This window comes from Microtus pennsylvanicus, chromosome 13, assembly GCF_037038515.1.
Source record: "Microtus pennsylvanicus isolate mMicPen1 chromosome 13, mMicPen1.hap1, whole genome shotgun sequence".
NCBI classification, from domain to species: domain Eukaryota; kingdom Metazoa; phylum Chordata; class Mammalia; order Rodentia; family Cricetidae; genus Microtus; species Microtus pennsylvanicus.
Window position 1 is genome coordinate 76,325,362 of NC_134591.1, and position 243,793 is coordinate 76,569,154.

Consider the following 243,793-nt stretch of genomic DNA (forward strand, 5'->3'; position numbering starts at 1 on the left):
CTGGTCCCAGCACCCCTACTGTGGCTTTGCCCCCAATGTGCCCTTCCTTGAGTGACACAGAAGGACCTAAGAGTACAGTTTCCTGTCACCCTTGCAGATATTGTAAAGGCTCAGGAGGTAGGCACTGCTCTTGCCCCCAGTTTACAGATCAGGAAACTGAGGCGCAGGCAGGTTAACATAGGAGATCTGAAAATCGTGCAGCTTCTGACCCTGAGTTTCATTTAAATCTTTCTGCTTCCTGAATGTTCTCCCCAAAGGGTCAGAGGCCTCAGTTGAACCCTGCATCCCTAGAGCTGATTCACAGTGCCAAGGGAAGCCTTTCCCTTTTGCGGGAGAGACTGAATTGGAGGGTTTAGGGGCCCGGGAGAAGGGGAATCCAGGGCTGCAAGCAAGGGAAGGGTGATGGAAGTCTCCAGGCTCTCCTCTGAGGTGAGGTCCAAGAAAAGCAGAGAAGAACAGGGGCAAGGGAGGAATTCCCAGCACCAGAGAACATCTGGGAAGACTTTGGAGCTAGTGCCGGAGGGAAGCAAGTTACCAGATGTTCCAAGCCACGCTGAGCCAGATGGTGTGGAGCTGCGGCCCGGCCTTCACACACACACACACACACACACACACACACACACACACACACACACACACTCGCGCGCGCACACACACACACACACATAGAGTTTGTGGTGGGTTGGACTCAGACCGGGGAGGAGGAGGGGACTCTGGCTCTAGAGGGGAGCTGGAGTGTCGGAACATGGGAAGGTGGGCTGGCCCCGGGTTCCCTGGGAGCCAGGATGTGCCTCAGGCTCACAAGTGTCCCATCTGCCACCTGCGATGACAGTCGAGGAGCCACGCGGTCCATCCACATCCCTACACACCGAGCACACGAACAGACTGTGCAGGAGCCAGGAGCTGGGGACGGCTTTCCTGTCTCCTTTCACCTCATTTAAAGTAAACAAGCCATAAACAAGTAAATGGGAAACAGATGTAAGATACAAAGAGGTGACCCAGGAGATCTTCCTGGAGGAAGCAGCACCTCCAGCAGAGGAATTGCCAAGCAGGAGTGAACGCAGTGGACTCTAGAGATAGAAGGAAGGTTGCAGGACCGGTGACCAAGTGCGTAAGGACAGGGCCAGGCTGAGGAAGACCCTGCTGGGCACAGCTTGTCTCTGAGGCAGACAGGCCAGGCTTGGAGGATGACATATAAGGAAGAGGGGATGGAAGTTGGCAGGAATGGAGCAGAGGGACCATCTCAGGGACCGAAGCATATAGGCACGGGCCCTACCTGAAGACCTTCAAGCCCTAAGGTAGTTCTGTGTCACCGAACCAGCGCTCTGGTCCTCTGTTCTAGATTCTGGCTCTAGCCCTGTTACTATGGCTGTGTGACCCAGAGTAAGTTCCTATCTTTCTCTGAACCGGAACTGAGGAAGGCGATTGTTGGGCTTCTTCCTGTGAAATGTGAGAGTGAAGAAACTGGAAACCAACAACCCAGGGTTCCTTCAGAGAAAAGACCCCGTCCTGGGGGAGCCAACAAAGGAGCAACATTGTGGCGGAAGCTCTGGGTTCTCTAGATCTGGGCTCCTAGCTCTTCCTTCTCCTCTCGTTCTTGGAGGCTGCACCTGCCCTCCCCCGCACAGTGTCCCTTCGTCTTTTTTTTTCTTCTCATCTTCTTTTTAGAATAAAAACGCTGGCCGCTCGCGGCTCTCTGATGTTTATGCCTCAGTAATACATTATGTATTATTTTGTTTTAAGCGCAGCTTTTGCCTCCTGACAGTAACAATAAAATGTGACTACGGCATCGCTAACACAGACAGACTAATGTTTCCATCGCCCGCCTCTTTTTTTTGCGTCCTAAGCACTTTTGAAAAGCTCCTTTTATATTCCTAATAAAATTATAGCAAAATACATCGATTTACTGGAAAAGAGTTTAGGGTCGGGTAGGGTATTTCTCCCCCTCCCCTGGAGCGGGCCGCTGCTTCCCCCATCAAAGGCGGAAACATATTTTGAATCAACCTTCTAAAGTGCCACTTGACCCTTAGCCCCAGGTGGCATCTACTGACCTGCTTGCTGCTGGTGGTGCTGGTGGGGCTAAGGAGTCAGGCTTGGTGGTGGGAAGTGGGGTGTCTCTGTGCTGGGCGTGCTTATGCCTCTGTATGCCAGGTATGCCTGTGTGTTGGGGTGTCCACATTTGCTGGAGTGTTGAGGAGGTGTGTAAGGATGGCCACGGATCTGAGTGTGTGCGGCGGGTAGTGCACTGGTGTGTAACCTGGCCACACCTGTCTGGGAGGGCCTGGGAGCTGTGGGTTGAAGGGGGTGCCTGGATGCTACTGTGTTGATGGGGCCCTAGGGCTAGGCAGTGGGTGTTTGTGGGTTTGTGGTTCTGGGACCCATGAGGGGTGGCCTAGGTGAGACAGGGTTCCTGGGCTTGGTTCTCTCCAATGGGGATACCAGCAGTGTCCCAAGGCTAAGATATCAGCGTTTTTCCCATGAGAAAATGGGGTTTCACCCCCTACGGCTCCCCGATTCCATCTCATGTTGGCTGTGTGTTAGTGAGTCCGGCTTACACCCGACAGAATGGAGCACGGGGAGCTGCTTCCTGGGGTAGAGGCCACAGTCAGCCTAGATGGCCCCGCGGGGCTTTCAGGCTGCTTAAGCCAGCAGAGATGAGATCTCTCGGGTGGCCTCCTGGCAGGGTGGCATTGAGCGGCAGGCTGGGAAAGTGCCCTGGTGTTCTGGTCATATGCAGGAGAAGCTGTCAATGGAGGAACTGGACCTGTCTCCAAGGAACTCCGCGAAAACGGCAAGGAAGGTGCTCTCCAGGGGGCCAGTGTGTGGGCAGGAGGAGGTCCTGGGGGGCTAAGCGGCAAGAGACACCTAAACTGCCCAACGACAGTGAGCTCACCCTGGATTCCGAGACAAGGATTCTTTCTAGTTCCTTCTCTCATGTCCCCCACGTCTCGAGCATTCACTCTGACCCCCAGAATCCAAGGTCTCAGGATGTAAAGACACCCCCAAATTTTTCCCACCTGCTAGTATTTTCCTCTGGGGAGTCTAAACCCTCTAGGGGAGGGCTGGACACGGAGCTGGTGCTGGGTGGTGGGGGAATCTGACAGAGAACCCTACATCCGCTGCCCTTCTCCCAGCCTCCTAGGAGCAGAGAGCCCAGCCCACAGTCAGGCTTGCTCGCTAGAGCTGGCTTCCTCCCCACCAGCCGCCCTGAGTGTGTGTGTGTGTGTGGACTGTGATTCAGAAACAGCAAGAGAGGGGGAAAAAAAAAGAAAGAAAGGAAAAGGTTTTGTATAGTAAGCACTTTTGAGGGCGATCTGGGGCCCCTAATCCCGGGGTTTCTAACCACTGCAGCTAATGCTCCCTGACACCGTGTTTTGATGTCATTACTACATTATACTCACAATTTTTGAGTGAAAAAATACAGTACTTAGAAAGTCGAAATTCATAAATAAATTCATGTCAAACCGCACTTAATATTGATTTTGTTAGTGTTCAGATTCAATAATAAGGTACTGCGTGCATGAATATTTAAATATCATCATCATTTCTGCATCTCCTAATGGCCTCTGCTCCTCTACACTCAATTTAAACACAATTTAAAAACTATAATGTATTGAAAAATACTAGGATTTAGCAATAAATCATCATGGGGAGATTCCAGGCCTCTTATAGGGTGGCTCGATATGGCTTTCTCCCGGGACTGTACAATTAGATTCATGTTTTTAAACTTCTCAATTATCCATATACCATAATTTTATGTGAAAGTTTGTTTCGCTTCCCCCCGTGCCCCCCCGCCCCCCACCCCTCTCACCAGCCCCCCCTCCCGCCTCTCTCCGAAGGAAGCAGCAGAATATGGCTTAAGTGTCCTCTTAGCTAGAGTGGAGTGGGGTCAAAGGTGGCCGTCCTCAAACTGAATTAGAGGCCGGGCCTGCCAGAGGCAGCCGGCGCTGAGTCACTAATCACATTATTTGGGAAAAATATAGGGGGGAAAGAGATAAAATGACTTAAAATGAACTTGCCAAGGAGGAAGTGGAGTTTTTAGATTTATTTAAAAAGCAATCCTTGGCCTGATGAAATAGGCTCGGGCCTGTGGCAGGATGCGGTGGGATCCCGATCCCCAAGGAGGGTGGGAGGGGCTGGGCAGCATATTCAGTGCGGGTGGAGGGGCTTCCAGCCTGGTCTCTGAGCCCCACAGCTACCTGAGGAGTCCCTGGGGCAGGTGGGGATGTCCTGGGTGGGGGAAAAAGTTTCTCTGGGGTAGGGGAGCTGTGAGGCCCCCTCATCTGGGACTTCGAAGGCTGACTTCGTTGTCTGTGAGGAGCAGAGGGTCCCTGGGGTACCTGTGTGAAGGACAGGGCATGGTAGGGCCCCCTGGGGCATCTAAGGGTTTAAATGATGCCCCGATGGCAGGTGGCGGCATCTGGAAGTGATGGAGGGCAGAAGTAGATGAGGACCCGAGATCAAAGGGATAGCACCCCTCAGCTTGGAGTTCCATACTGACACAAAGCATAGTTGAGCCCATTTTATAGATGAGGAAGTCAAAGCTCAGAGAGGGGAAGCTGTAAGCCCATGGTCACACAGCTCATGAGAGAAACTTGGGACTTGAACCCAGCTCCAGATCCCGTGCTCTTTGTTCCTGGCTCTAGACTTCACCTGGAAGGTGAAGGTGTGGAAGGTGTGGCTGAGGGCCAAGGGGCTGAACCTTGACCTCTGAATTCTGCAGAACGTGGCTCAGCTGTTTGCATCCAGGAGGCGAGCAGGTGTCCATCTATCTGCTCATCTGGAGTGCACGGGGATTCAGCCTGTTTGCAGGCTGAAAGGTCAGTGGAGCGGACCTGGGTCTGGACTCTGGCCTTGTTGCCAGGGGAACCCCATATGTTGAACTGGCACCGAGGACTGCTCCTGGAGCCACCTGGGAACAAATCAGGTGGGCAGCTGTTAGGAGTGGACATCTGACTTTCTGGGGGAGGAGCTCTGGCTGGGAAGAGGGGGCCACACTAGGGGTGGCCCTGCAGCTGTTGGATGAGCCCAGAAAGACTATCCATCTCACTACAGGAAGAGCCAAGGCTCACCCCAGGCTGTCCGTACACCAGTCGCTCCGGGCCAGCCCACTTTTCATCCCTGAGTCCTACATCCCCACCTGAGAGCAGATGACAAAGCCAGCACTTGTCACTTCCGTGTCCCTTTGCATGTCCCCTGACACCCGGGAGAGCTGCCATTAGAAGATGGCATGCCTGGGGCGAGGCTCCCGTCCATGGCCCGGGCAGCGGTGTTTTTTCCTCCTACATTGCTTTGTCCCTGTCCCTTCTGTGGGTACTGTGAAGACTGAACTTGGACTGGGCAAGAGCCAGGCTGTGGCCTCCGTCTGGCTCGGCAGCGGGCATACCCATAGGGCAGAGCCAGCAAATGCCCAAGCATAGGACACAGGCAGGTAGGGAGTTCATGAATGGAAGGAAACACCAGGCCTCGGTCTCCCCTGGAGCCCCGGATTCCTCTCTCCTCCATTCATTCATCCGTCCGCTCATTCTGAAAACACCCAGCTGCCCTGTGCTGTGTGCACAGCCTGCTGACAACCGGAGGGCAGAACCTTTGCCTCCTGCTGTGTCCTCAGCCTCAGTTTCCTCATCTGTGAGGAGGGGTTAGCGTTACCCACTTACTCACTTCTGCCTCCACTGTATGATGTCACAGAGATGGAAAGGCAGGGTCGGGGGGTGAAAAAGAAGAAGAAAAAAGCTGCCCCCCACGAGCTTCTGTTCTCCCCCCACCAGTAGGCTAACAAGTCACACACAAATGGAAGGATTCTGGTCAGCTGGTTGGACTTCTGGCTAATCTAAGTGGGGGAGCAGGGATAAGACAGAGTGAGAATAACAAGGGAGATGGGAGCCGCTTGGAGCTCTTAAACTGAACGGCAGTCACCGAGGAGGTCTCTCCTGCTTTTTCCTAAAAGATCTGGGAAGTGAAGCAGAGAGAGAGAGAGAGGCGGGGACATACTGGGGACACTACCAACTAATTCCTGTGCCCAGTCCCCTGTTCTCCTGGTGGGGTTATGGGTGTGAGGAGGGTTCTTCCACCCCACACTCCATTCAAAGGTAATGTCTCGGCTGTGCAATGAGGAGGAGGCTGCCAGGGAACTCAGGCAGGGTGTGAATAGCCACACATTCCTGATACCAGGATTGCAAGGAGGCTGCAGCCAACAGGGGCTTCCTCTAGCTCCCTAGGAGTCTCACAGACCGTCTTCTTTCTAAGCACTTTCAGCCCACAGAATGGCTTCTCTCCTCCCTCAGACCTGAGTTGGCTTACCTGGAAAGCAGACAGTGTAACAGAGTCCCTTGCTCAGGGCCAGTGGATCTCAGACTCCCGAAGGCTGCCACCCTTTCATACGGTTCTTCACGTTTAGGGTGACCCCCCCATCAAAGTATCTACTTTGTTGCTACTTCATAATTGCAATTTTGCTACTGTTAGGAATTGTTATGTAAATATCTGATAAGCGACCCCTGTGAGAAGGTCGTTCTACCCCAAAGGGTCTCAACCCAGAGGTAGAGAACTGTTGGGAGGACCCCCAGGGGGCAGGGACTGTGGAGGGCTTCATAAGAAGGAAACTGTAGCAGGGCCACGTCCCTCACTCAGACCTTATGGCCCTGAGAGCCCCCAAGGAGTCAAGTTCTAGATTGCAGAGGACACCAGTCATGCCCTGGTCCCCAGGCTGTATCTTGTCACTCTGTATCCAAAGGCCATTTTTTTTTTTCTTCTAGAAAACAAGGGGCATTTATCACAAGTGACAGCTGGACCTAATGCAATCCCAGTTAGAGCCATGAATTGCAAATGCGTACAGCCGGGAGGTTGCTCCATTGGAGCCCTCTGGGAGGGCCCAGCCTGGGTTGTGGGTCCACTGTCCATGGAGAGGAGGCAAGGACTTAGCAGGGTGCAGGACTTCCTCAAGTCATCCTTGGTCGGGCTCCAACAGCCTCCTCCTTTCAGGCCCTTGGAGTGGGAGAGTGGGCAGAGGGATGGCTGGTTGCTGGTGGCTCAATCTACTTTTGTTTCTTTGGGATTCATAAGGAAAAAATAAGACACCCGGGGAAGAGGCTGAAGGGAGTTGGACAAGTCGGGTGGGGCAGGAAGGCCCCTGGCCCTGACTTTGACAGCTCACCTGCTTGACTGTTGGGAGGGCCTTGCCCAGGGACCGGGAACACGAAGATGCCAGGACATAAGACCCCACACTCACCCTGGGCCCACCTACACAGCTCACACTCTTCCAACTGCTGGCCCCGCTCCATCCCAGAGCTGGTGCCACCTCTGCACACGCCTGTGCCTCCCAGTGGGGTCCCTGAATGTCGCTACTGCTCTCCACTCCCACATGTGTGCCCAGGCTTCACGTGTATGTGCCCAACTTGCTGCCAGCCCAGCACTGAGTCAGGGCGTGTCTGTCTGCCTCTGGCACCCAGTGTAGACGGGTGGGTTTGTTTTCCTTGTGTGTTTTGGGTTCAGGGGGAGAAAAAAAATGTCTCCAAATGAGCTTTTCCTGGGGCGCTTTTCCCTTCATTTTTTTTCTGCCCAGGTGTCTCTGAAGGGAACCTCATTGTCTGTTTCAAATTCATTTGCACTTAACTCATCAAAAAGTTTTGCAAGAGCTGTTTGATGTCCAAGGAGCTTCTGAGCACCCCTCCCCCTCCACTCTTGTAATGAGCACCCCTCCCCCCCCTTGTAATGAGCCCTTTAACTCCTGGAGACCTAGTGCAGTCTTTGGACTAGAGTCAAAGGCCCGCTCTCCCCACCCCCCCCCACCCCCAGTGTGAGAGGAAAGGCTGGGGGGAGGGGGTGTAGCCAGACCTAGAGTTGCGGAGGCCCTGTCCAGCTTCCTGCCCTGGGACACTCCATCTCACAGGGCATCTCTGCTGCTTGCTCCCTATCCCATGGCTCCAGCCCTGCTGGGTGCCAGGCCCAGCTGTTGGTGCCCTAAACCTCCCCCACTAATTAATGGGTGCCTGCGAGGGCTGACCCAATTCGCCCCCAAATTAATCTCAATTACAACGATTTGGTAAGAGCCAAGCTAGCCAGCCTGCTGGAGCCGGGATTTCATCACCTGAGAACAAGGAGCCAGGACAGCTCAGTCCTGATGTTATCAGCGGGGGTGGAGCGGTGGTGGTGTGCTGGGTGGGGCTCGTGGCCCCAGGCACCTTGGCATTTATCTGCCTCATCAAATTAGTTCACACTAACTAATACTCACATTGGCAACCCGGCCCACCTTCTCCATGCCCCTTCCCAGTGACTAGGTTTGGGGGTTGTCTGTTCTGCGATGCCAGGTCCCACCAGCTCATGGTAAAGAGGGGAGTGGGGGAGTTGCCTGTGGACAGTGCCCTGTGGACAGACAAGAGACAATTAGCTCAGACGCTCCTAGTATCGCCGAGCACCAGACCTAGAAAACCTCGTCCGGCCTGGTTGCTGCTCCTGCCCAGTGAGGTGAGGTGATTCGGGAGCAGATTGGCTGTTGACGCCTGTGCCCTGGCAGTGAGGTTTTCAAAGGCCTCTCCCATCCAGTAGCACCGGTTGCTCCCTGCACTATCCCCCTGGGGCAGGGCAGGGATCAGCAACTCCATTTTACAGAAGGGGAAGTAGAGACTCAGGGAAGAGACATAGCCAGGTGGGTAAGCCACTGGGCAAGCCAGGGCTCTGCCAGGAGACAGGACTCTTGGCCTAGTGCTCTTCCCATGGGAGCACAGTTGGCCGACCCCACCTCTCCTCTCCAGCCACCGGCTCACTCTGCCTCCTCTCTGTGGCCTTTGCTTCCTCATTTGCAAAGGAAGGTGAAAATATAATAATGAAACCGGCTGCAGGCCCACCCTTGCAGGCCTTACACACCAGAGCCGTGTGCAAACGTGAACATGTCCGCCGCCATCTTTATTGGGGATATGGTAGCCAAGAGTTCCCAACTACTTCTCAGCCATGGGAGTTTTCCCAGGCAACAAGGGAGCGTGTGGTCCCCTCTCCGGGGGAACAGGACTGGCTTTCTGGTGGCAGGATCCAGGCAGGTCAACAGAGGGAGGAGTCTAAGGGGCTTTTCCTTGTCACCTTGCCCACCACCCTGCTGACTCCCAGGCCACACTACTCCAACTTGGAAAGGGCTGAGCCAGCACTAATCAACTCCCTGGTCTGGCAGGGCACGGGGACCGTGCTTGAGTACGTGAGCGGACAACTCAGGTCAGGAGACACTTCACACAGCTCAGGCCGGTCACAAGCGCCTTCCTCCTTGCCTGGCTCTGCCTCTCCCCAAGGCAGCGCTGGGTCTTCAGCCTTGCCTCCCTGTACCTTGCAGTCTCCTCACCTCATCTCTACCTTTCATTTCCGGGCCAGGCTTGGCCAGCTGAGGAGGAGCCTAGGGTTTCGTTGGAGGCCCGTCGGGCCCTCTGACTGGTGCCCAGTTGTGTCTACCCGTACCAGCCACATGCGCCTGCCACCCTGCAAGGGAGTACGAGCCCCATGAGTCTCCTGTTCGCCCCCCACTTCCCGCAAACCCAGTGGCAGGATGATTGATTTTGCGGGAAGCCAAGTTCTGAGGGTGGGGGTGGGGAGCCGGGGCGCCAGGGGAGCTTCACTCCATTTGCTTGTGGCTGTGAGTCAAAGCTGGGTCCCACTGGGCACCCTGTGAGGTGTTCCCCGCCACTCAGTTTTGCTGGGGAGGGGGCTCACAGGGGTCCTCATGGGATCTCCGACAGGGAGTTCAGAGCTACAGGATGCCTGACAACGTGCAGGGGCCTCAGCGGCTTTGGGCTCCTGTTAGATGCCTTAGATGATGTGATTGACAGCTCCCCTAGCGAATAAGGATGCGTGGTGATTGCCCCAGCCCTCTCTAGCTTGGCCTAAAAATTGCAGGGACCTTGTGGTTAGGTTGGAGTCATGGGAAGGCGAGCAGCCACCATTCTGGCTGGGTCTCCTGCTCTTGGTCCAAATTCAGAGCTCGTTGGTGACCAATGTGAGGACAGGGGAATCTCAGAACTATGTAACAGTCGTTGGTATGTATATTTACACGCACTCACATGCACATACACACTTGAGTGGGAATCTGTCTACATTCAGGTCTTCATCCACAAGAGCAAGCTCTTGATAAAGTTGTGCGGTGTCAGGTGGTGACATGAATGGCTGACAGAAGCCCTGGAGAACACCTTTACACGTGACAGCCCTCTGTGGGCTCCCACACACCAGTAGCTTCAACAGGGACAGGAAGCGGGATTGTCTCCCGGTCCTGCTGGAGATGGGACAGACCGAAACCCGGGGCAGGGCATGACTCACGGCCCTGTGAGTCAGTAGGCTGCCCAGCCTGGCCTGGGAGGCTACCTGGATGCAGGCCTCCAGGAAAACAGGGAGGGAGTCTTCCTCTTGTCGCACCTGTCCCTGAGCTTTTGGGCTTGGCACAAGCCTAGGTGAGGAATTGCCATTCTCTCTAGCAATGCCCAAGAAGGCGGTGCCTTCAGCTGGGAAGAGCGGCAGGCGAACTTCGTGGACAAGGGACCTGCAGGATGTTTTCAGGATGGAGGAGAGGAAAGACGAGGAGGAGGAGGAGAAGGAGGAGGAGGAGGAGGAGGAGGAGGAGGAGGAGGAGGAGGAGGAGGAGGAGGAGGAGGAGGAAGGTGAATGTGTGGGGGAATGAGTCTGAAGACAGGAGAGGGAGAAGAGAAATTTAGGATGGGACATTGAAAGAATTTGAGGAAGGGAGGGAGGTGGTTTCTGGGAGCAGAGGGCAGCTGGGGCCAGGGGGTCAAGGGGTCAAGGGGTCAAGGGGTCAGGGAGTCAGAGGCTGGTCTTCTAAGACTTCACAGGCTTTGTGTGAGATCTGAGGAAGGCCCTATAGCTAGCCTTATGTAGGGGCAGCTGTTAAGACAAATCTCTTCCCACAGAAGGTCCAGCTACAACCCTGAAGCCATGGCCAGGTGGGGGCAGCACCCCACAACCCTACCTGATGTTTAGTCTCCCCTGGAGTTCAAGGGAGGAAGGGGGCATCTCAGATGAGCAGAGGGGACCCCAAAGACAGGTCAGGTCCAGGCTCTCAGGCCTGTTTGCAGAAGCCTGAAGTGACCATGGCAACCCTTCCTGGGTGACAGCAGTACCCATGTATCCCCAGTACTACACAACAGTAACACCTTTCCGTGAGTGAACCCCAAGGCGCTTGCTCTTTCTCTGCATGTGAAAATCACAGCCTGCTTGGGAATATTGTGGGTGCCACACAGTAAGGGCTTACAGCTGAGCATTCTCTCTGCATATATGTAATTAGTTTATTATGACTGAGATATGGGTACATATGCTGAAAGACTTAAGACTTCAGTGGCACGGTCAGTTTCCCATGGTTCCATTTCAACGGTGGTTTAAACAATTTTTATTACATTTTTTAATATTTTATTATTTATTATGTATACAATATTCTGTTTGTGTGTATGCCTGCAAGCCAGAAGTCTCCATTACAGATGGTTGTGAGCCACCATGTGGTTGCTGGGAATTGAACTCAGGCCTTTGGAAGAGCAGGCAACGCTCTTAACCTCTGAGCCATCTCTCCAGCCCTTTTTATTACATTTAAAAATTATTTTTTAGCCAGGTGGTGGTGGTGCACGCCTTTAATTGCAGCACTCAGGAAGCAGAGGCAGGAGGATCTCTGTGAGTTCGAGGCCAGTCTGGTCTACAGAGTGAGTTCCAGGACAGTCTCCAAAGCTACAGAGAAACCCTGTCTCGAAAAACAAAACAAAACAAACAAACAAAAAACCCCAAAACAACAACAAATTGTAGCCAGGTAGTGGTGCATATTCTTAATCCCAGCACTTGGGAGGCAGAGGTAGGCAGATCTCTCTGAGTCTACAAAAGCTAGTTCTAGGACACAGAGAAACCCTGACTCAAAAAACCTAATAATTATAATAATAATATAATAATAATAATTGTGTATGTTTACCTATCAAACTCACCTAGTCTCTCGAAATCATTTCTTCATCACCAATGACACGATGTGGAAGGAACGTTAGGAAAACATCGACATGTCCTTAAAAGGCAACAATAAACACTACCCCTTCCTGGGCTATAGAGAAGGCTTAATGGGTAAAGCACTTGTGCAAACGTGAGGACCTGAGTTCAAATCCTCAGAACCCACATAAAGCCGGACTCAGTAGCACCCACATCTGTAATTCCAGAGCTTCTCTTGGAGTCTCAGACATGCCACTCTCTGGAAGCCTGTGGGCCAGCTAGACTGCTGTATGCAAGCAAGAGACACTGTTGAGCGCCAGCCCTGGCTTCGTGCTCTGACCTCTGCATCCACGCACACGCATTTTATGTTTGTTTTTTCATAACAAGATTTTTCTGTGTAGCCCTGGCTGCCCTGGAACTCGCTCTGTAGACCAGGCTGGCCTTGATCTCAGAGATTCACTCAGTCTTTGCCTCCAAAATGCTTAGATAAAAGGCATGCACCACCACTGCCTTGCCCATGTACGTACATTTTTTTTTAAAAACTGTTTTATTAAAAAAGTATGTGCGCTTGTGTGTGTGTGTGTGTGTGTGTGTGTACATATGTGCACACAAGTGCGGGTGGCTATGGAGACCAGAAGTTGAAGCTAACAGGCAGTTGTGAGCTCCCTGCTGAGGATGCTGGCAACTAAACTCTGGTCCTCTGTAAGGACAGCAAACACTCTTAACTGCTGAGCCATCTCTTCAGCCCCATCACCCATCTTTTTATTCACATAACACAGGAACACACACACACACACACACACGCACACGCACACGCACACACACGCACACTAAAAAGCAGCTCCCTTTCCCGACTCTAAACCTTGCTGTTTTACATCCCTTGTATGAAATACAGAAAAGTGATATATTAAGCTTTTAGCATCTTAGCCTAGAAAAAACTCCTATTAATATTTTAGCCCACTTCTAGCTTTTCTTCTTGTTCTGGGTTTGAATTCAGGGCCTCTCCCTCAAGCTGGGCAAGTGCTTTACCCAGAAGCCACACCCCCAACCCTCCATCTGTAGGTTCTAGACAAGGACCCCCCACTGTGGCATGCCCCACAACCTTCATCTTTTTATCCTTGGCCCCCTGGAAGCAAAGGGAATGCAGAAATCATATAAATCTGAGTTGGGATTATACAGTTTTGTATTCTGTTTCTCCATGCAGGCCAAGAAATTAATAGCTACAAAAGAATCTATGTGTTACTTAAGAGTAATAATCAAACAGGTATCCGTCACTTGATCCCTGAATTATATTCATTTCATTCCATTTAGCATTATGCTCTGGTCATTTTCTCATGCCGTGAAATATTCTTTGAGAGCTTGAATTTTAATGACTGACTGGTAGTCCTTCAAAGAGTGGACCATATTTGATTTAACAAACCCCATCTTAGAAATTTAGATTGCTCCCAAATTTTTACTATTAAAAGATCACAGTGAAGAACACTATTATGTGTAAATTTCACTCATAATCAGGACAATCAGAATTTCTTTACTAAAAGTAGATAGAGGGGCTGGAGAGACGGTTAGGAGCACTCCCTGTTCTAGCAGAGGACCTGGGTTTGGATGCCAGCGCCCGCATGACAGCTCACACTTGTCGGTAACTGCGGCTCCAGTTCCAGGGGATCTGGCACACTTTCTGTGGCTTCCTCTGGCACCAGATACTCATAGAGTCAATAGAAACATGCCTGGAAACATTCATACACATGAAATAAAAAGAAGCCTTATTTTAAAGAAAGAAAGTGAATAGGATTAAAGTAGGGTTCCAACTTTTTGGGCCAAGAAGATGGCTCAGTGGGTGAAGGGCTTGCTGTGCAGGTATGAGGACTTGAGTTCAGATCTCTAATGCCCATGGAAGGCTAGGTGTGGCAGTTTGTGTCTGTAACCCTGGCTCTGGGGTGGGGGGGAAGGTAGATGCCCCTGGGGTCTTGGCTGGCCAGTCAGTGTAGCTGAAACAGTGAACCCCTGGCCCATGAGAGATCCTGCCTCAAAAAACCAGCAAATTCACTAAGAGAATTGGGGCTAGGCAAGTGTTTAAATGGCTTCTTTAGATTTGTGATGTCTTTGTTTGCTGTTTACTTAAAGTGATTGCATTCTCTAAAGGGAGGGGTTCTTGCGAAGAGGAATAAACGAAAATAATTGAAGTAGACCTGTTTTATGTGTGCACACACACATATGCCAAACACACACACACACACCCCAAAAGTCAATTATTTTATTTGCATTTATTTATTTTCCCCAGGTGGGGGTGGGAAGGGTGTCATGCAGGTGCCAAGCACATGGGTGGCAGTTAGAGAACAGCTTTTGGGAACTGGTTCTTATCCATATCATGTGGATGCCAAGGATCAAACCCAGGTCGACAGGTTTGGTGGCCATTACTTTTAGCCACCAAGCCGTCTTGCTGGCCCATGTCAAAGCTTTATGGTAACTATAATCAACCACGAGTTCTCTTGCCGAGCATAACCAGACAGCTTTATAGACACAGCTAGTAGCTACTATTCTCATCCCCACTGTTCAGACGAGCAAGCTGAGGGTCCTAATCACTTCTGAAAGTGCAGAGCTGGACACTGGGCCCCAGCAGTCTGGCCCTAGAGCCTGGGCGCGCAGCCATTAGCGTGCTCGGGTTGGTCCCCCTGTAGCCTGGGCACTACTGCAGATGGTAGGTGTGTAGCGTGGAACTGAGCTGTGTGTGGAGGCGACAGACGGCATAATGAGGCGTTCTTCAGGCTGTTAAAAGGTGGTCAGCCCTCCAGCAAAAAGAGCTGTTTCAGGAAACAGAGCTGTTGAAAGCAGGGTGGGGAGTGGGAGGGAGGCCAGCTGAAACCCAGACAGGGTGGCAAGCCAGGAGGGAGGTGAGGGAGGGAGCTCTCCTGAGCTCCGAGAGGAGAGCGCGTCTAAGCAGTGGGATCTTAGCCTAGAAGGTGTGCAAAGGCCCTGCAGGCAGGAGTGGGCTGTCTCAGAGCATCAAAGAGGCGAAGAGGACTGGAGCAGAAGGAGATAGATGGGCAGGGGGAGCAGACAGCCAATGAAGGGGGTGCATATCTCCCGGTTCTGGGCTACCGAACAGTCTGGGGCTGAGCAGCCATGCGTCTTGTCTTTTCTTTTCTTTTCTTTCTTTCTTTCTTTCTTTTTCTTTTCTTTTTTTCTTTTTTGGTTTTTGGTTTTTAGAGACAGAGTTTCTCTGTGGCTTTGGTGCCTGTCCTAGAACTAGCTCTTATAGACTAGGCTGGCCTCGAACTCACAGAGATCCGCCTGCCTCTGTCTCTCAGGTGCTGGGATTAAAGGTGTGTGCCACCACCGCCTGGCTGCCGTGCGGAATAGACGAGTGGGTGTGATTTACCATCTGACCTCTGTGTCTACATATGACCTCAGTATGCGCAGTGGAGACTGCCCACTGGGGACAAAGGTGTGAGAGAGGAGGCTACATCCATGACAGAGGGAGAGATGGTGGTGGCCTGGGCCAGGCTGATGTGTGGCTGTGTGGAGGGGAAAGATGTTTCTTCTTGGACTGGGGAACAGAATCTACTTTGCTGTCAATCCCCTATTGGATAATAGGAGCAGAGAGGGGAGGTGGAGATGTGGCTCAGCTGCAGAGAGCTGGCCTTGCATGCTCAAGGCGCTGGGTTCGATCCCACACACCACATGCATAAGCCAGGCATGATGGTACACGCCTGTATTCTTAGTACTTGGGAGGTAGAGGCAGGAAAATCAAGAAGTTCAAGACCATCTTTGGGTACATAGAGAGTTTGAAGCCAGCCTGGACTACCTGGGACACTGTTGCAAATAAAACAAATAACACACATTAAAAAAAACAGACAAACAAACAAAAAAAACAAAAAAACCAAGTTGAATGGTGTTGGTGCACACCTTTAATCCCAGCACTTGAGTGGCAGAAGCAGGTGGACTTCTGTGAGTTTGAGACCAGCCTGGTCTACAGAGCTAGTTCCAGGACAGCCAGGGCTACACAGAGAAACCCTGTCTCGAAAAAAAAACAAAAACAAAAATAGGAGCATGATCAGGACTCAGCGGCATAGTCCTCACCTAGTGTGCAGGACATACTAGGTTCCATAGCTAGCTCTTGGGAAGGGAGAAAAAGCATTAAAGCAGAGAGGGCTCAAGGAGGCCTCAAGGTTTGGCGTCAGATCTCTGGGGGAGGGAGACTGGGTTGTTATGAACTATGCTCTGTTCCCTGCTGGGTACTTGCAAGGGCCATGCATCTCAGGGCCTTGAAGTCTCCATTAAGTGTAGCCAGGAGGCTGATCCTAGCCTGAGCTACGGGTGGAAGTGGTGGAGTCCCTCTAGCCCATAGACTCCATGTTAAGGATATTTGGGGAGCCTGTGCTAAGGTGTGAACCTCCACCAACTGGGTTCCCGTAACTCTGGAAGGAGAGCCTTCCACCTACTCTGTGCTGGACATGCATCATCAGCATGAAAGAAGGCAAGTCTTGTTTTCCGAGACACCGAGTTCCAAGTCTGTGATTTGTTATCACAGCACGCTTTATCCTAGTTGGCCCGTCAGCAGGACTTCCACGGCAGGCCGTGCGTTTCATTCAGGCCACAGACTGGTGGGATATCCTGCACATGAGAGGAGCACCACACACGCGGTCACAGCCATGCTCAGGCCCCCCCTCCCCGGCTGCCCATTTGGCTTGCTGGCTGCTCCTGAGAGCCTGAACCCTCCTGCCTCCAGCCCCAGACTTGCCACAGCTGTCTCTTGGCAGGGGCGACGGGCAGGTCTTCCCTGTGGCTATGGCGCTAGGGTCCGGATATAGAGACAAGAATGGGGATATGTGGACTTGGTCTGGCTGCCAGCTCCAGGAAACAGCCTCTTGGGTTGGATCAGGTCACACTAAGGGTGAGCACTGGGGCCCAGCCACCCTCCAGCAGCTTCAGCGTGCTCTGCAGGATGCATGGACCCTAGGTATAGACTCAGAAAGAAATATGATTTGTAGAACCGCAGGAATTTGAGGTGCTGATTAGCCCCACCCTTTACATAAGGGCTGCTCTGGGGTCTCCCATCCCAGCCTGAAGTTCATTTCTTCCTGGTCAGCCTGCCCACGGCTTAAACAACAACAACAACAACAAAAAAGCAAAACAATGTGTAGCACTAAAGGTTTGTGTGTTTTGTGTGTTCATATTCACTTTGTGTGTGTGTGTGTGACATTTACACATGGGTTCACCTGTGTGTGTAGGCCAGCAACTGACATCCAACCTTTTTCTTTTGTTGTTTGTTTTTGTTTTTGGAGCCAAGGTTTCTCTTTGTAACAGCCCTGGCTGTTCTGGAACTAGCTTTGGTAGACCAGGCTGGCCTCGAACTCACAGAGATTAGCCTGCCACCCAAGTGCCATCCTAGCACTCAGGTGGCTGAGGCAGGAAGATTGCTACAAGTTTGAGGCCCGCAGGGACTTCAGAAAGTCATTCTTTTCTCAACAAAGCAAAAAGAAACCGACAGCTCTGGTGGTGGTGGTGGAGGGGGTTGTTTCCAGACCTGGCCCGGCTCAATGGAGCGAACCTGTAAGAGGACTCGGCACTTGCGAAAGCCTAGAGGTAGGGGCTGTACAGCTCTGGCCAGTTGGGTGGGTCACCCACAGCGCAGCGGCCGCCTTGCAGGAGCCAGCTCGCCCCGCCCCTGGGGGTCGCCCGTCGTAGGCCGGGGGCGTCTAATGCGCCCGTGGCCGTTCCGGGGAGTGGTCCCGCCGCGCTAATGTGCGGTCGCCCCGCCCCGCCAGCAGTGGTGCCCCGGTGTCGACCCCGAGCGCAGATCGATACGCATCAGGCGGGCAGCCCCGGTCCCCTCCCCGCCCACAACCCGTCTTCCAAGCTCCAGTCCTCCTTCTCTGCTCCTTAGGACCTGCTTCCGCCCTCTGGCTTCCGTGGAGCCTGGGAATCCCCGGGTGAGTGGGTGGGGGGGCCTAAGACCAAGGCCATGGTCAGTCAGCAACCCAAGGCAGGGTCCTGGGGAGGAAATGAATGAACTACTCCAATGCAAAACTTCAGGGTCCTTAAACAAGAAAAATCGAGACAAACAGTACTGTTAAAAAGCAAAATTAAGGCCCGTGGATGTGGCTCTGGTGGCAAACAGCTTGCTTAGCATACAGGAAGTCCGGGGTTCCTCAGCAGCCCATAAATTGGATGTGGTGGAGCACCTGTAATCCCAGAACTCACTCTGGAGCGGAGGCAGGAGGAGCAGAAATTCAAGGACAATTTTCAGAGGCTAGAAAGTGAGTTTGAGGCTAACCTGGGATGAGGGAGGTCATGAAAAGGCCTGGGGGAAGACTGCCTGAAGGCTCAAGCGCTTGCTTTGCCACAGAAAGTCCAGAGTTCCTTTCCCCAGAGTCCACATAAAAGCTGCCAGGTGTAGTGGTACTCTGGTACTCCCAAGTGGGCACAGGTGATCCCCTGAGAAAGCTGACTAGCTAAACCCGTTGAACTGGTGCGTGCGTGTGTGCGCGCGCAAGGAGACCCTGTCTCAGCAAATAAATTGGAAAGTGGAGTCAGAGTGGGGAGGCACAGTGGGTGAAATCACTTATGGAATAAGTCTGGAGACCTGAGCTAGACCCCTGGAGTCGTGGAAGTTTTCACACATGAGCCAGGGCACGAGCCCACACTCATTCCCCACACCATGATAATAAACAAAAAATTTTAAAAATTAACAACAAAAGTTAACAAAGAAGTGGGCGTGATAGAAGAAGGCAGCAAGCACCCCGTCCCTTACAGGTGGCACACACGATGTCAGGTGCACCTGCACAAATGCCGACAGCCACGCACCCAGGCACACACACCACACACATGCAGTAACTAACTAAATACAAAAATTAAGGGAAAATTAATGCAAAAAAAATCCTCAGTGATCAAAAATAAATCAAAATTTTAAATGAAGCTAAGATCAGTAAAGGCTGAACCATATTGGAGCCTGAGGCAAAGGGAAAAAAAATCAAGGATCTGGATCCTGTTTCATTTAAATGTTGAATACTTTGTTCGTCGCAGATTGTGCACAGGGGGGACTCGGATTGTGGCTGAAACTCACTTCTGGGACTAGTCACGACGGGTGTGACAATCGAACAAATGCCCTCACCTTCATTACCTTAAACTATTTTGGGGGAAGGGTTGAACTCAGGGCCTCCTGTGTACCAGGTAACTGCCATATCTCCAGCACCCTTCCCCTTTTTAAAATTGTGCTTCTTGCAACAAGGGTCTCCTGTAGCCCAGGCTGGCCTTGAACTTGCTATGTAACAGAGTATGGCTTTGAACTCTTCTTAATTTCGAGTTCTGGGTTTACAAGCATGTGCCACCACTCTCAATGCCTCGATTTATTCATTAATTTCTAAAATTTTGTTTGAGACAGTATGGCACTGTGTAGTTTAGTCTGACCTGGAATTCTCCTGCCTCCGCACCCTGAGTCTTAGGATTATGGATTGTAGCATGATGCCTTCTCTTAGTTTTTTTGCTGTTGTTGCGAAAAGCCCTCATGACTTTACGAGGCATTTTCTCACCATACAATTCGCTTCTTGAAGGTTTTCTATCCCCTGATTTTCATTATCTCTAGAGCTCTGCAGCCCTTACCATTTGGGCATCGCCACCACCCTGCCCAGAAGCCCTGTAATCACAAGCAAACGTTCATTCTTTTTGGTGATTACACTCATCAGACCCTAGCAAGCATAATATTTTCATCTCTACAGCATTGCCTGTTCTGGGAACATAGATGGGATCATATGCTGTGTGGTCTCCTGCATCTCAAGGTTTGTAGCTACTCTAGCATCTATCGGTAGTCCACGTTTTCAGTGTGCGCATGCAAACGTGGTGTGTGTTGGTGCATGTGGCTGTTCTCACGGTGCCTGCTGTTCTGCCCCATCTGCCCCATGACTCCCTTGAAACAGGGTCTCTAAATGAACATGTGTGGCTAGAAGTATTTTCTGTCCCTTCCGGTCCCCAGTTTCTCTCCCACCTGCCAGTTCCAATAACCACATAGAAGCTTACTATCAGCTGCAATTGTCTGGCCAATGGCTTAGGCTATTAATTTCTGGCTAGCTCTACCTACAAATTAACCCGTTTCTAATAGTTTATATTTTACCATGAGACTCATGGCTTGCCAGTAATGTAATGTTCTTTCCTCTTTCTCCTTTGGGGGCTACATGGTGTCTCCTTGACTCTGCCTACTCTTTCTCTATCTCTGTTTGGATTTCCCACCTGGCTTTACTCTGCTAACCCATTGGCTGAAACAGGTACAGTCACCATGGACGTTTTTCTATCCTAGACTCCCTAATACCACAATGCGGTGTTCCTCCTGTATTTCCCCATAGCGTGTACTTCCCATGTGCTTAGAGAACACTTGTACATTTATTTGGAGACATGTCTGTTCAAATACTTTGCAGGGTTTTCAAATATCTGAATTGTCTTGTTCTTACTAGCCTCTCTGCTGCATGGGACACCATGCTTCGGATGCTTGTCCATGGGCTTTACAGAGCTCCCTCACTATCTCCTTCTTCCTCTTCCTCCTCCTCCTCCTTTTCCTTCCTCCTCCTCCTCCTCCTGTTCCAGGGAATCCAACACCCTCACACAGACATACATGCAGGCAAAATATCAATGTTCATAAAATACAAATAAATAAATTATTAAAAAACATATGTACAGCATCATGTCTAGTTTTATGAGGTGCTAGGGTTGAAACCCAGGACTTTTGGCATGCTAGACAAGCACGCTTCCCACTGGGCTGAATCTCCAGCCCTTCTGTCAGGTCTTTATGATGGTCTGACACCAGCCAGGCACTGTGTCTGCAGACACTGTGGGCTGTGAACTGGCTAGTGTTTGCCCAGCTTGGAAGGCTACTCTTTAGAAGCTGGGAACGGGTGTGTGTGTGTCTGTGTGTGTATGTGCGTGCGTGCATGTGCTGACAGTCATAGACCGCCATGCCAGATTGTTGATGTGTATAGAGTCCCAGTGTAGACAGTTTCCCAGATGACCCAATCCCGGTTGCCGAGGCCAAGGCTGTCTGTTCAACTACACAGTTCCAACCCCTCTGGTGATTTTGGCACAACTCAGACCCAGTGACCAGTTAAAGAACTTGTTTCTTTTCCTTCGTACAGACTAAAATGTAGAGTCGACCGACTCTTTCAGAGAGCTAAGGATAAGGGAGTTGTAAAGGAAAGCGGTTTGACCACGCACGGAAGAGAACAACAGCAACAAACCTGAGCTTTGATTCTCAGGCTCCCAGGAGACTCAGGAACCGGCCTATGATGGGGTGGGGTCTGTTTTGGGGGACTCTCTAGAGTGTAAGTGGGTCATATTCAGGACAAGAATGGAGGTGGAGGCCAGGGAGGAAGGGTCTCACTGGGCAGGTGCCAAGGGCAGGGGTTTGGGCCAGTGGGGCCGAAGAGGAGGTGGGAAGGACCTGGACCTCAGCGGTGATCTGAGGAGAAGCAGTGAAGTGAGTGGGTGTGGGGTGTGGTGAGGACCGGCAGAGGCTGGGCTGGGAAGGGAGGGTCTGAGAGGCAGAGCTGATTTCCACAAGCGGTGGGGGTAGGGACTCAGGTATCAGCCAGTGGGAGGTGTGTTTGGAGATGGTCAGAGTTACCATATGTGCCTCAGTGCCCATCTTAGAAGCCTCAAGCCACGCGTGGCCTCTGAGTGCTGGAAGTGCAGCTAATGGGACTGAGCCACGCTGTCAAGCATAAAATATGCCTTGGGTTTCAAAGGCGTAGGATGGCAGAGGGGGAATGTCAGCCCATTAACGATTTTTATGCCAATCACAAGTTGAGACGATAAGATTTCAGGTACATCCATTTTAAGAGTGTTTAAACTATTTCATGTTTAAGATGTGCCTATCAAAAACATCTTAGTCGGGGCTGGGGAGCGGGCTCAGTGGACAAAGCACTTGCTATCCAAGCTTGAGGGCTGCCGTGTTGAGGACTGGAGTACAGATCTTCAGCAAGCCCGCACATCTGGACACCACAGCACACACCTGAAATCCCAGCACATGGGAAAGACGGAAAGAAGACAGCAGCATCCCGAAGCCTGTGGGCCAGATAGTCAGGTGTATACATCAGGGGACAAGAGAACCCGTCCCAAACAACGTGGGAGGCAAGGAGTAACACCCGAGGTTGTCCTCTGCTCTCTGCACATGCCGTGGCATGTGTCCATCTGAGTTCACGCATGTCTACTTACATACGCATGAACATGCACACAAAGACATATGCATACATACCACACACATCATATAGTCACAGAAAAAATGAAATAATAAATTCAACTGCCTGAGTTATATTCTTTTTGGACAGTAGTGGTTGGCTTAAGTTGTGAGCCAACAAAGTCGCCCTGGGAATGGGTTGAGTAGAGGCCCCAGGGCCAGCCTGGGAATGGGGGGAGGAATGGGAGGATGAGGAGGGGGAAACAGAACAGAAGTAAGAGTCTAGTAGCCCAGGAAACCCAGGTAGAGAGAGCTTTGGGGAGGGCCACCCCATGAAATGCTGGTGGGGGTGGGAATGAGGGTTGGGAATTGGCCATTGAAATTAGCAACTCTGTCATTGTACACACCTAAGATCCCAGCACCTGGGTGGTGGAGGCAGGAGGATCAATAGTTTAAGGCCAACCTTGGCTACATAGCATATTAGAAGTCAGCCTAGGCTATGTAAGACCACATCTCATAACAAACTGACCAATCAACAAGCAACCAGAAAACAAAACCAAAATAGGACAAAAGCAGAAATGAAGCTGAGGAGGGTACTGTATGCAGGGGGCATTCTGGAGTCCCTGCTGTGCCAACGTTGGACATATAGCACTAGCATAGAGAGGTGGCCCCTGCCCTCCGAGGACTCATGATGCCATTCAGAGCTGAGTCCACTCACCAGGGGCGGGGCGGGGCTAGAGGAACAGCAGAAAGCAGGGGGGTCCAGAGGTGCCAGGATTGGAACCCGGCTGAGGGCTCAGCAGTAATCCTGCTCACATTGCTAGGCCCCACCTCTACCCCAGGCAGTGGCAGGGGAGAAACAGAAGGAACACAGGACAGAGATGACCAAGATGACCCATAGCGGCTGTGAGCAAGTGCTCGGCACAGCCATGGCCTGGCGTGAGCAAGGCTCTGAGTTCAAGCCCCAGCACAGGGAGGGGAAGGGAGGAGGGAGGAAGGAGAAAAGGAAGGGGAAAGGAGGGGGAGAAAAGAGGAAGGGAGGGAGTGGGAATGGATTTTCTGGAGCCAGTTCTTTTATTATTTGCTTTATTAATTTGTGTGTGTTGTATATGTGTGTGTGTGCTGTGTTTGCTCTTGTTAGTGTAGGGATGTGTGTGTGTGTGTGTGTGTGGTGTAGGCCAGAGAGAAAAATATTGGGTATCTTTTCTCCATCTCTGTCTACTTTTCTTTTAAATTATTATTTATCTTATTTTGTTTTTATTTTATGTGTGCTGTTTTGCCGCATGCACTTTTATGTGTGCCATGTGCATAGTTCGTACCTCTGGAGGTCAGAAGAGGGCAGCAGATCTCCTGGAATTGGAATTACAGACGGTTGTGAGCTGCCCTGTGGGTGCTGGAAATTGAACCTGGGTCCTCTGCAAGAGCAGCCAACGCTCTTAACTGCTGAGCAATTTCTCCAGCACCTACATGTTTATTTTTTGAGACAAGGTCTCTCATAGACCCTAAAGCTCATCAATTCAGCTAGACTGACTGGTTAATGAGATTGAGGGATCTGCTTGTCCCACCCTGTGTCTGTCCATGTGCCCCCAACCCCCGGGTGTTCCCCCACCTCTTTGGGTGTGTCCCCCATGGCTTCCCTTGCTGAGGACTGGGGTTGATTCCCAGCACCCATTTGGCGGCTTACAAACATCTGTAACTGTAGCCCTGGGGGGAATCCGTGCCCTCTTCTGGCCTCCACAGGCATTGCATGCACATGTTACAAAGCTATGCAAAACACCTGTATGATAAATTGAAATAATACTTTTTAAAAATGAGGGCTCAGGTCCCTGTGCTAGTGCAGCCGCTCCTCATTGTGGTGGATGGAAGCTCTTGGGTCTCAGAGGCCGTGTTCCACGTAGTCCAGCAGCACCCGGAAGCTCAGCTGCCTCAGGTGAATTCTTCAGCCTCGATTTGCTCCTGTAAACTGGAACCCATGAATTCGGGGCAACACCACATCAGCAACCAAGGCATATAAACTACCAGGCACAGAGTTAGGCTGGGACGCGCAACGAGACCTGTATCTGCGCAGGAGCTTTAGATACTGGCTGCATACGGAGCGCGCACAAGGAAATTGGACATGGCTCCCCGGAGGAAAGGGAGGATCCTGGGGAAGGTACAGTCTCAGGACCCCTTGCCCGGCATCCTCCAGAGCCCTGAGCCCTGCTCTCTGTGTCTCTGAAGCGTGGGCAGACTTCCTGGCCCCTGCCATCCCCTTCTGTCTCCGACTGTCCCTTCCGCCCTGGATAAACAGCACCTCCACCCACCCGCCTCCTCATCCCCTCACGCTTCACCAGAATTAAATTCATCATTCATTTTTTATGGTTTATACATAGTGTAATTTATGTTTTCAAATATATCGAGGTCACAATTTAACAGAAAAAAAGTATTTCACATTGAAATTGAAGGCATGTGTGTTCCATTAAATGGGGATGTTTGGGATGGTTTTAAAAGGCTAAAAGTAGTAGAAAGTAACATTAAAATAAAATTTCAGAGATGTAATTACCCCTAATCGCACCATAAAATAATCAATACCACATTCCATTATTTCTGACTTCCCTAGTTATAGCTTTTTTTGTTAAGCTCTTGAATATTGATGAGGTGAAAGGGTCGTGTCTTCTGGCAGAGGCCTGACGGAGGTGGAATTAAGGCAGTGTCATCTCCCATTAGGCAGGGAATGGTGTCCGTGGATCCGGCTCAGCGTCAGGCGCGCTGGTCTCTCAGCCGGGGGTGACACAGCTCTTCTGACAGGAACATGTGTGCGGGGGTGTGGGGGTGTCTGGGTGACATTTCTGGAGCACAGTAAGCATTTTAGGGACCAAACCATCTGAGCAGCCTACCTGTACCACCTCCTCAGCTTCTGGTGAAGGGGTGGCCTGAGACTGAGGATCCCCACAGGAGAGCACAGGGGTTCCACACCCTGCTGGGAATGCTGATTTTAGTATTGGCCCTGAGGATAGCTGCTGTCACGGGCTGCTGTGGGGCAGGTCTGGCTAAGAAACAGAGAGACTGCAAACCCTCTGGCTCAGAGGCTGCTGGTCAAAAGCGTTTGCTGCTCTTCCAGAGGACCCAAGCTTGGTTCCCAGCAACCCGACCCCTGTAATTCCAACTCCAGGGACTCCAACACCCTCTTCTGGCCTCTAAGTGCGTTCACACACATGCAGACACACATATGCAGACACAGAATTAAACAGACAGCTTGGTCTGTAACGATCACGGAGCTAGGTAGCCCCATTGAGATTAGTGCCCAGTGCGAAGCAGCCGGTGAACACTAAGTATGGTTATGACTCCCACTTAGAGAAAAGATAGTTCAGATTCTTAAATTATACAGGTAAATAAATAATAAAATAAATCTTTAGAAAACCCAACAAACCTCTGGTTCCCTGTGGGGGCAGCTAAGAATCCCTGCCCCACTCCCCTCACTAAACACAGGGGGTCCTCTTCTGAGCCTTCATGTTCCCGTTGGTAACATGGGAATGGCCAGATTGCCCCATTGAGCTGCCCAGCAGCAGGAGTTGATGGTGGCACCCTGCCGGGCACATGGGGGAGAAAGTCAGAGATAGCCAAGAGGGTGCTGATGGTGGTGACATAGCCGTCCCTCCTCTTCTCTGACCCCTTTGCCCTTTCTCTAAAACACTCCTGGGTAGGACGCTTGAACCAGACAGCAGCAGGCCACGTGAGCCTCTGGTGGTTTGTACAGTAGAGGCTCCACTCATGTCCCACTGTGAGTTTCAGGTCCATCCGGCCGGGACCCTCACCTCGGAACAGGGCTCTATGTGAGTGCACTCTGCAGTCCTATGCCCTCCCACCTCAAGGAGTCTGCAGCTTTAGCCTTCAGACTGGGTCCCCGAGAAGGGCCTGCAGGAGCCCCACCTGCCTAAGGAGAGCACCCAACCCAAGGGTCCCCCAGGCCTCTGAGCTCAGGAAATAGGGGCATCTTCATTTCTTGTTGATTTCCAGTTATTCACCAGACTCTAGATGGCTCCCTCCCTGTGCCCAGAACGTCATCCCCTCTCATAGCTGAGCTGTGCACGGGAGTCCGAGGGTAGGAACAACACAAATGTCCACCCGCAGACGGTAGAGAAACAGCAGTGGACTACTCTTCAGCCCTGAAAAGAGTGTGGATTCATACCACTACTACCCGAGCTTCAGAGACCAAGAAAGGCTCGGACCAAGACCAAGACGCAGAGGCCGGAGCGGAGGAAACACTTCAAGTGATCCATCTGCAAAGATGGAAGGCTTCCAGGTGCTGGGGGCCGGGGAAGCGGGGAGTGATTGCCTAATGGTTTCCTCTGAGGTGAGGAGAAACTTCTGGAACCAGATGGCTGCACACCCTGTCATGCGCTTAGTGTCTTTCAGCCGCTTACTTGGCCACGCAAGTGCAATTTGCCACGATGGGAGCAGTGTTTTAAGAGTGAGAACACCGTGGGGCCCAGGGGCTTGTTGAGAGCTCAGCTCCCGCTCTGTGGGGGTGCTATGCTCACCACAGGATCTCAGAAGCCTGGGACCCTGGGACTGGAGGCATTTCACTTTGTGTCATTACCATGAATAATAGACAACAGTGGAGTATGTTCTTAAAACTTTCCTAATAGAGATTCCCAAGCAGTAACACAAGTGCTTAGATTACCCACCCGTCCCCCGCAGATTCTGACACAGAAGCAGGCTGGGCCACCTGTGTGTGTGTGTGTGCGCGCGCGCCAAGGGCTGGATGCTCCCTGGCACCAAGACAGTGCCTTCTGTCTCCAGCTCCAGTCCTCCTCACTTTGCTCAGGGGCCCCAGGGACAAGGGGCAAGGGGCAGGGACCAATGCTCTGGCCCCTTGGCTCGGTTTCCCACACCCCAACCCTCTTACTCAGGGACACAAGAAGGAGGTACTAGTCTGACTGCTTCCTTGTGTCTCCGACAAAAGCCAGCAGAGGTCTGGCCACAGTGACACGTCTCAGAGGGGTTGTGGCTGCACTAGAGACAGACTCAGGATTCCCAGTAGAGCCATCAGGGCCTTGAACCCTTCAAGGCCACCTGCCTTGTGTTCTTACACTTTGTGTGCAAGGCTGGCGGTCACCAACTCAAACCTTGGAGAATGCCAAGCGTCAGAGACACTAGCCCCGAGAGGAGGCCTCAGTTTCCCCCGTAAAGGGATCAGTGAGTGCTATGCTGAGGCGGCGGAGGACTGTGGGGGATGTGGCTGACATCTCAGGACAGTGAAGCATGTGGTGGCAGCATTACAGGACAAGGACCCAGGCTGTGTGGCCTCGCTGGGTCCACCAGGCCAAGACTTGGATGGAGCCTCTGCACCACCAAGTTAGAAGAAGGCTGGACTCTGCCCACAGAGGCCTCTCCTGGCGCCATGCTCGGTCCGATAGTCCCCTCAGTAGCCATCTTATAGAAAAAAGACCCTGATGTAGCTCTGCTTCCTGATTTCTTTTAAACATGAAAGGGCTGAACTGAGGGGTCAGGGTGCTCGGGACTTAGAGCAGGGTCTTTGCAATTCTGCCTTTGTCTGGGACGAGGTGATGGACACATGAGCCCCCACCAGGCTCAGCTGCTGACCTGCTTCCCAGCCATTTCCTCCCCGGGTATCTCAGCTTCTCCATTTCCCCTTCTAGGTTATTCAATTAAACATTATTTTCATGTATTTGTTTGTTTGTTTAGTGTGTGTGTGTCTGTCTGTGTGTGCACACCCGCCATGGCATGCATAGGAAGGTCAGAGGACATTTTTTGGGATGTCTTCTCCTTCCACCATGTTGGTCCTAGGTATCAAATCAGGTCCTCAAGCTTGGTGGCAACCGCCTTTACCCACTGAGCCATCCTTCTGGCCCAGCTTCCCCCGTTTTCAAATGAGGAGCAGAGACTGAACGTCTTTGAGCCTCTCTGAACACTGGCATTCATCCACTCCCCAGCCCCTCTCCTCCCCTCGCCCCCTCCTCGTCTTCCTCCCCTTGCAAGTCCCCCCCTTCCCCCCCCAGTGCTGACCTCTACACATAGCTTTGCCAACAGCCGCAGACACATCTGGCAGCCACTTCAAGGGCAAGAGGACAACCCACCCCTGACGAAGGGCAGACAGCTGGTTCAGGATCTTGGGGCTGAGCCTGTTGTACCACCCCTCCCGATATCCCCCTTGTCCCCCGACTGTTTCTTCCAGAGGCCTCTGACCCCATCCACACCCCGCGCCAGCCTCTGTCTGCCCACGACTCGCTGAGACATAACTGACAGCAGAGCAAGCCGGCTCTTCTAGGAAACTTGGGAAATGGAAGGGAGGCCATTAGGAAATTTACATTTGCGAATATGATGTTTAATTAGCAATACCAATAAATTAATAGGAGAATCTTGCTGCGGTTCGGGGTTCATAAAACACCAGTCTCGGTTAGCAGAAGGATAAAGCGGGCGGCAGCCTGGGCTGTCTGAGAGGGAGAAAATGGGCTGTCCCGGGTCACCACCATCACGGGTGTCCTGTGTCCCCTGTGCTCACCACCCACCTCCTGCCCCCGGCACATATTCAGGTGGAGAGCAAAGCGGAAAGGGGCCACCATCCGCTGTGGAGCCCACAGGGCTTGAACTCCTGTCCTGCTTCGGCCAATTCCCCTGTGAAGAAACCACGTAGCTTTGGTACCCCACGTCCTTCTCTGTCAAGTAGGGACAATGATAATAACATCCTTCTTGTAGGGCCGCAGCGGCGATGCGAGGGATTAATGAGGCCAGAAGCACACAGAACAGAAAGAAGCTGCACAGAATACGTGTTCATTATTGGGATGCTGCTTCTGCTATGGTTATTATTAACGGGATAACGAATGGGGCACACCTGGCGGGGGAGGAGGGACTTGATAAACATTAAGCACTGTTGGCTTTTAAGTCTTCCCCGGTCTACCCTGCTGCTAGGCTCTCCGACTAGTCTCCCCGAGGCGGTCACCTGGCATGGTCAGTGATGACCCAGTTTGGTCCCAGGGACTTTCTGCTTCTCTTCTGGGGTTCTCAGCTTGGCACGGGCAGAAGCTCTGGATGGTTTATTGCCGCGTCTCTCAAGCACACATAGGATGCACAGTGTAACAGCTGTGTCCCCGCTTTGCTGACATCCATGGTTCCTAGTTACTCTCACTCAAGGCTCATGGAGATGGCTAAACCAGTAAAGGCACCTTCTGCCGGACTAGATGACCTGAGTTCAGTCCCTGGGACCCACATGGTAGAAGGGGGGACCTGACTCCCACACACTGTCCACTGACCTCCACATGGGTGGCTCTTGTGCAAGTGTGTGCACACACAGACTCGACAAATGAAACCACACTAACGGTGACAGAGGATCCCTCCCGGTCGGTGCCGCCTCAGCTCTGCTCCCACAGCCACCTGGATCCACTGTCTCATTTCCCACCATTGGGGTCCGAGGCACCATCTCCCGCCAGGATGCCAGGTTTCCCGGGCTCCCCGGCGTGCCAGCCCCGCTCTGCCTCCAGGCCCAGGACATGTGTAGCTCATCTTGGAGTGTCTGTTTTTGGTTGATAAACTTCTGCTCCTTCCCTATGGCCCAGCCTTACTGAGTTCCCTATGTCTCCAAGAAAGAATTAGAGTCAGCTGTGGGTGGTATGGGGACCATGCCATCTTTGGTCACTGGCCCCCTCTCTCTGCATCCTTCTCATCCCAGCACCGCCGTGCCCAGGGACTTGGTGGACTCTTCAAAGAAACTGGCCCTGTCCTCTGGTGACTCAGACCTCTCAGTTTCTGTGGGTCCTGGAAGACCCTGCCTGGCTGACTCCCCAGCCTCTGTGCGTTCCTCTCTTTGTTCTTGGGTGTCTCTGTCTCTAGGTCTCGGCTTCCTAGGACTGGACCTTTAATTTCCTGTGCATTCAGGAGCAAATTCTGCTCTGCTTGAATGGGTGACTAAAGGAACAAATCGGGGAGCGGGTTTAAATGTCACCTCCTACGAGAAGCCCTCCCCGACTGACCCAGCTTTGTTTGTAACCATTACAGGTACTGGTTGTCTGTCCCCTCCCCTCCCTGAGACCTGTTGTTTTGTTTACTGCTGCTTCCTGGCACCTGTCCTGGAGACTGTCACATTGGTATGCTAATAAGTATTCCCTGGGTAAGAGAATGAATGAATGATATTGGGATGAATGAGGAGGGCAAATGAATGAACCAATGACTGACTGACTGAACAAATGAATGAATGAACAAGGAAGGAAAAAATGAATGGATGTGATTACGAAGGCCAAGTCCAAAGGGCTAGAGACCCAGGGCGGTGTCGTCTGAGTCCTGGTCCCCACCACGAACTTGTTTCCCCAACTGTTTATTCTGTTGTATAAAGTGCACAGGAAACATGATAATAATTAAAGCAGACACAACAACAGGTAATTAATCGCATTTCCCAAATTTGATCCATGCATATGAATGAATAGGAGGTCACAGATTCGGTCGGTTGCGCAGGAGCCCCCCTGCTTTTACTCGGAGGATCAGAGGTGGCAGGTCTCAGAGTGCAGCTCCTGCGGGCTGGTCCCCAGAGAGCCCAGCTCCTCTTCCCACTGTGTGGGGCTCACCTGGGTCCCAGGCGGGAGGGAGGATTAAGGGAGACCTCCGCAGGGAAGCTCGGTGGCAGAGGTGCCCTCTGGCACTTACAGCCGCAGGAAGTCTCTGATGGTGAACCCTGTGGCCACTAGTTTAGCACGGGGTTTGTTAAAAAAATGCAGTAGCCGGAGATGGGAAGATGGGGGAGAACGGGGGTACAGGGTGTAGCTCAGTCAGTAGAAGACCAGGTTTGGTCTTCAACACTGCATCAAAAGAGGTGGTGGTGTACTACTTCTGTAATCTCAGCTTGGGAGGTGGAGGCAGGAGGATCAGAAGTTCAAGCTATAGTAGCTGGGTTACAGGAGACCTTGTCTGAAAGAGAGAGAGAGAGAGAAAGCTGAAGTGAGATAAAGATGCAGGGGTTGGAATCATTCAAAGTTTGCATGTATATTCAGATCCTGGGGTTTGAGTGGAACCCTTGCCCACAGTGTAAACAAGCCAACTCTGAAAGTCATGGCCAGGCGCTCAGACCCCAGAACTGGACCTTCCCTTTGCCTGCCTTTCTTTTGCCTGCTCCAAGAGTGCCCGTGGTGCTAGGGACAGTAGGCACACAGTGAAGTCTGGAGGCATTCTGGGTGACTAGAGGATGTAGACAGACCCCTGCCTTCCCTCTGGCCCCAGCAGTCTATTAGTTATGCCAGCCAGAAGAAGCTTCAGGGACCATGGGGGAGGGGGCGGTACACGGTAAGCTTCCATGAGTCTTTAGATCCCCTCTCTGAGAGGAACGTGTCACCTCCTCCAGGAAGGCTTTTCAATCCACAGTCTCCTTTTGGATGGGCTGTATCTCGGCTTCCCCTACCCACCTGTTGACCTTTTGACCTGTGACCCATATAAAAGGGCTGGCTCCAACCCTTTAGCCCACACCAAGCTGTGGAGGGAGCCCTGTCTATGGCCTCAGAGGGGGCTGTGGCGATTACCAGGCAGCTGGCAGGAGTCCAGGACCCGAAGTAGGCACAGAGCTCCGTTGTGCCCTTTCTGCCTGCCCTAGAGGGCACCTGCAGATGTTACCAACATGGCTCTAACTCCCCATGAACATACCTGTGGTCATGGGCTCACCCCTGTGACCTTTAACCAATGACCAATTTTAACGAATTTGCACTGGTGGGCAAATATCCAGTTCTGTCAGGGACAACCTGAGTGTATGCGCTACAGTTCCCTGTAGGGCCTTTGAGATGCCAAGACTGCTCACTGACACACCATGCCTCCTGCCACCGAACACTCTCACTCTTCCTCTGCGTTGTTCTCAAGTAAACACCCCCAAACCCTTGGACTGCTTTTGGGAAAATCCAAACTTATTTTTTCTTTGTGGCACATGCCTTTAATACCAGGATAAGCAGAGGCAGGCGGATCTCCAAGCGCGAGGTCAGCCTGGTCTACAGAGTGAGTTCCAGGACAGCCAGGGCTACACAGAGAAACCCTGTTTCAGAAAAGAGAAACAACAGCGATAGCAACTTCCCATATCCTGGAAAAGGAGAGGTCATAAACCAGAGCTTAGGACATGATATCTAAGAGGACCCTAGAGTCATTGCACAAAACCCCGTCACACCCGAGTTCCCGGGAAGCCTGACAATGCCAACAATACAGGTATTATTCTGCTCGTTGGGGAGGCCAACATCTCTGCTGAGGCAACAGGGCAAAGCAAAAGCGAACAGTCTGTGATCCAGGTCACACTTGAAAGAAGGAAATCCTAAGTCCAAGGCTGCTAAATGGTCGTCACATGTCACCTTGGCCGTGGTTTCCTTTTGAGGTAAAACTGTTTGGGAGGTAATTAGTGACTGTGTTTCACTTCCTATGAGTCCCCCTTGCACATTACTGTCAGCCTGGCCTCCAGGGCAACTGTGTTTACAACCCAAGATCTCCCAGGTGCACAGGGCTTGCCGCCAGCCCCCAGGCTGGGACTGACCTCTTGGGGAGGGTTTTAAGACACAAGACTGTCTGGGTAGATGGGTGGAGTTCCAGTTCTGCTCCTAGTCTCTCAGGTTGTGGAGAGAGTAAGGCTCCGTTCACATCTAAGCAGTGGGGTGACTGTCTTCTTGTACCTTGCTCTTTTCTCTGCTTATAGTTCCGATTTGCAGAGTTGCTGGTACTGCAAATCCCAAGTCAACGCAGCATCCAGAAAGCCCACGTAGGTCCCCACACCCATGTCACCCCTTCCTTCTGGCTTATCAGGTGACAGCAGTGACTGGAGTCGGTGAACTGTCATTAGAAAGCCTGTGGCGACGTGTGTTGAGGTGATGGTAAATGACACGTGGGAACTTGGCCTCCTTAACTACCTGCCTGTTAGGAGGTGGTGGCCAGTCTGGAGAGCAAGTGACCATACCAGGGACCCCAGGGAAACAGGCATTGGGGGATATGCTAGGGGCAGGGGGGGTCTTCTCTTCATCATCGCCCTCCACAGGGTCCTTTGCCCCAGTGCCAACACCGGGCAAACTCACCACGGAGATTCATTTGTTTCCAAAAGACAGCAGGAAAGACACGTTCAGGGCCCTTCTCAAATGTCAAATGCAGACACATTAACACATGTGTGACATGTCATATATGTGATTATTAATACGTGCATGTACTGCATCCTTGTTTGCCTTTTAAGGATTTCTTTAGTTTTATTATGTGCGCACAAGTGTTTTGCCCGCAGGACGGTTGTACATCACATGGGTGCCTGGTGCCTGAGGAGGCCAGAAGAGGACACCGGATCTTTCGAAAGTGGTTTCCAGATGGTCACACGATATCATGTGTGTGCTGTGAGTCTAACCCAGGTCCTCTGCAAGAGCAGCAAGTGTTCTTAACCGATCTCCAGCTTACCTTTCCCCTTTGTGCCAGGGAAGGCAAGGCAGTTTTACTGTGTAGACCAGGCAGGCCTCCTACCTCTGCCTCTGAGTGCACCCCAGCTGCATCTTTTTAACTTAAGAAAAACTTATCTTCTTTTTAGTGTTCAAAAGACTGGATTTCATTATGACCGTTTTATGCATATATGTCATTGTACTTTGCTCCGCCCTCCCCATATCTCAGTCTTATTCCACAGCAACTTGGAAGCACTTGTGAAATTGTTTGCACTCCTTTGTATGACGATCCTGCGTTGTCCAGGCTTGCCCTTTCTAGAGGCTGTACTCGAGGCTTAGCCCAAGCCCTGGTTCAGAGGCCCTAGAGGTGCCAGGCTTTCCCGTCCCACCCCACCCCACACAGGACCTCACGCTCGGCGTGCTCCCGGACTCTGGCAGCCTCGCTTCCTGCTCAGCCTTGGGGTGATGGAAGGCTCGTGCCCGGTTCTGGAGGGAGGAGGGCGGCGTGTGGACCTGGGGTGCGAAGCTCTCCGGGCAGCAGGACCGGTTGCGTGGGGGCCGTCTGGGCCGGGTCGCGCGCTGCCCGAGACCGCCGGTAGGGGGCGCCTTGGTCATGCATTATTCATCGGCAGCCCGCGTCGCTTCCTTCCCCCGCGCGGGCTGCGGGCTGCGCGGAGGAGCGGGAGCGCGGAGCCTTCACAATATTGTGGCAGCTTCGCGAATGACGGCTGCAGGGAGGCGGGGGGCGCAGCCTCGGGCGGCGGCGGGGGCGCGGGCGCGGGCGGGGAGCGGTCCCGGGTGGGGGCGAGGAGGGGCTGGTTCAGGGTGAGGGCAGAGCCTACAGCATCCGTCTGTACGTCCAGGCATTCTCTTTCCATCCATCAAGTCAGCCAGCACTAGGGAACATCTGGCTGGGGCGGGCGAGGTATAGGGGACACGATGGTGAGCAAGGTAGGCCTGGTCCCCATCCTATCAAAACTTCATCTCCAAGTGGTCAGGAAGACAAGTCTAAAAGCAAGCAGACTATCCCGATAGTCCCAGGTAAGCGTGCACTCTATAAAAGAACACCACGGGCACGGTGGAATAGAGAGGGCTTCTGAGAGGTGACGCGTGCAAAGAAAGACTCGGGTGGCAAGGATGAACCTGACTTTGAACACTCCAACCTCTGGCGTCTCTCCCTGTCTCACCCAATTGCCTCCAAGGATCGCATAGAAATCAGCTCCCCCACGACCCTCACGCACTTGAGAAGTCTGGGGACTTTGGGAGACCCGGATGGGGAACAAATTCAGACTCTGGGGTTCCTGCCTTGCCACTCTCTGGAGGTGAACTTGGAATCGTGGCGTCTGGGCCGTCTCGGCTCTCAAGGCGCCCACCTCCCATTCGGCTCTGGGGGAGGGGGTGGGGGGGAGACACGGAGGGTGTGGGCTCAGGGTCACCAGCAGCGTCAGGTTTCCTTTTACTTGTGCAAAGACTCGTTGACGCCTGAGCCCATCAATACTCTAATGACAGAGAGGCGCTGGGACTCCAGACCGGCGCCCCCACCCCGCCTCCCCTCCCCTCCCCCTCCCCTCTGGGCCCATCTTCCTCATCTTCCGTGCCTTCTCAGTCTCCTATCTGTCCCCCTCTGTCTCCTGTCTGGTCCCCCTCTCCTTTCTCCTTCCTCCTCTATCTGGGTCCTCGAGTCTTTCTTTCCTTCTCTGTCTCTCCTCTCCTTTGGTTCCTTTTTTTTTCCTCCTTCCCCAGTTCCCACAGCTACGGTACCACCTTGTACCCTGCAGCTTCAGACCCCAGCTAGGCTCTGGTTCTTCCATCTCTCCAGACTCCTTGAGACACCAACCTCCCCAAGGCAGGGCCTTTGTGATGGTGGTACCTGAGCAGAGGCGGCTCAGTTTTCATCTCATCCCTCTGCCCTAAAGGCTGGCGTGGGGCTGTTCTTCCACTGCCCCAGGACATGCTGGCTGATGTAAATATCAAGTTTGGGTGTGGGACGCTGCTGAAGACCAGAGAGTTTTGGGGAGGTTTTTCTGTTTTGTATTTTTTATGACCATATATAATTTCGCATTTCTCCCCTCAGCCTCTGCCTCCTTGGCTCCCAGATGTGTCCCACATTGAAGAATTATCTCTCCTCCCTAGAGTGGAATAAATGCAATCAATATGAGTATTGCTCTCAGGGCCTTGAAATATTACATTAATGTTCCATGTGGTGACATTTTAGCTGGAATTTTCAAATACATTATGATGGTTCAAATTAATATTTATCAGATCAGCTTTTATATTTTGCAAAAGAGAGAGAGGGAGAGAGGGAGAGAGGGAGAAGAGGAAAGACAGAGAGAGCATTATTAAAATACAAAATGCAGATGAAGCCTAAAATCGATGGTCCATTTTCCCAGCACTTTCCAGGGGCTGTCTTTAGCTTTCTGGGTTTGTTTTAAAATTTATTGGTGTTCCAGGCCAATCTATTGGGCTCCCACAGCCCCCTGGCCAGCCTCCCCTCTCTGTTCCCTCTCACAGGCTTGGGTCCTTTCCCTTTCTGCCTTTCTCTCTTTATTATCCTGAAATGTAAATTACGACATTAGCCCGGTCCTTATTTTTTTTTAAACTCTCCGATGATTAAATCTGCTACACGACATCTTTGTCCTTTCTATAAATTAAATCATCTTGGCTCTGCACCTTCAACCAGGGGCGGATGCCACAGGGGTGTCGAGGCAGCAGGCCTCTGAGGAGGAAGTCTCGGGTTCTTGTCCCCTTCAGGGCAGACACTGGGGGCATTCTGTGGCATGGGGACGATCTCTCCCAGCTCCTGGTTTCTCTGTAAATAAGGAGTATGGCGGAGGGAGGAAGTGTGACAACATTCCACTTTATTTCACTCACTTCCAAACCGATTACTCTGCGAAGTGGAAAATCTAGGCAGATTAATGGTTCAATTCTCTCTCTTTTCTTTTGCTCCCCCACCCTGACTCCTGTTATTTTTTCTTCCCCTAGTCTTCTCCTATACTTTCCTTCTTTTCAAATTGTATTAAAAAATAATTAATGGGTCCCATCAGGTGGCTTAGCCAGCAAAGTGCTTGAAACGCAAGCCTGACAACATGAGTTCGATCCCCAGAACCCACGTACAGGTTGAAGGGGAGAACTGACTCCATGAAGTTGTCCTATGACCCCAGAAATGTAGGTGTCACACCCACGCCCATACACGTCGTGCATCAGAATTTTTTAAATTAAAAAGTAGAGCCGGGTGGCGGCAGCACACATCCCAGCACTTGGGAGGCAGAGGTGGGCGGATCTCTGTGAGTTCGAGGCCAGCCTGGTCTACAGATTATATATAACCCAGCCTCTTTGGGGATGATGTGTTCCTCGGGAGACACTCGCCACTCTCGCCCACAGCGACTCTGCCATGCTAACAGTGCCCACATCACTCCTAACTTCTTGTCCTGACAGTTGTTTTTGAGTCTTTCCTCCCTCGAACTGTGGGTGAGAGAACGGGTCGGAATGAGTGCATTTGGCCAGGTGCACAGAACTGCACGCAGGCTACTGTGGCTCACGAGCGCCAGCACACAAATGCAGCCACGGGGACGCTGTAAGACTGACTACAGAGAGCGAGCCACCCTCCCGATTTCTCTCTGCTGCTGATCTGGCCAAAAGAACTACAGGAAACTCAAAAAAGAAAAGGAGAAGGGATCGATTATTCGACCTGTACTTGAACCCGACTGAAAGAGATAAAGCGGAATTTTCAATAGGTCCCCTGCCCTTTTCACCAGGAGGGAAAGAGGAGAAGAAAAACAAGAGATATTTATATGACAGCAGCTGCTGGAAATAGCATTTCAGAGCCATTAAAAAAAAAAGGCAAAACGAAACTCAATGGGAAAAAAAAAGCAAGGGACTCCTCGCCTGCTCCCCAAAAGGCGAGGCAGGCAGCAAGCGAGCATCCCCGGCTGAAATGCATGCATGCCTCCTATAGATCTGTTTGAAATTATACTTGTCATTGAGGGGGAATTTATGCTTCTATTGATCTGCAAAAGGAAAATATTAAATGGTTTGGTTTTGATCTTTCGGTGACCCCAAGGTCAAGGGTAGTAGCAGATTAGTATTCATAGAATTCATCACGGAATTGCAGCCTGCATCCACTTTATGCAAACACGCTCCAAACACGCCTGGCGAAGCAGGCAGCAAATGGCCAATGACAAGGAAAAAGGCAACAGCTCTCCCTCCCACCCTGTGGGGCTCTCCTTCTCCCAGGTCCTCGGGGAGAAAAAGACAAAACCCGCCAAGGGCCAGTGGGTGTACAGGTGACAGACATGCGGAGGCTCTTGTAGATTCGCACAAAAGGGGGGCTCCCAGATCGGGGAGGGCCAGTGGGTCCGGAGTGTGGCAAATGAACACTATAACAAGCGGTTTGAAGAGCCAGGAGCCTGAGCCCAAGGGACCACGCAAACAGCAAAGAGTGTACCTGGAGCAGGACATGACCGGAAGGGCAATGACAGACAGGCGCCTGCATACACACACACTCATATGTGTGCTCACACCCAGCCAATGGAAGCCTTTGCTTCCCGAAGGGGGAATGTGGAGACCTCTCCAAGGGTGACATTGCTGTTGCTTCTGTGACCACGCAAGCATCTTGAAAGCAAGATCGTGCTGGTCTGGGAAGCGGAGGGAGCCTGGGCAGGCACTACTCCCACAGGCCTTCCCCGTTCCCTCTCTCAGGCCCCCGGATGCTGTGTCTCAGTGTGTGTGCCTCAAGAACGCTGTAGCTGGGTCTGCTGGTGCATGCCAATTGTCCCAGCGTTTGGGAGGTAAAGGCAGGAGGTTCAGGAGTTCAAGGTCAGCCTTGACACACATAAGGGATTTGAGGCCAGCCTAGGCTACATGGGACCCTATTTCAGAAAAACCCAACAACGATAACAAAAAAGAACCAAAAAGCCAAACAACAGTGGACACCCCCAGAGCAGTGTGAAGCCAGTGCCCCTCCCGCTTCACTTTTAGCTCTCAAGTGCCCTCTTAGCAGAGTCTGTCCCCAATGTGGGAACATTTGGTCAGTAACAGAGTTACTTGCCAATGCTCTAAAAATAACCCACCAAGTGTATCCCTGCAGTGGCAGGAATTCTGGCTGGCCCTTGTTCTACCGGCTGATTGGGGGGCTGGGAAAGGGGTGAGCACCGGCCTCTGAGGGTGGCAAACACAATACCGTACCTGCACCCTTATCTCTATGAACACTCATGACAACCCTGTCCAGGCAGGACTTGCTTTCTGCCCATAGGATAGGTGAGCAAACTGAGGCTCCTGGTGTGCGTGCATGCGTGTGTGTGTATGTGTGTGTGTGCGTGCATGCGTGTGTGTGTGTGTGTGTGTGTGTGTGTGTGTGTGTGTGTGTGAACAAGCTCCGCGACTCAATTCTGTCCCGAGGCCGGAGGCATCTTGCTCAACAGCGCTGCTCTAACGACTGCTACTGACTTCACACTTTGGACAAATTACAGGATTGGTCTAGGGCGGGGAGGAAGAGAGGGTTAGCATAAAGAGAGGGCTTGGAGGCCGTGGGGAATCTGAGGGCTACAGAGGAGAGCTAAGGTGGTCCCAGCCCTGCCCCCTCATGTCTGCTGAGGAGGTCAGCGTCCTGCCTGTTAATCATGTTTCATTTATGTTAGCTTGACTCGATCTACTGTATATTTGAAGTGGATTTAATTTTAGATCACACGCCATGGAAGGGGGCCAGTTTGTTGTAAGGCACATTATGAATACTTTCCATAAGCTGGATATACATTTCCTGGGGACAGATATACGAGCAGCAGCCCCTGGGCTCCTGACGGGGGACGGGGGGGGGGGGGAGGGGGGGAGGGGATGCTCTCTCTTTCATTTCCCTGCTTCTCTGCAGTCCCAGGTCACTTGGTCTTGAAGGAACCCCTGCTGTGACAGGAACTGTGGTCCTGTGAGGGTCCCAGATGTCCCCTACCCAGTTGTCATTGACCTTGAGAGACGGAAGACACCTAGGCTGTAAAGGTCCCAGGGGCCTGGCCCACGAGTTCTGCCTCTGTGTTGATGGTGGCCCAGGGCACACACTGAGATATAAGAGAGTGTTGGGATATGGATGCTGAAAGGCTTTGGGCCTCCACCTTCCACCTTATACCCCAATAGAGAAGGCAGAACCCCAAGTGGTCGGCTTCCCACTCAGTTGAGTACACATAGGTCCAGCCTGCCCTTCCCGAGTTCCCCCAAACCTGGGCTGAGGTGGCTCTTTCCTGGAGACAGGTAATGGGCCTGAGTATTGGTGCACTAGTTCTGCCCAATGACGTCAGAGCTAGAAGGCTCTCCTTGAGCCAGTCTGGGATTCCAGACCCAAGAGGGGAAACGGAGCCTGGGGAAAACTGAGAGTCTTGGTTAGGGTCACTGAGCAGGTTGGTAAGGCACCCACACCCTTGCCTGCTCCGCTCCACATTTCTGGTTTGTTCTCATGTGTTAGCCCTGGCTTCAGGAGAATGTCTGCTTATATGTCAGGGGACAGGCCCACGACCAGGCTGGCAGCAACCCTGTGCCCTAGCCTGGAAGCATCCTTCATGGCATGGCATGGTATTCTAAGTATAGACAGAGGAAGTCGAAGCTCGGGCCCGAAGCTCTTTATTTCCCTTCGCCCCCAGATTGATCTGCCCATCTCCACCTCCATCTCGTCAGTGGCCCCAGCGTCCCCCGAGTCGTGTGCTTTCTTCCTCCACTGCCTTTGTCTACTCTCATCTTCCTCGTGACGACCCATCCCTGGCAATCATCTCTCCCCTGGCTACTTCCCTGGTCCTGTTTCACCATCCACACAACTGCCATATCCCCAAGCTCACAGCTCAGGTTTCCGGGAGGCCTGGAAAGTCCTCACCAAGCTGCCTGCAGGACAGAGAGGCTAGGTTTAACCAAGCCCACGGCCTGGGGTACAGCTCGGGGCTAGAGTGATTGCCTAGTGATGCCTGAGGATGAATCCCACGCCCTTCAGATCCCAAATCCAAGTGTTGGACAAAGAAGCCAGGGAGTGGCCTTGCCCACTGTCCTCTCCACTTCTCCTCTGACTTCCCCCACCCACCAGCCTCCGGCCACTAACGCATTTCCACCCCAGGACCTTTACACAGTCTGGCCCCTCTGCTTGGACCTCTGTTTATCGCCTTCTTCCCGGACCAGCTGTTGCTTAGCCTTTAGGCTCTGCTTTGACATCCCCAGAGAGAGCTACGCTCATACACACCCTTTCCACTCAAGTCTAGATCAAGTTCCACGCGCGCTTTTTGGCCAGCCTACAGCCATGATGGTAATGTCCTTAGGATCGCACTGCCCACACCCAGCTGGCAGGATTCTGCGTATGTGGCCGTGCCTTTGCTGGGACAGGTAGCTGCTGACACCTCCAGCTCGAGACTTCGCCCCGTCCTCATCCGTCAGTTTCTCCTTCAACAGCACGGAGCACAATACGCCCGTCATCGCCCCAGCCCCGCTGGCAGCCTTTCAGAAGTGGCATGCGACGCTGCTCTTATTCATTCTTAATTTAAGGTTTTGCAAGTTGTAATAACCCCTTCCCTCCAAATCACTGGGGACGGGGGGCCTCGAAGACAGCCTGGGGCAGGGGAGTTGATGGGTAATTGCAGCACACACACACTGATGGGGTCTGGAGCAGACAATGGAAGCCGGGGCCCTGAGACCCGGCCTCGTTCATTTCCCAGCATGCCTGGAGGGTGAGAACCAGCCTGGCACTGGGGCCTGGAATCACAGCCAGCTGTATCATTTGTGGTTCTCCAGGAGAAAGGAAGATGAGAGGGCCAATGGTCCCAGCCCGGGGAACTTAGGGGGATAGATGCCCTAGGATGGGGGACAAACCTTCCTTCTGTTCATCCTGTCCAACCCAAGCCACAGGCTGTTTCCTTCTCTTCTGCAACCAGAAATGGCTCCTATGGGAGAGAGAGAATCGGGGAGTGTGGCTATGTGGGCAGGTGGCAGATGAATGCTGGTCCTACAGGCTGTGTGACATTAAAACAATCCATTAACCTCTCTGGGCCTCAGTGTCTTCATCTTTCGCAGTCTGGTTATATTAGCACTTGCTCCAGGGTGGTTCTGTTATCGGAAGAAACCAGACATAGAAACGTGGAACTGCTTCTGAAGAGACTGTTTCCAATCAGCGAAGCGATTGCTGATGTTTTCATAACTGTTTATTCAAGAAAGAAACGCTCTGTTTGTGATCGGAGATAGTGGGGTCCTGCTCCTGCAGGACGGAGGGAGCAGGGAGCATCTTGAGACACGTTTGTTCCTTCACTGAGGGGCTTTCCCTCTTTGCCCACCCCCAGAAGGCCCCAGTACCTCTAGGCAGCATACTAGCAACTAAACTCATCCCAGCTCATAGGAAAACGGAGGCTGGAGAGACGGCTCAGTGGTTGAGAGCACTGGTTACTCTTCCAGAGGATGAGGGTTCAATTCCCAGCACCCACGTGGCAGCTCACAACTGTCTGTAACTCCTATTCCAAGGGATCCAATTCCTGCATACAGACATATGTGCAGGCAAAACACCAATGCATTTAAAATAAATACGTAATTTAAAAAATAATAAGAAGAAAGAAAACGTTGGTTTTCTCGTTGATTGCTCCCTTCCCTTCAGACTGCGGGATTCGTGTACCTGGGGCTGGCACATAGTAGGTGTACGACAAACAGTAGCCCAGTGGATGGGTGAATGGGTGAACGAGTGTGTGAGGGTCATGCAGGAGGCAAAGGGCACGACAGGAGCGGCTCAGGTTGGAGACACTCAGACCCACCCGGTCTCTGTCCTGGGTGTGAGGACCAATATACCTGTCATTTACCTGCTTGCCTGGTCTTGCTCAGTGTCTTGGCCTAGTTCAGTCCTAGAGACGGACCTTGCCCGGCTCTCTGTAGACTCAAGGGCTGCTGATGGGGAGAGGGGTGGATTTTTTTCTGAGGATGGGGTGGTTTCCAGCAGGGTCTCTTCCAGACTCCTGGGGTTTTCTCATGTCTCAGTAGCCTCCACCCCATCCCTGTGGCCAAAGCATCTTAAGCAGAACTTGAGGGTGCCGTAACCTGTGCCTAGGAGCCAAGGACAATGGTGACATTTGTCCCTCCTGCAGCTCCGGGCCACTCATTTCCAGGTCACCAGATCTCTTACCAGGGCCCAATAATCTCTGGTGCCCCAGAAAGGTCGGGAGTTTGCTGTGGTCCATGCCAGGAGGCCTCTGAGTCAGGCCCTTCTGTCCCAGGGCCATGAAGGTAGTGCGGGATTTCTAGGGGCCCAAGGGTTACTAGGATATCAACGCTGCCTGATCTTCTCACACAGCCCACAGCTGGGGGACACACTGAAGCAAGACTCTCCTTAGGGACTCGGAGAGTGAGGCGGAGGGAAAAAATAGCTCTGACGGTGGCACTGATGCTGTCCAGTGTGCAGAGGCCATGTGCTGGCCCCCGGTGTTCTATGACAGAGGCAGAGTCTGGGAGGAGGGAGCTCGAGGGAGGGGGAGGGCCAAGGGCAGAGGTAGACAAATAATGGAGGGAGAGAACTGTGGGGAGACAGTGATTGATCCAGGAAAAGGGAGGAGGAGGAGGAAGAGGAGGAGGAGCATGCTAAGAGAAGCTCTAAGAGACAGGACACCCAGGGATGTCTTGTGAAGAAGTGGGGTGCCAAGACACCTCATCTACACACATGCAGGAGATGAGAGAGAGGGAGGGCATGTGGGGCCCCGGGCGGGGGTCTGTAAATCATGTCAAATGTAGTTTGGCCAATGCTTGTTAATATAGGTGGAGACTCGGGAGGTGGGGCGTCTAGAACAGGAGCCCTCCTCATGTGACTGCTCCCTTGTGTCTGTGGTCACATGTGCATCGCGTCAGTATGAGGAGGAGGACAGGGCTCAGTTTCCCCCTCAGCTGTCCCCACGTCCTCCTTGATGGCTTGCAGCCTTCTTCCTGCAGGGCAGCAAGTTGGAGTCAGGTCTCGTGGTGGGCAGCACAGGCCCTCAATACGGGGAGGCTCCCAGAGCCGTGAGCAGCCAAGGCCAAGGCCAGGCAGGCAGGGAAAGTGAGCCGTAAAAGGGCCGCTTCGCTGCTGTTCACTTGACACTCTCTACCCAGAAGCCACCTGTTCAGCCATCAGTCACCCAAGGAAGACACAGCTTTCCTGAAACTAGGAATTGGACAGAGTGTCCTGGGAGGAGGTGTTGGGGGGGGGGAAACGCCTGCCTTGTGCCACTTCCAGCCACCCCCCCCCCCAAGGCCCTCGCTGAGCAGGCTGGAGTCAACTCTGGCCCCAGAGAGCTAAAATTAAAATATACCCCTCAATCTAGCATTAACTTGGCACATTTGGGGGCTGTGAGGGGACAAAGAAGTGGCCACTTTGGTGGTAAGAATGGAACAGCTTGTGCCATGGGGTAAGGACAGGCATCGGGTAGGGGTGGCACTGGGGCTTGCTGGGTTTCGGGGGGCAGGCAGGGCGGCTGGGGCAGGGAGGGACCTGGCTTGGAGGCAGACCTGGGGCTCTGCCCAGTGGTGGCACCCTGACCAGCGCAGTTCCAGCCATGCCCCGCCGTGCCCAGCCATGCCCCGCCTCGGATGGCTTGTTAATTTCATCGTTTAGCCCGTTTATGGTGTTCCCAGTTGCTGTTGCGTTTATAAACAAGCATTTTGGTGACCTTCCCCTCCGGACATCAGCTCCACAAGAATCCCGAGCCCTGAACATTTATAAATAAGCCTTCTCTCAAGTTCCACAACAGGTGTGCCCTCCCCCCCCGCCCCCCTCCCCTGTCCTGTCCGAAAACTGAACAGTTTCACCAAGCAAAGGGAAGCTGCAGCGGCTTGTCTTAAAGGGGTAACGGGTGGAGTGGAGGCCACATGCAGCCTGTCTTAAAGCGGTAACAGTCGAGTAGGGGCCATGGTTATAAGGCCAAGAGGGATGCTGGCCCAGTTCCTCCTCTGCCTTCCCCAGATTGGGGGTCCCAGAGGAGAAGGCCAGGCTAAAGGGTAAGTGACCCCTGAGTGCACTTCCCCCAAATGCTCTGGCATTCCTTGGCTGATGGAGTGTCTGGGAGTCAGACTTCACTCAAGGGAGTTCCCACTGAGACCCCATCCTGTCCCCTCCCTTATCTGCTTCCCCCTTTTTGCTTTCCATCTCCCCCCCCCACAAAAAAAGCTGGCCACTTCACACACGTATTCAGCATGTGTTCCCTTGTTCTTTAGACACACGTCTGGAGTGTGGAAACTCCTTTGCTGAGACACACCCTGAGCTAGGAACAAAAGTCTAAGGACTCGGCCTGCCCCCAAGAAGCACAGGGTCTGGTGTGTGTGTGTGTGTATGTGTGTGTGTGTGAGAGAGAGAGAGAGAGAGAGGGAGAGAGAGAGAGAGAGAATAGAATATAAACTGGAAGATGCCTACACCCTGGTTGCCAGGGCTCGTAGCCTAGTGGGCAGGGCTGGTCCCAGGAACAGAGAAAGGCCTTTGCTCCCAGACTAGGCAGCTTCCTGGGGAGGCTGACTCTCAGGCTGAATCATCTCACAAAGATGATACATTCCAGGCAAAGGAACAATCTAGGTAAGAGAGCAGAGGCAAACACAGCCCCTGGGGACATGGAGACGTTTGGTAAGGCTGGCCCTCAGGGCTTCAGAGTGGTTGGAAAACAGGGACTCTACGTACGCCATGATGAAATCCTGCCCCAACAGCAGCACCGACAGCAGTGCTGGCTTAGGTTGAGGATCCGACCTGAGGGAAGAGAGGTTTTACAAAGATCCTTCCGTGGTGGTAACACAGACTGCATTGTTGAAGGATGACGTTGGTGATGGTGGTGACGATAGTGATGACAATGGCTGAGAAAGGGAACGAGGAGAACAGAAGCCATGGTGACGATAGAGTTGAAGATGGCCATGGCATGGGTGATGCGGATGACAATAAGAATCGTGACGGTGGTGGCGGTGGCTGTGATGGTGATGCTGGGTTTGTGATGACACTTGTGAAATAAGCCTATTGATGGTGGTGGGGTTTGTGATTGTCATAATGTTTAAGGTCATGGTGGTGGTGATTATGATGGAGAACATGATGTCGGTGGTGGTGGTCATGGCAGTGGTGATAGTGGGCAGTGGTGGGCAATGAGGGCTGTGACGATGGAGGCGGAGATCATGGTGGCAGTTATGGTGGTGGCAATGGTCAGTAGTGGTGTCTGTGATGATGAAGGGGGAGGATCATGGCGGCCGTTGTGATGGTGGGAATGGGGGCGCTGATGACAAGGACAGTAATGGTCACAGTTGTTGCTTTGTTATCTGTGAGTGAAGCCAGCAGAGAAGCTGATCGTCTACTCATGGTGATCAAGAGTGTGGCGATGACCTTGATGGTGGCTGCCATCATGGTGATCAAATCAATCTTAGTGGCTCTAGACAGCAGCCGGATCATGACCACAATGGACAATCAAGGTCACAATTGGGTTCTTAATGCCCTGTGGGAGGATGAAGATGAGAGAAACGAAAGGCCTTGAGCCGGAGGACTGAGTAGGAAAGACTGGGACCAGCCTGGGCTCTGGTTCTGGGGAACTTGGGGGAGCTGTCATCTATCTAGCACCTAGCCTGGGTGCTGGGGTGACCTGTAGAAAGGGGCCTGTAGTCTCCGAGTGGACATGTTTGGGAAATAGCTGGGATCTGACAGTAGCAGAGGCACTTGGGAACTGAGGACTCCCCCATTCAGCATTGTGGACTTCCCATTCAGCACTGAGGACCCCCCCCCCCATCCAGCATTGCAAGGACCTAAAAGTTTCTAACCATTTAAGGAGATCTGTCCCCTCCCTTCTCCTTTTTTAAAAAATATTTTTATTTTTACAATTTTATTATTTGTACGTGTATGCATGTTTTTGCCAGCTGCACATATGTGTATGCATCGTGTATGTGCCTGGTGTCGCAGAGGCCAGAAGGAGGCATCAGATCCTCTGGAACTGGAACCACACTGTTGTGATCCATTATGTGGGTGCTGGGAATTGAACCTGGGTCCTCTAAGAGAGCAGTCAGTGCTCTTAATCTCTGAGCCATCTTTCCAGCCCCTAAAAACGTTTTGAGATAATAGTAGGATTACACCATTCCCCTCCCCCTTCTTTCCTTCAGACCTTCCCCCTGCTCTCACTTCTCTTCCAGATGCTCTGACTCGCTCAGGCTGGCTTCAAACCCATGATCCTTCTGCCTCCCGAGTGTTACGATGACAGTTGGCTCTGGTGCAGGCCCTCAAGCAGCCCCAGATGATCACCCCCTTCTCTGGGTGCCTTGGCAACCTCAGCGTTCCAGCACTTGCTATTACCTGTCTTTCCACAGAGACAGATCCTGAGCTTGCCATGGCCGGGAACCTCCTTTGACCTCTAGCTCCATGTGCTTAGAGGAGCCCGTGTCATAGGTTTCCCAGAAAATGCCTGATGTGTTGATTTATTGGGGTTAGTGGCTGACTGAGGGCCCTTTTGCTGCCCCTTGAGGCTCTCCAGAACTGGCACTCTCTGGTGGTCACAGCTGCCAGTTGAGGGTGGCCATAGAGAGGATCTGACATGGGAAAGAAAGCAGCCTTGTGGCTACTGTGGATAAAGTCCTCCTCCTTTTAAACACCAACGCAGTTTTATTTTGTGTGTGCTAATGTTTTGCCTTCATGCAAGTCTGTGCACCATGTATGTACAGTGTGTTCAGTCTGCACGGTGTGTACAGTGTGTGCAATGTGTACAGTGTGTACAGCGTGTACAGTGTGTGCAGTGTATACAGTGTGTAGTGTGTACAGCGTGTACAGTGTGTACAGTGTGTGCAATGTGTACAGTGTGTACAGTGTGTGCAGTGTATACAGTGTGTAGTGTGTGCAATGTGTACAGCGTGTACAGTGTGTGCAGTGTATACAGTGTGTAGTGTGTACAATGTGTTCAGTGTGTACAGTGTATCGGTGTGTGCAGTGCATGCAGTGTGTGCAGCATATACAGTGTGTACACTGCCTGCATACGGCAGAAAAGGGCATCGGATCCTTCGGAACTGGAGTTACAGAGGGTTTGAACTGCCAAGTCGGTGCTGAGAACTGAACCTGTGTCCTCTGGAAGAACAACCTGTGCTCTTAACCGCTGAGCGGTCTCTCCAAATCCAATTAAGGCCCCTTTAAAGCTTCAACTGTCTGTCCCAAGATATTGCCAGCAGTTGGACCTTGAATTCAATAGCATCAGACCACACTGGCTACACCCACACTTGGCTTGTCTCTTTCTTGTGGGCTGGGGCCTCGCTTGGATTTGACACGGCTAGATTGGAGATATGGGCTACATTTTGGCCAGTAGGTCAGGGAGCCTCCGTGGGCCCTTCAGGGGCTGTAGACACTCATGAATGAAAATCTGCGCCTTTATAGCTGGATGTTTCCCTTAGAGTCTTCCATGCTTTTCCACCCCTGGGGAGATGTTGATGGCCGTTCTCTTTCCACCCTTAAGAAGAAATTGATAAAAATACAAATCAGGTTAAGATCATAGTTCAGAGGTAGAATGCGGTGTGGGTGTGTGTCCCTGGGTTCAGTACAAATCTGCAGCATTTTTATTGGTGATACCATTAAAACAGCCCACAGGGACAGGGAGTAGCTCCTTCAGTGACGTGCTCGCTGGGCAAGTGTGGGAACCTGAGTTCAATTCCCGGAGCCCATGTGGAAAGGCTGGTGTGGGTGCCCTCCTGTAGACTCAGTGCTGAGGGGGCAAAGCCAGGAGAATTCCTGGGTGTGTAGACCACCATTTCTAGTGTAATACGGACCCCTAGACCAGTGGGAGAACTTGTCTCAAAACTAACCAAGACTGGGGGCCAGCAAGATGGCTCAGTCAGTAGAAGTGCTTGCCACCAAGCCAGATGATTTGAGTTCCGTATGTGGATAGAAAGAAGATGGACAAACACGGTGGAAGGGGAGGACTGGAGCTGGAAAACTGTTATCTGCTCCCTAACACACGTGCCACGGTATGCTTGAGTGCACACACACACACGCACACGCACACGCACACACACACACACACACACACACTCACCTTTGCTGGAGACTCACAAGGAGCAGAGCACTTGGATACCTGTGAGTGTCTGAAGCTCAGAACAATCTCGAGGGCAACAGGCCAAAAATAACAGTAATGGCCCTGTTACATTCTGGCTGTGTGCTCCGCTGAGCTCAGAGCCCTGAAGAAGGTGTCCTTGCTACCTTCTGGCCTTGGCCTGGTGGAGCTGGCCACTGTGCCCAGTCCTGTCTACCAAACAGCCCACAATAAGGACCAAAGGATACCCTCTGCTGATCAACGTGGAAATTTAGGCCCAAAGACAGGAGGCAGGGTGAGGGGGCCTAAACCACTCAGCTCTACCAATCATCTCTCAGGGACTTACATGGTCAGACAAGTACCATGTAATGCAATATATATTATATATATTGTCACATAGCACATATATGTGTGTATGTTATATATATGCATTTATGCATCTATCTGTCTATCTATCTATCATCATATCTTGCTAGTCACTCTCTTTGTGTCCAGTGGCATTACAGGGCTTAGGACACAAAATTCCTGTTCTCAAGGATCTTTCTCTGGTAGGTTGGCAGATTCAAGAGAAGTCAAGAAACCTGTCACTAGCTGTAACATGAGGTAGTTCATTCTTGTACCTTCTTTTGTTTTGTGTGGATGTGTGCATTTGTGAGTATGTGTGTATGTATCCCTGTATGTATATAGATATGTATGTGTGTATTACATGTGTGTAGTTTATGTGTGTGTGTGTGTGTATGTCTATTTGTCTGCCTTGTCTCTTTTGAGGCAAGATCTGTCACTGACTTGGAGCTCACCAGGCAGGCGAGGCTGGCCAGCAAGTCCCAGGGGTCTACCCATCTCCAAGTCTCCAGTGCTGAGATTACAGGTGCCCACAACCATACCTGGCTTTTGTTTGCTTTTGTTTTGTTTTGAGACTGGGTTTCTCTGTAGCTCTGGAGCCTGTAGACCAGGCTGCCTCCTGAATGCTGGGATGAAAGGCATGTACCACCACCTCCTGGCTGCCAGTCTCCTTTCTTGCTTCCCCTGCTTTCCTCCTGGTACTTACTATTGTCTGAATTACAGTTTGCCTAGCCTATGTATGTGGGTTATCTCTGTCACTAACTGGGAGGTTGGTAGCCTACAGCTCATCTCATTTGGCCATCTCTGCTGGTACCAGGAAACTGGACAGAAACCTATGCAGCAATGCTCATCAGAAAATGGACTACAGGCCACACAAGATGACAATCAATGAGAGAAAGAAAATAAAAAAGAGTGGTAGGACTATACTAGCTCACTGCTTGAAGAGGCTCAACACTTTTTAGGAGGATGCAGGAGCAAGACTGTCCCCCCCCTCCCAAATTTTGTGGGGCTGGAGAGAAGACCCAGTGGCTAAGAGCATGTAGTGCTCTTGCAGAGGATCTGAGTTTGGATCCCAACACCCACACCAGACAGCACACAACTGTGCGTAACTTCAATCCAGGGGATCTGATGCCCCTTCTGGCCTCCGTGGGTACTGCACACACATGGACACACACACATAATTTTTTAAAAATCTTAAAAAATATTTTGTGATCTGTAAAAATGATATGAAATCCGAATTCCAACATCTGTGAATAATGCTTTATTAGAGCACAGCCAAGCTTGCTCAGTTACCTGCTGTTGGAGACTGCTTTTGTTTCTCATAACTGATTGAACAGCAGTAAGAGAGACTGTATGGTGTCTTTGCTGCTTTGCTCTGCTCTGTTGGTTGCTCAGACTATCACAAATCACAATTATAACTCATGGTGGCCTCCGTGTTTATACCCTGCTGTTCGCCAATGCCTGTGGACCACGCTACCTTAGCGTGTGACTGACCTCTCTATTAGAAAGGAGGTTTCAGGGGCAGGGACTCTGTGTCTGTTTATTATTTATTTGTTTATTTTCTGAGCATGGTAGTTAGTATTGTCAACTTGACAAGATTGAGGATCCCCTTGGAGACAAAGCTGGGGGGAGGACAGGCGCGTGTCTGTGAGGGAGTTTCTAGATTGAGTTAAATGAGATAGAAAGACACATGTAATACACAACTGTGGGAGGCACCCTTGTGTGATCTGGGATCCTGGACTGGGAAAAACCAAAGGTGAGCTGTGTCCCAGCATGCACCTCTTTCTACTTCCTCACTGTAGATACAATGTGACCAGCTTCCTCAAGCTCCTCTTGCTGCCCCCTCCCTGCTGTCATGGACTGTGTCCCCACAAACTGTGAGCTCAGATAAACCCTTCCTTCTTTAAATAGCTCCCACCTGGCATTTCTGTCACAGCCACGATGAGAAATTAACTGGTACACCGGGCATATAGGTTCTTCGCTTCTGCCTCTGGGTGTGTGATAGTAACAAGACTGCATTTACCCCCCCCCCCCCAAGTACCAGAAGTGAAAAGCTCCAGAGCCATGCTTTGCTGACGCTAGACCACAGGCTACGCAGAACGATAATCCCTAAGAGAAGGAAGAGGACGATGAAAAGTCCAGTGACTATAGTAACTCGCTGCTTAAGAACTCACTGGGCCAGAGCATGGGCAAGGAAGAAGGCTGAATGGGGGTGGGTGGCGGTTGGTGGGGGTGAGTGGGGTAGGGTGGCTGACCTCCCCGAGTTGAGATAGATCGTGGAGTTCATGGAGGAAGAGCAACAAAAATTTGTAGAGGAAATCACTGAGGAGGATGGAGCATGCAGAGACCTGAGGAGGCTTTTCTCTCATATAACTAGACAGGAAAGGATCCCTACTTCATAGGGGTGCTGGGCAAAGCCCTCAAGGGGTACTGCCTGGATTATTCCCAGTCTGAGGCAGCTTGAGCTAATGCCAGCAGAGTTTCAATGCAAGTCCTGGCAAATAGCATAGCCACATCTGGAACAAAGAAATATTTAGAAGACTACAACCAGATCGATCCAGAGTCCAACAGTGCACAGGTTTATATTTTGACTGAGGGGCTGGGCACGTAGCTGGATAGAATTGCTTTGCACACACGAGACCCTTGCACACCACATAAGTCAAACCATGCCTGGAATCCTAACACCTGGAAGGTGGAAGCAGAGGATCAGGAGTTCAAAGACATTCTTAACTATGCAATGATTTTGAAGCCAGCACGGACTACATGAGACCCTCTTTCAAAAATAAAATAAATGTTGGTTGAAGAAGCAAGTGAGTAAATAGTTCCCAGTGAGGCTGGGTTTCTTGTGGCTGGAGGCTACAGATGCAGAGGGAGGGACAGAATTCAGGGTGGATGGACGAGTCTAAGCTCAGGTTTAGCTGGATAAGCACAGAAAGCATCCCAGATAGGCTGCACCTGTAGGTTGCGGCGTCTGTTGAGGAGGTTGTGGAGCAGACACTCTGGTTGCCACAAGCAACCACATTTTAGTTTCAAATTTCATTGTCTGAAAAATGGAGAGAAGACAAGTTCTAGGTCCTGAGCCGAGAACACACAAGACCAGCTGGCTCACCTATCAGGACAGGGTTAACTAAAGGGATCTAGGAACCAGCCTGCCGGAGCCCTCCCTGACCCAAGCTGGAACAATTTGGAAGGAAAAGTGGTGTCTTGTTTTAAAATCATTCCAAAATAAGGTTATTTATCAAAATATCCTAAATCTAACAAAAGTTATCCATGACTCCTTAACATTTTCAAGGTCATGAAAAAGAAGAAACCCAGAAACAATTTCAGACCAGAAGATACAGAGGAACCAAAGAGCAACTTGGGGAGGAGGGTTTACTTGGTTTAGACTTCCAAGGCGTAATCTGTCATGGAGGGAAGTCAGGGCAGAAACTCTAGGCAGAAACCTGAAGGCACACCGTTTGCTGGCTTGCTCTCAGACGCATGCTTTTCATTTTTTCTTTTTCTTTGATATGGGGGGGGGGTTCTCTGTGTATCCCTGGCAGGCCTGGAACTTACTATATAGACCAAGCTGGTCTTGAATTCCTAGAGATCTATCTGCTTCAGCCTCCCTGGTGCCAGGATTAAAGGTGTGAGCCTAACACCCAACCTAGCTAGCTTTCTTATACAACCCAAGGCCACCCACCTAGGGATGGTGCCGCCCACAGTGGACTGGGCCCTTCTGTGTCAATTAACAATCAAGCCAGCCCCACACAAACATGACCACAGGCCAATGCAATTTTGGCAATTCTTCGATTGAGATTTTCTCTTCCCGGGGATGCTAGTTTGTGTTGACAATTAAAACCAACACTGTCAGAAGCAATAGGAAGTTGAGACATTGTCACAGGCTAGGGGATACTGGGGAGCCATGGCAGCCGAATGCAATACGATGTTCTGCATTAGATCTGGGGGTAGGAAGAGGAAATTAACGGAACAATTGGATAAACTGCCAGGTTTGGAGCTGGTTTACAGTGACCTGTCAATGTCAGTTTCTGGAGTTTTGATGAATGTTTCACGGTGACATCTAACAGGAGCAATGGGGAATACTGGATTGCGTGTGTGGGAATTATCTGTACTATTTTTGAAACTTTTCTGTAAATTTAAAATTATTCCAAAGTGAAAAGTTTATTTTTAAAAGAAAATGTCCTAAATTCAATAAAAGTTACCGGGCAAGCAAAGAAGTAAAACATGACCCATATGTAGGAGAAAAATCAATCAATAGAGAAAGTCCCAGAAATGTCACAAATGGTAGAGTTAGCAGACAAGGACACCAGCATCATGCCCTTCATATTCAGGAAGGCGGAGGAAGTTAATAGCATGGTGAAAGAGACAGAAGTGTTAAGACACCCAGCATCAACTTTCGGCCATACATATTACATGCATATAAGTCTACATATGCATACAAACCTGCATATATACATGGCTTCTACCCCACCACATAGCTGTGTCTGTGTGTGTGTGTTTTAAACACCAAGACTGGGGCTGAAGAGACAGCTCGGTGAATAAAGTGTTTTTTGCCCAAACGTCAGAACCTGAGTTTGGCCCCTGGGCACCGTATAAAGGACAGTTATGGTGTGTGCCCCGGTAACCCTGGTGCGAGAAGGTGGGGACAGTAGAATTCCTGGAGCTGCTTAGCTATCAGACTGAAGCTGAGACATAAAAAAAACATGTCTCAGAAAAATAAGGTGGAGAGTGATTGAGAAAAACTCCTGACGTTGACCTCTGGTTTCCACGTGTGTGCGCACAAACACGTACACACATACAACACACATATTCGATTCATTAATTTAAAACAATAACAACAGGGGCTGGATATGTTGTTCTGAGGTGGAGAATGTGTCTAGCATGCGTACAATCTGGCTTCAATCTCCAGCTCTGAAATAAAAAAGACTCAATTAAAATTTCAGGGGATAGATGGCGTCAACATTTGGAATGACATACACACTGGATGGATTAGCAACTGAGCAGCACAGAAGGAAATGTCAGAGACCTTAAAACCACGGTGACAGGAAGAAACTAAAACACGTTGAAAGACTAGAGCCAAACAAAGGGCTGGAGCAGTGGCTCAAAGGCTGGGAGCTTCCCTCTTGGAAGCAAAAAGACCCGAGTTTGCATCCCCAGAACCTTGGGATTGGAGAGGGGTCAGCTGTCAAGAGCATTTACTGCAGTTTGGTTTCCAACAGTCTTGTTGGGTGGCTCACAATTCTTCTGTACTTCTATACACACACACACACACAGACACACAGATACAGACACACATGCACACACATACAGACACACACACATACACACACAGAGACACACAGATACACACACAGAGACACACAGATACACACACAGAGACATAGACACACACAGACACACATGCACACACACAGACACACAGATACACACACAGTGACACACACAGACACATAGACACACACACAGACACACACGCACACACATACACACAGATACACACACAGACATACACAGACAACAAACACACAGACACACACATACACACAAACACACACAGACATACACAGACAACAAACTCACAGAGAGATACACATACACAAAAATACTATGATAAAAAGAAATCTTTCTAAGAAACCAGGCATGGCTACGCACATCTGTAATCCGATGTCAGAGGAGGAAACAGGATCCTAGGAGTTCTCTGGCCAGCCAGCCACGTCAAAAAACAAAATAAAACAAACCCCAATGAGCTCTGTTTTGGTGAGAGGCTGTCTCAAGGTCTTAAGGCAGAGAGCAAAGAAGATATCCTGAGTCCTTCCCTGACCTCCACAGGGCATACACAGAAACAGGTACCACAGAGGCTCAAGTACCTGCTTCCCCAAAACAACAAAAACAACCCATAAAATGCACCAGGGCCCCAGCAAGCCACAGAACAGATTCAGGGGTCTCCCACACACATCATTGGAGTTCTAGATGGAAATATGGGGTAGAAACCTATTTGAGAAAATAATAGTAAATTTGGAGGCCAGTCGGACTAACAGAACATTCTGATTGAAAAACACCAGGAGGAGGGCGAGGAGGAGAGAAGAGGGGGAAGGAGAAGATGAAGGAGCAGCAGCAGCAACTGGGGGAAGATACTTTAGTCAGGAAAGTGCTTACTGAGCAAGTGTGGGGATCTAAATTCAATCCCCACGACCTAGGTTAAAAAATAGTGTAGCCAGGTCTAGCGGAACACCTTTAGTCCTGGCACTGGGGAGGCAGAGGCAGGCGCATCTATGGGCGTTTGAGGTCAGCCTGGTCTACAGAGTTGAGTTCCAGGACAGTCAGCACTACATAGTGAGACCCTGTCTCAAAAACAACCACAATAGCAACGATAACAAAAACCCCAAACCGAAACCAATAAAACAAAAGCAGCTGGTCATCCAGGGCTGGGGAGGCAGAGATGGTGGATCCCTGGAGCTCATTGGCCAGCAAGTCCAGTCTAATGGGTGGGAGACAGTGGATCCCTGGAGCTCATTGGCCAGCAAGTCCAGTCTAATTGGTGAGGCCCAGGTTCCAGAGAGAGACCTGCCTCAAAATATGCGAAATGAGACAGCGACTGAGGAATGACACCCAAGACTGACCTGACCTCAGGCTTCCTTTGGAAACACTATCACCAAATGTCTGAAAGCCACATGTAGGGGGTCTTCTGGAGCCTGCTTAGGGGGCGGTGGTTGAGACCTACATTCTGGACCCAGTGAAATCTGTTTTCGCCACCACACACTTGATGGCCTCAGGGTTGGTTTTGACTTTGAACCAAATGACCCCCTCGTTGTTCTCAGCTTCCCAGTTTATTGAATCAGAGGCTCTCAATCTGTGGGTCACGACCCCTTTGGTGGTCGAAGGACCCTTTCACAGGGGTCGCCTAAGACCAACAGAAAGATCAGATATTTACATCACAACTCATGACAGTAGCAAAATTAGTTATGAAGTCGCAACGAAAATAACCTTGTGGTTGGGGGTCACCACAGCCTGAGGAGCTGTGTTAAAGGGTCGCAGCCTTAGGAAGGTTGAGAAACACTGTATTAAAGCTTCTGAAAACGCAGTTCCTTACTCTATTAAGTGGGACAATGCATAGCATCTATCTCGTCACTTTTTAAAAATAATATAACTATATTTTGCCTATTTTGAGTGTGGGTCTATGTGTGTTCTTATGTGTGGAGGTCAGAGGACAGTTTACAAACCCTTCTTTTCTCCTTGTGAGGTCTGGGCATTGAACTCGGGTACCGGAGCCATCTCTCCAGCTCCTCTTCAGGTTTGCATGAGCTTTGGGGCCAGAAGATACAGAGTTGCATCCGGTGCCTAGAACGCAGGACAGTAGCGGGTACAGCTCCCTTAGCGACCCACTCACTCTTCAGCCTTTGCCTAAGGAGGAGAGACTGGGGTGGCCCCAGGAATGGGGAACCAGGGGAGGGGGCGGGGCAGGGTGCTCAGGTTTGGTCTCCGCCTTGGGAGTCCTTAACTGTCATTCTGGGGAACCCCACGTGGGCCCGGATGAAAACTCTCCCATTTTTGGGCAGAGTGAGCAGTCATTGAAATCTAAGAAGTGTCCCTGCTGTGAGCGCTGCTGGGTGGGTTAGCTGGCATCTCTCCTCCTCCATTGAGTGCAGTCGCAAGCTAATAAATATTTCAGAATTGGCTGTATTCAATCCAGCCCTTGTCCCGTTTGACGTCTGTTCCCTCGGCTTTCAGAAGGAGACAGGTGCAAAGCATGAGAAAGGATTTAATTACTGAACATCCCCCCAACTGCTGACACGCAAGCGTACCCTCGGCTGTCCACATACCTACTGCACACGGTCACACACGCCGCACGTGCACAGTCCTGGGCACACACAGACCCGTGGCCTGCTGGTGCTAACACGCCAAGGACTCTCCCGCGGCAGGGCTGGGCTTAGTTTTGCATGCGGTACACAGTTCAAACGCCAGCCACGCAGAATCACAGGGCATTCGGTATGTGTGGACACCCTTGTGCCCCAGGACGATCACGGTAACCTTGGATGTTAGTACAGGCAGGTTTGTACTCAGTGAGCCTGCGTATATGTGTACGTATTCATTTATAACATGTGCCACGCAGACCCCCCCCCCCAAACACCTAATTCATCTGTGTTTGTGTTTTTCTTAGAAAAGCAAAATTTGAAAACCTTGTCGTTGCCCGGCAGTGGTTACTTTTCACTCTGGGAGGAAATGAGGTCATTAACGGTCAGGCAAATGCAAAGTGGGGATTTAGGATTTTCACCTTAAAAATGGTTTTCCTTCACTCTCGTGGATGTGCTCACAACACACCCATGCACACCTGGGCACAGCCCTGTAGGTCCACGCTGTTCTGTGCTAAGAGTGTCTCTTTCCTTTTGTCCCAGAGACTCATACATTTCACAAGATGAATGTACCTCGGACTGTCATGCACAGGCTTACCCACACTGACACACAAGCAAACACACACACCTCTCTGCCGGGAACCTCAGGTTCTTTTTTCCTCTGTGGGATCTTGCTGTCCTCCCTTTAGGTGACTGGGGACTCAAAGACCCGACAAAGGGTCTATATATCCCAAGATGTACAGCCAGCATCTAGCCCCAATGTGAGGAGGGGAGATCCAGCCTCTGGACCTTGTCAGTGGTGACAGCCTGGTGACAGCAGAGATAGTTGGGAGAGAGCAGGCAACAGTGGACAGACTTGAGCCCTTCAATTTCCTTAGCCACACTCAGGGTTGGCCGCTGGCCTAGGGGTCCAGGCTATTTTACGGAAGTGCTGGGTCCCAATAGCCTGGACATTTGAGAAGCCTGGCCAGCTGGCACCTGATCTGTCCTCTCCTCATGCCATGTTCATAATTGGCAGAAGTCAACCAGCACCTTCTTGAGGTCAGGTGAGACCAGAACTGTTATTTGGTCTGTACCAGGGGGCCACACTGAAAGGTCCCACTTCACAGTGGTTTAGACTCAGCCCTTGGGGGCTAGCCTCAGCCTTCAGGAACTTTTTATTTTTTTTCCCAGGCAAAGCCATTGCAAACAGACAGGGTTTGGGAGGCTTTGAAATAACTAATCTTGGGAGGCTTTCAAATAACCAATCAGTAGGCCCTATGGAAATGTATGCAAATGAAAGATGCAAATCAGCACTGAGTCTTTTTGCATCTGCAACCAGCAGGGACCACCTGCCCTGGTGATCTCTTCTTCCCTTTGACAGGAAGGAGGGGAGCTTTGAGTCCTGCACCGCCAGGACATCTCCCATCCCTGAGCCCTCTATGGAACAACCAGTCCCCGTAGGCTTTCGTGCTTGGGAGGGAGGGAGTCCTCCTTCACCTGACCCAGCCTCAGCTAGCTTTGTTTACATGCACAGTGAGCGACTCCCTCTCACACTCATGTTCAGCCCGACACACATTGACGCATACAGGAACGATCACACACCTATCCATTACCTGCACAGTCACTTACACAACTGTCCGCATTCCTGGTCAATACATGTGCTTGGAGACACATTGTACACACTGGGCACTGTGCACACTCGTTCTTGCACACACATATGCATCCATACCCTCACGTTGGCACATTCATTTGCACCCTTACACGTATCACTTTGCACACCCCCATGCACAACGAGCCTGTGCACACTGATCCCTGCCTGTGGAAGAGCCTGTGCACTTGGGTCTCATCCACGTCCCTAGGAGAGGCAAGAAAGAGCACAGGATAACTGTCCTGAGAAAGCCTCTTCCTGAAGGCTGCCCCAGGGGGCTGGCGGTCAGATCCCGGGCCTAGCTCGCTGTGGGCTTTCCTGATGCAGGGGGGCCCACCGCAAGCAGCCGTGCCAGCCTCTGGGCTAGGCAGGAGGTGCTCTAGGATAATGCCTCCCTCAGGAAGCAGTAATTGAGGGGTAGTGAATTAGATAATCAACATCGCCCGGAAGCGAGGATGCGCCCGACTTGCCTTTGTTCCTAGAATGAACACACCACACTGCCACACTGTGCTGGGGAAGTAAGGGAGGGGACCCAGTCAGGCTGGGAGCAGGAATTCCCTTACCCCTCCCTTATCTGCTGTCTGGTCACACCCACAGCAGGGTAAGCTGGCCACCATTAGACTGCCACCCTGCCAATGGGGAGGTTCTTGAAGCCTGTAGGGCACTGGAGAGGAGCCTGAAAGCTGTGTGGTTATGCTATGGCTGTCTTCTCCTCCAGGGTATAGCAGGGGCTTCGAAGAGCTCAGGAATGAGGTGGGCCTGAGTTCAAATCTTGCCACCTCTACATTATCTGTATGTGAACTCTTTGAACCCCAGCTATCTCCCGTGACCCTTCCTGTAGGTGAGATACCCCATGTGAGGTTCCGCACACACTAATAACTGTGTTTGCTCACGCAATGACCTTGGACCCTACGCCCAGGCCGGGTGGAGAACCCTCTGTATAGTCTTGCCAAGTCCTCCTACTGACTTCATGAAGTCAAGCCTCTGACCATTATTCTGCCTATTTATAGACGACTGAACTCAGGCGTGGGGCAGGCTTCCAAATGCCTGGGATTGTGCTCTAGGAAGAGGCAGAGTCCGAGTTTGAACCCAGATCTCATGGGGGGTGGACCCATGTGTTCCGGGCTGTATGATATCTCATCACCCAAAAAAATGAAGTTATAGCGGTGGCATGTAAGTGACCAGCCTTCCTTTCTGTATCTCTGACTCCACAGTCCTCTCCTCCAGGCTGCTATAGGCTTCCATGCCTACTCTGGGCTCCCTCACACCTGAGTACTGCTCTCCATCAGGGCTCTGGTTGGCGGTGGGGTGGGGCCAGACGTTAGTTCTCACACAGACTTCCCATATGATCTCTGTGACTGCCCTCTTAGGCCATGGTGGGGGACACTCACACAATGTCACCCCACCCCTGTCCCTAATAGGGCAGTGATTGGTGCTCTATACACTTTTCCGCCCCATCCCCATTGCACAGATACAAATACTTGGGCCAGGGATGGCATAGGCTTCTCCAGGCCTCAGTTTCCCCCTCTGTAACACAAGAGGCTGGGATTCTTTCCCCACCCTTTCCCAGTTCTCCCATTTCTGCCCTCACAGATCCCTTGCCTTGACGCCAAGTTCAGAGTTACCAGGATGAAGCTCGGCTGAGCCCACACTGGTGGGGGGGGGTCACGTTCCATCCCCAGTGTCTCCACCCTTCTTTCCGTGGAGTATTGGATGAGGGATAAACTATAGTCATGGTGAAGGAACTAGACATCCAACAGCCCCTAAGAAGGCACAAGTAATGGGGTCACTACATTGTGTTTGGCTCCCTGGATATACCAGCAGGAGCGATACACAGGCATGGCTTCCTGGGCCGCTGCAATCTCAAGTGTGAGGTGGTATTCCTAGAGGCGACTGGAAGCCCACATGTATGACCTACGGGCAGTGTGCACACCCTACACTGAGTGTCGCCTGCCTTCACTCCTAACAGCAACCAGCAAGGCAGGGCTCCACACCACCCACCTGTTGTCCCCTCTGCCTGGCCACTGACTATTTTCTCAGACCCTTTCACCTACCTGCCCCACTACCACAGCGGAACATGGGGGCACTGAGAGAAACAGATCTGTGAGTAGCTAGAATGGAGGGTGGCTAGAACCCAGCCCTCTTATGCTTCCCCAGCCTACAAGGCCACAGGCACCTCCCCCAACCAAGCCCAGTCCCAGCTAGGTCCTGTGTCCCCTCTGGTCTGCTCTAGGGGGTGGTAGGCAGTCAGTCTGCCCACCTGCTCAGGGACCCAAGGCAGGAAGGGGAGGGGCCACGGGCCTGGAAGGAGCCTGACTGCTCCCCCTGCCCCTCCAGAAACCCCCGCTCCCCACCCTAGGATAGAAACCTGACACCGGAGGCCCATCTGCTCACTACCCGTCAGTCCACAGCCCCTGGAGGCCTCTATGCCAGCGGCAGCCTAGCTGTGATTGTTCCCCGCTGAATGGGCAGGCCTGGTGCCCACACCAGGTGCACCATTGTGATGGCCTTGACACCTGCCTGGCGTGTCACAGGCCTGCAAGTGTGTGGACCCTAGCCTGACTGTGAGGAACTGCCTGCCAGCCTCCTAGGGTGGGGGTTCTAAGTACCAAACCACACTCTGAATCTCTGCCTGCTTGCTTGGGACTGTTTGCTGGAATGAGGGGGTTACTTTGTCCCCTCTTTCATTCACTGTGTCAGCCCTGATAGAGGCAAGGGTGCTGTCACTGACTGTCACTCAGCCTCAATTTCTTGACTGTAAAATGGGGTAACAGAAGAAGCCACCCAAAAGTGCATTGGGAAGATCAAAAGCCACACTGAGTGATGGAGAAAAGCAGATATTACATTCAGACTTGCAGTGTGCAGGCAGGGGCCCCGGGGAGCTGGGCTCAGCCCCACAAGCCCGCCCAGAGCCCTGGCTGCCCCCCTGCCTGCCTCCCCTTGCCCGGCCTCCCGCCCTGCTCTATGAAAATTTAATGCCGGGTAATGACAGTCTGGGCTAATGAAAGAGGCTTCTCTTCTGGCAAAAAGAGAAAAACAAACAAAAATCAACAACCTGCAAGGGGGCATTAACTTTTCATGAGCTCTCTCCCCAGTGACACCCCGCCCTGGCTCACCCCGGGCAGCGCCAAGCCCCCTCCTTCCCTATTTCTCTCAGGAGCTGGGCTGGGTTGACAGCACGGGACGCAGCTGGAAGGGGTCCCGATTCTTTGAGAGTCATCTTCTTGGGGTTCCTCTGTGGAACACCTGCTAGTCTTGAGGAAGAGGGAGCCCCAAGGGTTTGGGGGAGCTTCATTGGAGGGCTCTGGGATGGGGTACCAACATTCAGGGTGGGTGGAGGCAGTCCTGAGCTAGTGAGAGAGAAAGGATGATCTCAAGCATCCAGTCCCTTTCCCACCCGCCACCAGCCTCATCAGTCGGCAGCGAGCCCCCAGTCCTAGCTCCCCGGGCCCCGACTGCAAGTGGCTGGAGAAAGGGGCACAGAGCGATGCTCCTTTTCCCTCTCTCTGTGGTGTCCTGGAGAGCCATTGGCTGCTGCCTGTGATATCCTGAGAGATGCGACAATTAATTTTCTTTTAATCAAGGTCGGATGAAGTAAATCGGAGCGGCTGCGCAGCCCTTCATTTCTGTTTTTGCACTGGTGCAAAACAAATATGATCAAATTATGATCCTTCTCACCTTATTGAATTAAGAAGCATGACTGATCAGAGGGACTGGGGGATGCTCTATACTGTGCAGAGCCCCCCTCTTTCCCCGTCTCAGATGCCATCTCTCTGGGATCACTGGGACGTAGGGACGCCTGAACGCTATCAGAGGGCAGTACTCAGCAAAGTGGGTGCTCAGGAAAGGAGTGGGAATGGGTGAATGGGGCAGCGATAACCTGGGGGTCTTCTTCATTTTTAAAAATTCAGTAACGTGAGTGTGTGCGTGTATGTGTGTACATGCGCGTGTGTGTAATACGTGTGAGTTGAGGTGTATGTATGCAATGACATCGTTCCAGGTCAGAGAACAACTTTTGAGAGTTGTCTTCTACCACGGGAGTTCTGGGGCTTGAACTAAGGTGATGTGCTGAGCCTCAGCCAGCCTTCCACCTTTGCTGTTGACGCAGGGTCTCTCTGCAGTTGACACAGGGTCTCTCTGCGGTTGACGCAGGGTCTCTCTTTGCTGCTGTTATAGTTAGTTCTCTGTGACTGTGATAAAGACCCTGCCTGGAAAGGCTTTGTTTCCATGTTTGCTTCCAGGTCACCGTCCATCACTGAGAGAAGTCAGTGAACTTGAGTGGGAACCGGAGGAGAATTCTCAAAGTGCTGCTCCCCGGCTGGTTCTCTGGCTCATTCTCCGTTGGCTTGCTTACACAACCCAGACCCACCTGCTTGAGGATGGTGCCACCACAGTGGGCTGGGCCCTCTCCCATCTGTCATAAGTCAAGACATTCTCTCACAGAAGTGGCCACAGGCCAATCTGATCTGGGAAATTCCTCAATTGAGGTTTCCTCTTCCCAGGTAACTCTAAGTTGACAATGAAAAGTAACGAGGGCAGCTGTGTAGTCCAGGCTAACCTGCCTAACCCGCCTGCTAGCTTCCAGAGGATTCTTCCATCCCTGCCTTCCATCTCACCACAAGATTGCTGGAGTTACAGACAAGCACTCTAGCGTCCAGCTTTTGCCAAGGTCCCAGGATTTGAACATGGGTTCTCAGGTTTGTGCGGCAGACTGAGTCTCATATTAGCCTAGGCTGGCTTCAAACTGTGCAATTGAGGATGACCTTGAACTCTTGATCCTCCTGCTTCTGTCTACCCAGTGCTGGGATTGCAGGGTTGGTCTTCCATGATCAGCTCATGTGGTCTGTTCACGGGTGTTGGCCCAGGGACCTCAGGGAGAGAGCTGCTAAGAAGGGAAACCACATACTCAAAGGTTAGAGGTCAGTAACCCTCACCAGCTGGACAGACCGTGCCTGGAAGGAGAGGCTGCTTCCATCGGCACCTGGATCCAAGGCTCAGGTATCCAAAGACTTTTTATTTTTTGTCACCCTCTTTAAACTGAGAATGAACACGTCACCCAAGTCAGAGCTAGATGAGGTGACGACCCATGCAGATGACCTCGCAGAGTAGGCGTGCAGTGACTGTCACTTACCGTCACCACCTTTTATTAACGTGTTTATTTCTTATACAGAAAACAGTGGGTTCGATTGGGAAAGGCTCTGAATACCATGCCCAGAAGGTGCTGACATATGGATTCCCACGCTGTGGTGAGCCTGGCCCGTGGTGCTCAGAACAGGGCAGGCAATGTAGGTGTCTACATACAAAATCGTCTCGAGGATCCCAGGAGACAGGGAAGGATCTATGAGCATGCTGTTCTAGAACAACGTCTTCCTAGAACATGGGTTATTGCTCTCCTACATGGGTCTCTGCCTACAGCAAGGCTGCTTGGGTGCCTGCCCTCTCATGCGAGATTCCAAGGGTGTGAAAAATCTTCTGTCTTTCGATGTGGTCAAATTTCTGTCCCCTGTATTGAGGGCAGCGGTCATTTATCATACACATGGCCATTGCTCTTTGGAAACTTTCAGCCTTGCTCATCATCACACATGGGGATAAATCCCAGGAAGAAACATACAAGGTGATACCTACACGTTAGCACACACACACTCCACAAGAGCAAAAGGCAAAAGGAGATTGGGAGGGGGAGAAGCAGCCTTTAAAAGCAAGGCTGTTAACCCACGGTTTTGGGTGAAGACCAACGAGCATAGTGAGCCTGCATGGGCTACTTGGAAGAGGCCAAGAGCTTCCGATTTGGCGGGGATTCATCGACTGTGGAGTCAAAGAGGAAGCGGATTTGTCTGGCAGGCTCAGGGCTGAGGCGAGTCCTAGGGCATATGGACAAATGGGTACATTTGTCATTGCAGAGACTGAGTCCTGCAAGAATACATCCTCAACTCTGGCCCTCGGGAACCTCTGGAAGCTCCCCTGAGCACACCAGGGCCCACCTGGGTCCAGAAAACTACCTGCCTTGCCAGGCGGTGGTGGCACACACCTGATCCCAGCACTCAGGAGGCAGGTGGATCTCTGTGAGTTTGAGGCTCATGCCATGTTCCAGGAGTAGACTGAGCACTGGTTGTAATAGGTTGAGCTCTGGGTTCCCCAGCTCTATTATATTGGGTTCTTGAGACCTTCAGTCTCACTCAGATCTTGCTGTGTGATCCCAGCAAATTTCTCTATCCTTCCAGGCCTTCTCTGCCTCAGGGGAATCAGCTGGCTGGCTCTGGGTTCTCCTCCAGGACTGGGGTGTAAAGAGGGCCGGTGCCCAAGCCCTGGGGCAGAAGGGTGACCTTGGGCATGGCGCCCTGGCCTCCCTGGCATGTGCTTGCTGTGCCCGTGGGTCTGTGTCATACCCAGCCTGTGGGACCAGTCTCTGGGTGGGGGCTTTTCTCTACAGCTGAGTCATCACTCCTGGGGTACAGTAGTGACCCAGATGGGGCAAGATCATGACATATATTTATCTCTGCCATCTTCCCAGTACCTCCTCTTTCCCTTCCTCTTCCTGTCTTCATCCCCTCCTCCAGTCATTGGGTGTGACACTCTGACCTTCCTACTCAGCCCCAAATCTCTCCTGGGCTAAATAAGGTCCTCTGCCTACGCCTTCTGCCTCCTTTTCTCTAAGCTCAATGACAATAGTCATAGCTGCCACTAATGGAAGGTTGACCGGTTACCAGCCACTTGGCATATAATACATTTAATCCCTCTGTTTGCCAGACTGATAGCTGCTATTATTACCCCCATTTTACAGATGCCAAAAAGAAGACTAAGGGTTGAGTGGCTTGTCCAAGGCTAGGACTAGGAGTAGGCACACTGGGTAGCCCAGATGCCAATGATCATTATCCTCCCATGATGCCTTGTTCCCTCCCATCCTAACTCCCTAAGGGTCCTTACTGCTTTCAGAGCCCCTTGCCCCAGGAACCTCCACCTACTTCCCACGAACACTTGCTTGTCCCAGGTCCCAGCTCATCCCATCCATTCAATCAACTTGTTCAGGTTCCCAGGATCGTGTGAAATTGGATGGAGGTCTACTCCAGAGACCAGGCCGGAGGAGGAGAGACGTCTCCAGGAAGCCCCTCAGTCTGCTCCGGGATAGAACAGGGAACAGGGCTGGAGCTGTGCCCATTACCAGCTGCTGCCCTCCCTAGACAGGGCTGGGGACTCCTGCATGGAAGTAAAGCACGGGGTGTGGGGAGCGGGGGTGCGGGGCACCCAGATGGTGAGCAGTGATCCTTCCTTATCCAGCATCAGCGAGTGCATGCATTAGTGCATCCTCCGGCTTCCCCAGGCTGGAGTTTCATGGCTGGCTCATTTTCCCTTTGGCCTTTGATCACTTCAGGGGGGGGGTACAGTTGGGTCAGGGAGTCCTGCATTGGGAGGGGTTGGGAAGAATGGATTCCAAGGTGACACCCCTCCTCCGTCTCATGCTCACATTTACCGTCAGACGAGATGCTGTGAGGGTGAGGGCCCAGCATTGCCTTCGTCCTCCTACTCTTGGGACTACCCCATTACTGTTTTCCAAAGGAAAATAGCTTTGCTGGATTGTTTCCCCATCTATATCTGTTGCAGGAGATCCAGGCAGCACAGGAGAGAAAAATCTCCCAGCCGTTCCCCCCCGCCCCCCCTGCGGCTAACACAGGAGAGGCAGTAACGGTCTGCGTGTATCGACGCAAAGATCTTCTAGTAGTGTAGACAGGTGCTCTCTGTCCCTGCTGCCTGGCTGAGCTTTCTTCCCAGTGTATTTTGAATGTTTCTCTCTGTAACCACCTTCAAAGCTTTAGGGATCGTGGAGGGCTTCTGGCTCTTTGGCTACTTCCCTCACTCTGAAGCGGTTCCCAGCTTTGTGGTCAGTAGCTATCCCACTTAGACTTTTTTGCAAGGGACGTCTCAGGACTATCTTCCCCATTTTCAGCCCACCAGGCTGGGAGCCACGCTGGGTAACCAGAGAGGTTGCTGATGTAGAAGAAACCTAGGTGGGAATTCAAGGAGTCTGGGCTCATACATCAGCCTGCACGTGCCAACCATGTGGACAGGCTAGCCTTTTTACCCTGTGACCCTCGATTTTCCAATGATAGTAGGAGAAGTTCACACTTGATTGGCAGGGCTGCTATGAGGAAGCCAGGGGCTCAGGGGGATGGACCTCTTTGGTACCCATCCTGAGCCTTGGGATGTGATAGAAGGCTGAGACCAAGATGAATAGGCAGGAGGCAGAGGGTGTATCTGGGTAAGATGAGGCAGGCAGCCCTGAGTCCTGGTGGGAGGGGCTCAGCAGGATTCCTTCATCCTTACACCTAGGCATCTCCCCCACTATCTCTTCATGCTGGGGGTAGAACACAGGGCCCCGGGTATAGTAGGCAGTTGCTCTACCACTGGGTCGCACCTCCAGCTTCAATCCCATGTTCCTTCCCCACTTCAAAAACCACACACTGGCTCAGACGGCCCAGTAGGAAGACCAGCTGCTGGGGAAGCCTGGGAAGTTGAATTTGGATCCCTAGACTCTTCGTTAAAAAGTCAAGCATGGTCACACACCTGTAACCCCAGCATCGTGGGGAGGCAGGAGAGACAGTGGACTGCTGGCTTTGGGGGCTGTCAGCTTGCCTCTGGGTTCAGCCAGGCACCTGCTCTTCAGAGAATAAAGAAGAGAATGAGAGAGAGAAGAGGGCGCCCTATCTACTCCTCTCAGATACATGTGGGCACACACACTCATACACAGCGCGCACATACCGTACACACAACTGTGGCAGAATGAAAGAACACACCCAGGAACTAACATGCAAGATGCACACACATAGTTCCCCAGTGATCTGAGTCTGTGAGCTAACTACTGTGAACCTTATCCCTGGGCTCGAATGGAAGGTTCTGGGTCTGCTCTTTAGCAAAGAGGACTCAAGCTGGATTGGGAAGGGACTGTCCCACCTAGGAGGCTCAGCATCCCTTCATCCGGGGATGGATGAAATCTGAGGAGAGATGCTGGGGTGGTCTCCTGCTGGTGTCCTCTGAGGTAGTATCTTGGGGATACGGCCCTGAGGGTGGAAGAGGATAAATTAGAAGTAGGGGTCCAGCTGCCCTTAGAATGGCTCTTCAGGAGGAAGGGGGGCAAGACGGGGAGAGGAAGAGGGCCGGAAGAGTCTGTGCAGCAGTGTGTGAGGTGGGGGTGAGGAATGGTGGAGGAGGGACCGCTGGTGGGTCTTGAAAATGTACGAGTCAGCAGAGGCAGCCTGGCCAGCACTGGGAGCTGGCAGGCAGGCAGGCAGGCACTTTGAGGCCGAGTGGAGGGAGAGGGCCAAAGAGCCGAGTTGAGTTATAAATCTTTGGCAGGACCAACTCCCACCCCAAGAACCAAGTCTCCTCCCACCACTCTCGGGGGACCCTGCATCTAGGGGTTCCTCCATTATTCTTCCCCACCTTCTCACCATTGCTATCTCCCCAGGAATGTCCTTCATCAGGCCCTCGGGGTTCATGTCACCCCACGAAGCGCGGGCTCTGTGCCACTGTACACTTCGGAGAATCATTAGCAAAAGTCATTAGCTAGAATACAGCCTCCTTCATAAATCTCTTCTGCACCTGGATCGTTTGTCCGCGCCTAATTTCCATCTCCCGAACTTTATGATTTGTCCCTCGTTTGATGAGCGTTTCTCCCATCAATTGTGCCGTAAGTGCTTGCAGAGAGAGACCCCTCACACTGACCCCATCTCTGACAGACGGGCTTGAGCTTCTTCTCCTGTGTGCGGTGGCGATGGGGCCGCCACAGCCCCCTCCCCGGCTTGTCCCTCAAAGGGCAGCTTAAAGACACTGTGTTCCCAGACTCCCTTGGGGATGGGAGGCCGAGCTGGGTCCAGCGGCTTAGATGATAGGGGAAGAAGGAGGATAGAGGAAGGGCCCGTGGCTGGGTGGGTGACTTGGGTTTCTCTGTCCCAACATGTGCCCTCAAGTCAAGCCTGTTGCTTTCTGTTTCTGAGCCTCAGTTTCCTTATCTGACACCCCGCCGGGTTGTGTGGCCCATCATGCATGCTGAGTTGAGGTCATATTCAGGCATTTGCCCCATTGTGTGTGCTTGGAAAAGCATCCACGGCTGTCCCTAAGACTGTTCTGCCGGGGAAAGAGTGAACAGAGGCCCACACACCTGTGCTGCTGGCATCCTTGGTGGGTCACAGCCAGGGCTAATGTGGCCGGAAAGATGTGGATTGGACTGAATCTTGAGTTTACGGTTGAGTAGTATGAGCTTGGGCAAAGCCCTCGGCTTCTTGGACGGCTGGGTGCCTCTGAACAAATCGGGTGGGGGTGTGGAATGACTAACCCCCTCAGGGGATGTTTTTGTCATTGTGAGACTCAGAGCCAGTCGCATTCCTCCAGCGTGTTACCAAGTAGACAGCGAACATTTAGGAAAGTACAGGAGAGCCTTGGGAATGTCAGATGTGCCCCATCTGAGAGAAGGCAAGAATAGGGATTCCCTCCCCTACAAAGGAAGAATGTGGGCCTCCAAGGAGTGCCTGACTTGAGTCCTAGAAATCGGGAGAGCCTCCTAGCCCTACTCTCTGGAGTTAAATCTGCCAAGCCAGGGCTCTCCCTGGCTGTGATGCATATTACCTCTGGACGTGGGGACGTGGAGGGTGCTGGGAGAAACCAGGGCCTCTCCAGGCCTTCTTGAGGTGGTTGGAGCTGGGGGTGTGGCTGGCAAAGATGCCAAGTGCCCCATCAGGACTTGTGGCATGGGGTGGGTGGGGGAGGGTCACCAGCAGAGGAAGTGTGGAACACCTATTTTAATGTTCAGGGACTGGTCCTTTATCTGGAGGGCAGGGGCGGGGCAGGACCAGCCCAATGATCACCTTGCCTGGCATTTGGAGAGGTGTCCTTAATTTGCATCGTGGGAGGCCGGGGAGCCTGCCAGTTGGGTATATAAGTCATGTGGCTTCGGGCAAGTTACTTAAACATTCTGAGCCTCAGTTTCTTCTCTTAAAAAAATGGATAATAAATCTCACAGGCTTCATACGGCAGTTGGCGGAACTAATTATACCCCTCTTACTACAGAGCCCGACACACACGGAAGCACTCTGTAAATGACCACTGTCATTGGCCCAAGATCTGTGCCTGTCATGACACACTTCAATTTAATGCCATCTACCTACCCAGGGCAGGATATTTATGCTCACTTTTTTCACTAACTAGACAAGTTTCTGTAATAAATTTATACCCATTTTAAAGGTAGGGAAATTGAGGTCCCGAGGCTGCTCAGTACTAAACACAGTTCCCAGGTATAGCTGGGAAGACAGTCCAGGCCTGCCTCCCATTCTCACCACACTGCCTGAAGCAGACCCTGAATTCCCAGGAGCTAAAAACAAAAGACCCAGGATTTGGATTCATCAACACACTCCCACGGGGTGACTCACCAGAGCCTGGGACCTGCCCCAGCACATCTCCACGCCCCCCCAAGCCTGGCAGCAGCTGCCCTGCTGACCCAAGGGCCTGGGACAGGAGTGCAGGAAAGAAGGGGGACGCTAAACGGGGGGACACTTCACTAGCCCTGTCCACCTGGGCAGACCACGGTGGCCCCAGGCAGGCCGTCCCTTCTTGTCCTTGAACTCCCTATCTCTGAGGATGTGGGCCTCTGGGGGCTCCCAGACAGTAGTGCCCTCTTCTGGGACAGCAGTGTGGGACTGGGGGTGGGAGTGGGGTGTGGGGCCCGGCGCCACAGGCTGGAAGCAGCTTGCAGATTTTACAGGTCATATTATCTTTTATGGGCATCCTAAAAAGAATGTCAGGCTCTGGAGGGCTCTCTCTCTCTCTCTCTCTCTCTCTCTCTCTCTCTCTCTCTCTCTCCCCGCCCTCCCCTTCTTCACTGTAGACACCATTGTGAGATCAATGGCCTGTACCACCGTACTCAGAGTTGCCGTGGTCTCTGATGTTGTGGGGTTCTGGAGGTTGCTGGGTGCTTCTGCGTTGGGTGGCATGGTACATTGGAGCGATAGGCGCTCTCTTTAGATGGGGAAGATCTTGTGTCTTCCTCATCAAGGCAGTTCATTGACATCAAGCGCCATCCTGAAACAGACTCTCTCTCCTCATCCCTCCCTCAGTGAAGTCAAACCGCTGGAGGCCAACTTAGTGTCAACACTCCTCTGTTTACCCAAACTTGAGGTGATGCTGGGTTGCCATGGTGATCCTGACCCTTGCCACCCTCTTCACCCTTCCCCCAAGAGCCCCAAATTTCACCTCCTAAAAGGAGGACCAGCCCTGGGACTCCAATATACCAGCTTGGGAACCCAGAAGCCCTTAGTGTCTGCAACCTCATCCTGCTGAGATCCTCCAGAAGCCACGCACCTCCAGTGCCCTGTGTCTGGGGCTTCGGTTCCTTATCTGGAGGGAAAGCATCATTCGGGATCTAGAAGAAAAGTGTATCCTTGGGTCAAGGTTAGCCAAGGGAAGACACAACCACAGTCTATATCCAGGAGTGGTGGCTGAAGCATTTACTCCACATTCCAGTTCTAACGCTTACCAACCTGAGCCTCAGTTTCCCCAGGCAGACAATGGGGATAATAACAGCCCTAATCTTGTAAGGCTGTCGGGGGAAACTGTTGGGGTTTCCCAGCGTGGCACCCTGTTAAGCGCTCAGCGAATGTCCGTGATCATAGTTAATGTTGGCTGAGTGAGCGTGCCCAAGACCCTGCTGTCTACCCCCAGGGGACTCCAGGAAGAGGGGTTCAGGCTGCCACTGCAGCAAGAGGCAGTGAGGTGGTGCAGCAGGAAGAACGGAATACTGGGGGTAAGGGGACAGGGGTGTGACATCTCTTTGATAGTTAAGAAAGAGGAGTGACTGGCCAAGAAAGCCAGGGACGCCCCGGAAAATTAGGCAGCGGGCCTAATGAAAGCCAGGCAGCCGGCCAAGTGGGCAATGTGACCTTCCTCTTGCTTCCCCTTTTTCTTACTCTGAAGCCTAGGGCGGAATGGGGCAGGGTCTTCCTTCACCTGGGACCTGGTAGGGGAGAGGATGGAGAGGGAGCACAGTGGGCAGAGGCAAATGACCTCGGGAGGGAGCTGAGGACTGCCCCAAACTGGACAGCTAGCTCTGGCCTAAGTTAGACATCCCTTGTTTGGCCCAGGAGCCAAGGAAGGGTCAGAGAGGTGTTGAGGCCCACCTGAGGGTATCTGTTGGTGTGGTCAGAGCCTTCAAGGGCTCCAGGCTCCACGTTGGTTGATGTCCTTTGCTCTGGGATTAGCTAAAGAAATTTAGTGACCACTCCCACTTATAAAGGCTTGGCTTTTTCAGGCTGGGTCACCTCAGTTGCTGGGACGCAAGGTCTCAAACTTTGTCCTCATGTTGTTAAGGACTTCCATCAGCGTAGCTTGCTAGTGAAGACCCTAGGGTCTCACCTTGGTCTTAGGTCTCCCTCATGTGTGGAGACAAAAAGGCCACTTTTATGTGGGCCCACAGGATGTCAGTGGGTAAGAGATCTGCTTTGCAAACTCAGGGACTTGAGTCTGACTCTGGGACTCACCCTCACATGAAGGTGAAAAGAAAGAACCAACTCCCCAAAGTTGTCCTCTGACCCCCACATGTGTGCATGACCCTATAGGCATCACACACACGCAATCATAATAAGTAAAATTTAGGAAAAAACACCTTATTTAATATGTTATCCCAGGGCTGGGATCAGTGATGGTGTATATGTTTAACTAGAGGGTCTGGGTTCAATCAATAGCACCCAAAAATAAAAATAAATAAATAAATAAAAGGAGTCATACACGTCTATGATTCCCCAGCAGGAGGGTGAGGAGTTCAAGGCCAGCTTAGGCTACATGGTTTGAGGCCAGCTTGGGCTATACAGCAAGAATCTGTCTCAAAAAAATAAAACCAAGAAATATTTTCTTTTAATTCCTTGGGCTAGGGAGCAGCTCAGTAGATAAAGTGCTCGCTGTGTAAGTTTGAGGGCGTGAGTTTGGATACCCAGAATCCACGGAAAACCAAGCGTGGGGGCTGGAGCGAGGGCTCCGCGGCTAAGAGCACAAACTGCTCTTGTAGAGGACCCGAGTTCAGTTCTCAGCTCCTGTGTGGACGGCTCACAGCCTCCCGCAATCGCAGCTCCAGGGAGAGCTGTTGCCTCTGGCTTCCACAGGAATTGTGCTCATGTGCACATGGCCACATACAGATGCGCGTGCATACACACACATACACACACACACACTTAGAATAGACAAGCAGGAATTAAGTGTGGTAGGGCACAACTGTGGTCCCAGTCATTAGCTGGCTAACCTGGCATTTGCAGCATAAAAGCGAAGAGACCCTATCTCCTGGTGGCCGCCCAGGATGCTCTCTGACCTCCACACAAGGATAAAAATAAAATTCCTGACATGCAATCCCATAATAGATTATGTTGCTCAAATAAAAGGCAAATACCTTGGGATGACGTGTCAGCTTTATCCTGTGGTTTCATCTTCCTTCAGGATGTGGCAATATCTTCCCAGGGTGGGAAGGAATCCCTCGGCTAGGGCAGCTCAGAGCCCTGTGGTGCCTCGTGGGTTTCAGGCTCTCAGAGTCACTGTTGTGTAACCAGGCCTTAGGACGTAGGTGTTGAGGGAGGGAAGGAGGAAGGAAGGAGGGAAAGAAGAAGGTTTTTTAAGAAAATGGTATCCAGTTGAAGCTGGGAGGAGAGACGTTAGATAAAGAGAAGAGACAAGCCGGGCAGTGGTGGGGGTGCACACCTTTAATCCCAGCACTCGGGAGGCAGAGGCAGAGGCAGAGGCAGAGGCAGAGGCAGGGGCAGGCGGATCTCTGAGAGTTTGAGGCCAGCCTGGGCTACAAGAGCTAGTTCCAGGGCAGGCTTCAAAGCTACAGAAAAATCCTGTCTTGAAAAACAAACAAACAAAAAACAGAGAGAGAGAGGAGAGAGAGAGAGAGAGAGAGAGAGAGAGAGAGAGAGAGAGAGAGAGAGAGAAGACAAGTCCTTGAGTCAGAGAGGGCAGCCCACACAGAGGTCCTGAGGCAGGAGGAGCCCAGAGTGTTGAAGAGCTGACGAAAGTCTTTCTAACAGCTGGAAGGCAGAGGTGGCTACAGAGAGAGACTCCATCTTGGGGAAGAGGAGGAGGGTTGAACTGAGTCTCCTATCCCAGTTCCTCTCCTTCCTAACTATGTTAACTAGAACAAGGTACTGATTCTTTTTGAGTCCTGTTCCCTTGACCTGTCAGGAATAAGAGAGAGACCCACCTCACTGACACCGAGGAGACCTGGGGCCAGCGCATAGCACCTGGGCCTTGGATCTTCAGTCTCCCAACATGATAACGACATTTGCTGTTGTAATTACTTTCCTTCCCAATGACTTCCCGGGAACTCTGCGCTTGAATTCACAACATAAACATACGCTCTGTCCCCCAATCCAGGCCAAGCAAGCTACAGCCCAGGGTGTCCCCTTCCTGTCACACCCCTCTTGAAGGTCGGACCTCCTCAAGGTTATCTCTGGTTTTCACTGGATTCTGTGAAGTTGCACAGGTCACAGTCTGGGGCTGAAAGTGTTTCTTTTTATAGCCTTCTGATGGCAGGGGTGCCTGGGAGGCCTGTCGCAGAGTGGAATTGCTACAGGGCCAGAGACACCTCTGGGGGCTGAGGGCCCCTGAGTCACACTGGCCTGACACCCCAGCAATCTAAGGCCCTCTCAGCCAGGCCCCTAGCTCTGCTGGAATGTCAAAGAGGCTGATCATCGAGGGAGCAGCCAGGACTCCCGGGCTCCCACTCTGGGAGGAGCAAACTATTTGCCCACTTCAGACTTTAGCTTTTACATCTGTGATACGGACTCACCTGCTTCGCATAGTTTAGGGGGGCACTATTTCAGAGAAGAGGGCAGAAGTCAGCAAATCTGATGGCTAGCAGCCCCCATCAGCCATCCATGGCAAAAGGGACAAAGAAAATGCTAGACCAAAAAAAGTGTCCTGCGGTTGGGGAGATGGCTCCTCTGGGCAAGTCTAAGGACCTGAGTTCAGTCTCAAGGATGCATGCTAAAAAATTCCCAGCACTGGGAGGCAGAGACAGAATTCCCAGGGCTGGCCAGCTGGTTTGTCAACTAATCAGTGAGCCTGTGAGAGACCCTGTCTCCAAAGAAACTAACAACAAATCCCAAGGTAAATACCTTCTTAGGAATGACACTCAGGATTGACCTCTGGCCGCCTCATGCCAACACACACACACACACACACACACACACACACACACACACACGCACCTTAATATACACATGAACACACACACATCCACAGTCAACCCCGCCCTTTGTATTTATTTGTGGGGATGAGCATGGAGGTCAGAGGTCATCTTGCAGGAGACGGGTCTCTCCTTCCATCATGTGAGTTCCAGAGATCGCATTCGGGCTTGGTGGCAGAGACCTTCCCTAGTAACTCCTGCTTCCTGTTTGGAAAGCCACACTGAGGGGAGGCGGATACCCTTGTGCAGCCTGGATCTCTGCTTTTAGAGGTGGGGAAACTGAGACCGGAAGACCCAAGGTCACTGGGCCTGTCTGCCGCGTGGCCTAGCTGGGATTCCATCCAGGTCTGTCCCTTGCGCGCGCGCGCGCACACGGCTAGGACTAGCTGGCGTCTCCAGTAATGGCAGGCAGCAGAGGCCAGAATGGGTGGACTATACCTGGGGAAGGAGCCTCTGCTTAGGAGACCTTGGGCTTCCCTCCACCACCAAGTTCTGCCTGTCTCCAGGGCCTCCCCCAAGTAGGAGGTCAGCTCTGGGGTCCCCACCAGGCCCCGAGAACAGCTAAGGGCTTGCTCAGCACACTGGGCTGCCCTTTGATTCTCTCCCTGCCCTCCCCACCCTTGCCTGCACCTCCCCCTTTCTCCCTTTTAATCTGGTTCTTATCAAGGATGATAACATTCAGCAATAATAAACCTAGGTCCACTTTCTCACAGCTGATTGCCCCCACGCCCTGTTTCAGCAATCGCTGTCCCCTGTCCTGTGCTGGCCCCAGGGAAGGCTCCCTGAAGCCAGATCACCCCAGCTTCTATTCTGTGGGCTTCAGCCCACATGCCCATCCCTGTCACACCTGGTAAACTCCCCAGGGTGCACTGGGGATCGTGATGCTGCCATCCAGTGTGCCAACTGTCTTCGGTGGTTTCCTTGCCTCTGGGACTTGCAGGAAGAGCCCAGAGGTGACCTACACACCCCCCTACCCTAATGACAGCAAAGCAAGGTGGCTATTTATTGAGCATCTCCTTTGCCCCAGATCTGAGGTGGTTTTGAACATATTCTCGGTGAGTCATGAATGATAGGCACTATTCTTAACCCTGCTTTTTTTTTTTTGTCAGAGATGGGGATGAAAAGTCCAGGAGGTCACATTGCCTGTCCAAGGCCACATAACTCACTCAGATCAAAGATTCATCCTCCATGCTACTGGCCCGATGCACCCTGGGTACTACCTGTACGCTGTAGGTAAAGGGCAGCCACCAAGTAGCGGCCAGCCGTCGTTATGTGACCTGCGCTGCTTTCCACCAAAGAGGCTGGACCCATGCCTCAGATCTACCCTGTGTGCTCCAAGGCCTCAGCTACCAGAGTTGAGAGTTGGGGTTCCTGCTGCAGCCAGGGCCTGGGACAACTGCCAGGCTTGAGCCTGGGGTGCCTGCACCCCATGGGACCTTTGTCCCTTTAATAAGTCCTCCTGGGTACAGGACGTCCCAGGGTGGAGGGCGCAGCTGGTGTGCCAGGCCTGGGCAAGCCCTGCCCAGGGCACTCCCCAGGCTCCATGACTGCAGCCATTGCTTTCCCTGTGGAAAAGACCTATGGCCCCAACCACCCTAGGCCGAGTAAAGAAGGGTCCTGGGTATGGCATAGCCAGGTGGGCGCCTTGGCTCTTTCCTAAATGTAATTTACAGGTGCTTCACTGGCCCTGGCGTATACAAACACCCCCATTTATTTTCACTCCCTCTCTCCTGCTCCTCCCACCTCTATCCCAACCCCCACCACCCCAGAGAGCATCTGCCCAGTTCCCGGTTCCCTCCCAACTCCTTTGAGCCTCTGCATGCTCCCAGGCCCTGCCCATGGCACCTCCCTCAGGAAGCCCCGCAACAGGCAACAGTCTTCCCCATCTGGCGCTTGGGAGGTTCCCAGGCACACTCGCACCCTGCTGGAGTCTACTGGGCCAAGTTGCCCTGTGCCCTACGTGGCAGGGTAGGGGAGGAGACAATAACATTGACACATGGTTCTGGCCTTAAAGATGCTATGGGACCATGAGGGAGCAGGGATCACACATTTTCAGAGTCCTTTTCAAGGTAGTGTCCCAGCAGCCTTTAGGGTTCGGGGGTGGGAGTGGGGTCTAGTGCAGGGGGCTACAAGTCGGGTAGGCTCATCTCAGAAGCACTCATAGTAGGTCCTTCGTTAGCACTTGGTGCAGAAGAATAGGTTGAACTTGATCAGCGTGAGCTTGCAGAGAGCAGGTGTGTCTGACACAAAACCAGACCCCCTGAAATCTCAGCAGAAGGACAGGTAGTCGAGGGGACACTTGCTTCTGTGAGGCCAACAACAGGGGCCTGTGGGGGAATGATCAGGCAGAGATAGCATCCTGGGATGGGACATAAGGCTCATGGACACCTGAGCAGGTGACTTCTGTTTCGGCTACAGGCACATAGGACCTTAAGACATCCTGCAAAAGCAGGGCATTTGGAGTGGCTGGAGAGGGCCTGAGGATAAATGGAGCAGGGTGGGCAGTTGCAGGAAGATTGGACTCAGATGTCACATAAGGTCCCTAGGCTCCTGAGTGCCTAGGTCCAGGAGAACCCACACTAGCCTTATAGCTGTCACAGATGCTGCCCGTTATTGCTCTGGTTTCAGGCAATGGTGGCAATAGCTATACCGTCAAGTGTTCTTTAGGTGTCTGGCACCTTACATTAGATATGCCACTGCACCCTCCTGGTAATTGGGTGAGGTATTGTTATTGACCCATGTTACAAACAAAGAAACAAAGACACAGGCCACTGAGGTGGTTGATGTCACTGCTGTGAAGGGGAAGAGTTGGGGTTTTATGGGCAGCATAGTCAGGCCGGGTTGAGTCAAACAGGCCTGTTGTTGAATTCAAGCTCTGCCGTGGAGAGCCTATTCATGCCTCAGTTTCCCCTATTTGTGCTAGAACAGGGGTATGAGGATGAGTAGGCTTAGAGGGCTGCTATGATTCTCTGGAAGCCGCTGCTTCTGAAATGCCTGGAGGACTGGGGCAAGCTCCTTACCAGAGCGCTTGTGTAGTGCCCATTTATGTAGGAGGCTATGGGTTCCGTTCCCAGTATAGCAAAAATGAACAAATGAATGAAAATGTCTAGCACCCGCGCAGCCCAAGGAGCCCTGGTCCTGCTTCCTCTGTGGTCTGTGCTGGTGAGAGCTCACATGCTCAGCAGGCTTGGTCTCTGTCCCAGCCCATTTGCATGCCAGACTGCCTGGCCCTGCTGGTAAACTGGGCACACGGCTGGTCGGTCCCTCCTGTGTATGAAGAGAAGGCCGTGGGTCTGTGAGGTCCCCTCAGGGCTCGTATCTTCTCCCTGCTGGGACAGAGAGATGGGATGCTGGGCACACAGGCTTGAGAGTCTGTGGCGTGGGGGAGTGAATGCCGACTCTGAACTTGCTCCTCAGTCCACTTCCTCGGCAAACCATAAAAAGAGAAAGCCCATTTCTGGGGTAACTTTGGTTCCCCTGAAATGTCAGTAGTGGTTCTCTCCTCTCACTTCCTTGACTAGATCTTGGGTTAGTTGTTGTTATTGGTGTGTATGTGTGTGTGCGCGCACACGCGTGTGTGTGCGCGTGGGCAAGAGAGAGGCATGCATGCATGTAAAAGTATGCGTCCGTGCGTTGGTGTGCAGGCACCTGTGAGCATCAGAGGTTGACATCTGTGGCATCCTCAATTGTTCTTCATCTCGTTTTTGTTTGTTTGTTTGTTTGTTTTTCAGACAAGACCTCATCATTGAACTTGTGAACTCCAGGAGAACCTCCTGTCTCTGTCTCCCCCAGTGTGGGGGTTACAGATGCACGTAGCCACATCTGACTTGTACACAGTTGCTTGGGATCTGAACTCACGTCTTCATGCCTGTGTGGCTGATTCCTTACCCTTTGAGCCATCTCACTGGCTCTCAGGTGAGTGTCCTCACCTTCTTCTTCCCCATCTGTACCTTGGGGATGAGACTTCAATAAGAAACAGGTAAGTGCCATTTTGGTTCGGCTAAATGTTCTCCTGCCTTGCTCGTTCTTGGTCTGAAGCCCCTGGGGGAAACTGAGGCTGTGCCCAAATTCCTGGAGAGAGTAGAGGTTAGGAATTAGAACCCATTGTCCCAGTTCTGGCCTGGCCGGTCTTCCAGGCATTGCTGTGGGAATAACCTCCCTTCCCCTCCTGAGGACCCAGAGGTATTTGGACAACAGAGAAAAAAAAATAAGTTCCAGTCTAATGTTTTCCATTTTTTGTCCTGAACAAAGCCGTTTCCAGGCTGATTGTTGAGCAAATATCGAGGGAGGCGGAGCCCAGGGCTGCCACGGGCCAGGAGACATTATCAAAGTCATAGCTTCAGGAAAGGGTTGGGGCTCAGCTATCTAGAGGTCTTGCCCAGGACTTTGAGCTCCCCTTGTTCGACCCTTCCCAAATTTGGCCACCTCTGGGGAGGGGCTTGAAGGTACCAGAAGAAGAAGAAGTCATGACTGGGAAGAAAAAGGTGTAGTGAAAAAAGGCCGTTCTGCTCACTTCCCCTCCATCGTGCCTCTTCATCCTTCTCAGAACAGGGATTCTGACTCACCCAATTTGTGTCGGGTTTGGAGGGGTTTTCATGACAACAGAATTCTCATTGTTAGCTTAAGACAGTCTCAAGTAAACCAGAAGGACTGGATTTACCCAACTGTGCTCCAGAGTTACGAGGGTCAAACCAGGTGCGGTGGGAACAGGCGCTGACAGCCTCAGCTCCAGAGAGGTGGAGGAAAAGGCGTATTCAAGACCAGCCTGGGCTCTGTACCTGAGGGCTGTGTACGTACAGTCTGCGTAACTTACGTGAAGCGGGCTCTCTCACCTATGTGTACGAATGAATGACGAGAGTCAAGTGGGAAGACAGCTCGAAGAAGACGAGGATGGAAGCAGCTCCTACTAACTCCCTATTCTGTGATTACGGTGGGGAAGGCACTGCACACAGGAATTTATGGGTATCGTGTGTGTCATGGCATCCCCACTACAAGCCTATGGAGAGCTGCTAGCCCATTCTGTCACTGGGGAGACTGAGGCCCAGAAGCTGACTCACACAGGTCATGCTGCTAGAAGAGACTCGAATCTGACTCCAAACCTTTGGATCCTGTTTGCATCTGCCCCACCAGGGAAATTGACCTTGGCTAACCACAGATGGTAAAGCTAAAGTCATGATGAGCTCTAACTGGTGCTCCCTCAGTACAGCTGTCTTTAGGGGGCCCCTCCTTTGTTACTGGGAAGCCTGCCTGCCTGCCTCTTGGCCCAGCCTCGAAAAACACAAACCAGCTGGCTGGGGAAAGCAAGAGGCTTCTTTCTGTAGTGACCTCCCAATTGGGCCTGCCATGGGGTCTTGCTTTCTTTTGAGAGTTTCAGGAAAAGTCATACAGACTGAGACGTCCTCATTCAGAGAGAGTCTCACTTTCTAGGCCCTGGCATGCGGGGCAGGTCCCAGAACCCTAGCCCCCACATCCCAGTTTCTGAGGGACTTGGAAGGCAGGGATCCTGGTTAGTCCAGACCACTTTTCACCAGAGGCTGCATCAGGATCGCTCAGCCAGCCCCCTCCTCTCTGCCCTCATGCTCGGCTGGCCCTGGGACTGCGTGGCAGAAGGACACTGGCACTCTGGGGGTCTGCCTGAGGTTTCCTCCAGTGGCTGATGGCAGCGGGTACCGCACACTAATTAATTGCCGCTTAAGTACTTAGCATCCTCCTGCATCGTGTCAAACGAGGATTTGAGTCTTAATTCCCTGTATAGGTAATGGGGGGATGTGCCGGGAGGGCCGTCAGGACTGAGGATAAACCCGTCCCTCTGCTTGGCTGCAGGCTGAGGACACAAGCTGCTGCTGAGGCAGAGGGAGAGACCCTAGGATAGCTGAGTCCCCAGTCCTGATCTACCAGAAGCCCCGTCATGGCAGGAGCTGGAATGCCACTTCCAGATGCCTGGGTCGAGCCCTTTCCTGTTGCTGGGCTTCCGAATGAGTCACTTTACCTGGGGCCTGATTTGCATAAATGCAGGTGAGGATGACAGTCCCTGCCTACAGGACAGTTGTAAAGGCCATACAAGCCACCATGGAGAAATCCTGTCGTTTGCGCTGGCTCGTGGTAAGGGCCAGCTCATAGGTGTGGTCATCTTTCAAGTAGCCACTCCAGGGTGTGTTTTTATTTATTCAACAAACACATCTCAAATGTGTACTGTGTACCTGCTGGGCGTGGACTTGGGAGCCAGAGACGCTGTGCTGGGTCAGTCTCTGGACCTCTGGAAGCCCCAGGCTAAGCCTCAGGGAGATACAGATAGTGGCAGACTCCATCACAAAGGGTTAGAGCAGCACTTCTCAATCTATGGGCAGTGACCCCTTTGGCGGGGGGTCTCATGTCAGACACCCTGCATATCAAATATTTACATTAAAATTCACAGCAGTAGCAAAATTACAGTTGTGAAGTAGAAACCAAGTAATTTTGTGGTTGGGTGTCACCACAACATGAGAAATTGTATCAAAGATCACAGCGTTAGGAAGGTCAAGAACCACTGGGTTAGAGCAAGGTTTAAAAAAAGCTGGCAACAGCCTCACTGGGGTCTCTACAGCTGATCCACTGAGGAGAAGGAGAACAGTGGTCCCAGCAGGCCTGAGACCGTGGCACAGCAGGCCAGGCAGAGCAGTTCCACCTCTACCCAGGGTTATGCACGGGACCGCTCTGGGAAAGTGACTGTGCACCCTGCCAGCTTCAGGGAAGTGCCATTGAGACCTCTTAGAAGGGCTCCCTACTCAGCATAAATATTCACAGACCCAGGGTTGAAGTTGATGTGAATCCTAAGCAAGGGTCAAGAGGTTGAGAAGCCATGGGGCAGGTAAGGCCAAGTCTGACCCTTTTTTCCAAACGCTCTTGGTAGTTTCCACTGCCGCTGTCAAGGATGTGGCTTTTCTTGAGTCTATGGTGTGGCACCCTGTGGTGTTGGACCACTGAAGAGGGCAGAGTCTATGGTGTGGCACCCTGTGATGCTGGACCACTGAAGAGGGCAGAGTCTATGGTGTGACACCCTGTGATGCTGGACCACTGAAGAGGGCAGAGTCTATGGTGTCACGCCCTGTGATGCTGGACCACTGAAGAGGGCAGAGTCTATGGTATGGCACCCTGTGGTGCTGGACCACTGAAGAGGGCAGAGTCTATGGTATGGCACCCTGTGGTGCTGGACCACTGAAGAGGGCAGAGTCTATGGTGTCACGCCCTGTGGCACCCTGTGATGCTGGACCACTGAAAAGGGCAGAGTCTGTGGTGTGGCACCCTGTGGTGCTGGACCACTGAAGAGGGCAGAGTCTATGGTATGGCACCCTGTGGTGCTGGACCACTGAAGAGGGCAGAGTCTATGGTGTGGCACCCTGTGATGCTGGACCACTGAAGAGGGCAGAGTCTGTGGTGTGGCACCCTGTGATGCTGGACCACTGAAGAGGGCAGAGTCTATGGTGTGTTGTCCCGTGATGCTGGACCACTGAAGAAAGCTATCTAACTTCTTTTTTTTTTAATTTATTTTTTATTGTAGTTTGCCTGCATGTATGTCCGTGAGAAGGTATTAGATCCTGGAATTACAGACAGTTGTGAGCCATCATGTGGGTGCTGGGAATTGAACCCAGATCCTTTGGAAGAGCAGACAGTGCTCTTAACTGCTGAGCCATCTCTCCAGCCTGTTAACCTAACTTCTTTGAACTTTGATTTTTCTTAGGTGAAATGTGAACCACAAACCCCAGGAGGCAGCGTCTCCAGGTGAATGCCCTGTGAATTAGTAACATGTAGAACTTCAGTAATTGTGTTTTTTAGAGCTCTCAACTGGCCAATGTACCTACAGAAACCTGAACCTGTTGTATTACAAATTCTCGATAGTCATCAACCCTTTAACCATTTGGTTCTTATACTGAGTTTTCCACTTAACATAGCGGTGCACCACGAATGCAAGGCCTACAGTCCACTCACTGTGCTGAGTTCTGGGCATGGACCCCCTCATCCCCTCCCACAGGTGAAGGATAGTTCACAGTTTGGTTAAGGCGCTTGCCAAAGTTATCTTGGGGGGATCCACGATCCAAACCTGACCCACCCAGCTATCCCTGTTACTTGGTGAGTGTTCACCGAGTAACTAGATGAATGCACAGTGCAGGATATCATGGACTGATAGATGACGGACATTCGTGCTGTTTGGTGAGTCTGTGGGGGGGGGCATCAGCAGGAGGAGAGATTCCCCTGGTTTGGGGCAATCTGAAGCTAGTGTATGTAATTGCGCTGAGTTCCAGAAGTTTAAGGGACATGGGGTGGGGAGGGGAGGAGAGGGAGAGAGCTTTGCCCAGGAAGTATGCAGTTCCATGGGTAATCCAAGCATCTCCTGGTGGCAGTGCTGCTCCCAGGATGCGGCAGGTCCATGTGGCGGCAGCTGAGGATTTGCCCTGCCTAGGCCAGACCCACCCTGCTCTCCTGGTGATGTGGGAGCTGTTGTGATGATGAGGGGGCTGAGCCTGAAGCATGAGGACACCGAGAAGGTGGCAAACATATCTTGGGCAGCAGATGGGGATCTGGTCCTCTTAATTCTCTCCTACGAAGAGGTGAGGAGTTCGAAGGCATCATCCCACCCCATCACCTGGCTGGCACACTCAGACCCAGAACCTGAGAGAAAGGAGATGGGGATGAAATGAATGCTGGAGGGTGATGGGCATGCGGCCCAGTGGTTGTCCTGGCTAATTTGTGCCCACTGGGTTCAAGCTTGAGCCATCTGGGAAGAGGGACTCTCAGCTGAGAAAAATGCCTCCATAGGATTGGCTTATAGATAAGCCTGTAGAACATTTTCTTAATTAGTGATTGATGGCGGAGGGCCCAGTCCACCATGGGTGGGGCCATCCCTAAGCTGGTGGTCCTGGGCACTATGGGAAAGCAGGCTGAACAGACCATGAAGGAGAAAGCCAGTAAGCCACTCCTTCATGGCCTCTGCATCAGCTGCTGTCTCCTGCTTTGAGTTCATGCCATGACTTTCCTTAGTGACGGAGGGTGACCTGAGGGTTATAAACTGAAATAAACTTGGTAATGGCGTTTTATCACAGCAACAGAAACTGTAGCTAAGATAGTGGTAGATCTCTTTCCTAAAACACAAAAGATCCTGGGTTCGAAACCCAGCACTCTCCCCTTCCATACCCCTACCCCCAAAGAAGAAACGAAACAAAATGTGGGATCGAAACTCCTTTTTGTTTTGTGTTTCGAGACAGGGCTTCTCTGTATCCTTGGAGCCCATCCTGGAACTTGCTCTGTAGACCAGGCTGACCTCAAACTCAACAGAGATCCACCTGCCTCTGCCTCCCAAGTTCTAGGATAAAAGGCGTGCCCCACCACCGCCCTGGGAAGAGTGAAACTCTTAAACAACCATTTATCCATTCCTTGATAGTTCTGAGGGTTCGCAGTGGGCCAGAAGGGTGTTAATACCTTCCTACTCTGTGTCTACAAGGAGACATAGCTGGGTCTTTCTGCTCAAGGCCAAGCTGCTTACAGACAGCAGAGCTGGGACTTGGACTCCAGAGTCTTGAGGGTGAAGACCACATAGCTAGCTCCTCTCTGCTGCCCTGGCAGGTACCCCTATCAGTTCAGAGCAGTGGTGAGGGATGGGTAGGAGGAGGACAAGGAATGGTTTCAGGCTGCTTCAACCTGTGTAGCCCCAGAGTCTAGGCAGCTGGAAGGAGGATGTGCTGTTGAAACCGAAGGATGTGTGAAGTCTACCTGAGCATCTTGGAAAGCCTCTCTGCAGGTTCCTGGCAATGTTCTTGTAGGAGCCAGCTCATGTATTTTAAGAAAAAAAATCATTAAAGAAGTCCAACCTATAGAGAGGCCGTAAATGTAAAATACTGGTAGTTTGACAGTTTATCCCTAGCCGCTGTGATCGGAGTTCACCACAGAGCCAGAACCCCATGCCAGAAATGAATCACGATGATTCTTCCAGATGGTTCCTGGGATGTCTGCCCTAAAGTTTGCACCTGCCCACCTAACTTGGGACCACAAAAGCTTGTGGATGCCATCAGCCAGGAGAGGAGAATGTACGAAGACACTGCAGAGTGTCGGAGGGGGCCAGGCCTCACTTTTGAAATGGTGCCAAAAGATCTAATTCTGTAAACACCCCAAGTTTTCCCTTACTTTGGCTATTACTGATCACGTTGATAGCCAGCCCCTCGCTTCGCGGCATTCTAGAGGACGGAAACCATGTTATCTAGCTCCTGTTAGTGGGTGCTTGTGGATGATAGGAACAAGTGCACAGTTCGAGGCACGGATGTCTCTAGGCCTGAGAAGTTCCTTATTCTCGTTCCTGTGCCCAGCAGAGGTGTGGCTACCCAGCCCTTGCTGTATTCTCTTCTTTCATTGAGCAAGCCACGGAGAAGAGGTTTAAAATGTTAGGAATCCCACCCATTTTAAAGTCCTGGGGACCCCTTCCTAAGTTCGTCACCTTTGGATGCTGGCAGCGCAGGTCTGGACCCGACCCAGGCAGAGGCACTAAGACTGGAAAGAGGATTCCCACGGCCTCACCCTCTCCCCTAGCCTGCCCCCCCCCACACACACACCAGAGTGATTTTCAGAAAAGTACCTGGCCCCTCCTTCCCTTCTCTTCCCAGCCAGGAGACAGGGAGGGTGACATTGAGCGCCAGCTCTGGGGCGTCCTAAGGGTTAACTAATTAATGGTCGGAAAGTGCTTTGAAAAAATAAAGCGCCGGATAATGGGAAGGGCAATTATGTTGGGAGAAACTCCTAATTTGGCTGGAATTGATGTTAATGATAAAGTATCTGAAACATGTAGCAAGCAGGCGTGATTGTATTTTATATGACGGAAAAAGACACCCGGGCAGGGGACACGGCGAGTGGTTAATTTGGTTAAATAAAGCGAAAGATGAAAGGATCACGGACACCTTGGGACTGTGTCTCTGGACTTGGTGTAGGACTTTGGAACAGGAGCGGCCCCTGCAACTCTTACTCTGGATTTGTTTCTGATGGAAACAGAAGGGACATGCCTGGTGTATGGCTCGGAAACGGAGACGAGGAAGCTTGGTGTTTCCAAGTAGACAAGGCTGTGTCCTCGGGAAAGAGTCAGTGCTTTTGTGAGGATTGGTGTGTGTGTGTTGGGGGGAGCCTCTCTGCTTCAGGTCACCAGAGTTGGAGGATCTTAGAGAACAGTGATGTGCTTTTCTCTTTTAGGGGGAGAAACTGAGGCCAGCGATGGAGAGGGAATGGAAGAGGAGTCAAAGCAGGACCCAACATCTGCCGAGTACTTTTTTTTCAGGCTGTGTGATGGGTAGCTGTTAGGATCCCTCTCCATCCTTGAAGCAAGTCTGTATGTGGGTGCCACCTTTCCCCTTATCTCACAGAGGGAGAAACAGACGCTCAGAAAGAAACGCAGTGTGTTCAAGGTCACACGGCCAGAAAGCAGTGGGCCAGAAAGTTGGGCTCAGGCTGTCTGAGCTGGGAACGAAACTCCACAAAAGTGATTCGGAGACTAATTAAGAGCTCTCGAGATTCACGACTCTGCATTCCTTCACTCCATTCTGCCTGCTGAAGCAGAGGAGTAGAACAAGAGTATAGGGGAGTCCTGTTGCTGTCCGGGGGGTCTATGAAGGGGCTACACAGGTGGTGAGGCTTCCTGGCCAGGGACCAGGGCGATGCCAGGACCCTTGGGAGGATTGGACCATAGTTTGGTTCTCAAGGGGACAGCATAAGGTTGCCCCAAGGAAAGAGAGCTGGCTTGTTTTCTGGAAGGTCTTGAGGTCCCTGCAGGTCCAGATTAGTATTCAGTATTTATAATATTTCCATAATGGTAAAACAAAAGAAAACAAGCAGAGAGAATGCATTTTTAATCACCAATCATTTCTCTTTGTTTGTTGTGAATGAACAGTGAGGTGAAATAGTATTTCATAATCACCCCATTCGAATTTTCCTCCCCACAAAGCGCCGAGAAATCTCTAAATAAAATAAATAAACAAGCCAAGACCTTAAAATAAATTCCAGAGGGCAGAGTGCTACGTGTAGGTTATCACAGCTGTGGGTGGCAGCGCCTGGGGGAGGGGAACAGAGGGCCCAGCTCTTGTCAGTTATCTGCCATAGAGATCCTAGGGCTGAAGCCCCACACGGCAAGGGAGACAGACAGCCCAGAAGCAGTTTGCAGATCTGCAGAGCAGGGTGCTGCCAGTTCCCCGTCCTGCGTTTTATTTTTTACTTCAGTATTTTTTCCCCCTCTAGAACCTTTCGGTTCTCATCGGCTCACTAAAACACGAAGGCATCCCTGGCCCCCGGAGCTTCACAATCTTCCAATCAAATCTTCCTCACCCAAGAGACATCTCTGCATAGGGTTGTCTCTCTAGGGGTGGTCTACCTCTCAATGACAGAGGGAGAACCCACAGCAGAGAGAAAGGGGAATAGTCAAGGGCACCCAGCAAACAAGTACAGATCCTGGGAACCCAGACAGCTTGACAGCCTGTCAGATCAAACTTTGTCCACCTGCACTTAGCTTGGGAGTCTTCGAGAGGCTTCCTAGGCTCCTGGAATTCCTTATAATGTGTTTGTGCATATCAACATCCTAGCAGGGCGCCCAACAGACGAGGCACTCAGTGGATGTTCACTGGACAGACAGATGGACAGGTGTCAGATGCGCAGCTCCTTGGATGAAGGGATAAGAAAATGGGTGTGTGAATGAATGAATGGGTGGGTAAAATGATTATTGAATAGATGGGTGGGCAGATAAAAGGTTGCATTGATCAATGCATGGCAGCTTGGGCGCATGGATGGATGCTTGGAAGGATGGATGGGCGGATGGATGGATGAGATGTAGAGATGGGTGGACAAGAAGCTAATTCTGATATTTGCCCCCTTCACAGATCTGTAGGAAAAGCTACTTTCAGATGGCCACTGGCTAGCTAGCCAGTTCCATTTGGAGATAGCCTAGTCAACATGGGGGTGTGGGATTCTGGCGCTCCCTGTTAAGTCTTCAACAATCAGATGATCTTCTAGCAAAGAAATCCCTCCAAGAAGAAATCTTGGGGTCTCTAGTGACCAAGCAGACTTCTTTAAGCAAGTCACGTGGAAGGAGAAAACACTGGCTGGGTCAGAGGGACAGGCTCTGCTCACACTCTGCCACCGACTCCCTGCACGGCCATCGTCAGCAGCCTCAACCTCTGGACCTCTGCCTTACACTCTGAACTGTTCTCTGGGTCTTGACTCTGGGTCAGGCCTTCTCTGTGGACAACATGACCTCTGAGCCTCTGCTTTGTGATCTAGGTGGCCTTGTTCTCCCGCTTCCAACTCTTCCATGTCAAGAAGCCGTGCTCAGGGCTGGGAGCACTGTCAGGCCAATGGGAATGGGGGCAACACAAAGCAGCAGAAAGCTGGGCTAGATATTCTCTGCAGCCAGGGCCCACACTCCCTCTGAATCCTATTGAAAAAATAATAAAAAGGTAATTACTTTGTCATTACTGAACACTGGTTTGTCTTTTTTTTTCCTATCCTTAAGCCCTGGCCATAAATAACCAAGCCATTACCTCTCATAGTGGACACACATGTATACAGGACCTGACTGCTTGAACATTCTGCTCTCTACCCCACAGTCCCACCCCACCTGCCCACTATATGATGTCTGCCACACACACACAAACACACACATACACACACAGACACACACACTCACACACTCGAGCCCATCCACCCGTCACGATGCTACTTGCTCACTTGACATTTTCTAAGCATTCTGCTGGGTGCTGGAACGATAAAGCAGCTACTGAGTGTGAATCCAGGCTGAGTCTCTGTACAGATTATCTTACCAAAGTCTTCCTACGAGGCTGGGAGGCAGATTTAACGCCATATTACAGAGGGGGACACTGAGGCGGAGAGAGACTCAAGGAAGGTGTGGAGCTGGGGTTTCTGAACCCCTGTGACCAAATTCTGAAATCTGTGTTCCAATACACTGATCATTTTAACACACACAAACATGTGTGCACACGAACATAAAGTTTAATTCAGGTAGGATTCATAGAGAAGGCCATGATAACATGGACTGAGACGGAATGAGTAAGCAGGGTCTGTGGGAGCACAAGCTGAGGTATCTAGCCCAGCCCTGGGCAGGACCACATCATGGAAGGCTCCTCAGAGGAGATCACTCCTCCTGGGACAACCCTGTTGGTTGTTGCTGTTTTCCCAGACAGGATCTCTCATCACCCAGGCTGGCCTTGAACTTCCTCTGTAACTGAGGATGACATTGAACTTGTGATCCTCTCGTCTCTACCTCTTGAGTGACAGGATTACAGGCCTGTGCGACCGTGCGTGGCTTTGGATTTGGTGGTGCTGGGGACGGAAACCAAGGGCTTTGTGTGAGCTCAGCAAGCAGTGTACCAGCAGAGCTGGTATCTTCAGCTACTTGATTCGGTCATAATGGATGGGAGTGAGGAAGAAAGGCCTCAGGGCAGAGGGGAGGGCGGCAGTGAGAGCCAGGTAAGGCTGACTCTGCCTGGCTGGAGCAGAAGGTGCCAAGGGGGTGGGATAAGGTGAGGCTAGAGAGGCAGGCAGAGCTGCTGCATGCACCTCGGCCAGCCTGGCAGAGCTGGGAGGTTTCCCCACCCACTTTCAACTACCTGGCACTCCTACCCATGTGACACGGGGCACTTCATCAGCAAAACAGCTCTTTCCTGCCTCCCTGGCCAGCCCCGCCCTCTGTGGGACTTGGTGCCGTAGGTGGCTGCCACCTCCACAGGTCCTGTTGGGAAGAAGCATGGCCACTTCTGGAGTGGCAAGGCGAGTTGCCTATGGCCTGGCTATGCTAACCTCAGCCTGGATCTGCCTCCTACGACTGAAGAGGCAGGGCCTGTGCTTGCAAGAGTTGGGGCTGATTTCAGATGAGCAGAGAAATGGGGAAGGCAGAGAGGACGGGTACATAGCTGCAGCAGGAGTCAAGCAGCCATGGGAAGTGTGGCTTTACTAAGCGGATAAGGAGAAAGAGGGGAGGCAGGTCCTTCTGACTTTTCAATCTTGAGGTTTATCTTGTTCAACAGGCTCTGGTGACAGGCCTACCCCGCCCTGGCAGGCATGGGAGTGGCTAAGGTGTTGGCCCATGGGTCTTTGGGTAAGAGGTGATGTCAGCAGGCAGCCCTGCCCCTTACCTGGCTGTCCCTTTGTGTATTTGGGTATCTGCTGCCAACTCAAGTACAGCCTGCCAGGGTACAGGGCACAGTCGTACCTCCAAACCTTCTCTAAAGGGACACAGGGGCCTGGCCTGGTAGTGCAGACCTGTATGCAATCTAAGCTATTCGGGAAGCTGAGGCAGGAGGATCAAAAAAATGCAAGGCCTGCCTGACCTACAGAGGAAGTCCAAGGATAACTTGGGTAGCTTAGTGAGATCCCATACCAAGATGAAAATAATAAATGTGAAAAACTACAATAAAAAAAGGTCTGAGGGTGTAACTTGGTGGTAGAACACTTGCTTACCATGGACAAGGCCCTAAATTTAATCCCTAGTTTGGAAAATAAGGGATTCCACGGTCTCACCAGAAAGATACTCACCCCATTCAGCTCTCACCCCTTTGCCTAAAAAGCACTGTACACATACATCCTGAATTTCCCAGGCAAAGCTACAGAGGGGGTTCAGGGGTACCTGGTGCATTTCCTTTACATTTTCAAACCCACACCCCAACACCTGCCTCTCATGTGTGACTGTGTGTGCACGGTTTGCATTTTATTTGTGTTTATGTGCGCTTATACCCACCCCCGGCATCCCTGAACTTGAACACTGTTTTCTTCTCCTGGTAGATGGCATGGGCGATGCTGAAACCGCAATGAAATGTGGCAGGGAGTAGAGACAACGGGACCAGGGGATGGTTCCTCTAAGAAAGTATTAGCCACCTGAGACTCTTCTCATGACCAGGCAGGGGTAAACACAAATACCAAAAATGCCACTTAATGAGGACAAAGCCAGAAGCAGAAGGTCGCAGCAGCAGCAGCTAGAAAAACACCCAGCTCCTAGCTTGGAGCCGAGACTCAGGCAGGAAAACTGAAAGCAAGTACCAAGTGGCTCTGGAGCTCGCAAAAACAGGTAGTATTTATGGCATACAAACCCCTAAGGAGTTTCTGCCAGGAGGTTTCTGGAAGGTGCAGGTGGATCTGTGGGAGGACGAAGGAGCTCAATCCAGTTGATGGTGGAAGGTTGACCAAGCCCACCCCTTCCCTATCGCCTACACGGGCTGAGCACACAGGCCCAAAACCTAGGAGCTGCTGGCTGCAGCGCTGAAGATGAGAACGAGGACCTCACTTTCAATTCTGGCTCCGGGAGGTTTTCTCCCATCTTAGCCGAGGCTGTGGATCTCAGCAAGGCCACTCGAACCTTGAAACAGCCCCTGCATGTGGCCAGCTTGCTTCTAATAAGGATTCATGACTGGAATCACAGGCTCCTTCACCCATTAAATTAGCAGGGGTTAAAAAGAGAGAGAGAACATTGAAGGTTGGAGAGAGCGAGATGGCGGTGGGCTGGTAGCGCTGCTGCCCAAGGGAGGGCCGACCCACAACACCCTCCCGGAGGGGGCAGTCTGAATATGGGCCTCAAAGGGTTTGAAATGTATGCGTGCTCTTTAACTCAGCAAATCCACTTGAAAGAATTCATGGGATTATTTATGGACAAGGAAATTCATTAGGGTTATTTACAATAATGAAAAGAATTGGGAACAAGTTCTGTGTTCAAATTTTCCAGTAGTGAAGGGTTGGCTAACTGGGCTCCTCAGCCAATAAAAGTCACATTGTAGCAAAGTATCTACGTATGTTAAAAAAAAAATGCTTGCTACATACCTATGGAAGGCTAAGAAAAAATGTCTAATGTATTCTTTGTGATTTTATGAAAAAAAGGCATAGGAAAAAGATTTGTAAAAATGATACTAGAGCCCAGTGGTGGTGGTGGCGCACGCCTTTAATCCCAACTCTTGGGAGGCAGAGGCAGGCAGATCTCTGCGAGTTCGAGACTAGCCTGGTCTATAGAACTAGTTCCAGGACAGCTAGGGCTGTTATACAGAGAAACCCTGTTTCAACAAATAAACAAACAAACAAACAAACAAAATGAGACTAGAAATAGTCAAGGTGGACAGTGGGATTTAAATGTCTTCCAAAGAGACTAGGGATATGGATCACTAGGTAGAGCTCAGTCCCCTGAACCACATAAGCCGGGCATGGCACACACCTGTAAACCCTGCATTTGGGAGGTGGAGGCAGAGGATCAGAAGTTCAAGGTCATTTTCAGCTACATAAGGAATTCTAGGCCAGCCTGCTATGCAAGAAAAGAAAATTACATTTTCTCCCTGTTTATTTGTGTTTTCTGAATTTTCTATAACAAATACATGCTGTGTACATAGGAAGAGGCAAATAATTGTGTACTTTGCGAAAGGAACGAGGGTGCGCTGGGGTGGAAGTACTCACAGAGCCTAACAGGCTAGATGGAATCTGAAGTCAGAGTTTAGGAAAAAGCCCCTATCCCGGCTTCCCTCCCCAGGACCCTCCCAAGAGAGACATTTGTAAATAAAATGAATGAACTCAGCTCTTTTTATTTTTAATTACAACTTGCCCAGTAATCACCATAATCGCTTGTCTCTGGCTCGTGTTTATTCAGTCACTAGGCATCTATTGAGTACCTACCCGGACAGCAGCTCCATGAGAGACACAATGGACCCCCAAAACTGACCTGTACCCAAAGAGAACCTCAAGACAAAGACTAAAGCCCAGGCAAGGTAGGGGACAAGTATATGGTCGCCATTTTCTTAGGGAGCGCTTGCTATGCACGAAATACTTCGTAATGATTTAGGGGTTTTCATTTGTTTGTTATTTAGATCTCAACCAAATGTGAAGGAGTGGGATCTGGGGGTTTGCACCCTAATCCTAGAACTGGGGAGGCTGAGTCAAAAAGATCCTTAGAGTTAAAAGCCAGCCTAGTGTACCTCAGAAATGCCAGGCCAACCGGGATGACACCATAGCAAGACACAAACAAATGAAACATAAGTAGAGAAGCAGGCATGTTCTGGCTTCTTCTCCCAGCACTCCCAGTGCATCTCAGACCCAGTGCATCTCAGACCCAGCACCCCTGGTGCATCTCAGACCCAGCGCCCCCGATGAATCTCAGACCCAATCTCTCTGGCTTCTGAGTGCAGACAGAAGGTAGAGGAGATTCTTGCACTCTTGGTTAAGTCAAGGAGTGACTTTTGTTAACTTGTTGCCCACGCAGCAGGTGCTAAGGGACTCAGAAGTCTTGGGAAATTTGTTCTTTGTGCTTTGGTGTCCTCTTCTGTAGAGTGGGTGTTACATTCATCATTTATAACTCCCTCTTGCTGTTGCTGTATGGGACTGGTGCAACAATTCAAGTGTTCCCTGACACATAGTAACCACTTGATAAACATTGGCTGATGTAGGGGCAGGTTTTGCTTTCAATCCTTACGGAGGATTAGATACCAGAAAACAGTGAGGGACACCTTCCCTCACTGTGACACCTTCCAAGGCTTTGCTAATCATACCAGCAGAGGCTGGCTTAAATTTGTTTGTTTCATAATCAATTATTCAGACCCAGTGTTTGGCTCCTGAGCCCCAGAGATAAAGACATAGTCTTGGTTCAGTCGGGGCAGTGTGTGTATGGGAGATGTCTCCCTAGAGACTTAGACATGGGATAGGCTCTTGATTACAAACATTCCACCCAGAGGGCAGCAGGGCCTGTCCAGTTTCCTCTGCTATGACACAGGCCTCCAGAGCCACCCCTAGTCCCAGCCCACTGTGGACTCCAGCGAAATAGCAGAGAGCAGAAACCCAGGTCGGGTCACGTCATCCACCGACACCTCCTTGGTTGTACTTGATCAACTGTCTTTGCTCCTGCAAACCTTGTTTTTGGTTCTTCCTAGTCATTCTTCCCCCGAGCAGATTCTTCAAGGCACGGACTGACTCACCAGGAAGGGCCTATCATATCCCAAGCACTGTCATGGTATCAAGGAGACCAAGAGTCACCAAGTCCCTGTCTGCAGGATGCTTCCATTCCAGCAAGGGGAGCCAGGAAGGAATCAGACATCAGTGTAAAATCATTGTATAGCCACAAACAGGGGAAAGCAACAGAGAAAAGCCAAGAGCTACCGCAGGAGGAAGTGGCAGAAGGTGGCTAACATAGTCCGTGGGAGTCCATGAGGATCCTGCTCCCCACAAAATGAGCTGTCCAGGCAAGGGGAGCCAGGGTCCTGAGGTGGAGACAACCTGGTGTTTCCTAGAATGGAGGATGTCAGTGTGACCGAGAGGGAAGGCACAGGAAGGTGAAGCCAGAGCAAGCAAGGGTCGGATCCTGAAAGACTTTGCTATAGGAAAAGAGTTGGGGTTTCATTGTAAGGAATGTTCCAGGAAATGGCTTTTTTGGGGGGGGGCAGCAAGAAAATCAGTGAAAAGAGCAACTGAGCTCAGCACCTCTTGGGAATTAGGGTGTGTGACAGATCCAGCAAGGCAGGAGCAAGCCAGGGAGGCCTCTGGCTGAGTTGGGAACCTACTTCTAGAACACAACACTGTCTCCTGGTTCCTTTTATTTGTTCCTGTTGCAAGTTGGACTTGGGGAGGTGTTGAGACCCAACTGGAACTTTCCCTGTTAACTTCCTCTGATAACCTCCTGCCCTCTGCCCGAGATGCTGGTCCCACACACAGGGAAGGCTCCCACTGAGGAAGTTGAAAGACTCTTGGGAGAGGGTGGCAGAGCTCCTGAGGGGAAAATGGACTGGAGAATAAGTGGGTAAATGAAAGTTTAGTGGGTGAGGTAGGTTGGTGAGGTTGAGGGGAAGGTGGGAAGGAGTGTGTATGTGGTAGGGACGCTTCTAGTGACAAAGGGGTTAAGCCCAGTGATGGGCAGGTGGGTCTGATGGTGACATAGAAAGACCAGCCAGGCCTAGATCGTTGTCCAGTTCAGTTCTGTCTCCCACTGTGGGCTGTTTGGACTCAGTACACACATACTAAGAGAACGGATAAGCAAAGGACCACTCCTGGAGGAAAAAAAAACCAAACCGACAGAGGACAAGAAGGAATGGAGAGAAAACAGGAAGGAAGAAGTACTGGATGTCCCCAGGAGCAATGACAATTACTGGCACTTACCGATCAATATCTTGGCCCAAGCCAAGGCCCTTTTCCTACATTAACTTACTTCAGTCCCTCAACACTCCCAGGCAGAACATACTATTGTTATCCCCATTTCACTGCTGAGCCAACTGAGGCACTGAGAGGTCAAATGTCTCCTTCAAGGTCACCCAGTTGGTGAGTGGCCGGTGTCTGGCCGTTAATGGCTTCTTGGTGCTCTTGTGTTGCCGCAGGAGTGAATGAACAGAGGCCCTCATCTAAAGTTAGAAGGCCTACCTGCCACCTCTCCCGTGACAATGGTTCTCGTTTTCCCCTCTGTGGGCTGGCAGGATTGAGCTGGAGATCTCTGGGTGGCATGGTGTTCACCTGTGTTCACCAGACACAGGTATCTCAGAGATGCTGGGTGAGTAAAATCCCTGGGGACTGAGGAGACCCTGGATAGGACTGCAAAGGAGAGAGTTAGGCCTAGGATTTGTTGTGACTGCAAATGATTCCTGCCAAATCTTGGGATGAGGAGGGGAGACAACAAAATGAACCAAAGAGGTGTCCAAAGCCCCAAATCTGGCTTTTGTGGGCTAACAGATCTGGACATATTCTTTGTAGTGGGAGCTGGCATTTTTTGCAGCTAGTTCATTTCCCAGAAAGCGTGACTCCAGCTGTCACTTAGCATAGCATCTAAAGAGTGTGAGACACCTCATGGCCTTGGTCTAAAGGCTTTGTTTGGGGACTCCATCACCTCAGGGCCAGAGAGGCATAGAGCCCTCAGACTCTGGCCATTTGCCTCTGGACCAATGAACTTTCAGCTTGCAGCATGGCATGGAACACATCACAGCAGATGCCCGTCCCAGCGATTGCCATGCAAGATGTGAGGTCAGGAGACTTGAGCAAAAGCTTTACAGGGTAGCCTTCGATCCCCAGCAGATAGCATGTTTTAGCAGCTTGTGGTACCTTTTAGTGCAACCTGCTGTGTAAATCACATCTCAGAGCCTACCTAGGTCATACTTTGCATTTCTATCCGTTTATCCAATGCATCATTCACCTACTTAGTACCACTGTGGTCAGTTTTTCACTAGCCTTGCCTTCTGGGGTCCTCCTTCTTTTCTTTCATGTCTCATTTTTCTTTCCACCCTGAATTTCTGCGGTAGGAAAAATGGGTACCATCCTTGGTTCCATGCTGGGGTGTGGTGGCCTGTCTGGGAAAGGCAGGAGCTAGGCTATAGGGCCCCATGACCCATGTCCAGGTTGACAGCTAACTCAAGCGCCCCCCCTCCCAGTATGCTAGCATGCAAGGTGTCCTTCAAGGGAAGCTGTCACCTTCCTCTGGGCCAAGGGATCGTTTCTCCCAGCACACTCTGCTTTCGTCGTGGATCTTTTCACTCTGTAATATTACTGTTTTAATGTACACGATTTGCCCTCCTCCCACGCACACAGTAAGGTCGTTCTGCACGGCCTATCTTGCTCACTTAAGGATTTATTTCTTGCATTAGGGACTAAATGAAAACCCCCCCTTGCAGAGAGTAAGTGCAAAGAAAATATCAAACCGGGAAGGTTCCATTCAACACTTCTAACAATCTGACTTGCAAAAAAAGAGCCAGTTTTTATTGAAAAAGTGGGAATCAAACTCGGGGTATCAAAGGGCTCAGAATACTGGAAAGTAACGCACCCTGTCCCTTTCTCTCTTCTGTCCCAGTCTCAACTCCATTCAGAGGGTGTAGAAATCTTCCGGAATTGCAAAAGGGAGTAGCGCGCTCTGATGCTGCTTCGCAGGCCGATCTCGCCGCGCGCGTAAGCGGAGTCCTGCCTGAGCAGTGGGTGGGAAGAATGTAAGAGGGGAAGGTCTGGGGGTGTGAGGGTGGAGCGGAGCCCGGCCCCGCGATCCGTCCCGGGTTTTGCATGCCACCCACTCGCCCGTTCGGCCGCGGAGAATTCCATAATCACAGCGGGCGAGAGCGGAGACTGGGAGCGAAAAATCCGGGATCCGGCAACTTTGGTCGCGCATGCGCGCCCGCGGCGCTCCATCCCAAACACACACACATTTTTCCCCGGACTTGGAAAGTCACCCAAAGCCGCCCCAAGTGCAGGTAAGAGACTCAGCGCTCCTTCCGCCGCGGCCCCCCCCAAGCCCTCCACCTCTACGGGCCTATAGGGGCGCTTCCCGGCTTCACCCCTGTCCCGTTGCAGCCCACTACCCCCGGGGTTGCGGCTTGCAAGCAGGGAGCGGGCGATCGAGCGAACGACCGAGCCAGCCAGCCTGCGAGCGGCGGCTGCCACCCAACTCCGACCGTGAGGGAGGTAGGGGGCACAGAGGGCTGGCACCCCGGCGCGGAGCGGCGCGTTGCCGGCAATGGCCCGGGGAATGCCCGGCGAGCCGCTCCGGGGATGGGAGGGCTGCAGCTCCTGGAGGGTCACTTACTCCAGCTGAAGGGTCGGCGGGGTAGGGGAGAAGAGGGGGAGGTGCCAAGCACGAGTACAGGACTTTGCAACTAGGGTGGGGGCGCCTTCCGCGCTGTGGGCTGGGGGGCGCAGGTGCTTGCCAATACTGGGTGATCATTCCTTCTCCCACGCCGCCCCCTCCAGCTGCAGGAGGGTCGTGAGCTGTCTTGAGAGGAGAAGGGAGGCAGGGGTGAGGGGTTCCTGGGGTGACTTTGCAAGACTTTGCCCAGGGGAAGGGATGGGTGGGGATCTCCTCCAGCCGGCTCTTGTGCCCCGACACCGGGGTGTGTATGTTGCGGGCAGAGGTTGGCAGTGTTCGCGTAGGCGCAGGGTGCCAAGGAGAGTCCGAGTGGGAAAACGAAGGCAAGAGGGATCTTGGATGGGGGGAGCGGCGCCCCCTTTTCTATCTGTGCCTGGGAAGTTTATCTCAAGTGCGCGGCTCCAAGCGCGGCAAGTGGCGCTCCTCACTCTCAACCCCATCCCCAAGTCTCCCCGGGCTCAGGCTCGCCAGGCTGGGTACTGAGAGTCGGAGCACCGGCTCAGACCGCTCTGCGATCGGCTGGAGCTCGCCTGGGTCTGGGGAAAAGTTCCGGGAGTTGTAGCGGCTACTGTGTGTGCGGAGAGAGAAGTTGCGCCCGGGGACTTGGGACGCTGGGCAGGCAGGCCCGGTTGCGGGTGGAGCGGTGAGCTCCTGCGTTGGGGGTGAGGGGGGCCTCTCTAGGGGTAGGAGAGGATCGGGTGGGGTCGATGACCCTAGGTGGGCTGAGGAAGACCTGGGGGCTTAGCGTTTGGAGAGGAGGATCCCTAAATCCAAGGGCACAGGAGCTGAAATCCGCTCTTGTTAGAGGGCAGAGAGGAGAGTAGCTTATAGGAGCATAGGGGACAGTTAAGGGGAGATGGCTGGGCCACCGGGACACTTGGGTAGAGAAAGAAGCGTCAAGCGGTGACTGACAGAGTGTCGGGGAACGGAGCTTCGAGGGGTGCAAGGGATATCGGGGGACCCGGGCAGACAGAACCATAGTCCTGGAGCTCCCGGGATAGGGGGCTGAGTCGTGCGCCCGGGGTGAGCCGGCCGGGCGGAGCGGCGGCCGGTTTATTTTTACTCGGTGGCATTTGCAGAATGTGCAGCTGATGACCGTCGGCCGCCAGGAAGTTTTGCTTTCTGTTCTTTCTCTCTCTTTCCGAAGTCAGAGCGGCCGGGAGCGGGAGAGACGGGGAGCCGGGCCTGGGCGGGGGGGGGGGGCGCCTCCTGGGGTGGAGAGATGCGGGTAGGGGCGCGTTGGGGCTGCGGGCAGGGGGTGCCCCGGCGCGGGCGGGCTCTGGGCCGCAGAGGAGCGGTTGAGCGAATGTCTGTCCCCAGCGTTCGGACGCTCCTCTGCGAGGGGAACAGGTGTATGCGCTGTCAATCACAGCGGGAGGGACACTTTGGGGGCGTAGATTAAGATCATAATAATAGATTTTTCTCCAGGGGGTGGGCACAGATTCTTCTTCCAAGTCTTCCCCAACCGGGGTCCGGAGTTGGGGGAGGAGAGGAGTACGGCCAGGGACCGCTTCTCCCTGCTTATAAGTTTCTCCAGTTTCAGCCTTCTGCTTGCGAAGCGGGCCTGGGTGCGGCGAGAACCTCCATCCAGGCTCACTGGGAAGGGTGAAGGTGCGGGTGCCTGGATGGAAGATGTGACCAGCAGGGATAGCAGGGATAATACTCCTCCGATCCTAGCGTTCACCTAAACCTGACCGAATCTTGGGAGACTGGAGGTGTCCGTCGCCTCTCCAGTAGAGTCTAGGGGTTGCGGCCCTCAGAGTGCGTAGCTGTCCAGCCAACGCTTAGTACACTCACTGAGGTGGTGGGGTGGGGTGGGGGTAAGAGACCGGAGTAGACTCTGGACAAAGTTGGTAAATTTAGGCCGTCTTCAAGCTGGTACAGGCGCGCGGTGAGAGCGCACAAGGGAACTGGAAAACAGATCGTCTGGTAACGTTGGTGACCCCCCCCCCCTCCGTGCCCAGCCAGCGGCGCGCGTACACACACACACACACACATACACATTCGCCGTCCTAAAGGGAGCTGTCCCGGCTGAGCAGGAGCAGCTGCGCCAGGCGTGGGGCGGGGGTAGTTGGTCCCCGGGGGCTGCGCCCTGACTGCGCTCCACGTGCCCGGAGGGGGCGCTGGGCAGATCTGCGCCGGAGCGCAAAGCGCTTGGCTTGTGCCCTGCTGGCGGCCAGGCGGAGCGTCCCGGATGGTTCTCGCGCCCCGTACTGTCTCAGGCAATTGGAGCCACTTTCCCACTTCCCAAACTTTGGCTTTTTATTCTTTGCCCTTCACTGGAGCTCTCAGACCCTTCCTGGACTGAGAAGGGGAAACTTCTTCCCGTCTAGGCAGCGTCCAGCGTATGTCTCCCCGGAACCTGACGCATCCAAAAGACACCCCCACCCCCTCTTGTTAACCACCTTAGAGGCAGTTAACGAGGGTTTATGGAGAATATTGTTGAACTTCAGTAATCAGGTTTCCAGCGATCTTATGCCTCCTGTTTAATTTATTAGACTAGTTATTTATTCTGTTGATGATAATCTGTTGCTGGTTTCTATGGAGATGTTAAACTGATCTCTTTCAGAAATCAAACTCCATATGCACTAAAACGTTTAAAGAGCCAGTACCTCCCTCTTTTCCCCCTTGCCCTTTTTGTTTTGTTTTGTTTTTTAGACTTTGCACCTTCGTGTCTTGCTCTGAGTATCAGAGCGTTTTATTTCCTTCTGACGAAGGAGAGGAGCCCGGGAGACTCCCGCTTCGTGGCAAGTACAGCTTATTATGGCTAACAGAGAGGGAAGGCTTTGATCCCCGAGTTGCGTCACCATTTAAAGCAGATCATTTCTCCGCCGATCCCCCCCCCCCATCATAGAAGAGCAAAATTCTTTCAAGATCAAAGGGGCCAATCTGAAAAAAAAAAACCAATTGTTTTTTTTTTAAAATAGGAAAGTCAGTTAAGTAGTCAGTCGCCTTACCCTTTATATCTGCTCCCCTTGTGTTTGGATGATTTTTGAAATAAGAAAAACAAAGCTCAACTCATTTTTCATTTTTATTAATAGTTTATCTTGCTCCCCCTAATTTAGAGAGAAGTTCAAAGTTAGATTTCTCTGGCTGTGGGGGCTGAGGAATATTTCCTTTCTTTGAGACCCTGACCATCTGTTTGGGGAATTTTGCCTCTGGGAAGACGCGAAAGTGTTTCCACTCAGAGTTAATAGAGTGCTTTAATTTTTTCCCCCTTCTTTTTGGGAAGTAGTCACCCAAAATTTTTAAGTCCTATTTTTTTCTTGCTTTTTAAGAGACTATCGGTGACCTCTGAGTGGTGTCTAAAAGTATCTCAACTTTTCCTCCATTTCTCCTCAGTTCAGTTTTTTTTTCCTGTAGATTTGTGACTTTGGTGGTCATGGTGTGTGTGGGGGGGTGTCAGTGAATTAACAAAGTGAAGCAGGAAAAAAATCATCTTGATTGGTGACATTCTGAAAAATTGCAAGCCTACTCTGGCTCCGATATTTATCACGCTGACAGATATGATACAAAGCGATTGCATTTCGTGATGATCCTCGGGGACTAAGTTGTAGGTAAAACCATTTAATGCATTTTTAATATTAAAGTAAGACCTAGGTTCCATTTTCTTGGAGGTGGGGGGAATGGATGTCCCTCTCCAGAGCTGGTGCTCTCTGAGTAGGCTGTTCAGTTGGACCCCCCCTTACATTTCCATTTACTTTGTATGTGTTGTGGGGGGGGTGTGAGCCACACACAGGGCACTTGGCTTTCATAAATAAATTTATATCTGGCCAGAAGGCCCAGTACTAAATAAGAGCTCACTTAAAAAATAATAATAACCACCAAGACACCACCCCTGCTATAAGAAATAAAACAAGCAATACTTGCCCCCCCTTTCTCTTTTCAGTGGGCTTCTTTCGGAGAGGGGGGCAGTGGCTGTTGCTTTTCAGTCCACAGGAGGGAGGGGAGCCAGACCTGTTATTTCCCTCTTTGCTATATTTTAAATTTTTGTTTGATTTGGATTGCAAACAGAGCAGAGGCTTAGGAGTAAAAAGAGCACTGTGGCTTTAAACTCAGGAGTTTGCATATTCTCCTTGTATCTTTCCCCTTTGCTAATTATTGTGTTGTTTTCAGAGCAAATATGTCATATCCATGGCGACCGGGCAGGTTTATTGTCTTTCTGAAGCAATAGCTCACATAAGTAATTAATGACTTTCTTTTTTTTCCTCTGGCTTAGGTTAAACAGATCATTCAAGGAAAGTCATCTCTCTCTCTCTCTCTCTCTCTCTCTCTCTCTCTCCCCTTGTTTTTTCTTTTCTTTTTCTTTTTTTTAAGCTCAGTAACATAAGAACATGAGTTAGAACAAGAAAATACTCGAGTTAAGAAGTCAACAGCTTATTTCGCCCAGATTCTTTCAAAGGCTGAAATGTCAGCTGCAGACCTAGGCTCTGCCATCTCCCACCCCTGAGCAGTGCAGCCCATGCGTGGGCTGGCAGCCTCCTGGAAGGCTGTGCACAGGGAGCCCTGGAAGTGTGGGCACTGGGGTCGGGGTGGGGGGCGCTGAAGGATCTGCTTTTCAGGCTGGGGGGGCACAGCAGTCCAAAATGAGTATTTCTCCTGTATTTAGCAGAATTTAATTAAACTGTTTACAGAAAAGAATTAATGAGTTGGCAGTAATGTGCCCCCCTCTTCTTCCTCGGTCTGGTTAATTGGAAGGACCAAGTTTTTCTTTCCTGTCCACCTTCAAAACCCTCTGGCCTTTGTCTTAAGTGATTTTTCCTGGAAAACTAGGTTTTGGAATCCCCTCAGGTTAATATTTCAACAAGATAGAGTTTGGGTTTTTCTTTTCTATTTTCCTGTTAGACTTCCAACTCAAAGCTAATTCCGTCTACCCTCACCTTCGGCTGATCAGAACTTAGATATTGTAACATTTTTTTCTTTCCTTTCTTTTTCTTTCTTTTTTTTTGTGGGAGAGCATGTCAACTTGCATGGAGGACAAGGCTCCTCCAGCACAGGGTGACAGCGTTAGGAGGGCAGACACCATCCTTTCTCTTTCTTCAACCGGCCCCTTGCATCCTCTGCCTGCTTCACATGGACCTTGCTAGTGAGAATCCTTATGACGTCTGCTTTTAACTTCAGAAATACGCTAGGTTTTCTCCAGGCCAGCTGCTCTTTCGCCTTCCCCAGTAACATTACTCACCCTTACTCTGTCTTCTTTTAAACATTTCACAGAGGGCCAAGGGTTTGCGTGTGCCTTTCCAAAGGGGGGACAGACGGAGAGGTAGTTGTGTTGTCCCCAGAGAATACCTGTGTCCTTCTGAACTAATGCAGAAAGGCTTCGAGTCGGTGGGAAGACTCTTTAGGCTTTTGGCATTGACAATAAAAATATAAAGAAGAGAGATTTATTTGGCATCTGGTTTCTGAAGAGGAGAAGAGAAGGCCAGGCAAGCCTGATGCTGAGACTCCAGTAGAGCTATAATTGAGCCCGTAACCTCTTGATGTCTATATCAGAGAAACAGGCATGAGCAGAGGGAACGGGTTGAGGCAAACAAGCCTGCTGGAGGAGCTGGGGGCAGAGGCACAGGGAGAGGGAGATAGATTTAATTTATAGACATTTTAAAAACTGTAATTTCATTAGGATCTGCTCTTCCCTTTCTCTGAAGGGCAGCCCGGCAGACCGATAAGGCCCGTCCTTCTGCCCGGGATGCGTGTGTGGTTTGCTGGGCGCAAGTCTCGGTGTCCTTGCCAGCTCTGAGTTCTTCTGGTTTCTTCTCTTCCCACTGGCTGCTGCCTTCTTCCATATCACACTAAACCCCCCCCAGGAGCTAAAAGTCAGGTGTGGCTCTGGCTGCCCTGGGATCTCCCCTCTGGTGCCATGCTCTTGAGAGAGCCGGTCTGTCTACTGCCTAGGTAGTGGCATCTCTGTGTCTTCCATCTGTCACCCGGCTGCCCGTGGTTCCAGGGGCAATAGTCCCCTGGAGGAGGAGGACAGTCCCCACCTCATTCCCCATCAAGTTCACCAAGTTAAGTAGCTTTGGTTCTGAGGCCACGGCTGGCGGGGGTGGGGGAAGCTAAAGTCTCTCATAAATTCTGCAAAAATTATCCAGCCATTTAAGAGCTGCATGTTAAAGAGGTTTCTGCAGGCAAGCTGCCCCCACACCTGTCCAAAGTCTGGCGGAGTGAGGGGCAGCCTGCCCTGTGAGAGGAGAAGGGGGCTCGTCTCCTAAAATCACAGTTGAAGGTAACTATAGAGAGGACGGAGAGAGCTGGACTGTGGGATATGAATCCTCAAGTGCCCTTGGTCCATGCTATTGGGGAACCCCTGGGGCCCCCCTTTTGATCTGGTGTGTCTTCTGTGAAGAAGACATGTAGGGAAAGAGACGGGGGGGGGCTGGTAGAGGGAGGAAGGGGGAGAGAGAGAGAGAGAGAGAGAGAGAGAGAGAGAGAGAGAGAGAGAGGCACATAGCTCCTTCGGAACTCATTATCATTCTTAATAAGTCTTAAGGAATACAGAGGAGCATTGAGTGTAAATGCTGGGTAATCCTAACACTTCTCAAGGTGAGAGGAGTCTTGAGGACACAGGAAAGAGACAGCAGCAAGGGAGGGGATTGGAGTGGGGGCTTAGAGGCCCAGGCTACAGGAGGTTCCTTGCAAGACCTGGAAGTTGGGGTTGGGGGCATCCCAAGATGTCTGGGATGGGAGGGGTAATCTGAGTAAACACAAAGGGGGTCTTTAAGACAGGCTATTTTCTGGAGAAGGAAGCAGGGGTGATGGCAACAGCCATCTTGCTTGGAAGGTGTGGGCAGGGGCCACAGGGCCTTTGCTTCCTCCCGGGCTAGTACTTACGTAGGTCTCAGGCTCCCGGAGGAGGTCCAGGCTGGGGGGCCGGGGCTGGTAGAAGGGGCTTGAAGGGGCTTGTCTCGTTCCATACCCCTGCTTCCAATCCCTTAGGATTCCCCAGCCATAGCTGTTCTAGGAAGCTGGATGGACAGAGCGGCGGCCAGAGCTCAACTCTGGACACTAGGTGGCTTAGAGGATCTATGAGGCTCACGGAGCAGCCAGCAGAGAACTGGCTTTCTCTCTGCTCTCAGCTGGTGGGCTCCACTGTGCGTTAGCTCTCCCTGCTCACTGCCAGGCAGCCCTGATGGCATGCAGGAGGCAGTGGGCACCGGACCAGGGGCATGGCCCAGCTCAAGGGCTGGCCTTGCTCTGATCAGTCTCCGAGCACAGCAAGGATAAACTGGGGGCAGATTCCAAAGGAAGCCGCCAGCTAGGGACGCACACCAGCAGGGAAAATGGGAGTCTAGGCAGTGTTCTCTCCTTATTCCTGCCTTAGCTACAAGGCACCCTGAGCTTCGGATAGGTCTCTGGGATGTACATAGCCCTCAGTGAGAAGTCTCTTAATATAAAAAAAATCTCATAATCATAAATATCGCTTATACTTTGAGGGGTCTCAGATCTTATAAACCCGGCCTAAGAACCCTCCAGGGCCCTTGGCTCTGGCAGGCTGCTTTCTAGTTGTCAGGGATGGGGCAGCAGTAGGGAGGAGGCAGAGTGGTCCTCACCTCCATTTCTGCCTACCTCAGCCCTGGGAGAGGAGGATGCTTCAAACTGTCACAAGGGGGACCCCGTCGGTGGAGCCAGGCTCTGTGGAACCAAACTGTGATTGGTCGGACGGATGCGCCAGGTCAGGTCACATGCGGCTTTCCCTGGCCCTGCTTATGTTCTCTGGGCTTCCTAGGCCTAGATCTCCAGAAGGTCTTAGCCAAGGTCGTGTACCCCGCCCGTGGTGTACTCTGGGGAGAGAGGTGGGCACGATCGTGAGCGCAGTTCAGGTTTTACCTCCCATAGTGTGCTGGAAAAAAAATAATAAAAAACCCCAAACTAAACTGTCTCTTTCCTTTGGAAGGCAACTCCTGGGGAGCTTACAGAGTGTGCGTGGGAGTTTGAGGTGAAGGCTGGTGACTGAGCTGGCGTGAAGTCCACAGGGAGCAGCTTGGGTTAATGGCGGGTAGATTCTGCCTTTCTGTTGTTAAAGAGCAGTAATGGCCAAATTGCATGCCCTGTGAGTGCTTCGCCAACGAGATTTACAGAAAGAAGGCTGTATTGTGTCTCTGATGCTGGGTGGGTGAGTTAGTGTGTGCGTGTGTGTGTGGTGTGATGTGTTTGTGTAGTGTGGCGTATGTATGCATATGTGTGTGTGGTGTGTGTATGTGGTGTTTATGTGTGGTGTGTGTGTGTGGTGCGGTATGTGTTTTTGTAGTGTGGTATATGTATGCATGTGTGTGTGGTGTGTGTGTATGTGTGTTTATGGTGTGTGTATGTGTTTATGTGTGATGTGGAATGTATGTTTGTGTAGTGTGGTATGTATGTGTGTGTGTGGTGTGTATGTGTGTGTGATTACACGAGAAGAAGGGGTGGGAGACAGCGTTCTGCCAGGCCTGGCACCCTTCCCCAGCACTAATTGCTGGCAGAGTACCCACAGGGGCTGTGCCAGCATCTCAGCCGCCCCCCTCGCCCCAGGGAGCTCAGCTGTACAGCTTGCTATGCGAGGGCCATTTCCGGGCCCACTAGTCCTGGGGTTCCTTGGGAATTTCGGGGGAATCTGATTCTTCGGGAGATGGTGAATCACAAGCCTGCCTCTCTGGCTGAGGAGAGAGAAGAGCAAGACACATGAGCCTGACTGCCTACTTCCCTGTCATTCTGAGCTCTGGTCTCTGTGTCTACTTAGGGGCTCCTGAGGCACGGCTGGTGTGTTTAGGCTTTAAGCTACTCCGTTCAAATTCTGGCACTATACAGTACCACTGTGACCTTCGGTAAATCACATGGTCTCTTTGGGCCTCAGTTTCCTGTCTTGTCAAATGCCTTTGACCTTCTTGCCTTTGCTGGGTTGTCTTGACAGTCGGCTGGGTTCCTAGCTGTGAATGTCCTTTGAAAGTAATTAAATGTAATGAAGAATTTATCATGGTCATGTTGTCGAGTGCAGGATGTCCCCAGTGTCAGACGAGCCAGTTATATGTGATCTGGTATGTGTCTCTAAGGGACCCCTGTTGAGTTCCATTCCAGAAAGTGCCTGGACACAGACTTTGGTCCTGGGGGCTGTGTGTTTGTGTCAGATGGGCACAGATCCTGGCTGGTGGGGTGTTTGCTGATTGGGACAGGACATGGGAGATGGAAGGACAGGGGCAGACCCAGGAACTGGCCCTGGGCACTCTTTGTGGAGAGAGCCTGTGGATTGAAAAGATGGGATGCGGAGCCCAGCTGAGCTGAATGCAAATCCTGCTTTTCTCACTTGGGCAGATTAATTCTCTGATCTGTTGATTCCGTGTTCTGTAAAATGGGACTGGGATTCCCTCGCGGAGTCACGGTGATGGTTAGGAGACGCGACAGTGTGCATAGCTGACACAAGCTGAGGGGCCGCTGGAGTTTTATGCCACAGCGGGCACCCTTGCGTGGGCCTGTCTTGGGGCATTCCAGTCCTAGGAGCGGACTAGAAAGGCCGGGAAGAAAGGCAGCAGGCATGGAGTCAGTGACCTGAGGAGGTAAGGGTGGGGGGTGCTGGAGGGGCGGGGGGCACTTATGGAAGATGGGGTGTATGAAACCCCATCGGCCTCTCCCATTTCACTGTGCTATGCCAAAACACCCCGGTTCTTGTTTCACTATCTGAGATCTGGAGCAGGTTAATTTCCATGACGAACGCCAGGCCGCGGGCTTGGAGGGTTTATCTAATTAAACTGATGCTTTTTGCTAAGAAAGAAGAAGAGGGAAGGGGGAAGGGAAGGAGGAGAAAGCACACAGTAGGAAGGGAAGGAAGAAAGGAAGGGGGAAGGAAGGGGAAGGAAGGAAGGAAGGAAGGAAGGAAGGAAGGAAGGAAGGAAGGAAGGAAGGAAGGAAGGACAGTATGCTGATGGAGTTAGGAGCCTCCTGGCAGGCCATGTTTTCTTTTCCTTCCTGTTTTCTTTTTCCCTTATTTCTAAAATAGTCTTGGACTGGAAGGGAGTAGTGGGAAGGTTTGGGGTTTGAGGTCCGAACTGGCTGATCCCTGCTCTGAGGACATTTCAGGTAGATTGAAAATCTAGTTACTCCCTAGACACATTGGCTAGTGCTGCTGGATTGGAGAAAACACACACACACATAGACACACACATAAACACACAGACACACATGCACAAACATACAGACATATACACAAACATATACACACACATATACACATAAACACACATACAGACACACATACACCCAAATACACACATAGATGCATAGGTACACACATACACACAAACTTACACACATACAGACACACATACACAGACACACATTCAGATACACACAGAGATACACTCACAAACATACACACAAATACAAACACATACACAAACACACACACATACTCACACATAACATTTACACCACAGAAAGTTCCATCTATGCTAGGACTAAATGCAGGAGCCCCCCAGGGGACAGTGATGGAGACAGAGTGAGGGGATGTTCAGAAGGGACATGTCCAGCTATCTGAGAGGACTTTGGACTTGGAGTCATGGTCTCTGTAGTGGAGGTTCACCTTCTCGTATGATCCTTCCTGGCATGCTCCTGCTTTCTCTCTCGCTAGTCTGGAGCTAGGTGGAGTAAACCTTAGATTCTTCTCCTGCCTGTGACCTCTGTGGCCTTGGAAGGGCATTATCTGTAGAAGTGGACTCACAGTATACAGAGCCCACCATGTTGGGGTCTGTGGCCATTAACTGAAGTCACATAGGAGGCAACTTGTGGAGCCAAGCACGCAGTTAGCATTAAAAAACAAACGGGGGTCGTTGACTGGCAAGATGGCTGAGCTGTAAAGACACTTTCTGCCAAAGTCCGATGAACAGAGTTCAGCTCCCAGGATCCACATGATGGAAAGAGGACACCAACTTCTGTAAATTGTCTCTCAGCTCAATATGAATGTTATGGTGTGCATATGCCCTTCCACAAAGCAATGTTAAAAAAACAAAGAGAGTCGCCATGATAATTATAAAATAGGAGTCACCATAATCATTATCATTTTCTTCATAATAGGTATTGACTGCCACGTTCATAGAGACACTCCCTTATCAAATGCTGATTTATCCACAAACCCCATTTTCTAAAATAAATTTAAATAAGAACCTCCACCAAATCCCTGCTTCCTGGGTACCTAATTTAGGTTCTGTCTTTCCATCCATCCCTTCGTTCTTTTTGTAGGACAATTTAGAGTTTCCTAGCGCGAACCCAATTCCATTACTTGAGAGGTGAATTCTCTTCACTTCAAACTTACTAAGCATGCGTGTGTGCACACGCGTGAACGTGCGAGCTCACATGAACTTGAGTGTACATACATACAACTTCCCGATGTCCAAGCCACATTAAAAGCAAAGCAGGAAAACAAAACCCTCCCCAAATAATTAAAATAGAAGTGTAGGTGTGAGGCTGGTGCTGTTGGATGGGTTATTTCAGGTGGGGGTGGGGGCCAGCGGCCTCGGGAGGGATGTGTGTGTTTATTCCCGGACGTTGCCCAGTGTCCTGTGTGCTAACGTGGGGCTGAAAAGTTCCCTGCATTGTGTAGGCTCCTTCCCCCGTGAAAAGGCAATTGACTCAGTGAGTTCCGAATGGATTGAAGCTGACAGTAAACGAGGATTTGGCATGGGTAGAAAACAAGCTGCCCCTAGCCTCCACCCCTACCCCGACCTCGCCCAGGCTCACTCATCCCTCCCTAAATTCCCAATGCTTGTTTAGTTTTTAGAGGGATTTTGCAAAGAATTATGATTTCTTTTTGTATGTGTCCATATTTGCCACCGGGGTTATGCCCAGGCCTGCCTTTCTGCCAGGCATGGCCTCCCTCCTTCTCCCAAGTTGCCATCTCCCAGCCCCTTGCTGCCGCCGTGGTGGCTCCGCCAGCGATCCCGAATGAGTTAAGGGCTGAATCCACCCTAGCCCCGGCTGTACAGCTGTACGTTTGACTCTGGGTTTCTGAATGGAACGATGTGCTGTGCTCAGCATGATTGGAGACTGTCTGCCCCGGTGACCCAGCAGCCCCCACCCTGCTGGGCTGTGCCACCTTTCCTGAGATCTGCTGCTAGGTCCCAGGACCTCCTCCCAGGCAACTTGGCAAGCTGATAGCCCATCCTGCGGGGGCTTTGTCTGGTTTCCTCCCTATATCCAGCCTCTCGTTAGAAGCCTATTTGAATTGTAAGAGAAAGGGCACACCAGTTTGAGCTGGCATCAGCCTTGGTTTGAGGAGAAAGCTTCTCGCTTTGAGGGTTAGTGTATGTATTCCAAAGGTCTGGCCCCTGCCACCACCCTTCTCTTCTCCAGGGTATCCATACCCATGAAACAGCCAACAGGTATTTCTGCGTCTCAGCTCTCAACAGTGGTCTCCCCACTTAAACATGTCCGAGAGCCTCTGAAGGAAACTGTTACCACCACCCTGCAGATCCCCCCACCCAGGCCACATGCTGCATGAGTACAGTAGCAGCAATTATAGCTTTGCCCTCTAACCTTCCCAGAAAGGTGGAGAAGCTTCTATCCTTGAGATGAGATGACAAGACAGAATCACTCGGACAGAATTACAAACTATTCCTTGGGGTACATCTGCCCTCCTGTGGCTAGGGCTGCCTCTCTGGGCTCCTTTTTAGAAAGGCCAAGTGGGATCTCCTTGCTAGACCAGAGAGTAATGATTAAGTCTGTGGGTTCGAATCCCTGGCCTTTTGTTTATTGGGATTGTGACTTTGCAGTGGGCTCAGATCCGCCCCTGTGCTTTGGCGCCAGGCTGGCAGCCCATTTGACCATCTAAAGTTGTCTTTTTTTTTTTTTTGGTTTTTCGAGACAGGGTTTCTCTGTGGTTTTTTGGAGCCTGTCCTGGAACTAGCTCTTGTAGACCAGGCTGGTCTCGAACTCACAGAGATCCGCCTGCCTCTGCCTCCCAAGTGCTGGGATTAAAGGCTTGCGCCACCACCGCCTGGCTTAAAGTTGTCTTAAATGCACTTGCCAACCAAGAAAGGCAAACATACTCATCCAGCCCGAGTCCTGGGGCGAGGAACAAGGCTTTCGAGGGCCAGGGCTGTGCTCTTGGGTGCCCAGGCAGTAGTCTCTGGACTGGGTCTGGACTGTCTGGCAAAGAAGGAGTCTACTCCCAGATGCTGCCGCCATCTTGGTTTTCCTTCGCCTCTCCTCATAGATGGGAGCCTGGCCCTTGCCCTCCCCCAGCAGCAGGTGGCCTTTGCAGCCTGGCACCTGTTCCCGGAGGGCGGCTGCCAGGAAGGCGCCAACCCGAGTATCACCCGCCTGGTGTGTCCTCGGGAGTCGTTACATGAGGGAGGTGTGTGTGCCGCCTGGAGGGGTGCTCCTGGGCCCGTCCTGGCGGAGAGCCCCCTCCTCACCCTCCAGGTGAGTCACGGGAGAGCTGAGATCTGTGTGCTGGGGAGGGGCGGGGAGATGATGAGAGGGAGGATATGGAGGAAGTCGTTGAGAAGGGGCAGGGGAGGGGTCTTGTTTTGTCCCCCGGGTGCAGCATTAAAGCCGAGCTGCTCTTCCATTTTACTGAAAGAGGAAGGAAAGAGACATTCACTGAGGGTCGACTGTGTGTCAGATCCTGTGCTGTGACTTCTTGCGGGATTGAAGGGCACTGTGCAGGGGGTGGATCGATGGCCGCCGTACCTCAGGAAATAAGCCGTGGAGAGATCACGGAACTCAATTAAAGAGGGCTGGTTGATTGTTGTCGTTTGTTTGGTTTTGCTTTTATTTAGATAGGGTCTCCATTTGTAGCTCAGGCTGGACTTGAACTCTGCATCGATCCTCCTGCCTTAGCCTCCTGAGTGCGAGGATCATAGGTGTGTACCCCCTACCGAGCCTAGTCACGGTTTTGAACCCAGGTGGATCTGACTGTGAAACACATTCCCTCAAGCCCTGGGAAATATGGAGCCACATCTTACACAAAGTTTTAAAAGAGGTAAAAGGAAATAAAAATTTACCCCGAACTTAATCATTACAACAGACTCTTTTTAAACACCTACTGTATTTTCATCCAGTATTTTCCCCTTGGTCACTGTGTATATTTATATAATACATATTTTACATTGTTTTGATCTTTAGACGTTACAGTCTGAGTTGAGACCCTAGATGAGGGTCTTCTGAGCTGAGGCCAGAAGGGCTTGATTTTCTGCAAAATGGGAACCCATGCTTGATGCCCAGTCATCTTGTCAGTCGTAGACTCTAGAGAAAGATGCCAGGCCAATGGGCAGGCAAGCAGGACCCCTTGTGTTCTCTGGGTTCTTTTGCCGGCTCACTTAACTGGTAGAGTGTTCCTTTTAACTCTCTTCCCCTCTGCTTTTGACAAATGGGCATATTTGTACCATTTTCCCGAATGACCTTCTCTCCTTGGGGTAATGAGAAAATGAAAGTCTTAGCTAAGTGCTTTGAGATATTCAGATATAAAAACGGAGAGCGTTGTCATGGGCCTTTTGCTGCCAGGGTGCTTTATAGAGAGGAAGTGTATCTTGTGGGGGTGAAGGTCGGCTGGAGGATGAGGGCCATTGCAGGAACCTGTGTCTCAGTTTGGGGCCTGGCTCAGGTCGGGCGAGGTTTGGGTGGGGCTCCTGCCCATCTTCCAGGTCCACGCTCCAAGGCCAGGCACCCATGGCCGAGGTGATCTGGGTCACCCAGGCAAAGCCCCCAGCCTGGGTTTAGCTCTTGTGGATAAATGATCCGATTTAAGGATATTCTCCTGTGTCATCCTATCTGTCTGCCCATAACACAGTGAGTAAGCCCTGCCTCCCTATACAAATAGCTATCAGGAGAATGATTTTGAAACATGAGAAAATATTTATTATATTGGAGAAAATAGCCCTGAATGCCCAGTGTTAAGATGGCCACCAGAGAGACTCTGTGAAAGCCTGAAAGATGTCCCCTGGATGAAAATTACGGCATTAGGGAGGTGGGACTCCGGCTGATTTGTTTTTTATTTCATAACATTTTATTTAAATTCCCCCTATGATTAACAGCCAACAAAGCAGAAGTGCCAGCCCAGCGGGGAGCCCTGGCAAGGGTGGGGGGAGGGGCCGCACCCCAAGAGGGCGCCTGCACCCACGGCCCCCGCAGGGCTCTGAGCTCACTGGCTCTGCCAGCCCAACAGACCTATGAGCTCTCTGGAAGCCGAGGCGGATCGGTGACTCAGAACTCCGCGTTGTACTCCTCAACAATAGCTTTTGTCCTTTGCCCAAAACCCTGGGCCAGTGTGTGAAAAAAAAATGAGAAAATTATGAGATAGTTTGTACTTTACCAGCTGGTGCCAGCTTTGGGTGCTTTATTTATTCAAGGTGGGGAGGTAGGGAAAGGCAGGGTGGAGGTGAGGGAGAAGGGAGGAAAAAAAACAAGGCAGAAACTCGGACAAGGCCCAAGAAAGGTCTATACCTTGACAACAAACTTTCTTTGTTTCACGGGTGGGGAGGGGAAAAAAAGAAGGAAAAAAAATAGAACGCCAGTTGGAATGAGTACAGCTCCCCGTGCAGCATCCACGCACGGGCCTGCTTCTGTAGCTTCCTACTGTGGGCCAGGGAAGCTGATTGGGGGTGCTTGACTCAGGAGTGGCTTGAGGGGCCCAGCTAGAAGGACTGAGGCAGCGTCTGGGTGAGAAAAGATGACCCCATGGTGGCTGATGTTCTGACCCATCGTGCCTAGCAGTCAGTAGCCTGGGTCCTCACTTCTGGCTGGGCTTTCTCTTCCTGAGAGCCAGGGAGATGGCTCAGTAGGAAGAGCACTTGCCTTGAAAGTGTGAGAGCCTGAATTCAGATCTCCAGAACTGGTAAAAGCTGGGCCAGGCAGTGTGTACCTGTAACCCCAGCACTGGGAAAGTAGACCCTAGGGTTCTGGAGCCAGCCAAATTGGCCATCTCCGCGTTCAAGGAGAGACCTTGTCCCACAAATATGGCAGATATAGATAGATACAGGAAGATGTGGAACATTGAGTTCTGGCCTCTAGAAATCCTAGAGTATGTGTTCCTTTATGTACATGTACTACCTACCTACCTACACACACACACACACACACACACACGACTCTTCCTGGAGTCTCTAATAGTATAGCAGTTGGTATCTCAAATACCATGTAGATCAGAGTCAGGCCCCGTGTGGCCTTATTTTTTTTTTTATTTTTTGAAATTTTATTTATTTTTATTTTATGTGTATGAGTGTTTCCTGAATTATGGATGTGAATTGTATGTATCCTGGTGCCTAGAGAGATCAGAAGGGGGCATTGGATCCCCTGAAACTGGAGTTGTGAGCTGCCGTGTGGTTGCTGGGACTCAAATCTAGGTGTTCTGGACGAGCAGTCAGTGCTCTTAACCACCGAGCCATCTCTCCACCCGTCCGTTTAATCTGGAACCTTCTGCCCAGTGTCCTCCATGAGAATGAGAGAGTTGGGAACTGAGGCGGGGGGGGGGGGGTTAGTATATGGGAGATTAGGCCGTCAGTTTAGGGAGTGTGTAAAAAGATTGCTCTCGTGTGGATGGTGGTGTATATGTGACGGCTTGCCTGTGGGTCGTGTGGATCATGGTATGAGCTTATGTATACAAATGATTGACTTTGGTGGCTGTGTGCGAATGGAGCTGGTGGTATATGTGAACAATGGCACACGTGATCGGAACTGTGTGTGTAGGTGAGGTGTGCGACTGTGTGTGGTGTTTTATAATTGTGTCATGTGGGTAAATGAATCCCTGCCGGTATAGATGACTGTGCAGTTGCGTGTGTCCCTTTAATTTTAACTTCTTCCCTCCCCCACCCCCCACCCCCGCTGTAAAAGCCGGGTGGGTTACAATGGAGGCAAGAGGGTTACAACTCTTTTGTTTTCAAGTATCACTTTGCCTTCCCGAGCCCTGCTCTCTAAATGATCCTAGGAGGCGGCCTGGGTCCTGGGCTGAGTGACTGGCCTGGTTTCCATTTTAGGCTGGAGGTGGTGCAGAAACATTCTGGGGCCTTTTCCAGAAACTGAACCAGGAAAGAAAGGTGGTTCAAGGTGAAGTCAAAGGCCAACAGTATCCTTGCCCGGGAGTCAGTCCCCTGTGTCTGTGACCCTGGTTAGGCCCACAACACCACACACTTAGTCTGGGCTCCGGAAGGATTGCTAGTGGGACTGTGAGGCTCACGTGGCCCTTACTGTGCCCACTTGGTCTTTTGGTCGTCATGATCTCCAGAGAGGGAGCTCAGGGATGGTAGCCTTTGTACAGATGAAGGAACGGAGACTCGGGGAGGGGCGGCTGTGTGCCTTCGGCCCTTAGCTCGTCCATGACAGTTTTGTAATCGAGCCTTCCGGGAATCCCCCCTCAGTGGCTGGGAGCAAAGCTGACCAGCTCCGCGTGGGAATGGGACTTCACGGAGGTAATCGGGAGAAGGGGAGACTGGTCCTCAGCTTTAGGGAATATATCTTTTGAAGGAAGAGCCCTAGATGGGGAGACACCTGAGGTGGTTTCTAGTTCCCACAGCCACTGGCTAGCAGCCATATCCTAAGACCCGGACTTCATCCACAGGGAGTCGATTGAAGGGCTAGACTGGTGGTCCCTTCATTTCTTCCCACTTCAGTCGACTGGCGCTTCCTGCCACCCTCCAGAGTCCCCAGCTGTGCCATGTAGCAAGTCCTCTCCCACAACCTGTCAAACCAGAGATGGCAGTTTCCCCGGAGCTACCAGGAGCTCCCGCCTCTGTTTTGTACCAGGCGGAACCTCTAGCAGACTCGGCGGGCAATGCCCCTGGCCTGTGCCCTGTGCACCTGCTCAGTGATAACCACGTGTCTGCCTGTGCCTCAGGTCAGAGCCCTTTGGTTTGAACTTGCCTTGTACCGAGAGGCTGAGATGTGAGAAAATTATGAGCAGGGGAGAGGAGTGGGACCTTGTGACAAGTGGCAGCTGTGGAGAAAGGGGCAGGCTCCATGCCCAGGGTGAGCACCATCTGGGAGGGAGGCCTGGCTTCCAGCTGTGGGGGTTCGGGAAGGGCAGAGCCTGGGAGGAATGATTTTGAAGCCACTACTATGGAGATTAAGGGGATGAGAATGTAAATCTCAAGTAAAAAGGTAATTGAATGTAATAGCAAACACTGCTCGCTCTATGTTAATTTTAGCTCTTCCCCTGGATACAAGACGCTGTATTAGTGTTTTATTACCATTTTGTTTGCACTAATAAAATAGTAAAATTTATTTCAAGGAAGTTGAAGGATGGTTTTACAATGCAAATTTGAAGAAATTGGACTTTTCATTTATGCCTCAGCTATTTTAAATCCTGACGGGTGTAAATTAGCTACAGGGACCGAGCAGACCCCACTGATAGGGACTTTGGAGGCGGGAGCCCTGGCCGAGGTTCCAGACTAACTGAAGACAGAAAGTAGAAAGCCCTCTTTGGAGAGGCTGGGGCCACTCAGGTGCCTGACTGGGTGGGACAGGGTGGTGGGTGAGGGTGTGCCAGGCATGAATGCCTGTGGGCGTAGGCAGGTACATCACACACTGAGTAGGTAGGGAGATACATGTGACCACAGATCTCAGATCTTTGTCTTTCCTCTTGGTCCTTTGGCTTCCTTCCTGTCCTGACATTGGCCTGGATTAGCCTGGTGAACCCCAGGGTAGGAAGTAACTTCTGTTTTGCCTGGACATGACAGGTAGACCAGTTGTCCAGATCACACTGACCTTCTAGAAAGGGACTGTAGGCTTTAGGGAAAGGAACCATTGGAATCTGGAGTCTAAAAACAACCAGAGAAAGATACAGGCTACAAGCCAACCAGACAGAGGCTGATAGACATATCTGTCCTTCGGTGTTCTTTCTTCTAGTCCAGGCCAATGCGAGAAAGTAGACAAGACTTTCTCAGTGAGCCAGGATCCTTTCAAGTGGGTTCAAATGACTAGCCATACCTAGGTGTAGTGGTGTCTATAAGCCAAAAAGGTTTGATTTTTTTTTTAAGTCAAGTGGCCTGGATTTCAGGGAACCAGAGGTAGGTAGAGGAAAAGGAAAAGGGTGGAAGGTTAGGTTCATCTTGGATTTTGGATGAAGAATTCAGGTTGGATCTTGTTTTATCCAAACCGGTTTGTTTATCTCTGAAAAATTATCAGCAGCAATGGCCCAAAGGGATGCTCTGGGGACCCACTTCCCAAATGTAGGGAACCGAACAAGTGTTCTAGTGTCTGGTGGAGTCAGTAAGGTGTATTGCCCAGGGTTTTCTGGACATCTGCCTGGTGCAGGAGAAAAGTAAGTTGGTCTTGTTTGTTTCCAGCCCCAACTCTAGATCATTCTGTGTGGGAGTGGGTGTGTGTGTGTTCTAGTATATTTCTTTCTCCTTTGGCTAGGTGGTGTGTGTGTGTGTGTGTGTGTGTGTGTGTGTGTGTGTGTGTATACTCTCAATGGTAGATGCACTTAAGGAGAAGATTCAGTGTTGACATTGGCTAGGCCAGAATGGAAGAGACTGGAGGGATCTGTCAAAGACATTGTACTTGCTGCAGAAAACCCTTAAGGATGGTCTTGACTGCAGAGTTAGCGTTGGAGCCAAGAAGGGCAGGACAGGAAAGGCCCCTGGCTTCTCCTGGCAGCTAATCTGCAGGACCACATCTGGAGCAGAGAGGGCTCACACTGACTTAAGTGGTGGGATACATCCAATGGTCAATTAACCTCCAGTAGCAATGCTGGCATTCCCATGGGGGACAGTAATGCGGAAACCCTCTCCATCGTGGCCTCTTTGGGGTTCTTTCAGGTGAAGAGACTGTGGATGGATTCCTGGGGATAGCAGGATTTAGAATGTGCAGGATACAAGGCATATAGTAGCCCAGGAACCTCCTCCTCTCCACACCAGCACACACAGGAGACCCTGGGCCAACAACTGAGTCTTCCCAGCTTGAAGGATCCAAGGCCAGGGCCAGGAAGCGTATGGCCGAAAGGAGAAAGCAAGTGAGGAGATTTGAAAGCGGGGGTGTGTTGTTTGGCTTGGAAATGTTCTATAGTTCTCTGAGACAGGGAAGATGCCCTGCTGTGTACCCAAGGATTTAGACAGGGCATCAGGCAGGGGGTTACACTCCGAGGAGATTTCAACCCAAAACTGTAATTACTCAGGGAACAGACGGAAGAGGAAAGAGGATTAGTGGGGTACCCTGCTGAGCCTGGTGTTGCAGGTGGCACCAGGAGTGCCTGGCCTGGGCATAGGCATCTGCCAAATCTCTTAACTTGGCCTCTAGGCTGGGGTCAGAGCTATGGTGATCTTCCCTAAGAATGCCCAGGACCCTCAGGCACCTACCTCTTTTCTTCCTGTCTCTCTTAACTGACCCCAAGTCATCTCTGGAAGTTTGAGGTCCCTCTCATCTGCTTCAGTGCCATTCCCCCAAGTCCTCCTTCCTTGGCACCCTCCAAAAATAGAAGGGCCCTCTATTCTGATTGATTAGACCTTGGAGTCTGGGGTATATATGTACGTCTGAGCTGGGGACAGGCGTGTTAAAGGGCGCCAGCCAACTGTTGTTCTACCCGATCTGTGTGATTTAGGTGAGCCTGTGGTCTAGCGCCCAGGGCTACTCCAGTTTCTACTTTAATATGAAAACGAGGTTAGACTCCAAGATTGTTCACCCACAAGACTCTTCTCTTCCTCTTCTTCCACTCAGGACAGGAAGCACTTTCGCCTCCCCCCCCCAAGGTATAGCAGCGGTATGCCCCAGTGTTCTAGCCCCCTGACAAACCTCCCCCTTTCCCCCATCCCCTTTCCTGCACCTGTCAGCTGTCTCACGGACTGTCTGGCTTGGCTGCCTCCCATCCCATCCTCACAGGCCAGCCCCACCCAACCTCCACCCCTCAGCCCCTTCTCCCCCCTTCCTGTCTCTGCCTAAGGCTGTCTCTACCTGCCCATCGTCGCCGCCGACACACCTGAGGAGCACCAGCTGCCGAGTGGAGTGTAGGCAAGGCACAGGGTGTTTACCAGACAGCCGGGATAAGGTGTTAAATCCTGTTGCTGTCTTCCCAGGGCCAGCTTCCTCAGATGGGCTTCCAAATCCCTAATCTTGGGGTACAGCCATGCCCAGCCTGCGTTTGATGGGAGCTTTCCTTTATGATTGAAGCTCAATCCAGCAGGTCTGTCATTGGGTTGGGTCTGTGTTCCTAACCCGTGAGCAATGACACGGGGTCCAGCCCCTTCCTCTCTTTGGTTCTTCCTTCCTTCCCTCCTTTCTTTTTTTGGGACTCTTGATGAGTAGGGATCTGGATGGGCCCCAACCCCCACACTACTGTGATCACAACAAGGCCATCTACTGTCCCTGGGAATGTAGATGTATCAGGTAAGGGGGCCCAGTTTAAAGAGAGATGGATGAGAGAAAAGATGGACAACATCCCTGTTGAGCCCTGCGTTGCAGTTCCTCAGCTAGAAGCACAGTGGCCATGGTGAAGTTCGGTTGGAACATCAAATGCCCAGGCCAGGTCTAGGTCCCTAGAGCACAGCCGAGTCTCATTGGTATTTCTGCGTTGGTTTGGGAGCTGACAATGTCAGGGAGGCCTCATGCTTTAGTCCTTTGTCTGGCCAAGTCCCTGGGGTAATAGGAAGGCTCGTGCTGCTCTTCACGAGCAGGGACACCGAGGCACCCTGTGGACCCCTCTTAGAGTGCAGCAGAGGGCGGGAGGTTCTGCTGTGGCTTTAGCCTGCTCTAGTCCTTGAACAGGGAGGCCCACAAGAGGCTGCCAAGCTGGGAGGTCAGAAAGGGGAAAGCCTGGAGACCCCTGGAGGTGCCCGAGCAGTGGAAGACAGCTGTATCACTTCTCTGAACTGACCTAGACAGAATCTTCTCTTTCAGAATTTCTTCATGGCCATAGATGGCTTCCCCGCTCCGCCATGTTCCTCCTCCTCCAGGCAGCCAGCAGGTTTCACAACAGCGCAGCCTCTCTCTCTAGGTCTCCTCTCCTCACTGCTGGGATTCAGGTGCTGCTCGCTCGGCTCCTTCCCCCTGCCCCCTTGCCTCAGTCATCACAGTTCCCAGTTTTCCTCTCTGTCCCCCTTGGAGGTCTGTGCCCTGAGAGGAATACAGGGGTCCCCTGAGAGTCAGTTATGAAGAGATGTAACATCCACTTTCGTGCTGGGTCCACAGTCAACTTCTTCAAGGTCAAGACTATTAACTTATTGGCCAGGACTCCCTTGGGCTTCCCTGGTACTAGACTTCCCAATTTTATTTGGAGGTTGTTTGTCTGATGTGTGGTTGAGCAAAGATCAAGATGTGGAATAGAAGACAAAAGCCGGGACAGGGCAAATCTGGAGAGCGATAGTTGCGTTGGTGAGGAGGAGGAGGAGGAGGTGAAATTAATTCATTAGAAAAACTTGTTTACTGGCTTTGCCTAGGCGCCTCCATTTTAAAAGTCTACGTTTACAATAAGTCGCTAATTAAAATACGAAATTAAGCAACAGCTCTGTTTTTTTTCCCTCCCCTTACACTTTAATTGCATGATTTTTGTGATGTAATTTCTGGAAACACCCAGCGTGCCTCTCAGGGTTGATTGTTTGATAAGCTAGAAGCACCTGAAACCGGCCCAAAAAAATAAATATATGAATTCGAGGGGAACTTAGGGTAGATTGGAAATGACAGAGAACCCCAGACAGCAGGAACCAGAAATACATAACAATAACAACTTCTAAATAAGGTCATTTATCCTCACCCCTCCCGTCTACACACGTACCAATCTATGCATCTCAAGGAGGGGAAGCCAAAATCAAATCCAGACCAATGGGGCTGTCACTTTGTATCCCCTGTCCCAAACCAATACAACTGGGAATTTCCTTGAGGCTGTTTTGACTTTTGGCTCAGTCTTTTGATTTTGAGAGGGGTTTTCTTTGCCCCCTCATTCTGAACCAAGCCCAAGGGTAGGTGAATAGGGATGGTGGCTGTCCCTCCTGGGAAAAATAAGTCTGTCCGTATCCTTGTCTCAAACACAGTGGTCCCAGCCTGGGCCCGCCCTGTGTTCGTGAGGAGGTGGGAAGCCAGAATCCAATGTGAGATGTGAATGCAGGCTTTTCTAGTCAGCCACTGCCTCCTCTGCAAAGGGGACCTGGCTAGGATCCCCAGAGTGCTAAGGCCCTGCTCTGAACCGACCATCGGGGTGAAAAGGAAGCTGGGTTTCTCCAGCCATCTAGTGCCTGGGAGATCTCAGGCCAGCGTCACGGAAGGTGTTGGCCCCTCTTGACACAGGACACAGAGCAGTGAGGGCCTGGGGGACACAGGGGAGTCTCAAGCTCAGTTTCTTTCTCTACCTACCAGCTGAGTTACGAACCAAGCACTTCAGTAATGTCTTTACATCTTCTGCTACAAGGGAAAGGGCATTGCTTCCTTGTAGGTTGTTTTAAAATACATTTTTGGCCAAGAGGTGGTGGCACATACCTTTAATACCAACACTTGGGAGGCAGCCACAGGTGAATCTCTGTGAGTTCTAGACCAGCCTGGTCTACAAAGCAGTTCTAGGACAGCTAGGACAATTACACAGAGAAACCCTGTTTTGAAAAACACCAAAGTAAATAAAAAATTAAATTAAATTCTAAAAAATTGGGGGGGGGTGCTGGAGAGATATGCTCAAAGGTTAATAGCACTGGCTGCCCTTACAGAGGTCAGGGGCTTGGTTTCCAGCACCCATATGGCAGCTTACAGTGGTCTGTAACTCCAATTCTAGGGGATCTGTCAACCTCTTCTTAGGCACCAGGCATGCATGTGGTTAGCACACACACATATAAACAGGCGAAACACTCATACACATAAAATAAGAGTAAATCCTTAAAAATACATTCTCTCCATTAGTAAATTTATGTTTATGAGTAAATATTTTTTAATATAAAAAACTAACTCAAAACTAGGCAGGGTATAGTGTGACACCGGGATATGACTTGGCGTGTCTCAGCCTCACTGACCACGGCAGTGTGACACCGGGATATGACTTGGCGTGTCTCAGCCTCACTGACCACGGCAGTGTGACACCGGGATATGACTTGGTGTGTCTCAGCCTAGCCTTAGTTTCTTCATCTGTAAACTGGCGGTAATGGTAACAGTAAATTTGGTTAGGATTCCACATGCCAACCCATCTGAAATGCTTAACACTGAGCCCGGCATGCCGCAGCACATTTAAATATTAACTGCTATTATAGTTAATAATGGTTATTCCTGTTGCATTGGGATAAAAGGGTTTTTAATTTTTTATTAAGAAAAGCTATTTTTACATCAATGAAATTATTCCTCTAAACCTGTCTTGTTCAATACAGTTACTCTCTGGTCACATGTGGCTATTTAAATGTAAATTAATTAAAGTTAAATAAAATTAAAAATTTAGTTTCTTAGCCCTGTTCACCCTATTCCAAGTGCTTGGAAGCCACACATGTCCAGAGACTGCCATATTGGACAGTTCCAGAAGTTCTGCTAGGCAGTCTTCAAAACAGTTCTATTAAAGTTTTCCCAGGTCTGGTTTAAAAGCTTGTCCTTCCGACTGTGTAGTACTCCATCACGTGGCCGAAACCCACTCTTTATTTTTTTGGTTTTTCAAGACGGGATTTTTCAAGCCAAAGCTGTCCTGAAACTTGCTCTGTAGACCAGGCTAGCCTCGAACTCACTCTGCCTCCTGAGAGCTGGGATTAAAGCCAAGCACCACCATGCCCGGCTAAGCCCGCTCTTCCTATTGGCTTGAGCTCTCTCTTCCTCTGGACTCTAGGTAGATCTGCTGGGGTCACCTGTTCCTAACACTGTGTTATCTCCCCTTGTCATTCTCTGATTGGTGCTAGGCAGTGAGGGATTCTGGGAAGAACATAGTGTCTGCTGATTGGCATCCAGGTAGGAGGTGCCACGACCAGAGTCAAGTGCTCTGTGGAGACCGCTCTTCTCAGTGTCCCTGCTTCCCTCTGCCTGGCTGGTCCACAGGAGACAAGAGAGACAGGAAGGACATGCGGAGACAGTAACAGTGAGCAATAATGTCCACTTCGCTGACCAGAAGGTCCAAGACATAAGGCCAGGAAAAGAGAGGCAGCCTGCCTTCTTTTTCCCCTCTCTCCCCTCCCTTACCTCCTTCCACTTTCTATGTAGTGTGTGTTCATATATATGTGCACATGTATGTTCATGTGTGTTCATATGTGTGTGTGCATGTGCATATTAATGTGTGTGAACATGTGCCTGTGTTCATGTGTGTGGAGACTTAGAGGCTGACGTTCTCTTTTGCTTCCACCTTAATTTTTGAGGCAGGGTGTTTCGCAGAATCTAGGGCTCACAGATTGGCTAGGCTGGCTAACCAGCAAGCCCCACGTTTCTGCCTGTCCCTACTCCCACCCCCACCCTGACCCCAGTGCCGGGCTGCACATCATCTGTTGCACATCTGCACCAGCATACCTGGCTTGAGTGCTGGGCTGAACTCAGATCACCACGCTTACACAGCAAGTACTTGCCAACTGAGTCATCTCCCTAGGCCTGAAGCCGTCTCTCTTGGTGGGAAATGCCACCTGTGAAAATTTTGGGACTTCCAGAAGGACACTGACTAAAGGTGTTGTGAGTTCCCAGGATAGGGGTGCGGAGGCTCCAAGTTGGGGGCCCCTCCAGGAAGGCCTGTGACTGTCCTATGGCTTTCCGGCTGAATGACCATTATTAGGGTGATGATCAGTAGGGTCGTGGCCCTGCTTGTGTGAGCTCTGGGCAGAGGGCTGTGGGCAAGGCTCGCAGGGCAAGCAATCCCCGGGCAGCAGGCAAGATAGATAGGGAAAGCCAAAAACGGACCTGCTGATGTGGCCCTTTCTGCTCGCAGCGGATCATAAAATATGGCTCAGATTTTCATTACGGGCTCTATCGATTATCTTCTGGGATGGATGAATTATAGAGAACATTAAATTTTTTTTAAAAAGCAAGTGAGGGGAAATATCTGAATGAGTTTGGGTGGTCGATGGTAGAAAGGCTGAGCCACCAAGCCTGGTCTTCAGCGAGGGTGGGTACAAAGCCGGGCAGACAGCTTGTGCCTCCAACTTGCCCTACAGGACCCCCTGGGGCTGGGTTTCGATGGGGGAGACCTCTGCCCCTCTAGGCTCCCCTCGCCTGTGCCCTGTACCTCCCAGGGATCTGCCTGGGTTCCAGGAAGGTCGAAGCTCAGGTTCTCCATGCGATCTGACTCGGAAGCGGGACCTCTTCCAGGCCATTTGGATCGGTTGCGGGGAGGGAGGTTGCCCTGTTCTTGTCATTTTCCCTCCAGAGCTCTGCTGATTCCGGAGATGCCAACTGGACCCAGAGAGGGTTCAGAAGGTGGCGCTGGCCTCTCGGGGTCAGCCTTGGATAGGAACTCCTGAGGAATGTGGGTACCCAATCCTGTAACTGGTCCATCTCTTCTGCCAGCAGTCAGTGGCACAGAGGAGGTCTTCATTTTGTTGCCTGGGAAAGCAACCCTGGGCCACTATGAATCTACCCTCCCTTGCTTGCTCTCCACCCCTCACCTCAGCCTACCCCTGTCCAATAGCTCTGAGTTCGATTGCTTCTGCTTGTGTGTGACCTGGGGTGTGTCCCAGCCTTCTCTGACTTCTCAACTCTCCGGTTGAGATTAATATCTACCTCATTGAGTTCTTGGGATGATTGTGTATAATGGTGTTTTAAAATCCCAAGTACACAGCGCATAATCATGTGAACAACAATTATTTTCTCCCTTCCTTGGAGCAGAGTCTTGGAGCCCTCTCGCCCACCCCTTCTCTTTGTGATTTAACAGCTGTTTCGTGGGCTGGGCACTTTTCTTAGAATGGTATCTTATGATGGAGAAACTGAGACAAAGAGAGGTCAGAGTCATTTTTTCCAGGGCCACAGAGCTCAGGAGTATCCATGCTTGCATTTATACCTAGGCAATCTGGTTCCAAAGCTTGTGCCCTTAGCTCCTATTGCCTGTTGCCCAGTGACCTGGCACAGTGGCATAGTAGTGTGAGCCTATGTGTGTGCGTACAAACAGCCCTGCCATTGACATGCTATCTGGTTGATTCATTTCCCGACTCTCCCCACTGTATCTGGCTACCTCAGTTTGTCAGCAACTCCAGTCTTCTCTAAGGCTGTGCTCTGGGAGGAGCAGACTTCTCCACCTGGTCCACCTTACCCAAGCTTCACCTAGGCCTCTGTGAAAGGTGGTGGTTTCCATGGATATCCATCTCCCTCTGGCGACACGCCCTTTTTTGTATGACTCTGTTCCCTAGAGTTGATTGTTTTTGGCACAGCGCTCTGTAAATTCATCCAACAATTAAAAGGGGGAGGGGTGAGACCAGAAGGAGACATACTGTAACAGTGCAGTGAGCACTATGTAGAAAGGACTCTGAGACGCGTGGGCCCCTTCCCGTCCCCTGTTCTCAGCAGGGTAGCCCCTTAAGTATAGAAAGGGCCACGGAATGGGCCGCTGGGAGTTAGGCTTTGGGAGTTCTGGTTCCTCCTATCTGAACCGTGTTCTCCTTTATCTCCCCTCCTAACATCTAAAGGGGTCCTTCTCAGAGCCAGCACAGCCATCTCCAGAGGTCACGAGAAGCCGCAAGATGCCAGTTTGGAGTGATTTGAATATTTACTGCCCTTGTTTTGGTTAATTGTGTGTGTTTGCTCTGAGTGTGTACCATCAAATACCGACCGTGCTGGGCGGACCCGTCGTAGGCTGTGTGAGATCACAGAGGAAAAATGCAGTGGAAAACACTTTCATGCCGCAACACATCACGTAGGATTTTTGTATTTAAGATGTGGATTTTTTTATTGTGTTTTTTTTTCTTCTTTTCCATACAACCCTGAAGTTGGGCAATGTGCACGTCTGTGTTTTGTTTTCATTCTGGATGGCTTATGAAATCTGTTCATTAGCGCTCTGTCCTCTCGCTACCCTGGCGGGTCCTCCACCATCTCTCCTGGCATATGTAGATCTCTCCCCGCCATCTCCTCTCCCTGCCTTCTCTCCTTTGAAGAGACGATAGGTGCCTCCCTCCCCGTAGTGTACACACTCGCCTAAGATAAAAACAAGGGTACGTTAACCCTGCTCCCCAAGCCCACGCCTCTCAGGCAGGTGCTCATTTTGGCGGGAGGTCCTAATGCCGGGGGTTTCTGCCTCTCTGTGGAAGAAAAAGATCCTCAGTGGTCCCTGCCAGAGGCGGAGCAGAAGTTGTCCCATTCTCACAGGACCTACGGAAATGGCATGGCCCTGTCTGTCCCGTCATCCAGAGCAGCGGGCAGGTCTCTAGCAGAGAAGCGCATTCGCCAGCTACATCCAGGTGTCCCTTCTGCCCGTCTGGTGTGTTTTCAGAGGTCTACCCCTCCTCCCACTGTTAAACCTAGCCAGAAAACCTGAGCACAGATGTTGCCTTTGGCTGCGGGGTCCAAGTGTTTTCTGGCAGCCCTGGTGTACTGCAGGAGATAACTCCACACCAGAAGAGGTGTGACTCCAGAGGGGCACTCACACTGGGCAGGGTGAGTGCTGAGATCACGAAGAGGGAGAACTTTTGGTGGGTCACCAGCCCTGGCCTGGCTTCCATACCTGTGAGCCATGTGACCTTTGACTGGTCACTTCATATCTCTGTACCGTTGTCCCTAATCTATCCGTGGGGTCCATGCTGTTCCTGCTTTTGTGTTCTGAAGAATCATCGTGATCCTGTGTGTAGAACACTTGGCACCGTGCTTGTCCAATTAATCTAGTTAGCTACTACCACCTGTCCTCGTGAGCTGGTTGGCAGAGGGAGAAAGCTACTCACCCACTGTGCCCTCTCCTCCCTAGCACATAGTAGGTGCTCGTCCTTTTTTGGATTAGTTGGAAGAGGCTTAAGTAACCAGAAGTCCCTTTGAAGCTGCATGTTGTAAATTCAGTGAGACCACAGTGGAGGAGAGAAGCCAACAGGCAGGTTGGGGCTCAGGGGAGCCAAGCAGGTGGTGAGAGAGGGAAGCATTCTGCTGGAGGAGAGGGAGAAGCTGCACCAGGCTCCTCTGATTGTGACATGAAACCAGGGACTAGTTCAGCTCCACCAAACTTACGCCGCCCACCGAGGGCCAGCTGTTGTGCTAAGTGCCAGAGCCCCAAAGATAATTAAGACCTGGGCTTTGCCCTTGAGGAGTTAAGACTTCAGTGGTGGAGACAGGCTTGTGAACAAATTACTCCAGTTCTGTATGGAGTTTAATGTCGTGAGGAAGGATACATGGAGCACAGGGCAGAGGGCTGTACAAGTCCTTTTGGGACAGGTTCTAGAAGGCTCTTGAGGAGGCTTAAAGAAGAGGCAAGCTATGGTCTGGTGCATTTCTGGATCCCTGTGTGTCTCTCTTACTAGCCCAAGCCTATTGGGTGGGAGAAAAGATGGCCCCTGCTGCTTTCTTTTTTGTCCTTCCAGTTGACTTGTGAGGAATCCAAGTCTTTAGGAGACCAGCGGCCTCCAGGAGGACCCTCGGAGAGTCAAGTGGCAGAACTCGGCCTCAGACCCCCGTTTCTGGATCTTCAGCCCAGGGTTATGTCTGTCACTGTTTGGCTTCTCTTCACCTGGGTCAGCGGGTTAGCGATGTATTAGGCTCTGCCCGTAATGACGGACATCTGTGCCTCAGCCCCGGGGCTGTGACGTGGGAGGGCCTCAGTGCTCAGAAGGCTGTGGGGCCCATGCCTTGGTTTGCTAAATGGGTCAGGCCACTTGGTTGGGGAGTCTTGGAACAAGGTCATGCCGCCCTAGCAAGGCTGGGCAGGGATGGCAGGAATGGGAAAAATTGAGGAGGAGGTAGCCTGGCCATACCCCTTCTTTAGTTCCTTGACTCCTGGGCTTCAGGGGTCTGGAAGAGAATAAAAGCTCTATGGGGTCTGGAACATTCCTCCTCCACAACTGGAAACCCTTTTAACCAGGGCATAGACTCTGGAACACCTCTGGCATGTGGCTGGACACTTGTCTTTAGGCTTCTTCTAGGAGTCTAGGAGGTGGCTATGTCCCTGACCTCTAGGGAGCATGGAGGTCCCAGTGTGAAGGGGTGTGTGTCAGCTCTGAAGTTAGCTTCTGAATTTTAGCGGGGCTCTCTGTGATGGGGTACTGGGGTAGAGACCCCCACAGGAGAGTGATATGGGGTGCAAGCTGTGATCCAAGGTACCCTTTCCTCTGGCCCACAACCATCTTTCTGACGGGGCCAAAAGTTGCCTGGGCTCTGGGAGATTCTGGACTAACAGGCAAGGGAGTTTCAGAACCCAAAGGAGTGAGTCTCCCAGTGGCCCTGAAGTTCCCATTAAAGTGTTTTTTCCTCTTTTTTAAAGAAAAAAATATTCCCAAACTGGAAAACAAAGGAAATCCACTTCCCCCAAATCACACGAAACTCACATTAGGGGCCTGGCAAGAATCCATGGAAACCAGGAAGCACGCTGTTAACCCTGGTGATGCTGAAGGGTGGATGAGAGCCAGGCGAATCCACCCTAGCTCTCAGTCACCTTCATCCCAGTTTTCCCTAGGGAGCTGGTCCTGACGCCTTGCTCCAGCAGAGACAAGGGTCTGGTGCTGAAGCTGGCATTCGGAGAGCCAAATCCCTTCTACTCAGCCCAGCCCTGGGAGTCAGGAGAGGAGGGGGCTCACACACCCTGGGGAGACTCCCCTGGGGACTTGGATGGCCAGGTCGTTAGAAGACTAACCAGGTTGCTGCATGCTCCATTCCAGACTGTGCGGTCCAGATTGGGCCACTTGGAGGACACGTAGTCACATGTATGGGGTGTTGCTAGCCCCCAGAAAGGAGGGAGGGTAGCCCAAACTTCAGTGGCAGGTTCTATTTGCAGGGTGCAGGGTGGGGATGAGAGTGGATAATGACCTCAGAGTTCCATGGCCCACATCTTACGTCCGCAAGGCTGGGGTGCCGCGCCTGAGAAGTTGTGTACTTGCTTGTGTTTGCACGCGCATGGGCTCTTTCTTTTTTCCCTAAAAAGGCTGAAAATATTTACAGGTTTGAAGTTGAAATGCAAACAGGAAAAGCCCTTTAAAAAGTGAGCGAAGTGGATATTCAAAACAGGAGTCTCCATGGAAACGCCACAATATTTGCTTAAATTGACACAAAGGTTGCCGGTAGTAGGGCTCCAACTTTCTTTAGGCCACTGTTTTTGGCCCGGCACCTATCACAGAGGAGTCTCTCCCGGTGGCCTCCTTGGAGGGTGTGTCCACACCCTCTTTCCTGTCTATGAGATGAAATAGCACTGTAGCAGAGTGGAGGGGGAAATGGAGACGAAATCTAATCTACCATCGTGGGTAGATGCAGAGAGAGATACCTGTTGACTCTCTCTGAAGACTTCCACAGGCTGTGCATCGGGTCCTGGGAACAGCCTGGAGCTCGCCAAGGGGAAACCTGGAGCAAGCAGGCGGCTAGGAATCCAGGATTGGTTGGTTCTGTTGGATGGGTCTCATCTGTTGACTTGATCCATTCTCGGGCTGACCTTTCACCCCAGGTACCAAGTCTTGGGTGTGATCCCTCTGTTGTTACCCAGGGTGGCACCTGATTGGGCCAGTATTGTTTTTCCTGCTCGATTCTTTTATTAGGTATGACAGCTCATAGCAGTTGGCTAATAATTGTGCAAAGGGCACACTGGCTGCAGAGTCAGGCATGGCATGCACCGTGTCAATGCCATCTTCTGATCGGCAAGGCAGGTCCCAGAATCTCCTGCTTCGCTGACTGGTTGCCACACAGGGTGCTGGAACTCTCCCATTGTCCTCTGTATGTCATTGCTTGGTGGGTTCCAGCTGTAATCCAATCATCTTTTTAAATGATATTTACTGTTTTGTATGTATATGTCTGTGTGTGTGCGCGCGCGCGCGCGCATACACGCGCACACACTTGTGCACTGTAACTTGTGGAATCGTAAATGCAGGTCCTCAGATTTGGTGGCAAATGCCTTTATCAGCTAAACCTTGCCTGCCTAGAAACCTAACCTGCTTCCCTTTCTCCTCTCTGACAGGCACACAGACCTTGCTGCCCTCCAACTGCCTGGCGACAGACTCCTCCTTCGCAGGGGGGACCTTGCAGCTCCCCAGTGCGGTGCGTTGGAATGGACTTCGGACCTTGGCCTCTTGGGATACAAAGGTAGACTCTCCTGGTTCCCATGATCCTCTGGGAAGTGAAGGCTGGCCAGTTTGGGGTTGCCACTTTGGGTCCTTAGACTTACTTCTCTCACAGGGTTGTGCCCCAGTAGCTCATATACCTGTAGCTTAGATGAAAAGGGGCCGCAGAGAAACACTCATGCATTTTAGCCTTGACTTTACCATCAGACTTATTTCTTACACCCCTCTGGGTCTTGGTTTCTTCAAAGACGTTGATACAATTGACCTTGAAGAGTCCTTCCAGTGATTCCCAACGATGTGACCATACGGGTACAACAATGGTAGATACCTCAGGTGATAGATACCCTTACCCCCTCCAATATCAAAATGTTGGGTCACTCTAAACTTCACCATGGGGACAACAGGCCTTTGTGTACACACTGGCTGTCACGAGCACAGGCAGTCTCATAGGCTGCTCTGCCCTGAGTTTGTTTGTGAGATGAGCTTAGCCTGGGAATAACCCGTCAAGGCTGTCTCCAGCCCAGGCTAGACCTTCCTTAGGGTATCTTTGATCAGGGCGTGAAAAGAGCCCCTTGCCTATGGCAAATCACAAAGAGTGTCTGTGGTCACACTCACAGGCATTTGCCTGCGGGTAGTGAACACAGAAGTTTCCCCGGGGGCATGTTGGTCGTTAGCAGCATTCTCAAGAGAACCAGTTCTGCAATATCCGGCTGTTCATACAATTGATGGGCATAGTCTGGGGTAGAGGGGATCAAGACTGACTGGGGAGGGCAAGACTGGGGGCCACTCATCCTGTGTGTACCACACTAGGGTCAGCATTCCTGGCTTCCTCGCCTGTGTTCTCCTTCCCCATGGGCACTCTGAGTAGGATACAGGGTCCTGCCTCTCCCTCTGTGGTCTGGACTTTAAACCGGAGGTTAGGAAGCACATTGGAGAGCTGGGTACCTTGGTGTCCGCTGGGGCTTGCAAGGTCCCCAGAGCTACAAGCCTGCTTCATGTCAGGCTGTCATTCCTTGGGGACTAGTAGAAACCCTGAATGTAACCCAGGAACTTGCAAATGAGATGCAAATGTAGCGTTTGGTTGCTAAAGTGGTGGGAACTCTTCTTCCTGGTGTTTAGTGCAATCATGCTCCAGGATTCAGTCATCGGTACTCAAGGTGTGTTGCCGCTGTTCTCCTGCCCCTGAGTAGTGTAGAGATGTTTAGACTATTGCCTGAGAAAGGCAGTGTGGCATGTTCACTGCTCCAAAGTCTCCTTTGGGTCTGGGGCTAGCATCTTGACTTTCTTTATTAAAAAAAAAAAAAAGATTAATTTTTAAATTTTATTTTATGTGTATGGGTGTGTGCCTGCCTGTATGTCTATGCACCATGTGGGTGCCTGGTGCCCTCTGAAGTCAGAGAGGGTCAGATGCCCTGTGACTGGAGTTACAGGTGACAGTGAACTGCCATGTGGGTGGTGGGAATCAAGCCTGTGTTGTCCTCTGCAAGAGCAACAAGTGCTCTTAGCTGCTGAGCCATTTCTCCAGCCCTGCCTGTGAACTCCATGGCTTTCTGCGGCTCTCCGGGCTTGCCTCTGCTTCCTGGGAGGATTGAAGCCCTGCCACTGGGTGGCTGCTATGGTACCTGCAGAGCCCCCGTTAGGGCTAATGTGAGCCGGTTCTCTTCTTTTTGTTTTCTTCTTTCTCCGGGCAAAACATGCCCATTAATTTTTCCCTTTCCGAAGTTTCCACTCACAGTTGACTCCCAGGGGCCATGCCAGCTGGGATTTGCAACCCAGCACAGTGTATGGGCCCAACAGGCCCAGTGGGACTTCTGCATCCTGGCATCGGCTGTCTCCGGCTGTGATAATGAAGCTTGGGAACTCAGAAGGCTCAGAGAGGGGATGTCATGCATGGGTCCCTGCTCACTGACTCAATCCTTTCCGGTGACGACCTTGACCACGGACTGGGGTCCGTCGTGGCAGAGATGCCTCGCCAGGGTGTATGCCGGGTAGAAGTCTGTGCTTTCTGTGGTCCACAGACCCCCATCAGGTTCGGGCTTAGATTTTCCCCCGTTCTGAAGGTTCTGCAGAAGATCGAGTTGAATGTGCAGGAAATCCCTGCTGTCAGAAGTGACCATGAACAGATGCAGAAAGACAAACATGGCGGACCTTGGGCTAAGTGAAAATAGGGTGAGGTTATGAGAAGAGAGCGAGGACATGGTAGGGTGGGGTGTTCAGGGCCAGACTCTGAGGGAGCGACAGCAGAGATTAAAGACGTGATGTGGACAGCTACCTGAAGAGCAGGCAGGGAGATATTTCAGAAAGAGACCCACAGGTGACTTCAAGGTCCTCGGCTGGGAGTAACTAACTCCATTTGGCGACTAGACCATGTGGCTGGGTAGATGGGGAGGGCCAGGAATGTGTGGCGTTCTGTGTGCCAGGGGACAGGTGGGGTGTCCCTGGGGAGATACGGCCATCTGACTTACTTTAAAAGACAGCTGAGGGTGTCCCGGGGACTGTACATCACGGGGGCGACGAGAAAAGATGCCATGAGTCAGGGGAACAGCGGCCGCAGCCACTGGAGCGGGAAGATGACGGCTCGGATGAGGAGTAGAATCTGTGTGTACTCAGAGGCTTAGCTATGTGTGGAACAGGAGGAGTAAGGAAAGTCCCCTGGATGCCTGGGACATTCTGAGCTCCCCCTCCCCACCCCCTGTGCACCTGCACCTCCCCCTCCAGTGTCCCACAGATCTCAGTGGAAGCACCATCTTGGAATCGCGCTGACTGTCGGGAATGCTGCCGTCATTGTCCTGCTCTGAGGCTGCACCGCATAGTCAGTTTGGACCTTTCCACCCTGGGTTCCGTGCAGAGTTTGAGTGTCCTTTGGGTTTTCCTCCCTGTGGCTTTAAATGTGCCCTGTGTCCCCCAGAGTTGACCTTCTGCCCTTTCCTGGTTGTACAGATCCTCAGATGAGCACTTCTAAGGGCTAAAAAAATGGGTTAGCTAAGACTGTCATATGTACCGGGCCAGCTTAGCCTCCACCCGGCTCCCTGGCAGAGATCCTAACATCCTTTCCCCATACAAAGGTGTGAATTGCTGGAGGCATCCTGGGAGACTTGAACCCAGACCCTGTCCCTGTTTCTGGGACTTCTGACGCAAGACTTTCCTCCCCTGTATCCTGGCATTACCTGCGTGGGCCAGGTTGGCGACAGCTCTCCTGGCTGGGATGCTGTAATGATGAGGCCACCCCGACGTCCTGTCAGGTTCTGTCTGTGCCTCTCTGGATGCTGCCGTGTAGCCCTGTAACAAGCCAAAGGTCTGGCTGGCGTGAGTGGAAAGCTGTCACTGCTGGCTGCCGGGCCCCGTGAGCACTTAACTGGTGCTGGCAACGTATCCCCAGCCATATGGGCCAGCTCAGCCCTCAGGAAGGCTCCGGAGGCTTCACCTCCAGGGGAAGTGGCAGGAAGGGCAGGCTGGTGACATCTTGTGGGGGGCATAAGGGGTGTCCCAAGTGGGAAGCAATATGTGGCACAGCAGCTCAGCCCTCCAGGAAGCTCTGGAGGCCTGACCTCCAGGGAGAGTGAGGGAATGAGCAGAAGGGCAGGCTGGTGCCCGCAGGGGCTGATGGGGATATCCCAGGCCCACAGCTGGCGCTTCTGTCTGACTCTGAGAGGGGCATGAGCTAATCATCCTGGGTGCATCTGCTTGTCTTAGAGGAGGGTGTATCTGGGTGGGCAGGCCTGTGTCTCTGCATGAGTGGGAGGTTTCTCTGCCTCCTGCCTCCATGGTCTGCACTAGATCCATGACCTTCACTTCTAACTGGACTGGACAGTTCTAATGGCATCCTCCGGGGCTTTGATCTGATGGGAGGCTGGCAGCTCTAGAGTATGCGGCCGCTGCTGCAGTGCAGGATGCAGAAGGGTGGGGTTGGAGAGGGAAGTGCCGGGAAAGGGAAGTAGGGTAGCCTGTGTCTCTGCAGCCCCCTGGGTTTTGTGGTGGTCTGGGGGATCCCCTTGGTGTGAGTGGGTGTGTGATGGGGAGATGATTCAGGGAAGAGTCACTGGTCTTACTGTGTCCATTCTGGATAAGAATGCTCTCTGGTGATGCCGCTACTCACAGACAGCCCTCTGCCTCAGTTTCCCTGTGTCTTCTGCCTTCCAGTGGAGACTCTCTGGATCCCGTTTAGCACAGGTCCAAGGGAAAATGATGGCAGACTGGTGCCTGCCCTGCTTAGGAGTACCCTGGAGGATCATTCCCTTATGTAACATGGTGTTTCCAAGGGTGGAATGACCGTCAGGAAATTGGCACTCTGCCTCACTATGGTCCTGAGGCTTCTGAGCGTTCACAGTGACATGTCAGTACTGGCATGAAGCAATGCCCTGGGTGTTACATATGAGAGGAGTCTGAGGCCAGCCCTGTGAATTCCTCCCTTTTCCTTTAGACCTTTAAGGCTCTCCTGTCCTACCAGCTTCCTCTTGCTTTGCATTTGTTTATGAGTGTGTGTGTGTGTGTGTGTGTGTGCGCGCGCGCGCACATACAAACATATATGCCTGCCGAAAAGAGGATGGTTTGCAGGAGTCAGACTTCTCCTTCCCCTGTGTGGGTCCCAGGGATCGAACTCAGGTCATCGGGCTTGGCTTTAAGCACCTTTACCTGCTGTGTTATCTTTCTAGCCCCTTTTTCGTCTTTTTTGAGATAGGGTCTCATTATACAGCCCAGGCTGGCCTCCAGCTTGACATCTTCCTACCTCTCAACTTCCAGTGTCTCAGATCACAGACATGACATCATGCTGGCCCCTTGTCCTATTTTATTTTGGAATCTACGCAGGAATAGCCCTGGTGCAGACGAAAGTCCTTAAGTATAGGGGTGTGGGTACCAACTGGAGGCTCCATCCGGGCACTTACAACCCATCTTCCAAGTCTTTGGTCAACTGCCCACAGTTCACAGCCTGTTTGCTCCCATAAGGCTTAGTAGAGGTCTCCATTCACTGTTCTTTTCATTTTGGTTCCTTGGACTCCTTCAGGAATGGGAGTTATCTTCTGACCTTAGCCTTGCAGCCTAGGGTTGAGAACAGATGGTAATCCAAGGTGGGTGATTGGGGAAGAACACACATTACCTTCCCCAGAAATGCTAATCGGGAAAAGCAATTAAAAGCAACTTTTTTCCCTTAGTAATCTGTATTGAGAGCTGGTAATGAAGTCTCGGGCCATTGTGACTTAGGATTTCAGCTTCACCGACTCAAGTCGGAACAATCCGAGCCCAGGAGTTTGCTAGCAGCTGAGCTGGGCCCGGGCAGCAGCAGCAGCCTCTCGTCACCAGTGGCCCACCCTGCCCTACTCCCTGGGCAGAGAGGAGCAGTCCCAGCCAGGAAGGACTCAGTCCTCCGTGGTATAGGTCAGGAGACCAAGATCTGGAGTGCACGTGAGTGAAATGGGCCTAGGAACAGGGCTGTAGTGGAAGCCATTAAAGGTGGGATCACAGAAAGTTACCAGGAGGAAGTGGGTGCCAAAGAGACAGGCCTGACCTCTGACCTCTGCTCACGCTCCTCTTTTCATTCATCCATTTATTCTTGTTAAGCCATAGTTCAGACTCCCCGGTTAAGGAAGTGAACGAAGGGGTCAAGAATTCCTGTCCTCTTGAAACTTTCATTTGGTGGAGGGAAACAAAGGATCGGGAGGTAGAGGAAGCAAATGGTCGGCCGTGGCAACAAAAGCTAAAGGGAAAACCAAAACCGCCTTGGAGGCTGGAAGAAAGGGGGTGGGGGAGGTGGCTGATGTGTCCCTTTAGGTGTGGCTTCTGGAGAAAGGGTCACTGAGATAGAGACAGAGAGGAGGTGAGGAAGTCATCCATGCTAATTAATATCTGGGGGAAGAGCCATTCTGTCAGAAGGAACAGTAACTCTGAGGTCCCTGAGGGGAGAGCCTGTCCCCACTCTGCCTGTTGGAGGACGGTCGGAGGCCTGTGCACCTAGCGTTCATGAAGAGTCTACGCATTTTGTAGGCGGTAGTGAGAGTTCTGTTTCCTTCTTGGTTTCCCGAGTGAAACTGGACTTGTTCTGAAGGACAGGCTCTGATCAGACGCCGCCAGCTCTTTATTAAGACGCAAGCTCCGACTCCTCCTTCTCTCGTGGTCCCCTGGGAAAGGAACCTCTCACCCAGCACGCTCTTTCATCTGGGAGCGGACGCAGGTGTGTGTGGGAAGGGGTTTGTCTGGGCCCCCTCCTAGCTCCAGCCTCCCAGGAAGCGGTTTGCAAACAGGGTCTTGTCACTTTAAGCAGCCCCCCAGCCGGCTCTCCCGGCCTGCTCTATCTGAAGCCCGAGTGCATGTTGTTCTAGGACCGATCCGCTTTAGCTAATTAATAATCTGACAGGAGACACCCAGGGGATTAGCTGCTGAGCTGAGCTCCACCAAGCCCTGGCAAACGAGCCCTGTACTCCTTGGGGACATGAGGTGACTTTGAGGGGTACAGGCAGAGGGGACCCACCACAGGTGAGCAGTGGCCCAGGCAGGGCAGTGTAGTAATGACCATTGAAAGGGGTTGGGACAATCAGTTAAAGAGTCTCTTGAAGGGAGTCGGCTCTCCCGAGATGGGCAGAGATGGGTGGAGGCCTCCACTGTCCTTGCCATCCTGCCATCTACCAGAACCCATCGCCCCTGTCAGGTGTCCCTGCTGAATGGCCTGGATTGAGTTGCCAGTGTTAGCCCATTGAGATATAGGACCACAGTGAAATTTGAAGTTCAGATAAACAGCAAATCATTTTTAGCATAAGTATGTTCCGTGTGATATTTGGAATCTACTTATACTAAAAGATTGTTCACTGTGTGGTAGACATTCGTGTTTCCATGGCCTCCTCTTTCCTCTGACATCCTGCCTGGAGAGGACCAGAAGCTCTGGGGCTTCTCGCTAAGGGAAGCCTAGGGTGCCACCAAAAAGAAGTGGCACTCTCTGGGAAGCTGTCTGTGGACTTTGCAAGCAGGTGGGGCTGGAGTCACTGTGACTCCCACTGCCTTTGTCCAGGGAGAGAAGGTTAGAGGCAAAAGGTCACCACCCGCCCAAGTCCCTCATCCTGTGTTTGGGTCCCGGTGCTCCTTGGAGAGTAAGTTTTATTGGGGGCATCTGTGACCCCTGGGCTGGGGACAGTGTCCAGTGGCCACTTCTCGGAGAGACTGTTATTCAGGGGCAGGCTTCAGACTTCTGAGGGGTAGGCCTGAGGTTCCTGTATTGTATTGATGCATGGGCTCTGTTTTGAGCCCAAAGAGAGGTGGGCAAACATGGCTAAGTATGAAAGAGAGGCTGTTAGGGACAAAAGCCAGCTGTGTAAGGCCACCTTCATGTTCCAAGCCCTGTGAGCACTGATAACCATCTTCGGGCCTCTGGATACCCATTCCCAAGGCTCTAGAGCAGCCTTATGCCAGCTTTGGGAAGGGCAGGCCATCCAGAGAGCTGGGCTGCCTAGAATGTCATTCTGGGTGCCAGAATTGAAAATCTTTATTGGAAGACTCGATGGGATCCTAACTGCTCCCTCTTGTGACCTCTGTCACCCTGGCTCTGTTCCCCGTGGTCAGGGAGCCCAGTGTAGTAAGAAGGGCCAGCCGCCAGCTGGTGGAAGTCCAGCTTCCAGCAGCCAAGGGGCCCGATGCCAGAAGGGCAGTGCCCGAGGTGGGAGATCTCTGGGCTGGGCTCTGTGCTGTAGGAGTTAACACCATCCTCACCCTCGAAGGGTTTCCTCTCCCCAGCCCCCTGGGCAGCCTCCTCCCAGCCTTTCCCGGCAGGCACCACCAGCTTCAGAGTCTTGCGGTGGGAGCAAAAGGGGCTGGGGGGTGCCGAGCTGGTGGGAACCTCTTCCGCTTCCCGAGCTCTCAGCCTCTTCCCCAGCGTGCCCAGCGGTTTGGCCCTGGTTCTTGAGCCGTCTGCTGCCCGTGCTGCCTCTGACCGACATCGTTAGCGTGGGTATTTATATTTCATTAACGACATTAAGCCCAAATGGCATTAAAAGCAAAGCTGGTGATAAATAGCTTATTAATAAACAGGGAGTGCTCCGTGCTGCCTGGCCTCTGCCAACCCCAGTGTTAACCCTTGCTGCCCTAGATAAATAGGCTTCACCCCAAAGATCATTCTCCAAAAGATGGGGCCAGGGAGGTCCAGTCACATGGCCACCTTCCATCTGGTTATGCTCAGGTCCATGTGTCTTGGAGCCCTTGCAGGCCAGCTCTGGGTCACTGGGGTTCACATAGACTGTCCAGACACAGTTTCCAATCAAATCTCCCCTGCCCTTCTCACTCATCTCGATTGGAGGGATAAAGAGTTTAGGAAATGTGGCTTTCTAGGTTACTAACCAGTCGCCCCCCATTTCCCGAAAACCCAATGCGAGGGAAAGTCTTCTGTAGAATGTTTAGAATCCTGGTGCCTGTGAGAGGAGCAGCTGCCCCAGCGGTGTCGGCCCAACTAGCACAGTCTGCACACTGTGAGCAGGCCTCTTACTGAGCATGTGTGGCAACTCCCATCATGCCAGGGGGCATCCCATTCAGCTCCAGTTTCCAGTGAGAAAAACAGCATGCTTTGCCAATCGGAGCTGGCCCCGTGGCGGAAGTGATTGCCTAGCATGCATGAAGTTCTGGGTTCGGTTCCCAGCAACTTGGAACCAAGTGTGGTGCGTGGCTGTGCCATCCCAGCCCTTGAGAGGTAGAAGCAGGTGGATTCTAAGTTCAAGGTCATCCTCTGCTACATAGCAAGTTCAAGGCCAGCCCAGGATACCGGAGACCGTCTCAAAATAATAAAAATGACAAACGAAAATGGAATAGTGCCCAGGGTAGCACAGTGACATCACCAGCTGAGGCTCTTATCACCCAACTGCGGGGGTCCTTGTTTGATCCACCCTCTCCAGAGACAAGACTTGTCATGGAAGGACCATTCCTGGCTCCTGAACCTTACGGATGCCAGGACTTCTCTCTTTTAACTAAGGCCCCTGTCTTTGTGTAACTTTGCCTTTCCTGAGCTCCCTGCCTTTGGGACCTGCTGCTCTGTCAGTGTGGCACTCCTGTGTAGGGACACATACCTGCAGAAAGGCTAGGGGTGCTTCGAGGGCAGGTCAGCACTCTCCTGCAAGTTGGTGCCATCTCATGTCCACAAGAGCCTTCCTGAAGGGAGGACCAGCTAGGCCTCCTTTGTTTGGGGTTTAAGTTAGCAAACCATAAGTGTAGGATCCTTCTTAACATCTCTGAGTAGTAGGGGCAGACCCCCCCCACACACACACACAGATTCCAGCCTCCTGGCAAAATCAACTAAAGTAAGAAAAGAACTTAGAGCCCCCCTGAGAACCTCTCAGCCCTACCCCAGAAACAAGGTTCTTGTCATGGGCCTGCCCATTTGTGATTGTTTTGTTCACACCTGGTCGGAGTGGAAACAGGGTTTTCTTAAGTCTTCCAGTGTGGGGAGGAAAAAAGGAAAGAGTAGAAGCAGCTTCCATGTGCTCCCACCCAGCGGATAGGGTAGAGGTCACATCCCCGCCTGCATCTGGTTCCATCCAGTGAACACTCAGGGAAGACAGGCAGTATGCTAATAAGCCAGACATCTGCTCTCTGCCAGGGGCCTGACTCCCATCTCCTTCTTGAGCAGGGAAAGAAGGAAGCAACAGCCATGAGGCTTCCAGCCAAAGAGGTTCTCACTTCCCACCTCTATCCCCAGGGAATGACAGGTGGGTGTAGGCAGGGACCCCGCCACCGCGGCTGCTTGGGAGACGTGGTTCACCCGTTTCTCCTGTTAAGTCATGGCTATGAGGGTCGTGGCTGCCGCAGCATGGCTCAGTGGCTTGGTGAACGGCACAGCAAAGTTCTCTCACTATGTTCGGTGTCAGCTGAGCCAGGCACCTACATTCTAGGCACCATCAGAGAACCAGGACAGGAGCCGAGTGGTCACGGATAAAGGGGACGATCGTTTGAGGACCGGCCACCCTGCGTTGTAATGCAGGCCGATGGGTGGCTGTCCCTTCCCCACACTTGGCTCTGTTGCCCTTCTCTGTGAAGTGGGCACACGTGTAGCATAGCCGCAGAATGTGTTCTCTGAGACGCCTGTGGCACAGGGCTTCACACTCACAAGACACTGAACGAGGAGTGGTTGCTGCCCTGACCTCCATGGGGCCTCCTCCTTATCTGCCTCTGTCTCTGGGCCCACCTCACCATCATTCAACTCCACAACACCCAGGCCTAGGCTATGGCAGATCCTAGACTAGCCCATGGAGTCCCCAGCTGTGGAGTTGGCTCACCCCCTGAGTTGCATCAACTTATATGAGAGACGAGAACACTCATTCCCCTCCTCCCTCTACAGCATTGCCTTCCCAAGGGCAGCTTCCACTCTCTCCTCAGTTCCATCGTTAATATAGGCCCCCCATGTTTTCCAAGGACGGGGACTGGGCAGGGATTTAGGGGTGCGGTGTCTGGTGTGAAGTTGTCGTGTTTCGGGGAAATGGCATAACCTACAGGTGGGCTCCCTGCCACGCCATTTCTTTAAGGATTGTTGAACATTTATATCTGCTGGGGGTGGGTGGGGATCATACAGGAAAAGGCAGGGGGATACCTATTTCCATCTGTGTCTCCCCAGAGCCACTCAGCCATAAGTGACTCAACAGAAAAAACTGTCCTTATAGCGAGGAAGAGAGACCCAGGATTGAGAGATAATACTGTGGATGAATGGCTCTGTGGCCCAAGAGCTGGGTCTGTGGCTTTGATACATGGGCCTTCAAGTAAGTCAAGGCCACGCCATACCTTTTTCTTACTCCGTCACGTTCAAGGGTAATAGAAATACCTCACTTTCCCCTGAGGCTTAGGGTGTCTAACAAAAGGTCAGCTTTGGTGGACTGAGGTGTAGATAGGCAGAAGAGGTCCTAAGACAGAACTGGCACTCTCTTGGGGTCAAGACAATTTTGACTCCATATCTGCCTCCAGAAACAGGCACTGCCAACCTGCCTGTTGAATGTGATTCAGCCGCAGGTGAAGCAGCCACCGTGAAGGCCTTTGAGATGGGGAAGGCAGGAGGGGTCCGTCCTGTGTCTTCCCTTCTGGAAGCTTCTCTTAACTTTCAGTTTCTTTTTGCAACTGTTTTCTTTTTTCCTTGGGGTCTAATTAAAGACTTGGAGCCATTTACAGCCTGTGGTTGGCTTTTTATGTGAAGCTTTGGCAATTACCTTCTGCCCTAAAATAAGTTTCGATGGAACAGGGATAGGATTTTTCTTATTGGCTAAGTTCTCACTTTAATTTCATTGCATGTCTTCGTGTGTGTGTGCATGTGTTAGTGTGTGTATTAGTGTGTGTGCATGGTTAGTGTGTGTGTGTGCATGCGTGTGTGCACGTATTAGTGTATGTGTGTATTAGCATATGTGTACATGGTATGTATATTAGTGTATATGTGTGCATGTGTTTAGTGTGTGTGTGCATGGTTAGTGTGAGTTTGTTTGTGTGTATGTGTGTGCGTATGAATGACAGAGGCTCCTGACACCTTCCCCACTGTCCCTTTCCAGTTCCTGCCTTCCTGCCTTCTTGTCACCTATCCCCATCTCATGTCCCTTGGCCAAGGCCGAGGCCTGGACAGTGGGAACAGTGTGTCCCAAGCCTTGCTCTGCCTCAGGGAACTCTCTGTTGACTCTGCCCCAGTTTCTTCACTTGTGAGCGGGGCAGGGGTGGGCATGCCCGAGGCTTCTCTTCCCTTTGTAAGCGTATGTCTTGCCACAGCTCAGCGGGGTGGGAGGAAGCCACCAGCACCAGCCCTGTACCATCCAGCCTCACTCTGCCTCTTGAGTGACACGTGGTCGAGTTTCCAAAGCTCACCCTTTTCCTCCTCGATTTGCCATTGTATGAACAGGTGCAGTCACCCCACGTCATAGCCAGGCCTCATAAGCCAGAGATAATTAGTGACTTTTCTGTTGTCACTTGCTTAGAGGGGGCAGAGCCTTGGGATCCAAACCCAGGCCCTGAGGCTTTAGGTCAGCCAGAGACGAGGAAGTCAGAAATGGGCAAACTCTGTTTTCTTAGGGTGAAGGGGACAGCTTTGGGGAGTCAGTTTCCTAGTCCCATCAAGCAGCTATGTGAGGTTTCTTTCTGTTAAGCCAAAGCAAGTGGTGACCTGCCAAAAATATCCAGGTCATAGTAGGCTCTGATTGCTGTATTGCAGGTTGAAGGTTAGGCAGCTCATTCTTTGAATAGATCTAGAAACTTCTTAGATGACTTTTAGAGAGTTGGAGTATCAGGATCTTATAGAGTGGTGGGTGGGTGGGTGGATGGATAGATGGACGGATGGGTGGGTAGATGGATGGGTGGATGGATGGATGGATGGATTGGTAGATGGATGGATGGATGGGTGGATGATGGATGGATGGATGGGTGGGTGGGTGGTGGATGGATGGATAGATAGATGGGTGGATGGTTGGGTGGGTGCGTAGGATGGATGGGTAGGTGGGTGGAGGATGGGGCATGTGCCCGAGTCTGGTAAGTTATGTCCTGGAGTTCAGGGGAGGTAGGCAGTGGATAGGTGTACACATCTACCCAAGAGGATATGGCTTGCCTGTGTGCCAAGCAGCTGTTTAAATAAGAGCTATCAGGATGGATGGCTCTTGTTGGCTTCCCTGGACAGAATGAAGCATGTTCCCTTGTCATACCCACCCATAGTCTAAGAAATCTGGATACCAGAGACCTGACCCAGGACTCTCCCTTGACTCTCTCTGATATGTCTGCCTCCCATTCAAAATAAAAATCCCTCTAAATTCTGGGCCTTGGACATGAGTAGGGATGGAATATGCTCTAAAAGCCAGAGTAGCTGTTTTTATGAGGTGGGAACAACTTCGTCTTATTTTGGGGACAAGGTGGGAGTGGGAGTCCCCCAGATCTAAGGTCTGAGGCAGTTAGAATCCTAGAGGACAAGAGTGCCCGAGTTTCCAAGGACTGATTAGATGGTATGCCAAGTGTATTAAATTTTGCAGACATTTTAACAGCAATATGCTAGATAGTTGGGTGTCCCCTGAGGCGCCTGGATTTTTTATATCCTTCACAGAAGGTCAGAACCCTCTTCTGCCTGCCTCTCCCCCTCCACCCTAAGCTCTCAGCTCTTCTCTCGCTCTCCTCCCTCCCTTTGCTCAACAATTTCCCTTGCTTTTTGCTCTCTGCTTGTGGGGAACCTAAAGGGCAGCTCTGGTCCCTGACAGAGAAAACACTGGGTCCCTCCTGCCGTGCTGCTGGGGATGTTGGAGGTCTCCAGGGCTCAGGGGGGACAGAGAGGGGACTACCCCTTCTGTCCCCATTCCAGGGACTGTTGTGAGACCTGCTCCCTCCCTCCTCATTTTTATAGAAAAAAAAGGCAGGAAAAGAATCCATCTGGCATATGAATAATTGAAATGCTCAACTCTCTTCCTGTGGTTGCTGTTTGTTCTCAGCTCCCCTGGCCCCAGCCCATCCCCCTGAGCCCGGGACTCGGGACTCGGGACTCCGAGTGGAGAATGGTGGGCATTCTTCGGAGGGGCTCCAGTGAGGCTCGAGGCTCTCCTTAACCTAGAGACTTTCTCTGAATCAATGGACCTGAGTGGGCCACTCGGATACACAGTTTCTTACTGCCAGGGGACAGCCAGCCCCTGGCCAAAGTCTCCCTAAATATCAGTCAAAGTCAAATGGCTCACTTGGCCCTTGAGCTTCAAAGAATAGTTTCCCTTGACCCAGACTGCTCCCAGCGTCCCCTGGGATTCTCTGGTGTATACCAGGTTCTTACTGTCCCACTGCCCTGGGGGCTCAGTGCACTCCAGAAGCTTTAGTGGCTCCTGTTTGGGGACCTTGGCCAATGTCGCACTTACTGTGTGTTCTCTCAGCCCCTCATTGAGACTGTCAACTGGACATCTTGCTTAGAAGCCCCTGAGACCACGGTTTTATGGCTCAGCCATTCCCTCTGTAGCCTAGCCAGGATTCACCGGTTTCTCCGCAGCTTTTCTCAGCCTTTGCAATGGTAAACCTGGAGATGGGAGTTTCTACAAGTTAGGAGAATGTACCTCAAGAAGTGGTGGGAGACTGGATCAGGGTTGGGGGACATCATGGGCTCAGGCATGCTTGGAGCAGGCTGCCTGTCCGCTCTATGGAGTTGGGGACCAGGTGTCAGGATCTAGAAGTAACTGTTTCTTTCAGACCATTTAGAGAGAAACAAAAGAACTTTGGTGTATTGATTCTAGGTGAAGACAGGCCCAGGATGAAGCTTGGGCCACGTAGTTCGTAGTTCGCTGCAAGCCCACTTCTCCTGTGGCCTTCCCCTCCTGCCTTCCCGCCCCTCTCTCTCAGCTGTGGCTCCCTAGCCTCATCCTTGCTTTTTGCTTTGTGAAAAGCTGACACCGGCGTTGTGGGAAGTGTAATCGCGGGCTCTCTGTTTGAAGAGTTAATACTTTTGTTTGTCTGTTTGGGACGTAGCATTTGTGTCCAAGATGAAGTATTGACTTGGAGCTGTGGGCCCTGTAGTTGTTAAGGGTTGGTAGGGAGGGGCTGGTGCAGATGCCACCACAGGGCAGTGAGGGGGACCCTTATTCCTGTACCTTCTGGGTTTTAGTACACTTTTTCTCAGAAGATAACCCTCAACCCCAAGGAAGAGAGTGCCTACAAACAGTAACAGAACATTTTAGTGCTTTTCTGGGTTTTGGAAAAAACAACCAACTAACCAAACAAACAAAACAAACAAAATTGCACAGTGAGCAAAATATAATTCAGATGAAATTTAAATCAGGTTTGTTAATACATAGCTATAAAAGATTATATGTATATAATATATATATATAAGTCGTTTGTAAAGACTCCTACACCTGTTATAAAAACTGCAAAATGTCTGGTATTCCAGGTCCTGGTACGAATAATTAGATATTTATATCCAATAAAACTGGTTTGATGGGGAAATCATTTCCCTCTGTGTGGATTCTCAGCTAAGGGTGAGTTTCGGTGGTTGGGTTTGTGTCTTTTTTTTTTTTCTTCTGACAATAAAACCAGAGGTTTGGCACCAACAAATGTTTTTCCTGTAAATATCTAAATCTCTTTTTTTTCCCAGCTTGAGCTCTTCTCGACGGGTCCCATCATGCCAGCCTCCTCTCCTCTCCTCTCCTCTTCTCTCCCCTCCTCTCTCCTCCCCTCCCCTTCCCTCCCCTCCTCTCCTCTCCCACTTCTCCATTTGTACTAGAGAAAGCTGTCTACAGTCTGTCTTCCTCTGTGACTCAGGCCCGAACTCTGGCCCAGAACCTGTGTGTGGGGTCCCAGGTGTTTGGTGTCGAACCCAGTCATGTACAATGCTAGTGGATTCGATGCTTTGGTTTTGATCTTTCCCGCCCCCTCATTCTTCAAATAGTTTCCTGGAATGGGGCTTCTATTCTTATTAGGTCTAAAAAGCCCAATCTAAGCATTTTTATGATTTTTATTAAGAACCTTCACTGGTTTTCAGTTTCTCTTCCTCAGCCTCCTGTTTGTAGACCTTTTCCCCCTCCTCCCTTCCTCCCTTCTCTCCCTCCTCCTTTTGCCCCCTTTTCCTTTTCCCCCTCCCTCCCATTCTCCCTCCTCCCTTCTCCTCCTCCCTTCTCTCCCTCTTCCTTTTGCCCCCTCCTCCCTTTCCCCCTCCCTCTCCCCCTCCTCCCCTCTTTCCTTCTCTTCTTCCTTCTTTCTCCCCTCGATTCTTCTCTTCTTCCTCCCTTCTCCCCCTCCTCCCTTCTCCCCTCCTTCCTTCTCCCCTTCCTTCCTTCTCCCCCTCTTCCCTCCTCCCCCCTCCTCCCTTATCTCCTTCCTTCCTTCCTGAACACTTTTGGGCTTCCTGGCTCACAGCCTTCAGTTCTCCACAGTGAGCAGTGAGGCCCCAGGGAGGCAGTTTGCATCACTGCCCTGGCCTAGGGAGAACTGCCCCCACACTATCTTCTCTCCCGTCTGTTCTGCGGTGGTAAACAGATGGGGCCAGAAGATACTATGGATGACTGGGATTTCTCTCTCCCATTCTGTAGGTGAGCTGAGGCTCTGGGTGGGGCAGATAGCTGGAGTGGGGCCAGCTTAAGGCCTTTTTTTTTTTGACAGGTTTTGTTTGTTTGTTGTGTAGCCCTGGCTGTGCTGAAACTACCTGTGTAGACCAGGCTGGCCTTGCACTCACAGAGATCAGCCTGCCTCTGCCTCGCTAGTGCTGGAATCAAAGGTGTAGGTTCTTAGCTGAGATGGGCAGAGCAAGGCTGACTCTCAGACATCCAGTCTGTTCTGGCAATGGAGAAGACATGGGGCTCACTGTCACTTGATCCACGGTGAGGCGTAGGGCAAGTGGCTCACCTCTCTGAGTCTCACTTTCCTGGTTGGTGACACAGGGTCACTTTAGGGTCACTGAGGGGAGGATTCTTTGAATTCCCACATGACAGACATCACAGCTGGTGCTGGGCAGATTGGAGAAGACAGTTTTCACCACATCCTCAAAGTGAAGACGAACTCAGGGAGTTGTGATATGATACCTTCCTTATCCACGGCTTCCCTACGTAGTGGGACCTGCTTCTTTCTGCGCCCCCACTCCCTCTCAGGAGATCAGAACACTCTGTGGTTCTCAGAGGTCTGCAATGGCGTAGCTTCACCCAGGAAGAAAAGGCTAGGAACCATGGAGGAGTCAGCCAAATACGTATGCCAGGGTGGGTCGGTGCTCCAGAAGGAGTTTGACCTCAAAAGGATGCCCAGAGAAACAGAGATGGATTACTATGCCTTCCATAGTAACTTAGCTCCATTCTGTCCAGGATTTTGGGGCTAAGCTGCAGCCTGGACACTGCAAGGGCTGGTAGGCGACTGTTCCGATGAGGATCATTTAGATCAAAGCTAAGGAGTCACGGAAGGCTGTGTAGCCAGGGTGGCCTTGTGAGGAGGCTCTGGGACCGATCTGCTGGCCCTAGTGGGAGACACTGCACTTCATTACAGAACTGTAGATAACGAAAATAGCCCTAAGGCGCAGCTGGAGCTGCTGTGCCATGCTCCCAGCACGTGCCACACACTCCAGGCTCTTCCCCGCCTCTGGTGTCCTCCTCGCCCTCTCCAAAGGGTCCCATATGTTCATGGCCAGCAGCCCGAAGCCCATGGAAGATGTCCCTAGCAGTGAGACACAGAGTGTGACTCACAAGCTTCACCCGTGCCCCTGCACAGAGAACAGGAGTGACCCGGGCACCTCGATGCTGCTGCTCTCTCTTGCCTGTAAGTTTCATGAGTCCAAGACATTGGCCCCTGGCCTGGAAGACCTTCCAAGACACACCTGAGTGACTTGTTGTCTTCCTGCCCCGATTTCCTTCTCTGCCCCCAAATGCTAGATAAAACTAAAAAAGAAAGAAGGAGACGGAGGGAGGGAGGGAGGAAAGAAAGAAAGAAAGAAAGAAAGAAAGAAAGAAAGAGGAAGAAAGAGAAAGAGCAAGCACCCAAGCTTCCTGTTACTGGCTCCCTGAGAAGCCAGTCAAATCTCCCCTTGTTGAGAACATTTTGACAGCATAAAATTGCTGCCGGAATGTGACTTTAACGAAAAGTAAAAAAAAAAAAAAAAGTAAAAAAAAAAAGTAAAAAAAAAAAAACCTTCCTTCATGCATATGGAGTTTTTTGGAAAAAAAAATGGTATTTTAATGCTTTCTATTAAATTGGGACTAAAAGTGGTGTCTTAATTTGCATGCATTAGCATATTTGCATATAGATCACTGAAATGGTGGAAGAGAGAAGAGCCTTTAAATGAAAATTCTTTTAAAGGCACAGGCCTGCCTCCCTCTCCCTCTGGGATTTAGACTTGATCCTTTCCTTGCACCCACAACCCTTGTGTCTTGATCTTGCTGGGTCAAGGCTCTGCTTGTCAGGAGATGCTTCACTGTGGAGTAAAGGGACTGGAAAGCCCTGGCTCTTGTTACCACAGCCTTGTATCCTCTTAGTGTAGGCAGGAGCCCAAGTTGGCCTGTCCCAGCAGTGTCTCCGGGGGTGGGGGTGGGGGGCTCGTGTCTACCACCAACATGCCGACTGGCTGGGTCCCTCAGCCTCTGCAAGCCTGGCTCTTCCCCCATCTTGGGTTTTTTTCCTCTCAGCCACCCCAGGCGGTGTTTTTTGCTACAAGCCCACTTGTGCTGCCAGCTACTGACCTGGACCTATAGCCTTTTGGCACTGAGGCTAGGTGGAGTGCCTTCCCTTCTCTCTGGTGTTCTCTGCTGTGCCGACTTCTTCTCTTCTCGTTCCTGACCTAGAAGGCCCAGGCTGTCATGTTTCTTCTATCGTCTAGGCCTCTAGTTGTTCAAATGTCACCCCCTCAGACTGTCTAAAGTCTCCCCACATACTCCTCGGTCACTTGTCCTCCAGGAACTTATTCGTCAGTTTGACATTTGGTCCTCTCCTCCAGTGCTGCCATCCTTGCCTGGGATAAAAATGGGGGTTGACATCCTTCTGGACCCTCCGATGCTTAAGACGATGTTGGGCACGTGGTAGGTGTCAAGGGGGTTTTGGGTGAGTGAGTGGAAGGGAGCAAGAACTTGCCAGGCCTGAGCTAGTGTCCTCAGTGCCACTCCCTGACTATCCACCATAGCCGCTGGGCTTTAGCCTTCTATCGATGTCCTCAGCTTGATCCACGGGAGTCCAGGACTCTGTCAGGAGCTTCCAGGCTCCTCAGAGGCCCTTGGGATGGCAGGCAGGAAGCAGGGGTCTGGCCTAGGTGAGGAGATGAGGAGGTGACTTGTGGGCAATATTCAGCTGAGGAGAACAGTTTTGACTAATGGAGCTGAGAGTCCTCTTGTGGCAGCCCAAGGAACCCCAATCCTTACATCCAGGTAACTCTCCCATAGGCATCTTTCTTCCAAGAACGGGGATCCCACAGAAATCACAGCGTGTGCAATCAAGGGCCCCAGCATTCTGTACCTGGCCTATCCTACTGGCCAGCCCTTGTGTTGTAACCCCATCACCCTCTCTGCACACAGGAAGTGAAGTCTCTGCACACAGGAAGTGAGGTCTGGCCACTAAGCTCAACACCACCTTTGGAGTCTCTACTCCAGTGGGCGGGGATTTCTGATAGGCCCCTCCAAGCTGACAGCAGCCTTGGGCTCCTTGCCCAGCCCAAGGGGGGAGGGAACCCAGAGGAGATGAGGGGGACACCCAGGGTTGGAGAGGGGCTGTGCCTCTACCACTAATGAAAATCGGAAACCAATTGAGCAGGACAAGGTGCCCAGCCAGCAGCTTGTGGGACCGCGGGGCCTAATGGATGTGGCTGGGGCTGGGGAGCGGATGCATCATTGATTGCCCAGTGGCTATATTTATCCACCCTGAGTCCCTGGCCCCAGCAGCTGGATGGTACCGGGATAAATAAATGGCCGCTGAAATATTCATGAGCTGCACATGCACATCCGTGGTCAGGGGGTCTGCCAAGGGCCCTTGCTTCCTCCCTTCACCCAGGCTCTGTGGAAGCCTCAGGAAATTCCTCGCACCTGGGCCAGGTGAAGCACGGCCCAGCCTCACTGGGCACTCAGCCCGGCTTACCACCTTGGGGACACCTGCAAGGCCTAGACACCTCCTCCTTGGGGCCAGGCTGACCCCGGCTTGCGTTGTTCCCTCCTTCACTCCCTGTCCCATGGTGATGGATTGGACATGTGGGGCCATGGCTGCATGCTTGACCCCGTGTGCTCTTCTGGAACTCTGCAAGGACAGACTTGTCGCTCATTTGTTTCCCTGTTTCCCACGTGGCCTGGCGTGGTGCTGAGGCGACCTTGAGAGAGGGCCATTGTACGTTGGGAGGGAGACTCAGAGGTGGGCCGAGGCTCGGCTCTGTCTGCCCTTTCTTAGCAAGTGACCAAGTGACATCACCTCCCGAGACTCAGTTTCCCCATCAGCAAAATAGGGTTAAGAGCAGTGTGGAATGTTCAACTGTGGGCCTGGGCCTGCTAGAATTGGAACCCTGGTGCTGTAGGCTAAGGAGAGACAGAATTCTGGACCTGTCTGGGCTGCTGAATCTGACTTTCCCAAGGAAAGGCCTGAGAACCGCAGGAATTTCCCCAGCTGCTCAGTCACTTGCTGCTCTCTTGAGTTTAGAAGTTCTAGTTCTTCACACCTCCGCCTGGATAGCACTTGGCCACCAGGGACACAGAGACCTCTTCCATGAGCCTCTGAGACACTGGGCCAGGAGCTTAAGAGACAGAGAATGACTCTAGAGCAGTGGTTCTCAATCTGTGGGTCACAACCCACTTGGGGGCCAGCAATCCCATGTTTCAGATATTTACATTACGATTCATAGCAGCAACAAAAATAATTTTATGGGTTTTTTTGGGAGGGTCACCACAACATGAGGAACTGTGTTAAAGGGTCTCAATGTTAGGAAAGTTGAGAACCCCTGCTCTAGAGCGTCTGGCAGCCAGATATTCTGGTGACTCTGCCTGGCAAGGGATGGCATGGGGGTGGGGTACCAGACCCAGGGGTGCTCCATTCAGGGCTGGATATTCTGCCTGTCTGCAACAGGTTAGGACCCGGATATGGGCATCATGGACATCATCCATATCCTGGTGGTTAGATGCCAGGCTTAGCACCTAGGATGGCGTGGACTCAGTGCTCTTCGGTGTCTGCTTCTAACTCTTCCTTTCTTTCCTACTGAAGGGAAGGTCTTGGTGGCAGAAAGTGTCATTGATACAGTCACTTGATAAGAGCTGGCTGAACAAGCATTTACAGCCAAATGTGACCATGATACCCATAGCCACAAGGCCTCTGCCTCTAGGTGCCTGCAACTCACACTGTCCCCTTGGTGGTACAGAGCCACATAGTGCTTGCCTGTTGGGTCGCACAGGACCTGTCCTTTAATGAGGAGATGCCCATGACTTGAAAACTATTTGACCCCATTAACAGAGAGGACTGAGGGTTAAGCGGGCCATCTGCAGTGAGTCTCTGAGGGCTCCGAATGGGGAAAAGCAGGAATCATCGAGGCTGGGTGAAGACAGAGCTACTGTCCCTGGCACTCAGCCCACCCCCTCCCCCAGCCAAAGTTTGATCCAAACAGAAGCAAACTTTGGGGACAGCCTTGGCGCTGCATGGAGCCGGGCTGGGCCTGCGAGTGGCAGCGAGAGCAGAGGGAGGCAGCTCAGGCAGCCCTGGCGCCTGACTCCGCGGTCCCAAGTCCCCTCCCAGAGCTCCCGGTCCGTGCCCGCGTTTACAGGCGCCTCTCTAGTCAGCTCAGAATGCAGCTTGGGGCCCGTGGCGGCTCAACCTTTCCCTCTCCCAGAGCCCCGGTCTAATCAACCCCTATAATTTATGCAGAAAATATGATTTATATTTAATTTCACCACACTTGCATTGTTAATTTGAGATGTAATTAACCCGTCGCCATGACAACTAATTTTGTGATGCCGTAAATTACCGCCGTCTTTTCATCAAAATTCAGTTACTTTGGCTCCTGTGTGCAATGTACTGATGCAATTAGGTTGCTAAGGGCAACTCAAAAGTGTTCAATTTCTTTTGTGCAACTGCAATGGGATAGAAGCTCCCTTGCGTCCTCCCAGGGTCCCGTTGGCCATGGGCAGGGAGTTGGGGGCATGTGGCCGCCCTAGAGGAATGCCGTTGGAAAAGGCGGACTGGGTGGGCGCCGGCTGCCTCAGCTGCCCTGCCTCACATCCTCTTCTCTCCAGTAATTGTTTTTAAACCGTGGCCCCTGGACATATTCCCCCGTACCCCCACAGGATCGCAGGGCTGCAGAAGGGTTCTCACCAGCTCCAACTCAGCCTCAGACTTTCTTGTCCCAGGTATCTTGGTGTTCCGCACAGAAAGAGCCATAGCCACCTCCCCTTTCTTCTCTCCCGCGTCTAACTTGTTTATATAGATCTTTCCCTCTCCCTCTCTCTCTCTTTTCTCACTCTCTCTCTCTCTCTTTTTTTCTTTATTTAAAACAAAAACCCTCTGTGTTGCTTTTGTCACGTTAATTCCCATTTTGCCAACACCAGGGGCCCAGGCAGACGAGTTACCAAGGAACACAAAATTTTAATTAGTGTATTTTAATCATTCAGGCTTTCCGAGCTAATCCACACGCCCTAGAGAATTCCCGAGATGCAGCTCTGCCCTGCTTTACCATTTATTGTTGAGTCTATTATAATTACTGTTAGCAGGTGGGGACTGGGAGATGTTTATTATGAGTTTTTCATCTTTAGTATAATTACCGAAAAAAACAAAATAAAAAGATGCCGTTGTATTTTGTTTCCTAGAATTTTTTTTTGCCAGGGGAGGGCATGGCTGTGGGATTTTTTTGCCTGCTTCTTCCCAGGCAGGTAGGTGGTTGGCGAAGACTCAGCTCCTCTAGTCCACAGACCCAGGAAGGTGGAGTGGCCGCTACCTGTGCGGGTCACCACTCTGCTGGGTCTGAGGGGTTGTAAGGACTGAGGCCAAGGCTGGGGGTACCAGTATTCCTACTTTGGGCTGGTCGTTCTCCCTGCTTCTGGTCAGATCTAGCCACAGCACACCTGACAGGAGATGAACCTAAGCAAGCACACACTTATAAACTGGCGGTTGACATTTCTTGAGTGTAGAGCTCGTACTGAGCCCCGTGTCGTCCTCCTTAGCTGCATGGTTTGGCTAAATCCCTCACCTCTGAAGCAGACACCAATGTCAAATCCTGTTTTACCTGGGAAGGCCAAAAATGCACATCCCAAACTAAGAAGCCCCAGCAGAGAATTCAAACCCAAATGTGTCCTCGGAGCCCAGGCTCCTTCTGGCAACACCACAGGCAGCTCTTCCAGGTCTCACCAGAGAGGCCACCTCCTTTCTGGACTTCCGGAATGTGTGTCTCCACAGTGTCATGGTGACTTAGTGACTTCTCCTAGGGCCTGACCACCAGTGAGGGTGGAGAGCGCCTGCCCCCATCCCTGAGGGAGCCCAGCATCAGAAGCCTCTAGTGCAAGGGCATCTTTTAGTAAGTGTGTGGGGTCCATCGGTGGGTATGCAGGAGGACCTGGTGGTGCGCCACACTTGACCCCAGCAGTGCCAGGGTCTCTGCCTGTAGACATTCTTCAGACGTCACCCTCAGCAGAAGCCACAGGAAAAGGTAGCGTAGGGGCCTAGGTCAAGTTGAGGTATCGTCCTCAGAGTTAGGTGTGCCATGCAAACCCTTAGCTTTGGCTTCTATGTCCCAAGCCAGGACCCCACCCCCACCCCCAAACCATCACTTTGGTGACATCTGAGCACCTAGAGGTTTCTCTTTTTCTTTTTCTTTTCTTTTCTTTTTCTCTTTTTTTCAGGATCAGTTTTCAGATGTTCTCCCCTCTGAGTGATGATTTTGAAGTTTTTCTGGAAAATTCCACATCTCTACACTAGTGCCCAGGTTGGGTCTTTCCCAGGCAGTATGGAGAGGAGCAAAAATGCCTTGGAGTGAGCATCTGCTCCTTTCAAGCCAGCTTCCCCGGGGACGGAGGGGTAGATAATTAGCACTTCTCTGGGAAAGGGCCCAGGGCATGCTGTGAGTTACACACTGGTGGCAGGACTCCCTGTTGAGCTCTAAATTCTTGGGACACGCCCCCCCTGCTCCTTTTTGGTCCTGTTGGGGTAGACGGGTTTACCCAGCACCACCCTCCGCTGCTGCTGCCCTCCTCTGGGAGACTAGAACCCGTCAAGCCAAGAGTGGACATAGCCCACTCTCCCAAGGTGATGCTTTTAAACACTAGCCAGCAGCATGTAGCATCTTGTCTGCCTAAGTCTTTGTGCCCCCCCTCAAGGTCGCCATCCTGCCAGGTGGTATAGTTTAGGTATCTTAAGTCTGAAAATACCCTAAAGTCCGAAACTTGAGTGCCTCCATGATGCTCAAAGTGGAAAACTACCGCCCTGACTATGTAGCTTGTCACGGTCAAAGGGGCTTTTACCTTTAGATTATGAACAAAAGAAACAGCGAGACTTCAGTGTTTAATCACACCTTTAATCACAGCAGAGGTAGACGAATCTCTGAGTTCAAGGCCAACCTGGTCTACTGGGAGAGTTCCAAGACAGTCAAGGCTACAAGAGAAAACACGTCTCAAAAAACAAACCAATGAGCCGGGTGGTGGTGCACGCCTTTAATCCCAGCACTCGGGAGGCAGAGGCAGGCGGATCTCTGGGAGTTCGAGGCCAGCCTGGTCTACAAGAGCTAGTTCCGGGACAGGCACCAAAGCTACAGAGAAACCTTATCTCAAAAAAAAATGAATGAATGAATAGATAAATAATAAAATAGTATTATGAACAAAAATTATAAGCAAAAATTAAAAAAATTATTAAAATTTATAAGCAAAGTAAAATGATTGCTGGTGATGTAGCCCAGTTGGTAAAGCGCTCACCCTGCACCCATGACACCCTGGGTCTTATGCCCAGCACTGTGTAAAGTGGTGGAGGTGGAGGCTGTAATCCTGGTAGGCAGGTCAGAGTTCAAAGTCATCCTGTACTATGCAATGAGCTTGAGGCTAGCCTGGGATACATGAATGGTTAGTGAGACAGCTCAGCTGGCAAAGGTACTTGCTGCCAAACCCAAACCTAAATTAGATCCCCCAAGACCCACATAGGAGAAGAGAACTAACTCCCTTACTCCAGAGAGTTTGGGTTAACTGCCACATGCTCACCGTGGCGTGTGCGGCCACATGGAGACTCACACAGTTTATTTTTTTTTAATTTAGTTAGGAAAAACTTTTTGAGACAGGATCTATGGAACCCTAGCTGACCTAAAACTCTTTAGGAAGACCAGGCTGACCTGGAACTCTCTATGTAGACCAGGTTGGCCTGGGGTTCACAGAGGACTGCTTGACTCTGCCTCCTGAGTGCTGGGATTAAAACTGTATGTCTGTACCTAGTAAAGAAATATTTTTTTTTAAAAAAAAGAAAATGCCAGAAAGGAAGGGAAGGAGGGAGGGAGCGAGGGAAGGAGGGAGGGGGCTGGCTGTGTGTGTACGTTATGTACAAACACAATGAATTTCACTTTTGGACCTTCCTCGAGATATCTTATGATATATGTAAATATTCAGTCTAAAAACATCTAAAATGCAGAAATAGTTTTGGTCCTAAGCATTTCTAATAAGAAGTATTCCACCTACATCTCCATAAGAGATGATGTTTCCCTCAAATGCCCTGTCGCCCTCAGCTCAGCAGACCCTTGCCAATTCTGGAATGAGAAAATTGTTCAGCTAGTTCACCCCCCAACCCCATCCCTACCACACAGCCCCATGGTATGTGTCCATGGTGGTTCACAAATGTGAGAACCCCTTTGCATCCCTTCTCTTCTCCTCTCCTCTCCTCTCCTCTCCTCTCCTCTCCTCTCCTCTCCTCTCCTTTCCTCTCTTCTCTCTCTTTCCCTTTCTCTTATTTATTTCTGTGTGTTCTTTTTTATTATTTTGGTTTTTTGAGACAGGGTTTCTTTTTGTAGTCCCTGGCTGTCTTGGATCTCACTCTTTTTAATTTAGAGAAAACTTTTTGAGACAAGATCTATGTAGCTCTGACTGACCTGAAACTCTTTATGTAGATCAGGTTGGCCTCGAACTCAGAGATCCATCTGCCTCTGCCTCCCAAGTGCTGGTAATAAAGATGTGCGCCACCACTGCCAAACTTCTCTCTCTCTCTCTCTCCTCTTCTTTCTGTCTGCCTTCCTTCCTTCTTTCCTTTCTTTTTTTTTTCTTTCTTTCTGTCTTTCTATGGATAGGGTTTGAGACAGAGCCTTGTCTTGCAGCCCAGGCTGGTATTTAACTCAAGCTCCTACTATCTCAGGTTCCCGAGTGCTCCTATTACAGCTGTGTACAACCATACCTCTTTACAGTCTTGAAAAGTATTGCGCACAAAATTTTAATTTGCATAAATTTTATCAATTAATACTATATTCAAAATTAAAACAGAATTAAAAACATTTGCTTAATACCTTTAAAAGTAATCATTAAAAGTCCATTACATTGCCAGGCGGTGGTGGCAGACTCCTTTAATCCCAGCACTGAGGAGACAGAGGCAGGCGGATCAATGAGTTCGAGGCCAGCCTGACTATAAAGTGAGTTTCAGGACAGCCAGGGCTACACAGAGAAACCTTGTCTCGAAAAACCAAAACAAACAAACAAAGTGCTGCTTTGCATGCACGCACTTGTGTGGGGAAAGCGAGGCACCCTTGCATCCTTGCAGATAACTGTGTCTCCTTTGCTGTTTCACCAAAACGCTGCATGGAGTGAGTGGTCCTTTCAAAGGTTCTCTGCCAATGTGAAACCTGAAACTGCATCATGAGCCCTGTGCCCTGCTGCAGTGAAACCCATGGGTCTAGCTCACACTTGGAATGACTCATTTCCCAGTTCTGAGATTTTGTAACTTTATACATGGGTCACTGAAGGATGCAGGTCTCAACTTTGACACATTTCATTGTGTGATATTTAAACAAACAAACAAAAAAAATCACAGCTGTTAATATCATCTCTGATCTCATCAGGAAAGCTATTAAGTATCAGGACACTGTCAAAGTCGCCAGTGGATACAGGTTTTCCAAAAGCCTTTTTGTCAATGGAAGGCTTTGATACAGTTTGACACTGGTGACAGTTACTGTCAGCCTCCCCCCACCCCGGCCCCTTGAAGTGGCAGCCTCTTTAGTGCTCCAGTCTGATGAACTCTGGTGTCTTTCAGGTGAAAATGGTGCCCCCCAAAAGGTGGTTTGTTCTACTTTCAGCTCTCTCACACTTTCATTGACGCAAGGAGGCGTGACTTGGACGCACAGCCAGCCATGTTTGTCTTGTTCAGTCCCTGAGAGTCTAGAGGAGAGGGCTAGGGATGTGCCTCAATTGGCTGAGCATGGGTGAAGCTCTGGTTTCAATCCCCAGCACCACATACACCTGCATGGTGGTTGCACGTCTCTGATTCTGGCACCGGGGAGGTAGAGACAGGAGGATCCAAAGTTCACAATCATCAGCTGCATAGTGAGTTCGAGACCGGCCTGGCCTTTGTGACACTGAGAATCAAAGAAAAGAATCAAAGGGTCAAGGTCTCCTAAAGATTAGTTCTGTTTCTAGCTCCGCCTGAGACATTTATGTGATTGTGGCATTGTTTTGTGAGATGAAAGAGGACGGGGCTGGGAAAAGTAATGACTGTTTCTGCCTGGTTCTTGCTGGGAGTCTTCATCCTGCCACCACACTGAAAAAGACATGTGGTAACTTCCAGCTATTATGAAAGCAGTTTTAACTTCATGGGACTTCTGAGAACACTACCCTCAGCCACCACATACCCTCCTGTCCAGGCATTAGCTTCCTTTCTGCTGCCTGGCAGGACGCTGTTCTGACTCTGTTCTTGCATTCTTGGCTGACTTGTCTCAGCCTCTCCATGGCTGTTTTCTGCCTCTGAATTGCCCATCTGAAGTGACCCTGCAGTGGGGAGAGGCATGGCGGGTGTGGAGGCTTTCACAGGGCTCTGGTAGGGAGCATGTGCCCTAACCTTGACTGTTCTGCAGCCAAGTCTAGGGACCCTAACAGTAGACACATCTGTGGTTAACTTGCCTCTCATTGGGGCTCAGACCTGTCTTGAACTTAGGCTCCCAGCTCCTCCTGCTGCAAGGAATTCAGTTTCCCCATCAGACACCTGCCTCTCACTCAGGGTCCTGGAGCCAAAGGCAGGCTCCCCTCCTCTTTCTCCTCCCTGTTGTTGGCTTCAGCCTCCCTCTCCTTCCAGTCCCCATCCCCCAACCACCTCCCCCAGCATGGCAGCTTGTCCAAGACACTGAGTTTTGTCCCTTCCATCGGGGCACCCTGAGAGTAAGAGAAAATAGCTGCCCAGTGAGGGGGGGTGGGGAAGCCTCTTGTTTTCACCCTCTCAGAACTGGTTTTCCCAACTTTCCCATCCCAGCTCCTGTGGAACAAAAGGCCTCTGGCCCTGTGTGCTGGGCCGGGCCCAGCAAGGGGACTCACCAGCGACTCTTTATTGAGTCTTCAAGCGCAGGCCAGGCACTCCATTAAAAAGCCATTCCCTTTTGTGCTACCCGGCCCCCAGCTGTCCCCCCTCTCATGTGACGGTCGGTCACAGTTGTAAAACAACAACACACAGAGTTGGCAACTAACGAGGCTTTTTTTCAAGCCAGGGTCTCCATGGCAACCTCTGTCAATCACCCCTCAGGAGCACTTTAACCTGACCAAGAGAGGGAAATAAAAAATAATAAAATAAAATAATAATAATTATAATAAAAGAAAAAGAAGAAGCCAAGAAAGAACGAGTAAGAAAGAGAGTGAGGGAGGCCAGTAGACAACAGGGAGGGAGTTCTGAAAGTTTCTAGAATACACACGAGAATTTAATCAATCAGGCAGGTAAATGACAGGAAGGGAGTAACAGTCACGGTAATTTTCTACATTGCTCTTGATCTTATGAAGACGCCTAACATTGTTCTGGGGGCCATAAAATGAGGGGCCATGGTTGTCTGTGGTGAGTGTAAGGAGGAAGGCAGTCCCACGGGCTGAAACAGGAAATGGATGGTACCCTGGGCCCGAACCCGGGGCACCTCTGGGTTGATGGCCTTAAGACAATGGGGACAGCCATTTGGCACTTGGCTGAAGTCCACCAGGGTGCCCAAGCCCTTCCATGTGCGGCCCAGTGCCAACGGGGATAGCCCACAGCATGTGGTTGGCACAGTGCCAAAGAGACACTTGAGGGCCCCCATCCTCCATGCCATGTAGGGGAAGGATCAGACCTACCTCTGTAATCTGTTGAAAGGGATGCCCAGTGTGGTGGACAATGGCAGGACTCCTCATGGTTCACATGCTGTTGTGCCAGCAGATGCCCGCTTCCTGGGCACGTGGCATCATGCCCAGGGTGAGTTCAACCTTCTGAATGTTGGCATGATGCCGGGGTATGGAAAGCCTGAGTTCTCCCCCCCAACCCCCCACCTTGCCCCCTGACACTCATACATGCTGTCTGGCAGTTAGCCAGGGACTCCACAGGTTCCCAGGTCTGTGCAGTCTGGGCACGGGCTGTGGGCAGCCTTGGCAGCTGCTGCCTGGCCCTTCTACTGCCTCTGATTGGGAAGAAGGCAAAGGCTGGCTTCTCGGGCCAGCCTTCATTGCTCAGTCTCCAGAAATCTATGTAGACACTTGGTCTGCCTGGAAGTGGTGAGGGGGCCGAAGGCTGCAGGGATTTTCTAATTCTTGGCATCTAGAAGCTCAATCTGAGGCCTGAGTAAGACAAGGAAGGTGATCCTGGGACACAGAAACGCCCAGAACTGGGGAATCAAGGGGCTATCGGCTCAGAGCACTGTTGGACAGTGCTGGCTTCCCAGAACCACAAGGATAAAGAAGCTAAGATGCTTACGGCTAATGTTAGGAGACTGGACTTTCCCCCTCAGACTTACAACTCTGATACTCAAAATAGCACACATAATTAGGAAGGAGTAGGCAGATGCTGACCCCAACTAGAACCCTGGATTTCAGGGCTGTTTCCATGACAGGTGCCTGCCTCATGGCTCTGTAGCCCATTTGCCACCCTGCCTTGGTCACTGAGCATCCCCTGACCCAGTCTGGACCCTGCAGTAGTCCCGCCTCAGTCCTTCTCACCCACATATCTCCTTCTGCCTCTCGGTCTACAGTCTTCCCAGACCAGGACCCAGGCTCCCATGACCCCCTCTCTATCTTGGTCCTTCATCCTCCTCACTCGTGAGCGCTGCTCACTTCCAAAAAAGTTGAAGCAAAAACCTCTCTGGTTGGCTCTTCTTATATTGCTCCCCTTTGTCCCAGCTTTCACAGTGGGGAAGCTGGCCAGGAACTTGACACAGTGCCACTTAGATGACATCTTAGTGGGTTTACAGCAGCTGACTCATGCCCTGAACCTACTTCTCTAAGACAAGACACAAATCGAGGAAGATCTCCGGGTACCTAGGCACCTCTGGTACCACCCTCTGCATCTTTTGTGAGAGTCCCATGTGCTTGTTTTGGGAGCACCCTCCAGGGACTACAGTGGCCTTGGCTGCCCCCCCCCATCTGTTTCTCTCCTTTCCTGGGTGCCCTGGGAAGCTCCTGCAAGAAAGGAATGCTTGCAATCTGCTGGTGTAGTGAGCTGGCACGGCACCCAGGCAGGGCTGTGCCAGAGCCTAGTAAAGACATTGGCGAGGGCTGCCTTCCCCATGCCTGGAGTTTCCTCCGGCCGGGTTGGCATGTGGCCTTCAGCTTGGCCTGAGGCAGAACAAGGACAAGGTGGCCTCCTCATCGGAACCCAGAGGGCCTGTGTCTCTTCCTCCTGCTACAGAGAGGGGGCCCACGATGGCACTGAGGAGTGTGTCACAGTTCACGGAAGAAGGAAGAGAATGGGTGGGAAGGACAGTGTTCAGGACCCCAAAACCTAGAGACCAGACTTCACCTCTCCCAGCCTCCTGCTCTGCTCTGTAACCTGGGGTGTGAACGGTCTCCTCTGCCAGCCAGGATCTGAAAAGGCTTCATCTTTCTGGGCCATGGTCAGCCTTTGCCAGGCATTAACTTTTTTTTTCTATTGAACCCAGGGTTTCTGCACGCTAGACCACTGAGCCGGACTCGGGTTTGTTTTGTGTCTCCAGGTGTGTGTGTGTGGTGTGCATGTGTGTGCAGATGTGCTTTGTGTGTGTGTTTGCGGAAACTAGCGGTGACTGGGTATCGGCCTCTGTCACTCTCCTCCTTGTTTAATGTGTATGGATATTTTGCCTACACGTATGTCTGTGCACCACATGTGTGCCTGGTGCATGTAGAGGCCAGAAAGGGCCGTTAGATCCCTGGAACGAGAGTCACGGACAGTGGTGAGCTGCCATGTGGGTACTAGGAATCGAACGTGGGTCCTCTAGAAGAGCAGCCGGTGCTCTTAACCACGGAACCGTCCCTCCGGCCCCTCCATCTTATTTTTTAACTCAAAATCTCTCACCGAACTTGAAGCTTGTCATTTTGACTAGACTGGATAGCCAGCACGTCCCAGGAACTGCCCGATTCTGCCTTACCAGCCAAGGTTGTAGGCGTGTCCTTCCACACCAGGCTTTTACATGGGTACTGGGGATCTGAGCTCAGGTCCCCGTGTATATACAGGAGGCACTTTCCCCACCAGACTACCTACCTCCCCAGCCCCTAAGTTCCGGTATTCATTATGGATTTATCTGTACTTTTTATTTTGAAGCTTGGTCCCATTCAAGATGCCCAGGATGACCTTAAACTTGAGCCTTATGGCCCTCCTGCCTCAGTTTCTTGAGTAGCCTGGAATATAATTGTATCCTGGGCTAAATATGAGCAATTAAGGTGGTTGTGAGGGCAAGAATGTGCCCATCCTAAGGGTGGTTTGAGGTGTCCATGAGTTAGCATATGTAAAGTGTCTGACTGTGGGGAATGTCAGCCCTCATCAGCGTGATTACTGTTATTGTTGCTATTTCCCAGTACTCTGAGGTGAGGATTCACTTTAATCTTGCTTCTGAGTGACTTGAAGAATACAGCTCCCTCCCAAGAGGTTGCCTATCTTTCTAGAACATTCGGCAATCCGCCCGGTCTGTGCAGTTATGCTATCTTAAGGCACCTTCCCCTCCCCACACACTTCATTGTCCCTGGCCATCACTTACCTGTCCAAGGTTCCCTGGGCACCGTCCTCTCTGGGGTTTACCTAGCCAAAAGGGCTTCCCAGGCGGGCTTCTGTCCCCCCCCCACAAGTCCCCCCAGGCCTGAAGTCTAACAGTGTATTGTAACATAGTAGCTGAATGAACTTCAGCTTCAAAGGTTAATATCAAAATCTGGAGTGGATTACCTAAAAATTACTTACAACACCATTAAAATTCTGAACTCTTTTTGTTGTGGCTGTAAATTAATTTAAAATGTCAGGTTTTTTGAGAAATCCAATAAGAAATTGAGCCAACAGAGCAATCTGCAAACTGTCTGGCAAAGAGGAAAGTGTGTCTCTTCAATCGACAAGGAAAAATATGGAGCTTAACTGGAACCATATGGCTGAGTACTTGAGAGAAGTCTGCGCAAAAGGGAGGGTGGAGGGGGAGGGGGGGCAGGAGCTCAGCTGACAGCCACACGCACACAGCAGGCTGGCTGTGGCCTTGGCATTGGCACAGGAGAGGGGCCTGGCGGACTCCTGGCACAGAGCCTACTTGGCTGCCCAGTGTCCACAGTCACCAGGCAGCCCTAGGCCGCAACTTAAGTCAGGTCCATGATCTTAACACTTTCCCTCCATGTCCAGACAGGGCCCTCAGGCCACCTGGGGGCCCTATCCCTACCCTAAGGTGTCCAAACCCCCTCTCTTGGGGGAGAACCTAGGCATCCAGCTTCCCTGCCCTGGACAGCCACCTGCATGTCTCTGAGGGCCGCCTCCCCTCAGTTCTCTATGGGCTCCCTCCAGGCCAACATGTGGTCCCCATTACTCCTGAATTCCCCCAGATTTACAACACATTAAGTAATTTGTAGGTTATTTCAACTTCAATCTGCTAAAGTTGAGAAAATCAAAATTAAATTCAAACCACAAGGAAACTTCAAAGAGAGAGGAGGAAGAGAAACTTGAGTGCCCTCTCTCCCCAGGTCCCCGTATGTCTCCCTTCTGTGTGCCCCCCCCCCAGGATCCCAGCCAGCTCCCAACCTTGCCTCCCTTCCTCTGGGCCTCCCCTATCCTGGGCTGTCTGTTACCAGGGCCCTCCCCCGCAGCCTGTGGTAGACAGTGTCCAGTGTCCAGGTGAAGGTACAGAAGGCCGGGGCAGCTCCGCTGAGGATGAAGGGTGCTGCTGATTTGGCAGAGTCAGGAAGCCATTGTGTAGGGTCCAGGACTGTCGCCTCTCCTCCCAGGAGCCCTCACTGCTACTGGTGGGTCCTTCCAGGTCCCCAGAGCTTGTGAGTTTCCCGACCCATTTTGGGTGTAATTTTTGCCATGCTGTTCTGGCGCCCGCAGTGCCTGGGACAGCTGGCAGCTGGTGGGCACCACCTGGCCCCTCTGTTTAATAGCTCAGGTTACTTTATTTTGTCTTCTACCCCTTAAAACAGCCTTGTAAATAAGCAAACACTCGGTGCCAAGCACCTTCGGCATTTCGCCAGGCTGGTAAATATTTTAGTAGTGACTTGGTAACAGTTGTGTTCACTTTGATTCCCTCGGAAAGGTCCTCGGTGCTGGGGAAGGGCCGAGGCTCTGGGAAACCATTTGTTGGTTATTTATACTCCACTGACCACGTGGCTTTTGCTCTGTCCCACGAATTAGACGCTGGGGTGTTTTCAAAGCCCAAGCGGCACTTGCCTTACACCTTTCAACAAAGTTGTGGAGAGCACCTGGGTCTCTCTAGAAGTGCCCCATGACAAAAGAGCTCTGGGGTCGCAATTTGGGAAAGTAGACTTGTCCCCATCGGTGGCCCAAAAGGATCTGGAGGCCATGGTAGGTGTTAGAGTTTGGCTGTGTCCTTGGTGTCAATCTCCTGCTAGTGTGGTTTGGGAAGAACCCTAAGAAACAAGGAAAGGAGGACTCTGGGGTTGGTTGGGGACGGGACGTGTGAAGCCCATGAGGTACCAAATTAGAGTGGCCACCTGAGATGACCCCGGAAAACAGTTGTGACCCCAGCCAGGCGTCCAGTGTCAGAGGACCTGTTCTGCCGTGGGAATGGGAGAGGAGAAGGCCAAGGAAGACCAGCCATAGGCAGGAATGAACCTTTAGCCAGAGCGGCTAACTTGACGCTCTGCCATCCAGGTCTTCCCTCTAGGCCTGGTCAGGAACACTTGCAAACCCTGGGGCCTCCCCACCCATTGTCAGGAAGCTGGTCTATCCAGACTCAACTTTCTGTGTCCAGTGAGGCCTATGCCGCCCGAGGCTGGCTACTAGGGAAGGGATGGGTGAGGCAGTGGGGTGGGCGCGGGAGTCTGGCTTTAATAGACTGCTCAGAGCCGCAGCCACTCGCTACTCCTTTGTTTTATGAGTGGTTTTAATGTACAGATGTGTTCGTTTTAAAGGGGCTCTAAATCATGGCATGGTGAGAGTGGAGCATTGTGGCCCACATCCCCGGGCCCCACTGGCTGTGTGGTGAGCCTGCATGAGGTGGGCACAACCAAAGCAGGAAGAAGGTCAGGCGTCTCTTCGTCGCTAATGTGATAGACAGGGCCAGAGGAAAGTGGATACATGTGCGTTGGGTAAGATGGGCCCAATGTTGCATAGAGGACCCTTTCTCTCTTGCCGTCGCCAAGGAAGGGTGGGGCCTTCCCACTCCAGTTTACAGCTAGGGCGCCATTCAGCTGACCAGCTAGCCTGTTGCCACTCCCAGCCGCCTGCCCTTCCTCCCTGGGCTCCTGGCGCCATGATGCGCGCCACCCGTCTGCACCCACGCACACCCTATTGGTGCTCAGCCTCCGTGGGCGCGAGTCAGGTGAGCAGCAGACATTGTAGCAGACCCAGCTCACCTCCTTCCCGGCGGGACTGGTGCCAGGGCTGCGCTCTTCCCGGAAGGCTTCCAAGCTCCCCCGCTTGGCATCTTGCTGAGCCTGTTCTCAGGGTGCGGGGGCAGATCTTTTGGGGGGGAGAGTGTCTGCCCCTTGCTGCCCTGGCGCCAGCTCTTCCTCAAGGCCCTGGTGGAGTCGCCTGAGGGAAGCAGCTGGGCTGGAGGAGCTGAAGTAGGTCTGAAATGGGAATCATGATTTAAGCCGCCATCTTCCTAGAGCACCCTATACTTCTTTAAGGAGCAGACACAGGGCCTTGGACCAATCTGTGTCGGTGCTCCCTGCATGGTTCTAGCTTGGTGGCTTCTCAAGTTTTGTTTTTCGTTTTTATATCTTCCAGCAAGATGCAGAGCCCAACGCTCAGGCCAAGTCTCAAGGACTTACCATGACGGCTCAATCTTGTGCACTCCACTTGTCCAACCCTAAGTTTCAACGTATTTGGAAGAGTTCTATGGAAGGGACAAGAAGCTAAAAGAGGCCTTCCTTTGGGTTTTCTGAGACAGGGTATGACTTCTTTATGTAGTCCAGACTAACCTCAAACTTGCTTTGTAGTTCAGGCTGACCTTGAACTGATGATTCTCCTATCTTGGCTTCCCGGGTGCTGGCATGACAAACACTAGGGTTGTAGGTGTGTACTGCTATGCCCAGAAGAAGCCTAGAAGAGGCCTTTGATCACCTAAAATGTTTGAGCTCCACAGTAAGAGACCAGTCCCCTAAGGTACTAGGCCCTAAGTTTGGTATCCTGGGGTGTCTCTCAGCCCTGTCCCCTGTGTAGGAAGGAGGCTACTCTAGCAAATCTCTCAGCCTTGAGTTTGGAACTGCATGACACCCAGCATGCGCCATGTCACTTGAGTAAGATATGCTTTTCCCTGTTACTTCCTCTTGGCCTTTGGGAATAGAAGTCCCTTCTGTTCCTACTCCCCTCCCTGGAGTCCCTAGAGCAAGGGAGGAAGCAGAAGTTATCGATCCTTTGGAAAGGGGTATCAAGGAACTACTCAAGGAAGCTGGGGGCCAAGACCACAGATCCTCCCACTTCGCTGAACATGTGGGGCAAGGCCAGGGCACAGGTCTCTGCCCAGCCTCAACAGGTGCTTAGAGGTCTTGAGGAATAGTCACAGAGGCTCTATGTCTTCTAAGGGAGGGGATGCCATGCTGCGTGGGAACCTCAGTTTCCCCAGGTGCTGCAACTCAGTAGATTCTATGACGTCCTTGAGGTAGAAAAAGCAACATGAACGCCAAGAAAGGGAGACAGAGGTTGGTGGCGGAGAGGACCCAGAGAAGGCTCCAGGGACACCTCTTCCCCATAATAGAGACCTGCCTCTACCTCCTTCCACCAAGACCCAAGGTTGCCTGGGCTGAGGCTATGCGGTGCTTCTACTTGCCAGACCGATAGGTGCTGGAGCTGGCCCTTCCCACCTTTCCCAGTAAGCACCTAAGGCCAAAGGTCCAGCCTAGCAAGGGAGATAACCAGTCAAGAGAGGCAGAAGGTCAGAGGCAGACAAAGGGGGACCAGAGCCGCATGGACCCTCCACCTCATCCGGCCCAGCTTGGGGTCTCATGCTGAGGGGGATGCGCTGGCCAGTAGCCAGTTGCCCTGTTTCTCCTTGCTGCCCGTGTGGAGTGAGTTCTGGTCTCCAGCTCCCTGGGAGCCGGGAATGGAGGAGATCCTATGAAGATGATGATATGTGACAATCAGTCACAGCAATTAGTGTTTTGGTTAACAGGCCTTTTTTGTTTTCTCTCACCCAGACAGAATGTCACAAATAAATCCTCTCCTGCATTTGCATATTAATTGGATCGGAGACGTCAAGCATCTTTCATTAAAGAAAATGATCTGCATATTTGGAGACATAAAATAGTTATTTTGATGGGTTTTTTTTCCCTAAGATCAGGGGGTGGGGGAGGTAGGTGATAGGAGTTCTAGAATGGAGGTAGAGTGGAGGCAAAGCCAGCCAGCCCCTCTGTCTAGTTAACCCTCTGCTGTCTGGACTTGGTGGATCAAGGTTGAGCAGAAAGATAATTAGTCCATAAATAAACCAAGGCTCCAAGGGGCCCCTGGGCCAGCTTGACTGCTAGTCAGAAGGGCTCCTCACTAGAGTGGTGAGTGAGGAGATCGGCTTGGGACTCGTCTTCTTGGGCTTACATCCCTTCCTTGGAAGCTAGTAGTTGTGCGGCCCGGAGCATTTCCGGAGGCAGTGGGCATTAGGGTGTGGCCAGGTGTCTCCCTTGTTCCATCTAGCCGTGTCCCTCCTAGCCTTGGCTCGCTGGTCGTCCCCTGTTCCTCTTTTCCCGTAGCTCACCCATCAGTGCCCACTCTCTCTGTGTGCTGTGACCTTGCGCCTCCCGAGTCCTTCTCGTTCTTTGCCAACCATTCTCCCACTCCTCTCCCCAGATGGGAGACTTTCTGGGAGCCGCAGAAGCAAAGCTTAGAGTCATTATCACACACACTCGAAATAACCCAGAAAGCTACAGGGCCCATATTAGGGCATGAGTCCTGGGGAAAGCAGAGTGGATGTACAGGTTTTGATTGGAGACTGTGACTGTTTCCCCTTCATCCTCGGTTCCCCTGCCTGCCTACCGGAGCCATTTCTTCAGGTGGGCAGTAGGATTGGCCTCTCTGAGACAGCTCCTGGTGACAGGCAGCCTGCTCTTCAGTCTCCTCCTCCCTGGTACCAGACCCCAGTCAGGGAGAGGTCTAGGTAACGTTGATGACAGCGATGACCGCCATCTCTTCTTTCTGCACACGGAATATGTGTAGAGACTCTGCTTAGACTTGACGCTCGTTGTCTCCCGTTTCCATCGCCCACTGAGACAGGCATTCTCAGCAGGTACTCTCTACTGATAAGGAAACTCGACCTCAGGGAGGACAGATAACAGGCCTAGAGGTGCCCATCAGAGCTCAGAACTCACAGCTGGAGTGGGGCTCCCTGTAGCCAGGCTGTGATGCAGCGGAGATGGACAGTAACCGTGGAGCTCCTGCTCTGACCCCAGCCTAATACTTGGGCCTGCATATACTCTGGGATGTGCTATAATGTACAAACATCTTTCTACATGGGTGACCTCCTGACCTCATTGAGAAGATAAGGAGACCTGCCAGCCCCCTGGAGATTAGAAATGGCCAGGGGTGTCTTCTGTGGCTTTTGAATGCCAGAGACGTGCCTTCCACTCACACAATTTATATACAGTTTTGCTTTAAATTTGAAAGTGCCCATCACAGCTATTTTCACACCCGTCAGTCTTCCCTCTGGTGTCTGACTCCTAGCTTTCAGTCTTGGCACAGTGTGCGTGTGTGTGTGTGTGTGTGTGTGTGTGTGTGTGTGTGTGCACGCACGTGCACGTGCGCCGTGGACCAGCCTCTCCTTATGTCCTGGGTAGATGGACTTGTATGTCCCACAGAAAACTGTGGTTTGGTACCACCTCCCCAGTACCCAGACTCTAAAATAAGCCCCTCCAAATGCCAACACGAGGGGGTTGAACTTGAGTCAGGCACTACCATCCCCATTCCAGGACTCTGGAAGGGTCTTCTGAGCCAGGAGATGGGGTGATGGCATCCAAAACCACCTGATGGCTGTGCCCTAGCTTGTACCTTGGCCACTCTCTGGCCCTCTGTGACTTCCAGCTATACCTTCTTTTGGTAGGTGAGGGACAGAAGCAGGGGTCTAGTGTCCCTCAAATTTAGGGACTTTGGATTAGGGGCCTGAGGTGCCTCTAGGAGACAAGTGGGTACACAGGGTGTTTTCTGGAGTCTGGGGGAGCCTAGGAGCAGCTGTTTCTGTTGAATGCCAAGAAGCCAAGTTGGTTTAATATGGTTTTAGCTGCTGGTTTGATAAATCAAAATAATTAAAAATAATAAATTTGATTCTTCAACCAGCAAAAGCTGTGTGTGGGCGCAAGGCCCGAGCTCTTGAGTGAGGACTGGGGAGGTGGGAGAGGACCCTGGAGCACAGGAATCGTGGAATCCTAACTGAGGAAATGGACGGAGCCTGACCCAGGGGTCAGCTCTCAGACTGATTAAGGAAGAAATGTCTTTCATGGGAAGAGACTCAGTCAGACAGGCCAGAGCCCCTGCCGGCTTTGCCCCTGGCTGTATGGAGTCTGGCCAACCGTGGTTTCCTCATCTGTCAAATGGCGTGATAGTCCTATCGGCCTGTGGGGCTATGTCAGGAGTCAGGGCCTCTGAGAGCATGGTAAACCGCCCGACCCCATGGGAACATCAGGCCCTGTGCTGGCCTCATTCTCCCGCATTAGAGAGGCCTCAGTATCCCCTCTTGTCTCCTCTTTGTTCCAGCTTTGGCTACAAGCACAAAATCCCAGTTCACAGCTTCTGGGGACTTCTCCTCCCTCCTGTCGACTGTTGTCCTAGCACAGAAATGTTCTGTTTACGAGGACATCCCCTGTTCAGGGTGGTTCCCGTTGACAGTATCCCCTGATTTCAGAATAGGATCAGGAAGCAGTGTGCCACACCCTGGGGCGAACCCTGAGTTAGGGGTGCCAGCCCCGGGTTTGGGGTGCCAGCAACTCTGACTGGGAAAAAGTAGCGTCTGGACAGGGTTTGCCTCTGTCCCCCATTCCCTGCCCCCATCTCCATCCTCAGGAGCCGTATTTGGTGTCAGAGTAGCTGGAAATCTGAACTGAGTGGAAGGGGGTGAGGACAGGGAGGGACAGGGTGTCTGTCTCTTTAAATGCACTTTGTGTCATTGTGATAAGGAATTTGATGGCTTTATCAGAAATACCAAAGCTTTATTTAGCCGGGTGAGGCTCACACCACTCAGCTCCACACAATCTGCTGATAAATAGCAAAAAAAAAAAAGAGGGGAAAGAAACCAATAACTCGCCATCACCCAGCTTAGCAGCTAAGGAAAGATGAAGCAAAGAGGCTAAGTTGGAAGTTTGGGGGAGTCAGGGAACTCACTGAGCAGCGGGAGGGGGGTGCAGAGAAAGCTGCAGTGGAGTTCTGGGAAGTGCTGACAGGCAGACATTCATCTGTTCTCCAGTGGAGGCCTTCATGGACTTTTCTGTTACCAGATAAAACTACAATGATGGTTGCCATTCTTCCAGAAAAGGGATTTATTAAAGGGCCACGCCCTCCCCAACAGCAGTTTCTATTGGCCATTTATTTAATATTTATTTATTTGACTTTTCAAGACAGTGTTTCTCTGTGAAACAGTCCTGGCTATTCCGGAACTAACTCTGTAGACCCGGCTGGCCTCTAACTCACAGAGATCTGCCTGCCTCTGCCTCCCCAGTGCTGGGATTAAAGGTGTGCACTGACATGGCCTGGCCCCCCGTTGGCCACTTTTATATCCTGCCCATTTCTCCACCAGCCCAGCCTGCATCCAAGGGAAGTGGAGACTCTCAGCACATGGTGCAGGTCTGCCCTTAGGACAGCTGCCTGGGCTGGCAAAGGCCTGACCAGCCTTGGGTAAAGAAGAAATTAACTGAATACAGAAGAAACTATTGGGGAGCTGCCCCTCACTGCAGCACTGGGGAATAAGGGCCCCAACTCCTTACATGGAAGCAAGGGAGCGGGAGTGGGAAGGGCTTGGAAAAGCCCATGTCAGGACAGGTGGAGCCCTGTGTTCAGGGCCAGGCTCAGCGTGGGTCACGTGGGGAAGCAGGGAGGCTATGGCATGGCCCTACCTACTTGTGGCATTCTAGAACCTTCTTCTCCTTTTCCTTCTTCTTTTGAGACAGGGTCTCCCTATGTAGCCATGGTTGTCCTAGAACTCAATAGATAGATCAGATTGGCCTTGAATTTACAGAGATCCACCTGTCTCTGTCTCCTGAGTTCTGGGATTAAAGGCGCACACCATCACTCCTGGACTGGGATTCTTTGATCCCTGCCATCTGGGCCATTGGTGAACAATCCCTCCCATATCCTGGCTATTCTAGATTTTTCCTGCCTTCAGTGGCTTTTCTATTTTTTTTTTCCTCAAACCCTCTCATTTTCCCTCCCCTGCCTGGGAATCCCATGCCCCTGGCCAGCTTTATGGCCAGCATGAGACACAGATACTACAATCCTTGGATGCTGTCTTGGCTGTCTACACTCCTGGATGTCATCTTGGCTGTCTACACTCCTGGATGTCATCTTGGGTGTCTACACTCCTGGATGCCATCTTGGGTGTTCTACACTCCTGGATGCCCTCTTGGGTGTCTACACTCCTGGATGCCATCTTGGGTGTCTACACTCCTGGATGTCATCTTGGGTGTCTACACTCCTGGATGTCATCTTGGGTGTCTACACTCCTGGATGTCATCTTGGGTGTCTACACTCCTGGATGCCATCTTGGGTGTCTACACTCCCGGATGCCATCTTGGGTGTCTACACTCCTGGATGCCATCTTGGGTGTCTACACTCCTGGATGCCCTCTTGGGTGTTTACGTTCCTCCTTCTGTCCCCATGAAGATTTTGATGGGTGTAAAGCAAGTTTTATTTGTGGGCCCCATCTATATCTCTCTGTCTCCCAAAGGTTTTCCCTCCTCTAACCACTGTTTGTGAAGTTTCCTGTGGGCACAGAGGCAGGTTTGAGCACTCCATGCCCGGCCATCAGCCACGTGGGTAAGGAGCAGAGAGTGAAAGAAGTAGCTTCTCACCCTTTCTCGTGGCGTCCCAGTCCAAGAGAACCAAAGACTTGAGTCCTGGCCACAGGCCCTGCCTCCTCCCAATTCAAAGCTGCTTCTGTTGTCATGGACCATAGATCGCCTCACAGTGACCAGGAGAGTTGGCTGAGGGGAGAAGTCTTTGCCCCACAGGGCCTCCAAGTGTGACAGAGGATCTAGGTCTCGATCCAACAGGAGTGTCAAAGGCGAAGGGCAGTTACAAGAACTCAGGCTAAGGTTGGCTGAAGGCCACAGTGGGCTCACTTTGAGGCCATCTCCCCAGAGCCATGGTGGAACCTAGTGAGGCCTGAGAGCCCTTCTAGTAAGCTGACCAACAGGGAGCCTGAGCAAGGCTGGGCCAGCAGGCTGAGAGCCAGGCAGGTCACCTTACAGGCATCCCTGGGCTTTGGGTGGTGGGGCAATGGGATTAGCTGGGCTGCTGGGTTGTGGAAGTTCTGGGCGGAGAAACAGGGGAGCTGGGGGAGGGGGGAACTGGCCAGGGCAGAGGCTGGAGGAAGCTGCAGAAAGGCCGAGGTCCAGACAGACAGGAGGCGTAAATGGAAGTGACAGGGTCAGGCCAGACCTTTGTCCTGCAGCCTGATTAGAAAGCCTGCCCCGGATTTCTGAAACTTTGGGATGTTGTCGGACAAACTGGAGCTTAATTCTGTCAGAGCGCTGGGGAGATTAGAATTGACATCCTGGGAGCACATTCCTGGCTGGGCAGAAATCCAGCCCCCGCTGGGAAAAACCTGTGAAAGCATGGGCAGCCTATGGTGGCGGCAGGGGTGCTGTCAGCACCGGTGGCCACTCGGCTTTGGGGATCGGAGCCAGGAGCCTCTGGAAGGCTGGTCTACTTAGACAGGATACGTGGAAAGAACGGAGGCTTGGCCAAGCCATTCCCGACGCTGAGCCCTCTTTCCTGTTGGCACTGCCTGGAGCAGAGATCTGAAGTCTAAGTCTATAAAATAAGCCAAGTCTGCCTTCCAGACCCCTGGAGCTTTCCTTGCCTTCAAAGTAACCTTGGGAAGGCAAGAGGGTGCTCCCTGCAGGGCTGTATCAGCAGCCATGGCCTGGTGGGTGGCAGCATGGGTCATCGGGAAGCAGGCAGGCAGTACCCACCAGCAGGTTACCTGAGCAGAGTACATGGAAGGCCTCTGCCAGTGTGCTGAGTGGGTCTCTTCCACCACCCACACAGTTAGCCTCCTACAACTAGGATACGCCTTTCAAGACAGCCAGCCTCTCTCCGAGCTCCCAGGAAACCTCCATCCGGACTAATCAAGCTTCAGTGACAGGCAAGACCTCTACCAGAAGTTACCAGACAGGATGCCACCTGCCTCCAAGAGATGGGGCTGGAGGGCCAGACTAATAAGCACCCTACTCCCAAGTCAGGCTGCTCCCAGTACCCCTCCCCACTTCCTTCCTGACTCTAATGACTTTTAAATATTGGTAAATATTTTGGCTAAAGCAGGCTCCCGTGGCAGAGAGCAAGGCCGTGTGCAGTTCAGGACCTACAAATTATTTATTAAAGATCTGAGATGCGGTGCAATTATGTGGAAAGAACCCAAAAAATTAAATAAATAAGTAACAAAATAAATAAATAACAGCCCCACTGGCCTCTTGAAGGCTTGGGGAGCTGCACACATGATTGCCGGCTTGATGAAATCCCCCCGGATGTAATGAGCTGATTTTTCTGCTGTTAATATTGCATCTGCTGATGAAGGATTCGTTAGGATAATGGAACGAAGCTAAAATATAAATGACTCCCTGTCAAGAAGCAGCTTTTGTTTGTTGATCTCCTGACAGTTCCCGGGCCAAGGCAGGGGTTTCTGTGAGCACATGCATTCAGGAACGGGCAGAAGGGATGGGGGACGAGAGCTCAGGGAACCCCCAGAGTACTTGGCTTTCCCCTAAACCCCTAGTATCCTAGGCTTTCCCTCGGGTTGGACTGCCCGACCTTGGGAAGCCCTAGAGCCCTGGGGGGCGGGGAAGTCATCAACTTGGAGCCCTGTGGAGGGAGCTTGTTGCACAGGGATCCTGGGTGGGAGCGGAAGTTTCTGCCTAGCTGGGCAGAGGGATATGCAAAGGCGGGGCTGGGGGTAGTGGGGTTTGTAGAGGCAGTGCCTGCTGCCTGTGCATGCAGGGAGGTGGAGTCACTGAGGGAGGGTGTCCTGAGGGTAGGCCCATGGGGGAGCCACTAGCTTTTTCCCTGCCATTATAATGTCCCTTCCCTTTCCTCTCTTCTCTTTCTTTTCCTTTCTTTCTTCCTTTCTGACAAAGTCTAGCTCAAGATGCCCATGTAGCCAGAAATAACCTCGAACTTCTGATCTTCCTGCTTCCATCTCCCAAGTGCTGGGCTTACATGTGTGCACCACCACACCCAGCATATGGGGGGCTAGAAATCAAACCCAGGGCCACATGCATGCCACACAAACATTCTATCCATTTAGGTGGTACCAGGGCACCTCAGATGGTGACTCCAATCCTGTCCAGGGCTGGAAGGAAACAGGGCTCATTTGAAATGACCCTGTCACCCTCCAGCCCCAACCTGACTCATCTAACAGCCCTGCTGAGTTTCTGCATCTGATGCCCGCTCTTCCGAGCTCCTGCCTTATTGTGTATCTAACTATGGTAAAGGCATACGCCATAAAGTTTACAACTGTGACCGTCTTAAGTGCACATTCAGTGGCATTAGGTACACTCAAAGTTGTACAGCTATCAACTATAGCTACTTCCAGAATTAATTAATTAATTTAGGTTTTTCAAGGCAGGGCTTCTCTGTGTAGTCCTAGCTGTCCTGGAGCTCTCTTTGTAGAACAGGCTGGCCTGGAACTCAGAGATCCGCCTGACTCTACATCCTGACCGCTGGGACTAAAGGCGTGTGTCACCACCACCTTGAACTCACAGAGATCTGCCTGCCTCTGCCTCCTGACTGCCCTATTAAAGGCATGCGCCACCCTGCCCAGAAAGTTCCAGAATTTATTAACCACCCTATACAGAAATGGGGAATCGGTCACCCCCAACTCTTCCCTTCCCTGGCTCCCGACAGTCACTAACTATTCTCTAACCTAGTCAGGATTGGCTAGAGGTCTTTCTTCTTTCTCTTGTGTACCTGGATTCCTACGATTTATAACTTTTCATTTAGGTGTATCCATGTTGTAGCATGTGTCAAGACATTGTTACTTTGTATAACTGTAGACTAGCCCATAGTTCGCGTAGACATCATTCTTTATCCTTTGCTCGACTAATGGGAGCTCAGCCTGTGTCTGTCTTTTGATGGTCCTACTAAGAACTGCTGTCTAAATGTTTAAGGCCCCGTGGTCCACCTTTGAGGTGTATACCTGGGGTGAACAGTGGAGTCTCCTCTCCCATGAAGGACTTAAGACACTAATGTTGAGGGATAGTTTCTTCATGTGTCAGAACTGTGCTAAACATCATTATCCCTGGCCTTTGCAGCAGCTGGTCATAACCCAGAGGGATGGAACTCAAACCCAGCTTACTGACACTGTTCTTCTGTCTGCCTTGTTCTGTCTTCCCCTTTCCTGGCATCTCTATGATCTCTGGGTAATGGCTGCAGAGATGGGATGGTTTACTACAAGGCCAGGGGCGGTGGCATCTCTCGGAGCATCTGTCTGCTGAATGTTTCAGCTCAGCAGGGGCACCGTGTCACACATACACTGAGTCCTGAGTGGAGACTGAGCTGGTACCTCTGAGCTCTTCCTAGCACATGGAGCAACTTTCTTGCTGACTTATTGGCCAGCACCACCTGTCACTTTGACCCCTGAGGTCCTTAGAAAAAAGGGAAGCTTACTGGGCCACCAACTCAGACCCTTCTTCCTAAAGAGAGCACAGGTCTTGTCCAGGGATATAGTAGAGACACTGTTGTGCAGGTCAGGCTGGAGACACTGGGAAGTGGTGATGCTTCTTTCTCCAGGAGGAGCCCCGGGAGCAGAATGGGGTGGCTCTTCTCCTTGAGAAACCAAGGCAGGGCCCCTATCATCTTTAAAGCCCCTGGCTGGGCAAAGGAATTGCCCGAGGAAGCATCCACACAGGACAGAGACGTGAGAGGAGCCAATACCAGCACTGAGCAGCAGACGCATTACCAACTCCTTGGTTATGTTACTCTTATTAAAAACACTCCTTGAGGGGGCTGGGGAGACAGCTCAGTTGGTAAAGCGCCTGCCATGCAAGCTTGATGACCTGAGTTCAAATCTTCAGCACCCAAGTAAAAAGCTGGCACATGCCTGTAATTCCAGGACTGGAAAGGCAGATACAAAAGGATCCCTGGGGGTGGCTGTCCTGCCAGTCTGGCCAGTTCGTGAGCTCAGTGAGCTCCAGGTCCACTGAGAAACTGCCTCAAAAAAATAAAGCGAGGGACTGGAGACTTGACCCAGTGGTTAAGAGCACTAGTTCAGCTGCAGTGCCATGATGGGGCACGTCTTTAATTCCAGAACTTGGGAGGACAAGGCAAGGGAATCCTTTAGTTCAAGGCCAGCCTGGTCTACAAAGTTAGTTCCAGAACAGCCAGGGCTATGAAGTGAGACCCTGTCTCAAAGAAAAGGGGGTGGGGAGGGGAGGAGTGTACTTGTTGTTTTACTTGTCCTTGCAAAGAACCCTGATTCAACTCCCAGCTCCCACATGTAAGTTCATCACCTCCTTGGGCACCGGGCACACACATAGCTCACAGATGTATATGCAAGCAAAACACTCATAAATAATAATAATGATGAGAATGTGGAAAGCAATGAGGGCATCCGGTATTAACTTGCTCTGGCCTTCACACACATGCATACATCTGAAAGAAAAAAGTTGGGAAATCCCTTCCCTGGCTCTAAATGCCTTGGCCCTCCCTCTTGACCCTGTTTGATTTTTTTCAGGATTCTGGCCAAATTCCAATCCAGACTCTTTCGGGAGAAACCACAGAGCCAGTCTGGAGCCCATTCTCACTTGGTGCTGGCCAGCAGAGCCACCTGCCCCTCGTGGTCAGGAGGCCTTGGTCTCCTGTCCCAGTGCAGGAACAGGGCCTGCTCTGGCTGCTGCCTCTGCTGTCCAGACCTGGCACACACTGTACTGTGCAGAACCAGTGGTCCCTTCAGCGTCCCGCGAAACTACGTCGAATTCCGGGCTTTCTTTGGGCTTTCTGTTTCACGTGGTTATGCGGTGTCTGTGCCTCTCATGCACACCCTGGCAGCCTTGCAGGGTGCAGGGGACGGCTGGCCCCTGGATGTCGCCTTTCTCTCCTAGCCCTTCTTCCCTGTAGCACTTTTTGTGCTTCCTTTCCCCTTCTATTCCTCCCTCCCTCGCTATCCTTTTTTTTCCACTCTTTCAACATGGTTTTCCTAAAAAGTTTTTTAATCAATCAAATTTGAGGCAGAAAATAGGTTTTGTCACGCCTGGTCCCGGGATAGTGTGACTCTCACTCAGGCTCCTGACAGCTCCTCAATGCAAGAAGGAGGCCAAACAGAATATTTCTCCGGGAAAGTGCCCGTTTCCATGACACTGCCCCTTGTTGTCTGTGCTTCCCCCTCCTCAAGCTGCCGGGCTGACATGGCCCCAGCCCTTGTGAAAGCCGGGGAGGGTGTATGAGGATGGGGAGGTGGCCTGGGGGTGGGTAGCCAGGCGGCCCAACAGCTGTCCTGAATCTCCCTGGCCTGAGAAGGCCAGGGAGCAGGTTGGAACCTCAGACAGGAGCCTGGCCTGGGGTTCATACATATGGCGTCAGCCTGTGCGAGAGACTGTGGGGCCAGCTCACAGGAGAGAGGCTTCAGCTCCAAGCAGAGAAGACCTCACCGGAATCAGGCTCCTTCAGGACTTGGTACTGCTTCCAGCACATCTTCCCCCTCCCCTTTTGCTTCTGCTCTCCTGCCCATCAAGGTTTCTCCCATCATCCTTGGCTTCTTCCTGGTTCCTCCATTCTAGAATCTTTGGTCCCTGCCACCTCCCCTATCCCCTCCAGATCCCTAGTCCCCAAACCAGAGCTCCCTGGAAGCCCTCTGAGTCTTTTCTCTCTAGCCCAGTTCCCTCTTCCTTCTTCCTGTCCCCATCTTTCACCCTCTCCTCTCTCCTCTTCTCCTTCTCTTTTATAATTAATGATTAGTTTTAATTGGTTTGCTTAGGCAGCCTGACAGCAAATTAACAGAAGGCAGCCCAGGGCTGCGAGGCTGGGGTGGAGACCACTGTACTTCAGACCTGGCGAGGGAAAGGGAAGACTGTGGCTGCCCTAGGGGATCATTTCCTGGCCAGTGGGCTGTGTGTACTCAGGCCTCCCATGGACAAGTGCAGCAGCCAACAGGAAGAAGGCAACCAGTGCTCTGCAAGATGGAGAGCTCACTCTGTCAACTTCCTGTGTGCTTTTGTTTTCCTTCCCCTGTATCCCCTCTGTGCCCCTCACAGAGATTAGGGTCAGGGTTGATGCCTTTAGACTGGACAGGATTTGCTTTTGGTGCCATTGTCCTTGCCTGTGTTCTAACTGATGGGGTTGGCAGTTTGACATCTCTGGGGCCGAGAGCTTACTCTTTCCCATGGACAGGAAGGAAGAGACCATTGCCATTATGAGATCAGCCGCATAGGGATGCACAGGCACCAAGGCCTGCAAGCTCCAGAACCTAGCTCTGCTTTCTTCTAACTACCTCTACACAGAGCCTTCAACCTTTCCCTTCTCAGGGCAGTGAGGGTTAACACTGGACAGACTGGCAGAAGATGGAGAGAAATGCATGAATGTGTTGATGGAGGATGGAGGGCTAGAAAACTGGCAGAGGTGGTGGCACATGCCTTTAGTATTCAGGAGGCAGAATCAACTGGATCTCTGTGAGTTTGAGGCCAGCCTGGTCTACAGAGTGAGTTCCGGGACAGTCAAGGCTACACAGAGAAACCCTGACTCGAAAAACAAACACACAAAACACACAAAATTGTCAGAGGATACTCTGACAACCCCTGGGCTCTTCTGTTATGAGTCCTGAACATATATTCCTTTTCTCTTTTAACTATGAGGTGTTCCCTTTAACCTTAGCTTCCCTGAGGGTAGGGGTCCTCCCCTAAGCCCTGCAGAACCCTTCCTTTTTGCCAGCTTTTCTCATTCACTACCATTACCTGGTTGTGCCAACCCCTTATTCCTATAGGCCAGAATGAGGCATCAGCACTGGCAGGGGTACAAGAATAAAGAAATGAGAAGTCTACTGGATACTGCTCCGGCCCTCACTGGGAGCCTAGAATCTACCTAGCATCCCAGATCCAGCTGAGAGATAATGAATGTCCCTGCTGCTGTCAGCCAGGCTACCTGCCCTGGACAGGCAAGGATGGGACCGGAGGGCGGGCGCATCTTGGTGCCCTCCTCTAGGCGTCTGTGCGTCTCCGCCCCCCCCCCCCTCCTGCCTCCAGCCCCAGCCAACTCCTGGAAAGTTTCCTCCCGATTGTTCTGTGTGATCAGATCTGCAAGTTGCTCTCTAAGCTCCTTGTCACATTTTGACTTAATGAAGTGCAAGAGCTGAGGGATTTGGGTTCAGCGCTCCGGTCTCCCGCGCTCCCTTGTTGTCAGAAAACAGGGGTGGTTGGGGACGGCAACACTGTGCTGTAAGTCGTTATCATTCCGGTCAGTCTGTTTAACACAAAATTAAACAAAGAACTAATTAGTGCCTCATGAATTAATAAATGCACAGTTGCCGGGGAGGAGGGGAGGGGAGAAAAAGGTGGTGGAAGGGAGATACTGAAGTTGTAGAGTTGGGGGGCTTTGGGGGTTCAAAGGAGGCTGGCTGGGGCGTCTTGACAGATCTCAAGAAGGAGAGCTTGGGATAGGCAGGATAATGATGGTGCCCCTGCCAGGGCCTAGGGCTCATTGGCCGGAATGTGCACTCTGCCAGTGAAGCCCTTGACTTTGGGGGTCTCCATTTCTCTTCGCCTGGCCTAGCCCATAGTCCCTCCCCTTAACTTAGCTAACCTCTCATCTCTCTCTCTGTCCCTTTTCACTATGAGGCTTCCATCAGCCTCTTCTACCTCCGCCTGGTACCCATTTTCTCTCTTGCCCCCTCCCTTAGTTGCCCCCTCCCTTAGTTGCCCACTCACTTCCCTGCCCATCCCTCAGCTCCCACCTTCTAGACGCACGAGTGTCCTAGGCTCACAGAGAAACCCTCCCAGACCTCTTGATGGTCACCAGGCTCTCAGCCCTTTTCTGCAGCCGAGTAGACGCTGCCCTACTGGGCACCCTCTGCCCCAGCAGCCCGGCATAGTCTATAACACTGGCCTAGCAGAGAGTGGAGCCCTCCTTAAGAGGACATGTCAAGTACAATTAGCTTTATCTGTCTAAACATGTCCTGGGAATGAGAGAGCGGGTGGTGGGACTGGGTGGCATTCTGGGAGCCCCGGACAAGGTCACCTCATCTCCCGCAATCCCCCCAATCTGATTTGGGGATTACATAGCCTAAGGAAATTGGTGTTATTCCTCTTGCATCATTGATAAGCCACGAATGAGGGCTAGGGGGACAAAAGGAGGAAATAAACAGCAAACCCTTTGTCTAACATAGCAGATGCTAAGGCTGGGGTACAGGGGGGGGGCAGGAAAGCTGCCAGGTGAGCAGCCACAAGGTGCTTCAGGTCCTCCCTCCACAAGTGGAATCCGTCCTATTTGAACCTGGATTCCCACGCTCCTGCTCTAGGTGCAGAGGACCTAAGCCTGCAAGCTGAGCTCCGTTAATGATTGGTTAAAGACCCTCCGGTCTTGTCACTTGCCCTGTCTGGGCTTCTGTGGGGGTCGTCTTGGTCCATTGGGGTGGAAATGACTGACCACAGTCTGTCTTATGGAGTTGTAGCTTTCTGCTGCCTGACCTTGTCCCCCCCAAGCTCCAGCACTCACACCTTCCCTTGGGGACAGCTTTGTTTTCAGGGCCCTGGAGAAAAGAGTCAAAGAGTGGTTGGTGTTATATTCATTGTCTCCAGGACTTCGTACTTAGCCACAAAAGGCCTATAACCAGCATACACATGTGTGCCTGTGTACACATAGACACACCAGCGCGTGCACGCACACACACAGGCACGCGCACACACACCCATCTCTGCCTCCACTGGGCAGTGTGCAGAGCAGTCTGACTTTCTTTGGAAAGCGTATCCTAGGAGCCATACTTCCCATGTCACAGGTACCCCTGCTTCCTGAATTGTCAGCCTTTGGTTGGCATATACTTAAAATGGGCCCAAAGCAGAGCCCATGGAACCTGTCTAAATCGCTAGCCCTTCTGGCTCACCCTGATGCATCCGCCTTTCAGCCCATAGTTGACAGAGAACCCTTGGGCACAGAGGGGTCATGACAGCGTGCATGGAGGGAAGAAGTCACTGGGTTCCTCCTGGAAAGACTAACAGTCTCTTCTTTGTCACCAGGATGAAGTGACGCCCCAACTGTGTTTGAGGAATCTCTAGGACCCAGTGAGGTAAGGCTCAAGCTGCCCCCCCGTGCCCGCACGCCCCCCCCCCCGCACTGTGTTGTGTGACTGTTAGTGTGAGATACACCACCCTAACCTGAGCTCATTTCTTCATGCGTCCATGAGGGGATGGGGGGTTGGAGTTGGAAACAGGGAATGGGAGCCACATGGCTTCTGGAACCTGTCAGAAACAATGGGGGCCCAGCAAGAGCCGTTTGGCTTTTATGCTGGAAACAGGGTGGGGATGGATGGATGGATTGCAGATTTGGAGCAAGGATTGAGCTCCAGGCAGCAGGGGTAGTAGGACATTGGTGCCATGGCTGCCTGTAGGACTGGTGTCCTACTCCGGCCCTACTGTTTGTCCCCTGTGCCTCTGGCTCTTCAGGGAAGTTCTGCTTCTAGCCATGCCTGGAGATCCGAATGAGTTTAAGGTCCTAGACGGACACCCCCCCACCCCAACTCTGCTTCTCTGAGATTGAGCCACCTCCATATCTGGCAGAGAGCAGGCTGCTATATCCTGCCTTAACCCTAGCCCAGGGCTCCCTGGAAGCCGGGCACTCAGCACTGCCCCGGTCTTCACAGGCTGTCACAGTCCCCTGGTGACTCGAGGAACTGCGGGGCCACCGGGCCTTAGCCCCGGGCAGTGCAGTGTCAGAGGTGACCGGTGGAACGCCAGTGTTATGTAAATAGCGGGGCCTGCCCGGCGGGCGAGCAGGCTGGCTGCAGCCATCCATCATCCCGGCTCGGCTGGGCGGGGGACAGACACAGCACCGTGCGCTTGGCTCCAAACCTGTTTGTTTTCCCTTTGTCTCTCTCATTTCGGGGGCCCGGCTGCGACCCGCTCCAGTTTTGTCCCGCTGGTCTCCTCCCCATAGGGAGCACGGGGGAAGGGAGGAGAGTCCGTTGGCTCCCACCGCGGCATCTCTTTCGTACTTCAAAGGCTCCCCCAGCATTGTCTGCGCCTGCGGGCAGTGGCCCTGAAAACGTGATCAGAGGCGGCCCGGTGTAGGGCAGGCCCGGCCCGCGCCCTGCGCTCTCGCTGGGGCCCGTGGATTCCTCCCTTTGCCGCCAGCACCACCGTGGTTACAGCGCAGCTCCGGGGCGCTCTCTGGCCTTTCTCTCCCGGCGCCCCTTCTGGCTCCCTCTGGTTGCTCCTTCCTGCTCTCTACCCTCAACCTCACAGCTATCTCAGTGCTTTGAGACTCGAAATGACCAGAGCTGCATGCAGCCTTCCCCTCTTTCCTCGCCTCCTTAGGAATCTCAAAACCTTCAAAGGGCTTCCCAGGATGCTGTGAGGCATAAATAGGCTTCCCATGCCAGATCTGATTCTCTGCGCGCCCACCCCCCAAACACTCTGCACCTCACAGGAGAGCCTTGCTTCCTCTGGGTACCTCTGCCAGATTAGACGCACTGTCCCCAGGAATCATCCAAACCCTGAAAGGCAGGATGCTTCCATTTTCTGGACAAATCCCAGGCAAATTACAGTTCCTAGGTCACTTTTGGCCCATAGCCTGTTTCTTGTAAATAAAGTTTTATTGGAAAGTGATGCTCATTCATTTTCATATTGTCTGCGGCTGCTTTCACTCTGCAATGGCAGAGTTGAATGACTACAGCCGAAACTGGCCTGTGAACCTTAAGATATTTATTACCTGGCCCTTTCGCAGAGACGGGTTTGCTGGCCCAGATTCTGGTCCCTGATTTCTGTCCCCTCTCTGGTAAAAAATACACATTGATAAGATTTGCCATTGCAACCTGCCTAGTGTGTAAATTTGCCGTTGCATCCCGCCTAAGTGTGTAAATCCTTGCTGGTAAGTCCATTTTCAATGTTGCATGGTCACCATAGTGAGGTTGGGATTACATAGGAACCCTGTGCAGGGGGTTGATTTCTGACTGCCTAAAGTGGCTCTCTGGTGAAGAGCCTCTGCCCCTCCCCTGCCTCGTGCCTCTTACCCTGAAGTCCCAGCTCTTCTCCCCTCACCAGCCCTGGCTCCCTTGGGCTCCTGTATCCAGTGTCCCTCTTGTAGCCTCTAGCAAACATTTTAGCCTCAGTTCTATCATCATCGTTCTGCCCTCTCACCCCCACCCTGGCCCACTTTGCAAGGTAAGAATGTGTACTTTGCAGGGCTGTTGGGATAAGGGGATGATGGGTAGTGGCTAAGAGCAGCCAGCCCAGAATCCAACAGGAAAGTTGAGAGTTTCCCCAGGAGGCACAAGATACAGCTTTCCAGCCCTGAGAAGGTGCCATGGAGCTTTTCCTGACCCTGACTGAAAAACCTCTGAGTCTGAGCCCTTGGAAATGGCAACGCTTCGGAGTCCAGTGCCCCTCTGGAAGAAGAATGTCCCCTGGGAAATCCTGGGCCCTGGAATGTGGCCATTCTCCCAGGTCATCAGCTTCTATAGCATAGGGGTCCTGCTCACCAGGTTCCTTCACAGGCCTGAGCCAGCTGCCGGGAGGAAGCCAGACAAGGGTCTGGGTCCCCGCTTAGGCCTGTGAGGCTGAGGGTGCAAGGGAGGCTGTTATTCTGCTGAGTGGGCCCCCGGGAGTCACTAAGTGGGTGCTTGCCCTACTCAAAGCTGTCCTGTCATGACTCCATGGCTGTGGAATAAGCCTGGGGGACGGCTGGAGGTCTGGGACAGCTGGGGGTCTGGGACAGGAGCTGTTTGGTGCCTTTTGTTGGCTCTGCTGTTGTCCTCCCTGTTCTCTATGTCTCTCCTCCCCTCCAGGCCTTCTCTATGTGCTCCCTAAGTTTCTCTCTCTTCTTGCCTTCCCACCACAAATGCTGCCCCCCCCCCAACTCATGGCTCGCTCTCCCTCTCTCCTTTTCATCTACTCGGAAGGCTCTACTTTACTTCCTTGTCACCCTAATTGATTGCATTAACCTTTCAGCGTATTGGATTTCCCCGGCATCGTGCAGAGAGCCCTGTGCAATATGCTTATAATCTGAGCCATAATGGACAGTTTGCAGTCAACAAGCCCCTTTTCCCATCGGCCCCGTTGACATCTCTCTCTCTTGCCTAGGCCACCGTGGCCACTTCTCTAGCTGCAGGGGCGGAGAGGAATGGGGCTTAGGAGGAAGTGGACGCACGCTTGGACCTGCCCATGCATCTCTCTGTCTTTCTTGTGCCCCTGGCTGACCTTGCTCTCCTTTCACAAGCTCCTAGTCTGTGAATCCTCTTGGCTTTCTGCTTCTGACGCCCTGCCTGATGAAGAGTGCCTGCCCTTGGATTCTGTCAATAAGCAAAGTCCCCTGTTGTACCCAGCCAGCCATCTGGTTATGGCTTTATCTCCCACATTGGTTTCAGGCTTGTGTGATTTGGGTGGGTGGCAGGAGATGTAGGTCTCGATTTCTCACCTGTTTTTGTTAAGGGAAGAGAAGTGACCCAGACGCCAGGGCAGCAAGCCTGGAAAAGCCTCCAGGATGGACTGATAGGAGACTGGTGGAGGAGCTGGGGAGGATTGCCTTTGCAGGATGGGCTCTATCACATTGCTTTCTTGAGGGACACCTACTGATCTAGCAGCAGGTAGGGGAGCCAGCCCCATGCCAGCTTCTGGTCTTAGAAGCCCAGCCCCAGACTGAGTCCCCATCCCCCGTGGGTCCCACCAGGTCTTCAGCTCAGCAGCCTGATGGGTGAGTCACTCAGGACAACAGGACGGATGTCAGGTTGAATACATTAGTGTCAGCTGGAGGAGCAGGACGGAGGCTCCCATTAGCCCTGGTGGTACTCGCTCCTCTCCCAGACTTTCTCCAGCCCTTTGCCCAGCATCTTCTTCTACGGACCATCCCCACCTCCTGCCAACACTCTATCATTCCAAAGGGCAAGCTTTGGCAAGAGAGGGCTGGACCTCAGTCCTTCCCATCCTCTCCCAAGGATTTTGGGGGTGGGCAGAGGGCACAGCAGGAAGAAACCAAGCAGCGAATTAAAGTCGGTGATTGTCAGTGTCAGGAGAAGCTAAATAACCCTGTAACTAGTATGAAGGTGAATTCACGGTCTGCTGCACATGGAGACAGCGAGTGTAGCTCGGGAGTCTGCCAGCCACGGTGGGCAGCCTTTTCTCCAGGGACCCACCCAGAGAAGGCAGGAGGAGGCCACACACTTCCCACCCCTGGCAGGGAGCAGCTGCCCAGGATCCCCGACCAGGCATGGGGAGGGGGCGGCTCAGTGGCTTGACAACATGCTGGCCAGAAACCCAGGGAAGCATTTGTAAGCACCAGCAGAATACATTCACAGATACCAACGCAAGCCCCGTTAACAGTGGATGCTGATCGATCACTTAGCCATGCCAGGGTGATCCTTGTCTTTGAATCTCTGTCCAAAACAGGAGAGAATACTGTCGTTACTTCTCCCTACACCGCTTTGTTGAAATATAATCCACATACCATAAAATCTATCCAATTTTAAATGTAAAAATCCAGTGGTTTTTTTTTTTTAAGTGTGTTCACAAGGGTATACAACCATCACCACTCTTGACTGTAGAACTTGTTCATCTGCCAGGAAGAAGCCCCCATACTCCTTGGCAGCCACTCTCCTCCCCTCTCCCCACTTAAACAACTGATAATAGTTCCCTTTAGATACGAGAGGAAATGAAGGCCCAGAGAGGGCCAGTGACTTGGCTAGGATTACACAGCCAGGGGCTGGTGGAGCTGGCATTTGAACCCAGGCAGAAGAATCCCAAAGCCAGCGTTCCATGTCCTGGTGGCTGCCCCCACCCCATGCCCTACCTTGAGTTTCTGACAGTCTGGGCTCAGGCATGTACATGCACCATCTGAACATGTAGGCCCAGGCAGGAACATGAAACTCTCTTCTCCCCAGGTATGCTCATGACTCCATACAGAAAAGCCTCACCCCCTCCCCCACCCCCACCCCAGGACAGCCAACATTCCCTCCTCCCCTTGTTCCTCTCCCTGGCTTCTCTCTTCCAGCCCTGCTCCTGGAAGGGAAGCTTGGCACAGAGACCAAGCAGCAGCACCGTGGCAGCTTAGAGCGGCCAGTGAGACCTAGGTGGCTTTGGGAAATCCGAGAGCCCCCTGACAGGAGCTGAAATGAGTGTGAGTGTGCTGTAGAGCAGGGAGGGCCCTGCCAGGGTCAGGCTGCCAGCAGGGCTGTGGCTACAAGCCACCCCTCAGCAGCGGCGGTGTGCCTGCCTCATCCCCCACCCTCCCTCATGTTTCTCCTGCGTCTTTTCTGCTGTCTCTCACCCGTTTTCTCTCCACTTGCCTCTCTTCTCTCATGCTCCGCTCCCCCCCCCCCAAAAAAAAACTTAAAAAAAAGGCAACAACAACAAAACCACTTTTGTAGCCAGTCTCTTGGCATTTGCAAAAACTGGAAATTTATGTGAAACTGTCACTGCTTCTGGTAAGTGACAAACCAAGGACCAGAGTCAAAGGGAAAAGTAGACACACAGAAAGAATGAGTCTGTTGGATTGGGTTTGGTGGTTTTTTTTTTCCTCCTTTCTCCCTCCAAAGTGGAGGATCCGGCCCGGCCAGTTTGGATATTTATTAAGAAAAAGCCAAAGATAATTAACTTTTTTGTTTTTGTTTTGTTTGCGGGTGCCTCCCCTGCTGGCACTCCAGGCTGCCTGGCAGATCAGACCTGCTCCCTGTTCCTGGGTGCTAGGCTGCTGGTAGGGCTCCGCTGACTCCCCTAAGTCTGCTGGAGCTACTAGCTGCCCACCCAGCCACCTAACTCGGGTTTTAGACAGGGCAGACCTATGCTGCCACCAATGCCACCTCCCTGGGCTCTCCTGAAGCACCGAGCACCCTTTAGAGGCCGGTAAGTGGTTTGGAAGAGGGGCTCCTGCTAGGTGTCATGGCCAGTGTGTCCCTTACAGAGGGTGGGGGTAGGAGAGAGTCTCGGGAGGCAAAGCATTCCTCTGACCAGTTCAATGCTGCTGACTTCTCCGGGGAGGGAAAGGAAAGCGGAATGTGCTGGAAGAGCAGGGAGAGGCAGATTTGGGCCACATAGATCTCGCTCTTGTCCCAGGAAACTGGTACCCTGCCAGTACCCATAGACTCTGGAAACACCCACCCGCTAAGAAATCCCTGGGACCCAGAGACTTGCTATCTGTCATCTCTGACCCAGCCTCAGCCATCAGGGGACCCACCGGAGCGGTTCTAGGAGGCACACTTAAGTGAGAAGCTTCTATCTCTGAACCCCACTGACTGTGGCCCAGCTCACCAAGCAAGAAGTCAGTGTTGCGAGTTTGAGGCCTCACTGTGAAAGACAGAGCTGAGGACATCTCGGGAACCAAGACTGCCAGGATAGTGAAGATGGCTACCGCCCTAGCTAGCCTTAGGGGTGTGGTTTGCTCCTCTGTTAGTGGCTATGTCTGGGCCCCTCCCTGCAAGGGTGCTCCCCTCTGAGCTCCCCTGGCTGCATCCCTGCCAAGCAAAGAGGCAGCGGGCACCGTGAGGTTCCTCCAGGTAGGGAAACTGCTCTGGAGTTGGACAGAAGAGAACATTTTTGAAGGATTTTGCTGGCCCTTTTTTTTCTCTGAAATATAAGGATGTGCAATTTTTTTGGTTTCAATTTAGCATTGGAGAATTTTATAATTTAGTAATTAAAATCTCTGATAGGCTTTAGAAATTGCGGCTAATTGAATTTAATGGGAAGATGATTTTCAATTTTATTTGATTACCGGGACCCCTGGCATCGGTATTTATGGGAAAAAAATGGGAAATGTGCTGTGTGGGCTAAGATGGCATAATTGAATTAGGGATAATCGGATTTCTCCGTCATGAATTTCACTATAATTTTCCTATAATTTTCCATTAGATATCTAGTTTACAAATATTCACAAAGAAATGAAGCTCTTTCGGAATGGAGATTGCTGGCTAACAGGATTACGGGCCGAGCGTGCGGCTGTGCCAGCCCCTACCCTGCCATAATGTGATCCCTGTGTCTGCCTTACACTTAGCGTGGCCTCGGTATCTCGCTTTGCCACCCACTGTACCGTGCTCCAACCGACCCTTTGTTTCCTCTTCTCTGTGGTTCCCCTGGGCCAGCACCTGCCTGTCCGGGGCCCATATTCTCTGCTACCTGCTGGCTGAGCCTGGTCCCAACTGAGGCCCAGGCCTTATTAAATGGCTCCGCCCTTCTGTGACCCCTTGTGCTTCTTGTCCATACTCTGTTGGCTCCCTGTTTTCCCCGACACTCTCCGTCCATCCCGTGGAGCACTGTCAGATACTCGGACGCCCTCGCAGGTGCGGACACGCTTGTTCACACGCACACACAGTCCTCTGGCTAAGGCTTCTGTGCCCTGGCCCAGTCGCCTCAGAGGGAACCAGTTTATTGGGATCCTGGGGTGGGGTGCAGGAACAAAAGCAGCTTTGTTCAAGTTTATGTGAAAGTTACAAATTCAAAATGAGAACAGATAAAGCATGAGATACCTGATGTGTAAACAGGTTGGTGAGTGAGAAGGCCCCAGGCTCGGGAGGGAGAGAGAATGAGTGGGCACACTGGGGGTGCGAGAGGATGCCAGCCAGCATGGCAACCTGACTGGGGAGAGCGGGGGCTGGTGTGGGCCACTTGACTGAATGAAGTTGCTAAAGAGGTTTCTCTTCTGCTTGGGGTGGGGTGTCCTAGAAAGACCTGAAGGCTCTGCGCCCAGGTCCTGGAGCCCAGCAGAGACTGTGGAATGTTCTCACGATGGCTAGTCTCAGGGTCTCAGAGGTGTCACATCAGACTAGTAATGAAGGCATAGATGGGCCACAGCCCTAAGAGATGCCACATCTCTAGGCTTCTCCTACTGGTGTGGGCACACGCTTAGAAACAGAGCAGACGGACCTGGAGGCTCGTAACACACAGCCTTTGACCCGTGACCCTCAACCCGGATGCTTCAGCCCTCAGCCCTGTCCTGAAATCCTGACGTGCCAAGTTGGTCTCAGTTTCTTACTTCACGGATCTGTCCTCCGCCATACATGGCTCCTTACTCCTGAGTCCAGCCCACTCCATCTATGCTGGTTGATTGTGCTTCCCAGGAAGCCCAGGGCTCTCCCCCCACCCCACTCCCCGGGTTACCTGTGGCAGCCCCTCTTGCTGGCCCCGAGATCTGTGAACTCCTCCTTGCTCCCCCAGACCTGCGCTGTCTGCCATTCCTAGTCAGCCTTTGACCTTCAGAGGTTACAAAGTTACTGTTCTGCCAGGGGTGTTTTACCTCTTCCTGAGGGTCAGCCCTGAGTATCATCAGCTGAGACCCAGGACATTGGGAACTAGCCAGAGGCTGTGTAGGGAGCTCTCTGTGTGGCAGACAGCTTCATCACCACCCCTTCATACATGGCGCCAGACTTCACTTCGTTCTTCACCTGGTTGCCCGCACCAGGCTGGGGTGTGGGACTAATTGCCTGTTGTTACAAGCCAAAGCTGCAAGGGGACAGACTCCTTGTTGAGTTTTTTTTTGGGGGGGGTGTTGCAAAGCAGCACCCCAGAGGTTTCTCAGGGCAGTCCTGAACAGAGATCCCACGGGGCTTCCCTGGGCTAGCCACTGGGGAGTACTGGCGTGGTTTAGAGCCCTGTTTTCTTACTCAGGGTTTTAGAGCCACTGGACACCCAGTAAAGTTAGGCCTTTTCATATAGGGATGGGGGATGGACCTTCAGCATGGAGGGGGTGTGACAACCTGGACTGATTGTCAAGAAGGCATTAGGGAGGGTGGCAGAACAAGAGAGGGATGCCGTATTCTTTGCCGGGCCATTTAGAACTAAAGAACAGCCAGAAGAAAAGGAGAGAAATAAGGGAAAGTAGGAGAAAGAGTAGATTGTTAACTCCCTTGACGTCTTTGCCTCAAGGCCTCCTTGGGCCCCTCCCTTTGCAAAATAGAAATATTGCAAAAATAGGCCAGCGCCATTTTGCTGAATGCTGCCCAGACCAGGGAGAGCTGAAGCCGGTTCTCCTCCCCTCCTCGGAAGGCAGTGTGGCTCATCCTGCAACAGGAGAGGGGACAATAGGGAGAGATAGACAGCAGGCTGGGCCATCAGGGGACAGGAAGCTGGGCACAGTAAGAACAGGTATCGGGTTGGCAAACCTGCTGAGGTCCTGCTCCCTGCACAATGCTTTCCTTGAGCCCCTCCACGCAGTTGGTACATGAGTACCAAGGGCTACAGCATGGACCATCTAGGGTTGTACAGGTGGAGTGGGGGGTACGGCAAGAGACCTACAAACCCAGGGAGAAAGGGAGAGTCAAGAAAGACAAGTGCTTGGTCCATCCCTAAGGGGCATCCGAGTGGGCAAGGTGTGGTCCCCAGGGACCAGGTGTCAGGACGTTGGCCAACTTGGTTGAGGGGTGCCAGTGTTCAGGAATGGAAAGGAAGCTCGAGGGATGACGTGGATCAACGGAGGAGATTGCCTAGAAACTATGAGGGAAGAAGAGAGGGAGGAGGAAAGAGAAAGGCCCGGGGACTGGAATACCCTGCCTTGACGTGGTGGGACTCAGGGTCCTTTCTAAAGGCAAAAGCAGAGCGAAGCGGTGGAAACTTCTGACTGTGCTGCTGGCCTGCGGGAGCGCGGTGGCCAGCGCGCGGGAGTGAGCACGGGGGAAGCGCAAGGCCGACGTGCGAGTTTCCCCGACACACCCAGCCGCGCCGCCCGCGACTCCTCTCTTCTTCGAACTCCAATAGCCACAACAAAATGAGGGAAGTGGGGGCGAGCAAGGGAAAGAAAACCCCTTCCACATCTGCCCCACCCGCAGGCCGGGTGCTGCTCCGAAGGGACCGGGCGGGAGCGCGCGCGGAGGGCGCGCGAGCGTGCCGAAAAAGCCTCGCACCTGCGCTCGCTCCCGCGCAGAAAAGTTTGCGCGGGGGCGCGAACAGGGTGGCTGACCGCGGGCGAGCGGCCGAGGAGGGCGAACGAGTGCGCGCGCGCCCGCGGCCAGAGGTAGGCGCGTGTGCGCGAGTGCCATCTCCCCGCTTCGCTCGGGCGCACGGCTCCTCCACACAGCCGCACACACCGCACAACCGCCCCCAGCCTCCCCCTCCTTCGCACGCGACCCCACGAGCGCCGGCCCCGCCTCCCTCCTTCCTTCCCTCCCTCTCTGCGCTTTGGAGAGTCACTCAGCCGGCCCGAGCCTGTGCGCTGGGAGCGCGCGTGCCAGAGGCGCGGGCGGGCGAGCGCGCGCGCCCATTCACCTTCGCGCCGGAGCGCGGCGGGCGGGCGCGCGCGGCGGGCGCGTCTGGTCTTTCACCTGCCGGAGCCGCGCGCGCGCCCGGCGAGGGGCGGTGCCACGGTGGCCCTGCCAATCACCTCGGCGCCTGGCAGCGCCCGGCCGCTCCCGCCCGCCCCGCTCCCTCCTGCCAAACTGTTACCCTGAGTGTTACCGTCAGGAGCAATGACATCAGGATTTTAAAACAACTTGTTATTCGGGGAGTAATCAGTTGCAATTAGGCATTAATTAAGTATTATGAAAGTTGATTATTTAAGTGAATTCGGCTTTCGACTCTCCGACTATGGTGAGTACCGGGAGCGGGAGGGGGAGGGCCGGGCCGGGCCGGAGCGGCGACCCCTAAGCTCTCGGGACGGGGCGGGGAGTGGGGAGGCCCTCGGCCTGGCGAGCCCGATCCCCAGCCTGGCCACGGCCATGGGCAATTTCTGTTTTAGTTGAGGGAACTCGGAGCCGCCGGGAGCGTGCGGGCCGGAGCGTGAGAGCGAGCGGGAGGCGCGGAGCAAACTTTCCCCGCCGCCGCCCTCCCGACCCGGCCTGGCCCGACGCGCGCCCCCCGAGCCCAAGATGCGCTCGGCCCGGCGGGGAGGGACAGCAGGCGGGCGGGGACAGGGGGGCCCGCGAGACACTAAACACATTCTTTTCTCTCTTCTTCTTCTTCTTTTCATGGCGTTTCTCGAAGAGTTTGGGACCAAGGAGCGGAGGATGGATCTTGGAACAGGTACAGGCGGTGGGAACCCATGGGGAGGTTCTTTCACTTTTCTTTCGGTTCTTTGACGGAAGTTAGTATTTTTAGCCCAATGAGCTAGCAGCTGAGCCGAGGGTACCGGACAGGCGCCAAGGGTCTGTGCCCATGGTCCCTGCTTGCCCTGCTTTCTGGATGGTGATATTGTTATTTGTTAACTCGCTTAGTGGCTGTGACTAATTTGATGCTTGTCATTATGAAAGAACCGAGGGGACAGGGAGCTGGGGGGCACCCAGAGACAGAGAGGATTTAGGGGTTTTTTGTGGGGGTTTTTGTTCTCCGTGTTTTTTCTCTTGTGTTTTTAGACGCACACTTTTCCCTTTGCAAAGATCTCTGTGTGTGTGGCTCATGGGGTGTGTGTTTTTATTTTTTTAGTGGGGGGTGGTTTAGTTTTTGAAAGCAGCGTCCTGTTGGGAAAGGTGGTTAGTCTGGTTTCGGGGCGACTGTCTCAAGGTAAAGGAATTTAATTTATTTGGGACAAGGCTGTGTCGGATGATCAAGCTACTTATTATGGCTAATGAGTGTTTTTCACCTGAGTATCTGTGGGCTGAGGTGGCTGTTATCAGTTCAAAGTAAGGGGCCCAGGACTCACTCACTCTCTCTCTCTCTCTCTCTTTCTCTCTCTCTCTCTCTCTCTCTCTTCCTCCTGCCCTCCCTCTCTCTCTCTCTCTCAGCCCCCCTTTTAGTCCCCACCCTGGGAGGTGATGGTAGGCCAGACTAAAGACTCCATTTAGACATCTGGGTCTGGGGAGCCTGGCATGGGGCTAGGGCTGACTAGCTAGTGCCCCACTGGCCTGGGGCAGAGTTTAACTAATGAATTTGGTGTCTTTCTAGTTTGATTTAATTGTATTCGGTGATTCTCTTTTCATCCTCCGATCTGAGACCAGGAAGGGCCTTATCTTAGTTCTCTGGCCTTCTACCAGCCTCCTCTACCGAAACCAACTTTGGGCCAGGACCCTCTCATCCTAGGTTGTCAAAAGCAGCACTCTCGTTCAGTGTCTTAGAGCAGCAGAGGCTGAGAATTCGTCAGAACCCATCCCGTACCCCTTCTGTTTCATTTGGGGAAGGAAAGGTGGTATTAGTTAGAGTTGGCATTAGAGCCTCCCAAGGTCATGGTGTAGTCCCATAGGACCCATACAGTGGCAGCTGCCTCTCTGAGGTCAAAGGAGAGTAAGGCAGGAGGCAGCAGAGGGCAGTCAGGGGTGTGTGTTGTGGGGGCAGGGAACCTTCACAGAGTTGTTAGAACAGGTGTGTTCTTGGATAAGGGGATGTGGAGGTCTCTGCACATCCGTGCCCTGGAAGGGCATGACGCCCCCTGCTGGGAATATTGAGGAAGGTGTCTTGAAGCCATTGCTGCCACCCTGCCCCTCCCTGTCCTCCACCCCAGGGAGAACCAGCCCGCCTCCACCTCTAATCAGGTGTCTCCTCACCACCCTTTCAGGACCCGCCCCCTTTTCTTCAGAAATGGGGCCCCCACCCATGCCAGCCAAGAAACAGACCTCAGAGACAGGCCCAGTGTTTGGCACCACCCCCTACCTGGCACAGGGGAGCCTGCTTATGGGCCAGCACAAGGGACTCAAGCATTACTCAGCTGGAAGGCGGGCCCTACCCTCTTCCTTCTGACCTGAGTGCCAACTGGAGCTGGCTCCCATCCTGCCATGCCAGTCTCTTCTAGGCTGCCATGGAGGCATGATTCCATATCCCTTCTGGGGAGTGTCATGATGGCAGGGCAGGAGGCAAGTGACAGAACCTCCTGTGACATCTTAAGGGCTCTAGGGAGACTAGCTGCTCTCCACACTCCAGGGACAGGCTCTGGAAACTTTTCCTAGAAGCCGAAATGGCCAGGAAGTCAGCTGGAGCAGGGCACTCCCAGTGGGACCCAAGCCTGGACTCTGGCCACACAGAGAGGGAAGGTCCGTGGTGTCAAAGTTCTGTTTCCTGGAGTTGTCTAGTGATACCTCCCGTCTCTTCTCTGATCTGGGGAGTTTCACTTAATCTCAGCACTTCAGAAGAAAAGCACTTTCCCCTGACTTCACAAAAAGGGGAAGCAGACTGGGGCTCAGTCAGCTCTGTCCTCCCTAAGCCCAACTCTGGGGCAGCCACTGTCATCCTCAGGAGCTCAGAAGGTCTCTCTTGACCTCCCCCATGCACAGGGACATGCCAAGGCTTATTGCTGGTGCGGGGCAGTGCAGGGCTTCCTTCCTTTGGGAGCAGCCCTAGTAGCTCCTGCTAAGGGCCTCAGCACAGTGTAAGCAGGGAAAAGCCCTAGAGTTGTCAGTACCCAAGATCTCCAACAAGTACGAGATGGGGTTAACTGTCCCCTCTAGCTTCAGACACATGGAGGTCCTGAACGGCTCTGACCATGAGTGATTTCAGGGACTGGGGAGAATTGAGGTTTCTCAAGAGGGGATGGGAGGATCTCAAGACCCTCAAGGGCCATGTGGACCCCTTTTCCCCCACCATAGTTCAGCCAAGGGCTGGATCAATCTGGACGTCTTTAGCAATAAAAAATGCCGATGTCGTCCTAATTCACCAGGCCCCGAGATGACAGCAAATTTACATTTTTTAATTAAACTAGCAGCCAGTTTTTATGAGAGGGGGTTGGGTTATGCAAATCAAATGGTTGTGTACGGAAGATTAGGAGAGTTTGGGAATAAATTCCACAAATGCTAATAAAAAAAAAAGGAGAGAGAGAGAGAGGGAGGGAGGGAGGAGAGAGGAAGAGAGGAGGACATGGTTCCATTAGGCCCTTTTAGAGTGATTTCCCTGGGGGAGGGCACTAGAGGGGGAGGGGGAGCAGGAAGGAGGCTTTCAAACACAGGTAGGTCGTCCTGTAGTTGGGAAGCTCCCAGGATTAGCCCCCACCCCCACCCCAGGCTGATTTCTGGGTCTAAACACACTGGAGCCTGGGCAGAAATGGCTACCTAAGAGCCTTGGAGCTGTGACAAAGAGCTTGCCCTCAATTATCTGGGATCTGTCGGTAATGCCCCCCTTGAGAAGGGAGTGCTGTCCTGTAGAGGATCCAAGTAGGCTGCTCTGGGTGAAGGGCCAACTAGGCAAGAGATCAAGTTCAGAGGAGCTGGTGAGGGGCTACCCACTGAAGACTACGTGCAGACCTGTCGTCCGGACAAGTCTGGGAGGGCTCACTGAGCCAGGCCTGTTTCCTTGTCCTGCTGGGGTTCCAGGTCAGGACCCTTTTTCTTAGGCAGACCCTCTGCTCCCATGTCACATGGGACTCAGCCTTCAATGACAGGAGGCCAGGAGAGATGAGGCCAAGAGAGCTGGCCCAGGAAACAACCTTAGGCAGGAGAAGGGCAGCAGACTCCCCCTACTTGTGTCTTACCCCAAGGAGCAAAGAACTTAACTGTCCACACTTAGCTCCGGCATCCCGAACATCAGCATGCAGAACTTCTGTGAGCCAGAGGTTCAAAGCTTGGTATTGCCGGAAGCGGAAGCTTCTACGAGCCCCCTTAGCACAAGGTACACTGAACTCGGCACACACCAGGGAATGGGAATGGTCTGTGCTACTTCTGTTGGGTTGGGTAAACTAGATCGCCCTCAATTTTCCTTCCTGAAGACTGTACTTGGCCAGATATACCCACTTAACCAGTCTAAGCTGGGACCAAACCGGGCACCGGTTTTGCTGGTCTGCAGGGGGCGGGCGATCTGGTGCCATCTTGGCAGGAAGGAGCCGTCAGAGCCGAGCACAGCATGGGCTGTCTTGGAAGTGGTGTGTTTCCTGGTCCCATTCAGACAGGCTGGCCGTGTCCCCAGCAGTGACACTGGAAGGGACTTGAGCATCAAGTGACCTTTAAGGTCTTTGACTACCAACTTGATTTTGCTCAGTGAGGCAGCAGGCATCCAGGGAAGAGTCACATGGGTGAGGTGAGAAGTGTATCATTGGTCCATCCTCAGCAGAAAGCATTTGAGACACCAGGCAGCTCAGGACGGTGAAGTGGCTATGAACCAGCTCTGATTCTGGTTCCAGGGCAGCAGAATGCCAGCTAATGGGCCTAGCATAGTCATCCTCCTAAGAGGCCCCAGAGAGAACCCACCTTAGGCCCTCTTCCCTGGTAGGGACCTGTGAAGGGAAACCCACAAACTCTTAAGAGAGGCATGGGGTGGTGGGGCTGTGACAGGGGGTGTGTGTGCGTGTGCGTGTGCGCGCGCGCGCGCAACATCAGCTAGGCAGTGTCTCCTTGCTTCCCTGGCACTGCTGATACTCCCCACCCCCCACAGCCAGGGAATCTGGCTGAGTTGCAGCTTGAGTTTTTATGATGGAAAATAAAATAAATGGAGGCACCTTTGCAAGGCTGAGTCACTGCTGCAGCCTCTCCTCATTAAAGCTGCTGTCCCTGGCTCAAGTCCCTGCCCACTTCCCCAGGCAGGGAATGAGGTGGGGCTCTTGACTTTTCTTTCTGGACCCTGCCAGGCCATTGCGACTTCCCGGCTTCCCACCCCTCCATCCGCTACCATGGGCTAGTCCACCCTCATGAGAGAATCAGGTCTTCACCTCACCACCCACTCCAGGCCCCATGGTTTTTTTTTTTTTTTTTTTTTTTTGAGACAGGGTTTCTCTGTGGCTTTGGAGCCTGTCCTGGAACTAGCTCTGTAGACCAGGCTGGTCTCGAACTCACAGAGATCCGCCTACCTCTGCCTCCCGAGTGCTGGGATTAAAGGCGTGCGCCACCACCGCCCGGCTAGGCCCCATGGTTTTTAAGTCTTGCTCAACCCACTCCTGCCTCTATGCCTCCTTCCCCTTATCCCTGTCTTCCCCACTTTTCCTTCTCCTGGTCCTCATGTTTAGAGGGGGAAGGAAGTTGCTCCAAAGTCGTTACCAGAAATGGGTCCCCAAGGCAAGCAGCAGCTGTTGGGGTGGTCAAGCCAAGGTCTAGCAAGTCCAAAGGTGCTGGAAGCCAGTGGCCCTGGGGTGTGGAGGTGAATCGGTTGGGCAGACTGCCGTACAGGGTGGTTTGCGAAAGGTGTTAGGCTGGTGGTCCTGTGTACCCCTGTCTGGCTGTCTGTATCTTACACCTCAGGCTCTCAAAACACACGTCCCCTGTGAGGAAAGAGCCCCCAGGTGGGCGGTGAGGCCGCAGTTCAGTGAGTCCTAAGGAACTTAGCAGAATCAGGGTGGCCAGGCCCCCAGTTTGCAGGCACGCATAGAGTCAGAGAGAGCTGGTACTGTCGCATGCTAAGATGAGGGACTTGGAATGAGGACCAGGATGTTCACGAACGGGTGGCCTTAGGGACAACCTCCTACATCTAGACTTCTCCCAGGCCTCTCCCCTCAACTCTGAGCAGTTACTTTTCATTGTGCAATTCCATTTTTCTGCCTTTTTGCCAGGCCACCCAGCTCTGGCAGGCAGGCCCTTCCTACTCACCTTGCTCCCCCACACCCCTTGCCAGCCTCATACCCAGTTGGCCCTAGGAAGAGATAAGAGATAAGAGGCTGGCTGGGGCCTGCTTCTCAGAGGAGCTGGCTATACCCGTGGCATTGGTATGCCAGGACAGCATTCATGTTCATGAGCCTCGGTCCCCAGAAGGTTAAGGCCAGGGCCTTGTTTTCTTCCATCAGTCCAGCTCTTAATGCTGACCATTAGCTGCTGTGTTGACATCTCCTCCCAGTACGTGGAATGGGGCTGGGGCTCATGCCTTCCCACCGTAAGTGCTGGTGCAATTGATTGATGGACACTCCTCTTCCCCAAGTGCCTGCCCAGCTTCTGAGTGGGGCAGAAGGAGGAAGGCAGGAAATGGTGTCTGATTCCCTCAGGGCCTGGGCTTCTCAAGAGCTTCTAGGGCCTGCATTACAGGAAGGAATGGGTTGGAATCATGGATGGTGAGAGGGGGCAAGGGGACATGAAGACAGCTGCTACTAGCCATGACTGTGGTATGGAACAGGGTGTAACAGAGTATGAGGTCAAGTTGCTATAGGCCTTCTATCCCGTTTCCCCTCCTGTCAAGTAGACTTCACGCTGGGATTTCTGCTCTAAGCTAGGTTCGCTCCACTGTCTGACCAGTATAGGCAGAAAGGCTAGAATGAGGGACCAGCCCAGACTGCCAGAGTTTCAGACCTCTGCCTTATGGTAGAATATTTGGGCCATACCGGAAGAGCCATGTCTCCCAGGCCTTCCCTCTGGGGTGTCCTCTGGTCCCACAGCCCTGCTAGAGGCCTAAGTGCTTGGCTGTTGAGTCCGCTTCCTAAAGCCTGTCTCAGGGCCTGGGTTGAAGGGAACGGACACCAGGCATTCCCATAGCATACTTCCCACAGCTGGGCTTTTCCTATGGGGCTCTGTCCTTGAATTAAGGGGACTCCTGAGAGGGAGTGTGCTTACAAGCCTCCAGAAAGACTTGTATCACTAGACCCAAAAAGGCGTCTTCTGCATCGTCTCCCCTTTCATTTCCCTCTGAGCAGCGCTGTTCTCCCTGCTGCCTGAGAGCCCAAAGCCACAGCAAGCCAGAAGGCCTGGCCCACTGAGGACTAACTGGGTATTTTGCTGACCAGCAGGGGGCGCCCTACTATATCTGCCCCAGCCCTCTCAGTGTTCTGGGCTTGTGGGCAACCCTGGTCCAGACCTTCTGGCTCTGGATGTGGGAGGGGTAGCCTCCCTTCCCCACCCCCAGAGGTTCCTTAGCTGAGTTTGTTTTGCCAGGGTGACCTGTTTAATCATCTCATTTTCTGGTGGCCGTTTATTCCTCGTTTCCACGGTTACGGCCCCATTAAGGGGAGAAGCAATAAGGCAGCGAGTCAAACAGGTAATAAAAACATTAAAGCCCTTGTGCACAGAGAGAGGACGGGGTGGGGGAGGGGGCTCAGTGAGGTGAGACGGCCCAGAGAGCAGCCAAGGTAGAAGCTGCCTGGCCTGGCCCTGGCCTCTGGAGGCTATGGGAAGACTACTTCCCAAGACCCAGTTCAGCTTAGTCCCCGGTCCCCAAGGCCCTGGCAACAGGCTGTATGTTGGAGGTAAAGCAGGAAGCAGCTAAGTGAGAGAGGGAGAGTAACCAGAGCTCCCCAGGACTGTCCCAGAGAGCTGCATGACCTGTTCCAGGCCAGCCGGGGGTGGGGGCTAATTTCTGACATTGTTTTGAGCTCTAGAATTTTTTTCTGCCAGCTTTATCAGAAAGCATATTTGTGGTGAGTGCCGCTCACAGGGCCAGTCTGGTGAGTAAATATTCCTGGTGTGGACGGCCCTATGACCTTGAGAGGGAAGAGCAGAGCTGTGGGAGCCAAGGGCATCTGGAGGGAGGAGGGCCAAGAGGCCAGGAGTGTGTGGTCTAGGTGGGAGACCTTTCCTGAGAAGGGCCAGGTGAAGGTGAGAGGGCTGGACTCCCTCAGCAGTGGTATATCCCAGACTCAGGTGCCACCCCGTTCAGGCTGGATATGTGACTTGCCCTTGTGGTCACCACAGAAGAGCTCCTTGGCCGATTCTCCCGAGGGCTCCCTTCCTCTAAGTGGATACCGAAAAGCTCCAACAAAAAGCCAGCCTTTTGCCCAGCTGGTCCGGACCCAGGGCAAAGAGCTCTGCTGGCCAGGGAGAAATGCCAGGAAGTGTGAGGATGGTGTCAGAGCTTCTGTGCCTGTGTGTGCTGGAGCAGCCACTGTTGCCCTGGAGCCCAGGGTCAATTCACAGAGGGCACAGGAGGCCAGGACCAGTTCTAAGGTGTCTCTGGGTTATGGAGGAGGCTGCCTTTTTTTTTTCTCTTTTAAATCTTCTATACTCTGATCTCTGGCAAATTCACAGAGGCCTGTGTGTCTCTGATTATTAATTTCAACGTTGATTCTGACTAGCGAGGGGAGAAAGAAGGTGTGGGAAACGGGGGAAACCCTTTGGCTGGGAACTGTGCCTTGGGAGCAGGCCTAGATGAGTTAATATTCCGATCAAACAATTAAAAATAGAAAATGCTCCCGCGGCACCAGCTGCTGAAGCTCTCAGCAACTGTCACCAGCGGGTTCAGGGGGCAGGTGGTACTGGAGGGAGCCTCTCCACACATGGCAGGGTTCAGAGATATAGTGTGTCCACTGCTCTCTCAGGATCAGGAGTGGAGGTTGGGGCTCTGAGTCCCCTTAGGGGCCAGAGCAGGGCCTGTGCAGCCTCAGGGCTGCCTTTCTTCCCTGCAGGGCCCCGGTAGTATGGTGAAGTCATCGCCAGATGCCCTGGTAATTGTTTTAAGAATCCAACTTAAAATAAGATGAAAACTTATATTCCTGGGTGAGGAGCAGTTTCCTATCTAATAGTAAATTAATGAAAGGCTTACAGCAGGCCTCCTGGCCAGGAGGCTTGTTCATCTGATAAATCCGAGATCTCAGGCCCACTAACTCTAGACCTGGAAGTGCCCAAAGCCCAGGCCCCACTTCTGGTGTCCCCTTGGGATGCACCATGGTCTACTGAGGTAGAAGACACATCCCACGTGTTCATGGTACCAGCCAATGATAAGGAGAAGCTTTCAGAAACCGCAGTGGGAGAGCCTGGGTTCTCATTGTCAGGGGCATCAGTTCCCCCGAGAAGAAGGGGCTTCAGGAGCAGATCCCACACAGAGTCTGGGCAGGGTATCCACCTTTCAGAACAACACAGTGAGCAGAGGTGAGGTCGTCAAGTGCTCCAGTTTACCCAGGACTAGACAGACCAGCATTCTATGAACACCCGGGTCCTCACCAGCTAAGGACAGTTGATCAGCCTTCCCTTGTGGTCCTGCAGAGGCTAGGGACCTCCAGAGCTAAATATGTCCTATGCAGGAGGGGTGACTTACAACTGACTCCCCCTGATACTACTCTGCCCTGACCCAGGCTTGCTGTGTGGCCTGCTGCGTTGAGGTCAGTGTGCGTGTCCTCAAGTGGGCACATAGATGCCACCCAGGCAGGACAAGACATTGCCTAGAGGCCTGGCGGGGGGGGGGAGGGATAGAAGAGGGCTCTTCTAGCAATGGCTCTATACGCCTTTAAGACGGAGACCTCTCTCTGTGGGACACAGATGGATCAGGGCATCTGGAGAGGACACGAACCACCTGACCTCACACGTCCTCTGGGTTTCTACCCAGCATCTTCCTTCTGAGAGACCGAGAATGACTATCGCACCTAACACTCATTTCTCTTAGAAAAAGACAAAGTTCAGCGTATTTGGACTGTTTCACAGGTGCGGAGGGACGTAGCCTAGAGGTCGAGCTACTCTCTTAGAACTTGTAAAGCCCGCGCTTCCATCTCTAGCACTGAAGGGAGGGGAAAAAAACCCCAAAACCAGAAAACACAGGTGGGGAAACAGGAGGCCCATAGTCACTGCCAGACTTGTTCCTAAAAGCCAGGAGACAGACACAGTATGGAACTTCCTTGCCAGGGGGGAAGCAGGCTTCCCTGAGGGACTGTTCCACATGGCAATGTCGAGGGGAAATTACAAAGCTTACATCCCTGGGTACCGACTGTGTTATTCAGCCTGTGTCCCTGAAGGGCTCCAGATCCCATTACAGTCCCCTTGTCCCCTTGGGTTCCTCCCTGGGCCCACCTACAGTGTAGTGGCTGATGCAAATGGCTGTTAGGCTTCACAGGAAACCTGATTTTGCTGCAGGCCTTCTTCCTTCACAGCTCCTGAGAAAGGGACTCTCCTTTGTCCGCAGGGAGGGCTGCCAGGGTGGGTCACTCTTACTTGTCCCTGGTGAGATGGAAGTGGGCAGGGCAGGGCAGGCCGAAGTGCTTGTGGACACAGTCTAGACCTGTGGTTTTCCTAGGAGGCGAGTCCTCAGGTTCATGTTTGTCCAGTGTGCTTCTGCGAAGGCAGAGAGTGATGGAGGGAATGCATCCCCTGGACCACTCAGAGACCACTTCACTCAGTTCACGAGTTCAGTCAGTCCAGTGTCCCACTGCTCTGTGTTGCTGCAATTCACGGTGTTTCCTTGGGAACCACAGAGAGCAAAGTGGCCGCTTTGCAAACAGCTGGGTGATGGGTTGGGACTCAGCCTGATCCCTGAACCAGGTTTGTCCCCTCTTTGCTTTATGGGTTTGAGAGGACCTGACTTCTTGGCCAGATTGGACCATATTATTTTAGGAGGTAGGGAACATCTCAGTGTCTTTAGGGCAGCTTGGCAGGTACTTGGGGGCATAGCTACCCTGGCACCCCACATCTCTTCCACCCCAGAGGAGGAAGTTGTGAAGTAGTAGGGTTGAGAATGTGTGCTCCAAGAGGGAGCCAGACCCATAGCTGGTGTGGCTGGGTCAGATTGGAGAGGAGGGGGTGAAACACTGGATGTCCGTGGCTGTTGGTTTTCCAGCTGACACCAGGGAATTCCAGGCCCTCCTTGACTAACTTTCCCTTGGCTTCAGGCTGAGGCAGCAGGTGGGTTAAGCTGGAGGGCAGGAGAAGTGCCTGCCTCTTCCACACCAAGCTCAACCATCTCACACCAGTGGGGTCATGACCCTCTTGCTGAGAAGCGTCATTCTGGGGCTCCTTGGGAGTCTGCGGATGGCAGCAGAAGGTAGCTCCTCCACCAGGAAGCTGAGGCAGGACCAAGAGCCCCTGCGAAGGAGCCTGGATGTTTTCAGTTTCCAGGTCCCTTGGGGTCTCAGGGGCAGATTGAGACAGGCTCCTTGCAGGGGAGGTGTTAACAAACAGCAGGTGATTAAACATGACAAGCGGTGACATTTCTGTTCAGGGTTCTCAGTCCCGGCAAAGCCAAGAATGAAGCTATAAACCCTGACATTTTGTGTTATGCACTGAGAGGATTTTAATAGACCTCGCTCCCTCTTCTCCAGTCATCTTCTCTCTGTCTTCTCCACCCCCAGCACATCCACTATCCCACTGAGCGTGAGCGAGCATGAGTGAGCTAGCGCCCTGCCTTTCCTGGCCAGGTACTGCCCTCCACCCTCTTGGGCTTTGATCTTTGTCCTTCTGCACACCCCCCTCGCCTCCCTCCATCCCCCCTTGCTTCACTTTCTCACCTCCTTTTTTTGGGTCCTGATCTCACAGCCTGTCCCTTAGCTGCGGCTGTCCCAGTTGTCGGGGACAGCAGGTGGCTGTCCTTGTGCCCTCTTTGTGCTCACGACATTTCCAGACAGACTTGAGAGTGGGTTAAGAGAGATTGTGGGGCTTGGTATGGCTCTTCCCCCATTTTTTTTTAATCTCTTTTTCTCCTTTTTGGGACAAGGACAGAAGGCAGAGGGAGAAAATTGCCCTCCACTGCAAACAGTTGCTGGGTTTCTTCAGAAAGGCCTGGCTAGCAACAGTTGTTCCTCTTACAGAGAGATACAGAAACAACTGGGGCCTTCTTTGTTCTCTTGGCAGGGTCCTGTGAAGGGCATCTGGAGGTGAGCTTGGGGTTGAGGAGGGCAATATCCAGTGTCAGTTCAGTTCCAGCCGGGGAGTCCCCACCCTGACAGGCAGAGAAGGTTCCTAGAGCTAGGCAGGATCTGCTTCAGAAGTCAAGCCACACCCTGGGTCCCCAGCTCTGCCCTAGTGAACACAAGAAGCACTTAGCTTTCTGTGTTCGTTTCAGTAAATATTTATTGGGCCAGACGCTGTGCTGGCCGGCGGTTCTGTCCCATGGATCTCGTGGTCTAATGAGCTGGATGGATAATGAGTTGTTACTGTGGATACAAACAGGAACAGGGCTCAGAGATGAGGACAGGGGGACGGGATGACCGGGAGAGTGGACCTCTGAGGGACAGGTCTAGGATAAGGGAGGCCAGGCCCAGAGTTGAAGGAGGTACCTCTGCCAGGGGTCAGCATACTGAAGGCCTGGGGTAGAAGAGTATGCTGCCTCACAGGTACCACCTAGCGTGGAGGAGATTTGGGCTGTGCCATCCTATAGTAGGTGTCCTTGGATCTCTGGGACCCTGAGCTTGCTTTTCTATCTACCCTTCCACCTCTGCCCACCTGGGCCAGACATGACAGTCTGGGTAAAACAGAATGAAGCTCACCCTAGTTCAGTAGACAGAGAGCAACAAGAAGTAGCCAGGTGCCCACAGACTGGAGCTGTGGCAGCCTCTCCAGCCCCCTACTCCCTGTGGTGAACCCCAGGAAAGAAGCAAGAGAGAGGGTCCAGGCCATGTGATGGGCATGATGCAGAAAACGCAGGGCCAGGAGAGCCTCTTCACCTTGCTAACCCTAGGGCTCAGCAAGGCCAGATAAACTCCAGGAGCATCCTGAACGCATGCTCTGCTCTCTTGATGTGTCCTTGCTAGCCTCCAAGCTTGCTGAGGCTTCAGACTATCCTCTAGGCTCCTGAGGGCCAGAGTGGACAGTGCCAGTAGGGATTCAAGATGCAGCAGAGAAGCCCTGCAAACCAGGAGAAGAAGGGCGCATAGTTACCTTAGAACTGGACCAGAGAGGAGCAATGGATGCACGGGCTACTGGGGGTCCCAAAAGAGAGTCACCAAATTTAGCTCCTCATCCACCAATAGCTGGCCTCACACCCTGTGCTAGGCAGCCATAGCCGTGGGGCACTGTGGGGCCTGTAGCCTGGAAGGATCTCATACAACCCATAGGACACTTTTTCTTTAGATATTTGCCTTTGCACGGGGCACCATGCTGAATACGCCCTACCAACACATTGGTTCCTTAAGAGAGATCAGGCTGGCTTCCAAGAAGAGCATAGTGGGTACAAGGCAGACTTCAGAGAGTACTCCTTCTCCCACCTTCACCCTGCCTTTCTGACAAGCCTGGTCCAGGTCCCTCGATGCCACCTGTGTCACTCACTCCCCAGAGTCTAGCTGGAACTGTTCAGACCCTCTCACGGGTCTTCCCTTGACAGCTGGGCTGGGGGTCATTGTGGAGAAAGGAGGGGAGAGGAGTCCTAGAACCCAGACTTGGCCTACTGCCCCCGAAGGTCCAGAGCCAGGTTTTATTATAATCCCCACATCCTGTTGCAGATCCTTAATCAGCTGGATCCCAGGTTGGGCTGGACCCTGTGGTGACACTCAGGGTTGTAGCATAGAAAACCTGAAGTGGAGTTTCCGGAGCTGGGCTTGGGGCTAGGAGGATCAGGCAGGTGGAGGGGAGGAGAGGGGAGACAGCACAGCCCAGGATGTGGACGGAGCCCAGACCCACCACCCACCAACCAGGCTGGGGGTGGAGGAGCAGCTGTTGCAGACTGGGAACCATGGCTATGGGGGGGCACTAGTCTGTGGGGGCTACTGTGTTGCCTTGTGCCACCGAGACAGCTGGTCCTTCAGTGGCTCTGACAGTGGGCAGCAGCTCTAGCCAGGAGTCAGTGGAGGGAACCCTGGGTGATGGTGGTTCCAGGGTCTATGCAGACACGCCAAACTCCAAGACTTAGAGTGTTCCCACCCTGCTAAACTCTTGGTGGGCAGAGGGCCGGCAGGCCCTGGCTGCTGTGAGCTTGGCTAGCCAGGGCCTGCAGCTCTGTTGAGAGGCAGCTGGGAAGGGGAAGACCTCAAGCAGAGGCTGAGCTGGTACAGAGCACAGTGTCAGCCTGGCCGTTTAGTTCAGCCTGGTCCTGATGCGGCTGTACGGTGTCTGGGGAAGACCTAAGGGATAGTGGGAAGAACACCCCACCTGAACCTTCAGGAGATGAGGAGACATGGAGGAGACAGAGAAGGGAAGCCAGAGTGGGCTGGCTGGCAGCGGGTGGGCAGACTAGTGTCTGTCCTGCCAGGGGCCCAGGCTGGCTCTGTAGACAGCCTTTTTTCTATATGGAAATGAAGAATTTAGGCTAATGGAGCTCAACCATCTCTAATTTTGCGATGGCAGGAGGATTTTGATTGAAAGTAATTAAGCAAGCTAGCTGTAAAATTAATTAAAGCAAAAGGGGGGGATTTTTTATTGGATTGGATAGCGATATAGCGTCTGTCAGGCGGGGGACGGATGGGGGTGACCTGAATCCTCTGCCCTCCCCCCTCCCACTCGGGACGTTTATGTCACTTTAATCTCCTTACAGCGGCTGCTGTGCATTTGTTTGAAATAATCAAGGAAATATGGTCAGAAATTGTCAGCTTTCAGATCTAATTTACCTGACGGCCCCTGCGCAAGCCGGCAAGGCCTGGGGAGTGAGCAAGCGTGAGCAGTGGGGGAGCTGAGTGGGCTCCTCTGCCCACACCCTAAGCCCAGGCACCCTCCAAGGGGGGAAAAGGTCCTGCTAGGTCCGTGGACACCTCTTTCGGCTTTGCCGCCCCCCCCCCCCCCGCCCACCTGCTGCCTTGCCCCACACTAACCAGCTTTAGGGTTTAGAGAATATAGGATTAGGGAGGTGATTGTAATTCTTTATTCCAGATGGCTGACAACTGCTAAACCCCTCCACCAGGGCCACAGTTTTAAAAATACTCTTAAATTAGTCCCCTCACGTCCCCCTCACCATTGGCCTCAGTAAAAGGTTTGAGCAGTAGGCTTCGGAGATGGTGAGGGCTGCTCTGGACTGTCAGAAGCTGCCTCCCTATCCCTTCTGGGGCCAAGCTCACTCCAGAGCCTGTCTGTCCCAAGCCCTTTTCCTAATTCCAGGATAGTTCTGGCCCTGCTTCCCTTCCACAGCCCAGAGGACAGTGGAAAAGGGCTAGCCTCTGCTCATGCTGCTCTTGTAGACTTGGGGTGCCGGACTTCCAGCCTTGTACCCTGCACCCCATAAGTTCTGCTTAGAGCTGTTGGGATTCTTGGAAGGGTGGAGCAGTATGTGGCCTGAATCCTTCCCAGAAGGGAACCCCGTGGGGACCAAGGAAAGACTGGAACAATCTGTTTTCAAGGTTGTGGAAGGTTCCCCTTTAAACAGGAAAGGGTCTGGTGGTCTTCTGGACATGAGAGACTCAGAATAGGGATTGGGTCTCCTGCTCTGTCTGGTCCTGGGCAATGAGCGACCCTGGTTTTCACCAAATCCTCTTAGGCCTCTGCCCCTTTGTAGTTCTAAAGTCTGGTGCAGATCTAAGACAGCCTGCATCTTGGTAACTGTTCTCTAGGATGGGAGGGCACATGGGACCTGAACATAGGCTTCCCGCACCCCCTCAGGAATGCCTTGCAGAGCCTCAAATCCTTGCCCGTGCCCCTGGAACAGACAGCAGGTGGAGGGCTCTTGAAACAGTTCCACTTGTCCGCCTTAAAGCAGACCCATTGGAAGGGTTCTTTCCCCACCTGCCCTCCTTGGTGCCACCCGAACACCCTCTGCCTCGTCCTTGCCTCCCACCCCCAGCACGGCTCTGGGGCAGGGTGACTCAGGCTGCCTCCTCCAGCAGTGAGGGAGTGTGAGCGCCTTCCCAGCTCAACTGCCAATGGAGCATGGCAGCTGGAAGCTGGGGAAACATCACTGGGCCCACTCTCCCCCATTATGAGTCACTGGAGTAGGGGGGTAGTGAAGCCCCAATGAGCCCTACACAGAAAGAGGGAGAGAAAAGCTGTTGGCTTAGGACCCTGCAGCCCCTGGGGCATAGTTGTACGTGCCTGACATCCGAGTGGCACTGAGGTCTCTGGACCCCACACTCCCAGAAGCCTTTGCCTTTAGTGTCCATCTACTTCCCAGGACCCAGATCTCATGAGACAGGAGAGTGGAAGGAGTCTGGCCTCAGCCTCGCCTCTTACCTACTCCAGCTAACACTTGTCCTTTGATGTGGAGGGAACCAGCCCAGGGACCTGCAGGGGAGGCTGGGAGGGCTCCAGCCTTTGGCTAGGGCTTATTTCCCAGCTGGATGTTGGTCTGGGACTGCCAATGGCAGGTGCCCAGGTGGAGGGAGGCTCTTGAGGATGACCCAGTCAGGCTGGAGCTGTGAGGCATAGGCCCAGATGGAGTAGCTCAGGAGAGGCCGCCTATGGTCTCCTGGTGTCCCGGAGACCACTCTATGCCTGTGTGGAAATGAGGGTGCTGTACTGTAAATCCCCTTGTAAAGTGGATTCTGTATGGTGAGGAGAGAGCTTTGACTCGACAGTGACTCTCCTTGAAGAGGAAGGGCGGTGGCAGGCAGTGGTAGACGGGCAGCAGGATGGGAGGGTAGCCTGGGATGAACACATGTTGTCCCTCAGAGAGGGTGGAGGAAGTCTGGGAGAGGGCAGAAGTGGGTGCGAGGGAGCTTGGGTTTAGAGGCCAAGGACTGGCTCAGCAGGACTTTGATGCCTATCACCTGGCCAGCCTGGATTCCATCTTTTTCCTCTGGCCCCCAAGGCTTTGAGGAAAAAGCACTGAGGTACTGGCCTCAGCTCCTCGGTACCGCTCCCTGGCTGGCTCACATTGACTCTGCCTTCCCCTACAGCCCTGGATCTGAGCCTCTTGTGTAGCCTTTGTGGCAGAGAGAATAGGCGAGGAAAAGGAAGACATCAAGAGACTCTGCTAGCACCAGGATGCTCTGATTTTCCTGAGGTCCCTGCAGAGCTTGGGCTTGAAGACTTTGCTTGAAGACCTAGCTTTCTGGGTGCTTTCTTGCTTTAGATGGGACTTGGTCCAAGTTATTATAACAGGTCTCCTTCCCCAGAGAAGACTGAGGAAGGCTTTCCCCACACATGTATTTAGGAGAGATCTTAAGGTGCCCTGGCACAGAGGCTAGGGGTAGAGTCTTAGGGAGCCTTGGCACAGGGGCTAGGGGTAGAGTCTTAGGGAGCCTTGGCACAGGGGCTAGGGGTAGAGTCTTAGGGAGCCTTGGCACAGGGGCTAGGGGTAGAGTCTTAGGGAGCCTTGACACAGAGGCTAGGGGTAGAGTCTTAGGGAGCCCTGGCACAGAGGCTAGGGGTAGAGTCTTAGGGAGCCTTGGCACAGGGGCTAGGGGTAGAGTCTTAGGGTGCCCTGGCACAGGGGCTAGGGGTAGAGTAAGGAAGGTGCCTACTTGACTGGGAGAAAAACCCAGAGTGGCAGGGGTCCAGTTTCAGGAATCATTAATTTTAGGGTCTCCTCGTGCCAGGGACCTCAAGCCTCCCCCAGCCAGGTCCTTGCTGGAGTTGGCTAGATGTGACCAGGCACTGGGCTCCTGGAAGTACCTAGGGCCAGGCAGGGTCAGGCTGTCGACCTCCTGACCTTACGAAAGCCCCCCTCCTCAGCTCTCTGCTGTGCCGTACTTTCTTCCTTGTACCCATGCACCCATCCCGCTACCCTCGGCCGTCGTCCTTTCCAGTCTGGCCTCGGTTTCTTGCCCAACAGGCCTCAAGTCTCCCTGGCTCAACTCTGGCCCGTCCTCCGTCCCCCCGGCTTCACAGTCACATTTTGCTTGCCAGCGCAGGGCACTGAAAAACTGCTGGCACTGCCAAAAACCCTGTGTGCGCTATGACTCCCCAAACATCCCTTTATTTTTATTGTTCTGTTAATTACTGTTTAAACTTTAATAAGTCACTTCGTCAGGAGGGGGGACCTGCCGTGAGCTTTTCTGTGCAAACATGGGCCGGGAGTGACTCGGGTGTAATATAACCCTTTATGCGATGTGGGAATGTTTAGATTGTAACAGAAACTTGTTATTTTAATGACAGTTGGGGGGATCTGAGCACAGGAAAGAAGAGAGGTGGGCGCTCCCCTCCGTTCCCACTAAGGGCTTAGAGTGTCCAGGCCCCTTTAGGGCATCTCCCTTGCTGCCACAGAAGAGGGTTCCGATGGCCATGAGGCTCTGTTGGGTTACCCTCTGGGCAGCTACTGATGGGGCTGGGCAGGCTGGCTCACTCAGGTGGTGCCTTCAGAAGGAGCCTGGCACTTTGGGAGGGCACAAAATGGAAGGGTAGCTTGGGCACATGGGATGTAGGCGATCCCGGCAGTCAGTAGGACTCTGGACAGAGGCCACAGAACCATACAAGGTTGGACTCTGTACTTAGCTTCTGCCGAGTCTACAGAGGAGACCCTCTCTGTGGTCAGCCTTGAGCGTAATAGAAGTGGCACCATGTGCCCATCACGTGTGTCCCAGACAGTCATCCCTTAAACACGTTACAGATGTGGACACTGGGGCCCAGGACAGAGGAGACATGTATCAGAGGGGAAAGTATCTGCTTTGGGTTGTTTTCTTTGGAAACCGCCAAAGTCCTGGTGTTGTTTCTTGTCTCGGGAGGTGGCATACACTAGGAGGATGGGGATGGAGGCTCCGGAACCTATTCTGGGACCAGAGATGGCCCTCATCTCCTGGTGGGAGAACACGGGCAGGACTCACCATCAAACCCTGCCCGCCCCCGCCACCATGAGTAACTAGGAGGTGAGGTCAGGCTCACCCTGCATTCTAGTGATGGGGACTGCCTGCCATCTTCCTTACTTGGCTTGCTTTCCTTCAACTTCAAGGCCTAGAGAGAGTTCGGTGGCAGCCCTCCGTTCCCCAGAGCCACTTCTGTAACGTACTTACTTCCAAAGTAGAGACACCTAGGGAAGGCATTTTATCCTAAGCATATGGCGGCCCCACGAAGACTCCAGGACGCCTCAGGACAGATCTCCCTGCTCTCTTTCTGTGATCCCTCCGTCCATCTATGCATGCTATCAAGCCATGCTGCATTACTGTCTATAGAGCAGTAGGAAGGAAGGACCTGGTGCTCACCTTCAAGAACCTGCTCTTGACTGGTGTTGGTGAAGATGCTTCAGGGAAGGGTAAAATTAAGGGGCAGCTCTGTCCAAGGCAAGACTAGCAGGGTCCAGCCCAGCTGAGGAGGTAGCCCTTGCATATTTGGGCTCACTGGTCTGGCTCTGACTGCCTCTCATGGAAGGCTCCACAGGGTGTGAGGGATGGGGGTCTAGCTCTGCCGTGCTCCCTGCCTCCTGCTGGTCAGGGCAGAGCCAGGAGGTTCAGGTCCCTGTGCCCTCAGCTAAACGGACAGCCCCCAGATGGTGGCCATGGCATGGATCACGAATCGCTGAGGTTTTCCTTTTCCGAGCAGCGCGTTTCCCTAAATTGTCTTTGACTTCGTGCATGGGTAATGAAAGTTTATGCCCTTGTTAGAAGGACAGGCGGCTGGTTCCAGTTAGAACTGGGGCTGTCTCCCTGCCAGCCTCCTCAGCCCCCTCCCCAGGAGAAGAGAGAACTAGGTATGGTGTGTGTGTGTGTGTGTGTGTGTGTGTGTGTGTGTGTGTGTGTGTGTGTGTGTGTGTGTTTGCGCACACACACACACACATGAACAGCCCCTCCCTCCCTGGTGAATAAGAAGGCTGTTAGGGGAAGGGAGAGGGGACGAAAAAAAGAAAAAAAAACATTTCCATATTTGTGTAAGTTGCTTTAAAAGCATTTTATCATGTCATAAAAAAGGGAAAGTACTCTCAGAAATTGATCCTCTCTGCCAGCCCATTGGACAGAAGGACGTTGGGATGTTAATGGCCATCCTGCTCCAGGGTGGCTTATTAAAAAATTTATACATAAATGCTTAAAATTGCATAAATTATTTAAAAAAAACCAACAAAGTAAGCAATTTGAATTCCCTCTTTTCCAACCCTTCTCTTGGTCCCCCCCATCCCAGCCCCTCCTCAGGGCCCTCCAGGTCCCCAGGCTCCTGTTCCCTCCTCAGGGTGTTCCCCCTGTTTTCTCCACTTCCCGCCACACCCCAGACACAGTCTGCCCTGCCTTCCTTAGGGGTTTCCCTGCCTCACCCACAAATTAATGAAACAGCCAGCCCACCACCAAACACTCACATGCACACGCGCTAATAAAAACACCACTAATAATGCCCCAAATCGCGAAATTAAATATTAAGGCCAAAGGAGGCGGACGAGGAGCGGGGCTGCCGCCACCGTTGCCGAAGTTGGAGCTGATGAGTGTGTCTCTCGCAGGCGTGGAATGTCACCCACACATCCTGGAGACTGGAGTGGGGAGTTTTATGATGGTTTTTCATTGATTTGTTTCCCCAGCGCAGCTGCCGACCTCTATTGAGGGACAAACATAATCAGCACTGACGCAAATTAGATGGTTATTCGTTTTGAAAATTGACAGAAAAACAATAAAAAAGATGAAATGCTCCCAAATCAATAGATATAATGAAATTCAAATAATCCGAGAGATGAGGTCTCCATGGCAACTGATAATGTGGAAAAGAAAACAATTTAATAAAGGACAGACACACTTTGAAAACAGATTGGGCCCGGGGAGGGGGGCGGGCTGGCGGGCGGAGGGCTGGAGCGCGGGCTAGCGAGTGAAGGATCACTGTCCGTCCCAAGGACACCCGCCATAATTAAGCGAGGCTTTCGGCCCCAGAAAGTGCAGATTCAGGTTTTAATACACAAAATTATTTCAGGAGCAGTGAATCGGAAAGTCGTTTGTAATGACCTTCCTGAGAGGCCCGGGCGCGGGGCATGTTGGAGGCTGGGCGGCCAGGCCGGCTGAGTTATGGCATATTTGTGTTTTTATAGTGCAGAGGGGAGGGGGTGGTGGTGGGGAGGGGGGGGAGAAGGTTAAACAGTATTTACAGCTCAGTTGTTTTCAGAGAGGAAGAGAAATAGAGTTCATGGAGAGATGCAGCGGGCAGGCAGGCGGGTGAGCCAGGGAGGCCTCAGGGCTGCAGGGAGGGGAGATGGGCCCGGCGGGTCTCCCCCTTAGGCTGCGTGACCCGCGTCTGCTCCCTAACCATAGAGGATACTCAGAGCTGCCACCCTGCTCTGGTTCCTGGCATGGCTCAGCGAGTAGTGTCTTCTCGGTCTGGGGCCTCACGGAGGATGGATGGCAGCCTGTGTCCAGGCTACATGGACGCCCAACTGTACCTACTCAGTGAAAGGGTGGGGCCCCGCTCCAGCTGCCACCAGAAGGTCACCTGCTGAGTCTCACAGTCTTCCTTTCTTTGCGTGGCACCACAGCCATTCACTTAGATGAGTCTTTCCTCCTCAGCCCAGGGCTGGCGCTCTGTGGCTAAGAACCCGCATGAGCGTGTGGGAACCACATAGCCTTCTCTTTGGCGTTGCCTCTCTGCCAAGTACCTGCCTTGATCTCTGTCTCAGGTTTGCAGAGCTGAGGGCCACAGAAAGGAAAGGGACCACACCGGTCCTTTCTATAGCCCTCCAGAGCCACTTGCCTGCAGCAGGAATTAAGAAGTCATCCCTGGGAGGCCTGGTATCCCCTTACACGGGCTGCCACCTCACCCCCCCCCCGCCCGGCCTCAGGAACTGTGTTTGTGTTCTGTTACCATGATCACAGGACACTTCCAGAGCCTGGGCCACTCTCTGGGCCCATGTATGTATGTAATGTGAATACATACCATAGAGACATGCACACGTGGAAGTGTGAACATGTGTTTGTGCGTGTGCGGCTGCACACACACACAAGCAGGCAGACAAGTCGGTGTGTATTTGCTCAGTATGTGTTTTAAATCTCCCCTGGGTGGCAACTCTCTTTTTTCTCCCCTTCCTGTTTGGCTGTGACCTGGGGGAGATTGATAGCCCGCCTGCGCGGTGGATGCTAACAGTTCCCCTGATTTATAGAGTTACTTACGCTAAGTGAGGCCACTTAGACGCGTCTGGATAGTAAACCTTTTAACTGAACTAAAAAAAAAATCATAATAAATAAATAAACAAAGGGGGGCAAGCTAGGGCCCAGTGACCAAGCCCCGCCCATTCCCCAGCTTGGAGGGCCAAGGGTAGCAGCAGCCATTCCTGCCTCCCACTAACACTCAGAAGCCCTTGTGTTTCCAGCCAAGGTTGGGATCAGGCCCAAGAAGGGACATCCCTCTCCTAGGGGACAGTTTTTGGCTAGGAGAGCTAGAGGAGGGAGCTGTTCCTATGGAGACAGGCTGAGCAGTAGAGGAGGAAGGAAGTGAGAGGCCCATGTCCAGCAACCTTTCCTTGCTTACACGCTCCCACGTCACTCCTGTGTTCTTTGCCACAGTGATGGCTCTTGTAATCACTTTGGAAATTTGTTCCCACATCTGTCCTGAACAAGCCGCTGTGGTGGAGGAGGCAGGGTGATACAGGAAGCGAACTGACTGTCCTGTTTTCACAACATAAGCCTCCCATTTCAACCCAGGTGCTGGCCTGTGGACGGTGCACTTCAGTGGTGAGACCTTTGTCTGACAACACTGTCAGATTGGGGCTCCTGGTCTGTGAAGTTTCGGCTCCTCGTGGGTAGCCGAGGCAGAAACTCCAAGAGTACATCACCTCGGAGACTCTGGGACAGCTGTTTGGAGGACTGTGGGAGGCGTGTGTAGGGTTTCAGCCTGTGGCCTTGGACATCTTAGTCTGGCGGGAGTTGTGCTCTAGGACTGACGGGGAGACAGAATGCAATTACCAGCCTCGTTGCTTCTGCTGCCTCATCTGGGAATGGGGACTGCACAAGTGACATAGCGGGATGTTAGGAGATCACCAGCGTGTGTGCCAAAGCTTAGTCCCCTGCGTAGACAAGGTGCTCGGAGGGTGTCACCTGCTATGTGACTCTCGATACTGCAGGCCAGGACAGTTGCCAGGGTGGCCCAGCAGTGCTCATGGCTCCTGAGCTGCTTCTGGCCGGAGGCAGGCAAGGCCCCATACACACCCACCCCAGGGGACTAGCTGCTGGCCCCTGCCTCCCCACCTCCTGATATACAGCGGGCATTAGGCTGCCCAAAGGGGATACTGCATCCTTAGGAAGAAATATGTTCTCATTTTTCTTAAACACCGTTTCCACTGAGTGAAATGTTTAGAAGGGACGCGCAGGGAGAACTTTATTTCCTACCAGGGAGTTCAGAGCCACCAAGCAGAGCCCATAAAGCACCGGAGCCCGGTGGCTGACAGGCAGCCTGGCCACGAAATACATTACTCATGGGGGGTGGAGGCAGGGGGCTGCCAGGTCTGCCCAGCCCCATGGGACTGCCCCCACCCCAGCAGGATCAGCAACTCCAAGACCCAGGGCCATAAGGCAGTAGGCATCGAGTGTGTACTATTGTGTTCAGGCTGCCCGTGAGAGAGGGGCTGGCTGGACCAGATGAGCAGGGAGCAATTCTTCTAACTACCTTTGGTCTTCACTTCATGGTCAAGGAGGCTAGGGCACATGGGGCCCAGGTGCAGCCCTCTGAGCCCCCCTCTCTCACCAAAGCTGGCAGGAGCTCTGGCCTTCCCAGCCTTCGGAGGAGTGATGAGATTCATGCCATATCGGGCCCTTCTCCCGAGGCCCTCCCTTCATTCGGTTTCTGAAGCTGGCTGATTTGAATATTTATAAATATCAGTAAATTATTTATTGTAGCAATCTGCTGCACCATTTTATCCATCGCAGTTAACACTTTAGGGGGCTCCAAGTTATGGGAACAGGAAGTGAGGTTGAAGAGAAGATGGCATAGGAGACGGAAGAAGCCCCTGCAGGGAAGCCTGGGCCGTTTCAAGCCCCAGCCTCAGTGGCTCCTGAGAGCCTCTGTTCATGCTCTGGGGTGTCTATGGCTCTAGGATCAACTTCCTCCTCCGACAAATGGGATCATCACGGTGCCTGCTCACTGCCCTTAAGGGTTTCAGTGAGTCCCCACTCGAATGGTAGACAATTGTGCCTCTCTTTACCCTTACCCTCTGCTTTTCTACTTGGATGGCTGCTGCGGGCAGGGGTGGAGGTTGGGGTTGAGTTTCAAGCCCTCATAAGGAGAATTGGGACCCAGGGAGCTTAGAGGTGGCAACTCCAAGTCTCCTGTCTGTCTTTTCCCCCTGCCCTAGTGTCTTGATTGAGACGCCTGTTGCCCCTCTTGGGCTCAACATCCTTTTCCCAGTCCTTGCTTGTCAGGTTCTGTGCTTGGCACAGAAAGATCCCACCTTGCACTTCTGCAATGCTTCTCCAGGGAGAAATCTGGCCTAGGCTTGGAGCTCACAGTGGGCAGAGCCAGGCTGTGCACTCAGGGCTCTGACCCCAAGGCCAGGCCATAGCCTATAATGTGCACTTCCTAGTGATTGCCCTGCCGGTGCAGAGCTGCTGGGATCAGCCACGGGCTGCCAGGAATGGGATGAACCCTTCCAGGTCCTCTCCTTTACCTGCCTTCGCTGCTACTCCTAAGTCTGTCTGCCTCTGGGTGGGCAGAACAGGAGCCCCCTGCTTCCCACCCTCCAGTCCAAGCCTGCCTCCTGGGCAGTATTGTTCCCAGAGGAAGTGTCCAGTGTAAATAGAACAGCGGGCAGGCTAGTGGCGGGAAGGAGATGAAAGGGGCAATGACAGCACCGGGGACGGATGGCTTCCTTCCATTGAGGCCTGGCCATGGCGTTTATATTTTAGGGAAGAAAGTCAGAGGAATGTTTACATGGACAGGAGTCTGGGGTCAGACCAGTGTGTGTGGGGGGTTAATCTGTAGGTTCCAAGGCCTTGATGGAGGGGCTGGTTGAAGGTTCATGGGGCCCGGAAGGCCGGCAGGCAGCTCAACTCTCAGCCTCATACATAAGCCCCTTCCTGCCGCCCCAGCCTCACACGCGCAGGCTCTTATGCCTACAAGCCTTGCCTTTGCCGGTACCTCTCTGTCCCTGTGTCATGGGCCCAGACATCTCCTACTTCTCCACCTCCACCCTTGGGACCATCAGTAGAGTCAGGGGGAGGGCAACATCTGGAAGGCAGGTGGTCTGGGGCAGAGCAGCAGCTGGAGGGCAGGTGTAGAGGGAGTTGGCTAGAGCAAAGGGGCCTGGGGTGGGGGTGGGCCCTGAGCGCACAGCTGCACCGCAGCTGGTGGGGGCCCAGGCAGAGACTCGGCATGAAGCCGAGATAGAGAGAGGGTGGGTAGTGGCGGGTGGGCCGAAGTTCAGGGAGGCTCCAGGATGGGTGGAGACCCGAGGAGGGGCTGTTGCCAGCAGCAAGTGCAGCCCTGAGAGCTTGTGCTTCCCTCTTCCTTGGGATAAATATTTATAGATTCATTTGCCGTCTGCCATACACACTTGGCTGCTTAGCTCCTGGTAAAAATAGTGCCGGCTCCTCCACTCCGCCTGCCTCTTCCCATCCAAGACAGGGGACGGAGGGGCCCAGGTGAGACCTGCTACCCTGTGGAAAGCAATGCGCTATCATAGAGCCTGATAGCCTGCCCAGAGGCTGAGTGGGGTGGGGCGTGACCGTGAGCCCTGTCACTGAGTTTCAGGAAGGACCCACGGGTGGGTGTTCTGGATCTCTGTTGGCCAGCACACACCCGGTGCTGTGGGCAAACATGAGTGGAGTGGGCATTGGCTTGGCAAGAACCCAAGGCCCCGAAACTGTGACCCCTGAACTAGGAATACGGGACAAGACTGAACAGACCTTTCCATAGCATGGAATAGGCTGGCATTACCCTGTCCTTTCTGGGCCAAGCAGAACCATACGTATCAGCAGCCAGTGGCAAGGCAAGGATCTGGGGCCACGGGGCATTTGAAGGGAAGGGGTAGGTTAATCTGCACGTACAAGTTGAAGCAGTTATCTTTGCGTGGCATGAGGCCTCTAGGCAGACACTGACGTAGCCACAGGTGGGCTCTCGGGGTACAGGTTCTCCTGGTATTTGATTATCATGGGTCACAGCCCTGAGCAGAGCCCCTCGCCTAGCCTTCTGACCCATGTGGGACATGCCAGATTCCATGGAAAGAACTGTGGAGAGTAGATGGGGTCCCTGTGCGCAGAGGGATTGTGAGTGGAGACCCTTCCATATGAGCACTGGCCTGTGCCTGGCCACACCACGAGGTCTGGCACAGGGTAGGACTCACTGCCGGCACAGTGGACAGCTGACGGATGTGTGGGTTACGAAGTGTATGTGTATCTGTGCTTGCTAGTCTTCCTGACCGGTGTGCTCCTGAGACCCTGGGAGACCTGACGAGGGCAGAGGGCAGGCTAAGCGGTGCAGGGGGATGGCCACTACTCTAGGAGCCATCCAGTCTCTCTGGCTGCTCAGTGGCTATCGTCAGAGATGAAACACAGGACCTGTAGCTTCCACTGGCCCCATATGTCCTCACTGAGGTCCCAGCATGTCTTCTGGGTTTGGAAGTAGACTTCCGGGGCTACAAGAGCTGAAGGGAAGAAGGGGGTCCTAAGACAAGAGGAGTGGCCACAGAAGGGTTATGAGGAGCTGTGTCCGGGTAACCCTGACTGAGGTTTGTGGGAAGCAAGCAGCAATAGGAAATGACCAGACTTCATGTGGGGTTGGGGATGTGGAAAGCAGAGAAGACTGATGGGAGGGGAGACCTTGGAGAGGTTCTGAGTGGCCAAGGGAAGAACCCTGCCGTATAGTGAGCAGAAATAGGAACCAGGGACGGGGGGGCAGAGCCAGAGTCCTGACCTGGCAGAAGATCTGCCAGAGAGTAAGGTGCTCAAGTGGGGAAGGTGCCAGCCGATTGCTGCCGGGTCAGCAAGGCAGGAGGTTGGCACAGGTTGGAAGCTGGCTGCAGCTGACTCTTCCCCAGGGACCCGTGGTGAGGTAGAACAGTCAGAGGCACAGCCAAGCTGCCAGCAGCGCAACACTGGCCCTTGCCAGCCTTGCCTCATACCAACCCCTTCACCTGCCCATGCCTTCATTTCCTGTGTTAAATAAAGGACATGTCACCCCACAGAGGGGCTATTTCAGGCCAGCCAAGCCTAGGAAATTCTTTCAGGAATCGAGCGCTAGAACTCTTGTGTTCGAAGAGTCATTTATCTCTTGATCCTGAACCACCTCCCTCATGTCGGCTGCTGTGTTCGGTTGTGCCGGTAGGGCAGCTGCGAGTCCAGCCCTGGAACACTCGGGCTAACACAGGTGATAGGCACAGGTCAGTCAGGTGGTCTCAGGCAGTTTGACAGAACTGTGGTCAGTCGAGGGGGGATGGAGAACTACTTTAGGGGTGACTGTGCTTGGTGTACAGGCCTCTCACCTCTGTACCCTCCACTCTATCCCTGCAGCTGAAGGCACCCGGTGCACCGACCCACCCGCAGGCAAGCCTCCAATGGCAGCCAAGCGCAAAGGCGGCCTGAAGCTCAATGCCATCTGTGCCAAGCTGAGCCGACAGGTGGTCGTGGAGAAGGGAGCAGAGGCTGGCTCCCAAGCTGAAGGTAGCCCACTATGTTCCCGGGACAAAGAGCGCAGTGGCCCCGAGTCTGGAGTTACCCGGGCTCCCCGGAGTGAAGAAGACAAGAGGCGGGCAGTGATCGAGAAATGGGTCAACGGGGAATACAGTGAAGAGCCTGCACCCACACCAGTGTTGGGGCGCATTGCCCGTGAGGGCCTGGAGCTGCCCCCAGAGGGCGTCTACATGGTCCAGCCGCAGGGCTGCAGTGATGAAGAAGACCACGCAGAGGAACCCTCGAAGGACAGCAGTATCCTGGAGGAGAAGGGCTCAGATGGTACGGCTGCAAAAGATGACAGCGGCCCGAGCACCAAGCAGGCTTCAGGTGTGTGGCTGGCCGTGGGAGAAGGGAGGATGAAGGCCTTGTTCATCCAGACACCGGTACCTTATCCAACCCAGCAAGAATTGGAGAGACGGGGTGGGGGAGAGGCAGAGTTCAATTGTCAGCTTCCTGAGTGTGGACAGGCCTTGGGGAGCTGCTCGCAGTGGGGCTTTGAGAGGACGGGGGACAGGCAGGGGTGCACAGAGAGACTCAACAGATGAGTGAGCAGAAGGTAGGCACGTACGTGACAGCACATACCTGCACAGGGATGAGCCTGTCTGGGCCCACGGTGTGGGGACCGATGGGGCCGTGTCAGTGGTACCACGAACAGCACAAGTGCTCATCTCTCAGTCTTCTCTTGGTAACTTAATGAGATGTCCAGAAAGGGCTTTGTGCTCCCACCCGACTCCGTCTCCTTCCCTATGTCCCATCCTGCCCTCTGAAGCAGTATGTCTCCACAAGCCTGGCTCAGCCCAGACAGCAGATCCCCTCAACATGCAGCTGCCCTGGACATGCTCTCCTGACTGACCTGTTTCCCACAAGACGGCAGGGGCCTGGCTTCATCAGTGTCTCCTTGTCCTTAGGACACAGCTGCCTTCCCTGCTTCTGCTCCAGGGGAGGGCTGTCCTGGCATTTCAGACAGGAGAGGGGTCTCCTCTTGGATTGGAGCCCTGGGACCTGGGGCCTTGGCTCCAGTCCCCAATCTCCTTCCTAGGCTTATTCCTAGAGCCCTGCGCCTCCCTTGCCTGCTCCCCTGTCCCCTTCCCCCTGCAGCGAGGGGCGCATCTCTTCCCTGTGCGGGGAGCCCTGCTCAGCCACATAATTATGCATATAAGATATAAACAGAGCTGTTTAATTATCCTTCGCCACATCAGTGACAGAGTAATTAACAAACATTGCAAGATCAATGAGGAAAAGTGTGACCTTCAGTTTCCTCTGATAGGAAAAGCCCTTGCTGTTGCCAGACACAAGGTGATTGCGCTGGGCCTGAGGAGAGGAGAGGGGGAGCAGCAAGGGCTGCTGTCCCTCAACACCCTCCTCCCACACCCTGCCCCACCCATGTCCAGGGCCATCAGGTAGTGTCCTCGGCCTTCTTCCCCTCCTCCCAGGATCTGGGAACTGTGCAGGCAGGAGTAGGGGTGTGGACGCTTGTGACTGCTGCCCCCAGGCCTCTGACCTGGCCCCCTCTCAACCCTGAGCGCTGAGTTTTTAGCCCAAACCTCATCTGCCCACCATGGGTTTGGCTCCCCAGGACTTTAGCTGTCTGTGGGACCCCATCTGGCCCCCTCCCTGTCCAATGCTGCCTGCCCTTCAGAGCCTTCTGTTTCTCTGCCATATATAGTGAGGCCTCAGCTGCCTCTAGCTATTTTTAGCCCTTTTCCCTGGTCCCTGAACCACTTCATCCAGCGATCAGAGCCCACTCCCAGGCCAGCCCCCAACCTGTGTGTCTGGAGCTTGGGCTTGTGCTGACCCATCGACTTGCCAAGGCAATTGACTCTGAGCTCCTTGAGTTACTCTGTGTGTCAGGGGAATGTCTGACTGTCCTCTTCTGTGTCTAGTGGGGTCCCACTGCCCCCCGTGATGGTTCAGAGCCCCTCCTTTCACATCCTGCTGGGTACACTGCTCCATCAGCTCCCCTTCTGGTTTCTGGGGAGCTCTGAGGCTCCTCGAGCTGGCAGGATTGGAGGGGGCCAGGCGTCCCCTCTGGTCATAGCTTCACTTAGCTGTGTTCTCAGGGACTCTAACCCGGGCCCTGGCTGCTTTGAGTGTGCTCAGGTGGGGAGAGCATAAGAGAAGGTAAAACCTGGGAGTCTCTGGGCTGTCCCATCTCTCTTTCCTGTGTGCGTCCAACCTGGATGCTGGAATAGCCCACAGTAGGTGCACAGCAGGACTTGGGTAGAGGAATGACTGAGCTTGTATACGTTGGGGACTGTCCATGTGCTGCGGTGACAGACTGTGTGCGGCAGAGGCGATATGAGGGGCTCACTTCCTCCAGCCTGCTGAGGTTTGTCCCAGGGCCCTGGGTGTGGGGGTTGGAGGATTGTGTGTGTATCTGTAGAATTGGGGATATGAATTTAGTGTGTAGATAAATATGGGCACATTATTATGAGTGTGTAAATGGAGTATATGAGAGACTGTGCCTGTGAATGTATATGTGTGTTGTATGCATGTGCGTGTGTCCTTATGTGAGGGAGAGAGAGACAGGGAGGGAGAGAGGAAGGGGGGAGTTCTCAGAGTGTTGGATATGATAGTGGGGAGGATGGATGCACTTTCCTCAGTCCTGTTACCCTGGATCCAGCAGGGCTCTTATCGTCCGTCTCCCAGGTGAGCCACCCTTATATGTGAGCTGAAGAGCTGCAAGGTGGCCAGGAGGCTTGAAGGACTTGTCCTTGATGCAGATTCTGGCTGGAGTGAGGGTGGTGGGCACGTTGACATAGTCCCTGCCTCTGCTCAGCGCTGTTATTGGGGGAAAGTTTGAGGCGGTTGGTCAAGAGATCGGATTCTGGGGGGCTGGAGAGATGGCTCAGTGGTTAAGAGTACTGACTGCTCTTCCAGAGGACCCGGGTTCAATTCCCAGCACCCACATGGCAGCTCACAACTGTCTGAAGATCCAGTTGCAGGGGATCTGACACCTTCACACCAATAAACAATAAAAAAAAAATAAAAAATAAAAAAAAAAGAGATCGGATTCTAAGTGAGATGCCACAATCCTTCATCGGCCCAAGAGACCCTCCAGCCAGGCAGACCGCAGCCACCCACTCACAGTGGCTCCCTCTACTTTGGGGTCCCTCTTATCTGTCTAGTTGGTGGTCCCCAACCCTACCTGTTCTTTTCCTCATGACCCCTACCTCAGGAGGCAGGTCGGGATCTTGCCTTAACTTCCAGTAAAATGGCTTCTCTTTCATATTAGGCCAAGGCGAGAGAGTGGAGACATTTATGAAACTTTGTTTAATGTACTGAAAAGCCATCGGCCAGAACATTTAGGAAATTGATTTTCCTGGCATTGATGAACTCGTTTTATTTTACCCCAGTATTAATTACTTTTTTTTAAAACAAATTAATTTAAGAGTCGTAAAACCTAACAAGTGAGCCAAATGTCCATAGATCATGTCCTGCTCCGCCCCTCCCCACACTGGTCCCCTCCCTCCTTGGGCGGGGGCTCAAGGTAGAGAGGCTTCTCGTCTCTTTTCTCCCCTGCTCCCTCCCAGAAATGACACACACCCCTCTTTTCCCTGTAGGAGAAACCTCTTCTCTGAGAGACTACGCCGCCTCCACCATGACCGAGTTTCTGGGCATGTTCGGCTATGACGACCAGAACACTAGGGATGAGCTGGCCAGGAAGCTCAGCTTCGAGAAGCTGCATGCAGGCTCCACCCCCGAGGCGGCCGCCTCTTCCATGTTGCCCACCTCTGAGGATACTCTGAGCAAGCGGGCACGTTTCTCCAAATACGAGGAATACATCCGTAAACTCAAGGCCGGCGAGCAACTTCCCTGGCCAGCCCATGGCAGCAAGGCCGAGGACCGGGCAGGCAAGGAGGTGATGGGCCCGTTGCCCAGCCTACGGCTACCCAGCAATACCACCCACCTGGAAACCAAGGCCACCATCTTGCCATTGCCATCACACAGCAGTGTCCAGATGCAGAACTTGGTAGCCCGTGCTTCCAAGTATGACTTCTTCATTCACAAACTGAAGACAGGCGAGAACCTGAGGCCTCAGAACGGAAGCACATACAAGAAACCATCCAAGTATGACCTGGAAAACGTCAAGTACCTGCACCTCTTCAAACCCGGGGAGGGCAGCCCTGACATGGGCGGGGCCATTGCCTTCAAGACAGGCAAGGTGGGGCGCCCCTCCAAGTACGACGTTCGGGGCATCCAGAAACCAGGCCCTACCAAGGTTCCGCCCACCCCCAGCCTGGTTTCTACACCCCTCGCCAGTGTGCCCAGCGCCCCCAGTGCCCCCGGGCCGGGACCTGAGCCACCTGCCTCCCTGTCCTTCAACACTCCCGAGTACCTGAAGTCAACCTTTTCCAAAACAGACTCCATCACCACGGGAACCGTCTCCACTGTCAAGTAAGGATCCCTCCTCTCCCCAGCCCCCACTGCCTGCATGAACCCTGGGGCCGGACTGGATAGAGAGGTCTCCCTTCTTCCCTGCAAAGCTTACTGTGGTGGGCACGGACACCTGTGCAGCTCAGATTGCCTTGTATATATGCACACACACACACACACACACACACACACACACACACACAACATCATTGCTCTTGTGCCCTCATCCGGTGCTCTTGTGCTGACCTTTGACCTGCATATGACACATTTGCTGTGTGCCCCTACATTGTCACACACACTCTGTGTGTTCCTCACTTACTGGCCTCCTTTGCCATGACCTGTTCCCTCTGCCACAAGGGCTGCATGCAGGCTGCAGTTAGTAGAAACCACTCACTTTGGGGTGGAGGTGGGGGCTGAGGTCTAGGGGGTGGCCTTGGCTTCTGCTTTGGAGCCTGGTCCATGGAAAAGACAGGAAGTTAGGTGGGGGTTAGGTGGGAACTGTAACCCAGGGATAGAGGACTAGCCTGGATGATAAAACCATGGGTCTTGTAAGGCCAAATGATACCCTTCCCTCAAGCCATTTCCTCTGCCGTAGCAGCAGCAGCGTGGGGCTACAGGTCCTGGAGGCTGTGAACCGGGCGGATCTTGTCTGTAGCCTTTGGTTCGAGGGTGGGGAAGTAAATACCCCACTCTGCACCTGTGTCTGGTACTGTCCTCCTCTGTCCCTCTCTGCTGCTTGGCGTTTCTCTTCGGCGATTACCCCACTTTATTTTCATTGTTTGCTGGGGGCCTCAGGCCCTGGCTTCCCTCCAGGCTAACTGTAGGCCTGGCTAGGCCCTGCAACCCCACCTGCTTGGGGGTAGCACACTCCTGTCAGAGGTGGGCTAATCGAGCAGCTCTGGGCTTCTATCAACACACCTTTTCAGTACCACCTTGAGTGCGTCAGAATGATACAGGGCCCAGGAAAGAGGAACCAGGGCCCAGGGCAGGGAGCTGCCCATCAGATGCTCCTGGGGCCTGAGGCCACCCCCATCCGCTAATTGGCTGTGCCCTGTGTGTCTTACCAGGAACGGATTGCCCACAGATAAACCAGCTGTCACCGAAGATGTAAACATTTACCAGAAATATATTGCCAGGTAGGCCCCTGGGGAGGAGCCTGTGGACAGAGGTTGTGGGGCGGGGGGAGCCAGGAATGCCCAAGGACTGTGGGACCACCTATGTATTAGCTCACCCCAAAAGCCAAGAGGCTGCCTTCTCCACATTTCGTTTCTCTCTGTCTCTTACTGCTCAAGAGAGACTGCTCCGGGGTCTACCTTAGACCCTCCCTTTTGTGGTAGTGCAGGCCACACAGCCCTTAGACAACTTATAAGCCAAGTAGGGCTGCCACAGGTGAGTAGGGGGCCCCTGTGCAGCTGACCTGGGTCCTGCCTTCATGTGGGGCCTTGGATAGAGTGCGGACTCCAGGAAAGCTACTGCGGTTGAGGCAGCCATTCTCCTCCTGCCATGGCCTGCTGGGATCCCGGGGCTGGGGCTGGGGGGCATTCTGATGAAGCCAGACTTAGATTCATCCTGAAGGAGTCAGGGTTGGCGATGAAGATCCATCTCTACACGATCCCCAAATTGAGGCTCTTAAGGGACATGTGGCAGGGGTCATGCCCTGGCGGCATCTTTCCTCTGGTCTTCCATGCTCTTCCTCACCCTCCACTTTTTATTGCTATTACCGTCATTACTATTAGTGCCTCAGCAGATGGCCCTTCTGGCAGCTTCCATTGAAATACTTATTGCCGGTGGCTCTCCCTGTACAGTGGGGCTCCCCACCCCCTCATAGAGTGTGTCACCCACGGAAGGGAACAGGCTTGCTGAGCGAAGTGCCTTTCCCAGGGCCGTCATGGCTGGCTTTCCCCGGAATGGCTGGCCCTGTCTGCCCACACCCTAGCACGTCCAGCCCCAGAGAAAGGCCATCCAGTGGCCGGCGGTCCAGGCCTCACGGCTGTGCGCTTGGCTGGAAAGTGAGCTCCCTGCCGCGGGAAGCCAGACAGATGCCGGGCTTTAAAAATTCATAACTCTGGACTGTTTCAAGTGTCAGGAAAAGCCCAGAACAGAGAGAGAGAGAGCCTTCAACACCTCTTAGAACATCCCAGGGTTGGCTCAGCCAGGGGCCCCTCCCTGGTCAGAGCTGGCGTGGTGGCGGGGAGGGCTGGTCAGGCCACTGTTTGCCAAAGCGTGGAGCTCTAGGTCCCCTCTCTGCTCTGTCTTACTCCGACCCGAGTTCCGACCTCTGCTCCATCTGGCGCTGCCTTCCAGGCAGGTTGCTGGCAGTCAGACAACTTGGTAGGCCTGGGACTCCTAACAGGGGCAGTTACTGCCTCTGGCTTTCCTGTACTCGGCCACTTCACCCTTGACCCTCTGTATTTCCACCCAGGCCCTCTAAACCCCAGAGCATCTTCAGGACCTAGGCAGAAACAGCTGTTCAGACCTGGGTTCTAGAAGAGGCCTTTCAGGGACTGGCATCCCAAGATGGGTCTGACCCTCTCACCTCTCTTCAGGTTCTCAGGGAGTCAACACTGCGGCCATATCCATTGCGCCTACCAGTACCGAGAGCACTATCACTGCCTGGACCCAGAGTGCAACTACCAGGTACGGGCCGCACGTACACTCTTGCTGGAAGTAGGCAGGTGCGGAAGGGTCCTCCACGAGCCATCTGGGTTTCACATGGGTAGGCAGAGAGCACAGACCAGCAGTCTGCATCCCCAGGCTCCTGAGCCCCTAAGTTAACTGTCTTTCCAGGCCTTTCAAGGGTTTGTCTTACTGCTTCATTTTCAAGACAAAATGCTGAGGTCACATGCTCAGGGCTGCTGGCAAGTGCAGAGCTGGTGAAGAGGTAGCGCTAGGCTGTCTGCACGGGCTGTGCCCTCTGTCCCGCCTGATGAGCCGGTGCACTGAGCGCTAGGTAGAGCCCTGGCCTTCAAGGCTAGCCCAGCTTGTCTCTATGCTCCTGGGTGTGGCTATTGGGAGAGGTCAGGGAAGGAGTTCCCGAGACTTTGGAATCATTCCCACCAAGGGCCAGTATGCCGGGAACTGGCTGGGCAGTCTGGGCTGCCTTGACCCTAAGCAGGGTTATTTATAGGGTGACCCGAGGGCCTTGGGGCCAGCCCTGGTCCAAGCACTCTTGGCACATGGACTGGGGGCACAGGCTTCTGCCAACTTGGTGCTCTTTCCTGGCAGAGGTTCACAAGTAAGCAGGACGTGATCCGACATTACAACATGCACAAGAAGCGCGACAACTCCCTGCAGCACGGCTTCATGCGCTTCAGCCCGCTGGATGACTGCAGTGTCTACTACCACGGCTGCCACCTCAATGGGAAGAGCACCCACTACCACTGCATGCAGGTGCCTGCTGCTTCTGGAACCGGGGACGGGACTGCCCCAGTAGTCAGGGGCCTCATTGGCCAGGACCCTCCTTTTCTCCCGGTCCAGGATAGGGGTGCCTGGCCAGTAGAGTCCCAGAAGCTCAGATATCGGCAGTGTCTGGTGGCCAGGGTGGGGCCTTCCCTGTTGCCATACTTGGTGTGGGGGAAATTCAGTGAGCTGTTTATATAGACCGACATTTTTTGGGCTTTAACACCAAGAGCAGCATTGCAAATGATCTCTGCAGAGGTTTTTGTTTAATTCTTTGTTTTAATGCCACACTGAGTCTGGGCTTTTTCAAGGTGTCAAGGCCAGGAGGAGCGACTTTGGGTTGCAAATAGCAGCCTGCATGCCTCCCCCGTATTTGTCAGGGGTTGTTAAGGCCTCTGTGTAACAACCTGGTGTGAGGAGAGGGGGGCCACCCTCTGGGCCTGAGATGGTGCAGACACTGGCACAGGCCAGCCTTCAGGGGTGTTCGGAGACACTGCTTTTTACTCAATATGGCAACATTGCCTGCCTGGCCCAGCTGCAGTGGGTGGGAGGGCCCCGTGCCCAGGAGCCATCCACTAAGGAAGTCCCATAGCTAAAGGTGACCTCCAGGGTCCAACCCTTGTCCAATCCTAAAACTCGAGAGATAGAGCCACCAACTAGGACCCCAAACCTAATTTCTCCAGAAGGTCGGACCCTCATCTGGGCCTGAAAGTATACTGAATCCAAAGACAGCCCAGGATCTGCAGACAGATCCCGGTCACTCCTAGGGAATGCTGGAGGGTCACTGGAGGGTTTTTTTTTTTTTTGCTTCAGAGCCTGGGTTAACCTGAGGTGTGTGAGGTTTGGAGGTGCCGGGCTCCCCTAAGCAGAGCCCCATGGCTGTAGTTTCAAGCTACCACACTGAGCTCAGCTGTCCTGGGAGGACCGGGCTTGCATCCTCTAACCACGTTCCGACCTGTGCAGGTGGGGTGCAACAAGGTGTACACGAGCACCTCGGATGTGATGACCCACGAGAACTTCCACAAGAAGAACACCCAGCTCATCAACGATGGCTTCCAGCGCTTCCGAGCCACCGAGGACTGCGGCACGGCTGACTGCCAGTTCTACGGGCAGAAGACCACGCACTTCCACTGCAGGTGAGGGACCGGCCCACTGGAGGCCGGAAGAGGAGGCACAAGCAGGGACGTGGATCGCCAGGGCCCGGCTCCTCCTGGAGCGGAGGCCGAAGTCTTCCCCCGGGGGTGGGGGCGGGGGGCGGGCGTTCTTCCCAGAGCGCGGAACCATCAGGGCAGGGCCTCCCTTGGTACCACGAGACCCCGTGTCAGTCTCCTCGCGTCCCATGCAGGCGCCCCGGCTGCACATTCACCTTCAAGAACAAGTGTGACATCGAGAAGCACAAGAGCTACCACATCAAGGACGACGCCTACGCCAAGGACGGCTTCAAGAAGTTCTACAAGTACGAGGAGTGCAAGTACGAGGGCTGCGTGTACAGCAAGGCCACCAACCACTTCCACTGCATCCGCGCCGGCTGCGGCTTCACCTTCACCTCCACCAGCCAGATGACCTCACACAAGCGCAAGCACGAGCGCCGGCACATCCGCTCCTCGGGCGCCTTGGGACTGCCGGCCTCGCTGCTGGGCACCAAGGACACGGAACACGAGGAATCCAGCAACGACGACCTCGTGGACTTCTCTGCCCTGAGCAGCAAGAACTCCAGTCTGAGCGCCTCCCCCACCAGTCAGCAATCTTCCGCGTCCCTGGCTGCGGCGGCGGCGTCTGCCACCACCACCACCGAGGCTGTACCCAGCGTCACGAAGCCTCCCAATAGCAAGATGGCTGGCCTGCTGCCCCAGGGCCTGTCTGGTTCCATTCCCCTAGCCTTGGCCCTCTCCAACTCCGGCCTCCCCACAACCGCACCCTACTTCCCTCTCCTTCCGGGCCGCGGGAGCGCCTCACTGCCTGTGGGATCTCCAGGGCTCCTGGGCGCCATGCCCTCTGTGGCCACAACGTCAGCAACCCCTGACATGCCAGCTCTGGTGGCTTCTGGAGCTGGAGACTCAGCCCCCGCGGCTGCCACCTCTCTCTCGGTGCCCCCTGCCTCCATCATGGAAAGGATCTCTGCGAGCAAAGGCCTCATCTCACCCATGATGGCTAGACTGGCTGCGGCCGCCCTCAAGCCCTCTGCCACCTTTGACCCAGGTGAGCAGGCTGGGCCCTGCCCGGTGGACAGGCACAGGCACACTTGGAGACTGGCAAGCCCCAGTACTCAGACTGAAGAACACAGGGAGGCTGGGAAGGATGTCGGCCAGGTCCATGCTCCTCCGCCTCCCACCCAGCAGCTCTTTCCCTTTGCCTGGTCTCTGACTTCGTCCTGTTGATTTTCTCTCTGGGAGTCCCTCATTTTGGCCACACAACCGAGGACTTTGTGCCTTTGCTTTTCTATACGCAGAGCTGGTCAATAGTCCGTCTCTCTGCACGCTAGGGTGTCCTACTGGCTTCGTCACCAATGAGTCCCTGAGCAGAGCTACCCCAGGCCCCCTCTTATCTTGGTCTCCTCTAGCTGTGGAACATGAGCCCAGGGGATGGGTATTCGCATTCCAGACCTGGACAGCACCTTCAGGCCAGGAGATGACACTCTGCTTTCTCCCTTGTCCCCTTTCTCTGACTCCTCACTCCTTCCCTTCCTTTTCTTTGGAAGGCTGTTTTTATTTTTATTTTTGTTGTTGGTGTGTTTCGCCTGCCCTTCCCCCTCAGAGGGTACCCACTGCTGTTTGGATTCCTGGAAAGAGTTCAGCTCCCATCTGGGATACGGTTGCTTTCACTGCATCCACAAACCCTAGTGCTTGCCCAGAGTAGCCTGCTGGCTGCTTATGGAACTGGATGCTGAGGACAGAAAGAGCCTCACCCTGTGGAGCTGTTGGGGCAGGGGCAGATCTGCCCCCAGGCATATCCTCAGCAGCCTGACTGTCCAGTCTTCACGCTCTGCTCCCATCCAAAACCATCTCAGAATCAGCCAAGATTGAGGGTCTCTCCCTTCCCCCCACGTGAGGCTCTGATCTGGCCTCTTGAGGATGTTAGTTGGGGACTGGACCTGGGCTTTTGCTCTGGAACCTAGGGTAGGTGACTTAGGGGGCTACTGTAGTGTGGACTCCCAAGGGCTGGAAGTTCTCTCGATTCCCAGTGAGAGGCTATTCTTAGCCCAGTCTGGAGCCGCTGTCTTCCACTCCGGTGTGGGAGGAGTCTTGCTGTTCCTCCAGCCAGGGGCCTGCAGGTAGGGCCACAGGAGACCACAACCGACAGCTGGGTCACTTCTTTTTTTCCTAGAAAAATTCCTCCCCCTCATCCCCCCAAAAACAAAGGTCAGGCAAAGGGGAGGGGAGCTGTTTCCCCTTATTTTTAATAAAATGTCACTCGCTGTCTGTGGAGCAGCTCTCTGTAAACTGCTGTGCCTTGGGGCAAATGGATATTTCAGTCACTTGGGGCTCGTGGAGCAAGGCTCACTGGACACTGTCCTGTCAGCAACTTCCTTTGCCCCTGCCCCGCCAGCCTCTCGTGGCCTCTTCCCACCAAGCTCCCCCTTATCCCCAGCCAGGCATTCTGGGAGGGCCTGGAGTTTCTGCCCTGGACAGTTTGACAGACTGACAAGGTCACATAGATTGAACCACCCTGATTGGCTGTCAGCCTTGATAGCCCTGACACAGCAGATGCCCTCCTCAGGCATGCTCAGTGCAGACAGGGTTGTCGCCTCGGCAACAGTGGGCAGGGACTACAGAGGGGCCGCTCCCAGTCCAGATCTGCCACTTTCCCTCAGCATTAACAGAGTCTTTAATAAAAGCTTAGGCGGCAGCCCCACAAATCGACTGTGACAGTTGGTGGAGGAAATGAAGGGCCCCTGTCCCCGCCCAGGCCCCCTCCCCAGCCTCCCATCTTCCTCCTCCAGGAGGCCCTAAGCCAGGACAACTTTGACATAATTTTGCAATAATTATCACTTGAAGAATTGCCACACAGGGGTATACGTCGCAAGTGATCACGTCAGTGGAAAGAATCGCTGACCAGCAGCTAGTTCTCCCGGGGGGGGGGTCCCCCTGCCTACTTGGCCCACAGTCAGCCCTTCCTTTGGGGCAGGGGTGTGGGGGCACCAGAGTTTGTGTCTATGTGAAACCTGAGCCCCTCTGATCCCATCTTCCCTCCCCTCCCCTGCAGGAAGTGGGCAGCAGCCCACCCCCAGCAAGTTTCCCCAGGCCCAGGTGAAGCAGGAACCTGGTGACAGTGCTGGCACCCCAGGCCCCCACGAGGCCTCCCAAGACCGCAGTCTAGACCTGACTGCGAAGGAGCCCAGGTGAGGCAAGGCCAGAGAAGCCCTGCTGGCCTGGGCCCGTGTTCTCAGCTAGCCCTGGGGACCTGGGCCTGTGTTCTCAGCTAGCCCTGGGGACCTGGGCTCACCCTGTCCAGGGTTCACTCTGCCATTGAGCCTGGGCTGGCTGACTGGGAGGGAAGGGCCTCTGGGCCTAGCTCCATGGATGTCTGAGTTGAAGCCCCTTGGTTTGTGTGTTCTAGTAATGAATCAAATGGCCATGCAGTCCCGGCAAATTCATCTCTTTTATCCTCGCTTATGAATAAGGTAAGAACCATCCATCACACGCCTCCCATTCCCCACCCAGAGAAATTAAAGCCGTGCTGGGGGGCTGGGGGGATGTGTTTGTTTTTTAATGTTTTCCCTCTAATAAGATGAGTTTGTACCATTTAAATTTTGAGGCCATTTTTCATCGAATATAATTTCGGAGCCACTGCCTACAAATTAATTTAATGAACTGGCTGAAGAAATATATTTCAGCCCCTGACACCTTCTTTTCCCTTTGGATGGAGGGCTCCAAAAGCTTTTCCGGAACCCTCTAACTTCTCTGGCCCTCAGTTATTAATGTTATTTATTTATTTTATGTATTTTTGTTTGTTTAAAAAGGGGGTGGGGGAGGGGAGACCAAAGTGGAAGCGAAGCATCAATTTCCACTTTTCGGCTTGAGTAATGGTCTCGGACGCCTTCCGGAGAGGTCGCTCCAGAACATTTATTTTAAATAATGCAGGGTCTTTGTAAATTATACATCATCTCAAATATATTTCCCCCTTCACATGATAAATTTGACTGCAGCAAGATTAATTTGGTTACTGTACACAAGTGACTGGGTTGAAGAGGGAGCTGGGTCTGGGCTGGACCTCATGTGGTGGGTGGGTTCCAGCTGGGCACCGTGGGGGCAGCAGCACCAGCTTTGATGCCCTGCTGCCTGCCCTCTTCTGGTTGCTCCCTTGCTGTCCTCTGCCCTCCTCTGGTCACTGCCCCTGCTCCCTCACACTCCTTCCTCAGAAGCCTACAGGTTCCCTCCCACTTTAACAGTTGCTGCGGACCTGCTTGCTCTTACCCTCTTATGGGTGGCTTTTGTTCCCAAGAAACTCATAGCCTCCCCCTCCTCCTGCTAATCCCTCCTCCTGCATTTCTTTTGAATACCTTCTGGAAGGAGAACAACCAGGGAGCAGCAAAGTCTAGGGAGGGATGGGCTGCAGCGTGCACCCTGAGCCTCGGCCTCAGCTTGAATGATGGCTCCAGCAGCAGGCTAGGCTGCTCCCCGAGGCCCTGCCTCCAGGGGACCAGAGCCACAGTCTTTCTGATGGGCCAGACTCCTCCCTAGCCAAGGCCGAAGGGGTATGTGTGTTCTCTGCTCCCAGCACACAGGGCTCAGTGACTGTCTGTCCTGGGGTTCCCCCAGCTCCAACTTCACCTCTGTCCTTACAGATGTCTCAGAGCAACCCCAGCCTTGGCAACTTGCTGAACATCAAGACAGAAGTGGAGGGGAGCCCCACTGTGGAGCCCTCACCTTTCCTGGGCAAGGCCGTGAAGGCACTAGTTCAGGAGAGGCTGGCGGAGCCCTGGAAGGTGTATCTCCGCAGGTGAGGGCTCTCCAGAGAGTGTGTGAGGGGGTGGGGGGCAGAAGGTCTTGCTCTCGCCCACCCTGGTGGCCAGGGCCCCACCTCTGACAGAGGCCCTTCAACTGAATAGGTTTGGTACCAAGGACTTCTGTGATGCCCAGTGCGACTTCCTCCACAAGTCCCATTTCCACTGCTTGGTGGAGGAGTGTGGTGCGCTTTTCAGCACCCTGGACGGGGCCATCAAGCATGCAAAGTGAGTGAGGGTCTGGGGGATGGAGAGGGTGGGGGGGGTGACCCTTAAAACAGCCCCATCCTCCCTGAGCTCTGGGCCTGGTTGGGCATGGAATAGAACAGGCCTCTAGTCACCCCCTAAGCAATATCCCAGTGAGTTGTCTCCAGGCCTCAGACCTCCCAAGGAAGAGGACAGGCTTCCCACCCTCCTGCACACAGCACCTGCCAGACCTAGTGGGGCCCGCAGCCCTGCACAGGTGCCAGTGAAGAGCATTTAGAGAGGTCAGAGCCCAGCTAGAAAGGCTTGATTTGGATCCAGGGCGGGGCTCCTGGAGGAAGGCCTTTCCAGCACCGTGCGAGACCAAATGAATTGCAGCGACTTTGCGATCTCCACAGAGCTAAAAAGCAATGGCAACCAGCGCTGCCTGTAACAGTACCCCGTACCTCTGTAGACCCCAGACCCCGTGTCAGACTTCCCTGCCGCCGCCGCTGCGCCAAAGCCTAGCAAACACTGAGAGTCCTCCTCCCTGGGATGCTCAGAATGACCTCTTGAAGGGAGGGGCCTGATGAGGCAGGCCTGTTCTCTCACACAGGGCCACAGTGTAGGGAGGAGCTCAGAATACAAATCACCGGTAGAGAGATGGGGTTAGGGTCTAGCCCAGGTTCAGAATGACAGTGGGACCCAACAATTTGTTCTCAAGTTCCTCTGCTCAGGTAAGGTCATGGGAGGCCTCCCAGAGTCTCTGGCGGGAATGAGGTGGGGATACTAGGCTCCTGAGTTATGATAGGGTCACAGGAGGTGACAAGCATGCTTAGACAGGGAAGGGCTGACCTGGCACTGGGGCCTCTTGATTGATGTCCTGAGACACTTTCTTCTGCCTCTCTTAGCTTCCACTTCCGGACGGAGGGAGGAGCAGCAAAGGGAACTACAGAGGCTTCCTTCCCAGCCTCTGCGGCTGAGACCAAACCTCCCTTGGCGCCCTCGTCCCCGCCAGCGCCTCCTGGCACCATGGTCCCTGGATCTTCTTTGGAGGGGCCAGCTCCCAGCCCAGCCTCCGTGCCCTCCACCCCTACCCTGCTCGCCTGGAAGCAGCTGGCTTCCACCATACCCCAGATGCCTCCGATCCCCTCATCGGTGCCTCACCTGCCCACTTCGCCCCTGGCGACGACGTCTCTAGAGAGCGCCAAGCCTCAGGTCAAACCCGGGTTCCTCCAGTTCCAGGACAAGTGAGTCCCTCCGTGAGCCAGCACCTGTCCCTGTGTCTTGGGAGTGGGTGTTGCCAGGGCAACAAGGACCCCTGCTCCTTGCCCTTCAGAGTTACACTGCAGTCCCCAGCCTCTGGGACTTAGCCATCCAGCTGTACACCTGTACTGAGCACCCAGTGGGGGATGAGCGTGTAAGTGGCCTTAACTCCAGTGGTCCAGGGGCATCCTGCAAGGACTGACTGGGGTGAGCTAGGTACAGGATTCCTCAGGAAATGTCCTGGTCCTCAAAGAGGCTAGATTCCCTCTGGCCACCTCGCTTCCGACTCTGTGGTGCATACCCAGGTTGAGTCAGTAGGCGGTGGAAGTCATGGGTGGGAACAGGACCTAGGCCCCTCCAGACCCTCCCAGTAGTCAGGGGTGGAAGGGACCTTCTTCACTTAATGGTGGTGGCTTCTTGCGGCGAGAACGGTGACTTTGTATCATAAAGTGTGTGGCTTCCTGTTCTCAATAAAAAGTAATAAATTGGATTATTTATACCACCTGAGTAACAGCTGTCCTCCCTCTCTGAGCACCTGGGGCCGGGCCCACGGCATAGAAGGGTGCAGTGTTTTTTTGTCCTTTTCCTGTCCCCTGTATCCCCCTCCCTTCCCTGATGTGGCTTTCTTAGTTTTCCTGTCCCCTGTATCCCCCTCCCTTCCCTGATGTGGCGAGCTTTCTTAGTTTCCTGAACCTGGCCGGAGTGCCCACCATAGGTCCAGTCTCTGGAGACCACATCTCCCCACAGCCCCCTGTAGACCGGGGACTTCCAGCCGTGGCTGCACCTCCCTGGCGTTCAACCCTCATAGACACTAGTGGGTGGCCCAGCTCTTCCCCCCTCATGGACACCTCCGCTGGCCCCTAGCCCATCCCAGGTTCCTAGGTTCTCTGGGCAAGAGGGCGCTGTAGGCTCCAGTTGACCCTGGGATGTCCCAGCAGCTGTGAGCCTCAGCAGGAACCAGGCACAAGTTACCACTTGCTCACACCCCACAGAAGTGGCACTTCCTGGTAGGGCTACCCACCCATCTGCAGTCTGTCAGTCAGCCGCCTCCACGGCAGTGCCATGTCTTACCAGCCAAGCTCTTTCTGGCATCCAGCCAGGGCTGGCAGCACTATCCATTACTTTTATGCCCAAGAAGTTATTGCAATCTTATCTCTAATCCTGAGGTGTGGCCTTGGAAACTACATGTCCCAGCATGCACTGCTCCGAGCACCCTACATAGGGCAATCCCCATGTACCAGGCAAGAGTTCCCAAAAGGAGACAGGGATGCATGCTGGGATCTGTAGTCTCTAGCTGAATCATTCCGTTGAGGGGGAAGGTGACCCCTTGCATTCCCCTCGATTACACCCCTGGTGACTGAGGTAACAAACCAAGTGAGGACATTAGCGGGAGGGCTTGGGATGCCAATGACCTTCTGGGCTGTGGTTTCCTTGTAGCGATCCATGCCTGGCGACGGACTGCAAATATGCCAGCAAGTTCCACTTCCACTGTCTCTTTGGGAACTGCAAGTACGTCTGCAAGACCTCGGGCAAGGCCGAGTCCCACTGCTTGGACCACATCAACCCCAGCAACAGCCTGGTGAACGTGCGGGATCAGTTTGCTTACTACTCTCTGCAGTGTCTGTGTCCCAACCAGGTCAGTGAGGCGGGCGGGGGAGGAGCTCCTCCTGGCAGAGGCTCCACTTTTCACACCGTTTTTAAGTTGGCCTTCAGCAGACCCTGGAAAGGACACTTGCTGCCTGTCCCCGGAGCCCCTAGAGGCTCCTGGGCAGGGGTCCAGACTGATGCTCCATTGGTGAGGGTTGTCATTTCAGGCCTAACTCCCAGTGGTGACCAAATGCTATCTCGGCCACTGTGTGTCTGACATCATTCATGCTCATCCTGGAAATAGCTACGTCCCCTTTCCCCAGAGGCCTAGAATTTTAAAATAGGCTCATTGGATAAAGAAATAGAACAGTCCATGCCTAGACAGAAAGGACAGCTCGGGTTCACTTCAAAGGCCGAGTCCCAAGACTGCTGGGCTGCCTGTGTAGTCACAGGTAAGGTCCAAGTGTGCACCAAAGTTACGAGAGCTTAGTGATGTCTGCCTAGGTCTGGGCATATACAGAGAGAGGAGTGCTGGGGTAGATTAGTGATGTCTGTCTAGGTCTGGTCGTAAATGGACGAACTTGAAAGTAGATCTGCTCTAGGTGTGGCATTAGCAAAGAATCCCAAGGTCACCAGGTAGGATGCTTTAAAGAAGTCTGCCCAGTCTCACGTACCCCTTGCTCCCCGTAGCACTGCGAGTTCCGGATGCGAGGACATTACCACTGCCTCCGGACGGGCTGCTACTTTGTCACCAACATTACCACCAAGCTTCCCTGGCATATAAAGAAGCACGAGAAAGCGGAGCGGAGGGCGGCCAATGGGTTCAAATACTTCACCAAACGTGAGGAATGCGGAAGACCAGGTACCTGAGGCCAGGGCTGTCAGGGACTTCCAGCAGGTAGCACTGCGGCTGTGAAGCCTGGGTCCTGGTAGCCCGGGCCATCTTCCCGGGTACTCATTTCTGCCACCACCACCACCTGCAACCCTTGGTCTAGGAGAGAGATCACAGATGCAGTAGGCCAGGGGCTGTCAAACTGGCTGTGAAGCCTGGGAGCCCAGACATCCCAGCAAGAGGGTGAGGGTGGCTCCAAGGACTGGCCCCTCCCAGCACCCTGGGCCGCACCCCTGGCATCCAGGGCTTGGCTGCTCTTGGTTTCCTTTCCTTTGGCAGCGTGGACAGGGAAGACTGTAGCGGTCCTAGAAGCTCTTTAATTTGAGGGCTTTGTCCAGAGTGGGCTGAGTCTGTTCATTTGTTCATTTATTAAAGGTATTTATTTATAGATTTTGGTGTTTTAACACAGAGTTTCTCTGTGTAACAGCCCTAGCTGTCTTGGAACTCATTTTGTAGACCAGACTGGCTTCGAACTCACATAGATCCGCCTGCCTCTGTCTCCCGAGTGATGGGATTAAAGGCGTGCGCCACCACCGCCTGGCTATATTTTTTTAAAAAGCACTTAGCCTGTGCTTGCAATTGGTGTCAGAAACCTTTGTCAGGTATACTATGAGCCCCGCTAGAGTACACGGTGAGCGGGAGAACCGGAGGCTCCTGGTGTTTCTGAGTTGGTAACAGGTGTCTCTGGAGCAGGTTTTCCTGGCCCAAGGCACGGGCGGGAGGGGGTGCCTCAGGGAGGAGCCCAGGCCTGCAGGTAGAGGGCGGAGCCTACCCTCAAGCCTCAGGAAGGGCCAAACGTCTCTGGAGCTTTAGCTATAGTTGTAGGACAGGCTTCTAGGAGGAGACCAGAAGCTGGAAGGTGGAGAGGCAGGCTGGCCGGGGTGGCGTCTACAGGCCAAGCCTCTTCTGATCCTGTGGTCATGGTAGCAAGACCTCGGTAGGGGAAGGGGAGACACTCCAAGTTAATAACCCTTCCTGTCAAGAATTAGTCCAGGAAGGACTCATGGCGCGAAGAGGGCTAGTGACCCCAGCGGCCTCTGCTGTGCTGGGCTCAGCTTACAGCTGTCCGGGGTTCTGTACTTGCCTGTATTTACTCAACTTTTGGTGTTTTTGGTAGTAGCTGAAGCCAAACAAAGCTGGGAGATGACATAAGACACCTGGCCAGCCTGGTGCCATGACAACGGGCAGGCTCTCACCTGCCCTTTGTTGATGCCATTTCGGTCCTGCTTGCTCTATTTGTTCTCACCTAGAGCAAAGCCGAAGTGGAGGGTGGGGGCAGGGTGGAGGCCGGCTGACCTAAACAAGGTCTGCCCCAGAGAAGAGTGAGGGCGGGTGACTGGCCAAGAGGTAGTTTCCCAAAGATCCCTGGAGCTGTGGCCTCTCAGTGAAGAGGGTGTGGGACTAGGGCAAGCCAGTCACGTGTCCCCATGCAAGCCAGAAGGGAGGCCAGGGGTCAGATAGCCCGGCGGACTTGGGCTTCCTGGGATGAACTGACTGCAGGTATTCCCTTAGAGAAAGTATATTTCCCCCAAATACCATCTACCCACTAACCACAGCACCCCTGGACCCACACTCTCCGGGGAGGCTCACGCTGCTGTGACTCCATCCGCAGGCTGTAAGTACAACCAGGTGAATAGCCACTTCCACTGCATCCGGGAAGGCTGCCAGTTCTCCTTCCTCCTCAAGCACCAGATGACTTCGCACGCCCGCAAACACATGCGGAGGATGCTGGGGAAGAACTTCGACCGTGTGCCCCCGTCCCAGGTGAGAGCCTAGGCCACGTGGCTCAACTGTCCTTGTTAGCAGGGGCGGGGCTGTACTGCCCCAAAGAACCCGTGGGCCACTTTCTTAGGGCCCCTTCACTTCCTTCCAGGGTCCTCCAAGTCTGATGGATGCTGAAACAGACGAGGGCATGGATTATACCGGCTGTAGCCCCGGTGCTGCATCTTCCGAGTCCTCTACCATGGACCGCAGCTGCTCCAGCACCCCCGTGGGCAATGAGAGCACCGCGGCAGGTGAGTGGTGGGCATGGCTTCTGCCGGCTGGGCCCCTGCTTCCCAGGCCCAGCTCTGCTGAGTCCTTCTTGGGACAGAAGGTTGATAGTCAGATGGCCTCCAAGGAGGACGAGATGATGTGCAGAACGGCTGGCCTATACAACAGTGGTCATTGAGGCCCCTCCCGCCATTCTGCCCACCTCCCTGCTGCCTTCCCTCCAGGTCACTTCAGCTCCCCCAGAGAGGGACTAGGGCTTGTCCCGTTAGCCCCAGAGAGAGCAGCATAGGCCCTGCGCCAGCCTTCCTATGGCCTCAGTCCCAGCCTCACCCAGAACCCGGGGGCACCTGAGAGGCTCCTGCCTCTCCTGACCCTGTCCTCAACAAGGTCCTCCCTGGACACCTGGTGCCTGCACTGCACCTACCAGTCTCTGTCCTCTGCCCCCCTCTTTGTCCCACCTCTCTGCTCATCTGTCCACGTATTTCCATACTGCACCGCTGGAGCCATCGGGTTTCTCATTTGGGTTCTTTTTGTTTGTTCTTTGTTTTGTTTTGTTTTTCTGCTTCTCTCCACCCTCTCCAGGCTGCCCGGTTCCTCCTCCTCCTCCTCTTCCTCCTCCTGCTCCGGCTGGTGACGAAGCCGCTCGTGGGGCTGCACCGCCCCCCCTGACTCCATCCTTTCCTTCGGCTGTGCTCCGGCCACCCCTCCCTCCCCTCCCATGCCTCTTCTCTCCGTCCTGTCTGTCATACTCTCTGCTCAGTACCACTCTCGGAGCCAGCCGGGGCCTGGGCCACCCCATCAGCAGCCCGCCCATCACTGCCATTCCAACTCCAGTAAAAAGTGACGCCCCCCTAGTTCAGGATGCTGCAGGTAACTCACCCATGCCTTCTTGCCAGTGTCTGTCACCCCAGCTCATCCTCAAGGCTATGATCCAGGACTGGATCCTTTTCTGTGATGAGCAGAACCAAGGGCAGGGCCACCCCACACCCCTAACAGCAACTACCTCAGAGAACAGATTGCCGCTGCCAGGGTCCTTCTGGGTGACCTGTTAGGTCCTTGTCCTCCTTGGCCCTGTGAGGGTCAGAGCCTGCTGCTGTTCCCAGTTTTCTTGGGAGCTTCTCAGGTCCAGAGAGCTCTGATGCTGGCTTGAGCCTCCTCCCTCTCCTGAAGCTGGACTGGGAGAAGGAACCTATGGGGCCTCTAGGCTCACTCAGTGTTCAGTGGTGGACAGCCCTTGCCAACCCAGCCCCATATCCAGTGCCCTCGTGGGAATGTGTGCTTGCCCTGTCCCTTGGGTGGACATCACCCTAGGTTCCTAGCCCATCCACTCCTTCTTCACCTTGTAAGCCCAGGTGTGGTGGTGACCCTGAGCAGGACACAGTGAATCCAGCCCCCTGAAAGCTCTGTTGCCAGCATAATCAGGCAGAGCCCCATGACAGTGCTCTGTCCCCCACAGATTTCTGGACCTGAGCTGCTCCCTTGCCCCCTGTCTGGATATCCCTACTCCATCCCGGCCCTTGGTTTCTCTTCATTCGCTAAGGCTGGATGATTGGACCTTCTTTTCAGTATACTATTGCAGAATGTTGAAGAGTGGTTGGTAGCCAGGCATCCTGGGAAGGCTCAGGGAGGAAGATGCCTCCTGCGGAATGAGTGATGGAAGGTCGAGAGAAGCCAGTAGCAGATTTCCTGAGTCCCGAGACGCAGGCTAGGACCATAGTGGCTTTCAGAGAGCCAAGCTCCAGAGTTCAGGCCTCAGGAAGGCAGTAGAGTCTTCTTGGGATTTTCCGGGTCCCTTAGGTCAAGCAGGAAGCTCCAAAACCTTAAAGAAACTTGTGGTATCAAGGAAAAGAAAACTTCTGGTATCTAGGATCAAAGAGTCACAGGCCCACAAGGCTCTGGGGCCCTCAGCACCGCTGCTTCCAGGAGGCAAATCCTCCTGCACAGACAGGCAGGCAGCCGGAGACCGGGTAGCTGGCAGGAAGAGAGCTGGCCTGTCCCTCATTAGAGGCAGGCGTATGATGGCGTCCTGGCCTGGGTCCAACTTGGGTAATTACACTCTGCCGACCTAGATTCCCAGCTTCCCCTCCAGCCTCAATTAGCACTGGGATGTGTCCTCACTTCCCACCCAAACTGGCCAGGAAGCAGCCACCACATCCCGGGATGCCTGTGTGGTCATCCTGCAGACCTAGAAGACAGGGGAAGCCTGGGACTCCCTGCTGCTCCCAAGGGGGCTGTGGGAGAGGCTCCCAGCCAGGGGAAAGCCAGGGTGTTGCTCCTAAGCGGTGTCTGCTGGCCACCATGCCAGGATCAGGGGCCCTGTGTGGGTGTGACCCTGGGAATGGTGCCCACGTGGGCACTGCTGCCAAAAGGGCACCCCTTCCACGCTGACCTCTCTCTGCCCCTCCCTAGGGAACACCATCTCCATGCCGACAGCCTCAGGGGCCAAAAAGCGCTTTTGGATCATCGAGGACATGTCTCCTTTTGGCAAGCGGAGGAAGACAGCCTCCTCTCGCAAAATGCTGGACGAGGGCATGATGCTGGAGGGTTTCCGGCGCTTCGACCTCTACGAGGACTGCAAGGACACGGCCTGCCAGTTCTCGCTCAAGGTCACCCACTACCACTGCACGCGGGAGAACTGCGGCTACAAGTTCTGCGGGCGCACGCACATGTACAAGCACGCCCAGCACCATGACCGCGTGGACAACCTGGTGCTGGACGACTTCAAGCGCTTTAAGGCCACGCTCAGCTGCCACTTCGCTGACTGCCCGTTCTCGGGCACCAGCACGCACTTCCACTGCCTGCGCTGCCGCTTCCGCTGCACCGACAGCACCAAGGTCACCGCGCACCGCAAGCACCACGGCAAACAGGACGTGATCAGCGCTGCTGGCTTCTGCCAGTTCAGCTCCAGTGCCGACTGCGCAGTGCCCGACTGCAAGTACAAGCTCAAGTGCTCGCACTTCCACTGCACCTACCCGGGCTGCCGCCACACGGTGGTAGGTATGTCGCAGATGGACTCGCACAAGCGCAAGCACGAGAAGCAGGAGCGAGGGGAGCCTCCGGCAGCCTCGCCCGGTGCGCCCGTCAACCTGGACGGCTCGCTCACGCTGGCCGCCGAGCCGGGCTCGCTGCTCTTCCTGCAGACAGCGGCAGCGGGCCTGGGCCTCCTGGGAGACACAGGGGACCCCGGCCCGCCTGCCACCGTCCCCGGGCCTCGCGACGGCCCTGCCGCGCCCGCCCCCGCCGCCTCTGCCACCATCACCGCAGGGGAGTCCTCTCAGGAGGACGATGAGGAGGAGCTGGAGCTGCCCGAGGAGGAGGCCGAGGACGACGACGAGGATGACGATGAAGAGGACGACGATGACGACGAGGAAGACGATGATGATGACGAGGACCTGCGCACCGACTCGGAGGAGTCGCTGCCCGAGGCTGCAGGCGAGCGGACCCCGCTGGCGGCCCTAGGTGGCCCCGGCCCGGCGCCCACCGCCACATCACCCTAGCCGCCACGCCACTCCAGTCCCCTCTGGAACTGCTCTGTATGTGAACCCCTGTGTACAGACCCCGCTGGGCCGCCCCAGGGAGGGAGGCGCCCTGGCCCCGCTGGTGCTTCCGGACCCCCGAGTCCGTCTCAGGGCAGAGGCGGGGACCCCTCTGGTGCTCCAGGCCGCCCGCACCCTCCCGGCCCGCCCAAGCGGGTGTTCAGGGAATAGCAGGTGCTGTGTCCGGGTGGCAGCGATGACCTGCGCTCCTCTCGGTGCCCACACGTGAGGTCCTTGTTTGCTCAGGGGCTGCCCGCGGGGGTCACCGGTTGCGGTGCAGCAGGCACCTGTAGCATCTGGCAGAGCCCCCCCCCCCAATGCAGCTAAGACCTCCCCCTGACTCGGGGGAGAGCGGGCCGAAGACGGTCAGCATCAGCACGGGTCACACTACAGGGACGTGGAGGGAATCTCATGGAATCAGCAGCGAGGCGGCATCCCCGCCCCCGAGCTGTGGTCCGGTCTGGTGATACTCAGGCCCAAGCCCACCCTCCAGCAAATCGAGGCTGTGGTCCGAAGCAGGCACAGCTAGTGGGGTCCTGGAGGCGAGAGTCTCAGCCATTTTGGTGCAAACAGGAAGGATATGACTGGTTTTGGCTTTAATAATCAAAATGGGGAAAAAAATAACCAAGAAAGTTGTACAGTATTTTTCCTGTAAAGGTTATTATTCTACATAGAACAAAAAGAGAAGAAAAAAATTAACAGTGCAGGTGGGTGCAAGGAAGCTGAGCCCCGCCTCCAGACCAGCCCTGGGATTGGGGACTTGAGTGCAATTTCTCCTAGGAATTGTTTAGCGTTTATTTTAGAGGCCTTAGTTGGAGGCTTTGTCGTCACACTAGCACTGATGGGGGCTGCGTGATTCCAACTTTTAACTTGAATTTTGTAGAGACAAGGAAAAAAACCGACTATTCTCTTGATACAAGTTTGTAGCTAATTGAACATTGAGGGTTTTTCTGTTGGTTATGCGTGTGGCTTTATAGGGCTTTTTCTTTTTCTTGTTCCAGTTTTGTTTTATTATTTTGGTTGGGAGGCTGGTACAGCCCACCCAGACTGGTTCCTTTTCCAAAGTCCCCCTTCCTGGAGGCAATAAGGCCGTCTAGGCTGAGCACAGGGCTCACCTGCAGGCACACGGCCTGCGGCCAGCAGCTGCTCCAGTCCCTGGTAGGAGCAGGCTGCCTGAGGCCAGGCTTGTGGTGTGAACCTGTGCACTCCAATCCCTGGCCAGTGTCAGGGTGGAATCCAGCAAGCAGTGGAGGGGCGAAGCTGCCACCAGGAAGCCCCCTCTCACGGGTATCTTTGGGCGGGGGGAGCTTGCCCAAATGGGACAGTGGTTTTCTTAATCTGACTCTAAGTGTGTGTGTGTGTATGTGTGTGTGTGTGTGTGTGTGTGCGCGCGCGCGCGCATGTCCCCTCTTGGCTGCCCACAGCCAGAAAGCCAGGACCACCTGAACTGGAGAGGGAGCAGGGAGGCACAGCGGTGAGATGAGAGAACCCAATCCAACAGGAAACACGTTGATTTCTAAACAGCCCCCGCCAGAGCCTCCGTGCTGAGCCGAGAATTCGCCCAGAGTCTGACCTGCCACAGGACCCTGCCTCTGTGGAAGGAGTTTTGTAAAGGAAAAAAAAACAACAAAATAAAAAAACAATTTTCAATGTAGCAAAATCAAACAAAAAATTTAAAAAGGAAAAAAAAGAAAGACAAGAAGACGCGGAGTGCGAAGTCTAGCCTTTGTAAACTTCATATTGCACACTAGGACTACAAGCCATTGCTAGCTCATTTTGAATTTTAATGTGTAATTTTTGTTTTATTTTTCTTTCTGTGAGGAAAACGATGCCTGATCCACCAATGCTCTTTTTAATGTTTTATAACTATGTATGTGTATATATATAAATATAAAAGTAATATGTATGCACATATGTGTGTATATATCTATATGTATATACATATATAGATATATAGAGATATATAGAGAGGTTTTGAGACAAAAATGCAGACCGTGAAAGCGAACTGAGCAGCGCGTGCCCTGATTACTTGAATCTGGTCTCCTCGGCACCTGGTTATTAAGAACTGAATATTTTTCCACTTGAATTTAGTGCTATTAGAAATTTAATATATGTGTTTTATTTATTTGATTTTTTTGCATGACTGATGCAAGGTTTGACATTTTCACTCAATAAAAACTGGAAAAAAATTAGTCACGTTATCTTTTATTTTTAAAATGATGCCCGAGTGGCTGGCCATGACTCGAATGTGTGGGGTGGCGCAAACACAGCCCGGCTCTGAGTGCCCAGGGAGAGTGGGGGGGGACCTGACCACTCTGAAGCCCAGCAGGCCAGAGGTTGGGGGCTAGACTAGTTTTGCCTCTGGGTATAGAGCTAGATACTATTTGCTAGGGAGAGACGATGGGGGTGGGACTCAGGCCTTGCTCAGCTGAAGAAGACAGGCTCCTCCCCTCAGCTCCACCTGAACCCCACCTGAGGCTCAGAGGCTCAGGAGCCAATCCTTAGAAAGGCCACCTGGCAGTGAAGCCTCCCCAGGCCTCACCCTCTGGCCAACCCTCTTGTGTATTCTCTGGGACTACAGGACTGCCACTTGGCAAGGCAATCCCTCAGCTCCTTCCTTCTTCCTGCAGGGACCTGCCCAGTCTGGGAACAGCACGTACCCGGATCCAATCCGGATACTGGCGAGGCTCCTGCTTGGAGCACATGGTGGCAGATTCAGAGACTAGGGTCATGGGTCATAGGTCTAAGCTGCTGGCCCTGGTGGCACTAGGGCTGAGGACGCCTTTGGAAGCGAAGTCAGGCTTCTGCCCGTCTGGGTGAAAGTACAGGTGCCTGGCAGCTCCCACAGTTCACGTGGCCTCAGTTCACCTCACCACTTCCAACCAGGGGCCCACAGGACCTGCCTCTCAGCTCTGTCATCTGCATCGCGCCGGCCCCCTTCAGAGCTGGTCTCCAAGTGGCCAGAGCTGCCCAAGGCCTCAGGGGAAAAGACATGGAGAGCCCACCCTGGTCTTCCCTCCTGAGCACCATCATACTGCCTTGCCACACCCCTGCCACAGGGCACATCACGTCACTTTCCCAAGGGTCTCAGAGCTGAACCTTGTAGCACACTCAAGCTTCAGCCGCTGGGGGTCTCGGGACCAGAGCATGCGCAGCCTCACCCACTGGAGCCAGGCTGGGTGTGCTTCTCTCCACACAGCCTCTGCAGGCCAGCACGGAGCGCCCTTCCCTTTCTGTTTTGCTCCTGGAACTCGGCCCACAGGCGATTTACATAAATATGTTTGTAACAGACATGAAAATAGAGACTTTTTTTGGTCTTATTAAAATGTTCAAGTTGGAACTCGCCTGTTGTTTGTGGATATCTCGATTCTGTTAAATAAAACAGTGGCTAATTTATGGGATAAAACACAAGTTCAACAAATTAAAACCATCATTGGAGCTTCACAGGCCCTGGTGGGCTGTGCTGCCTTCCGTGGGGCCTGCGGGGAGGCAGGGAGCCAAGTCCAGAGCTCAGCGGGTGATAGGCGGGTGTGTGGCGTGGCCATGAGGCTCTTTCTGGGCACAGCTTGGTAGTCA

At 52.7% G+C, this 243,793-nt stretch overlaps 1 protein-coding gene across 4 annotated transcripts; it reads left to right on the forward strand.

Annotated features, from left to right (window-relative positions):
* The first annotated feature begins 96,548 nt into the window (after positions 1-96,548).
* Casz1 (castor zinc finger 1) lies at positions 96,549-242,401 on the forward strand. 4 transcript variants are annotated; one of them, XM_075946780.1, is made up of 22 exons: positions 96,549-96,674; positions 128,949-129,073; positions 179,337-179,386; positions 190,212-190,250; positions 216,880-217,368; positions 220,605-221,439; positions 222,486-222,554; positions 223,965-224,055; positions 224,644-224,808; positions 225,781-225,953; positions 226,163-227,016; positions 229,021-229,156; positions 229,375-229,438; positions 230,603-230,757; positions 230,867-230,989; positions 231,856-232,194; positions 233,648-233,846; positions 234,488-234,659; positions 236,302-236,453; positions 236,563-236,704; positions 237,264-237,551; positions 239,091-242,401. In XM_075946780.1, exons 4-22 carry the CDS (start codon positions 190,235-190,237, stop codon positions 240,176-240,178), a joined length of 5,550 nt encoding a protein of 1,849 aa, XP_075802895.1. In that variant the 5' UTR covers positions 96,549-96,674; positions 128,949-129,073; positions 179,337-179,386; positions 190,212-190,234; the 3' UTR covers positions 240,179-242,401. The 4 variants fall into 4 exon arrangements, with proteins under 4 accessions (XP_075802895.1, XP_075802897.1, XP_075802894.1 ...); XM_075946782.1 differs by lacking the exon at positions 96,549-96,674 and adding an exon at positions 96,864-96,885; XM_075946779.1 differs by lacking the exons at positions 96,549-96,674; positions 128,949-129,073; positions 179,337-179,386 and adding an exon at positions 189,682-189,818.
* The last annotated feature ends 1,392 nt before the right edge of the window (positions 242,402-243,793 follow it).

What these genes read in the sequence shown, in the direction of transcription:
- Casz1 (XM_075946779.1), top strand. Translation starts at nt 189,770, where the DNA reads ATGAAAGTTGATTATTTAAGTGAATTCGGCTTTCGACTCTCCGACTAT. An exon ending in CTTTCGACTCTCCGACTATG is followed by an intron (nt 189,819 to 190,211) that starts GTGAGTACCGGG and finishes CGTTTCTCGAAG; the next exon opens with AGTTTGGGACCAAGGAGCGG. An exon ending in TATCCTCGCTTATGAATAAG is followed by an intron (nt 229,439 to 230,602) that starts GTAAGAACCATC and finishes CTGTCCTTACAG; the next exon opens with ATGTCTCAGAGCAACCCCAG.